This window comes from Gnatocerus cornutus, chromosome 4 (assembly GCF_029298725.1).
Source record: "Gnatocerus cornutus isolate USDA-ARS CGAHR chromosome 4, icGnaCorn1.1, whole genome shotgun sequence".
Classification (NCBI taxonomy): Eukaryota; Metazoa; Arthropoda; class Insecta; order Coleoptera; family Tenebrionidae; genus Gnatocerus; species Gnatocerus cornutus.
The window spans coordinates 5,389,325-5,623,045 of NC_142236.1; the positions used below are offsets into that span (position 1 = coordinate 5,389,325).

At 31.1% G+C, this 233,721-nt stretch overlaps 14 protein-coding genes and 1 long non-coding RNA gene across 35 annotated transcripts; 7 read left to right on the forward strand and 8 right to left on the reverse strand.

The window, feature by feature from the left end:
• The first annotated feature begins 23,062 nt into the window (after positions 1 to 23,062).
• SIFaR (SIFamide receptor) lies at positions 23,063 to 163,189 on the forward strand. Its single transcript, XM_088034081.1, has 3 exons — positions 23,063 to 23,603; positions 108,520 to 108,619; positions 161,270 to 163,189. The coding sequence occupies exons 1-3, from the start codon at positions 23,102 to 23,104 to the stop codon at positions 162,027 to 162,029; spliced, it is 1,362 nt and encodes a 453-aa protein (XP_087890207.1). The 5' UTR covers positions 23,063 to 23,101; the 3' UTR covers positions 162,030 to 163,189.
• Positions 119,847 to 120,212, forward strand: LOC148176218 (uncharacterized). Its single transcript, XM_088034496.1, has 2 exons — positions 119,847 to 119,858; positions 119,910 to 120,212. The coding sequence occupies exons 1-2, from the start codon at positions 119,847 to 119,849 to the stop codon at positions 120,210 to 120,212; spliced, it is 315 nt and encodes a 104-aa protein (XP_087890622.1).
• LOC148176219 (uncharacterized) lies at positions 123,023 to 123,527 on the reverse strand. Its single transcript, XM_088034083.1, has 2 exons — positions 123,456 to 123,527; positions 123,023 to 123,400 (listed from the first exon to the last, which is right to left on the reverse strand). The coding sequence occupies exons 1-2, from the start codon at positions 123,465 to 123,467 to the stop codon at positions 123,197 to 123,199; spliced, it is 216 nt and encodes a 71-aa protein (XP_087890209.1). The 5' UTR covers positions 123,468 to 123,527; the 3' UTR covers positions 123,023 to 123,196.
• Positions 138,208 to 138,674, reverse strand: LOC148176220 (uncharacterized). Its single transcript, XM_088034082.1, has 2 exons — positions 138,629 to 138,674; positions 138,208 to 138,572 (listed from the first exon to the last, which is right to left on the reverse strand). Exons 1-2 carry the CDS (start codon positions 138,638 to 138,640, stop codon positions 138,294 to 138,296), a joined length of 291 nt encoding a protein of 96 aa, XP_087890208.1. The 5' UTR covers positions 138,641 to 138,674; the 3' UTR covers positions 138,208 to 138,293.
• On the reverse strand, positions 143,641 to 143,983 carry LOC148176221 (uncharacterized). Its single transcript, XM_088034497.1, has 2 exons — positions 143,951 to 143,983; positions 143,641 to 143,871 (listed from the first exon to the last, which is right to left on the reverse strand). The coding sequence occupies exons 1-2, from the start codon at positions 143,960 to 143,962 to the stop codon at positions 143,641 to 143,643; spliced, it is 243 nt and encodes an 80-aa protein (XP_087890623.1). The 5' UTR covers positions 143,963 to 143,983.
• A 5,984-nt stretch (positions 163,190 to 169,173) lies between the features above and the next one.
• Pdhb (Pyruvate dehydrogenase E1 beta subunit) lies at positions 169,174 to 171,011 on the forward strand. The gene is made up of 4 exons (XM_088034674.1): positions 169,174 to 169,389; positions 169,440 to 169,733; positions 169,780 to 170,199; positions 170,319 to 171,011. The coding sequence occupies exons 2-4, from the start codon at positions 169,454 to 169,456 to the stop codon at positions 170,699 to 170,701; spliced, it is 1,083 nt and encodes a 360-aa protein (XP_087890800.1). The 5' UTR covers positions 169,174 to 169,389; positions 169,440 to 169,453; the 3' UTR covers positions 170,702 to 171,011.
• Positions 171,012 to 171,249: 238 nt separating this feature from the next.
• Rad1 (Radiation insensitive 1) lies at positions 171,250 to 174,998 on the forward strand. 2 transcript variants are annotated; one of them, XM_088034876.1, is made up of 4 exons: positions 171,250 to 171,410; positions 171,452 to 171,693; positions 174,443 to 174,671; positions 174,719 to 174,998. In XM_088034876.1, exons 1-4 carry the CDS (start codon positions 171,339 to 171,341, stop codon positions 174,959 to 174,961), a joined length of 786 nt encoding a protein of 261 aa, XP_087891002.1. In that variant the 5' UTR covers positions 171,250 to 171,338; the 3' UTR covers positions 174,962 to 174,998. The 2 variants fall into 2 exon arrangements, with proteins under 2 accessions (XP_087891002.1, XP_087891003.1); XM_088034877.1 differs by having other exon boundaries at positions 174,443 to 174,668.
• On the reverse strand, positions 174,975 to 187,335 carry sw (cytoplasmic dynein 1 intermediate chain short wing). 19 transcript variants are annotated; one of them, XM_088034855.1, is made up of 11 exons: positions 187,130 to 187,335; positions 186,659 to 186,968; positions 181,775 to 181,905; positions 181,171 to 181,233; positions 180,892 to 180,912; positions 180,499 to 180,546; positions 179,936 to 180,112; positions 179,731 to 179,884; positions 179,311 to 179,683; positions 175,910 to 176,302; positions 174,975 to 175,864 (listed from the first exon to the last, which is right to left on the reverse strand). In XM_088034855.1, exons 2-11 carry the CDS (start codon positions 186,952 to 186,954, stop codon positions 175,436 to 175,438), a joined length of 2,085 nt encoding a protein of 694 aa, XP_087890981.1. In that variant the 5' UTR covers positions 186,955 to 186,968; positions 187,130 to 187,335; the 3' UTR covers positions 174,975 to 175,435. The 19 variants fall into 19 exon arrangements, with proteins under 19 accessions (XP_087890981.1, XP_087890983.1, XP_087890984.1 ...); XM_088034857.1 differs by having other exon boundaries at positions 179,936 to 180,088; positions 187,130 to 187,333; XM_088034858.1 differs by having other exon boundaries at positions 181,171 to 181,203; positions 187,130 to 187,331.
• Positions 187,336 to 187,458: 123 nt separating this feature from the next.
• Positions 187,459 to 188,589, forward strand: LOC148176225 (rhodanese domain-containing protein CG4456-like). 2 transcript variants are annotated; one of them, XM_088034878.1, is made up of 4 exons: positions 187,459 to 187,594; positions 187,925 to 188,065; positions 188,119 to 188,278; positions 188,325 to 188,589. In XM_088034878.1, the coding sequence occupies exons 1-4, from the start codon at positions 187,567 to 187,569 to the stop codon at positions 188,383 to 188,385; spliced, it is 390 nt and encodes a 129-aa protein (XP_087891004.1). In that variant the 5' UTR covers positions 187,459 to 187,566; the 3' UTR covers positions 188,386 to 188,589. The 2 variants fall into 2 exon arrangements, with proteins under 2 accessions (XP_087891004.1, XP_087891005.1); XM_088034879.1 differs by lacking the exon at positions 187,459 to 187,594 and adding an exon at positions 187,649 to 187,753.
• Positions 188,590 to 191,656: 3,067 nt separating this feature from the next.
• On the reverse strand, positions 191,657 to 193,023 carry Dhod (dihydroorotate dehydrogenase 2). The gene is made up of 3 exons (XM_088034183.1): positions 192,938 to 193,023; positions 191,943 to 192,891; positions 191,657 to 191,894 (listed from the first exon to the last, which is right to left on the reverse strand). The coding sequence occupies exons 1-3, from the start codon at positions 192,956 to 192,958 to the stop codon at positions 191,701 to 191,703; spliced, it is 1,164 nt and encodes a 387-aa protein (XP_087890309.1). The 5' UTR covers positions 192,959 to 193,023; the 3' UTR covers positions 191,657 to 191,700.
• Positions 193,024 to 193,416: 393 nt separating this feature from the next.
• LOC148176227 (uncharacterized) lies at positions 193,417 to 195,538 on the forward strand. The gene is made up of 4 exons (XR_015770042.1): positions 193,417 to 193,752; positions 193,805 to 194,598; positions 194,662 to 195,329; positions 195,382 to 195,538. It is a non-coding gene; the product is annotated as an uncharacterized LOC148176227 (long non-coding RNA).
• A 4,600-nt stretch (positions 195,539 to 200,138) lies between these two features.
• On the reverse strand, positions 200,139 to 206,621 carry LOC148176228 (uncharacterized). Its single transcript, XM_088034730.1, has 7 exons — positions 206,482 to 206,621; positions 206,056 to 206,238; positions 202,714 to 202,908; positions 202,474 to 202,668; positions 202,246 to 202,425; positions 202,009 to 202,197; positions 200,139 to 201,956 (listed from the first exon to the last, which is right to left on the reverse strand). The coding sequence occupies exons 1-7, from the start codon at positions 206,497 to 206,499 to the stop codon at positions 200,436 to 200,438; spliced, it is 2,481 nt and encodes an 826-aa protein (XP_087890856.1). The 5' UTR covers positions 206,500 to 206,621; the 3' UTR covers positions 200,139 to 200,435.
• Positions 206,622 to 207,937: 1,316 nt separating this feature from the next.
• On the forward strand, positions 207,938 to 209,062 carry LOC148176229 (uncharacterized). Its single transcript, XM_088034089.1, has 2 exons — positions 207,938 to 208,066; positions 208,115 to 209,062. The coding sequence occupies exon 2, from the start codon at positions 208,180 to 208,182 to the stop codon at positions 208,885 to 208,887; it is 708 nt and encodes a 235-aa protein (XP_087890215.1). The 5' UTR covers positions 207,938 to 208,066; positions 208,115 to 208,179; the 3' UTR covers positions 208,888 to 209,062.
• Positions 209,063 to 210,574: 1,512 nt separating this feature from the next.
• Positions 210,575 to 211,761, reverse strand: LOC148176230 (uncharacterized). Its single transcript, XM_088033897.1, has 2 exons — positions 211,387 to 211,761; positions 210,575 to 211,173 (listed from the first exon to the last, which is right to left on the reverse strand). Exons 1-2 carry the CDS (start codon positions 211,644 to 211,646, stop codon positions 210,594 to 210,596), a joined length of 840 nt encoding a protein of 279 aa, XP_087890023.1. The 5' UTR covers positions 211,647 to 211,761; the 3' UTR covers positions 210,575 to 210,593.
• Positions 211,762 to 222,996: 11,235 nt separating this feature from the next.
• Positions 222,997 to 231,928, reverse strand: LOC148176231 (atlastin-like). The gene is made up of 8 exons (XM_088034559.1): positions 231,742 to 231,928; positions 231,487 to 231,681; positions 226,362 to 226,508; positions 226,161 to 226,316; positions 225,841 to 226,117; positions 225,610 to 225,794; positions 225,377 to 225,565; positions 222,997 to 223,487 (listed from the first exon to the last, which is right to left on the reverse strand). Exons 1-8 carry the CDS (start codon positions 231,787 to 231,789, stop codon positions 223,119 to 223,121), a joined length of 1,566 nt encoding a protein of 521 aa, XP_087890685.1. The 5' UTR covers positions 231,790 to 231,928; the 3' UTR covers positions 222,997 to 223,118.
• Between the last annotated feature and the right edge of the window lie 1,793 nt (positions 231,929 to 233,721).

A 233,721-nucleotide genomic window follows, 5' to 3' on the forward strand; every position in this document is an offset into this window, starting at 1 on the left:
TTTTCTCCTACACAATTTGCTTAAAAATTCTTAAAATCAATAGGCGATTTTTTCGCAAAAAATTTTTTTGACTGAATCGATAAACATTCTTCAATTTTTTGATTTTTGGCCGCCACTCGTAAACTATTTGGCCTAGCGATCTCGGATTTGGTCAGTTGATAAATTTCAAGCTGCTCTTTCGATTGATGCGTAACTCAAAAGTATTAACGTTGTTTGCGCCTTAAAAAAAATCATTAAAAATCACCTTGAAAAATCTCTTGAAAGCAGATTTTGATCAATGTCTCGTCGATTTGTAAATCAAACTCAAGTTATTTGTGTTCATTCAACGTAGAACTTTACGCTGAATCCAAAACTGGACGAATTTTTAACGTACGTCGACAAATAAATGAGATACGGCCGTTTGAAATTTTTCCGAAAGTTGAAAATTTGATTTCTTTAAAAAAAATCACGATTTGTAAAACTATGTTAAACTTCTGCGTTTGATATCTCGCTTATTGTAGGGGGAAAACTTAGGTTATTTAGGCTCATTGTACGCCGAATTTTGCACAGATTTCAAATCTGAGCCTAAAATCCACCTGTAACTGAGTTATAGCCGTTTAAGTTTTCGGAATAGTTATTTGTGTACCAAGGCCAAAAAGTGTTTCTTTTTTGGCCGAGTCTTTTTTTAATGGCCGAGGCAATAGCCGAGGCTAGAAAGAAAGCGAGGGCAAAATGGCACTTTTAGGCTGTGATACACACAAGATTTTTAGGCGACTTTATTAAATTTACAAGTTAATTAATTTTTATTTGTGATTTATTGATTTAATCATTTATAACAACTGAATAATTGTAAATATTTATGAATCCTTTAGAAAAGTTCATATTTTCTTTATTTATATTTTCCGTTTCGGCATGTGTAGCATCACAACATGTATGAATTAAGTTTGATGTGCTTTTTGATGTTGTTGCAGCAGCATTGTTAGACATGTTTATTTTCAATAATTCAATAATTCAACACGTCTTTCTTGCACTTGACAGGAGTGTCTATTTTATTTTACCCAAATAATTATAAAATTGGGGATAATATCGGTATCTTGATGTAATATGCAAAACTATGGATAGATGGCGCCACCATAGATCGGCCAAAAATGTTTGCGGCCAGAAAAGACTTACTTTTAGGCCACTTTTGAGGCCTAAAAATTCAATTTTTAGTTTAAGTCGCCTAAAAAGTAAATTTTCAGTAAACACGGACGATACAATTGCTTTGAAAAGGCATATTTGCAAGAGAAATGTTAATTTAGTCATAACGTGACGTTACACAGTGACAGATCTTCATTTCGCAGTCACATAACTTTCGAAATTTTGAGCAGAAAATGTAAAATTTTACTTTTTTAATTTCAATTTTTTACTAATACCGTAATAACATTAAATTCTAAAAATAATTCTCAAATTAAGAATTTTCTTGAAAATAATCTGTCATTGACCAAATTTAATTTATCAAAAAAATTCTTTCCAGTCCCTTTGTCACTGAAGGTGAGTAAGGGATGGTGACAAAAGAAGTCTTCTCAGGTGTTTTCTGAAAAGTAGAACATTCATTGACCAATTTCTTAAATCTAAATTTTTTAACAATTTTATCAACAATGTTGGAATCGAAACCGTTACACCTGGCAGCATCTTTAATTAATTTTAATTCCTTTGTGAATCTGAATTTGTTTAATGGAAAATTCAAAAGCCTGTGAACAAGAAAATTTAGACTTGCCATCTTATGTTGAGGACAATGATGGGAGTCTGCAGTGATGTAGTATTTAATTTAAAGGTTCGGAAAAGAAGGAAAAAAATAAAATTTAAATTTCCATGTTCAGCAATCCGGGAAACACCCGGTACATTATTCAAATATAAAAATTTAGTCCTCTAATTTTTAATTTGGTCTGTTAAAATAAATAGTATAACTAAAGAAAAGCATTATTTATTTAGAGGGCGTGCAAAAATTAAATTACGAGCCACTTAAATGAAATAACTGCCTTTAAAATGGTGGATGCGCCACCCTAGAACATCTTCGTTGCTAATTTAAATAATATTATAGACCTACCATCACATCCTTGCATCGAAAAAACCTCATCAATTTTTACTACATCCATAAATATTTTCGTTTGTCTTTACCACGCCTCTAACAAAACATACGATCCAACAGTGCCCTTGGCCCCAAAAAGTGTAAACAAATCAGCATTATCTCTTTTTGTCCATGCACTTCATATTTCACTCTTAACCTTATTAGGTGAGATTGTGCTTTGTTAATCATCTTTTTTCCTGTGTTAACAAATAAACATCCACCCCCTAGACGTCTAAATCCACTCCAAAACAGGGATAATTAAAACCTTCTAAAAATGCGTCTAGTCTAGAACTCTCACATTAAAAACCGCTCAGATTACCGGTGATAAATTATCTGCGAGGTGGAGATACCCGCTGAATTTATTTGTCTGCAACATAATGACATATCACAGGCTTGGTAATCTATCATAGTTTGTTTTGTTAGTAGTAATGTGGACGTTAATGCCGACAAACCAACAGCACCGGTTGGGTTTAGTGTAAAAACTTATTTTCTATTCATAGGGTTTTACATAATTTTGCGTGAAAATTTTATTTTATTGAGAATGTGGGTGTTTTTGTAAGCTTGGCTCAACTGCTGATAATAGACTCGTGAAGTTTTCACGTCGTCTGAATTTTTCACAAAACTTGCAGCACCTACGCTTTTTTCAACTCGGGTAACCCAGATTTCGATGACAAATCGATATAATGGGTTTTAAAGAGACATGTTTTATGGGTTCATATAAACATTTTATGCTTTTTATGAAAATTTCACTTTCAAGAAGCGAGTTTGACCAAGTTTAGAAAATCATGTGTTTACACAATTTCACAGTCAAAGCAGTAATGCGTTTTCAAAAAATACCTACACATTTTAAAAATGTCCTTGAATTTTTAGACTGTTTTTAGAAATTATTTGAAATTTTTCGAAATTTTATTAGCGAACTTTAAATGTATGCAGAAATATGTTATAAATGTTTAATATACTGTGTACTAAGAAAACGTCTACATACGATGTTAATTTGATAAGTATATTTTTGACATTTCATTTCATATTTTATTCATTCGGAAAAGCAGAAAAAAAATTAGATTTAAATTCCCTTGTTTTTTTCCTATGTTCAGTAATTCCCGGAACAACTGATATAATAAATACAAAACATAATATGGAAACATTACGCATTACACAACACATACAACACATACATAATACATAATATCAAATAAATAATATAAACATAATGTGAAAAAAATAGAAACTGAGCAATACAACAAAAGTTACCAATTAGAAAATAAAGAAAAGTAATCAAATAGAACCAGAAAATACAACAAATAAAGACACTGAGAAAGAAAATTAGACTTAGACAATTCATATTCTGTTGAAAAAAATAGTTATTAACGTATAGAGAACTAAAACAGATTGATTATGCCCGCAGTTGAAATCCGACGAAAAACAAAAAATACATACAGGGTCCGCCAACACGTGTGGACACCCCCAAAGTCGTCTTTCATTTTTAAAATAACATTTTGAAAATTTGCATACGCTCGACAAAGCATTAGAATCTAATGCAAAAATTCACAGATACTTTTAGCGTTGCGAAAGACTTAGAAGTGTATCTAATGTTCAGTGATTTTTGAGTTTTTGTAGAACTGTACGAATAAATGTTCCGTCATGATGTTAAAAATTAACTTCATAAATCTGCGTTTTTTCTAAAATGATAAATACAATTTGCAGAAGATTTAAAATAAAAACTGAGATATTTTATATTAAAAAAAAATAAATTAGCAAGTGTTTCTACAGAAACTGAAAAAAATTAAAAATTTGTGAATATGTACATATTTTTCTTTGAAATTAAAGACGATTTTGAAGTGTCTATAAAGTGTTGTCCGACTTGGTATTCTTAACGAATTTTAAGGCAATCAGAACATTAGTAATAACAAAGAGAATTAAAAGAATACAAGAAAGAAGAATCAAAAAGATTTGCAATAATTCTTTTTGAAGAATTTGAGGAACTGTAGCCAGAATGGTTCATGTTCTTCAACACTTTTCTCAAAAACTACAAGAGAAGGAAATTTGAAATTTCAGTTAAATTAAATTTAATTCTCAAATTTATAGATACTGCATAAAAGAATTCATTAATAATAATTGATTACATTTTAAGGCTATGAAACAAACATTTTTAATTTCGATTAAACATCATGTTAATGTCAGCAATCGTCAAGTTAGTTGCAAGATTAATTTAATTTTAATTAAATTAGTGTATAAACCGGTTCATCATAACTTAATAACATAACTTAATACATATTATGCATAATGCATAGATAATACATAAAACATAATACACAATACAAAGTACATAAATAAACACATAATGCATAAACGCTTTCATCAATTACATTTTAATGCAGACAACTATACAGATGTCCCACAACTCAGGCCTAGCAAAAGCCAGGTGCCGACAGCAAACAAAAAATCAATTTTTTTTTGTTGTAATGTGTACCAAAATGCAAAAATTACATAATAAAATTGTCCAATCCCAGAAGCTCAACTGCATGTGGCTTCATGTACATTTTACGTTGGTAGGTTTCAAAAATAAGTTTTAAAGACCATGAATTATTTCTTAAACTACTGACATTTGAATGGTGTTACTTACTATCGCGGAATCAAAATTTCGAACATCACTTTTTGACATTGCAATGTAAATCAAGCTTTATTGTCATTGTGACTGACATATGACTGACATACAAAGCAAATTTCTGACACTTGCTGAGTCTTTTATAATTTTAAGGTTATAAAGACAAAGGAGAGTTTACAATTTTTAAACATCAATCAATTTGATGTTCGAAATTTTGTTTCCGCGATAGTATGTAACAAAGATTCAACCCTCAAAACTTTTTACCAACTGTTAAGCATCCTACGGACCTAAAATTCATCAAGCTAATTGTCTAGCTGAGGTGCTATATCAGAGTGACTGCAATTTTGCGCTACAGAATCGATAAAATTAAAGTTTGAATGGCCATGATCTTCGTTTGTAGACCACACTGTCTGGATCTTTGTGGCATAACACTACTTATTTTGCATCTGACGTATTGTGACAAATGAAAACTAATGACTGTTCTAAAAAACCCTCGAGAACTATTTTTGCTAAGTTTGACTCTTTGCTAGTTGTCATCCTGCTGACGTTAATTAAATTTTCAGCAGTTTATTCAAAATTCGAGCAAGAAAAAAAAATCGTCTCTTAGCAACGTGAAAATGTATCTTGCAGACTCTGCACACGGGGCTTTGTGATTGGTCAACTTTTTTATGTCTTTTCTCTGTGATAGTTAGAGCTGGAAATCTATTTTTTCCAACTTACACATTTATAGTTTTTTTCAATATCACCGGTTTTCGGCTAGGCGCTAGTTCTGGGACATCTGTATATATGTACTTACTTGAAAATTTATGTAACAAAAATTGTTAAAATATTCTCATTAGTGCTTAAGTTCCGCGCTAAATAAACCAAAAAAAAACTTATAACTCTCGAAATTTGTATTTTGGGATGCAATTTTTAACGTTTCCCATAGCCATAAAGTTATGTGTTTTACCATGTGGGTAGATTTAAGCTATATTTGAGTTTATTACTATTGAAAAGTTAGCAGCAGCCTCTGGCAATTTTTATCGGTAATAGTTGACAGTAAAAGAGTTTGACGTTGACGCAACTCTGGAATGCGTAGAAGTTAATCGTTCTGTGAAAAATTGCCAAAATTTGTTAATTTCGTATTGAAATCTTTTGTAACAAATCTTTGATTTATTGTTAATTAATTTGAAGTATTAATACACCCAACGTTAACAACGTGTTAACCTCAAAAATCGCGACATTCAATTTTTCTCTAATTTTCTCCCTAAAGAATTGAAAGCCTGATTTAGGGAAATTTTCGAAAATTTACACAGGAGAGTGGTCTGATAGCAATGTGCTCCACATTACTTCCATATGCTTCGTAAGATTTTAAAACTTTTTTAGGATTTCAAGTTTTAAAGTACAAATTTCAAAATTCTATTCAGCGATTAAAACAAAATTGTTTCAGCATTTTTAGATCATTTAAATTATATTGAAAAAATCTGGTTAAGAATGTTATGTCACCAGCTTTTGTTTTTTTTTTTCGTATGTCGTTTTCGATGTCTGGTAGCGTCGCAAAATATATCATAATGTCGGCTTAAGTTGTTAAGTTGCTAAGTTCATTTTTGCACAAAATGCGTAATTTTATAAAAAGGAAAACAGAAAAGTACAGCGTTGGATCATTTTATGAGTTATTATTTCAGAAATAAGAAACATTTTATTTTCATTTCTAAAACTTTGACATCTCGGATTTGTCGGCAAATATGTAAAAAATAAAGATTTCTCGACCTAGGTTACTAAAATTCAAAATGGACTTAGCAACTTCACAACTTAAGCCAACGATACGATGTTTCTCTACTTAAGGCGAGTGCCAAGACATTTTTCTTATGGAGAATCCCATGTAAAGTATCGTCTAAATATTTCGCTTATTTTTTAATGTATAAGTTTCGTTCTTAGTCTCAACTGCTTGTATTCACATTTTCTTCTAAAACTAAGTATCAAACATTGGAAAAAAACATTTAATTTAACAGTTAAATGACTTGAAAATTCGATAATTTAGGGGTAGTTTTACGAATAAAAGTTTATGTCCGATTTTTGTGAATTTTTAAACTTAGAATTAGTAAAGAACACTTTCAAAAACACTTTCCCGCTAAGTTTAAATCGATATCATTAAAATTCGTCTAGTTATGAGAGAGATAAACTTAAAATTTTTCAATCGAAGCTCTGAACTTTAAGATATAATTTACGACTAGGTTGATTTATAAGCGTACCCTCATTTGCGGTTTCTTGACCAGCTTTGGAAGTTGTAAATCAAGGGATTTCTTCTAAAATTTTTACCTGCCTGTTTCGCACAGAGGATAATAAAATGGTTACAATTAGAAGATGGTTATTAAAACTGCTAATTAGTACAAGCCCAACGAAGTTTCATAATGCTTGATGTATGAAATTATAGAAACAACTATGTAGTATGAACATTCATTCAATTTATAGTCATGTTTTCAACTAAAGTCTTTCAATGACACACGAATTAATTTCTCGACTATTTCACGTTTTTTGGACGTAAAATTTAGAAAATGAAATTTAATAAAATAGTAATTGATTATTATTTTTCTTATTACATATTTTATTATTTATGTTTATTTCTTTCTTATTTCACTAGAATTTAAAAGTTCATCAATGAATGAAAAATGTTGAACGAAACAAAATTGTTTTGATTGGTAAGACTCTATGGAGCAACCTGACCGGATGCCATTTACCTGATGTTTGCAATATTGGATTAGGTTTTATCTATGAAACTGACCGGGGTTTTACTAGGTGATGACAATTTCTTTCATTTTGCCGCCGGCCGGTTCAACTTTTACTGAAAAACCCACTAAATCTTGTTCCTTTGAGAAGAATATAAATTTTTGGGAGCCTGACGGTCTTTTTGAGGAAGACGGAATTATTGAAATAAAATGCCCGTATAAAGTTTTTCATTCAAACTTTAAAGATGCGGTGGAGAATAAAAAGGTTGACTTCTAGAAACTAGAAAAAAATGGAACATACATTATAAATTCAAACATTAATTGGTATTACCAAATCCAAGGGCAGTTAAGAATAACACGAAAAAAAAAGTGTACAACTTTTTGGAAAGAAAAAATGGAACCAAAATTGATTAAGTTTTATTTTGATCACATGTTGCCGGAATTAATTGACTTTAGGAAACAAAGGTCGATGCCAATTCGTGACAGGTAAATTATGTACATAATGTTAATATTTTTGTCTACACTTTTTATATTATATTTCCATTTCAATTATGTTCCATTGTACATTCCGATCCGTCGTCATTGTGTTTGTATTACCTATGTATTAGTTATCAAAATTACAATTTATTCCCAAACACCAAATCTTGTCAAAAAATGTTGACGTGCGTTTCGATAGCAATGCTACCATCATCAGTTTAATCATCGCTCTGATGATGGTAGCATTGCTATCGATACGCGCGGGTAAAATGTATTTGTTAAAAATTATTATTGGTTTATTGTCTTTGCGTTAGAAATAACTTATTTGTTGAAGTAATAAGCGATTTTACGCAGAGGAAAAGCGAATTTCCTAAAATCCAAAAATTTCCAATGCATCAAACAGGATCACTGCAGAGAACTTTTTAGAATCACACGAATCTGTCAAAGTGACAATTTTAGTTCACAAAGTACTGCGTTAGAGCTAGCGGCCAAATTTATTCAAATGGACTTTAGTTAAATTATTTTTTGAACAACGTACTAATGTACTCACAATTTTAAAATAAAATTTTTTGATTCATATTATTTTACCCATGAAAAAGTATTTCTACCAGACAGAGGCAAACTTAAGCATTTTTCATTTTACAATCACTTTACAATAGCATGTAAGGGGTGTTGTAAACAGAGGTATCGCTTGACACCTTTCCCGATGTGACAGCTCAGCTCGAATTCTGACCAGCCAAAATGACATTTTGGACGCTTTTTTTTAGTCTCAGTAAAATAAACAATTGTTATAATTTTCATAAATGTCATTTTTTCTGCACAGAATTTTGATTATATTTTGCGATTATTAAGCTAGTGGAAACATCTACATATTAAACAAAACTGACATGTATTTGCTACAGGTATCTAACCTATTTCGTCTATGTAAGTCCATGTAAGTCTGTGAATTCTCTGCAGGAAATTTGGTCAATTTACTAAGATTTTTGTCTTTTGAGACGAAAGGCAATTATCAATTTTTTGCTCATTATTTATACCAATCTGCAGCTGATGATTTTTTATTTAGCTAACTTCATTCTAATAGGGTATAAATTCCACTTTATACCTACATTACATTAGTCTCATTAACTCGGGAAGTGTTCTATTGTGAGAGCTCAAATGCAAAAGCAGCCACCTGTTATCGTTAAAGTGAAGGTTGATTCCAGAAAGGGTGACCAAATATTAACCCTCTCATAGAAACCATATTTAATAACTAATTACATCTTACACAACACCCCATTTCCCTAAATTTACCTGAATACCCGCAACAAAACTTTCAACTCATCCCAACTTTTTCATTCATCTTTTCCTTATATTTATGGGTCAAACTTGTCGTCTTACTTTCTTACAACTTTACTCATAAAAACATAATAAGTTAAGAACACAACACTGCCATATTTCTTCAGCTATAGAACTATTTTTTTAATGTAGTTCTATTGATTCCGATAACCAAGCCAAGCCACTCCAGCTCAATGTCACAAATGAAATAAATCTAAATTTAAGTCAGAGTTCTTTAGTGCGTATCTCTGCGAATAAGTCGCTGAAAAGATGAAAGTAGCCTCGGGCAAAAAACATTGCGGTGAATTTTTAGACTTGTTCTCGTCTTTTATGTGGACGAAATCTGCAGAAAATCGCGTGCTGAGGTCATAAATTTTTATTGGAAAGTTTACTGATAAAAAGATGCGTTGGAGAGACAGAATGTTATAGTGAAACCTTCGGATTGTGGAAGGGATTTTATTAAATCAAAATAGTGAAATAAACTGCAACAAAAAAAAACACAACTTGTGGCAATGATGTTATTTTATTTTCTAAATTAGTTCTCAATTGTGGGATACAATAATAAAACAAAGGAAAATATGTTCTAATAATTGAATAATTTATTGAAGAACAAAGAGGAAGTTGAAACAAACATTTTTAAGTTTAGTTACGAATTAAATTTCAACATAAAAAAAAATGTGAAAAAAATTGAATGGGACAATAGAAGAACATGAGCTAACAAGCAGAAAATAAAAAATCTTAATAAATAGAATTGAAAAATACAATAAAAGAAGGCACTGAGAGATAAAATTAAACTTCTACAAGTCATATTCTATTATAAAAAAAATAGTTATTTACGTATAGAAGGCCGAAAGAGGTAGATTTCGTTCACAGACAAAAGTGGAGGCCCGACAAAAAACAAAAATAAAATAACAAAATGAATTGAAAAAATAGAATAAAAACAAAAAATTAGAAAAATTCAAAGGATTTGTGAAGCATAATCCACAAAATTTGGAAAACTGTAGTAAAAATATAAGGTGGTCTACGATTCGTTTAATCGACATTTTTCTCAAAAACTACAAACAAAACTAATTTAAAATTTTAGAAATTAAAGTAAGCGGGTCAGACAATTCGAATTATACAGATCACTTTGTAAATACTAAAACGCACAGCCAACAGGGATGTTCCATTAAAAATAAGCAAGTTTTCCTACTGGAAGTGTCACAAAATTTGCATATTTGCATTAGAATTATCTATTTAATTTGCTTACTTGAGTTCCCAAAATTCCAAATTTCTGTTACTGATAGTTTTTTAGAAAAATCTCGGGTAAGCTCATCTCGAACCTGTATGAATTAGAAATTGAAGAAATACGAATCAGAAAAATTCAAAGCTATCAGATAGTTCAAGTAATGCCAAAACAAATTTAAGGATTTCGGAGACTAGAAGCGACAATAGAAACAAAAATTAGGAGTATAAAAAATAACAACAAAACCAAAATTTAATAAACAAAAGCGAGAATAAATAAAATGAATGTAACAGATTTTAAAAATCAAGAATATCTTTTTTATTGTTACAGAATCCAAAGCGTTAAAATAATGATATCTCAGAACGGTCACAGTCTCTTTTCATGAGAAATTCTCCATCAAAGTCTGAGATGATGTTTAAGCATTTGTAATGTTCAAGTCACAAACATTTAAGTTGGACTTCCCGGACATTCTGTATGCACAATAGAAGTCAAAAAATTAAACGATTTTTTAATGTAAAATATTTTAAAAAGCAGAAATGAAAAATGAAAATATGTATGGAATTGAGAAAAAGCAATGAATCAATAAAGAATTATGAAATACAAAAAAAGAAAATGTCGAGTAAATTTGGAAAATCTGCATAAAAAATTAGGATTTATAGACAATCTGTAGAAAATTTAGAAAAAAACTATAGAAATTGTAAGAAACCTTAAGAAAACTGAAACAAAATCTACAAAGCTGTCAAAATTTAGAGACTCTTACTGGATCTAAAAAAAAATTAAAAGACGCTCAAAGTCTCTTAAATAAAATAAAAAAAAAATTAAGAATATTGATCTAAGTAAAAATCCAGAGAGAATAAAGGATCTAAATATAAATTCAAAAAAATTATAAAATTCAAAAGGAAACCTAAATATATTATAGTTTGATAATTACTGTACCAAAATAAGGAAAATGTAAAGAAAATTTACAAAGTGCAAAGAAACATAAGATCTAAGAAGAATCTCAAAAATATAAAAAAAACTTAAGAAATTTCGTAAAAAATTAAAACCATTGAAATATAAATAAATCCCCCAAGATCCAAAAATTTTAGTGGAAATTTAAAATTCATTTAAACGAACTAAAAACTTAAGAGCGAATTTACAGAATAATTTAATTGAAATTAAGTTAATCGCGCAACTAATTTGATAATTGCTGACATGATAAGCGGAAAAAGATCACATGCCACTTTAACATGATATCAAATGTTTAATCAAAATTAAAGGTTTAATTAATGTCTGTAAACTGATTATACATAATATGTATAAAATCTTGAAATTCAAGTTATAGAATCCAACAAAAGTTTAAAGAAAAATTAGAAAATCTAGAGTTTTGTTCGCTGTAGACAAATCTAGAAAAACCTGAGAATCTAGAAACATTTTGAAGAATTTAGAAAATCGAAAGAAATCTAAAGAATTCAAAGGATTTTAGAGATCAAAAAAATATAAATTCCAAGATTTAAAACAATTAAAAATAATAAAAAAAACATTTAATTTAGAGAATCTTGGTATAGAAAATTAGACAAAAGTAAAAAAAACTGTAAAATAAATTGAAAAATCTTTATTTCAGCTAAAGTGATCTTAAATAAAATAACGGAAGAGTATAAAGAAAATAAAAAAATAGTTTAAAGAAAATGTAGACAATCTGAAGAAATATCAATTTATACACAGTCTAAAAAATTTTAACAAAACTGAGGATTGAAGACTCCAAAAAGAAAATAAAAAATAGGAAACTAAAGAAAACCAAAAACTATTATAAAAAGAGTTAAGCAAAATTTCGTTGGTTCTCAAAACCTTCTTAAGATTTGTAACGTTCGATTAATATTTTTTAAAATTAAGACACCTGTTAATATAATTATAATTTTAAAATCTCTAAATTTACCAGAAAATAGCCTTCTACTGTAAAAGATTTGATCTGCCGTCCCTGCAGTTTTTGACGTCATCAAAAATGGGTTGTGTTATCTATGATGCCCTAACTTGTGACCCTTTGAAATCCTGGTCACGGCACCAATGTAAGCGTTTTGAAGCTGCTGTCTTGGATGTTTGTTGATGATGTGGTTGATAGAAGATGATATATGATGATGGTTTAAATGTTTGTTGAAATGGACCCAAATGTACGTTGTGTTTTTGCTCAGAAAGAAAGAAAAGAAATATTTAGAATCAAATTCTAAATTATTTATGTTGTGTAACCCCAAATTCAGTGAGGCCGCAGTTTACAAGACAAATGAAACACAAAGAAATTCTTTCAATTATTGTTTATTAACAAAATCAAATCAAAATGATTTGAGTTTTGGCCGTCAATTATTTGAACTGTTTCTAATCAAACGCTTTGTCGGAGACACCACTCGGTCGCAATTCTTAGAAATTTAGAACGGCTAGGAACTTAAGAGTTTTGTATTATTACTCATTTAGCATTTTTTTCTCGTTCTGCGCGTGCGTTTTCACTCGCAATCGCCTTCTTTGGAATATCAGAGCATCGTGTGACTTGCAATGTTCAATCCTCAAAGTCTATGAAGTTGAATTAAAACTTAAAAAAAATAGAATTTGGTTTGGTCTCGAATGGAATTAAATCTGCAAATGGATTTGCAAGAGACTCAAACAGAATCGGACTTCGAAAGTCAAAATTAGATTAAATTGAATTAATCACGTGTACAGTCGTGGAAAATAGCCGTGTCAGAAAGACACTTGAAATTGATTATTAATTAGAATTAAATTTGAATAAATTTGAAATTGTACTACAATAGAGTTTTGGAAAGTTTCGCATTTTGTGGATGTGCAAAGGAGTTACAGCTTTCGCGTAACATTAAGGTACTGATTATTGGGATGTTCAGTTTTTCGCCTGGCAAAGCGACACGGTGTGGCGGCGGCAATAAGCGGCGGCCAGTAGCGGCAGTCTGAGGCGGCCAGTGGCGGCAATCAGAGGCGGCTAAAGAGTAAACGGTTGGCCAGAAGATACGTAAGGCGGCAATCAGAGGCTCGGACCTGTACGCTCACAACTGTGCAGAACCTTTTAGTGCCATTAGGTTTAGGTGTTGTTTGATTCAGGATCAAAATGCACAAAATAAAGTTGCAGTCAAATATTTTGACTATGAATGCGTTTTAACATGGAGACGATCGGACTTGCTAAGCAGCGCTGATTAGTCCGGTCTCAATTAATGCATCTAGAATTGCACCTTGGTGACAAGTTCTAGGAAAAATTGTCTTTGATTGGAATTACATGGTAATCGATTAATTCTCTCTATTGTAGTTGGTCAGAAGTCAATAGAATCGAGTAAAATTGACGAGCAAGCTCAAGTCAAACGCCTTAGCGTACGATTGTTTGACAAATCGAAATATTCATAGCGTCAGATGCGTTGTTAGAAAAGAGCTAGAATCGAAATTCTTGTGAACGCTAGAATAGAATCTGATCATTTATTATTGATCGCCTCGCACTCAGAAGGAGCATAAAATGGAGGAAATCAATGAAAATGAGACAAGAAAAATTAGTCTCGGAATAAATTTTGATTGTTTAATCAAAAAAAAACACAGAACTCATAGTTCTGACGACTGCACGAAAATTGTGAAATTAAAATAATTGTGTTAATTAATCTATGAATTAATTAACGAGAATTAGAACATCACACTGCAAGTACAAAATGGCGCCGAATATTCGTGGCGTCATCATCTCGAGCTGGCGGTACTCGTAAGATAATGCATGGTTCTCCTAGCTAATGAATTTCCCGAAGGCTTCACCCTAATTGACTCAATCCTTCGCGTAGGCTTCACCCTAGCTAATTTATTTAAATCTCCCGAAGGCTTCACCCTAACTAAAGGTTTATTATCGCTTCGAGGTTTTAGCAAATCTATTGGCTTATTGTTTCGAAGGCTTCACCCTATCTAACGAATTATATTCGCGTTGGCTTCACCCTAACTGATTGTTTCATTTCGTCATCGCTTTAAATGGGAGACCCCAAAACAGGTTAAATCTCATCCTCGCGATACATTTACAAACAAAAATCAAAGTAAGGAAGTGTGATCAAACTTACGTGGCAAATTGCACAAACACTTCACAATTACCAATCGAATGACTCGAATAAGGAACCCGAGTCAGAATCCCCAACAAGAATCCTATGACCCGAAATAGAAAAACCGAAATCCCCTCAAATTTGCAGTTGCAGCCCTTTTAAAAGCTCGGTCGTACCCGACGCTATCTTTCGACCAATCAGCACTACCCTTCCAAAGGGGACGCTGTTCCCTATTGGCTGTTCAAGTTCTCCCGAATTTACTTATGTTTTGTTGGTGTCTCTTTCAAATTGTTCGATTGATTTTTGATTGATTGACGATGATCGACCAATGCTCAAAAAAAAAAAAAAAAAAAAAAAAAAAAAAAAAAAAAAAAAAAAAAAGGTTTAAACTTAATTAGATCTTCTCCGAGTACCACAATGGCAACACGATCAATCTGTGGTTTTTGAATTAACATTTCAACTCAGATCTCCCTGCTTATCTAATTAAATTAATTACAATTAATTTTGTTACATCAATTGAGGTACGGTCGTACCAAACGAAACAATTTGTCGCGAACCTGTAAGAAAGATACATCCTGCAGCAATGGAGCTTTCAAAGCATTCGGCGCGAATTAATTACTAATTAATTAATTAGTAATCGCACTACGCTGATGCAATTTATGTCACGCTTAGTACTCTTTTGTTTCCATGCTGTTCCTACTGGTTTCAATGCAAGCACTATTAGAACTACTAGAATAAACGATTAACTACTTAATTTAATTAATTAATCGCCAATCCGAAAGAAGAGAAGGTCATGCTATGCTCTACATGCAAGTAGTTCTTCTACGACTCCAATTGCTTTACATGTCTTTGAAAACTTAAATCATTTAATTTGCTTATTTCAATTAACGCGTCATCGAAGCGCGATTGAATGGAAAGTTACCACATCTGGCTGGACGCAAAGAGCGTCTTCCAGTTCTACCTGCTCCCGGAAGGGACAAGAGGAATGCAGGCCAAAACAAAAAGGTTCGGACAGCGTCTCCAGATGGGAAACACGTGTAAACTGCAACACTTGTCGTGGTGACAAAATGTACAGTTTGAACAAAATTATGTCCGAAAAAATTCCGTTCGCGATCGCAAAGTCGTACCATTACACTACTTTATATTGGCGCAGTGTTGCCACATGTAACGTAATTCCTGTATATCTACTGAAATCTTAGAAGGTATCCAAACATTTCAACCGTATCAGATAAAGTTTTTGCAGCATCTCACACTTACAAACGTACTTAAATCCACATTTGATCTCTGTTTCACCCCAGCAACACGAACAAACGCCCACATAAAATTCCACACTTAAGCTCAACGTTTTCACTTTCAGTACTCTGAAATATCCGTAAGAAACAGTCTGCTAATCCAGACACCGTTTTCATTGTTCTCTCTTCTAATTGTATAAGACAAACGAAGGGAAAGTTTCCATTTCATAGAGTCTTTACACTTTCCCAACGAATCAATGTTTTAATTTCCTAGCATTTACCCTCGAATTCATCTCAAGAAGAGAATCCTCAATGGGATCTTTTTAAGGTTCTTCACCTTAAATGCAAGCGAATTGCGCTCGATGCATTTGCAGTGAGGTAGGTCAACTGTTGGATTATTAAAGTGTATTGATCGGAAATGCAGTACAGCTTGTGAGCTGGTTAAATTTTTTCGAGCTTAAAATTTTATGGGGGAGTTTCATTTGCAGTTAATTTTTAGGTTGTTGGTTTAAAATAGCGAGTTTCTTATCGGAGAAGGGTTGTTTTTGGTTTTTAAAAATAACGCATGGATAATGGACATTTAAATAGGTGGAAAATATCCGGGCACATCCACCATTTCGTCGTAAATTATAAATAAGTTTAGGGTAAAGCTGAAGCTAAAATCTACATAAAATTAAATTCAGCAGTGGAAACTTTTTTAAAATTATACGCCCGTTTCAGAAATGTAAACTATAAAGAAGTAGATTATATGTTTGGAAAGTCGCGCATATTTATTTTTTAAGGTATGATAGGTTTAAAAGTAAAAATGTAATTAAAAAATTATAGATATTTGTGCAAACATTTTCACATTCCAATACATTTGTGATATAAAAGACGATCGAATCTTTTAAAAATCTTGAAAAAGTGTTGATTTTTTGGCAAATTTTGCGGATTTTCAGCACGTTTTAGCCAATTTCTCTAGATTTAACAGTTGAATTTTGATAAAACTTCATTATTTTATGCATTTCGATCTCTACTTTGCAAATATAGCTTCATAAACCCTCAAACAAAATGTTCGAATTACCAATGTTGATCAGGTATCATTCACATAAAACCATAGTTATATTGTTCTTTCACGAACCGAGCTTATTAACAGCAATAATACAACAACAACGTTACCATGGCTTTGAAAACTATTAATTTACACTATTATTATTTGGTAATATTTTATAATTTAGTCATTTAATGTAACATTTAAGGCAGTTATTCTAAAATAGTTTTTGTTCTGTAAATATGTTTACTATTTAAAAAGTTAATGAAGAAATTAAAATTAGTATGTAACTACAGCATTAGCAGCAGAGTGACGAAACTATTTTGAAAATTTTTGTAAAATTGTTAATGTTTTCTAATAACAGAACAAAAACGCACAAAACAGTAAATTTTGAGCTGCCTTTAATAGTAAAAATCTGTATCACTCATATTTAATATTTTTTTGGCAAACCTATAAAGTCAGCTGAGACTAAATTGCCAATGTTTATAATTTTTAAAAATTTTACAATTTTGAAAATTAAAGTTAAAACCGTTGTCGTTCTTTAAAGAGGTTTGCCATTTGAGAAAATTAATTAAAATATACATTTTTCAGGTTATCGTCTAAAATAAATAACAACAATGTTAAAAAAAAATTTTTCAAAATTTCCAAAATTTTCGGAAATCGGTAATGTTCTTTCAATAATTTTTCAATTTAGCAAACCTAACAAAGACGCTCAAAGCAATAACTTTCCAATTTGAAGCTTGTATTCCAAGAAATAACAGATTTATATTAGAGACATTTTGATGATTTCAAAATTTTGGATAGCAGATTGTAGTAAACATTTTTTAAAATATGTTTTTCTTATCCAACAATTTTAGTATATTAGTAATCGGTAGAAATTTCAAAATTTTTCTACAATAAAATACTAATTTCCGGATATACAGGTGTCGCGCGCCACCGTGATACACTGGAAGAGTTCAGCAATGTTGCTATTTTTCTAATTTTCTTTTGGTCCTAATGCGAAAACAAAGAATGTAGGGTTTTTTTAACATTTTTTTAGTACTTTAGAGGACCAATTAATTGGTGATACGCCACTTTCCGGACATCCTGTATTTAAAAAAAAATATAAAATTTTAGAATTTTGCAAAAATATAATACATAGTTCACAATTCTTTCCGTTTTTTAAATATGTTTGAACCTAGACAGCATAAAGACATTGAAATTAGTAACATTTTGACATTTTTTTTTTGAATTTCTAAAATCTCAAATGTTTTTTCAGTCATTTTGAAGTTTGGAAATTTGACGAGGTTAACAAAGACGTGCAGAGCAGCTAAAGTTATTGCCTAATAAATAATTAATCTATGAAGATATCAAATTTCAAAACGTTTTCAAAAACGTTTCAAAATTTTGGTTTGCTCTATTTGGTAAAAATTTCCAAAATTTGTTTTGTTTATGTATAGGTGTCCCAGAATTTACAATTTCTTAACAATTAATTACAATTTCTCTTTTACATTCTAAAAAGAACTGTCAAAAAAAATTATGTAGAAAGTATTCATAAGATTATGGTAATTAAATATGTATTTTACATTTTTAAAATCTGTCCCGCACCTTCAGCAATTACAGAATTAATTTAATTAAAAAGTTACGAAGTATTATTTAAGAATGTAATTTGGGTTTCAAGCAAAAAGGCGCTAAATTAGATCATACTAATTATGTTACTGCAGAAATAAAACTCCAAAACCCCCAGAATACTCATAAAATATTAACCGAAATTTTAGCTTGGTGCATCCACTATTTTTACCGTCGAATCGCTTATAAAATAGCTTTAATATAGTTCCCAAAGGACTAAAACCTTTTAGTACACATTTCTTTGAAACAGAATTAAATACTGACGTTAATTACATCAACAGAAAATTTCATTTATTTTATTTGCGTTCAAAGTAGCTTTTCCAGTGATTCTTATCTCTGTTATTGTAACTTTGAAAACTCCACTACTAAATTTCTACCTTTGTTAACAAACTTCTCATTGCCATAATAAACTTGAACCACCCCTGAACTTGGCAACCCCCACAAAATCTGAGAAGGCCATAGAGTTGGCAGCTCGTCCAATTCATCAGCTTGTTTTCCCACTGCACTATGGTCAAGGCAACTCCTCCGATCAATGCTGTAACACCCCCAAAATTCACCCTTAAGATTTAATTAAAACACACTAAATTTCACCGTCATCATCGATTTCTTCTTCTAATCGCAGCATATTTTTAAGATGTAAGATGAAGTAGCACAAAGGAAAATTCGCGATAATTGAATTCTGAAAAGCCCGTTGGTTTTACACGATATTTCATGTTTCTTAAAGAAAAAAGACAGTTAAAATCTAGCGACACTTTTTTATGATTGATGGACGAAAATCGTTACGCAAGTTTCGACCTATTTTACCGTCAATTTGTGTGAAAGTCGGTCATCAAATGTACCAATCGGTTAGAATCAATCACGACATGAAAAATACAAAAAATGTTTTATTGATCATTGAGTAATGAACGTGAAATTTTCCATGTTGTTTTGTATTTAGGACGCGAGAGGGTGGCTCAAAAAAAGGTGATTTATTATCTAAACAACGGAGTGTTATTTTATTTGAAACTGGCAAAAAATTTCATTCTGTTAAGACTCACTCGAAGGAATTTTTGATGAGAGGCACGAAGCAAATAGCTAGAAAAAAACGATGGGAAATTCAAGACATTAGTTTGCAGTGTTGATAAACCCGTCCACTGCCCACGCAGTAAATGCATTGGCTTAGTTTAATGGAAATTGCGGGGTAGAAAACTGGAAGGCTGTAAACTTTTCCGCTATTTGAAACAGGGGATAATTGACATTTAAAGTTAGCAGACAGGGGCGTATTCTGATGTTGTGGTCCTAAATTGTTAATTGGCTTTTTCTGGTAGGCGCTGGCTATTGATATTTCAAGATGGATCTGAGAATTTGGATGTCTTATAATGGACAAGGAATAAGAAAGAAACGGCAAAAAATACGTGAAGGTCTGAACAACTCATGCGATAAAAAAAAACTCATCTTGGTTTCAATTTCAAGTCATGTCTTTAATTGAAAACACAATTTTTTGTTTCTGCCAAGTAATGTAAATAATTTTGGGTAAATTTTAATAAATTTTTTTATAGAACAGTCTTGTAATTGATATACAGGTGTATTCGTAATATCAGACATTGTTGTAGATAATAATTTTGCAAAAAAAAATGGAAATTTGAATGGGGCAAAACCCCCGCAGATTACCTGTTATTCGATGCTTATGGCACCTCAGTTTCTCAAAGACTGCAAAAACCGTTGGAACAAAAAACGTTCGCTCTTATCATATTTGTTTAACTTTACTTTATATTTATCACAACACTTTTAAAGAAACCAGTGGCAAATAAGAGTAATAAAAAAATGTAACTCAAAACAATCAAAATTTGAACAATTTAGCACTGTAAAACACTTCTCTAAACTGGTCTACCCCAACAATTCAGTGGCGCACAGCGAATTCCGCAAAAAACTTTTTTTCGGAAACGGTAACGTTTTGGAACGCAAAATTTAGCCATTATGTCAAAACTTTTGCATAGGTAGACTGCGACTTCACTCTCTTTGACTTTGTGGCCTCACATTAAAACTTGCCACACCTGTTTAAGATTTAAATGAAAACTTAAATCAGCTATAAAATTGAAGAATTAAAGGAAACTCCCAAGTTTTGCAAAATGTGATAAACTCAACTAAATGAAGAATTTTAAAGTAATCCTAAGCGGAAATTGAACATTTTAAATAATTTTTAGGCGACTTAAACTGAAAATGGAATTTTTAGGCCTCAAACGTGGCCTAAGTAAGTCTTTTCTAACCGCAAACATTTTTGACCGATCTATGGTGGCGCCATCTATCCATAGTTTTGCATATTACATCAAGATACCGATATTATCCTCAATTTTATAATTATTTGGGTAAAATCAAATCGACAAACTGCTGTAAAAAGCAACTAAGACGTGTTGAATTATTGCAAATGAACTTGTCTAGCAGTGCTGCTGCAACAACATCAAAAAGCACTTCAATGCTTTCATGCCGAAACTGCAAATGTAAATAAAGAAAATATAAACTTTTCTGAAGGATTCATAAATATTTACAATTATTCAGTTGTTATAAATAATTAAATCAATAAATTATAAATAAAAATTAATTAACTTGTAAATTTAATGATATCGCCTAAAAAATATTGTGTGTATCACGGTCAAAAAGTGCCATTTTGCCCTCGCCTTCTTTCAAGCCTCGGCTATCGCCTCGGCCATTAAAAAAAGGCTCGCCCGAAGAAGAAACACTTTTTGGTCTTGGTACACAAATAGCTATTATAGGTGACTTGATTTTTTTTAACGCATAATACAATTTTCAAGAGCAAGTTAAAACTATTAGGTAATTGTGTTTTATTTATTATTTGGAACATTTTTTTTTAATTTTTTTTTTCTTAAAGTATGTACTTCTAAAAATAGACAATTATTTATAAAATTAGAGACAGGAGTGATTCATTGTAACCTAATTGATCAATCGAGTTGAAGACGAAGACGTCGTGTGATGAAGGCATCTTTGCCTGGTGTTTCATACAAAATTCTTCCTTATTAGGTAAATAAAACGCATTAAAATAAAGATTTGGCGCATTTTTATGTTAGATTTTCACAGTTGTTTTGTAACAAGTGACAGTATTTTATCAACCAATGACTTGTGTTAAAATAAACGTCATTTAATAAGTAAATAAGATAGTAGAGAGTAACGTATTACTGATTGCATAGTGAAATTTGTTTTTTTTCTGGCAGAGCAATTTTATTTTTAGCACTGTGACTTTTTTTAGATTAACTTTGTAGGACCGGAGATATTCTTGAAAAATAATAGTTATAACTTTTACTGCAGGAAAAAATATTTTGATAAAAAACAAATTTTTGCGTCAGCATTTAGAGCTTTGTTAACTATAAGTGTATAAGCAAATTTTCAAATCTTTATGTTTAAAATTGAAGACGATTTTGGGGGTGGACACAAGTGTTGCCGGACCCTGTAGAGAATTTTAGGAAAGACCTCAAAGAATTTGAAAATTGTAAAAAAGCCTTAAAAATTTAGAGAACAGAAGAAGAGTCTAAAAAGTTAGATTCTAAATAAGATCTAAAAAAGCAAAAGAACGTAAAAAAACCTCCTAAAAAAGTATTCAGAAAAGAATTCGAGGAATTAAAAAAGGTTTCCAGAAATTTAAAAAACTTACGAAATTCAAACAAAGCCAGTTAAAAAAAAACGCAAAATTTAAACAGTTTTTGTGTCCAATCTAGAAAAATACAATATAATAGCTACAGTAGGACCTCGTTAATTTCGATTATTCGTGTAAAATATTAATAAAAGTAATACCATCTTTAGTTAGTTAAAAAAAACTTATAAAAATTTTAGATTTAGTTTTTTTTTTAATTATTTGCCTTAACCTTACTTTTCCTGGAGATAATTTTTTGTAGTTGCCATTTCTGTGATTGGTCGTTCACCAGAGCGAGTGTCAAATAAGAACTACCTTAATTGTCAAATTGTCGCCAAATTATAGGAACATCATCAATAAACTTGTTTTTGTTATTGTCAGTGCTGATTAGCAGATATTTTATTATGACTTTATATAAAATGTCCCAAAACTCGTGATACAGAAAACAAATGCTTATAAAAACCAGAATTATAAACCAAAATTTTGAAACAAACATTTTTTAGTTGAAAAAATATTTGAGTTAAGACGAAAAAACGGTACCAATTCCAAAACTAAACAGATCTTTAATTGATTTTTAGACAATAAAATGTTAACTATGACAGTATTGTATCAATTTAGCAAGATATGCCGGTTGCTGTGAGATAATTAATTTTTGGTCGCACGTTTAGAAACTACGTAAAAAGACAATTAAAAGTGAATCTAAAGCAAAATTAAAAATCTAATCTCTACATTTTTTAGTTTTAAAAATGCCCCACAATACTTAATTGTTTAATAAAACCCTAATATTTTTGCAGTTCTTGGGGCCTCACCCAAGCCTAATCCATATCTGTGTAGTAAATAAGAAGTACACTTACAATGAATACAATAAAATGAAAACGTTTTTCTGCACTCCGAATCTAATTTGATAATTTTTTCCATACTTCGTCTAGTTTTGTAAACACGTTTCGGCGATAATAAATCCACCTTCCTGTTCCCCGAGTCATTTACCCCTTTAATTCATTAAAATATTCTGTCCACATTTAATCAACCATCACCTCCATTCCCCAGCGCAGCTCTTGCACATCCCGCACGCAGCCGCTTATCATCTCCGGCAGCGTCGCGGCGCCTTCCTTCACTCGCCTCCTTGCGTCGCGTCGCGCCGGTCACCGATGCTTTAAATGGGCGGCGAACTCATGTCCATGCTCGACTTAGCAGCCCTCCACATCGATGAAGAAGAAGAATATCGGGCCGATCGCCGCCGCGCCGCTCGTCTCCTAGCCGCCGCCTCGACTGTCATCCCCGACAGGATGCTGGCGGCGGAGTACCTGGGGAACTTCTTCGACGTGCCGCATACTGAAAGTAACGAGGTGCATAAGACCGCCGTCTTGGAATTGAGAAACAGCGTGGTGGTGATGAACGCGTCTTTGAATGCCACGGAGGCGGCGTTCGTGCCGGAGCTGTTTTATAGGCACTCTATGGCGATGACGGCCGTGTATTGTGTAGCGTATCTTCTGGTGTTTGCGGTGGGAATCGTGGGCAATTTTTTTGTTATTGCGGTGGTTTTTCGCTCGCCGAGGATGAGAACTGTTACGAACTTCTTCATTGTTAATCTGGCGGTGGCGGATATTCTGGTTATCGTGTTCTGTCTCCCGGCGACGCTGATGTCCAACATCTTTGTCCGTAAGTACAAACTTTAAATACAGTAGACTTGCTTATCAAAAAAAAATGTAAATTCTCTCTTTTCTTATTCACATTTAATGCGATCATAAGAAATCCATACCGATCCATTATTTATTACTAATTGTACTACAATAACTTTCACGTAGTAATAATAATATCGTAGCAAAGTACCAGTAATTATATTTGACTTCACATAGTTTATTATTAACCACTTTATTTTTATGTAATATCAAACATGCAGCCATGACATAATTTTACAGAAGTTATCGACAACATTTCTTGCAGATAAAACTGCTTAATTTTACTAATCTTAACAAAAAAAATTATTGCAAACGTAAAAAACAAATTAAACATTTAAAATTTGGTGGATGCGCCGGGATAGTCTTAACGACTCCTTTTGATTCATACCGAACTAACAGAAACGCTTAGAAGTGTTTTTCTGAAAAATACAGTTTTAAATAAAAAGTGATTCAAATTTATATGCGGCCATAAATTGTTTAATTTAAGCGCAGCTGCTCTACGTTTGGTTTCATTTTGCGCAGAATCTTCTACTGATGTACTTAGATTTTTCCTACGACAATGGGTTTCTGAGATTAAATTGGGGTGCTTTGAGTACAATTTCCAAAGCTAAATTTTGCGCACAAGAAGTTACAAATTTGTGGCGTTTTTCACGTCTGGGATTAGGCCAGGTGTCGGTAAATTCGTAAATTTATTAAAAAACGAGTTGTATAAAACTCGTATTAAAACACCAGATCAGATTTTTAGCACGAGTTTTATAAAACAAGTTTTCAGCTATTTTTTATAATTTGCTGTTTTATAAAGCATATTTTTAGCTATTTCTTATAATTTGGTGTTCTAACAAAGTTCGTTTTGAATGTGTTAAAAGACTTTCCACATAAGATGCGCTAATAAAATCGTTATCCTGGCAACGTTTCAAAATTTTGTAAAAATTGTATTAAACATGCATATTACAAAACAGCAACAATAATAATAATAATAATAATAAGTTTACATTTTTTTATTACCTACGTTACTATGATAGCGAAGGCTTTGTTGTGAGTCTAAAATTTTACTTAAAATAGCGAAATCTGGGCAGGTCAGAACAAACATTATTTGAGTTTTCGATTTTTCAAAAAAATGGTATTGTTTGAACCTTTTTTGAGTTTTCTGTGGAATTTTAAAAAAATTTGATAGACATTTTTATAGTTTCAATTTTTTTTTAAGTTATTTAAACTTTTGTATATCATTGATATGGTACTTAAGTAAAACCTCAAAAGTTAATTTTTTGAATTTTTACAATTTCAAAATAGATTTTTTTTTAATTAAATATAAATTTTTAAAATTTTCCAAATATGCCTTAGTAATAAAATTGCTTATTTATTTACTTATTTTTGTTAAAGTATTTTAGTATTATTAGTTTCGTTTTTTAAATAAAACAAGTTATTTATGTTACAATAAATTTTTGAATGTTTCTTATTTTAATTTCTTTGTCCTTACGATAAATATGCAATATAATGCAAATTTTATAGAACATTTTATTTTTCAAAAAGTTAAAGTTTTGAAAATTTTTAAAATATCTTAGTACATCCAATTTGCGATAGTTACAACTACTTAATATTTATTAGACAATAAACTAAACTAGCTAAACAAGTTTGTCAAATTTTAATAAATAAATGAAAAAATTTGGGAGATTTTAGAAATTTTATTAATTAAAGTCGTAAATCAAAAATTTTGAATCTTGAAAAATCTTTATAAATTAGTTATTTACCTATATAGACGCAGACTCTTGAAACTTTCAAAAGTTATAGTTTTAGGAGTTTTTGTTAAGTTCGCCAAATTTCAAAATTTTTGAATAAACGTGAGCACATTTTTTTTTTTTTAACTTTTGTAAATCAATTATGTAAAAATCGATAAGTTTCAAAATCAGTTTTTTTTAATGTTTTATTAACCTTGCAAAGTAATTGAAAGTATGTACAAGATCCAGTTTAAAATATTTCATTTTTCAGTTTTTTTTATTTTGTAAATGGTTTTAAAAAAATTAATTTAAAATTCTAAAATATTTTATAACTCCACACAATTAATTTTTATTTATGTATTTATTTAGTTTAGTTTTAGTTATTATTTTTAATATCTTGATTACTATAAAGAAATTACAAAATTACTTAAAAACAGAAAAAAAAGCTAATTTTATAATCACGCTATTTATGAAACAATAAATTTATGAAAAACTTTGATATAAATTCTATTGATAAGGTTTTAAAATTATGAAACAGACGAGGCAAATTTAGAAATCGTTTCATTTTAAACAAACCAAAATTTTGAAAATTTTGAAAATATCTCAATATTTCTAGTTTGCGATGGTTACCAGTCAACAATTAATTATCATTTGTAGAACAATATACTTAATTAGCCTAACAAGTTTGTAAAATTCCAAAATAAACGAAAGAACTAGACAATTTTTTTAATTTAGAGTGGACTAAAAATTTAAAATATTTTCATAAATCAGTTATTTATAGATGAAAACCTTTAAAAGTTCAAAAGTTACAGTTTTAAAAGTCTTTATTAAACTTGCCAAATTTCAGAATTTTTGAAAAAGTTAACCGCTTAAAAAATACTTTCTAAAACTGCTTTCGTTACTCCATTATTTAACGATAACCTTCAAAGTGATTTAAGTTGGTACTTTTATTTTATTTATTATTCTTGCAAAATAAATATCAAAAAAATGGTTTAAAATAATTTTCAAATTAGAACTTTGTAATTTTAGATTAAACCTCGACGAATTTGCTCTAAAAAATCCAAAATTTGAACTCATTTAACGCAGAATTTTACGAACAAATTGATCTTTCTGAGTGAGTAATTGAAAAACATTTTTTTTTTGTTTTTTCCTATTTTTCAACTTTGCTCCTTTAATCGCCTTAGTCCCTGTCTACCATCCGTTTCACCATCAAACTGGATTTTTGCCAGTTCAGCTTCCGGCAAGACTTGAAATCTATTACAAAGTTACATAATAGATGCAGCGACTGCGTCCTTGTACTCCAGACCAAAAGCCCACAGGAAGGACACTAACGACCTAAATTTACTCCTTATCACAGAGTCATTAAAACCGGAACACAATTGCAAGAAATCAGATGATATTTGAACCCACGTTAATCATTCGTGTAGAATTATCGGAATTTTAATCGTCTAATTGAATCGCTCTGATTTATGTTAACAGCGATTGGAATTTTCAAGCTATAATTGGAATCCAAGTGACAATTACTGACATTTTCGTCGTAAAAACAAGACAAATATTTGTTGAAATAAGTGCAAGGAATTGATACTCAAACAGACAATCTTTGCTATTGATTTCAATTAGGAGTAATTGAAAAACGATGCATTAAAGTTGTTTGTTTGTTGACGATGCATCACCAGTTATTATAAAAGTTTTTATTGAATTTATTTTTTAACAGGACGATGACCTGAAACGTTGGAATTTTGCGGAGAGGAAATGTCATCAATCTTTTTTTGGCACACCTTTTCAGGGGTTATTAAGGAGACGTTAATAGATTTTTCTCGGGGAGTTTAGCGAATACAATGGGACATGTAGATAGCGGTTTGATCAGAATCAATAGAATTTCAACACGATTTGCAACAAAATAAGTTTTTCTTTTAAACTGGGTATACGAATGCTTACCCCTTTTTTTAAATTTTAATTACAGTATTTTTAACAACACTAATTGCAAAATAGAAAACACTGAAGACTGCACGCTGCTTGTCGTAAATCTTTACTCGATTCTCGATATTTGGCTTATTTGTGTAGTGTTGGTTGCCTATTTTTATTAAGTTTTTATTGATATTTCTAATAATATTGCAAAATAATGAAAACAAAAATGTCTGATTCACAGATTTTTTTATTCTCTATAAAATAGTATTTATAAGAATTTAGTATCTTTCTCGGTATTAAAATTTTTTTTGGCCCATCATCATCATCATCATTTTTACTTTTATTCTTCAACTCTACTTCTTCTTCTTTTTCTTTTAGGTCTAGTGGGCAGAAGCGCAGATTAACCACATCCTCCTTGTTTTTATTCTCGTTCAGTGATTTAACATTGTCAGCATTTGCTTAATATCTCCTAATATTTTTGTCGAATTGCTTATTTCTGCACCAAAGACTGTCCTCAACTTACCCTTCTGAATATATCGCCTAACCGACACATACGTCTTCAAATCTAATTTTGCGCTGTTGAAATTGGCTGCAGATGCTGCTCATTATACTTATACTTGTCGGGTTTTCTGGATGCGAACTGACATCTGTTGTGTCAATGACGTTGGCCAGATAGACGAATTTACATACAGTGTGTGCATCCAACATGTTACATGCTCGTCTATTGCATTATACAGGCGGTCGTAATTGTTAAGAGCAATCAATTTAGGTATTGAAGGATTTTTTCTGAATTTAATTTAATCCCAGGTGTCTTAGTGATCCACCCCTTCTACTCTTTCTCCATCTATTCCAAGAAATTCTCTGACGGTTTTAATTAGTTTAGGATAAATGTTTTCCTATGTCTCACCTGTTGTATTAAGATGAATGTTGCGTCACGCTTACTTGAAATCTAGATTTTTTCATTTCTTAATACAAGTGATATTGAATGTTTCTCTTCTTGGATAGTATAGTAGTTCCAAGTTGCAAGTGTTGTTAAGAAAAAAACATAAAGCAAAAATGTTAGTTTTAATGATGTTAATTCACTTGCAATTGGGTCCAATAGTGGTGAGGCTCATCAAGCGCAAACTTTCAAAGTACTCTCCTACTTAAAAAAGCTGCTTTAAAAGTAGACTTTATGTACGAAGTAATCATTTTAATTTGTTATTCAGGCGGCTCTTCTAACAGTTTTGATAGTTTCAGGTTAGAACCTAGAAAAGACGACAAACTTTGAAAGTGGTAGTCCTAATCTAATAAATCGTCATGAAATAACCATCGTTACATCCAGTCGGTCATTAAAACACTTTGAGCTAAATCTAGGGCTTTTACATCGATTTTTTATTAACATCGATTTTGCCAAAAAAAACTGATTTTTAATACATATATTTTTATTTTCGATGTATGTATTTTATTTTACACTCTTGATTTTGGTGATATTTATAAAGAAGTCTGGAATTTAATTTAAGGGAGTTATACAGGGTCCGGCAACACTTGTGTCCACCCCCAAAACCGTCTTTAATTTTAAAGATAAAATTTTGAAAATTTGCTTACGCTCATGGTTGACAAAGCTCTAGAAGCTGACGAAAAAAATTATTTTTTATCACTGATAGTTTTGGCGTCGCGACGCCTTAAAAATGTAATTTTTATACTCATCGCTTGTTTTTCGATGTTTTGCGCACGCGTTTCAGTGCGCGAAGCAGTGTTTCGCGGTTGAGTAGGGCTAGTCGACCGCGAAACAAAACAAAAGACAATCGTGCCTTGACAACGTGTTTCACCAGTGTCAGTACGGAACTTAATATTGAAAGGGTGAACCAAATAAATAACACGAGGTTTTATTATTCGACATTGGGGCACACAAATTTGAATATTTCACTACAACAAACTTACAAATATAAAAAATGGTTGCTAAGTTACCAATAACTATTTGATTTAATTTCTCGTTTTATTTCTGGACACAAAAATTTGAGAAGTTTGTCTACCCTTTTGTTTGCCTCCTTAGTGACTTGGAAGTACCATGTAAAAATAGGCTTACAAATCATGGCAACTGCATGACAATTCTGTCTAAAAATTTAGTAAAATCTAAAAAATGTAATTAAAAACTCGTATAAAAAATGTTATACAATCCTCGTGCGCGAAGCTTGTTCGTGCAATCGCGTAAATAAAACACTCGCTCCTTTCAGTCGCTCGTGCTTTAAATAAACGCTCATGCACGAACATAAGCTTCGCGCACTAGTATTGTAAATAACTATTTTAGTTAATTGTGAGATTTTGTAATATCAACCCCTAATTTAATTTTTTTTCAATATAAATGTGTTAAAAAACGCTGTTTTATCAAGTTAGTTTCCAATTTTATCACGTCAAAATTGAAAACTACGTTTACACCCATCTGTCAACATCTTGTGTCACAAATGACATCTATCCTTTGGCTCACTTTATATTGTAACAAAAGTTTTATTTGATGAAATTGTCGTTTTGTCGACGTTAATTAACGATTTCTGGTGTCCATAAAGTGCAACATGCCCGTGTTAATCAAAATTAACCTTTATAAAAGTGAATGAAGTGACTTGTGAAATTTTGGTGTAAACGTAGTTTGCCGTTGCGCTGACATAATTTTGAAAACTAACTTGATAAAACAACGTTTTTTTTTGCAAATTTTAAACACAATTTGCATTAGATTTAAAACAAAACTTAAATATTTGTATCACAGTTATGTTGAAAAAAAATTGAATTCGCGAATATTTCCGCAAAAACTCAAAAATCGCTGAAAATTATACTTCTTCTAGAGCTTTGTCAACTATGACCGTATGCAAATTTTCAAAATTGTAACTTTAAAATTAAAGACGATTTTGGGGGTGGACACAAGTGTTGTCGGACCCTGTATATAAGAATTTTGCTTATTCTTATTAATCTCAAATTTGTTTTTTTTTTTATAATTTATTTACTTATTATTTTGTTTATTACTTAAGCTTTTTTGTTATATTGTTATATTTTGTTGCTTTATTAAGAATTTTATTTATTTTTGTTTTCCATAATGAGCAATGCTCTATTGAGTTTTTTTATTTACTATTTTTCAAAATCGATGTTTTCTTCGATGTATTGGAAATCGATATAATTGTGCTCTTGATCAAATTGAGTTCTCAGATTTACTTTGAGCAGCAGTTTAGAACAGGTCTAACGCTTCAGCAGAAAGTTTTTGTCATGAATCATAAATTTGAGGTTACGTGCAATTGGTAAAATAACTCTCAGACTCTCAGACATGACTTAAAACAAAATCTCATCGCCGCCTAGACACCAAAATAAAATTATTACATGTTGTAATATGTTTGATGAAAAGAAAAACGTTGAAACTGATAGATTGTGTCACATTATTAGATACATAATTTTAAAACAAAAAGTACCACTTCTAGAATTTCTTTTTTAGTGTGATCTAAAAAATTTGAAGCCACAAATTTAACATAAAAGTAATAAAATAAACTAAGGTCATTATTTTACAAGCGTTTATTGAGTTTAAATTAGAGAATTTTAGAACAAAAAGTACCAAGTTTAAAATTTTCGTTTTTAGAGCAAACTTAAAATTGTCAAATTTTCCATAAATTCTGTAAGTCATAATTTTAATGTAAAGTTATGAAATTTGGTGAGTTTATTAAGTTACAGACGTTTATTAAGTGTACCAATGTAAAGAATTTTTGAAAAAGAATTACAAATTTTACAAGTTTTTCACTTTTAAGCAAAATTTCAATAGTCTGACAGTTTTCAAGTCAAAGCCATAAAATTTGGTGGACTTGTTACTTCAAAGGCGTTTATCCACTGTACTAAATTGCTAAATTATTTCAGAATGAGTACTAATTGTAGATTTTTTTTATTTAAAATACATAACTATTTTTAAATAAAAAAAATATCGAAATAGAATGAATTTGTTTTTTAAAAGATCTATAACAACTGTACTAAATTACAAAATATTAGAATGGAAATAAACTTAAAATTAAAATTTTCTATAAATTCTGTAAATTACACAATGCTAACGTAAAAGTAATGAAAATTGGTGAGCTATTAAATATTTTAGAAGCGTTTATTGAGTGCACCAGATTCGAGAATTTTAAAAGAAGAAGAACAATTTAAAAATTTTCATAATTTTAACGTAAAAGTAATAAAATTTGGTGAGCTTTATTAACATTTAAATTTTAAATCTTAAAAAATCTTCATAAATCAGCAGCCCTTAAAACTTTTAAAAGTTACAGTTTTAAAAGTCCTTTTTAAGGTCACCAAATTTCAGAATTTTTGAATAAACGTAACCGCATAATTATTTTTTTAACATTTGTAAATCAATTACCTAAAATTTTTTTTAACTTTTTTATTAACCTTGCAAAGTAATTGGAAGTATGAACAAGACCTAATTTAAAATATTTCATTTTTCAATTTTTTTAATTATGTATTTTGTAAATGATTTAAAAAAAATAACTTAAAATTCTAGAATAATCCAGAAATATTTTCATAACTGCCCACAATTTATTTTCATTTAATTATTTATTTATTTATTTTTGTTTTAGTTATTACTTTTAATATCTTGTTTATTATACAGAAATTACAAAATTACATAAAAACAAAAAAAAATAATATTTTTTCGTTTTAAATATAATTTTATAATCACGTTATTTATGAAACAATAAATTTTTCAAAGATTTTGACATAAATTCAATTGATAAGGTTGAAAAACAGACGAGGCAAATTTAGAAATCCTTTAATTTTAAATAAACCAAATTTTGAAAATTTTGAAAATATCTCAATAGTTCTAGTTTGCGATGGTTACCAGTCAACAATTAATTATTATTTGTAGAACAATATACTTAACTAGCCTAACAAGTTTGTATAATTCAAAATAAACGAATGAACTAGACAAATTTTAAAAATTTTACAATTTTGAGTAAACTAAAAATTTAAAATATTTTTATAAATCAGTTACTTATAGGTGAAGACCTTTAAAATCTGCGCAAGTTACAGTTTTAAAAGCCTTTATTAAACTTGTGTTGTGAAATTTGGTGAGCTTATTAAGTTACAGACGGTTATTAAGTGTACCAATGTAAAGAATTTTAGAAAAAGAATTACAAATTTTACAAGTTTTTCACTTTTAAGCAAAATTTAAATTACAAAAATTTCAATAGTTTGACAGTTTTCAAGTCAAAGCCATAAAATTTGGTGGACTTGTTACTTCAAAGGCGTTTATCCACTGTACTAAATTGCTAAATTATTTCAGAATGAGTACTAATTGTAGATTTTTTTTATTTAAAATACATAATTATTTTTAAATAAAAAAGCATCGAAATAGGATGAATTTGTTTTTTAAAAGATCTTTATCAATGGTACAAAATTACAAAATTTTAGAATGGAAACAAATTACACAATCCCCACGTAAAAGTAATGAAAATTGGTAAGCTTATTAAATATTTTAGAAGCGTTTATTCAGTGCACCAGATTCGAGAATTTCAAAACAAGAAGTAACAATTTAAAAATTTACATTTTTAGGCTGATGTTAAAATTTTAAAATTTTTATAATTTTGACGTTAAAGTAATAAAATTTGGTGAGCTGTGAAATGTACCAAATTAGATAATTTTAAAACAAAAAGTACAAATTTTAGAATTTTTTATTTTCAGTATGATCTTAAAATTTTAAAATTCCCAAAAATTCTGTAAGTCCCAACAAAATTTGGTGAGCTAATTAATTTACGTTTAAGTTTAGATTAAATGTACCAAATTACAAATTTTAGAGGAAGAAGTAAACCAATTTTACAACATTTTTACTTTTAGGCAAACTTAAAATTACAAAAATTGCAATAGGTCTAACAGTTTTCAAGCAAAAGTTATGAAATTTGGTGTGTTAAATTTTAGAATTTTAGAACAAACAGTACCAATTTTGTGTAATCTGATTTTTTGCCGCACTACTAGAGCAGTTTACGCACAGGTTTTGGCTTGGTTTGTCTGCGTGCAATTGAGAGTGTGCTTTGCTATTCAAAAGGCCAGAAATGTATATTTTCGTATCTTTTTAAATCTTACAATTAGACCTTAGATTGAGAAACATTGGTCTAATATGACTTATCTGCTTGTTTTTTTATTCGTCAAAATGTTTAAATTTAACTTGACATTATAAGATCATAATGGCCGTCTGCTTCCTCTCCTGCAGACTTTTTGGAATAAAATAATATGTGACATTTCCATTCCCTGTTCTGTCTGGAGATTTCCACGTTAGTCTGATACCTTTCTTTCATTTTAAGTTCTTCATTCATAGTAATCTGCTTAATTTGCTCCATGTTGGTTTATATTCAACGAGCCTTCATTTGAATAATCAGTCTAAAGTAGCCAGCACAGCTCCATACTTTTAGATGTGCTAATCAAATTTCGTGTTATATTAATCAATCGATACTTTGTGTGTTCCCCACTAATTAAATTTGGTAAAATTCGCGCCGTAACTAGTTGAACAACCCTCAAAGAATGCCAAAAATGTTTGTACACCAATTAATTAACATTTCCCTTGCAGCCACAAGACAAATGTTTTCCTTCCCATCTCCTCCACACATGTTGTTCCATCTGTCCTAAGCACAAACAACTCCCATTTTCCATATTATGCAAAACACAAGCATCTCAAGTTCCCAGCAGGAATGTCACTAAAGCTCTCAGCGCAAATCTCTTCAATGCGATTACTGCAGGATTTAAGCCACAGTTTCTATTCCGTGCGAATGAAAGTGAATTTAAAGACAGACAATCGGATAAATATTTATAAAGCACGGACCAGCAGGGAAATTAATTTTGACGAGAGATCTGTGTTATAAGCGGCGAAGAATCGATTAAAAGAGGCAAAGAGGCGGATTTATTGAAGGGCGTAATTGCCAATAGAGATTAGTCGAGTTCGATGACCGGATAGTAGATAATATTAGGCGTGATAACAAATTAAGAGTGACGCTGAAAATTAATATTTTATTAAAGGTGTTATAAGTTAATCTCATATTGATTCGGGCGCGTCAGTATGTAGGTGGTGCATCAATAACACAGTCAGGTGTGTGTTAATTAATGTTGGCGGAGGTTAAGGGTGAGGTAACATAAACTATTTTATAGAAAACAGATCAAAATTTTCAAAAATATTTTTATTACTGCGCCGCAATGTTTTTATTAATTACTGCTATTTGATAACAAAATGTGGATAAAAAAGTATTTATCGGAGTAAGAGAACGTTTTATTAGATCTATTAGCTATACTTAAAGAAGAATAATTATAATAATAAGAAAGAAAAATAATTGAGGTCTATCGAAGTTCTAGGACCGCGTATTTATTTAATATAAAAATGTAGATAATCGTTTACCGTAGCAAGATAATTTTTGATTGGATTTGTTATACTTAAATTAAATTGAGAATTACCTATAAATTAATATGTCAAAAAACTATTAAAGTCAAAATAACAGTGATAAAGAAATATATTAAAGATCCCAGAAAGAGTACTAAAAAGACAATACAAAATAGTCACGCTTTTAACAATTTCAAGACTATATGATTCAATAAACAACAATAAATCACAAAACTACAATTGAAAGAATTAAATTGAACACAAAAATACGAATATTGATTATTATTTTGAGAGATCTAAATGATAGATTAAGACAGATGTAAAAAGAGCAGAGCGCACTAAAAAGTTCAGACGACCACAAGTTTATTTTGTTTTTTGAAAACTTACAGTTTTTCAAAGTTTTATTTTCATCAATCGATAAATAACTCATTTACGTATGAGGCACACATTTTCAGGTTTTTATTAATTTTAAAAATAAAATATTTTTAGAATTTTTATGAATAAAAGTATTATTAATTTTTTTATTCATTTATTTTATTTAATTTATTATTGATTTTATTAATTTTTTAAATTTTGTTGTGTGGATCACACGTCCGTAAATGTCTTTGAAAGTCTGCGCCTTGTTTTCGCAATTTCACTCAGACTTTCAAAAGAGCATTTTCCAGTCTTGTGATCCAATTTACTGTTTAACAATTTTCAAAGTTCAGGTTTGCGTTGTTTTAATTGGTTTGGAACTTGGCTAGCTGCAACTAGTAATTGAAAAAAACAGCTATTTGACGGATAAGTTGGTTAATTGAGGTAATATTATTAGTCACTGATTAACGAACAAAATAGAAAAATTTATCGTCAAACGTACGAGTATGTAGAAAAAAGTAAAAAAAAAATAAAAATTTATTTTTCATGTTTCTACAGGCCTGACCTAAACCTATCTTTTGCGCATTGGCAAAATTCATCGCGAGTATAGTGTATAAAAATCGTTGATTATTAGATGTCATTAACAAACCAAAAACATTATTGTCTGATCGAAAATTTAAGTAAATAATAAATAGAGATATTTCAAAAGTAAAGAAACTTCTGTTGTTTTTTAAATAAAGGGTTCGCTGTGCTTAAATAATAATCATCTTATAACTTTATAAGCTGATTTTAAACCTATAGTGAGAGGCATGAGGAAATATTGGAGCTCTTAGAAAATTCATAATGATACACCGTGTTTCAAAAAAGTTTTCATCTAGCAAAAACTAGTAGATTTCGGTTCAAAAAGTAACCGTACAGTAAACTTTGCACTTTTTGCTTAGATGCCACAAATCAGTTCTCAAATTAAATTTATTTTAATTTCTATTTATTTTTAATTAAAAATATAGAACAATTGTAAATAACCTGTTGTAAGATGCACTTTTAAAAAGCCTCTTTCTAGCATTCGTAGCTGTTGAAAGAATAAGGAATGATTTATTTAAACTTGCTTTTTAAAATAAGCATTTTCGAGAATTTCTCTTTAAATTATCTTTACATTCTCTAGGACTGCTTTTACATTTGATGATTCTTGAATTTTTCTATCAATTCGCTTTAGAATTTCTATTAAAAAAATTTTGCTTAAGAAAGATTAATTTTAGATTTTCTCAAGTTTATTTACGTTTAAAATTTCTTTTTAATTTTTTTCTTAATACTCGACCTTTTGACTGATTCATCTTAAAATTTGTGTACATTTTCTTTTCTTTTATATTATTCTCAGATTCATAATCGATTCTATATATATAGTTTAACATTATGTCTGGTTTCTCCAGATTGTCTAAGTTCTTTATGAATTTTATTTTTTTTATTTTGAGATTTTATATACAAGGTGATTTTGAAATAGTAGCGGAAAAAAAATCAATCAAATCGGTGATTTTTATTAATTTTAAGGTAATGGTAAAAAATCTAAAATCCGAACCTTACTCGGCGCCACTGATATGCACAAAATAATCTTAACAACAACGCAAAGAATTTTTTTGTTAATTATGTACCTATGCATAGTAACCTTAGTAATCATTGGCGTAGCATAAAAATTGGAATTATTTTTTTCATTTTTTTCTTAAAACTGAGACAGCAATTTAAAAAACAAAACCTGCCAACTTCCTTCATTTACCTACAATAAGCTGTAATGGATTTTTTTCCGCCTCTATTTTAAAATCACCCTGTTTGATTTCTTTTAAATGTTTAAAATACTTTACTAATAATCTCATCATGTTTTTGTACTTTTTTTTGTAGACTTTTTTAATTTTTCTTACATTTTTTTTAATATCTTAAATTAAAATTTTTAATAAAAATAGTATAGTGTGGGCGTTGAAAAGAAACGTTGAAAAGAAATGTTTTTATAGTTGGAATTTTATAACTTTGGTTTAACCCCGCCCACATGAACAAATGACGATTTGAATTTGTCGAATCAAGAAATGGCTAGCCTCCTTTACTCAAAATAATCAAAAATGTGACGGCTCAAGTGTCACACATGTCAAGATTTGCGGTTTTGTCAGAATTCAATTAATCGTGAAAGTTTCGTCGATTTTGATGGTGTTTCATCTTCTAATGTGTGGACATTTCTACCCCGACTTTTAGCAAATATCGACGAACTATCAAAATTTTGCAGAGTGAATCAGACTTCTAGCTAAAATTCAATTGGCCCAAAAGGTAGGCGGAGTTAAACCAAAGTTACAAAATTCTGACTATAGATACATATATTTAAAATTTTAAGTTTTTTTTAAATTAAGTATTACATAAAAATTTCTAAAATTTTGAAATTTTGTTCGACGTTTGAGCATGTTGAGTTTTTTTCTGATATATAACTTATTATTTAACAGAATTTTAATACAGTCGCGACCACACAATTTAAAATATTTTTGTTTATTTCGAAAACTTACTGCCGTCATTACCACATTTAAATTTATTAATCACGAAACTTTGCATAAAATTCCAATAAAGTTAGAAATATGTAAAAGATGATCTTCACTTTTGTGACCGCAACTGTATGATTATACCGAAATTGCGGTTTCCAAGCGGACTGTATAAAAGTGGATGCTCTCACAGAGACAAAATTTTCACAACAAAGCGCGTTCTAAAGGTCAAGAAAGAAACTTGGCAGAGCATGCATTGTTCATAGATTCTCAACAAAAACGAAATGTATCAAGAAATAAACACTTTAGGGATTACACTTAAGTTAATAAGATTGACAAAAATGTCAAATGAAAACACCGAAACTAAGATAAGAGGAGTATTTCAGGAATTTAAAATGAATGGAGGAATGAGACAAAGAGACGTTTTCTCGACCAACGTGAAAAATGCACTAAGAAATGACAATTTTCTCAACAACAAAAAGAAATTTAGAACGGTAAAGTTGGTGAAACGTTTTCATGTGTCAATTGTCAATAAATAACTCACAAAATTGGGCTTTAAAGCATCGAAACTAATAAAGAACAATGCATTAATGGGAAGCGCAAAGCACCAAACAAGGTGACTCGGAAAAACTGTATACGAATGCGTTTGTGGCTAGATAAAGCCGTTGAAATTGAACAAAAGCAAGCAGAAAACTAGACGGGACTGCAAAAACGAGTCGATTTCAAGCAATAAAGATTTGGTGTCGCCGAACTAAAGCCACTGTCTTCGGGCCAGGCAGATGTAGCCTGTAAACCTACGACATGGTTGAATGGGAGCGGAAATATGTGAACAAAATGCAAGTCTGTCTGTCATTTGTCGCTATGTTGGGTGAAAGTCCAAAATTATTGAATTTTTAAATGAGAGAGCTAGCTTTCGCTATGAGCTTTCGCGAGAGTACTGTACATAATCCTTTATACTGCCTTTTCTATAATTATTTTGTTTTATTTTATTCTATTTTAGTAATGTTATCAAATGCATGTTGGTATACTTTGTCACTGGACGCTAAACATCAAAACTATGCCAAATCATTGAAATACGAATGCGACAATTAAATTTATAAATATCTAAGAAAACAGTTTTTAAGGTTGTGCTAATTTTGGGACTTGGACGTGCATGTAGGAAAGAAAAACTAACTTACATGTACGTTAATAACGAAAAAGACGAAGGAAATGTTTTCAATGAGCGTGTAATGATGGCTATTACCCATGAGATGAAACTTGCACCACGAGCGCCAGCGAGTGGTGTAATCATCTGAGTGGGTAATAGCCATAACACGCGAGTCGAATACTATACTTTATCTACAACTTTTAGGAAAAAACAATATGAATTCATTACTGTTTTATTAATTTTTATGACCATGGTAATTATAATTAATAGTTATATTAGTGCAGTTATTAAAAGTAATAGGCAGATTTTGTTTATCCGTCAAATTATAGATAGCTCTGTGGCAGTTGTAGTAGTAATGTTATTAACACTTTGGTATGGTGCAATTATTCTTGTTAATTACTTCCACAATTTTTCTTCCTCGTTCTAACTTGTTATTTATGTTGTCGTCAATGTAACCTTCGGCAACTGCGGTTGATTTCCATCCCCCTAGTTTTTTCACGGGTGTGATGTCACCACCTCCGCTCACACAAATTGTTGCCGAAGATCGACGAAATGTATAAAGTTCAGGATTTTCAAGTTTCAAATACATAGCTATTTGTTTGCCCATAGCAGCTAACTTATTAATGCCAACTTTTTGAATAGTGCATTTACCATTCTGGTAATTTAAAAATAAACAGCCTGATGTGGCATGTGGTGGTCGCAGTGCAAGATATTTTCTACAAATTTCGTAAAAAAAATTTCGTTTTATATCTTCAATTTTCATAGAATGCAATTCATTAGTGCGGCAGGCTCCCATTAAACCCATGATTAATGCTACCTGTAAAAAACACTACGGCTTGAGGAATTTTACAATTTCAATTTCGATCACTTACTTTGGTCAGAAGAAATGGATGATCTGGTGCCTCTTTAAGAAATGTTCCTTCGGTGTAAAAGTCTTGGCTTTTTTTGGTCGATAGCCTTCGGACTGGCGTTTTAGAAACGTCTGCAACTTCATGTAATGTTCGAGGTGGATGTTATGATGATTATGATGATATATGAATAGTTGTAGATAAATATTTTTTTCTACTCCTGTTATAGTAATCTATAAATTACAAACGGTTGTTCTTCTAAGTAAATCCATGGTTACACACACTGCAATGTAATGACCAGTGGGTAATATACAGGTGTCCCAGAACTCACGCCTAGCCGAAAAAGGGCGGATGCCGACAGCAATCAGGATGCCAAAAATGCAATTTGTTTTGTCCTGATGTGCATCAAAATTGAGAAATTGCTTAACGAAAATGACCAATCCCAGAAGAGAAAGCACACATAATATTAATGTTGCTAGGTTTCATAATTTAATCTTAAACAGGATAAATTGATTTGGTCGACTACATTTTTTTAACTGTCGTCTAATGTCAATTTGACAAATGAAAACCACACAATGGCAGTTCTAAAAAAAAACCTTTTATTACAACAAGAAACAGAACAAGGCACATGGTGTAACAGTTACATCAAATACTCGAACAAACCACCATTATTGTGGACACACAATGACCTCTTCTAACCAAACTTTAACATAAATTTTCAAACATTTCATGCGTGATGCCATCCACAGCTACCTGAATGCGTTGTCTGAGCTCCGCTTCAGTATTCAGCGGCACTACATAAATAACATATTTGAAGCGACCCCAGAGGAAGAAATCAGCGGCTTTCGTTGATAAGCCATTCGCAAAAATCTCTTCTGACCGGATAATCCTAAGGGAGTAAATGTTGAACTCTGGTACGGGTGCCTGTGATCAGTCGCGAGGATTCTTTGTACAGAAGATTTTCCGATGTCTAACTAGCGTTCCACAGTTCGGATTCTTTGCGTGGGGTCTTCATCAACTGCTTCCAAAGCGGCTTCTTCATTTTCAGCAGTTCTGGCTTGACTTGGTGTTTCACCAACGGGCGCGCCAATCTGGTAATATCTGACCAGTCTGTCTAGCCCAAAAAATAACACAACGAATCGTTTTGTTGTCCGGACCTGGAAAACGTTTTCGATGCGTTCTTGCTACTAAAGCCGAATTTCTATCGCACTCTTCAAAAATAAGACACATTTCATGGCATTCTGTCGCCGAGTACATCTTGAGCCTTGTTAAGATATTTGTTAATACCAAACACCAACTAGGAAACCAGCAAGTGAGGGAAACCGAAAGAAACGCCGTCGACACACTTCATTTGGCTTTACACTGTGTCAATTCTCCTGCCGCCTTGTCACTTGTCATTCATCGCTCGTCAACCAGTGGTCTTCAACCCTCTAGTCAATCCCTAAAGTACGCTGAGCCGTTTCTGCACACTAAGTTCAAAGAGTTAACTGATTTATTGAAGTCTGTCATTTTAACGTCAATTAAGTTTACAGTGGACCAGATTATTTATACAAAAGATTTCAAACGTTCGTCCCTGTCGGCTTTTTATTCAATGTTAAGAACCATGTTAACCATCAAACACGACGTAAATAATGCAAACTACCAGAAATTACGGGCTTTCTTAAAGAGACAATCGGATGGATTCAAGAGTAAAAAATCAAAAATTCTAACGGCTCAAGAAATTAATACTTTTCTAAAGGATGCTCCTGATTTAGAACACCTGTTTACAAAAACAGTCCTGATTATTGGAATTACTGGGGCTTGCAGGACACAAGAACTGAAAAAAATGAGACTCGCAGATATAGAAGATTCAGAATCAAACCTTATAGTAAAAATACCTGATAGTAAAACTAAAATATCTCGATCGTTTGTGATTTCAGGACAATTTTGTCACATTTGCAAGAAGTATATAAATCTTCGGAAACAAATACAGGATCATAATATTTCTCAATTATTCTTAAATTATCAAAAAGGAAAAATGAGTAGGCAAGTGGTAGGAATAAATAAATTGGCTGATGTCCCGAAGAAAATAGCCCAATACTTAGGTTTGCTAACACCTGAACTCTATACTGGCCACTGCCTTAGAAGAACTTCTGCTACAATTTTGGTTGACGCTGGAGGTGACTTGTTTGCATTGAAAAGACACGGCGGATGGAAATTCTCTGCGGTTGCAGAAGGATACGTCGATGATTCAATGGCAAATAAGACTGCAACTTCCAAAAAAATACTGGAATCCGTAGGACTGGCACAAGTTCAAGACGGGTTACCTTCTACATCCATGGCTACTTGCACAACATCTGTGAATTTCAGCGAAATAGAAACTGCCACGGATGAAGCAGAAACTTCCACAAATTGTTTCGCGTTGAATACTCAGCTAACCAAATCTCTTGCACCATTTATAATCAAAAATTCTTCTAAATTTACTATTAATTTTAACAAGTAAAAATTTCCAAGGTTGTTCATAATTTATGAAAATTGTTCTTTGTTGTTTTTTTGAGTTGATACTATTTTAATTGTCAATATTTAATAAAAATCATGTAAAATTCGACTTTAGTTGTAATTTATCGAAACAAAAATTAGAAGGTTGCGGGAAAGGGAATCGTAGAAAAAGTATAGTACTCGACTCGGGGGTAAGGCCAATTACGCTCTCGTGGAATTATTGCGCTCGGCTTCGCCTCGCGCACAATTTTTCCCCTCGTGGGTGATTGGCTTCTTACCCCACACGTTGCGTAATATACTATTACCCAGCTAAGCTGGTCAGTTTTACAAATCGAAACAATGGAATTTCTCAAAATACGTCTAGCCTCGCGGTTTATTTTAATACAGATAAGACCCAACCACTTGAGGATAATTATACAGTGTCCCAGAACTCATGACTCAGAGCAAGGGAGTGTGACGGCAGCAATACAGATGGTAAATTTCAAAACAAAAATTGTTTAAGTTTAATAGTATTTGAGAAAGGAAAAAAATTACAACAAATCCCATAAGCTGATTCTAGAGGTGAAGTAACAGGCCAACCCAATTTCCTAGACAACAAAAGTGTAATGTTCACTTGGCCAATGAATGCTAGTATGTGTCCATAGTAAGTAGTCTTAACTCAATTATTTTTTAAGCTAAAAATTTTTTGTTTCAAAAGTTTGGTTTAGAATTGTTGCCTCTATAAGCCTTTTTTCTCTGAGTCACGAGTTCTAAGACACCCTAATTTATGAGGGTTTGCGGTAAGGAGGCTCTAAATGATTTAAAAAGTCGAAGCTCTAACTGCACTAGATCGTTGGGTGAACTGTACCGTACATATCTATTCAGGATTCTGTTCTCAAAGTCCCCACTGACTTTTTTTAAGATTCTCATCAATCATGTGACATACACTGGCGGCCTTTAATTTGGAAACACCAAGCTAATCGAGTTCACTGGAAATTTTGAATTTTCTCTATTGTATAAGTATCGTTAGCCTTTTTATCATTGAACGTAAAAAATTAAAGTCTACACCTTCATTCAAGTACTGAAGAGCAAATCCGACTCTGTTTTCCTTATGCGCCTCAGTTAAAAATGGCTTTCTAGCTGCCGCCCTATTAGCCAAACCTGCTGCTTTAATTCTTTTTCTAGCGGTTCTTACAGAACCTGGAAAATTAGTTTCTTGGCGAGCTTTTACAGCACTTGAAAAAGGCTCCTGGTCGATGTGGTCAACCAAGGCTGCATCTTCCACGTTGGTCGAAATTTTTGGTCTGCCAGGAATTCTAGCACGTGCCACTGTATGCTGTAATCTCCACTTCTTTATGATTTTTGAAATGCAGCTGTGGCTAACGTTTAGGTCTCTTGCAATTCGTCTTAAGCTCCAACCTTCTTCTGATTTACTGATGGCTCGTACTTTTGCTGCTTCTGTAAGGTTTCGAGGCATATTTTTATAAAATTTTTATTTTTATAAAATTGACAAGCTTGACAAGTAACCAACGTTTTTACATTAGAAAAATTTTGGTGTTTCCAAACTAAAGGCCGCCAGTGTACATAGGTATGTCAAACCATTGACTTGCCGAGGTACCAGCTCAAATGAGTTCCGTAAATACTCAAATATTTTGATGACAGCACTATAAAAACAAAATTTTTTCACCAATCAAATAAGATGGTCCCCGAAAATCTGTGGACCACGCTTTTCCGAAGACTTCGCATTTTAAATTTCTTTTTCATTTCATTCGAGAGCCACGTAGTTTCTCCCATTTCTGCTAGGAGTCCAGACATCTTTTTACCAATAAACCAATCGATGGCTCTTTTCTCGCAATGATTAATCTTCTAATTCCACTTTTCCGTGTTTTGCAGGCAATTTTTCCTGTTCACTTCTTATGTTTTGCCGCTAATTAATTCCGCCCCCACTTTCTTTATTAAAACTTTGACGATCCCAAGAACCGTAACGTTTAAAATGCGGCATAAAAATTTTACGTTCGTTGTTAAATGAGGATTTTTCTGGATTGGAGCCTTGTATGGTTTAATCGTGAAATAAATATTTATTATTGATAATAACCTAGAGAGGTTGTATTGATTTTCGATCTTACTCTACTTTCTGCTCGTGTATTATTAGTTTTTCTATCTTTATTTTTAGATCAAGAAGTAGTTCAAAGGAAAAAATGCAGGATTCCTCTCTTTTTGTCTATTTTCAATTCTCGTAATAACGATCCTCATTTTTGCATATCCTTCCTTCCGAATCCTCCCGGACTATAAGACAGACGATTTTCACGTCACCTATATTCACGGTTTATGCGAAATAAAAGCATCGCGCCTCATCGTTCCAACAATTTCCTGCAGAAACTTGAAACGGTCGATTGATCGTTTCAACTTGAAGTACATACTTGAACAATTTCAGTTTAGCGCACGGACTTTTACCTAACCTTTACCAGCGCTTTTTTTCTCCAGCTTGCACTATTTGCATTTGGGGCTGTGTTGCAGTATTTAATTAAACTGCCGAAGAAAATCAATACAAGTCACTGAATCAAAAGTACACTAGTGCAGTATTTGGAGGCAACGAAAAGTTGGAACACGTATTCAATTCGGAGTTGTACTTTAAAGCTGCATAATTCATGCGGTTGGTGGAAAGTTTTCGTATAAATGTAGGATGTACTGTGGATTACAAAGTTGTATTGATTGAAAAAGGTCGGAACTCGGGACAAAATTTATGTTGTCGTTTGCGCTAGTTTGAAAACAGTTTTCGAAATTTCAAGTTGCGTCGACGCAAAGTCGCAATTTTTTCGATCGCCGCGCTCGCCAATAAATATTGCATTCGTTCAAGCATAATAAAAGAGTGATAAATCAATGCACCTGAGTCAGCCCTCAGCCGGTTGCAGCAATATCCAGGTCAGTACCCTGTGAGGTCATAGCGCACGCGGGCTAAGCCGGCCCTGCTCACACCGGCGAAAGTACACACGCTACTACTACTACGAAGCGCAAAGATCGAATTGTTTCAACTACGAAATTATTCAAATTAGTTTAGACGAAAGTGGAGTTAATAATTTCATTAAAAGACTTAAGGGTTGTTTCGAGTCGAACGTTCTGACGGTTTTCTTCCTTTATTTTCCATTAGTGTCCCTTGGCATATTTCACCTCTGCTTTTTATCTCGGCGTCGGAAATAATCTAGGAAAAATCGCTTGATTCTTGGAGAGTGATGGGGCTAAAGTCATTTTGTTTTAATAGAGCACTTAGCTCAGTGTTGGGAAAATAATAAATTGGAGGGATGGAGGCGCGAATTATTATTGCGGTGGGAGGAGTGTGCGAGATGGAAAGACAAGTGGTGACAACATAAAAAATTATATTAAGTAATAATGTAAAAAGAGGTAATTTGGCGTTATGTCGCTTCAGATTTTTACAGTTTCAGAATAATTTTTAAGTTTTCTTTAGTGAAGTATTGTTCAAAATGAGACAAAACTTCCAAACTAAATAGTTAAAATGTTTATATTAATTTTGATAAAAGTTATGAGATTTTGACTTTTTCGAAGTCTATTTTTTTCTATATTTGTCACGTCGGAATTTGAAACGAGGAGAATTTAAAAATTTCCACACTTTTGAAATATGATTATGTACAATTTCCAATTGGATAAAAAAAATGTGATATATAGTATGGTCATAGGAAATATTACATTTTTAGTTTTTTAACTGAAATAATTTGCTGCCTTAAATTTCTCCAAACTTTATACTGTGTCAAAATTGAAGCTCCTTTAATAAACATTTTTGATTCAACTGCTAAAAAGTACAAATTTTTTTCTCAAAATTTTGAAATCTTAGCTGTTTTTCAATTTTCAATTTTTTTATCAATAATTGCAGTAGAATTACTCTTTTAGCTTATTTGAGACAGCTACAATTTTTTTTCACTAATTTTCATTTTATAAGCAAATGTGGACTATAAATTTAAATTTTTAAAATATTATTTTTTATATTTTATGTATTTAAAAAACTAAATTTTTATAATGTTAAATTGTTTTAAATATGAATATTTATAACTTCATATTATATAAAAATCTAAACTTTTTTTAAAATTTTGAAAACTTGACTCAAAATAAGAATTTCAAATAAATATGAATTGTGTTTTAAGTGCTCTTGAACTTTTTTTTTATTTTGAAAACTTGATCATGCATGTTGGGGCAAAATTGGGTCGACGCAGTTGCTAAGGTAGCATTAGTTTAATTGGGGTTGCTAACGCGCAACTCTGATTTGCAATGCCGCAACATGAAATCGGGCCCAAAGTTCTTCGTAAAATTCCAAAATTACAATTTCAAAAATTTGAATTTGTTATCCTTTTTTTGTTAAAATTTCAAAAAAAAAATTTGTGTAAAAAGCCCGCAAAATTTATTTTATATTCACAAGTTTCTATTCAACTTTTTTAGGAGTCTAAAACTTGACATTTCGTTTTCTCTTTTTTACCATAGGATTTTCAAGTGACTTAAAAAGACAAAATTTTGTTCAGTTATGTATGTAATTCAAAAAATTCTTGGAAAATTTTGAACTGTATCAAATTGAAATTCCAATTAAGGTAAATTTGATTCAAACTAATTAAAAGTTTAAGCTTTTCTTTTCTTTTTAGAAATTTTGATAATAATTTGTCTTTGAATTAAAAAAAAAATTGGAAAAATATTTCAAATTTGTAAATTTTTCGGATATTAGTTATTCAAAATTTAATTTGTTTTTAGACAAGTTTTCATTCAAGTGGCTTACAACTCTAAAATGTGATGTCTCGTTTTCGGTTTTTTATTTTAGTTGATATTTGAAAACAAATTCAAAAACAACATTTTAAAAATTCCAAAATTTTTGCCTACAGGATTTCAAGTGGCTAAAAAAAATGTAAATAATATAATTTTTTGGTCTTCAATATTTCAAACTGGTCATTACTAAAAGTAGATTCGAAATCTTAAAACTTTTTTTCAAAATTTGAAAAATTTGACGCTGGAGTTAGTTTGAAAGTAAACAGACAAAATGGGCATTTAAAAAAAATGTTTATTCGGGATTTATTTCAAAATTTTGAAACTTGTTTTTTTTTTTAATCTTACATTAGAGCAGTAATAAAAACTAAAAAAAACAAATTGAATAAACTTGAACTAGAATATTTTAAGAATATTTATTTTTGTTGATATTTGGATGCATATTCTAAGACTACAAATTAATTATTTTTTTAATTCACAAAATAATAATAATGCAAATGCTCTAAGAATCTGATATTTTTTAGTGTTTGTCGAAAAATATGAATTCAAATTCTCACCATCCCAAAATCTTTTTTTTTTTTAATTTCGGTAATCTAAACATGTTGAACTTTAAAAATAAACTTCCAATACAGAAATTCAAAATGTTAGAGAAGCAGTTGGTATTAAATGTAAAATTATATATTTTTAAGAAAATCTTGAATTTAATTATTAATATTTTGCCTTTGGAATTTCATTTATTCTATGATAAAAAATCGTACTAGAACAAGCTTTATTTTTAAATGATTTCAGTGACTTTTATTCTGACATCAAAAATTGTGCTAGAATGATAAGTCACCATAAATCGTAGCTCATTCTAGCACGATTTTTCTGACAGAATAGAAAATCACTAAAAATCGTTTAAGAATGAAGATTATGTGCCAACTTGGATGCTATTGTAACTTTTGAATAAAAGATATTTTTTTTAAATCGGCAATGAAATGTCAAAGAAAATTATTAGGCAATCAAATCTTATAGATGAGATATTGTAAATAAGCATTTAATCAATGTTATATTAGTGTTAAATACTTTTTTAACATAATAGTCAAATTTTGGTGGATGCGCCGGGCAAGAATATTGATAAAACTAAAGTGAGCCAAACCAATTTTCCGTGAAAAATTCAATCAAATTAACAATAGCCCCAAGTTAATTACTCCCGAATTTCTACATTACATTTCCGTCATTGTATCTAAGACAATAGCTAATTTTAGTGGATGCGCCAAGCAAATATTTCCGCATTGATTTCCGCTCACCGGAAATGAAATCCAGGATGCAATTCTATTCCTCACCTGTGACATAGTAGGTCAGCGGCCTGGCTCAATGCCCTACTTTCCTTCAACCATTAAATATTAATGCATGCTATAAGCGCACTGGAAAGATTCACAAATAATGGCGCACCTGAAGATCGATAAATGCCTTAAGTCGAATTCCTTTTCGGGTCGGAAAGAAATGGGACGTGACCCGTTTTAGTGTGAGAGAAAACAGGTGGCTTGACTTGGACGATTTTTTTCTTTGCGGGTGTTAATGAAATGGGCGGCGGGCTTTCGACGATTCAGTCGATATTTTCCTAACCTAAATAACGTAATTTATGATTCGATCGTGATTGTTACAATCTATTACGTTTTGTCATTTAGGAAAATGGCCGGGCGACTAATGCGTCGAATAGAAAATTTATTGGGGTTGGAGTGGAATGGGTTATGAGGGTTTCACTATTTTATTGACGGTTTTTAATGCGTTCAACGGGGACATTTAAGCGCCTTTTTTTACTCCTAGCTTGAGAACATGTCAAGTCGTCTGTTTCCGAACTGCGAAATTAAATTTTTCTTGTACAAGTAGACAAAGAAACGCGTATTTTGGGTTGCCTATATTAAGCTAAATAATTAGTTAAATTATTATACGATTCTATTCAAATGTTGGCAACGAAGAAGTCTCTCTTTTAGATCTCTCCTCTTTTCTTACTTCTGTAAACGCATCACGGGGATTTTTACATGTCAATAAAATGTTCCGCTAATCTTTACGCGTGTTTGGTGTTTATCTTAGCTTTGCAAATTCCACTGAATAGAACCGCTTTATTGATTCTCAAAGTCGCTTTCTGGAGTAAATACCTCTAGAATGTATTATGAGTGAATATATTTCTATGTGAAACTCGTGCACATAATGAGCTTACAAACTACTTTCGGAGGAAATAACCGAAGGATTCTACTGCTATATCGCTCCATACAAAGAAATCGGCTCAAAACATGGAAACACAATTGTTTAAGAGACTGAGGATTTTACAATCCTGAAAAAACAAGGCATGGATTCTAAATGTACGTATTAGAGAGGAATAATGATTCGTAAAGTTGTCTGTCTTCTTTTCAAGTTTGTAAGTTTACTGCAGTTCTAAGGTATAAAATTGACGACTACGGTTTTGAGGTGAGCGTACCGAAAACTAACAATGAGAAATTTAAGAGCTTTATCTATTATTGGAATCTCATTGTCACTTCGTTTAAAATTCTTTTTATCATATTTTTATTGTTCACTATTATTTGTGGTTAATAACTATTATGCGAAAGGTCCATAAAACTGGAATAATATAAAAAAGCGTTATGACCGTAATGCCTGCTCATTAATGCTCCACTAATTTTTAATAATATGAAAAAAAACCTAATAGTAATCAACTTATTTTAAATAAACACTGCAAATAATGTTATTTTTACCTTACTTTTTGTTAAAAAAAATTATACAACGAAAAATGATTTATACTTTTCATTAACATAAGAGCAAAAATTAAAAATTTTGCTTCCATGATAGGTAATCTATGATTTATTGAAAAGCGGCAATTTAGTTACAAAATTATATACAGTGTAATGTGTTGGCAAAAATTAAAATAAAATGATTTTTAATGTCAAATGGAACACCTAAGACTTTAATTACAGATTGACGTAAAATTAAATATCAAAGCATGCTTAAAAAGTTTGTAAAAATTAAAATTAAAATATTTCTAAATTTTATTTCGTCTTATGATGACAAATATAAAGTATTCCATTTGAATTAAAAAAGTTATTTCACTTTAAAGTAACTAAAAGTTTACTGCCTACAAATCAAACCCTGTATATTACAAGGTGTTTATAAATGTTTCTAGCATCAAGGGTGGTTATGAAATGTCAAAGAAATTTGCCGCTCATTACAAATGTGGGTTTCGATTTTTCAACTGACATTTGCAGTTAACCTCAAACATGGAGCAAAGTAAGTTTGGAGAAATAAACTGTTCTAGTTTCAAATAAAAAACTTGGAAACAAAACTGAAACTGAAACGTCATTAACATTGACATTGACATTGACGTAAGTAACAATATAAATAATTTTCAAGATAGTTATATTTGCTATAAAAACAAAGCGGCAAAGTACGACAGGAATTCCAGAGCCACCCTTGATGCAAGAAACATTTATAAACACCTTGTATAATTTTCCAATAAAATATTTGACTGATCTTAGAATGAACATAATTTAACTTTTTTTTAACATCTTTACGAAAATGATAAGTAATTTTACCTTGTGCAAATTTAATTTTTTTCAGAAAAATTATCATCACCACTATTTACAAAGTATTTTTGACACATTGCCTCTCTGTTTAAATAAAGTAAATTCAAATATTCTAAATATTTTTTGACGAATTTTGCGGATTTCACGCCCATTTCAGCGAATTTCTTCATGGATCATGATATATATAACTTTATTATTTTATGCTTTTTTGTTCTCTATTTCGCGTATACAGCCCCAAAAACAGTTTGTATATATCTGGTCTAAAATTGTCGCAAAAAGAACAAATAGCAAAATAGATGTCAGTAATTTCAATTTATAATTTAAAAAAAATTATAAAAAAGTTTCTTCCTTAAAAACTTATTTTACTTCAAAGTTTGTACAGTTGCGCCCAATGAATAGTTGACACCTAATTCTATATCTCGTATACCGTTTTTCTATAGTTTAAACGGATTTTGTACGTCAAAATGAGATTAAATAACAGTGGCATATCCAAATACACATATTTAGGTAAAATCTATTAATTTAACTGATGACCATACTTCTAATTGACGTCGAATTAAAACACCTTTTTTTGACATAATATTAATTTTTGGCGCGCTACTGTAATTTTGTCATATTACAACAGAAAACTTAAACTATACAATTCTATTGATTTATTTTGATTTTATATCTAAAGACCTTGAAAGAGAAATCAAACAAAATTTGTAATTTATTTTTAAATTTCTTTTTATTGGAATTTTTAGATACTCTTTTTTCTCTTTTCTTCTTGTACATTCTTAATAAATTTTTCTTTCAACCCTGTCTAGCTCCTTTATAACCTTTAGATTTCTTTCTAAATCATCCTTTAAATTTTTCAAATTTTTATTAAATGTTTTATAAATTCTTTTTTTAATCTCTTGTATGTTTATTATACATACTTTATATTTTTAGATTCTGTTTTTAAAGTTTTTAAATTTGCAGATCTTGTCAAAATTTCATTTTCATTTTCTCTACAATTTCTTGATTATGCTAGTTATTAGTTTTTTTCTAATAGTCTAGATATTTCTCGCTTTTATTTTAGATCCTTTGATAACATAAAATTGAAAATTTGATTCGATTTTTGTGTTTTGCTTTTGATTTTATTCGTTTTAAACTTTCTGGTCGTAAACTATATCCATTTGATTTTCTGGAATTTTGAGGATTCAGGTCTAAACATATTTTTCTTAGATTTTTCCAGACTAATTTTTTTTTTAACTTTTCTGATTTTTCTTAGATTGTGTATAAATTCTCAATAATTTTTCCTCAAAAATCTCTAAATTTTTGTAAGAGTCGTTGGGCTTTCTTTAGATCCAATCTAATTTCTGGTTAAAGTCTCTAGCCTTCTTTAGCTTTTTCTTCCACTATCCACATTTTTTTACTTTGAAACTCGATGTTCTCATCAAATTTTTAATAATTTTTCTTCAAATTCATTCGAAATCCTTTTTACATGGTATTTGGATTTACTTCAGATTCTTTCTCAGTCTTCTAAATCTGCTCTAATTTTTTTACATTCTCTTAGATTTTTTAAATTTCTCTAGATTCCGAATACATAAATTGTTTTAAGAATTCCCTTTCAATCAGAAGTTTTATAATCTTTGAGTTTTTAATTTTGATTACATCTTTTTCAGATTTCTCTTAAATTCTCTGTTTTTTATATTTGTAAAAAAGTCTTTACATTCTTTGAAAATTGTCTTTAAATTGTAAGATTCCTCTAGATTTTACGTAAAATTTCATAAAATTTTCCACGAACTTGCTCAAGTCTTATTGAATATTTTAGATTTTGTCTAGACTGCCCATAAATGTTCTTCATTTTTTTCTATCTATTTTTTAATTTATTTCTACATTTTTTGCTTTTCTAGATTTACTTTATGTTTTCTTTAAATTGTTTTCAAACTCACTCACAAATCTCATTAGATCTTGATTTTAATTACAATTTTTGCTAAACGCTATAAATGTATCTAAATTTGCTTTGATTTTCTTCACTTTTTTTCTAATTATTTTGGAATTTTATAGACTTTTCTAGACATCTTTTCACTTATACAGAAATTATCTGCTTCTTAGAATCTACATTATCTAAAAATTTCCTTTTGCCTATTGTAAACTTTGTTAGTCTAATTTGGTGCTTTAATAAGAGTTACATTATAGAACTGTTTTCAATGCTTTAAAAAAAATCCTTAAAGTACTGGTTTGTGAGTTGGCACTCCTGTCAAAACTAAACAGATTTTATTCAAAATAAATGTAGTTTGATGATATTTATTCAGAGTTTCTATAAAAGAATGTACAATTCGCTTACATCTAATTTTTACTAGCCTAAGTTGGTCTTCATCTTGTTATTAACAGATTCAAAAATTAACCAAAAGGCCAAAAATGATAGTGACATTATATTTTAATTTGACATAATTTAATTTTAGAAAACCCATTATCATTATCAGAAAATCATAATATCATGACATTTAAAGTAAAGTTTTTTTAATAAAAGTCATTGCAACATATAGTGTGCCCTGGAAAATAAATTACTTGAACTTATAGCCAGGATTGCCACTTACCTCAAATGGTGAACAATTTTATACTGTTAAATTTAAATTTATACTGTTAGGTGTTTGAATTAGAGACCGCACACTAATAATTAACAATCTCCAAAGTGTCAGAACAATCAATTTGTGGATTCAGTCTGACAGAATTGGAAACAAGTCAACTGTCAATACTGTCAAATTTCCCAAGTTGACGTTACTTAATCGAGTTAAACTGGTTTCCAACGCCAAATACTATGTGAAATTTTTTATCTAGCCCGGTACTTATTAAACATCTTTAAAATGAAACTTCCAAGTAAAATTGTTGCACTGTGTTCAAGTAAAATATTTTTAATATGACTTCTCCGAAATATTTCATTGAAACAATAAAATGACAGAAGACGTTCGTTAACAAGGACTTACAGCAAAAGCGTCTTGAACAGACAAACCTTTATTATTATCATTTCCGTCTAGTTCTACTTTCACTGTATTAACATGAGACTGCTTCCACTTGTAAACAACCAATCAACTTTTCCTCCCTACAAAATGACCAATTTTAGCAGCGCAGCTGATTTAATATAGCAGCAACAATACGAGCTAAAATACGTCATTTTGATTGTTTTTTTTGCTATTACATCATAACACACTCGATCTCCCCCAAATAAAGTTTTTATGCGTCTGTCTTAAAATCATAAAGAAAATTTTCAAGTGGTCACTTTGAAAGGCCTTTCGTAAAACTTTAAAGCTAGCAGTTTCCAAGAGCTTTGTGCTTTATTGTAAACAAACGAGAATCGATCTCCGGAGGGATGTGTGCTAAAAGAAGATTGTTTGATGATGGAGAAGACCGGTTGTTTGAATTGAGATTTATTGTGATAAGTATAGAAATGATAGTATTTGCTCTGATAGGAATTCAAAACGGAGTTGTAGGATGACTAATGTTTGTTTTGAAAATATTAAGCCAAACAGATCCGGAAATATATGTGAAGTTTGATACAGAACTATAGAGAAATTGGTTTTTGCAGGCACGTAAGTCGTCGAAAAATTCTCTTGCAGCTGGCTTTAGATGATTCCATTATTATTTATGTAGCTGCTGTATGAATGTATCCAACTTCTTTGATTTGACGCCAAGAAAAAACGTTGTGTTGGATTACCAGACACTACTTCCTCACGTCTCCATTATCAATTTTCCTCGGGAACATTTTAATAACAGCGACTGTATAAATCCTTGCACATTTGCATACCGCTCGCTGCATCCCACTTTAAATTAAAATAATTCACATCTATAATACCAGAAACTTACAATTCAATTAGAGCTCGTATAAATCGCCGTTACCGGGCCAAGGCCGGAACTCGATACAAAAATTGCGATATAAATTCCAAACACAAAAGGGCGCCAAATTACGAATTATAAATTTCGCTCTCCAGCTGACATTTAACCTATTTTTGACCAAACGGTGTCGGGATTTTAATTGGATTGTTAAACAGATGTCGTAGACTGCGATAAGTGAGTTCAAGGCTGGTGGAGTTCTGCTGGGTAATATATCTTACAATCATCTCTGTCGTAAAATGATAGATAAAGCTGGAAGAGTTTACATGGAAGAGTGCCGAGATGTGCTAGAAAATTGCATTGCGATACATCAAAGGATGAGAGTTTACGGATTTCGCTGTAATTTAATAAATTTGGGTAAATATTTGTTTAACTGAGGAAAGATGGGTACGATGCCCTTGAAGTAGACGGTTTATTTATTCAACTTAGGTCTTTGTGTTTATAATTAAATCAGCGGAAATCAACTTTAGCTCGCCTGATTCTCATGTATTATTACGTTTTAATCAAAACAGCGAGCGTTCTGATCAGAAATTTTCATTACGAAAATTCCTTTTAGGCGACTTCAACTAAAAATGGAATTTTTAGGCCTCAAAAGCGGCCTAAAAGTAAGTTTTTCCGGGCAGCCAACATTTTCGGCCGATATATGGTGGCGCCATCTATCTATAGTTTTGCATATTACGTCAAGATACCGATATTACCCCCAATTTTATAATTATTTGAGTAAAATCAAATCGACAAACTGCTGTAAAGTGCAACAAAGACGTGTTGAATTATTGAAAATGAACATGTCTAGCAGTGCTGCTGCAACAACATCAAAAAGCACATCAAACCTAATTCATACAAATTGTGGAGCTACACATGCCAAAACTGCAAATGTAAATAAAGAAAATATAAACTTTTCTGAAGGATTTATAAATATTTACAATTATTCAGTTGTTATAAATGATGAAATCAATAAATCATAAATAAAAATTAATTAAATTGTAAATTTAATGATGAATGATGTCGCCTAAAAAATCTTGTGTGTGTCACGGCCAAAAGTGTCATTTTGCCCTCGCCTTCTTTCTCTTGTTCTTCGGCTATCGCCTCGGCCATTAAAAAAAGGCTCGGCCAAATAAGAAACACTTTTTGGCCTTGGTATACAAATAACTATTTCCTAATTTGTATTTTAAAGATTCCCAAGATCGCGTATCGAAATGGGATATTATAGCACTGAAACGAATAAGGAAATAGCGAAAATAGCTCTGTTACAAAAACAAATTAGGAAAAATGGTATGAAAACCTCGTTTATAAGGCCATTATAAATATAAGGCCGTTTTATAAACTTGGATTCGTGCCTTAAGATTTGCTTATGAAACTCGGTGTTTTAATATACAATTTTGAGCTGAGTCTCAACTACTTTTGACGATTTTCTGACGTTGCTATAGTAACGAAGCTATTAACGCATCCGATGTGGAAACAGTCTGTTAACGAACCGAAAACAAATGCGGAAAAAGCTCTGTTACCACATATGTAACATATTAAAATACAAGTTTTTGGCCGAAAAACTTTAATTTAAATAATTGAGTTTTTCAAAATTCATGAGAACTGTCACATCTGACATTTATAAATTTCATCATCTGTCAATTCTCTCAATTTTGTAGTTGGTGTACAAAAAGTACACAAGATGGAGCTGTATAAAAAATTTTTTGAATATGACTTTAAAAATAGAAATATTGTCTTAATTGAGATAATAATTTAGGTAGATTCCACTTTGGTGTTCAATCTTCATTACGGCAAAGAGATTTTAATTTATAAACGCATCTGAAGAGCAGACGATTTGAGCAATTTTTACCGCACGGCGTGTGTAAACGTCCAGGGCGCTTGTAAATATAATGTTTCCGAAGATGACAATTGAATGTTAATTTGACGTTTACAATTCATGAGGCCAAAAAAATATAAAACGAACCGCCGTCAGGGACAAATGCGTCAGTCTGCCTTATCATTATGAAACGTGTGTTGTACACTATTTTTTCTGTTGAGGCATTATGTTCACGTTTACAGGGTATACAATTTGAAGATTCATTTAGAAACATTTTTTCAAACCGGTTAAGTTGGTGACATGTCATTTAAGTGTCAATTGTCATCAAATGACGTTTATTATTGGATAAATTTTGTTCTTTTGATAAGTATTTGACAGGAGTACCAACTCACAAAACAGTGGTTTATGACTTACTTTACTTAACGCATCGCAAACAATTAAAAAACACTTTTTAGCCTCATGAATTTTTACCATAATGAAGATTGATTATCTAAGTGGTATTTACCTAAATTATTATCTCAATTAAAACAATATTTCTATTTTTAAAGTCATATTAAAATATTTTTTATACAGCGCTATATTTTTGCACACCAACTACAAAATTGACAGAACTGACCCTTAACGAAATTTATAAATGTCAGATGTGACAGTTCTCATGAATTTTAAAAAACTCAATTATTTAAATTAAAAGTTTTTCGGCCAAAAAATTTTACTAAATTACTTTATTATTCCCCTATTTTTTTTTTGTATTCAATTTACATTTTATCGGTTCTGGTAAAATTTTCTTCTTTTTTTTGGCTTTTCTCGGTTTTATTAAGTTTTTCTAAGATTTTTTTTAAGTTTGTTTAATTTTTTTTACATTTTTTAAAGATATTTATGATATTGTTGACAGTCTTTAAAGTACTTTAGAAACACTTTTATGTTCCGGATTGTTTACACTCTCCAAATTCTTTCAAATTTTCTTAGAAAGTTAAAAGCTTTTTCATACATTTTTCTTATATTGTTTCTAAATTTTTTATAGACTTTAAGTTCTTTGAATTCTTAGAGTTTTTCGGTTTCCTCTAAATTTAGCCTAACTTTTCTTTAAATTATTTTCAATTTTATTTGAATTTCTATGAATAACTTAAAATGTACTTTAAAGTTTTTGTTTTTTGTATTCCAATTTTCTAGATTCTATTTTGTAAACTGTGATTTTTTTTAAATTTTCGTAAGTTTTCTTCACTTTGCAATTTTGTACAGTTTCTATTTAATTCTTCTAGATTTTCTTAGACTTTCTGTAGATTCTTTTAAAATTCTACATAGTTTTTAAAGTTTTTTACGTTTTCTTTAGATTTACCGCTTATCAAAATATTGTTGAATTTAACCTTAAATTCATTGTTTTTTGTGTTAAATTTTGTAGATATTTTTAAATACTCTAATTTTTTTTCAAAATTGTGGATATATTTTTTTAAATTTCTTTAGGGTTTTTTTACTCATTGGATTTTGCAATTTTGTCTAGTTTCTGTTTAATGTCTTTAAAATGTTTTAAATTTTCTTGCACTTTCTGTAAATTCTATCATAATTTTCTCTAGCCTTTTTACGTTTTCTTTAGATGAGTTAATTTCTTTTTAAATTTAACAACAAAATTTTGCAGTTTTAGCCGTGCGCGATCGTAGATTAAAACGTTACATATCATACGTGAGCTAAGTGACAATCAATATGTCAACTTATTAATAGAAATGTATTTTTTACATAACAAGTGCGAAACATGCAAAATTTTCCACGAGTGAGAATGTATAGATATCACAGGAATAAACGATATTTTTCAAAGAGTTCAATATTTTTCCTACCACAATTCTTACTTATTCTAAATATCATTTTCCTACGGTTTTTATGAAAGTTCCACACAGTTGAATTTGTATGGGAAAAAAATGATGATTCACTCTCTTATATGAGGTAAGACAACAAGGAAACAGAAAAAGTTGGAGCAAAACAGTCAAAGAAACAAAGGTAGATAATTGTGGAAAACAACAAATCAACAAAGTTTTAAAACCTTTCACATCCACGTGATAAATTCAAAATGTGATCCAAAACCAGTCGTCATAAAATAGCGAGATTAATTTGGATTCTATTGTGCTTTTATTTATAGTCTCGGATTGGTAATATTTTGCTTACTTTGTTATATCAATAGTTTTCCGCCTAATTCACTGTCTGTTTCCAGCTGCAAACAAAGCAATTGTAAACATGAAATCCCATTACTGCAACATTAGCTAAACCAGACAGAGCGCAATTAATTACTTGTCAAAACAACTCACACAATTGCTTTTGATTGACATCACGAAAGAAAACTTAACAGTCGTTGTGCCGAGGTAACGTTTCTTTTCAACTCTGTCTAGACGACAATTTCCGATGCTCTCCATTGACTAACATACGCTGTGTATTCGACAGTATTAATCTTTGATTTTTGAAATTAATTTCCTTGTCCTGTTGTCTTTCGATTTTGTCGTCAATGAAACTCGGAACAAATAGATTCTATTTCTCCGTTTAATATTCAAGCAGCTGACGAGTGACTGTGAGCTTATTGTAGATCAAAGAGGTTTCAGACTTGTCTTCTCTGTATTGCAACACGCTGACAATTTGCAGAGGGATAATTAGAGTTTCAGGACGTTGTTGTGCCGTGTTTCGAGTTGAGAATGACGTTTTAGTAATCAGTCAAATCTTTAAGAGATGAATGGGTTGTTTTTAATCACACTTTTGAAGAGAGAAAAGTGTTACAATTATTCCAGATTTCACGAATTTCGTTTTGAAAGTCTTGAAAAATTTAAATTGATAATAACACTTTTAGGATCAAATTAATTCAGTATATTAATTCAATATAGAAAAAATTCGTATGATAACTCGTTTGTAATGCATTTTGTCGCACGTTTACTCTGTAATATTACCGTTTAACTTTAATTTAACTTGAAAGTAATTTCTAGATTGATTTAAAATTGTGAGACTCTTGAACTTGCGAACTCTCTGTGCCATTAAAATTCTAGCGCTCTTCAAACCATCAATTAAGGACACGGTGCATCTGTCAGTTTGTAATCAATACCTACAATTAAAGTTTGCATTGTTAAAATAGAGAGCAATGTCGCACTGTATAATTTTAACGTTGGTTTATACAGATTTCGCCGGTCAATTAGTAGTGTTTATCAATTCAACTCAAATTTTAATGTTGAAATGCACAGAATTGTATCCTTGGTCGACAGCTTATCTTAACAATATTAAAGATTAAAAGAACTCGCGCCACATGAGCCCGTCGGCGTCGTTCATGCAAGTTTGCCATTTCCTGTGGCGCGGAACTAGCATCTGCCTCGCCAGCTTCTGAGGCGTCCTTGGCGACTTCCTCAAGTCGTTGGCCTCGGAGTCTGAGTTGTCTTTGCCTCGGAATACAAATTTTACCGTCCACACAATTTAGATAAAAAGACGACGGGAGGAAAAATATCTTTGTTAACTCATCTAAAATAAGTATTGAAAAGGTTTTCTCTCAATATTGGGCGTGCTAAGCGTTCATCGTATTTTTCTTTACGGGAATTGGTGCTCATTTAACGCAGAATTTCACGCAAAATCCAAAATTGCACAAATTTTTACGTACGTGAACAAATAACCGAATTAAAAGCGTTTGAAGTTTTGGATCGACGACAGAGGGCAACAATTTTTGAAGCTTCAGAATGTTCTGTATCTCTGGAAATACGACAGATAGAAAGATGCGGTTTTCGTCATAGTTATTATTACTTCGGTATTACATATCTCAAATTTGTAATAAATTTAATTCGGTGGATATATCGTTTTTTTGCGAAGCTGACTTAAAATATTGATGCTTATTTTACGCAGAATTTTACGAAGAATCTGAAATATATTTTAATCTTTAACGTACATTTACAAAAAACTAAAATTATTTTTAGAAACCGCTCGCAAATATCCAAAATTCTATGATCGATTTTTTTTCGAAAAAAGTTCCAATCCAAATTTATAGAAAATTTGTAAACTATTTGATCTGCTAATTTGCGATTTAGCCAGTTGATAGTTGATAGAGGGATTTAAACGTCGTTTTCGGTCCAAAAAAACTTTTTAAACATGACAGACAAGTCAAAAACAAATTTTGCGTGTTGTACCACATTCCACAAAGTTATGGAAAGAAAGAAAAACATTGAAAATAATATTATTCAGTAAAAAAAAAATTGAAAATTTACAAAAAAATATAGGAAATTTAAAAAAAATAAATTGATTTTAAGAAAAATCCAAAGACAAGTTTAAGGATTCACGAAAATTTAATGAGGAAATATTTAGAGAAAATTAAGCTTTTAAAGAAAATTTAAAGAAAATTAAAAAAAAACCTGACGCGATCTTAAAGGAATTTTTTTTAACAAAAATGTAAAATAATTTATGTAAGAAATAACTCCAGAAATCTAAAAATATCTAGACCCTAAACAGAATCTAAGGAAAAACTAAAGAAAATCCAAAAACTTCTTTAAAGAATCTAAAAACTGTGCACAATTCAGAGAAAATTTAGAAATTCCAAAAAGCATCTAAATATAAAATGTAAAGCAAAATTTGTGAGAAATTATAAAAATAAACAAAATATGATTAAAAATATGTAGAAAATCTAAGAAGAATCTAATTAGAAAGCAAAAATAAAAAAAAACAAATAGTCTAATAAGTCTAAAGTGAACAAAGTTGAAAAATAGCGAAACAAAATCTAATTAATTTTTAAATTCTAACAAAAGAATATGAAATCGAAAAAGTATATGGAGAGAATCCAAAATTTCTTAAGAATAATATAATCCACATAATTTGCAGAATGTTAATAATTGAATATTATGTAACAAGTGTTATAAACGTCTCTGTAGTCACGAGTACATTTAGACACGAGGGGAGTAAGTGTTTAAAGTACGAGTGTCTAGATTAGTTTATATACGTGTTACATACTCTACTTTTTCTACGACTTCAAATTGTTACCATAATAAATATTGACACTAAAATACCAACTTTATTGAAATTACAAAAATGTTATAATTAATGATTTAGATTATCTAGCATTTTGAATGTCAAGAATCTATTAGAAACCACCGAAACCCAAATCAATTTTGAACCAACTGTCAATTTCATCAGCCAACTTTAACTCGTGACTAATAAAGTGACGCGATGTGTTTAAAATATCACTTAAAACAGCATTTTAAATACGGATGTAAAAAAAAAGAAATAAAAGCACTAATCAATTAAATAAGAATAAAAATATAGTAAAAAATTATAGAAAAATTTCAAGATAATGCAAACAGAATAGAAAGAAGAATCCAAAATTAGCTAAAGACTGTTAAGTTATTAGAATCCAAAAAAAAAGCTGGAAATAATCTAAAAAGATTAAAGGTTGAATCTACGGAGGATTTCGATAGAATTTAAGAAGTTTCTCGAGTAATTTTAAAAAAGATAATGGAAATAATTTAAAGAACATATAAAAATGCAAAAAAAATTAGAAAATGCAAACAACATTTAGGTAAAAAAAAATTTAAATCATTAAGAGCCAGGTTTCTAATCATCGCTTAATGGCGGTTTTAACTAAAGGTCCTTTAAAGTATTGTTACAACAATCTGTTTCTATGGCAAAAATTTACTTTAAATTTTAAAGGAGCTTTAAAATAATTATTAAACTAGCCTTTAAAAGTAACAATAAAATAGTTTATCTGGAAAATGATCATCGCCCCTAGCCTTTATTTTGATTGACTTTTATGTTCTTTCTTTTTTTGTACGTTCTAAAATCTTTAATGCTTTATCAACAGGAAAAACTGTCAACCCTTATTCTAAGAGATTACAAATTATCCCGGCGCATCCACCATTTTTGTTTACAAGAAAAATAGAATAATGAACGCTAAGAACGCAATGATTTAGCTACAACCCTGCCCACATTCACACCACTTAATCCACTTTTGCCCTTAACATACATCTAATTCCCGCCACAGTGGCTTCCGCCGCAAAAAATAAAATTTACAGTTCGTTTTCTCGTCTCAAAATTTAATATTCTGTAGCCTCGCAACTGATGTACAAATTTTAATATCGTCCTAATCTTTCGGTCTGAGTCGTCTTTTTTTCTTTTACAACCCATAAGGATCGATTCCACTTAGCCAACATTCTTGCATATCATGTCCCATACGCTATTGTGCTAACGGAAATTGCTCTCGCTTTCTCCACTAACATAACACAAGCAGATCAATGCCAAAGATAAATGTCCTCGTCTTATGTCGAGACAATTCTGGATACGTTTAAATCAGCTCGGAACTTATTTGTTGACTGGTAAAACTAGACTCACGAGGATTCTAACCATGTACAATGCTGCGACGATCAATGTGAAGTTTGTCGTGCTAGGATTATAAATTGTCTATTTCGGAAATGTGTGATTGATTTCTTCACATGGACGCGTTGGTAATCTCCATGCAGGTCGTGGGACGTACGGAAATTAGCGTGAAATTCTCCCGTATTACATGCCTGATTCGTCTCCAGCTACCGAAAAAGAAGAGAAATAAAAGGAAGGAATAATTAGTTTGGAGGGAAATGGGATGAGCCGGCAATGAAAACTTTTAACGGCGGAATTTCCTATTGGTAGTGCTTATCAGAGATTTTTATAGCGCAAAATAGTTATTTACATTTACAGGAACTGTAGGATTTTACGTTCAGGCGGCATTTGCTGGAGAGCCCTAACATCCGCACAACGCGTTTGGAAACAAAAAAAAACATATAAATCAAAATTAACAGTGTTGATCTGACTATTCTTTGACAATGTCTTTTGCAATTTTTTAATTTTGTAGTAGATGGCGGCACCACAAATTTGTTTTTAATTAGTATTTAAGTTGCAGCAGTGCTGCAAAGATTACGCTGACCGCCCAGACGCATATAAAAGGAAAGCAAGCTTTACCACACCAACGAAGTTGTTTTGTTATAGAATAGTTATTTGTTTCACTAGGCTAGAAAATGGTCTTTTGGAAATGCAAGGAAAGTATTGAAATCCGAGCCCGGAGGGCTCGGATTTCAATGTCCGAGCATTTCCAAAACATTTTCTAGCCGTATCAAACACGAAATTTTGTTCGCCGACAATTATTAATAGTTATTTATTTTGACTTTTGGTTTGAATTTGAAAAGTCATTCCCTCATTTAGGGGAATTTCATCAGCTGGGAAATAGGTTGGTAGCACCCCATTCGAATCAAACGATTGCTGATTAATGTAAATTCAAATGTGTTTCAGCAAATTTTTGTGAAATCTCTACTTAATTAATTTACCTTTATTATTTTCGAAGGTCATTGGCCTCCAAATCTGCACACAAATTGACACAATTGACATTTATGCAGCGATACCAACTTGTAAAATAAAACCAACTATTCGAAATGTCACGTTTGATTGAGTATCACAAATCTCATGAAAAGTGACGGAGGCGCACAAAATAATTTTTCCACTTTAAAAATTAAAAAAAAAAATTTTACTGGTGGCGTCATCTATTAAAAAATTCGAAAATTGCTTTAATGCAGTAAGCATTCTACGGCTCTCCAGCAAATACCGCTTTGGCTTGCGGCTCAGAGGCGGCAAACATTGCTGTCAGGCCGTAAAATCCTACTTACCGTTGCTCGAATTAAAATAATTATAATAAATAATAATTAAATAACTATTTATTATGGTAAAGGTTGCCCTAGAACGGGCGGTGCACTCTGACTTTTTTGCCGCACCGCTGGAGCATTTTTCGCACTGCTGGCGCAAAATTCAGGTTAAAGTTGATCTGTGTTCGATTGAAAAGTGCGCTTTGCTATCCAATAGGCCAAAGTTGTTTTGGTGCAACAAATAGTAATTGAAGTAAAATCGAGTTTCGCCGTGTCAATGTTTGAATTAAATTTCTAGTAAAATAGGACGAATGGTAATTTTGTTTTATCAATAAATGAAATTTGATGAAATTGTCACAGAATTCCATTTGGATTATGTTTTGTCAAAATGGTGATTAAAAAAAAGACAATTTATATTTATGTAGTAGCTAAACAAAATGGGTAAAGAGGTCATGTGCTAATTACGAAAAATGCATTAGTTTTGATGGATATGCGCTTTAATTAACTGGTGCTGCTAGATCGATTTGACCAGTAAACAAATATTGTTTTTAAGAATGAACTAAAGACTAAATTCTGAAGAACCCCAAAAACTTGATGCTTTAAAAAAGTTGCGATGCCTTAAGAAATTCCTTACAGCACTGTTTTGTGAGTTGATATTTTTGTCAATTGCTTGTCAAAACTATCAAATTCATCTAATAATCAACGTTATTTGATGACAGTTGAGTGTCATTGCTCGACGCGCCTCGTTGGCGTTGTTTTTTCTACATATTTGGTGTGAAGCCTCTGCTATTAAGGAAAGCTTTTCAGTTCGTATTCTAGATGAGCAAATGTATGTAAATCCTCAATTTTTGGGTAAGTTATTTCACGAGATTCCAAAGATCGAGGGAAATTGAAAAGCAGGAGCCAGAAAAGTGGTTTATACATATACAGCCGCGAACAAAACATTTTAGACGTCAATGTCATTTAATTGTCGCATGGTGTAAAACCCCACTTAGAATTTGTAACCTTACTTTTTTGTATTGTCAATTTTAAGTTATAATTTTTCAATTTCAAAATTTTTGGTATTTCTGATAGTACAAGGAACTGACTAGTTCAAACCGCTCTGTACTAAAGATACTATTCTAATTTTATTCGTTTTAAATACTTCAGTCTTAATCATTTTTAATTGTCAATTTTTCAATACTTTGATGTTTTAAACGTCAGTAATGGCAGTGAGTAAAGCACAGACTACACTCAAATTTTTGAAACTTCTGAAAAATGACGTCTAAGATTTTGTGTGCGCGGTTATATTCACTTTTTTCACGTTTAAGTCTACAAAAATAGGTCTAATGTAAATGTATTGATGTTTATTGATGACTTAAACCAACCTCACTTTTTCACTAATTAGTATTTATTTAGTATTATTTATAAAGAAAAAGGTAAAGTGAGACAGAAAAGCCTCTAAATTTTTAACCTAAAACCAATAAAATACCTTTTTCTCCAAACGTCACAAAAAGTTACTATTTTTTAGTCGTTTTTAGACAGTAAAGTAAGCAATTTTGTTAAAAGTAATGAAAAGCGTCCGTTGACATGGAAACACTTTTGCTGCCTAGGCAGAAAAAGTACTTTTTGTGACGATTACTATTTGAAATTTTTTGAAAGCAATATTTTTCACAGTGAATGTCATCGATGACAACTACATGCATAGCCATCCATGTTTTTAGTTCAATTTGCGTTTACCCATTGTTGGTCGTGAAACTGAATTTAACGTTTAGAGAAAAAGTAGTATTTGTTATTTGGCCGAAAAGTAGCTTTTCTGTCTCGCAATTTTGCTTACGCTCGGCTACGCTACGCTTCGCCTCGCTACTGCAATTTAATTGCTCGACAAAAAGTACCACTTTTCTGCCGTATAACAAAATCTACTATTATTGTTTGACGTATGTATAATGACGTTTGTTTCTATCCCCACTAAATATTTACCTTAATATAGGCCATTCAAAATACTACTCGACTCATCCTGTCGTTTCGGCGTTCAATTCTCATTAGACAAACTATCATAAACCTCAACAATTGTTGAGTTGACAATTGTCGGTCTACATGATTTACGGTCGACCCTTTTTACTCCAGTTAAATCTGGTTCAGAGAAAGAACCGATTTAAACGATAAATTATGTAAACCGCCGGCAATCAAGCGTACGATTATTAAGGTTTTCTACTAACCTTACAGCGCGTTTATCATAGTTTGTCTTATGCAGAAAGACAACAGTTCAAAGTTTATAAAAATTCAGCGGTTTGAACATTTTCATTAAATGTATGCTGTTTTAGTTAAGCAACGTTTACACTAATTGGTACGAGAGTGGGTTTGTTCTTCCTTCCTGAACGCAGGTCAATTAAAGAACAGAAAAAACGTAAATGTTTAACATAAACACTGCTAAAATAAACAGAAACACCCTTAAAATTCACGGACTTTTGTATATAGTGAAAAAAACACAATGCAATGTTGACTTTTAAAATTTCCCGTCCATTAATGAACTCCTAGTTGCAGGTATATAGTTAACACGCCACTTTTACAAAGTTTGCTATTAAAATTTAAGTGTCGATCAAGTTATAAAATAGTTGTTTACAGTACAAGCGTTGAAAAAAAAGTACAAAAAGTACAAACTTAAGTAATTGAGATAGATAGAGATATAGTTCGTACAGTGAGAGTTTGAATGACAGAAAAGTCACTAAATCTACGCAATAAAAAGTGTTCCATACGCGCGAAATTTAAAATAACAAAGTAACCCCAGTTACTGACAACTCTGTCAACCCATTTCGCGTAGGAATTTAGTGTTTTTAGTGTATTTTGTAGCATAATTTGCTGCCAACCTATATGTCAACTGTCGAAATATCCCAATCTCTCACCAGATATACTATAGATAGATACATTTCATCCGAGTTTTACACTGTAATTTTTTTACGACGGCGCATTTTTATTTATTCGTGTAAAAAAGTCACTAAACAATAACGCTGTCAACTTTTTGTCTATTTACCATGTCGATATGACGTTGCTAAGCGACTGCTTTTATTTTCTTTCACTCATAGTGAACACGCTTATTTCCCACTAGTTGCTACAGCAACGAGTGTGGAATGAAAAGGCCGTTTACAATGCACTACATTACTAACTACAATTTGATTCACAATAAACTCGTCGTATAAAAAAGTATAAATCACACGTTCCTTTATTAAAAAGACTAGTTTTATGAAACTCGCATTACAATATGAGTCTAGGTATAAAAGACGGGCGCTTTTAAGTTTATTATATGAGTTTTTTATGCTATTTTTTCTAATTTGCATATTAAATACAATTTTTTTACAAAAATCTTTGCCCTTACTATAAAAAAAAAGCTGTTAACAGATCCGATTTGGTAATGGCTCTATTAAAGCACTCAAAACGAATGCGGATATAGCTTTGTTACAACAGCAAATTAGAAAATAGTTATTTACATTCGAGCAATTGTAAGCAGGATTTTACACCTAAATAGCAATTTTTGCAGTCTGAGCCCTCAGACGAAGGCGGCAATTGCTGGAGAGACCAAAAATTCTTACAGTGCGATATTTGTAAAAGCTTTTTGGTCCATAAAACATTTCTGACATTCTTTCACAACGTCACTTGCAGTTGGAAAAATCATCTTAAGTAACTAAACAACTTATGTAAATAACTCACCGTGTTTCAAAAAGATTTTCATCTAGTCTCCTATGGATTTTCGTACAAATTAAAAAACGGCGTTTAACAAAGATACTGATTAGATTAGTAGATTACTTAACCTCAAAATATTTATTAAAAATTAATAGGTAAACACTGATCTAGGACGGCTGGATCGCTGCAGAGATAAAATTGACTCAAATTTTGCTGTTTGTTGTTTAAATTTTTTCTCCAATGGCAATTTTGGGGTTTGATAAGTGACACTATTGACAGAAGTATAAAGTGACTGGACTAGTTCAAACCCAGTACAATGCTAGCGGCACAAAAGGAGTTACATTCCAAAGACGACTAGATGAAAATCATTTTGAAACACGGCGTACTTTGGTGTATAATCTTTGTTCTAGTAAAAGTTGCTTTACTTTTAAATGTCTTTAAGAAACCAGTGTAATTTAATTTTTTTGCCGCACTTTTGCAACATTTTCAAATATTTTGTACTTACTAATTTCTTCGAATTCTTCGAATTCTTTTTGTACTTTTTCAAGTAAATACTCGTCTTTTACTTGTACCATGCCCATTTTTCACAAGTTAATGAAATATAAAAGCAGCCTTACATTTTCCCTTTGGAATACGTATCAAATATTAATTTAAAAAAATATTCGTTTTTAAAAGCTCTTATCGTTTCACCTCATTAAATCCCTTTGACGTTTTTTTTTCTAAATTAATTCCATTCCTCAAATCTCGTCTCATTCAACTCCTCACTTTTGATCTAATCTAAAATCTTCTCCCAAATAATAACGTCAATGTTAAAGTCATCAAAGTGTTTTTGTCGGCTTTGTTAGCTATCCGCGTAAATTGGATCATCGTCGTTTAGAATTTTCCCAGCTCAAAATTTCCGCCCTCGTGATCAAGATAAAGCAAACACAAAGCATCAGAAAAACTTTCCTAAATCGGTTTCATTGAATAATTTCCATAATCGAGAGAGAAAATTATTCTCGTGTCAAAAACCTGAAATATGCCTCTATTAAAAAAAATAAAAAATATTCATCCTGGGGGAAACGTCAAATTAATATTACACGCCCTAAAATAAAGAATATAATCTAGAAAGATAGTAATAAATCATTTTTTTTACGTGCAATATAGATTGATGGATGGCCGGATTTATTCATTTTTTGGGGAAATGTTATAAGTTAAGCGACCAGAAATGTAGTACATTAGTTTTACATTGTTTCGGCGGCAAATCTGGCCTTGGAATTCCCGGACCCACCAGCGGAAAATTGCATTGGAGGCGGGGAAATTGTTTTTGGCTTTTTCATGAAAATGCCAAGTGACCCAGACTTCTAAAGGTCCTCATTTTTTTGTTGTTGTGACACAGTTTAAATTCGCACAAACCTCCACGTTTCGCCCCTAAACCCAAACAAATCGATCTCCCCTTTACACGTGAATTTCTCTCACAAACGACCTAATTTCGCTTTCGAGGCGTTTACCATTCACTCCGTGAGGATTTGAATTCTTATAGTCCAACATCAACAACGGCTCAATTGATTTCCCGAGAAAAGACGGAGGGGGAAACATTCCCGCTAGTTTTTCTACGAAATTTACAACCCTTGTAGAGCGATGACCGATGCTAGAATTGCATCACATCTTAAGGGTGAAGTTCAACAACCCTTAGCGCGTGCAGCTGCGGCGTCACATTGTCTCGAGGCAACTTGATACATCTCGAGCCTATCGTGGGTAAATAAATTGAGGTGTAATAATAAAAAGGGTGAACATCCCCGGAGAAAATAACATTCATCGGAAGTTTATGGAGGCGTAACAGTTAGAGCTATAGGGGTGGAGATCAGAAAGGATTTAATTAATGTGATAAAGATGGAGATTATGGGGTGGCTTCAAAGTGACCGGTTATAATTGTTTAGAATTATCATGGCCAAGCACTGATGGGGGTGATATGACGTAACCCAGGAAAGTAATTTCTGGTCTCTTGAATTGCAGATGGCATTAATATTATTTATGCAAATTGTTTCGTTATTTAAGATGATTTTTGTAAATTAAAAATCAAAATAGAATTAATTTTTTTGGTGGCGCCATCTATTAAAATTTTTGAAAATTGCAAGTGACTGGCAAAAAACTGTCAGGTGTGTCAGACAGTCAAATCAACATTTTTAATTCAGTTTTAGATGGTTTGTCAGTCTAATCCCGCACTGTAATGATTTTACGTCTCTTTAGCAAATGCCACAATTTAAAGATTTTATTACGTCAAGTGACTGTTTTGACAGTTATTTAAAAATTGACACTTGTGATTTGTGTCTAAAGCAGTATATTGTGCAAAGAGCCTAAAATTGTAAACATTTCCCACGAGTATGAACATCTGTCTCCAACCCAAGCGCGCGTGCAGCAAATCGAAAGAATGGAAAATGGACATTCCATGCAAAATTCACACTGTCCTTTTTCTACGACTGCACATCTTTATTTTATTCGTGCATAAAAAACACTAAACAATGATGCTGTCAACTACGAATCATCGCAATAACTAAACTTTTTTTTTTAAAACAGTGGTTAAAAAAGGTAAAAAAAGCACGTTACATATTAGTATATTAAAAAACTAGTTTTATAAAACTTGTAAACATTGGTGCACATTTATAAAAAACGAGTGCTTCAAATTTTATGCAACAGTCTTTTTATGCTATTTTCCCTAATTTGCATATTAAACACAACTTGGTTGTCCCAAGCGAAAACACAGTATCTGCTTTTTCAATTTTTTTTTACTGGACTTAGAAATGACTTATTTATAATCTTGTTTGCTACAGGTGTAAAATGGGTTTTACGCACGCTACGTGTTATCCAAACTCACCCTATAGTGTGGAAATAGTATATTAAAACACCGAGTTTCATAAGGCAATTTTTAGGCACGAATCCAACTTTTTAAAACGAGCGGTAAAGCCGCGAGTTTTATAATGGATGAGTGCCTAAATGGCCTTATGAACGAGGTTTTTATATTATTTTTCCTAATTTGTTCTTGTAACAGAGCTATTTTCGCTATTTTCCAATTCGGTTTCAGTGCTAGAATATCCATTTCGATAAGGAATGTTAGAATAGCTTTGTTTCCATAGCAACTCGGGAATCTTTAAGATACAAATTAGGAAATAGTATATTAAATGACGAGTTTTATAAAACGTGCATTAAAACACGGATGCTAGAAAGGACCAGTGCTTTTAAATTTTATAAAGTTTCTTACACTATTTTACTATTTATAGAGTTTCTTATATTATTTGTCATAATTTGTCAAATAAATTTTTTTTACGATTTTATTTACCATTGTTTTGTTAACGAAGCTATTAACGCATTCTTTGTTACCGCACTCAAAACGAATTCGGAAACAGCTCTGTTACCACAGCAAATTAAAAAAACACTATTATTTCGCAGCTCATGCACAAATATTCATACTCGTGGGAAATTAGGACCTTTTATTGCTCGTTGTACAATATTTTATTATTTACGGTTTAAGTTGTAAAACTGTGCAAAAATGTCTATTGCATTTTTTGACAATTTTTGTTAGATATTTTTAAATTATAAATGGCAAACAATGTTTGATAAAACATTGTAAGACACACGTGTAAAATGTCTCATGTATAGCTTTCGTGACTTTTTAAATATTTTATGGCTAGTCATGCAATAAACTATATTTTTTTAAAGTTGTATTAAATATTTAATTATTTTGTGTTGAGGCATCATTTTAGTTTTGACAGTTTTGACAAACAATTGACAAAAATACCAACTCACAAAAAGAAAAAATTGAAACCAGTGTCTTAATAAGCTTTTTAAAGCACTGAAATAGACAGTAGTACTTATATTAAAATACATTACTTACATTACATCACTCAATTTTTATTATTCAACTCATTTTTATGACGTTTGCGTTGTCAAAAAATTAAGTAGAACTGTCAAACTGTCATGTTGTAACAGCAGTCATAGGATATCGCACATTACAGTACTCGTAAATTAATCACAATTCGGTCTATGCGCTCGTTGCAAATTCTTTACGGTAGTCGCGACTTTTAAGATATTTTAATTAAATCAAAATATTTAATTCAGTTTAAAGTGATTTATCAGCCAAAAAACTTTCACAAATCTTGTAGGACTATTATGTAACGAGTTTTATAAATGTCACAATAGTCACAAGCAGAGCGAGTGTTTAGAGTCGTTTATAAATGTGTTACATACTATACTTTTTCTACGACCTCAAATCTAGAATAAAACTACAAATTAAATATTGCTATATATTGCTACATAATATTGCTTAAATTAATTAAATCCTACTTATAGTTGCTGAATATAAATATCTAAAGAACCAATTGGTTATTGTTATTATTGTTAGCCAATTGTGATTAATAGATGGCTCCACAAGCAACTAACAATTTGGTGACAATTTGACAAATGTGCATTGCTCTGTTGAACGACCAATTACGAAACCGCATTTTAAATCTGGCGCCTCCAAATAATTCTCTGCACCAAAAATGAGGTTTATGGTTTATGATGCATTTGTCCCGGCGCATCCGCCATTTTCACAAATTATAGCCCGTTAACATTTTATGCTTGTAAAACGTAATTTGTCGCACATTAACCTCACGCAAGTGAATTGTACCAGTCTGTCTGACACCATTTAGCAAAAAATCTCTTGTTTTTTCCTTTGGGAAAAACAGAACCTCCACCACCTTGATCTTGACACCAATCGAAAGCATTTATTTCCATTCAAGTCGTTATGGCATCGTTTTCGCTTTCCACTGAACGGATATGTTTTGACGCAAGGTTACCAACATCTCCGACACGAAAAGACGCTTCATCTTTTATTTATGAGCGTCGTGACGCCCAAACGATTGTGTAATCTTAATCGGGTGTTTTTGTAGGGAAAAATTACCAATTTAGAGTTGGTGGGAAGTTTTCTTTGCGGGTTTAGAATATAGGACAGTTCATTTTTATTAACAATATTGACTTTCCAAGTTTTCAGATTAGGTATCACGGAAGGGAAGTTTGTATTTATCGATTCGTGGGAAATGTTACGTATTAATTATTTTCGTATTAAAAAGAAATTTTCGAAGGATGAAGTTTCTATTAATTTTATATAAATCCATAAATCAGGAGGAAAGTTTAGTCATTAATTTTCTTTGGTTTATTGGAGGATATAATTAAATATCGTTATCATGTGTGGGGGTAAACAATGGGTGATTGATAGAAATGAGCGAAATTTGGGAGAATAAACAGAAGAATACTGAGGATTTTTCAACTGTCAACGTGGCTGAAAGATAAAGCGGCACCACTGGAATTACCATTTTTGTCACTTGTCTTCTGATTTTGATTGTGAAATCCGTTTGCTCCATCAGATCTGGATTTACAGAATTTTTAGTATAATAAATAAATATTTATTTTCATCAGTATTATTACAAATGTCTGATGTTTAAATTTACATTGGCAGCTTAATAATAAAAATTTCAAAAAGTTTTTCTTTACGTTGATATTTTGGGTTTTGTACATTTAATAAACCTACTGAATGAAATAAAATTTCCAAAAACAAAATTTACTATTTTTAATCTAAAATTCAGTAAATTTGCTTAGTTAGTCAGCGAGTTAAAGGTGGTAATGCAGCCATAATTCATTTTTCTAATCACAGAACTACTAAATTTATAAAAACTTAACAATTAAATTTTCAAGAATTTCTAATTACATATATTCTAAATTTTGCAATTTAGCACAGTTAATAAAACTGTTCATATCCGATTATACATATAAAAATCTATCTTTTACGATATCGTTTAGTGTCCATAAAGTGGCTCTTTATGGACGGCGTTCATAATGGTAAGTAAATGAGTCGCTTGTCTCGGTCAAATAATTATAAATAAATTAAAGTATAAATAAAATTTTTTTACCTTCTGTACGCGTTGTTGTTGTTTACGCTTTTTACTTGCACTTCAATTGTAAACAAAGTTTAACACGATGACACTAAAACCAGTGCATTTTGAATCTGTCACAATTTTTTAATGCTAAATTTTATTCTTTTAAAAGAAAATAATTTTTACTACAATCAAATATAAAGGATTGTATATAATTCCTACATAATTATGTTTTTTATTGCCAGAGCGAGTTTGCGAGTTATAACATAAACTATAGAGCTCGTCTACAGCGACCTTAATTATGTAATTACTATTTTATAAATAGGCTATTAAAGTAATGACATTTCCACATTTTAACGCTGTGCCATAAATTTATTTGCCGAATTTATGAAATTTTGTAAAATTTTGAAAGTTTCGAGTTGATTCAAAAAATGATTTTTTAAGATCTGTTTTTTTTTAATTTTGTAATTTACCCCAGTTTTTATCTAGTTCAAATTATGGTATTGCAGCCAAAGTATTCTTATAACTACAAAACTACTTCAGTTGTAAAATTTATGAAAAAATTTGAATTTTAAATTTACATAGACAACCTAAAACCAATTTTGTTACAATTTTCTCCTCATTTCTCATTTCTCATCTTTTCCAAAATTTTGCAACACAGACAATAAACCTTAAAAACTCTAAAAAGTAATAACAATAATTTTTCTAAATTTTATTGTTGTACTACTTACTAAAGCTGTTAAATTTATAAAATTTAGCAAAACAAATTTTAAATTTGCTTTTTCTCGTAAAATTTTGTAATTTTAGCACGCTTTTTAGTGAGTATTAGTAAATTAGCACTGTCTACAAATTTGTTAAAAATAACAGTATTTTTAAATTTTGTTGTATTTTGTTTCCAATTTTATGAAATTCAGCAAAAATTTTGATCCAAAAAGTGAAAATTTCTAATATTTGTTGTTCTTGTCCTAAAATTGTCCATGTAATTGTCAAGTTTTAAAATTAGGACTGCCAAAGTTATCGAAATTTACTAGAAAGTTGTGGAAACTTCAAAATGAAAAGTTTTGTTTTTCTAAAATTTTATGATTTAGTACAATACAATCAAGTCAAAGTTAGTAAAATAAAACAAACATTTATCAACATTTTTTAACAGTTTTGGGTTAAAACTGTTAGAATACATGAATTTATCAATTTTGAATAGTTTCAGTTCGTTTCTAATTGAAATGAACTAAAATTTCTAGTTTTTGCTTTAAACCTGTAGACATTAGAAACCTAAAAATAAACTATTACTACAATTTCTACCTTATGTTCTAAAAGTATGCTATTTACCACCGTCAATAAACCTACTAAAAGTAATATCATTTCCAAATTAAGTAAAAGTTAAATTTTCAGATGTTCCAATTTTTTTTTAATTCGAAAATCAATTTTTTTGTTCAAAAATTCCGTTTAGTTAACATAATATAACATTCTATTAGAAATCCTAAGACCCAGTGGATTAGAACTCATTATTCTAATCATGAAATTTATCGAGCCCTTCTAAAAGACACTAAATTTTGCTGAAAATTGATGCCCCCGCTAAATTTTCCAGTTTCGTCCTTTTTTGATAAATCCTCCGTCATTTCCGGAATGCTTCTCCAATCAATAATTTTTCTTCTCCCCATGCGTAAAATCCTTTTTATTCCCACCTCCACTCTGAAAATCCGCCATTTGTAATTCAAATAATTCATTATCCGCATCGACTCCCACTTCAATTATTCAATTAGGCCACGAGCGATGCACGATTTACATAATTTCCCGTGCACTTTCCTTCCTACCTGGCACAAGACGGACTTATGGAAACAAGTAGTTCAACGGCCTGACCTAAGTCGCTGGGTGTTGACCTGGTTTCGAGTGACCCGGGTCAAAAAGTTGCTCACGTGGCCGCGCCTGCCACCACCTAGCTCTTAAAATTGCAACCATCAGCTGATTTATAAATTAGGGGTAATGCATTTATGGGTCGGGGGCGGTGCAGTTGAGGGAGGGTTAACGTACGCTAATTAGGGCAGAAATGAAGCGGAAGGGATGCGTTTAACATGGATTTTAATCATGGAGGTTGCATGTTGGAAATGGAAAAATGGGGATTCACATAAATCAGGAAAAAGGGGGTTTTTACGTCCAAGTTGTCACGATATGTTCTGACAGATTAAAGATAGAAACTGCTTGAGTAATTAAGTTATAGCGAACATGGTTTTGATCTCATGTGTCTAACTTTGGCGCATAATTCCTTCAACTTAGTGACTAACTTGGGGTAATATTAGTGGGATTGTCTGAAGTTGAAAGGGGAAATTCGATACATCAAAGACACGCCATGATTCAAAGGTGTTGATTTTAATGCAGTAATTTTTTTTTAGTTGTTCAACCCCAAAATGTTTAAAAATTTTGTTTCTTGTTTAAAAATTTTGGAATTTGGTACCGGCAAATATCAAGTTAAAAGCAACAAAACCTACAACTTTTATTGGTTAAATATTAAAACTGTCAAAATTACGATGATTTAAAAAAAATAGTTTTGGTTTATTCCATATTGAAATGGTCCAAAAATTCTATTTTTCGATCAAAAATTTTGGAATTTAAGACACTTGACAAATAAATAAAAAAAGTACTTAAAACCTTAAAATTTTACAGTATTAAAACTAAAAATGCTAAAGTTACCGTTAAGTTAAAGTTTTGGTTAAAAATTTGTTTTCTATTCTAAAATTTTGCAGCTCAGCCCTGTTGATAGACATGTAGAAAGAAATATATTTTTAAAATTTACTGTTTTTGGATTACAACTGTCAAAAATAAAGAATTTATCGAAAATTTTGAATTGTTTTGGTTCTTGTAAAATAAAAAAATAATTGAAAAATTCTATTTTTTTTCTGATATTTTGGATTTTAGCGCAGTTGATAATGAAGTTAAAACTAGTAAATTCTACAAATTTTACTGTTTTGAGAATTAAACTGACTAAACTACAAAAATTCTTTACAAACTTTGAACATTTTTGGTACCTTTCAAACTGTAATGATTTGAAAATTCTATTTTAAATTAGAAAAAGTAAAACCTTAACAGTTCACTGTTTCAGGACTAAATAATGCCAAAGTTACCGGAAAATATAGAAAGTGTAGAAATTTTTGGTTAGAAATTTTTAATTAAAAATTCTTTTTTTTTCTAAAATTTTGCAATTTAGTTTTGTTAATAGACACGTCAAAAAATAAAATCTCAAAATTTCACTGTTTTAGGATTAAATCTATCAAAATTACCCAAATTTATCAAAAATTTGAGATTGTTTCAGTTCTTTTAATAATTTAAAAATGCTAATTTCTATTCTGAAATTTTGGAATTTAGCACAGTTGATAATTTAGCCAAATGTAGTAAAATCTGCCAATTTCACTGTTTTGAAATTAAAACTGTCAAAATCACAAAAATTTATTAGAGATTTTAAACATTTTTGGTTCATTTCTAAATGAAATGATCTAAAAATTTTTTTTGTTGTTATAGCACAGTTGATGGATAACTTGAATATAGTGAAACTTTTTACAGTCCGGATTAAAAGTGATAAAGTTACGAAATTTAATAGAAAGTGGTCGACATTTTTGGTTCTTCAAAATAAAAATTTCTAAAAATTGTGTTTTTGGTTCTAAAATTTTAGAATTTAACGCAATTAATAATCAAGTCAAATGTAATAAAATCTTCACTTTACTGCTTTGAGATTACAACCGTCTAAATTACAAAAATTAAAATAGTTTATTGTAAAACAAAATGTTTTGAAAAAATTATTTTTTAGTTTGAAATTTTGGAATTTAGCACAGTTAATCAAAGTCAAAGATAATAAATTTTTCAAATTCTGGTTATTTACGAATTAATGTGTTAAAATTACAGAATTATCTAGAAAGTGGTAAAAATTATAGCTTCGTTCAAAAAAATCCAAAAATTCTGTTTCTTGCTTCAACAATTTGGAATCTAATACAGTTGACAAACATGTCAAAAATTTTGGAATTTAGGACACTTGATAAATAAATAAAAATAAGTACCTAAAACCTTTTACTGTATTAAGACTAAAAATGCTAAAGTTACCGAAGAATATGAAAAGTGTAGAAATTTTTGGTTAGAAATTTGTAAAAAATCTGCTTTCTATTCTAAAATTTTGCAGTTGAGCCCTGTTGATAGGCATGTAGAAAAAAATATATTTTAAAAGTTTACTGTTTTTGGATTAAAACTGTCAAAAATACACGAATTTATCGAAAATTTTGGATTGTTTTGGTTCTTGTAAAATGAAAATAATTTAAAAATTCAATTTTTTTTCTGATAGTTTGAAATTTAGCACAGTTGATAATGAAGTCAAAACTAGTTAATTCTACAAATTTTACTGTTTTGAGATTAACACTGTCTAAACTACAGAAATTTATTAGAAACTTTGGACATTTTTGGTACCTTTCAAACTGTAATGATCTGAAAATTCTATTTTTCGATATAAAATTTTGGAACTTAGCACACTTAATAAACAAATTAGAAAAAGTAAAATCTTAAAAGTTCACTGTTTTAGGACTAAATAATGCCAAAGTTACCGGAAAATATAGAAAGTGTAGAAATTGTTTCTTGTAAAACAAAATGTTTCAAAAAAATAAATTTTTTAGTTTAAAATTTTGCAATTTGGCACATTTGATCAAAGTCAAAGATAATAAAATTTTCAAATTCTTGTTATTTACGAATTAATGTGTTAAAATTACAGAATTTAGTAGAAAGTGGTAAAAATTATAGCTTCGTTCAAAAAAATCAAAAATCCTGTTTCTTGCTTCAACACTTTGGAATCTAGTACAGTTGACAAATATGTCAAAAACTAAATATGTAATACTTTAAAAAGACTGTCAAAGTTAGGAATTTTAATAGGAAGTAGTAGAGAAAATCTTCAATTTTACTGATTGGTGATTTAAATCGAATCTAATAAAAAGTGTTAGAAATTTTTAGTTTCTTCTTAAAATAAATTTTTTTATAGAATTTTGATCGTGTATCAGCACAACAAATTTTGAATATAAACGATTTTATTCAATAACCAAAAAATGGAGTAGTACAGCGAAGCGGGTCACCATTTTTAAATTCAGCAAACACAGTTTTACTAATTAATGGTTAATTTTATCAAAAGACCAAAACAAAAGTTTAATTTTGTTATGCTGTTTATTCAATCTAATCGCTTCTACATTATTACTCTCTTGGCTAATGATGTCCTAACTGAATTTGCTCTGTAGATTGAAGGCATCTAACTATGGGCGACAAGGCAATTATGAGACCTTTAAGTCTTTCTTCTAGAGACGAATGCTTGGCTTTTGCCAAATTTCAGCTAATTCTACGGTTTCATCGTTGACATTACTTTTACCTCCCACATTCCAGCAAAACGAGAAGCCGGTGGTGGAATAAAATTTATTTTTTTACGAATTTTTAAATTCTAATGTTTTAAATTAGTTACTTATGTATTAAGGGCATAATGTGGATATTTATGTTCGAGGGCAACTAGATTACAAGGTCGAGGGCCTTCGGCCCGAGATATTTAAACAGCCTCAAAACGGAGAATTAAGACCAAAAAACATTATAACCAGTTTATTTATTCAGGTACCTTTTGAATTTGACTGTTTGATGATTATTAAGTTTAAATGCAATTTGAATATGGCGGGCAAAGAAAGCAAGTCGATTCGTAGCCAGTCGCTGTTTGTTCTGAGGTTGCTATGACACCTTAATGCCCTAGGGCGTAATTGTACCTCTAACGAACCGCAAATCCGAGCCATAAAGAGCCAATAATTAAACGGTAAGACATAAAAAATTAACATTAAAAATCTGTTAAGGTACAACATCCCCTTGGCGAAAGAAGCCGTTGCAATTTCCTCAAGCCTCAGTCAGAAAAATACTTTGATTTATAAGTTTATTGAGTAACTCAATTAGGAATGTTCTCCTTTGATATAGATCAAGTTTTCAGTCTTCTAGGCCACGCTCCACGCTCTTTTAACTTTTTGCTATATTTTCTTATGCGTGTCTAAAATGAAGTATCTCTCTACTGCCCTACTTCCTCAAGTACCAAGTTCACACATCCTGTAACAAGGTCAAGACTTTGGTCAAGAGCCACCGAATTAACGCGTCCTCGTGTATCTGATTAATGGCCAAACTTGTCCAAGTGACCACTTAACTCCCATTACCTTCACCTAAAAATCTTACCAACTACTACAATTAAAATCCCTGAAGCAAAGATCGCAAATAATTCCTCGGATGATTAATTACTGTTTTTGTTGGTTCGGCTTTTACAGCTTTAATTTGTTGGCTTTCTTCTTGATGGAGCGAATTATGGCGTAGGAGTTGTAGACAACTTTATGGCGGAAATCAAGAAATTCAACATTTTTCTTAAGCCACCTGTTAAGATCCGACACTTGTTCTTTGCTACTCAACTTTCCGGGCTTTGAGCCAGAATCAATACTGATGGCTTTATTTTCTTTAGACGAATATTCGAGGAACTTCTGTTTTCGATAATTAAAACTATGTGGAGAAGTTAGTTTTGATAAGAGGATTTGCGTAAACTTACGTTATTACATAGAAACATTTACCAAATCTTAAGCTGATAATTAACTTGAGGATGGTTTTGATGCGATTCAGACGACGCCGACACAACATAATCAAAAGCTAGAGATGTGCAAATGCAAATTGACAAAGCAGTCTTAATTTTATTTCAAATGCGATAGTGTTACATCTTAACAAGCTTTACAGAGCTTGAATTAGATGTAAAGTAACTTTGAAGTAGTTAAATTTAATTTCTTTTATTTGCGACGGAAGTATACTTTTCACGGTCGTTATCATAGGAACGATTTACTTCGAGATATAAGTTTTTGGTTTTTCTAGACACAGACAAACTTATTTACCTTATCTGTTTGTAAAGCGTCTGAAATTTCTAAAATTTAGAGTAAGATAGAAAATTTTTAGAAATTTGTATGTACCTGAAACCAAAAATTTTTACTATGTATAAAAATTCGTAATTTAAGCATTTATCATTCTAAAAAAATAAAATTTGGAGAAGTTACTATCATAGTAACTATTAAAGTGTCAAATTTCAAAATTTTAAAGCAAAAAAAAATTTATAATTTTTATTTTCGTCCAAATCAAAAATTTGTACTATGTCGTATAAATTTTTTGACAGTTTTAGTTCTAAAACAATGAAATTTGGAGGAGTTTCCATTTTAAATTTGTTTCTTAAGTGTGCCCAATTTCAAAATTTTAAAGCAAAAAAGAAAGATTTTTGATATTTTCAGTTTCGACATAATAAAAAATTTCCACCATGTTATATACAAATTTGTAACTTTGGCAGTTTTAACTCGAAAATCATAAAATTTGGAGAAATTTATGTTTTGGATCTATTTATTAAGTACGCCAAATTTCAAAATTTTTAAACAAGAAAGAGAATTTTTAGAAATTTGTATTCTTCCACAAATCAAAAATGTTTACCATGTCGTATACAAATTTGTAACTTGAGCAGTTTTAATTCTAAAACAATGAAATTTAGAGGAATTACCATTTTAGATCTGTTTCTTAAGTGTAGCAAAATTTCAAAATTTTAAAAGAAAAAAAGAAAATTTTAGCTGTATTAGTTTAAACCTCAAATAAAAAATTTCTACCGTGACGTATCAAAATTTGTAACTTGGGTAGTTTTAATTCTGAAACAATGAAATTTGATGAAATTACTATTTAAGATCTGTCTCTGTAGTGTCAAATTTCAAAATTTTGAAACAAGAAATTTTTTTTTTTAAATTTTCTATTTTGCCTCTAATAAAATATTTAGGTACACCGTACAAATTCTGAAAAAAAGTTGAAAAATTTTAATTTTAAAGTAATTAAATTTTGAAGACTTATTACTTTCGTTTTGTTTCTTAAGTTTGTTAAATTTTAAAATTTTGTATCAAGAAAAAGAATTTTTAGAAATTTTCATTTTCGAATTAACCAAAAATTTCCACCGTGTCTTTAAAACAATTATAACTTGTGAATAATGTGCTATACATAAATTTCTGAAATATCTTGTTTTCAACTTATTAACTTGGGCAGTTTTAATTCTAAAACATTGAAATTTGGAGAAGTTAATATTCTAGACTTCTAGAAATTTAAAACATCAAAATTTAGAGGAGTTACTAATTAAAATCTTTGTCCCAAATTTTAAAAATTTAGAGCAAGAAATAAAACTTTTAGAAATTTTTATTTTACCTGAAATTAAAAATTTTTACTATGTATAAAAATTCGTAATTTAAGCATTTTTTATTCTAAAAAAATAAAATTTGGAGAAAAAATTTTTGATATTTTAAGTTTCGACATAATCAAAAATTTCCACCGTGTTATATAAAAATTTGTAAGTTTGGCAGTTTTAATTCGAAAATTATGAAATTTGGAAAAGTTTATGTTTCGTATCGATTTATTAAGTACGCTAAATTTCAAAATTTTTAAAAAAGCAAGAGAATTTTTAGAAATTTGTATTCTTCCACAAATCAAAAATGTTTACCATGTCGTATACAAATGTGTAACTTGGGCAGTTTTAATTCTAAAACTATAAAATTTAGAGGAATTACTATTTTAGATCTGTTTCTTAAGTGTGGCAAATTTCAAAATTTTAAAAGAAAAAAAGAAAATTTTAGCTGTAATTAGTTTAAATCTCAAATAAAAAATTTCTACCATGTCGTATCAAAATTCGTAACTTGGGTAGTTTTAATTCTTAAACAATGAAATTTGGAGGAGTTAATATTCTATGTATAAAAATTCCTAATTCAGGCATTTTTCATTCTAAAAAAATAAAATGTGGAGAAGTTACTATCATAGTATTACTATTAAATTTTAAAGCAAAAAAATTTATAATTTTTTCGTCCAAATCAAAAATTTGTACTATGTCGTATAAACGGTTTATTAAACAGTTTTAGTTATAAAACAATGAAAATTCGGAAAGTTACCATTTTAGATCTGTTTCTTAAGTATGCCAACTTTGAAACTTAGTTATAAAACAATGAAAATTCGGAAAGTTACCATTTTAGATCTGTTTCTTAAGTATGCCAACTTTGGAAATTTTAAAGCAAAAAAGAAAGGTTTTTGATATTTTAAGTTTCGACATAATCAAAAATTTCCACCTTGTTATATAAAAATTTGTAAGTTTGGCAGTTTTAATTCGAAAATCATGAAATTTGGAAAAGTTTATGTTTCGTATCGATTTATTAAGTACGCTAAATTTCAAAATTTTTAAGCAAGAAAAAGAATTTTTAGAAATTTGTATTCTTCCACAAATTAAAAATGTTTACCATGTCGTATACAAATTTGTAACTTGGGCAGTTTTAATTCAAAAACAATAAAATTTGAAGAAATTACTATTTAAAATCTGTCTCTGAAGTGTCAAATTTCAAAATTTTAAAACAATTTTTTTGTTTTGCCTCAAATAAAAAAATTACACCGTGTCGTATAAAAACTCTGAAAAAAAAAGTTGAGAAATTTTAAGTTTAAAGCAATGAAATTTTGAAGACTTATTACTTTCGTTTTGTTTCTTAAGTTTGTTAAATTTTAAAATTTTGTATCAAGAAAAAGAATTTTTAGAAATTTTTATTTTCGAATTAACCAAAAATTTCCACCGTGTCTTTAAAACAATTATAACTTGTTAATAATGTGCTATACATAAATTTCAGAAATATCTTGGTTTCAACTTATTAACTTGGGCAGTTTTAATTCTAAAACATTGAAATTTGGAGAAGTTAATATTCTAGATTTCTAGAATTCTAAAACATCAAAATTTAGAGGAGTTACTAATTAAAATCTTTGTCCCAAATTTTAAAAATTTAGAGCAAGAATGAAAACTTTTAGAAATTTTTATTTTACCTGAAAACAAAAATTTTTACTATGTATAAAAATTCGTAATTTAAGCATTTTTCATTCTAAAAAAATAAAATTTGGAGAAGTTACTATCATAGTATTACTATTAAAGTGTCAAATTTCAAAATTTTAAAGCAAAGAAAAAATTTTTCCACCGTGTTATTTAAAAATTTGTAAGTTTGGCAGTTTTAATTTGAAAATCTTGAAATTTGGAGAAGTTTATTATTATATTATAATTTCGGATCTATTTATTAAGTACGCTAAATTTCAAAATTTTTAAAAAAGAAAGAGAATTTTTAGAAATTTGTATTCTTCCACAAATCAAAAATGTTTTAATGGTAATGTCGTATACAAATTTGTAACTTGGGCAGTTTTAATTCTAAAATAATGAAATTTAAAGGAATTACTATTTAAAATCTGTGTCTGAAGTGTCAAATTTCAAAATTTTAAAACAATTTTTATTTAAACTTTTTTTTAAATTTTCTGTTTTGCCTCAAATAAAAAATTTCCACCGTGTCGTATAAAAACTCTGAAAAAAAGTTGAGAAATTTTAATTTTAAAGCAATGAAATTTTGAGGACTTATTACTTTCTTTTTGTTTCTTAAGTTTGTTAAATTTAAAAATTTTGTAGCAAGAAAAAGAATTTGTCGAAATTTGCATTTTCGAATTAACCAAAAAGTTCTACCGTGTCTTTAAAAAAATTATAACTTGGAAAATTTTAATGCTAAAATATGAAATTGAGAGAAGTAATTATTTCAGATGTGTTTCCTACGTGTGTTTAATTTCAAAAACTTGAATCAAATCAAAAAATTTTTGAAATTTTGAATTTCGAGCAAACCAAAACCTGTCGTACAGAAATTCGTAGCTTATAGAGAGACGCGGAAATATCAGTCCACCACATCTCAACACTTTCCGGATATAAACGAGTCCGATAAAGTAAAGTAACTTAATAATGTAGAAAATTAATCAATTTCGAAAAATCTTAAATTTGCTCGTTTTTTATTCTGTAATGTCGATGGAAACCTCCAAGACAAGAATAAACTATTCTAAAACGTTGGCCAGAAAATCGTAGTTTTATTTCATCTCTTTTAATCTGTTTGGTATCGTTACTGCCAATAATCTTCAATTTAAATTTGCTGTTTTATGTCGTCTTTTCCGACTCATTGAATTTATAAATTTGAAATGTGTTGTTGCTCGTCTAGTTTTCATAAGTTGGCAGTTTAACTAATTTCTTTCAAAGAATACTGTTTATTATCCTGGTTTGATTGTCGTAATCCCAAGTATTTGCGAAGTTATGCTTTAGTTAGATCCCTAATTGCCCCTTTTACAATCTTATTAGAGAAACCGCAAGAGGGTTCAGAGCCTAGAGCCGAGCTGGCTCCTTGTTTTGTTAAGAGATTCACTTTATGATTGTCTTCTATGTCTTGAGATGTCTCGACAGCCACGCCGGGGACAGTTTCACACTCGACTGTCATTTCTTTGGTATTCCTTTCTAAATCTCCATAAATTTGCCAAAAAATTACCTAATAAAATTACAGTAAGTACAAGATTTTCGAAATTTTTAGTGTGGCACGAAATGAAACTTCCCAAATTTTATCTCTTGTGTTGTAGAATTGTGCAACAGCAATCTTGACAAGTTGCAGTGTTTCACTGGCAAAAATTGCAAACTTGGCAAAAAGCATCTACAATTTCCGAAATTTTTATAGGTCCGTTCTAAAGACTTTTTTTACAATGTGTGTCTTTTATTTTATAATTTTGTAATATTACGCAGAAAATAACTCAATTGAAAAGCTTAACTTCCCTAAATTTGATTGTTTTACTGTTAAAACTAACAGTAATAGAATCAAAATTTTAAAAGTTTTCAAATTTCTGTTTGGTCCAGAAATAATAATTTCTTAAATTGGTCTATTTTGGCATATAATTTTGAAAGTTAATGTATATAAAGAAAACATATTGATATCAATTTAGTTACTTTATGTGCTAAATTTTTACATAATTTGTCACAAAATTTCCTTTATTTTTGATGTGAGTTGACAAATACCTGACGAATGCTTATATTTCAAAATGCCAGGTTTTATAAATTTTTACAAATATTCAAACTGAGACTTGATTGGTTACTTTTTATGTTATTTCACATAGTTGAAAAAAAAGTCCATATTATATCAAATACTACTACTTACAAAACAATCTGTATAGTCGAGTTGTTTCATGTTACTTTTAATTTCATTGACGAAACGTGAATGATGAATGCTTCGACGACATCGATTCAGACAATTACCCATTCTTGAGGCTATAAAAATGTAAATGACAGTTTATGGGTCTACGAATCGTAAACTGCTCTTTACGAAGAATGAGATGAGTGAAACAGGAGCCCATCAACTAATTGCGAGGTTTCTACACGATAAAATTGCATTGCAAATAAAATGTGGAATAATATGATGAATGAGGGTATTTTTTTGAAGGTTGTTTTGGCACTACGTAAACAGAAATAAGCATAGAAATGTACAGGTCTTGGCCGAATAATAGAATGTATAAACTGAGGAAGACTTGGTTTTATTTCAAAAAAACAGTCAATTTGAATAAAAAACTGGCAATTATTGAGGAGAATAATAAGTTTATTTAATTTTTAATAGAGATTTTGAAATAGAAACTAAAACTTCTTTACCACAAAATCTTCCAAAATAGGTTTAATTGTAAAAATTTTATGCATACTTAAAACGGTGTTAAAAGGTGAATCTCTACATCATAGAAAGGAAAGAAAAATTGAAAGAATCATTTTATCTTAGTGGATTAAGGTCGGTAGGGGCCTTGGCTTAATTGAAATAAATTTTGGGTTTGTGAAAATTAAAACTCTTAGCAAGCGACTAACTTGTTTGCGCCAAATTGTAAAATTCTTCAGCAAATTTGAATTTTTTTATTTTTTACTCTAAATTAAAAATTACGAAATTTGAAATTTTTGCTCAAATTTTATGAATATTGGCACAAGATCATTTAACAAAATTTATCATTTTTAACTCACTTATTAAACGTACATAATTTAAAATTCTTGAAAACAAGTGACAAATTTTAGAACCTTTGTTTTAGAACAAATTATAAATTTCAAAATTTTTGAGTTTATTGTTCTAATTTGATAAATTCAAACTTATATACATTAGTATTTTTGACTTATACCAAAAGTATAAAATTCTAGACTAAGAAAAAATAAAAAAAAAAATTGGTTTTACTGTTACTTTCGGCACTAGAATTAAATTAAATTAAATTTATCAAGGTTTCTTTTTTAATTGAGTTATTTTCTGCAAAATATTACAAAAATATAAAGCAGTAGACACAAATTGTAAAAAAAAGTCTTTAAAATCACCCAATAATTTTCGAAATTGTACATTTTTTTGGTAGTGAAACACTGCATCTTGTAGACATTGCTCTTTGCAAGTAACTAATAAATCTGGGGCAAATCGAAAAATTTATTACCAAAAGAAACAAAATTTGAAAATTTTAATTTCTTTTTAAACTCGAAATTTAGAAACTGTATTTTTTGCTCTATTTTTTCTAATTTTGGCACTAGATTGTTCAACTTTATGAAGATTTATTGTTTTGAAGTTAATTATTAATGTACGATATTACAAAATTCTAGGAAACAAGTGATAAATTTTTAGACCTTTGTTTTAGAACGTACTAAAAATTTCTTTATTTTTGGTTTTATTGTTCTAATTCTGTAAATTTGAGTCCAAGACTTTTCGAATTTAATTAGATACATTTTTCTTAACATATGCTCTTACTTGTAGACCAAAATAGACCCATTGTCATTTCTGGACCAAGCAGAAATTTCGAAAATTTTATATTAGGTAATTATATATTACTTTTCTACATTATTATTCATGGTAAAAGACACAAATTGTAAAAAATTTCTTAAGTTGGACCAATAATTTTCGAAATTGTATTGTATTGTATATCGGCGCCATTTCGTAAAATTTTTAGCACAAAATTTAAAGACAAATTTTGTAAATTTTTATTTTTTGTTTTGAACTAATAAAAGTTACGAAACTTTGTAGGTGGTTCAACTTTATGCAGATTTATTACTCCTAGGGCCGGTTTACACAATAATTTATTAGATTAATTTATAAGATTTAACTTAGCTTCTGTAAACCGGCCTTTAACTTACTTATTAAATGTACAAAATTACAAAATTCTAGAAAACAAGTGACAAATCCTAAGTCCTTTGTTATAGAAAGGACTCAAAATTTAATAATTTTTGGGTGTACTTAATGAACAAAATTGTAGACTAAAAAAGATCAATTTGAAAAATTGTTTAGGTCCAAGCAAAAATTTCGAAAATTTTATATTTTAAGTTCTACTACTGTTGGTTTTGACACATGAACAATCTAATTTATGAAGCTTACTCTTCTCTATTGACTTGTTTCCTGCTTAAAAATTTAAAAATTATAAAGCAGAAGGGACAAATTGAAAAAAATCTTCTTTGGCATGTATTCCTTCAATTTTGCAAATTTTGTAATAGAATTTGTCTGCACTAAATTGAAAAACTCTACACCACAAGAGACATTTGTTAGTATTAGTACTACAAAAAGTAAATATGATGGCTAAAATAATATTCTCTCCCTTAGTATAAGGCTAAAAACAAGATATTTTCAATTACTGCTAGACTCTCTCATTAAGTAAGATGTCTGCTAATCTGATTTTCCAAGTAAGAGTTGGAGCTTTACTTACATAACGCCCTGTATTATATGGTCTGCAAAACAGTAAAAATTCTCATGATCAGAGCTGATTTCAAAAATGCTTACGTTGGTTTAATTAACGAGAGCTTATTAGTTTGTATTATCTTTAATTGAACAAGGAAGCGCCGGCACGTGTTATTGGCGGTTGTGCGAAAAAGCTTTGTATTAAAATTAGCAGCGGAAGCTGTTGTGTGCAGAGATTTTTTAATAATCAGAACAAACAAAAATGATGGAAATACAAACAAACAAAAACTGTTGATTCGTACAATGAATATAATGTTTTTAAATTGGAAGCGTTTGTTTGTAGTCAGATCTGTTTTGCTTAAATTTATCGTTTGGAATATCTTCTTCCATAAAAGCAACGGAAACTCAAGATATAGAATTACCAATCGTCATCAAAGCACGTTTCCATAAATGGAAGTTTTCCACTTGAATTCCTTGCACGGAACTCGTCTCATAAATACCCAAATATTTATAGATTTATTCTGTACATTATTCAAGCACCTTTCGTGAGAGATGGAGTTTCCTGTGCACTTCCTGTGCAAACACTATCTATAAATTCTGACAAACCGCGTCGAGATTTAGGTGTTTACAGTCCAAGGCGGACGGAATTGTTTGTAATTGTACTTTTTTTTTGGACTTTGACGTTAAAGCATCTAAAAGAAAGTCGAATTTGAAAGGCCTCACTTAGATTTGAACCCTGTAAAATCTAAACTTTATAATTTTATTAAAATACATTAAAAAAAAATTAAAGATAATGAAAATATTTAAAAATTGATAGAATCTAAAGAAGATCGAAGTCTTAAAGAATGTAGACAATCTAGGAAAAAATCTCAGAGGAATTAAGTGGATCTAAAAATATTCCAAAGAAATCTAGAAAATCCAAGAAGAATTTAAAAAAATTAATCAGAATTTAAGGAAAGTTTAAAGAAGTATTAAGAAGAGTTAAATCAAATCTAAAAAAGATCAAAAGATCTACAGAAATCAAAGCGAGTCTAAAATAATTTTAGATCGATATAGAATTAAGGAAAATTAAATACGAATTTAAAAAAAATTTAGGAAATTTAAGGAAAATTTAATAATAATTTTTGCGCAATATACAAAACTCTACAAAATCCAAACTAAATCTACATTTAACAGATCTAAAGATCAAAAAAACATTAAAACATCTATTTAGAAACTCAGAAAATATCTTAAACAAACAGAAAATAAATGAATTTTATAGAATTCACAACTATAAATGTGAAAGTACTTACATAATTAATTTGTGAAAAGTGAATACTCTAAAAAGACCACCAAAAATCCAAAGGACTGGTTATTTAAGAAAATCTACAAAATCTACGGAAATCAGACAAAATCTCAACTGAAATTAAATATGTAAAATCTGAGGAACATACAATACTTTAAAAAAAAAATTGAGATTTAGAAAAATCAGAGAAAAAATTATGAATAAAACGACAATCAGTAAACACGAAGAATAATCTAAAAAGAATGCATAAGAAATCCGAATTGTCATCATTCAATCTTTCTTTTGTACGAGGAAGTAAAAATGAGCAGTCCTAGAAAAAGTACAGTGTGAAACTCACATGGAATGTCTATTTCTTATTCGTATGAACTGCCGCACTTGCCTTCGGCATGTGCATAAATGTTCATACATTCAATACTTATTGCACAACATACTACTTTAGACACAAGACACTAACTGACTTTTAATTATCAGAATTGTCATTTAAACTATTTATCTTTCAATTCTGCTCCGCTTGTAATGAAAAATCTTGTTTATTACACGTGCGAAATATCGTGTGATTCATTAAATTTCCATTCTAGGTAGGCCGTGTAATTTGGACGTGCGTCGACTTCTTGTTCGATAAATAGCAAATCTCGTAAATATTAAGTCGAAACTACAGTAATGGTGTTAGTTACGACATGAATTTTTTTTCTCAAAGCCAACTGCGAATGGAAATTTAATGAATCACACAATAGATCTTACGCAAGCGACATGTTTTACCGTTTTTTCGTCTTAGCTCCATTATTTTTCAAGCTAACAAATTTTTGTTTTGAAATTTTGGTTCAAAATTGTTGTCTCCATAAGTAATTTTTCTCTCTCACGAGTTTTAGTACAGCCTGTATATTAAAAAACAAGTTATATAAAACGCGCATTATAACACGAGTGTTGAAAACAACCAGTGCTTTTAAGTTTTCGACGTTTTCGTATTTCGACGTTGCAATGGCAACGAACTATTAACGCATTTTATGTGGAAACAGTCTGCAAATGCACTTGAAACGAATACGAAAGTAGCTTTGTTTCCACGGCAATTTAGAAAAACACGATTATTTCGTAACTTGTTGCAAAATAGTACATATATTAAAACAGTTTCATAAGGCAAATTTTAAGGCACGAATCCAAGTTTATAAAACGAGCGACAAAAAATAAGTGCCTTAAAGGCCTTATAAAAGAGTTTTTTATACTATTTTTTTTAATTTGTTCTTGTAACAGAGCTATTTTCGCTATTTCCGCATTCGTTTTCAGTGCTATAAAATGCCATTTCGACACGAAATCTTATAACAGCTTTGTTTCCGTAGCAACGTGCGAATGTTAAAAATACAAATTAGGAAATTAGTATATTAAAGTACGTGTTTTATAATGGCCAATTTGGTGCACGAGTTCCCGGTATGAATGGAACGAGTGCACCAATGCCATTATAAAACAAGTCCTTTGTACTATTTTTTCGAATTTGCACCCTTTTTTTAATAACAAATTTTAATTTTTTCAATTCTAAGAGTTTTCGTGTTACACGGTTGGTAATAATTTTGTAACCACGACTTGCCACTTGATTTTCAAATTCAATTTAAAATTTGACATTTATTGAGTTTCACTATCCCAGAATTTTAACCTAACCTCACAACCTGCATTCATATCTATTATATTTAGTACATATATTGTTGGCCGCAAAGGACAATTCAATTATATTGATACATTTTTTATTCACGCAGCAGTTTATTAAACACGAATCGACAAATCCAAATTGACCAGAAACTTGACAGGAAACAGGTGACAGCCAGTCTAATTAGTTCTGTCAATTATTAAAATCAAAATTTCCTACTTTGAGTTCTCTTATAGATACCTATAAACGACTCCAAATTGAGTACTCTAATGGACCTATTAAAGCGGCAAATTCGAAAATAGTTATTCATAGTCGCGTGTGGTAACTTATATTTTACAGCGCGAAATCAGTTTAAAGCACGACGGCGTAGCCGGAGTTCTTTAATGGTTGAGCGCTGTAAAATGGTTAACGACCAAAAGTTGTATTAAACTTTTTGGCCGAAAAATTTGTAATTGAAATAATTGGGTTTTTCAAAATTTATGAGAACTGTCACATCTGACATTTATAAATTTCGTCATCTGTCAATTCTGTAGTTAGTGCACAAAAAGTACACAAGATGGCGCTGTATAAAAATGTTTTAATATGACTTTAAAAATAGAAATATTGTTTTAATTTAGATAATAATTTAGGTAGATTCCACTTTGGGGGGGGGGTGATCAATCTTCATTATGGTAAAGTGACTTTAATTTATACACGCATCTGAAGAGCAGACGATTTGGGCAATTTTTACAGCACGGCGTGTGTAAACGTCCACGGCGCTTGTAAATATAATGTTTACGAAGATGTCATTTGAATGTTAATTTGACGTTTACAATTCAAGAGGCCAAAAATGTTATTTATTAATATCGATGTCTTAAATACACATACATTTTTACAAAAATTGGTTTTTATCCGTTTAATTGATTGCTAATCTAGCAATAAATCAGCGATAAAGCGGATTTGTGAACTTAAAAATTAACTCAAAAAAATCTAAGGATTTAAAATTATTGTGGATTAGAGTTATCGACACCTAAATTATTATATGATTTTACCATATCTAAATACAAATTAAACTAAATGGAAATTCAGTTTATCCAATAAGCGATTAGTTAAAACAAGTAAACAGAACTATACCTTAATTTTTTGGCAAAATCCACTAAGCTCTGCACGCCATGACTTATAACTTATAACATAACGTACATAACTCACGTTGTGCTACAGTCTTTTGTTATAGTTATGTGAAGCATTGAAAACAAATTTAAACAAACTCCGATATTTGACCGATCAGGATGTCAGCACGTTCGAAGTTCGATTTTTTTTTTATATTTACAGCAAAATTCTTAATTCACATCAAGTCAACATGCGTCAGAATACAGAGTTTACGCTCTTCTTTCTGTATTATAAATATTCATATTCAAAATACAAACAAGGAATAGTAATTTTTGGCTTTTTAAATTTAATTTTAATAATAATTTAAATTGTAAAGTACATTTTTTGATTGTTCACATGACTATGGTAACCTTACTTTTGAACTGACTGTACTGAAAAACTGTAGCAGTGCGGTAAAAAAAGTCAGATCTATTAGAAGATTCGAAAATTGCAAGTGACTTTGTCCAAAAATAGTCAAATGAATATTTTTAATTCAGTTTTTAATGGTGGATCGGCCAAATCTTGCACTGTAAGAATTTTACGTTTCTCCAGCAAATGCCGCCGTTGCTTACGGTCCAGGCGGCAAACATTGCTGTCGAGTCGTAAATTGCTACTTCCAGTTGCTCGATGTAAATTACTGTTAAGCATTTATGGCGGCATGGTCATTTTACAAGTTGGAGGTATAAATTGGGGTCTAAGAGCTTTTTATATAATTTATTAATAATTAATAATTAAAAAATAATTGTATAAAAAAAATAGAAATAGCTTAAACGATAATAATTTGCGCAATTCTTTCGTCTCCAGAGTCAATGGAACATAGCAGTATAAATTGGTTTGACTGTTACTTACCGCCCTAGGGCTGTAATGAGATTTACCATCTTGACAACCGAGTGCGGTTTGTAAATTTAACATACTTCTCTGTAAAATTGATGAAAAGGACCAATCGTGCCAAAATAGACGCATTGTTCTCTTCTCTACATACTACAATAAACTTTTGACTATCTATTGAATTGAAATTAGTTCAAAATAATAGAAGGAGAAAATTGTATGCAACACATCAATATTAAATTACGCTCGTTAAATGTTTTGCTCGTTATGAGATTTTCTCATTATTAGATTGGAATTACAAACTGGAAAACAAGACAGTTTTGTGTGAACAGAATGCACTGAAACCAAAGTTTGTCAACTTTTCAGTTTTCCCAAGCTTCATAAAATGTTCCTTCCTATAAGACTAATTTAGGACACATTGATGTATCTAAACTCGTCACCAAACAGTGCCCCATTTCCGTCCAATTCTCGGAATGAATATTCGCCCGCTTTCCTGCCAAAAAATTCCCTCCTTCCATGTTTTTTACGATACAACAAAACAGCGGTTTTTCCCATCAGATAACTCCCCATCTCCGAATTTCGCTCTTTTAATGCACTTCTGCTCCATTAACGCCGATCACTTACAAAAACTCTTATCCTTGATCCAGTTGACAAGCAGATATCAGGTGGATTGAAGCTTGCAACGTATCTATAAAGTGGTTGACCCCGACCTGGTTATGTCACAAAAAAGCCAATTTTCACTCTCGACAAAACAGTTTTCTGGGACATCGGTGATTTTGCTTAAGTGCATAATGATCAAAGTTGGAAACTTAATTAAGGACGATATTAATTTATAGCCGAGATTCGATTCGGGTTAAAGGGAATGTGGTGATTTTTTTGTGGATTAACAATAAGCTGGCCGGGTTATAAAGTTTAGAAGCGGTTGTGTTGATTTTGAAGAGTGGCGGTTTGTCCTGGAAAAGGATAATTTATGAGGCCGGGTTTCGGGAATTTTCAGACGGGTGTTTTATAGCGTTTTGTTAATTTTGAGCTGTGGCTTTTAATTTCGATTATTTAGTGGTGTCGCGGTGTGGAGCGCCTCTTATTTCGCCAGGATTAAGGAAATTGATTTTTCATTAATCTTCGGTGGTTACAAGTTATGACTTTACAAGTACAAAAAAAAAGACATTTTGTGTTAGAATTTGGATGAACGTTTGTCTGTTAACACAATTTTAGAGATTTACGACTTTCTTTAAATTATTATTAGACATATTTATTTATTTTTCCTGATCCAAACAAGCTGATACTTTTGCGGACTGGTTTAAATACATAAAATGCTTCTTTAACGGACTAGTGCCTTAGTAACTACTAGACTTTGTTTCATAGTACTAAATCAATTAAAAATGTCACTTAGAATGACATTTCGCTGTGTTGCAATGACATTTCAAACATTACATTAATCAGTTAATTCAGTTCACAAAAATGTTTATAGAAAATATTAATTAAAAAATTAATTTAAAAGAAAAAAAAATCAGAGACTAATTAATGTAAGTCCAAAAGGAATTTAAGAATAATTATAAAAAATTTAAAGAGGATCTCAAAAAAATCGAAATTAATTTAAAGGAAAAACCAGATATCATTTAAAGCGAATCTAAATAGAACCGAGGATCTGAAAAGAACATAATAAGAATTTGAAAAAAGCAGAACCCAGTAGTAAAAACAATCTAAAAAGATAATTAAATCGAATGGGAACTAGAGTTTTCAAATTTAATTTAATTAATTAATTTAAGGTAAAAATAAATTAAAAGCGAAATTATAGACAATCTAAAGCAAATTTAAAAATATCAATCTAAAGAAAACGCAAAGGCAATAATTTAGAATTAATACAAAGAAGATCTAGAAAATCCAAAAAATGCAGATACCTAACAAGCGCATTAAAAATTATTTGGGAAAATAAAAATTAAAGTAGAAATTATTTGAAATTTAAAAGTATTTTAAATATAAAAAAAAAACAATAAAGAATTTTAGCAGACAATCTAAAAAAATAAACAAATTCTAGAAAAATTAAACTGAACTTCGAAAGTAATCTTAAGATAGATTTCGCGTTCTGTAGAAAAATCTAAAAATTCTATTTCTTGTTCTTGAAATTTTTATTTTTTTGGAATAGATAAACAAGTCAAAAGTAGTAGCGTCGCCAAATTTTACTGTTTTAAAATCATAATTACCCAAATTACGGCATTTAATGAAACGATTGAAATAATTTTTTTGATCGGAAAATGACAATTTCTAAAAATTCGCATTCATGTTCTAAAATATTCTAACTAAACAGTTGTTCGCCTCCAAATGTTACTAAGAGTTGCCAAAGACATAAAATTGAGTGGAGAAATTTGGAAATTTTTAGATCCGCAAACCATTCTAAAAATTCTATTTCTTGTACTTAAAATTTTATAATTTAGCACATTACTAAAGCAGTAATTTTACTGTTTTCGAGTCAAAGTTGCCAAAGTTTAGAAACAACCTGGTAATTTTTAGATCGTTCCACAAAAGAAAAATTCTAAAAATTGCATTTCTTGTTCTAAAATAACGCTGTCAAATTTTACTGCATTAGAATCTAAATTACTAAATTAAACGAAGAATTTCTAAAAATGCGAATTCTTGTTCTATAACTTAAAAACTTGGCACAGTTATTAAACTAGTCAGAAGTAATATCGCCCTTAAATTCTACTGTTTTAGAATCACTATGGCCGAAGTTATAAAATTTAGTAGAAACTCTGAAAATTTTTAGATCGTTCCGCAAAAAAAGCACTCTAAAAATTCTATTTCTAGTTCTAAAATTTTATAATTTAGCACAATAGATAAAGAAGTCTAAAGTCATCATGTTTAGATTAGTAACGCTGCCAAATCTTACTGCGTTAGAATTAAAATTACTAAATTTACGAAATTCAATAGTAGAAGACGAGTGCAATTTTTTCATCAAACAGAAATTAAAATTTTTTAAAAATTTGCATTCTAAAATTTTTAAATAAACCCAGTAGATAAAGAAGTTTAAAGTAGTAATGTCGCTAAATTTTATTGTTTTCGAATTAAAGTTGTCGGAGTTATAAAAATTACTAGAGACAATCTGGAAATTTTTAAATCGTTCTGCAGATGAAGAATTCTAAAAACTTTAATTCTTGTCCTAAAATGTAGCTAAAAAAGTTTATATTAGATACGCTGCCAAACCTTGCTGATTCAGTATCAAAATTTCCAAAGTTACAGAATTAAATTAAATTTTGTTTCTTTCAAAAACAAAAATTTAACTTTTTGTTCTAAAATTTTGTAATTTAACACTTGCATTGAACTAGTCATAAGTAGTAACACCTCCAAATTCTACTATTTTAATATCAAAATTGATAAAGCTACAAAATTAAGTCGAAACAATTTGGAAATTGTTAGATCGTTTCGGTGAAGGAAAACTTTAAAAATTCTAGTTTATGTTTTAAAATGTTGAAATTTAGCGCAGTAGACATCAAAGTCTAAAGTATTAACGTCGCTAGATCGCACCGTTTTAGAATCAAAATTACTAAAGTTACCGATTTTGATAGAAAATGATTGAAATTTTTTTCTACAATCCGAAAACGAGAATTTCTAAAAATTTACATTTTTGTTCTAAAATTTGGTAACCTGCCAGTTATTTAACCAATCGGAAGTAATAACCACTCTAAATTCTAATGTTTTAGAATCAAAGCTGCTAAAGACTTAAAATTTAGTAGAATAAATCTGCAAATTTTAGATCATTCCTGAAGAAAAATTAAAAAAATTCTAATTCTTGTTCTAAAATTTTGTTATTTAGGTCTAAAATTAATCAATTCTAAAGTAGTAACGCTGCCAAATCTTACTGTTTTAGAATCAAAATTATAGCAATGTTGCGGAGTTTAATAGAAAACGATTAAAATTGTTCTTTCGAACAAAAAGTTGGTATTTTTGTTCTAAAATTTTGTAACTTAACTCACTTATACTCAGAATTATAAACTCTATTGTGTTATAATCAAAATTGACAAAAAATAGGATTGAGTAGAAAAATCTGAAAATTTTTAGATCAATCCGCAAAAAAACTCTAAAATTTTTATTTTTGTTTTAAAATATTGTAATTTAGCACAATAGATAAACAAGTCTAAAGTCTTACTTGACTTGTGGCAATAAAATACGATGTGAGCGAGCTTGTGCTATGAGCTCTTCCCGCGAGTACTGTACATAATTTTTATACTGTGTTTCTTATAAATATTGTTTGAAAAATGTATTTTAGTAATGTTATCAAACGCATTTTATTAGGTGTCTTTGGCAATAAAGTAAATGACGTCTGTCTAAATTCTTACTTTGAAAATGTTTTTCATTTTGTGTTTTAATTACCAATCATCCAATTCTTTGGTTACGCAAGCTAAGATTGAAAAAGCTGATTATCATGCTTCCCCCACATAAACAATAATTCTCTCCATCTACCTATTTACTTTCAATCACTCTCAAGTTTCCTCCCGCTAAATCCACCTCTCTTAACCTTTGCGACTCCGTTCATGACATTCAAAGCCTTCCTGAAACATTTATTTCTGTTTCTTTTCCGTCGAGAGCTTGTTGAAACGAGTGAAAGCTCCTCTTGACAAGATGAGAGCATTTCGCGAATCTAATATGGTTAAAGTCACGTTACCAATTAAGTTCGGATTAAGAATAGAATAGGTCGTAAAATATTTCAAAAATGTGCTCCTTTGTGTTGGTATAAGTTTCAGGATAATAAAGCTTGCTTGTTGGAGCAAGGGACTTACAAAGGGAATTCGAACATAAACGCAACGAAACGCATAACCGCTAGGAATTTGGGTCACTGTGCACCAGATTCGTGATGAATTGGGTCATTTTGGGGGGAAAAGTAGAAAGGTCCAACTATTTGCTTAATCAGGGTGGTCGGATGGGGATAATTGCAAGGGGTGGTTTTCAATTAGCGAAAAAAGGGATGACCAGAGAAAATTGAAGTGATTTGTAAGCATAAATAAACTAGTACAAGAGCCAAAAAGCTCTTCACTGTAAGCTTTTCGCGACAACACTGCACATAATTTTTCTATAATAATAATTATGATGCTATATGTTGATTTGACACAATTGACAATTCTTCGACGTCACAAAATAAGTAATTTTTATTTTAATTTTTAAAGTGGAAATCGTCGTCTAAGCGGCAACATCCGCTATCTCAGTTGTGAAAATATTTTGTTTCTACTTTTTCTCAGATGAATTTTTCACGGGAATCTTACTGGTGGAAATTATTTTTCATATTTTTGAATAGATTTAATCTTAAGCTAAGATTTAATACCAAGTAATCATTGAGCAAAATTATTTACACTGCCAAAAAATCAGTTTGTTTGCGCTCCCGCTTGACTTTGTAAAAATTGAGATTGCGGAAGTTGCCGCTTAGACGACGAAATACAATTTAAATAACAAAACAACTTGTGTTATGTTATACTTTGGTGTACAATCTATGTTGCTTTTCTTTTAAATATTCCTGAGCGTCCAGTGAATTTTTACCGCACTACTGCAGCTTTTCCGCACTGCTAGCGCAAATGCCATTGTGCAACAAAAGAGTTTGCTTTAAAATTTAAGAGGTCGAAAAGATATTTTCACATATTAATAGGAGGAGATCTTTTACCAAACACTTTTAATAGCGCACTTTCCCCTTCGATATTCCCTCCTTATTTCCTATATCCGGTTCTGGGCCAGATTAGACTCATAATAAAATGATTGGATCTCATTTCGGTGACCTGGATTTTGCGTGAATGGAGTTGTAAAAACGGAAATAAATATTGAGATTATTTTTATCCCGCGCCTTTATTTGAAATTAATTAGGTTTATCACAAAATCGCGATAAAAGATTGTTTAATCGCCTATTATACTAATCTTTTAATCAGTGCTTGAAGTTCGTTAACAGAGTTCAATATTCTTTCTGACTGACTTTTCGGGCTTCGTCAGCCGCAAACCGTCTTTGTCTGTCGTAGTCGTAGAAGTGGCCGTTGGTTTTTGGGCAAAATCTACTGAAGCACTCATCTGTAATCTTTTGTGATTAAAAAATATTAAGAAATATCAGACTCACAATCATTTTCCTTTTTGGTGTGTTTATTTCTATTGTATCGACGGAGATTGGCTAATTCATCGCTTCTAATTATTCTGTCTTCACTGCTTTTCTTGACTTCGTCTTCTGTTTTCTTCCGATTTTTAAGACGCTCTTTAAGCAAAGAATCTTTTGCTTCTATTTCTATGAATCTTCGATGTAAGGTTTCGTATAAGTTGGACTTTGCGGATGCGTCTATTCTAGTTAGAATACTATTAGGGGCAGTCGCTTCAATCTTTTCTTCAAATGTGTTGTTGTCGATGTTGTCTTCCACTTTGTCGGTACTTGCAAATTCTTCTTCTACCTTTGCTTCAACTTTGTCTTCGTTTTGTTCTTCTTGTTCATGTATTTCCTCATCATATACGTCATCCTCATCTTCATCCTCGTCATCTTTGCAACTGTTGTCTTCTTCATCTCCATCTTTATCGTCATCACTGTCACTTTCGTCCTCATCTTGGTGCTCTTCTTCGGCTTCACATTCGTCTTGAGTAATGTCATAGTCGGAAGTTTCAACTTTATCAGCCTTTAAGTTTTCAAATCTTTTTTCTTCATTGATGGCCTCTTGTTTACAAGCGTTTGCTCCAAGAGATGTACAATAAAAAATTCCTAATCTAATGTTTAATTTTAATGATCAATTGAAGGAACTACTTGCCTGCGAAAGTAGAAAGGAAAATAAATCCGACACTGAACTTAAACATTTTTAGCTGTCGACGTCTACGAGAAAACAGACTTTGGTTTGGATTATTTGGTAATTTTTATAGACTCTTGGTAAATAATTTAATCCGATTAGAAAATTTGAAAGTTAAGTTTATTGAAATCATGATCATAAATTTTGATAACGTTTGGGTTGTGCAATGTAAACTTTAATCATACTTCTTAACAATTTTATTTATGAAGTCTTATATAATTATGAGCTGTACAACAGTTGAATTTGATCTCCTATAGTTCCAGCTTGCAATGAGACTTCGAGCAAAATCTTCCACAACCACCTGAAATTTTCCTCATATGATGCTGTAATAAATTCAGCGTACATTAAACTTACCTTCGTCTGAATATCCGGAACTACGATAATCATCAGTTTCGGTGTTATCCTGCTTCCAATATTCTTTGTCTAAACTATCTTTGGAGTCCCAGTTATTTTTTTCCGCAGTTGCTTTGTCTCCGTCTTCAAATGTCTTGGGCCCATAATCTTCATCTGAGTCATGACCAATATGGTGCGACTCGTCTGGCTGGCTGTCGTAGTGATCTGTACCTCCGCTTTCGTGGTTATTGTCGTTGCTTCCCGCTTCACTTCCTTGGTTGCCATCTTGGTGACTTCCTTCTTCATCTCCACCTTCGTGGTCTCCTTCATTTTCTTCGGAGTCTCCTTTACCTCCGCCTTCACCTCCATTGTGGTCTTCTTCATCTTCACCTCCGTTGTCGCCTCCTTCTTCACCACCTTCGTTGTTTTCATCGTCTCCTTCACCGCCTTCGTTGTCTTCTTCCTCACCTCCGCCTTCACCATCTTCGTGGTCTTCTTCACCGCCTTCGTCTTCTCCTTCATTTCCATGTTCACCTCCTTCACCGCCTTCGTCCTCTCCATTTCCATGTTCACCTCCTTCACCGCCTTCGTCCTCTCCTTCATTTCCATGTTCACCTCCTTCACCGCCGTCTTCACCACCGTCATCACCTCCTTCACCGCCTTCCTCACCTCCTTCACCGCCTTCCTCACCTCCTTCACCGCCTTCCTCACCTCCTTCACCGCCTTCATCGCCTCCGTCACCTCCATCTTCCCCTCCTTCGTGATCGCCTTCTTCACCTTCCCCTTCATCGTCTCCACCTCCACCATCGCCTTCATCAGGTCCCTCTTCGCCGCCGTTTTCGCCTCCATTATCTATTGATTCTCCATTTCCTTCTCCATCACCTTTTCCTTTATAGAAAATTGCGTAAATTGCATATCCAATGATCGCTGAAAATTTTTTTGTCAAATTTGCGTTTTTGTAGGTGTAAAGGGCTTACCAACGACAACTACAACAATGAAAACTATAAGAAGTATTTTACAGGTGTTCATTTTTGGTGGTGAATAGAAAACCGACTAATTTGTGTAAAATCGATTGCACTGATATTTATCAGTTTTGTATAATGAAAAAACAAAGAGACGATTATTTCCATAAGCCGTTAATTGTGTTTTTTGGAGAGATTAGTTTTCCAAATTCGTGATTATTATGCATGCATAATAAATTAAATACCTGTACTATAGAAAGATTTTCAATAATTTTTAATGGTTTTTTAAAGATTAACTTTTAATTGATATTTCACGTCATAAAACTAACAATTAATAACTAATAAATGAATAGGTAGAAAATAATCTTGTTAATTACTCCTACATTATAAGCATATCTTTTCAAATCATATTCTATAAAGCTACATTTTTAGCCAGGCTCGTTTGATGGCTACCCTAAGTCCTCCAAATGTCTCGAATAAAACATTGAATGCCAATAAATTCTTTAGTAATTGTTACTCTGAAGATGTGTTAAAATTGTTAAAACTGTTAAAATGTGTTAAAAATATCTCATTTGGCATTTTAGATTTAATGCAGATTGTATTCAAAATTTGAGAAAAAAATGTTGTTTTATCAAGTTAGTTTCCAATTTCAAAACGTCAAAATTGGGAACTACGTTTACACTGTCAACATCTTCTGTCACAAATGTCATCTATCCATTAGTTAGTTTCAGATTGTAACAAAAGTCTTACTTGGTAAAATTGTCGCTTTGTTGATTTTTGCTGTTCAAAAAGTGCAAGATGCTCGAGTTGATCTAAATTGACCTTCATTCGAATTATGTGACAGTTTGGTGTAAACGTAGTTTGAAAACAGACAAAAAAGCGTTTTTTTCGCAAACTTTAAACACAATTTGCAGTATATTTACATTAATAACTCAAACATTTGTATCACAGTTATGTTGAAAAAAAATTAAATTCGCGAGTATTTCCGCAAAAACTGAAAAATCACTAAAAATTATTATGCCTTTTAGACGTCGCGACGCCAATCAAACCGTGATAAAAAACAAAGCTTCTAAAGCTTTGTAAACTATGAGCGTGTGCAAATTTTCAAAATTTTATCTTTAAAGGTAAAGACGATTTTGGGGGTGGACACATCAGATTTAGGATTTATTTTTGTCAGAATTTAGTTTTTTTTAAACTGATAGACGTACGAGTGTTTTGGTGCTGTGTTGTGTTTAAGTGTTGTATACACAATTTTTTCTATGACTAATAAACACTACTATAAATCTTTTTCCAAAATTTCTTTAGCAACAAATAACATTTTATGTATTTCACTTGGAATTCAATCACTTTTGGTATAATTTTTTTTTAATTTTTAGAAAGATGTGTGAGATTAAACACTGCCTGATCTTTCTTTTTTTAAACTGTCGTCGATATACGTTTTTACAGGTGCACGAAGTCACGTGTAAAAAAACTGAAGGAAAGACTAGCATTCACTTTATTCATAAAAAATTCTATTTTCTCTCAGCAACTAATGAAAATGTTCTGTCTTTTGGTTACGTTAACTCTACTAATAAATGATACGCCAACTACCAAAGTTTGATTTTGTCAAATTGTTTACTATTTGAGGTAAATGAAAATTATGGCTATAGATTAAAGTCTTCTGTTTTCTAGAGCACCTGGATGTTATAATCTTTTATAGAAACCCTCAGAAAGATTCCACTACAGTTGTTCTCCTAATAAGTAAAAAATTAACACAAAGAATGAATTAAGTATGTTACTACATTATTATACGCTATTTTTTCGGCAGATTTGCCAATTTACAAAGGAACAATTTTATAAATCAGCAAGGTTTTAAAAAAATAAGTTAGATAGGTGTTAGTAGTGGATATATGTCAATTTTGATTAATAGCTGGCTCAACAACCAAATCAAGCTTTTTAGTAAACGACAGAGCGGCATTTTACATTTGATGCCTACAAAAAAAAGCTGTTGAAAAAATGCAGTTTAGCCACTTAACTTGGTACATAATCAACTAAATTTTTCATTTAACATTGATAATAATTGTAACATTTGACTTGTTTTCTGACAACGTAGTTGTTTCTGCTTCGTCGAGACTACGTATGCAAATTATAACTATATGCACACTTATTTGTGATTTTGAACCTTTAGAAGAAGAGCTAAACTTTTTGAGAATTTTTAGTGTTATTAGGAGTCATCGAAATAGGTTTAAAGCCTTTGTCATTTTTTACACGCTGTAATCTTTTTTTGTAGTTTTTGCAGTATTTTTTTTTAGTTTTTTTAATTCGGTATTCTTCATCATCAATTTCTTTCGGTATTTTCTTAGTTTTCTTTGTGCTGCCAATTTTTTTCTGTCTTCATAGTCTTTCTGTCTCTCATATTTTAATTCTTCATCACTTTTTCTTCTTCTTTTTCCTGTTTTTCGAAGTTGTTTACTTTAGTTTCTTTTCTCCCTGCGTTTAAAAAAATCATTTTCATTGGTTTGGTATGCAATGTTCTTTAAGTCCTCCCTGACTAAATATTCTGTTACAATAATGCTTATTTTATTAATTAATAAAACACTAAAAAAATCTATTATACAGACTTAGAAGTAATTCTAACTATAAGAATAGTATGCTCATAACATACAAATTTTACTTTTTTACTACTAGTTTAAGAGCTGAGCTAAACATTTAGTCAAGACGAAAACAAAAGTCATGTAAATGTCAAAAATAAAGATGTTTTATTGGTTTTAGGTTAGCAATTTTTATTCAACTATTGGAAATAATGATATTTATATTCTGAGGCTTTTCTACGTACACCAGCAGCATATTTTCACCTGCATGAAATCTGCATTAAATAGTAAACAAAATATATACAGTATGTTCCTGAATTGAGTTCACAAGAGAAAAACAAACGTTATTTTTCATTTTACAAAAAAATGACAAAGGAATAATATTTTTTGCTTAATTTAAAATAAATAAATCTTTAATTAAGACTTTAATATATATCAAGCTATGTTCTTAAAATCGAAAAAAACAAAAAATAACGAAAAACTTTTTTATTTTTAATTTTGCAAAAATGTAAAAGGAATGAAAGTTATTCCCTTAACTCAAACCAATTTCTATTATTTAATTGACCCATTACCTGTTTCAGCACATAGTTTAATTCTAACTCGTAATTCTTTAACACTGGTTCAAATTTCCTCAATTAATGTTAAGGATGCAACTGCATTTCTCATGCAATTTTTTAATACTTACACATTATTGGGTAAATTTTCCTTTAATTTTTAAACCACAATATTTGATATTGTGAATCTACAGCCTGCCAATATTTAAATACGATTACAAAATTTAATAAATAAAAATATGAAAAAATTAATTTTAAGAGTACAAACTAATAATTTTGAAATTTTAATTGCAGATTTATCTGTTTTGAAATAAGCAAAAATGTTACTTCTTTGTCATTTTTTTATAAAATGGAAATAAACTTTTTTTCCCTCTTGTAAACTCAATTCGAGAACATACTGTATATAAAAAAAACAGGGAGAGAAGACTTTTTAGGCCTTTGCTTTCTAATTTCCCTCGATCCTTCGGACTTTGAGAAATAATAATAAGGTTCGTGCCAGAAAAATGACTCCGTACCACCTTTTAACAATGGGAGTAAAATTTTATTGACTGGAAAATTTCCTACTCAAAAGAAAGAGGCAGATTTTATTCAGCGTTAGAATTTATTATAAAATACATATAATTTGATAATACTAAAACAATATAAATCGGACACAAATTTGAACACAAAATGCATGTTTTGTTAAATAATAGACGTTTTCAATAACTTCCAACGATTGTCTTTTCATTTTCTTTATCCGAACATGCCTGAAAAAAAAAAACTTAACTTATTATATGTCAAAATTTTTTCGTCATCTAAAAAATATGAGCGAGGAAACGTAACAAATCCAAAAGTAAACTTGTAAAATTGTTTTTGGCCTCATGAATTGTAAACGTCAAATTAATATTCAATTGACATCTTCGGAAACACTTGATTTACAAGCGCCCTGGACGTTTACACACGCCGTGCGGTAAAAATTGCCCAAATCGTCTGCTCTTCAGATGCGTTTATAAATTAAAATCACTTTACCATAATGAAGATTGATCACCAAAGTGGAATCTACCTAAATTATTATCTCAATTAAGTCAATATTTCAATTTTTAAAGTCATATTAAAACTCTTTTTATACAGCGCCATCTTGTGTACTTTTTGTGCACCAACTACAAAATTGACAGAATTGACAGATGATGAAATTTACAAATGTCAGATGTGACAGTTCTCATGAATTTTGAAAAACCCAATTATTTAAATTAAAATTTTTCAGCCAAAAAGTTTAATACAACTCTTGTGCGTTAACCATTTTACAGCGCTCAATCATTAAAGCACTCCGGCTACGCCGTCGTGCTTCAAACTGATTTCGCGCTGTAAAATGTAAGTTACCACACGCGACTGTAAATAACTATTATATAAACCTTATTTTTCCTGCAGAGAATTTTTGTAGACGCAAAATTTCAAGTGTGGCTCTGTGATTGGTTGTTCAGCAAAGCGAGTTACAAAACGCTGTTTCTTTAAACTTATGAAATTCCTGCGGAATAACAATCAAAAACTGCCACAATTGTAAACGTATCAGCTGTAAACTTCTATTGTTATTTTCAGTGCAGATTACCAGGTATTTCCTTATATATATATCTTTATGTTTTTATCATTTTATTTGTGGAGCCATCTATTAATCAAAATTGACATGTATCCATTACAGGTATTTAATTTATCCCTTTGCAATCCTGCTGATTTCTAAAATTGCTCTTTAGTAAATCAGTAAATTCTCTGCAGGAAAAATGACGTATACTTTTTAATGTCAAATACAGTGTGATTCATATAGCTTTACGACTCTAACGAATCATAAATGCAACTAACAATACAAAATGTACCCGAATAAAGTGCAGATTTTAACCCCAATATCAGACACCGCTGTAGATAAATTATAAACAAAATAATGAAAAAGTTACCTGTAGTTATTACGAAAACTGATCAAATGTACTCTATTGGATAATCAAATTCACCTTCATCATACAGAAAACACTTTTTAAAACTTTAGGTTTAGCTGACAAGAGTAAAATAATCTAACCCAAAATAATCTAAATTTGAACAATTTAGCACTGTAGAAGCCACATTTTTCTACCACAATTATTGTTAAACTAAAGTGAACAGTGATAAAGATATTTTTGCCACTTGGTTATTAGCGTTTTTATTCAAAACTTTTCGATGGTCTGGACTGTCATTAGTATTGGAACCGGCCCAACCATTCTGATGTTCTTCTTGTAAGATTTATGATCATTGCTTCTGAACCGCAAATTGTTATAACTAACTCTTAATAGGATATAATATTTTAACTCACATTTTTATATAATTTTCATGCCTTTGGCGATAAAACAAACTTATAGGTTAAGTTTGTCACCGACTTCTTAATTTTGATTTTTGAAAAATGTAGTTTTTGGCGTTTAAATCACATATGGTTAGCACTAAATTATAAAACTAACTACGCCAATTTGAAGCGCTCCACTTCCTCTACATGTAGAAAAAAATAAAAAAAAATATAGCTTTATAAATAATAGCGATTTTGGGCCGGGACACTAGTGTTGACAGACCCTGTATATTTATATTATACTCTCTGACTCCAACTGATTCTAGACATAAGAGCTACGTGCAAATATGTAAAGCCACCTCTAATTTGAAGGAAATTAGTCTATTTCGAACTCACCTTTTTTACCTGTTAGACCCTTCACCATTCCTTTAGCCTTGTGCTTTACTAAAAATATTAAAAAAATGTAAAAATTAAACGATTTTATGTGAATTATGAAAGAAAATGTATTAACGATGGTACTCACAGTACATTTTTGTTGCAGTATTGGATAGTCCCTTGGCTTTATCTTTGACTGTAAAAAAAAATTAAAAAAATAGCAAATACTTCTAATTTTAATTTAGAGATGTCGTTGGTCAACGCAATTTTCAAATTTAAATTTGTCAAATAAATATATTTAAGTAGAAACTCAGTAGGTACACAGATTATCAAGACTGGCAACTCACATCGGCTTCCAAACCAAATTTAAAGTCACACAATACCTGATGTAATTTTATCAATAACTTACTCAGTGAACACTGCGTATAGATAGGCATCAATTCATCTAGAAAAATATTTGGTTAAATAATAAAAGCATAAAATATTTAATTTCTAACTTTATAAATAGGGTTTTTACGAAAACGGGCAATATACAAGGTGTTTTTGAAGTGCATTTTCAAAAAGCGTGTGATAATTTCTTGTCACAAATTGGGCCTATTCAAAGAAAAAAGTTTTAGTACATTACACAAAAAATTCAATAAAATTTATTTGGGCACCAATGATTTAAAAGCGAACAAGAAATCCAGTTGCTGGTTGCTTAGGAAACAAGTTGTTCTAGGTCCATTTTTTGCCAGTGGTGTAGAGAGTACGTGGATTGTGGTCAATTTTACCTTATCAGTTTTTGATTTAAAAATTGTTTTTTCATACTTCATACTTCTACTGGAATAGCGCAGAACCGTTTGTTTTTACATACATTTCAAAAACACCCTGTATCAAAATAAATGCTATTGTGTAATAATAAGTTGATGAAAGACAAAAATGAAAAATAAAAAATGTAGTTACTGTTTGAAATAACTTACCGATGATAAATAGACAAACAAAGAAAATTATAATGAAACGCATTTTGTTGTCACTAACTATTGTGTACCTATTGTAGTACAATAATTAAATTATAGAAAACTATTATTTTAAGTTTATTTTTATATCCTATATTAATCATCTGATTACGATATTTCAATTTATCAATGGCATATTACTGCAATTTTAAATATATATCAGCAGGATTTGAAAGGCATAAATTAGATACCTGCAGTGGAGACGATAAATAGATTAATAGATGGCTCCACAATCAACCGTCAAGTTTTTACTACTTTCAAAATATTATAATAAAAAACATCAATTTATAATAAAATACTTGTTAATCTGCACTAAAAATAAAAAACTAGTTAATTACCTATGCTCCTACTAACTGAGAAATGTGACAGTTCTTGTTTGACAACGACCAATTCAATCAGCAAATTTTTCTTAATAAATTAACTTACATTTCATACTAAACAATTATTAGTAATTTAACCTCCAGTATTAGCAATATAAACTTTTACTATATAACAAAAACAAAAATCTTTTACTGCTATGAGATGATTTTTTGCTCAAAGCCAACTACAAATGAAAATTTACAGGATTTACATGACATGTGTACATGTTTATCAATCATTCAGAGGGTGCCTTATATGACAGGCGTAGAGTCATATTTTTTGATTTAACTTTAAAATTTGCAGAAATACAGGTGTTCTAGAACTCGCGCCCCAGAGAGAAAAGGCTTATAGAGACAACAATTCTGAACCAAACTTTCAAAACTATAATTTTTTAGCTCAGCCTGTATAATGAGTCTATCAAAATTTCCTAAAAATTAGTCTAAAGAGTTTTTTCTTTACCAAACGCTCTTAAAACAAATGAATTCGGTTATAAAATTAAAAAAAAAACAGGGAGAACAAACTTTTTTAAATTTTTAAACCACCCTTAAATGCGTGATTTTGAAGGAATGAAATCAGCGAAGTCATCTTTAAGGTCAGTACTTCCCACATTACATTTGTACGAATTTTTAAAGAAATAAAAAAATATGAAGTTACTGATTTGGGATATCCAAGAATCTTTTTTTAACAGCCAAAATGTCTGATATCTAAACTTACTGATATTACTCTAAATTTGTTTTTTACACTGGTGACAAAACTTTGTCGGACAAATAATGGAAAATGAAGATTGTTCTTTTTTGCAGCATGGGTACTCGGATGGTGGATGTGCAAAACCGTCCCATATATACAGGGTGTTTCAGTCGCTGCATCAGTGTACAGTCTCATCGCAGTATCATTAGATAGGTAAGTACTAAAATAATAATAATAAATTGTCTGCTCTGGTCTCTCTCATTTCACGTGTCTCTTATTTGTTTTACTGGTTGTATAGCTGAGGTACTACTTACTACACTGCTTTATTATATTCTATGCAAAGTAAATAGATCTATTTCATTTTATTAGCAATGAAATCTCCAATAAATTTGTTTTGCTAATTGGTGACACTCGCCTTAACCTATTTTTTTAGTCACACCTTATCGTAAAATCAATATTTAATTCTGTATTATTGTTAATCGTACTTTTATTGATTACTCCAATTTCTTAAGCTTATTAACTTAAGTTAACACGTTTTTAATGCTTTTAGCCTGGTTTTCAAAGTAACTTTTGAAAAGTTTAATTTTTTAAAGAAATTGCTCGGTTTTTCGAAGTCACCTTTTTTTAAAAAAGTCAAAATTTAAAAAAATATATTCTATTTTTTTTAAACGTGAATACGGTTTTAGCCAAGAAAAGTTATCATTTATAAACACTTAAAATTCGTCTTTTTTCCCCGTTTTTCTGTTGGGCCACTTCAGCACAAAAATGAATACAGTTTCGACCAAACAAATTTACCTTTTTAAAAGACTTTTTCCTGTTCGTTGTAAGACCAAAAAATGCCACCAATTTTTTTAAGATCCTGTAATTTCTTTATTTTTTATGCGATTTTAACGACATTTGTGAAGATTGTCACTCTCGATTGCATTATTAAGAGCCTCGACTTAGAAAAAATTAGACCAAAAAAGAGAATTTTTAGAAATTTTGATTTCGGGAAGCAAAGAAAAATTTTTGTTTTTGACCAAAGAAAAATGTGACCAAACAATTTTAACGACCTGTAGTTCTTTATTTTTAATGGCACTATGACCAAATTTGTGGAATTTGGCTTGACTGTCTTATTAAGAGTACCGATTTAGAAAAATTTAGACCAAAAAAGAGAATATCTAGAAATTTTTATTTGGACATCTGTGAAAATGTCAATTTTTTTCAACACTGTAATTTCGTTATTTTTAGTGCGACAGGAACGAAATTTATGCATGTTGTTTCTTTTGTTTGTTTTAGTAATATCACTAATTTACAAAAATTTAGATCAAAAAATTGAATTTTTAGAAATTTTTGTTTTAAACCAAAAAAATGGCACCATTTTTTTTAAGATCCTGTAATTTCTTTTTTTTATGTGATTTTAACAAAATTTGTGGAGATTATCACTCTTGACTATTTTATTTACAGTGCCAATTTACAAAAATTTAGAGTGAAAAGAATAATTTGTAGAAATTTTTGTTTAAAAAAAATTACAAAAAAAACTTTAATTTCGACATTTTTTGTTTTACAAGAACAAAATTTGTGGATTTTTTTTAAGGTAAGTCCATAGAAGTTGCTGAATTTCTATTAATTTTAATATATCTTTGTTAGCCACTATTTCTAATAACGTATTACCTTTTTTTGTAAAAACATTGTTATTTTTTTTGAAACTTTCTGTTACTAAGCGGAACTTGGGCCCAGATAATCTAATTTTTCTTAAAAGCCTAAGGAAACAAGTGTAAAAATATGCCTAAAAAATTATTTTTGGATCAAAGGTTACGACAATTACGCACGATTTGAAATAAATACTCATCAATAACTCGCAATTCGCTTATAAATTGCATATTTGAAAAGAAAATAATAACACCACCGTGAATTTTTAGAAAACCTGTTTTGTCAATTTTCTTGAAATTATAATTTATGGAGATATAAACCCTTATGCTTCTGAGGTACCGGACTAATGCAACAAAAATGAAAGTTAAGGGAAAAAAATGAAATATATATATATATTTGCCATCAAGTTTCAAAAATTGGTTTATGCTGGCTTTAAAAACGGGAGTGTTTTCTCGATTTTTTCTGCTTTTTTGTTAACCCTTGAAAATCAGGGTGGTTTCCTTAAAAACGGGGGTGTTTTCACGATTTTTTTATGATTTTCTGTTCACCCTTGGAAATCGGGGAGTTTTTCTTAAAAAAGTAGCTGTGATCACTAGGGGGCTACTTACTACTTATACTTTAAAAACAAGAGTAATATGCTTAAAAAACATTTCATTTCTTATTTATTTATTTCTTTTTTATATTCCTTAGATTTAGTCCAATTGCATTCCCACATTTCTATTAAATTATAGCCAGCTTTTTTATTTGCTCGTTCTATCTATACTACTTATACTTTAAAAACAAGGGCTTAAAAACAAAGTGTTTTGGAAAGGCCTAAAAAAAATTAAAACAGGCAAAATCCTTAAAATATTTGCTTTAAAAAGGTAAATTTGTTTGGCCGAAACTGTATTCATTTTTTTTGCTGAAGTGGCCTGACAGAAAAACGGCGAAAAAAAAGACGAATTTTAAGTGTTTTTAAATGGTAACTTTTTTTGGCCGAAACCGTATTCACGTTTGGTAAAACAAGATATATTTCTTAAAATTTTGACTAATTTAAAAAAGGGTGACCTCGAAAAACCGGGCAATTTCTTTAAAAAATTTAACTTTTCAAAAGTTACTTTGAAAACCAGGCTAAAAGCATTAAAAACGTGTTGTGTTCTAAAGGGGCTAGTAGTTTTTTAAACTTGACTGTAAAACTTGTTGCACTGCTGATATTACGTTAAAAAAAAACAAACAAAATGTCTCCAATTTTCGCATTCTCCCATTCTGTCCAATTCTCGAAAAATCCAAACCAGGCCACATTTTCTTTATGCTCCATCACATTAACCTATTTCTCATCAAAACACAAACTCTAGTACCATAAAAAGAAACTTCCTCAAGAAATAATAAAATTCATAATTTTTCGTGCAAGACATAAACAGGTGCATTGTCTGCCTTGTCATAAAACGATTTTACGACAAAATTTTCCACAAAAATGAAATGTACAGACTCAAGAAGGTTGTTCAAACGAAATAGTTTTTGAAGTGGACGGATTTCTCTTTAATGCCATAACATTCTTATCGAGTGCGAACCGAAGTGAAATGTTTTTTTTTCGCGTCGAGATTAGAAGAAATGGATTGGCAGACATGACGTTTATTTTTCTTAAAATAGGAGTTTCAAAGATGACGCCCGTAAGTTTAGGAGAGGTTTGAATTTTGTTTTGATTAACCGAGATATGTAGTCATCCACAAAAACGAATTGAACGAAGTTTTGTGTTGGAGAACTTTCTGGTTGGGTTAATTAGAGATCTAAGTTGTGAGCGAGTTGTGTGGTAGACAGTAACTGAGACATTTTGAGTTAGATGATATATCGTGTGACACAATTCAGAGTTAGTGTTGTTTAATTAATTGTTAATTTTGGTGTAGAAATTTCTGGAGAAATTACGACAGTTTCGAGAAAACTGGCGAATGTGTAATTTTAATTAATTAACCAAAATTACATTGAAAAGCTGGTGTTATTTTGTGTTAAATACTTATTAGTCCCAAATTAAAAAGTTTTAGTGCATGGATTTTAGTTTTTGTTTGAATTCGATAATAATAATTACCTAATAATAAGGTTAATATTTTGGGATTAAATTTATCGCTGCACTTTTATTGAAAGAATTTTTTTTGTAAAAACTGGTTATAAGACTTTAATAATAATAACACTTTTTTAGCTTTTTAAATAATTAATTTTTTATATTGGGCAGATATTAGTTATTACTATAAGTTAATTATAAGTTAATATTGGTGTATGTAAATAAAAAAGGTTCTTAAAACTTGACAAAATAATTTTTAAATTTTTTATTGAAAAAAAGTTTTGTAAAGTTACACGCCGAATTTGTATTTTGTGTTGCATTTTACTCTCTTTAGGCTTGTTATGTTATGTGTATTTTATCCTATATATGGGTAAATTAGTTTATTACACATATATTATTATCATTACATACAGGATGCAAAAATTTTCACCCCAAAATCAGACACCGCTGTAAATAATAATTCTGCAAAAAAATTAAAATTCGAATGTGGTAAAAAACTAAAAACCCCTTGTATTACACGTTTCAACACTTATGGCACTACATTTAACAACTCTATTTTCGATTTTTGATTTGTGTAAAAAACTTTAATAATTTTTTCTCGGTGAGAATTTTTGCACTCTATTCGGGTATCCACCTGTATGTATTTTCGAAATTATTTCTGTCCCTTAAATTTGGTTTTTTATTTTTATATTTATTTTTATTTTGTTAAATACTGGAACACTCGTAACTTTGTTATTTTATTCTCTAAACTACTTTTTGATCACGTTTTAATACAAGCGAGGAGAATAAACCATGTCTGTTTGACACCTATTAAAATTTAGTTAAATGTGGTTCAGAGATCATAAAAATTACTAAAATCGCTTGAAAAATAACAAAGTTACGAATAGGGTAACTAAAACCAAAAACTTCCGATTTTTACATCACTCTTAAATCCGTAATTCGAAGTAAAAAAATACGTCCAGATTAGCGATTGCTTGAATTAAGGAGATTAGAAACAAATTAGACATAGTATGAGCTCCTACTAAAAGTTTGAATTAAAGAGATTTTACTTTATTAAAAAATCTCATCTTAAAAGACCCTTGAAAATAATAAAGCAATAAAATATAGTATATTAAAGAACGTGTTTTATAATGGCTAATTTGGTGCACGAGGTCCCGGTGTACAAAACGAGCCGTAGGCGAGTTTTGTATGGGACGAGTGCACCAATGCCATTATAAAACAAGTCCTTTATACTATTTTTTCGAATTTGCACCCCTTTTTTAATAATAAAATTAAATTTTAGAATTCTAAGAGTTTTCTTGTTACACGATTGGTAATGGTTTTGTAACCACGACTTGCCACTTGATTTTCAAATTTAATTTAAAATTTGACATTTATTGAGTTTCACTGTCACTGAATTTTGACATAACGTAACCTAACCTCACAGCCAGTATTCATATCTATTATATTTAGGTACAATTATTGTTGGCCGCAAAGGAGAGTTCAATTAAATTCATACATTTTTATTCACGCAGCAATTTATTAAACACAAATCGTAAAAACCAAATTGACCAAGAATTTGACAGGAAACAGGTGACAGCCAGATAATTAGTTCTGCCAATTCTTAAAAAACAAAATTTCCTACTTTGAGTTCTTTTATAGATACCTATAAACGACTCCAAATTGAGTACTCTAAGGACCTATTAAAGCGGCAAATTCGAAAAAAAAAATTAAGATTTTGCTTTTGTGTTACTTTAATCATATGCAGGTACTCAGAGTTTTTTTTGAAATTTCACTTGACTACTTATTTGTTCAGATATCCAAAATTCGATGGTTGATTTTATTGAGGACGATAAAAAATTTTTAATTTTTGGTTTTTTGACCGTCACTCATAAACTATTTGACTTACTGAACTGAGATTTTTGCCAGTTGATAGATCTCAAGCTGCTCTTTTGATTGATTGTTAAGGTTAAAGTTAAAATTTTTGCAATTCACTTCACTATATTAATTTTTGAGGCGGTATTTTGTCATCTTTCATACCTACAATTAAGTACCAAATATTAACATTAAAGCCTCATTTGTCTTTAAATAGAATAATTTTTACATTTAACATTTAAGTTTATTATGATTCCTGTCTACTCCACAAACTACTTTTAAAACAAGATTAATCTTCCATCCAAACTCAATATTCCTCCCAAACAACTCCCATCAAACATTTTTTCCCACTTTCCCAGCAACAAGTTAAAATCATCTCCCGAATCGTAAAATCGTCTTCCTTGCCCAATAATTCTTCCACTGACATCGGAAAGGTCAGGAAGTTCCCGTATTACAACCATATATCAGTCCTCTTTTAATATAAACCCCAGACGCGTTGCTCAACAAATTTTGCAACAGCCGAGACATTTACCTCGCATTAATCAATTTTGGAAATTTATTAATTATTGCAGAAATGTTTCAAGATCGAATGACGCGGATCTAAGCCTTGACATTGATTCTTGAGTTAACTAGAGATAAAAGTATTGGATAATGTTGACGGTGCAGCAGGAGTTGAAAGTAATCATTTTTATTTGCGAGGGTTGTAAATCTGAATTGTCTAGACTGAATCTGATAGTCGTTGAACGACTCGTAAAATGCGGACAATGAATTTGCAAATATGTATCGCAGAGGAGAGGACAGTCAAAATAAGGAAGGATGATGGAGGACCGTGAGGATATTAAAATGCAGATCAATTTTACGAGGGTGGAAAGTTATTCGAGTTTGTTTTGAAATATTGAGTATTAATAATATTTCAAAAATATTGAGCTATTTGGCGAAAATCCATAAGAAAACTAATCAAAACTTTTAAAAAATTTCACGCAATTACAGACAAATTAGCAAATTTAGCAGAAACGAAGAGAATATTATGCATTACATACTCAAAAAGTTGAAAGCCGTATACATATTTCTAGTTTCAAAAATATTGCACTAAAAATGTCGCTTTAAATGATATCGCCTCTAAATCAATGTAAATTGCTTTGGTCATCGGAGTTCAAACTTAAAAAGAAGAATTGTCGTAAAAATCGCCGTAAATTTTTAAGAGTGGAGGTGTAAACCACAGATTAGACACAGAGATTTATCATACGGGGTGGACCACGATACGCTGCACGAAATTCAATAAATATAGACTGTTTGACTTAAAACAAGCAAGTTGACTATTTCTTCCGGTAGAGCCGGAAGTGACACAAAAATGTGAATATTTTCATTCGATTTATCTCATTCGCTTATTTTTGTTCCCAAAATTTCAAATTTCCATCGTTTGTGGTTTTTAAGGAAAATAGCTTGTTTTTATTTAGAGTTCTATTCTAAACATAGCGAATAACTTAAAGACTTGCTGTAAAAAATACTCGTCAATAACAATGGATTTGTTTTTGTGATGGTATAGCTCGCTTCGCTCGCTACGGACAATCAGACGCGTCAGATACAGCTCGCTGCGCTCGCACATCTCTCGCAGACATTTTTGACAATACAAAAAAAGTTTTAAGGTTTTCTGGTGCGTTTTCCTTCTACATTTCCACTCGTCCGAAATTTGGCACTCTCCACATTGTTATAAAAATATTTATGACAAATAAAGTCGATCTGCCTGAAGATTTGTGCGGAACTTTATCACCACTCCGAGTCACCTTTAACAAGCTTTTAGAACAACCAGATGTGGCTATTTTTCCTTGGCCTTCACATTCGTTTGATTTATTCTCAATTGAACGTGTACGTAAGCCCTTCAAGTAGCATGTGATAAAGTGAATCAAAAGGATATTTTTCAATTAATTAGGTCAATGCCACGACATGCATAATATAATAGTTCCACTTGAGTGAACAGACACAACATTAGAATAACGTATTTTTAATAAATCGCTGGAATTTAGTCCAAATTTTCATGTACTTTCGTATGTATGTAAATATAATTTTGTGTGTATGCAAATCACTATTGTGTTGTAAGTTACTCAAATTGTCGAAAAAAAATAGCTTAAGGTAAATGCCGTGAAAAAAAGTAAAATATATTTTTGTTGATTTATCGGGTATAGAAGACAGTTATGAGTTTATGCCAAACATTTTATGTAAAATTTAGTGGTATGAAATAAATTTCGAGGGCAAAACTTATCTCATTTTACCATCAGCGTGTCACATATTGTAAGAGCGAACCTTTTAATATGAATAAAAATTTTTATTTTGATTTTCTTTCTGTTTCTGTTTCTTTTAAAATTTGGTAGATTTCACTAGCGGATTTGCGCTGTGGCCCATATGAAGCTGTATCATGTCTGTTTAACTGTCGATCGCAGTTCCAGAGCTTTTTGCCTTCTAGCGAGAACCCAAAATTTCAAACACATCTAATTCGGTTATTTTGTTGTCATTTGATAAATTTTTTTGACAATTTTGTATTTTGCGTAAAATTCTGCGTTAAATGAGAACTAATAACTTGAGTTTGCTCCACAGATAAACAAAATATTGACTGAACCAAATGTTCAGAGGGTATTTTTGGGAAGCATTTTCTGAGCAAAAACGACGTTTATTAACTTTTTCTACAACCCCATATGAAAGTGGCATTTTCCACTCGGTTAAATGACTCTGAAAGTTGATGATTTCGTACATCCATTTACGAAAGTAAAAGTCACTCTTGCACTACTGTCGACACTCTCCCTTGCTCTCTGGGGCGCGAGTTCTGGGATACTCTGTATTGCTATTTCTATGACGTTTATTATCTCTACCAATTAGCTAAATTACAGATCTAAAAGCACAAATTTTGGAGTTTTGTAACTTTAGCAATTTTTGAGTAATAGCACTCAAATTTGAATCTTTGAGTCGTTTATTAAATCTACCAAATCGCTAAATTATAAAATCGAAACTACAAATTCTAGAAATTTATTTAAACAACTTATTAAATTCCATAAATTATGCTAAATTTCGAAATTTTAAAATTTTTAGACATTTTTCATTTGGAGACGAACCAAGTTTTTCTGCTACTTTTCATTATGTTAAAACAATGCCCGTTACCTTTATATTCACAGATATTCTCAGGTACGAATGGGTTGCATGAAAATGACACCAAAAACTATTTATAGGTACTTGTTACAGAACCATTAGACAACATAAGTATAGGTAAATTAAAATCATAGCTGATCATCAAAGCAATATATTTGAATTAAAAGTTTTAGCAAAGTAATATTTACAAATACGTTGAGAAAAATGTAACAACTTTTTTAAAATCTTTAATATAGTCAGGGTCTTCTAAAGTAGTTCTTTCATATCTGTTCCAGCATTTTAAAAATTTTCCATAAATTGATTCCTCAGCTTGCTCAGACCAGATGCCTAAACCGTGATTCTTCATGTATTTTATAGTGTCTTGAAGTTACTAACAATAACATGAACATTCAATGTCTCTGAAACACCAGTGGCTTTATAGTGCTTAGATAGTAATTCCAAGGCTTTTTCGTACCTTGTTATATTTTTTTTTGTAGTAAAACATTCTTTAATTACACTATTCATACTTTTGCTAAAAGATTTATTAACTCCTTTTTTTGCCATAACAGGAAAAACTTTCAAAACTATTCTGTAGATCTCCATGTCTTCAGATCTTTTTTGCTTTTTTCTTCAAACTCATCATTTACACTAAATTCATTTTTTGCTTTATTTGATCTTCTCAATTCTTTTAACCTAGCAAAGCAGGGATATGAGAAGGTAGCAGTTTGCTGATCATAATTTAAAAAAGAATTTTGAAATCTGCTATAAACTTGAATGGCATTGTACACAGGATGTTTTTGAAATGCATGTACAAAAAGAGTGTGGTAATTTCTTGTCACAAATTGAGCCTATTAAGAGAAAAAAGTTTTAGTAAGTCTTTTTGTTTTCGAAATTAAATTACACCAAAATTTCAATGAACTTGCTTGTGCGCCACTGATTTTAAAGTGAACAATAAATTGAGTTGCTGGTTGCTTGGGAAATAAGTCATTCCAGATGTGTTTTTGCCAGTGGTGTAAAAAGTACGTGGATTGGGGTTAATTTTACCTTGTTAGTTTTTGATTTTAAATTTGGTTTTTCATATTTCATACTCCTTCTGGAACAGCGCAGAACTGTTTTGTACATGCATTTCAAAAGCACCCTGTATATTGAATGGCGTCATTGTTCAATAATCCGTTAATTTTTAACGTTTTCTTTTTACACTGTAAAAACGTCGTGGATTTTGAATCTTCTCCGCCTAGCCCAAATAAATATATTTTTATTTGTAAGCACGTTATATTGAAAAATAAATAAATAATGATAATACATATAAATAAAATTTAAAATTCATAAACAAGAATAAGATAAGTATTTTACATATTTTACACAAACTCTAAACGCAACTTTGTAGTTATTTACGCTAAATTAATAAAAGTGAAGTAGCTTAAAGACAAAAAGGCTATGAAGGCCTTTGATGATCAGTTACGATTTTATCCATCCCATTTGGATATTGTTTAGTGCTTATGCTACAAGTGTGTATTGACAGTTTTTGGTGACATTTTCATGCAACCTGTATTCATTTGAGAACAGCTGTGTATTCATATGCTAGGAGTAGGTAATATTTTTGCTGGATTATTTTTAATTTTTTTGCATAAAAAATATTTTTTCTTATATTTCTTATATTTCGCGTTCATAATGAAGATATTTCCATACGCGTTTGAGCTTATTTCGGTATCGTAATGGACCAATCCCGTGCCAATATTTCCAGGAACTTATATTTTTCTTAGGTTTGCAGCAGACAAACCGTCAACCTGCCGTCAACGTTGACAATTTAGATTTTGGTTTTGATAAATCATGATAAATCGATCAATACACTTATTTCTTGTTGTACTTGGCTTAATAATTCATCGGAGAAAAACTCTTTGGATGCAAGAGAACTATCATGATCATGATCAACATCTTCGCTCTCTTGGCTCCCTTGCGCTCCGATAACCTCAAAACGTCACACCTGTCAAACTGACTGAAATTGGATTTGGCTACTTCGAATTTTTTTCCCGATTTGCAAATGCCAACTACCCTAAAATTCCCTAGATTTCGAAATCAAGTTTTTTCGTTGAAAATGAGGCGAAATAGAAAAAATAGCGTATGATACTTGTTCATAATGCATTTTGCCGCACTTACTACTTTATGACACTCCTCGCTGCGCTCGTCGTGTCTTAAAAACGTGCGTGCGGCAAAATGTTCATTATGAAACGCGTTTCATAATATACTATTTTCAAGAAATGATATTGCAAATTATTTACGTTTTTCTTTGTAAATTGTATAATACACTTTATAAACTTGATAACTCTCTAACACTTTGAATAACGCCGGCTGTAATAGCTTCGGACAACATTATTAAGTTCGCAATCTCGTGAAACTATGCATTGGCATTAAGATGACCCATTAGCCGCCCATTCCACTAATCACTAACTCTGTAAACCACACTTTATTACCTCTCAACTCTATTCCATCAGTCAATCTTCGGAATGTTAATTAGTTCAATTAGGATTCGCCTAGCGTTAAATTTATTCACAATTCCGTACCAAAACAATTACTTTTGCGAAAATAGGTCAACTAGCATTGTACAAAATCCAACTTCCTACATTCGTCTCGAAATTTATTACCTTAACATCACCTTAAAAGACAATCTTAAACACTCCCACAATTAACCCAATTGTCGATTTCTCTCATCGACAAGGTTAAGGTAAACTACCTCAGAAGGTCCAAACACAGTATAAAACACCATCGCGATTTTGCGAGAAGCATTCTCATACAATCAGCAAAATGTACAAACTGGTAAGCTAAAAAAAAATTCCGCAAGAATAGCGGTAACGTTATTTTTTCCAGTTGACTTTCGCCGCTATCTTGGCTTACGCCACTGCCGCCCCCGGTCTTGTCGCCGCCCCTGTTGTGGCCCACAGCGTTTCCAGTCACAGCAGTGTGGTCGCTCACCCCGTCCCCATTGTCAAAGCCGCCCCCGTGGTCGCTGTGCATGCCGCCCCCGTTGTACCTGTAGTGAGAGCGCATCCGATTGTACCTGTGGTCAAAACCCACGCTGTCGTGCACCACGCTCCTGTTGTCCACGCCGCCCCCATCGTACACGCCCCTGTTGTACCTGTGGTCAAACACCACACCGTTCTTGTCCACTAAATTATTGTAATATGGAAACTCTTATTTATTAAAGACATTTTTATTTAATACGGAAAATTTATTGTACAATTTTACCTGTCGCAAAAGTGTCTTTATCGCTTGTCTTGCCCTCTTAGACTTGAACCAATGTTATTACAAAATCGGTATTTGGTTCTCTAGGTACATGAAATGTGGAATCTTTAGAAAGTTTTATTTTAAAGGTAAACCAAAATTTTCACCACTTTTTATGAAATTTCGTAGTTTTGGCAGTTTTAATTCAAAACAGTCAAATTTTCACATTTTTGACGTATTTATCAATTGTGCTAAAATCCAAAATTTTGGAGTCAAAAACGAAATTTTAGGAAATTTATGTTGCTGTAAAGACCTAAAATTTTCTCCATACTTTCAGTGGTAAACAAGCAAAATTTATTACTTTTGAATTGTTTATCAACTAACTGCTAAAATCTTAAAATTTTAGAGCAGAAAATAGATTCTATAAAACTTTGAAACCAAATCGAAATTAATTCAAATAAATTTATGTAATTTTGACGGTTTAAACTCCAAAACAGTAAAATTTAGAGTTTTACTGTTTTTGACTTGTTATCAACTGTACCTACTAGGTTCTATTTTAAAATTAAAGAAAATTGATATTGCAGAAAATTTTACTTTGGTACGACTAATTTCAATCGTAAAGCATCGAAATTTAGGGATAGTTTACCTTCGACTTCGTTTTGCTACTGTGTAAAATTACTAAATTTTAGAGCAAAACTCAAAATTTTTAAAAATTTAATTTTGAAAAATACCAAAAATATTCAAATTTTTTACTAGAATTCGTAATTTTAGCAATTATACCAATTAAATTTGGACATTTTGCTACGTTTGTGTTGTTTAGTAAGTTCATCAAATTCTCACATAATTATAAAAATAAAAATATAGCTGAACCAAAAATATCCAAAAAAATTTACAAAAATTTTAAATGTGGTCATTTTAGTGCAATAACAATCAAATATAGGCAGATTGATATTTTTGAGTTGATTATTATTATTCATTTTATCAAATTGCTATACTATAGAACCGAAAATATGTACCTACAAATTTTAGAAATTTTGATTTTTAAATTGAACCATAAATATTTTTTACTAATTTGTTACTCTAACAAATTTAGGTATTTTTCCATATTTGAGTTGTGCATCACTCCATCAAATCAAAACATTATAAAGCCAAAAATAAAAATTTTAGAAATTTTGAATTTTAAGGTACATTAAAAATATGCAACATTTTTATTAAAATTTGTATTTTTGACCATATTAGTGTTATAACAATCACATTTGTACAGACTGCTATGTTTGAGTAGTTTATTAACTTCACTAAAATACTCAATTCTAGTTTCAAAAATACGAAATTTAGAAATTTTTATTTTTATGCTAGACCAAAAATGGGTATCTATTTTTTTTACTAAAATTCGTAATTTTAACAATTTTGGTGCTATAGAATTCAAATTTAGGCAGATTACCGTTTAAATTCTTCATTAGCTCCACCTAATTGCTAAATTATAGAGCCAAAAATACAAGATTTAGAATTTTTTTATTTCCAAGCTGAAACAAAAAAATTCAAATTCTTTACCATAAGTCCTGTCATAACAATGGCAATTTGCGATCGTTTTTGCAATCAAATTTTAGCGGATTGCTACTTTAGAGTTGTTTATTAACTTCACAAAATTACTCAATTCTAGAGCTAAAAACTCGAAATTTACGATTTATTTAATTTTAAGTTAAACCAAAAATTTGCAAAAATTTTTATTAAAATGTGTAACTGATAGGTTTAGCGTCTTAACATAATAATCTAATTTTGATAAATTACTATTTATTTTTGAGTTGTTCAACTCCTTCAAATCGCTACATTACGGAGCTAAAAATACAAATTTTATAAATTTTGACTTTAATCTGAACACAAAATATTTTAACAATTTTTTCAAAAATTTGTAACACTAACAACTTTGATGTTGTATTAATAAAATGTTGGTAAATTGCTATTTTTGAGTCGATTATTGATTTAACCTATTAAGCTAAAAATACAAATTTTAGAATTTAGTTAATTTAGTTAATTAAGTTAAACAAAAAACATACAACATTTTTTATTAAAATTTGTATTTAGGATCATTTTAATTATAGCTTTCAAATTTGAACAAATTGTTATTTTTGTCAAATCATCAAATCGCTAAATTGAAGCGAACATACAAATATTTTCAAATAAAATTTATAACTCTGGTAATTTTGGTGTTATAATTATCAAATTTGGAAAGATTGCTATTTTTAGGTTACGTATTAATGCCACCAAATCGCTAAATTATGTAGCCTAAAGTGCTAATTTTACAATTTTTCTATTTTCTGCTAAACCAGAAATCTCCAACATTTTGTACTAAAATTCGTTACGCTGTCAATGTTGGAATTATATGAATCAAATTTGGGCAAATCATTATTTTTGAGTTGTTAATTAACTCCACCAAATCGCCTCTTTATAGAGCCAAAAATACAAATTTTGCTAATTTTTATTTTCAAGGTAAGCTAAAATTATCCAGAAATTATTACTAAACCGCTTCCGTTGTCAAAGCCGCCTTTATGGTCGCTATACATGCCACCCCTCTTGTACCTGTGAGGGTGTGCAAACACCACATCGTTTTTGTTCACTAAATAGTTGTATGTGATATCAAAAATAATATTTTTATATGCATAACCCACAAAAATGGAAAGAAAGTAATGTCCACCACCAAAAATCTAAGAAAAGTCTGTCTTTTTATTGTGTAATTAAAAACTTTTTATTTTTCCAAAGTATAAAATTGTTGATGATTGGCGATACAAGTTTGTGTGCACCAAGTCAGTAAAGTGTCTTTATCACTTTGATTATCGCTCGGCGCACGATTTCAGACTCGCTCCGATAAAGTATCACTTTACTGCCTTGCTACACAAATAACTATTTTACATTTTTATATGAAGTCTTTTTGTCTTTTAATATCCATATCCGTATCCGTATCGATGACGATGGTGAATTGGTGCAATGGGTATCACAGGGGCAGTATAAACCACAGGGGTGGCATATACAACTGGCACCGTTTTAACCACTGGAATAATTGCCTCCTCTTCTATCGCTGTATAATGTCCAGCAGCAGGTGCAGTCCCCACACTCCAAACCGCTAAAGCAGCAAATATGAACTGAAATACGCAATTATGTCAGATTTTATACGAAAACTTAACTAACGAATCTCACCAATTGCAACATTTCGTCGAGTACTTGCGGAAATTGTGTTTGTTTTTCGGTTTATATAGTTCGAGGGGGAACTGTAATAGGTAATTCCCTATTTATCGGATGTTGTCACCTTGATTTGGTTTTGGTGACAATTGCGGAACGAATTTTGACGTGGAGACGAATTGTTCGCAAGAAAAAATGACGCGTTGTTTGTTTGGTTTTGTGAAAAATTCCACAAAATTGGCGTGACATTTAAGCAAGTAAAGTTCCAAAGTTTTTACACAGTTTGTTGACAACTATCACAAGAATAAGGTGGCATTTGATTTTATTTTCTTTAAGAAAAATTCCTACAATAACCGCAGTTTTAGTTACAGATATCTGATTTCAATTTCAGATTTTTCATTTCATCGTGAAGAAACAATTTCACCCAAGACCAGCGAATTTATGTCTTATACTTAGATTAGTCTGGTTTAGATTCTATAGTGCGAATTCCAAATTTATTACTACACCATTACCCTTTTGTGGTGTTTTTTGTACTTATCAGGTTCTAAATATTCAGATTTTTTATTTGAAATTTAAAATTTAAATTGCGACATAACTTTTACGTGGATCTTTTTATGGCAGATTTTATGGCTGAATATCAGACGTTAGATTATTGATTTCGGTTTTGGAATTGTACACTTTTACATGCGGTTTTGTGCTACATATTTGTGATAACTCAAATTTTGTAGGGTGTATCGGATGTTCAATTAAATTGCTTTTAATTAAAAAAAAACAAATAAACGCATGCCTATTATTTTCTTTTTTTTTGGTTGCTTGAATTGTAAATTACATTTTGCCTTGAACAAAAACCTTACTTTTACGCTTTTAGTGCGGAAAATCTGCAGCAGTGCGGCAAAAAGTCAGATCACACTGCTCAGGGGTTCCATCTATTAGACGATTACAAGTGTCGTTGTCAAATGAGTAAGAACAACATTTTTAAATTAGTTTTAAATGGTTTATTCAGCAAATGTTGTTTACAGTTCAGGCAGCAAACATTGCTCGAATAACTATTTTGTATTGCAAAGCTTTTGGCTCCTGTTTAGGATTTTATAATTTATTTTTCAGGTTTTTTAGTGACCAGTAATAAATTAACTTGGTGCTCATTTAGTCGATTAGTGGCAATTTAAAGTCGGTTGAGGCTTCGGGTACAGAAGAAAATATTGGCCTCTTTAAAAATGATGAAGTGAAATACAAGTAAAAATATGCAATGGCAGCCGCCATCAAATCAAATTTTAAATTTAATTTTAGATTTTTTTTATTGTCTAGGTTTTGCTTGGATTTTTTTATTTTGTGTTTTTTTGAGTGAAATACAAATAAAAATATGCAATGGCAGCCGACATGAAATCAAATTTTAAATACAATTTTAGATTCCTTTTATTGTCTAGATTTCGCTTGGATTTTTTTTTATTTTGTGTTTTTTGATATCCTCTTTAAGTTGTCTTTTTAGTCTTTATAAGTCAAATTTTCAAAATTTCTTGTGTATTCTCTCTTCTTTAGATTTTTTAAATTTTTAAGAAAAAATTTTTAAATTTTATGGTGAGTATACTCTATCTTTTTTCCAGATTATGTGGATTTATCTCTACTTTTTTTATATATTTTACAATTTCTAAGTTCGATTTCTAGAGTTTTTAGATTTTTTCTAGGAATTTTTTCAGTTCTCTTTATTTATTATTATATACAGTATGTCCCCGGATTGAGTTCACAAGAGGGAAAAAAAATTTCTTTTTCATTTTACAAAAAAATAACATTTTTTGCTTACCTATATCAAAACAGATAAATCTGCAATTAAAATTTCCAAATTATTAGTTTGTACACTCTTAAAATTATTTTTTTCATTATTTTTGTTTATTAAATTTTGTAATCGTATTTAAATAATAGCAAGCTGTGGATTCACAATATCAAATAGTGCTTTAAAAATTAAAGGAAAATTTACCTAATAATGTGTAAGTACTAAAAAATTGGAAAAGAAATGCAATTGCATCTTTAACAATAATTGAGAAAATTCGAAACAGTCTTAAAGAATTACGAGTTAGAATTGAACTATGTGCTAAAACAGATAATGGGACAATCAAATAGTGGAAATTTCATTCCTTTGACATTTTTTGCAAAATTAAAAATAAAAACGTTTTTCGTTATTTTCTGTTTTTTTTCGATTTTAAGAACACAGCTTGATGATAATATTAAAGTTTTAATTATAGATTTATTTATTTTAAATTAAGCTAAAAATATTATTCCTTTGTCATTTTTTTTGTAACATGAAAAATAACGTTTTTTTTCCTCTTGTGAACTCAATTCGGGGACATACTATATACATTTTTTTACTTTTTCTCTAAATTACATTAGACTTTTCCTATAATTTATTGATGTTGACAATTTTTTTTAATTTTTCAGTTTTTTAAATTCTACAAATTTTTTACTTTTTAACATTTTTAACATTTTTCGGAACATTTTAGAATTGGTTTTATTTATTTAAAATACGAGTTAAAAAATTCTTTACAAGTTTTTAAAAGAACCAGAACTGTCACTGATGATTTTTTTTTTATTTTTCTATTTTGCTACGAATTTTCATCTAAAAGAAACAATGAGTTTTTTTTAGTCAATTTTGACAAATCTTTGCTGACATTTTCATATTGCCCGTGTGACAATTACTTTTGTAAATAGATGAACAAAATTTAGAATAAATAATGAATGGACTTTTTGATGAAAGGCCATAGAAAAAATAGTGTAGACTCTTCGGAAAGTGGTTTTATGGCACTTGTGTGATATTCGAATTCGTACATTTATTTTTACATTGATGCGAAATTTGTCATTTTTTGCACTTGTCAGGTAATTTAATTAAGACTTTTTCGAAAATGTATGTTTATAAATAATTTTACTTTTATTGAATTAACTAAATTTAAAAAAAGAAACTGAAATTTTAGATATGTTTGTAAAGTAAAATTAATATCTAAAAAAAAATTGTTTATTACATGCTTTAAATCTAACAGCTCCAACGAGAAAAAAAATTAAATTTGGCAAATTTTTAACTTAATAACTAGAAATTGTTAAGTGTACAAAAAATAGAATTTTAGAACAAACATTCTAGATTTTTTTTGTAAGACGACAGTTTTAACAGTGAGAAATAAAATTTAGTAAATTTATTACTTGATCAGAAGTGTACGAACTTTCAGAATATTAGAACAAAAAATCGATTTTTTTTAAAACATTTTCATTTTTTTGTTCGAACTCTGACAATTTCAATATTGAAGCAAGTGAATTTAATGAACTTATTAATTTCAAAGTGCTTACTAACTGTGCTAAATTATAGAACAATAGAACAAGAAATAGAAATTTTAGAATTTTTTGTTTATTTGTTGAAACTCAAAATTTAATGTTTTTACAATTTCAACATTAAAGAGAATTTGGTGGATTTATTACTTGATTACTAAATTTTAGAATTATAGACCAAAAAAATTAAATTTTAAAGTTTTTTCACTCCTTTGTTCGAACTTAAAATTTTGAATTTACTATAAATTATATAACTTTGACAATGTCAACATTAAAGCAAGAAAATTTAGTGAACTTATTAATTTGAAAGCGTTTATTGAGTGTACTAACTTATAGAATTTTAGAACGAAAATGAGAAATTTTATAATGCTAAGTCCGACAATCTTGTCCAGAAAGAAATTAAATTTTGACGAAATGTAATTCCAAAATTTTTGCACAAAGAGTTGTGTTTCTAATGACATGATTTAATAACAATTAATCAATTTAGTTAATTTAGTACTTCTTCCTGAAAGCGGTTATTTCAGAATTCAACCTGAAACTTGCGTCTTAAAATAAAAGCACTTCTCTTTTATTATTCATCACTTCACTTATAGTCGTAAAATTTCATAACATTCATGTGAAAAATTTCGCATTTCTCGCATCGAATCCTGCAGTAAAAGAAACAAAGATCAATAATGGCATTTCTCCAAAGAGCGGCTCCGACTTTTGAAGTTTAAAATTGATTTTAAAAAATCCCATGAATATAACACCTGCACTTTTGCAATATTTAATTACCGATCAAAAGAATTCCAATCCTCCTGGAAATTAATTATCCTTTATTGTAATAAAAAGCACGAAATGTGATTTTTAGATTTCATCCTTTTTCTTGAACGAATTTGTAATTTTCAGAGATATCATTCGCTTCGCTGATCACAAGGCCGCCAAAGAAATTCGAGATCAAGGTCTCTTCTTTCGTTGGAGATGATTAATGGTGATAATGTTTGCGCCAAGATATATCGAAGTCGATATAAAACACTGGTATTTGTCAAAATACTGCAGTTATAATGGACGTTATGTCGCTAAACACTAAAGAGGCGGATTTGGCCCATTTCCAAACGAAAATATTGACGGCTTTCAAAATTTCAATAGGAACGAGCCAATCTGGGTATTGAGTAGGTAAACATTGATGGAATTCATTATTTAATTGGTTATTTTCGGGGTAAAATAGGGAAAAGGGTTGTTAGGATGAAAATAATGAACAGGGGTTGAATTATGGAAACAATAACAATAACAAAGGCGAGCGAGATAATATGGGTTTTGTGAAATGATACTATTCATACTTCAGCAGCGAAAACATTTGTTCATAATTAAAGTTTTTTAAAAATATTCCGATGGTATTTAGCGCTTTGTTGAAGCCATGAAATGAATAATTCACTTTTTTTCATTTAATCCATTTGCGGATTTGCGACGTTTTCTATGTTCAGCTTTGTATTTATCGGGATTACAGTTCATCCGGGTAAATTTGTTACCAAAGCTATTAAGAATAAATACGATAATTTTAATAAAAGCTAATTCCTAATTAGACTAATTACACTGCCACTGTATTTTTAATACTTGTCACAACTCTAATTTTACGCAGCGTAATTTATAATTTGTTCCTATTACAAATTTTGGTCATTCTTCAATAATATTAATAAATTACACCTTCAGAAATCTAATGATTGTAATTTTGCGTTCAATGAAACTAAAAGCTTTTTCGAAAAACGGTGATTTTTTAAAGGAAGTAAATATTTACATAACAAGTGCGAAAAATGCTAAATTTCTCTCGAGTATGAATGTAGATGCACGAGGCGCCTTCTAATCATGTAATAAATCTACCAAATTTCATTTCTTGAAATGAAATTATCAAAATTCATAAAGAAATCCGCTTATTTCGATGCTAAACGACGATTTCTAGCTAATTCTTGCTGTTTTCTGGCTTGGATTCGCAAAGAAGAGCTCAAAATCTACAAAACCTCCAGTTTTTATCAAGATTCAACAGCTGAATTGCAAGAAAACAGCAGAAATCTGCACGAAATCATCAAAATTCTTAGAGAAATCCGCTTATTTTGATGCAAAACGACGATTTCTCGCTGATTCTCGCTGTTTTCTGGGTTAATAAAAAATGTAATAAAAAAAAGATTTTGAAGTTTTACAAATATAAAATTCCCGAATTTTTCTTTGTTCTACAATTCTATAATTTAGTACAAACAATAAACACTTTTAAACTAAAAATTCAATTACATTTTCTTGCTTTAATGATAAAATTGTCAGAGTTACCGAATTTTATGGCAAATTCCAGTTATATTTTGAGTTTGAACAAAGAGTTCTAAAATTTTTGTTTCTCGTTCTAAAATTTTAAAAGTTTAAAAAAAGTTTAACACATTTTTTGCTTCAATGTTAAAATTGCTATACACCTAACAAATTTTAAATTTTTAGTTCAAACAAACAAATTAAAAAAAAATAAAATTTTTATTTCTTGTTCTAAAATTCTTTAATTTAGTTACTTTAATAAACACTTTTTAAGTAATCATTTTCTCTTTTTTCAATGCTGAAATTATCAGACCTGCAAAATTTTGAGGTAGAACGACAAAATGAAAGAGTTCTAAAGTTTCTATTTCTTTCTTTCTTCTAAAATTCTATAATTTAGAACCCTCAACCACAACATTGAAAACAAAATTTCATAAATACATACATAAAAAATAATATATAAAATATAGATAAACAAATAAACAAATAAACAAATAATTAAATAAATAAATAAACAATTAATTAAATATATAAATAAATAAATAAACAAATTAAATAAACAAATAAATAAATAACTAATAATAATAAATTTTAAAATGTATCTTTTTTATTCTAAAATTTTATAATTTAGTACACTGAATAAATACTTCTAAAGAAATAAGTTTATCAAATTCTCTTGCTTCAATGTTGAAATTGTTAGTGTTGTAGAATTTATGGTAAATTCTAAATTTTGAGTTTTTACGAATATTCGATTTAGTTCTAAAATTTCTAATTTTTGTTACATTTAAACATATAATAAATTTACCAAATTTCATTTCTCTCTCGTTTAAACTGTTAGCATGTATCAAAAATACAATTTATTCCCAAACATCAAATTTCGTCAAAGCGTTTCGATAGCAATGCTACCATCCACCATCAGAGCGATTATTAAACTTAATAATTAAACAGTTTAATCATCGCTCTGATGATGGTTGCATTGCTATCGAAACGCGCATCAGCATTTTATAATTATATTAAATTTGGTGTTTGGGAATAAATTGTATTTTTAATAATTTTTGTCAACACCAAGAATTGATAAAATAAATTTCTTTATAGCATGTAAAAAAAAATTTGAAGGTAGTATTATAATAAAAAAATTCAAAAATTTTGGTTTCTCTTTCTAAAATTTTATAATTTAGGAAACTCTATATAAACTTCGAAAGTAAAAAATCCACCAAATCTTCTTACTTCAATGTTTAAATTGTCCGAGTTACCGAATTTTATGGTGAATTTTAAATTTTGAATTCGAACGAACAAATAAAATGTTCTAAAATTTGTATTTGATGTTATAATAGTACATTATGGCATTAAAAGCAAAAATGAAGCTTTGTGTGCTGAGCCAAATGTAGTTTTTTTGCAAACGATAGAAAATTGTTTTTTTTTACTTTAAAAAAATATATTTATGCAAAATCATAGTGCAACGCAAATGCTGTGTTCTGTTTAAGCATATACGATATAAGTGAGACTTTTATCTTGACAATCGAGATAGATAATCTGTCATTTTTTTGACGTTTAAAAAACTATAATTTAGTACATTCAATAAACACTTTTAAAGAAAAAAATTTCACCAACTCTTCTTATTTTAATGTTGAAATTTTTAAAGTTATAGAATTTGATGGCAAATTTTAAAAACATTTTAACGCACAAACAAAAAAACCTCTCAAACCTTAATTTTTTGTTCTAAAATTCCATAATTTTATACACTTAATAATTGCTGATTAAGTAATAAATCTACCAAATTTCATTTCTCTTTCGTTAAAACTGTCGCACAGCATTGAAATGAAAAAATTTTGATCAAAGTATCAGTCGAATGCTGTAAAATTCCACGAACGTGGAAACCTCCTGTATGCATATAATTATGTTTCTTAATACCAAAAATAATTGCTTTGTTTTTTTCGAACTTGTTCTCGACAATACATCTCGCGACTTTGCCCCACTTTCCCCTATCACGGCCGCTGCAACCTCATCCCAACAATTTTTTAAATCATGAAAACACCAACTGAGAGAACGGAAAATATTTAATACCCGATAACAACTCCAATGGAACTAGAACTAAGTTCTAAATCTCTAGAGGTGATTTATATAAATTAGACCTGACACAAACATTTTTCTGTTCTCTGTTCACGGTTAATTAGAGATATAAAAGTCGACCGATTACAAACTCACATTCTGCATTTTAATGCAAACAACCCTTGAATAAAAAAAACTTTGGAAATTAAAACTCGCAAATCTGGCGGAAGCGGATAATTATTTTTTCTCCCCTTTTGATAAATACGAGCACCGAAATTCGAACAATAAACCCTCGTAATATTGTGAACAAAAAATTAGATCGCGAATACAGATTTCGGGTTTTTTGTCCTTGTGAATTTAATTAAGGCTTCGAATTATCATAATGTGGATCTTACCGTTACACAAAATCGATAATAAGTCAGTGTGAGTATAGTCATTAATTATTATTTTTTTCTAATTCGAACAAATTAATGAGCTCGATTGGAAAAAGTGTCAGTTTGATTGCATAATTTTTCGCTAATGAACCAAACTCGTTGGAAATTGCAGTTAAAGAATTTGGTTCAGATTCCCTTTGACCTTAATTTCGGGTTTTGCCTGAGGTTAATGTAATTATGAACGGGGCATGACTTTACGTGTTTATTTACATAATGCAATGAATAGGTTTGGAATAATTTATTCATGAGAGATTTTTATTGGGGAAATTACGTTTTATTGAATTAAATTGATATGCATGTCTGTAGACTTGAATTAAATTTTTAATAAATGTCTGTCTCAAATTCAAGCAAATTCGTTTTTATTGAATTCTAAATTTACGGTATTACTGGAGTCACGTTATTGACTTAGAACGGAAATTATAGTATATTAAGTATTAAGAACCTTAACGTTTGTGACGCTTATAATATTTTTTGCACGATAGACAAATTTCGAAAACTAAAAATGGCTACACATAATTGACATTATTTGTTCTTCAATAATTCCTGAAAAGTCAAAATTTCGGTTTGAAAATGTATATATATCCTTTTCTTTAAATGACTATTTTTAAATTTTTACTTACCGTTTTAGAACGTTCTAGTAAATTTTGTACTTACCGTTTTGATTTTCTTGGTAACCAGTAAACTCAACTTGCTGTTCCAATAGCAAGCGCGGTACCTAAGCAAAATTGTTCTATAATGTTCTATATTATCTTAATTATGATGTTTTTTTTATTTAATTAACTTAAATTTAATTATTTTAATTTTATTTTTTCCTGCTCAGAACCTCTAAATAAAGTTCGATTAAATGTAGATCCAACTTTAAAAGATTTCTTCATTTTGGAATCCAATGTTATTGAGGCATCACTCAAAAAATCAAATCAAAAATAAAAAATTTCATATTTTTCCTTAAAATTTTGAAGTTCGACATCTCGCTTATTTTTAGAGACAACTTGCGTTATTAGGGCTTATTTTACGCAGAATTTCACGTAGACTCTAAATCGACCAACAAATAATTAATGTTTATTTTTAAATTTTTTAATTTTTGATAATCTTCGAAACTACAACCGATTGAAAGAAACCTTTGGTGCCATTGTTATTCTCTCGCTTTTCTCATTTTCAATTTGCTCTCAAATACCCAAAACTTGGTCGATTTTTTTTGCAACATTTTTAAATTTTTTGTTTTTTGCCCGCCACTCGAAAACTATTTGAACTACCCATCTATTAAGATTTAGTCAGTTGATATATTCGAGCTGCTCTTTCGATTGATGTATAACTCAAAGGTATTAAACGTCGTTTTCGCCTCGAAAAAATGTTTGCAAATTACCCCAAAAAGACCCCTTGAAAACAAATTTTGCTCATTTAACGCAAAACTTTACGCTGAATTCAAAACCGAATATTCAAGGTACGTTTTAGTTTTGTTTTTAGATTTTTGAAAAGTCGAAAATTTGATATCGTTGATAAAAAATTGCGACTAAAGCTATGTCAAACTTTTGCGATCGATAACTCGTTTATTTTTGGGAAAAACTTGCATTATTTTAGCTCAATTTACGCAAAATGTTGCGCAGATTTCAAATCCGGGCTCAAAATCCACGTACGAAAACAAATAACTGATCTGAGTTTAAAGTTTCGGAAAGTGAATTCTCAGTAAAAACACAGACAATAAAATTGCTTTGGAAAGGCGTATTTGCAGTAAAAACATTAGTTTAGACTAAGAAGATATTCAACTAGTTCTAGTATTCATAGTTTAGGCATAACGCGACGTTACACAGTGACAGATCTTTATTTCGCCGTCCTAAAACCTTCGAAATTTCGAGCGGAAAATTTGAAATTTTAAATTTTTAAATTCAATTTTTTACCAATGCCATAATAACAGAATTTTAAAAATAGTTTTCAGAATACGAATTAATTTGAGCACAACAATTAACTAAATTTAATTTGAAGGTTTGGAAGCGCGGGGAAAATAAAATTCAAATTTACATGTTATTTCCCTGTTCAGCAATCTGCGGAACATCCGGTACAAATCCTCAGTTTTTGTTGATTACAATAATTGTTGATCACACGGTATAAATATTAATTAGAATTTTTTTTTAGTGTATCGAAATATTTTTTATTTTATTTTTATATCGAATTTTTCTATCGATTCCATTTGAATTTTATCAATACTTTATAAATTCATCATACATTTTTCTTTAAGAATCTACTCATAATAGATTCTCCCAATTAGAGACATTTAATCTTTCAAATTTACCAATCACACAAACTTTTTCCACACGGAAATACCACGCGATCTGTTAGTTCTCTGTCACTTCGTTAAATTCTCATAACGAATATAACTTGAGAGCTCGAAATTGTGGGAAATTTTGAGCTCTCTTGTTATATTACTTATGATAATTTTTGAAGTTTTCAGTATATTTGATTTTCTAGATTCTTCTCCTTTCATCCCAGACTTTTTAAATGACGTTCTCGCTTTTTAAATATTCTAGATGTAGATTTCAAAATCTTTGAGTTTCTTGATTTTTTTTATTTTTCTTAATAATTTTGATGTTTAACTTTGGTAGATTTTTTCTGGATATTCAAAAGTTTTCTAAACTGGGCAAAATTATTATCAAATTTTCTTAGGAGTTCTTAAATTTTCTTTATTAAAACTAAAAACTTTGCACTACTCCTGGGCAAACGGATATATCCATATATATTCATTTCTCTATTTTTATCTAAATTAATTGCATGGACGATTAGGAAACTTCAATTTTTATTTTAGTTTTTATTATATTTTACTTCAGCATAGTGTTATTTAATTAATTAATTCTCATCCAGATTTATTTCGAAAATTAAAAATCAATCCAGATTAGTTCATTTAGTTCAATCTAATTTCATTTGATTTCAGATTGGTTCAATTAATAAATTCATTTATTATTTAACAAGACTGATTTTGGTCTTTATCGTATTTGATGTAATTTTAGTGCGCGTCTAAAACTATACAAGGTGTTATAGATACAAATTATGTAGGTTTTATGAGCCACTGACGCTTACTTTACAGAAATACTGAAAGCTCTGTCCAGTTGTTTTGTGGACCACATACTAGGGTCAGGAGCAAGGCAGAAATTTTTTTGCAAGAATGCTAAAGCTACGGTTTGAATGTTCTTTATAGATGACAAAATTAGGAAAAAAAATGACAAACTGAGTATTATATTACTATGTCTTATCGTTTAAAAGTTACAGGATAAAAACTTTTTGTAATTTTTTTGCAATTTCATTAAAAAATCAATGCTATTGATTACAAAATCGTAATTTTTAAGCATATAATAATAAAGTTTTAAAATGTCTTCATTTCTGAAATAAAATTCAAAGATGCTAAAATTTTGAACACCACCAGTGGGCTGACTGGTATTGAAACCCTATTTTAATTAATTAATTATTAATTATTATTATTATATAATTAATTATTAATTAAAACTAAATTGTGCCACCCCAACCTTTCTGGTTAAATTTAGTTGAACGTATGTAATTTAATTTAATCTAGACGCGATTAAAATTTGGAATTGTTTCTGACAAATCCATTAATTAAAATCTGCTTCATTTTAAATGCAAGGTTTATAGACGCAGTGAAGTTTTTCACTTCAATAGTAGGAAATTCCAACTTTCCAAGTTTTACGTTTTTTACAACGAGGAAGTCCAACTTCCGGTAATAATTGCAATGTTGTCGATAGAACCCATTCAAATTTTTACTAATTTTATAAAATTAGGCAGTTAAAATAAAATTTGATTTTAATTCTTTCATTGTAATTAAATTAGTGGAGTTTTAAAACGATTGCTTTTGCCCATTTCGGTTTCCACCTGATTTAAATCCAAAAATTAATTAAAACAAAAATTTTGAGAATAAACGAATTTGACAAAAATGTTTACTAAAGAAATAAAAAATGATGTCTAAAGTAGAATGGCATTCCTAAAATCTGTTTTTCTCTGCCAGATTCTGATCAGGCTATTTTTGAAAAATGGGTTTTCTTTCTTTTTGCTGAACAAAAATTTGTTTTCTTCACATTTTTTGACAGTGTTTGAAAAGCCAATTTAATACGATTTTCAACGACCTTAAAGTTTATTAAAATTTATAAAATAAATTGATACAAGGTGTTTATAAATGTTTCTAGCATAAAAAGTTGCTATGAAGGAATTCCACCGCCATCTTTGAAACATTTATAAACACCTTGTATACAAACGTCTTTAAATTTATTTAATATAATAATAATATTTAATATAAAAAATTCCACCAACAATTTTTTACAATTGCTGTATAATTTTTATCTATGATCTTTCATTGTGACTAGTGAAATCATTTAGAAACGCGAGGTTTAACAAAAGACTATTATTTTGAGACTATTAAGTTACCAAATGTGTTGTTTTTACAAATACAGGGTGATTTTTAAAAAACGGCAGGTGTTTAGAATTTTTATTTATAAAGCGATTTCAAAAATTAAAAAAAACAAATTAAATGGTTTTTAATTTACTATAAACTGATAATTTTAGAATTTTTCTAAATATCTTAGTTTCTTTTGGTTCGAAAAACACAAATTACAAATTATTTTTGATATTAAGAAACATAATTATATGCATACAGGAGGTTTCCACGTTCGTGGAATTTTACAGCGTTCGACTGATACTTTAATCAAAATTTTTTCATTTCAATGCTGTGCGACAATTTTAACGAAAGAGAAATGAAATTTGGTAGATTTATTACTTAATCAGCAGTTATTATGTGTATAAAATTATGGAATTTTAGAACAAAAAATTAAGGTTTGAGAGGTTTTCTTGTTTGTTAAAATGTTTTTAAAATTTACCGTCAAATTCTATAACTTTAAAAATTTCAACATTAAAGTAAGAAAAGTTGGTGGAATTTTTTCCTTTGAAAGTTTATTGAATGTACTAAATTATAGTTTTTGAAACGTCAAAAAAAATGACACATTATCTATCTCAATTGTCAAGGTAAAAGTTTCACTTATATCTTATATGCTTAAACAAAACACAGCATTTGCATTGCACTATGATTCTGCATAAATATATTTTTTTTAAAGTAAAATAAAACAATTTTCTATTGTTTGCAAAAAAACTACATTTGGCTCAGCACACAAAGCTTTATTTTTGCTTTTAATGCCATAATGTACTATTATAACATCAAATACAAATTTTAGAACATTTTATTTGTTCGTTCAAATTCAAAATTTAGAATTCACCATAAAATTCGGTAACTAGGACAATTTAAACATTGAAGTAAGAAGATTTGGTGGATTTTTTACTTTCGAAGTTTATATAGAGTTTCCCTAAATTATAAAATTTTAGAAAAAGAAACCAAAATTTTGAATTTTTTTATTATAATCCTACCTTCGAATTTTTTTTTATTAAAAATAAAAAGTAAAAATACAATTTATTCCCAAACACCAAATTTAATATAATTATAAAATGCTGATGCGCGTTTTGATAGCAATGCTACCATCATCAGAGCGATGATTAAACTGTTTAATTATTAAGTTTAATCATCGCTCGGATGATGGTAGCATTGCTATCGAAACGCTTTGACGAAATTTGATGTTTGGGAATAAATTGTATTTTTTATACATGCCAACACTTTGAACGAGAGAGAAATGAAATTTGGTAAATTTATTATACGTTTAAATGTAACAAAAATTAGAAATTTTAGAACTAAATCGAATATTCGTAAAAACTCAAAATTTAGAATTTACCACAAATTCTACAACACTAACAATTTCAACATTGAATGAAGATTGAAGACAATTTTATAAACTTATTTCTTTAGAAGTATTTATTCAGTGTACCTAATAAATTATAAAATATTAGAATAAAAAAGATGCATTTTAAAATTTATTATTATTAGTTATTTAATTATTTGTTTATTTGTTTATTTGTTTATTTATATTTTATATATTATTTTTTATATACAGGTGATTGTTAAAAAATGGCAGGCGTTGTAGAATTTTAATTTATGAATCGATTTCAAAAATTTTAAAAACAAATTAAATGGTTTTTAATTTACTATAAATTAATGATTTTAGAATTTTTCTAAATGTCTTAGTATCTTTTGGGCGATATTCAACTTTCTTATTTTAAATTGGCACCCATATTTTTTTGCATAATTTTTAAGGTATTAATTTTCTTGATTCAGAAATATGTAATATGTTGTACTTTTACAAAAAAAATATTTTTAAAAAAATTATCAAAAATAAAAAAATTTAGGCAATAAAAGTTAATAAAATCTAGGTTAGAGACCTACCTGTATTTTGACGTATTACATTGAAAAATTAAAGTACTAATTTAGGAACTTTTAAACTTTTAAAAACCGTTTGTTTTATGAAATGTTGGCAAAACTGACTCTTCCGTCGACTTAGTTTTTTGGAGAACTTATTTAATTACCTTTTTAATGACGTATTTTCATTATAAAGTTTCATGATATTGCAAGTTCATAACAAAACTGAAAAACAGAAAAGTGATTACAGTCTTCTCAAAAATTTCTGATTTCTCACCTGATGGACCGAAACGGGCTTTACGAGAAAGGCATTCCGACTTTAGAAATGACTTTAAACATTCAACTTTCTCTTTTATGTTTTTTTCAAAAAGCACAAATTTTTGTGCTTTTTATAAAATTCCTCAGAAAACAAACTCAAAAATAAACTACGAAATTTTTTTATTTAAAGGCCTTAAATAAAATAATTTACAAATTGTACAAAACGGTTGGATCACAGCACTTCAGACCCTAATGGAGATGGACACCATGAGCGAGGACGGGGGTGTGGACAGCATGAACAACGGGGGTGTGTACAGCGTGCACAACAGGGGCATGGTGCACAATAGGAGCGGCATGAACAACAGGAACGGCGGCCTTAACAGCAACAACAGGAGATGGGTGAGCTACGACGGCAGAGTGGGTGTGGACGGAGTGAGCTACAGCTACGGGGGCGGCATGGACCACAGCGGGGGAGGCAAGATAACCGGGGGCGGCATAGGCGCAAGCCAAGAGAGCGGCGAGAGATACCTTTAAAAAAGTCAAAATCAATAACTGTACTAGATTTTTAAATTTTTTTGACTTACCAAACGGAACATTTTGATTTTGAGTTGTTTGAGTTGGCGTCGATGAAGCTATGATTTTTGGAGCGAGATTGTGGTGTTTTATACGGATTCGGCGGAATCCCCACTTGGTGTAACCTTCGATGGGACACGATTTTTGGGTGCTCATGAATATTAATTAATCTCGTGATTAATAATTGGGATGATGAAAAGAGCGGTTTGTTAATTATCGGATCAAACCTCATTTTCTTTATTTTTCATAATTTCCCTTAGGAGATTCTCCGATCTATAAAAATCTTGTTCTTGACTCTACTAAAGCCACTTTAAACTCCAGTCCACTCATTTTAATTGTCCGAAGAGTTCGCAGGTCAAGCACCATTTACCACGACATTTGACCATTTGCCGGAGTATTTTTTTCATGTGAACAACCCCCATTTTTCTGCTTGTCCACTTTAAAACAAACATGAAATTAAAAAACTCCAAGAAGCCCACTCAAATTAAAAACGTACTCAAGCTGAAAATGTAATTATGTTCGCTCCGTTTGCTAATGAAATATTCAAAGTCAAGGTTTCCCAATCAACGGAAATCCGTTCGGAACTTTACGCTTCATCACGAAAATGTGCAAAATACACGTGAAAAATTGGAATAAACAGCGTGAGGACAATGTCCTGAAACAAACAGGAAGGAGACTGGAAAATGACAAACTTGGGGGAAATTGTTTTACGAGTGCTTTATTAAATATGAAAGTTGGGAAATTAGGCGGATTCGAGTTGGTTCAGGTTCATCGCTTTCGGTTCAACTTGGGAAAGTTCGATTGATTTTAAATTCAGAAGTTGGGAGGCTGATTGGATTTTGAATAATTGGAACAATGATTCCAATTTTAGATGTCAATATTCATAATTGAAATTTCTCATTATTTCTAAGGGCAAAAACTTTGCAACTTTTAGACTTTGAAGGTTTTATAGGGCTCAGCGATCCAAATCAAAAGAAATATTGTTTCAAAGTTAAAAGTTTTTCTTAAAATATTTCTTATTAATAATACAATTAACAATTATTTGTGATATCTGGTAAAAACTATAAAATTTAGCTACAAATTATGAATTTAATAATTAATTGAATAAGCAAGTTTAAATTATAATCTTCCCAAATTTTATTGTTGTAACGTTAAAATTACAGTGTTACAGACTTTAATAATATTTTTAAAAATTTATATTTTCTCTTTCATTATTCTGAAGTTTGGGACACAGATAATGAAGAAGTTTTAGATACTAACTTAGATGAAGATGACGGTTTATTGCCAAAAAAAATCTAAAATTTGTCTTTTCCGTTCTTGAATTTTGTCCAAATTAGTAATTCTTCTAAATTTAATATCTTTGTTATCAAAATTATTAGAGTTACGACTTTCAATAAAAAAAATAGTTCAAAATTTCTTTGTTATCAAAATTATTAGAGTTACGACTTTTAATAAAAAAAATAGTTTTCGGTTAATTAAAAAAATAAACATTTCTAATATGAGTCGCTTTTGCTATATAATTTTAAAATTTGGAAGAGTTACTTAATCTAAATTAATAAGCTAACAAAATTTAATTGCGGTGGTGTTACTATTACCAAAATTACAAGCTTTAATTATTTTTTTAAAATTCTTTGTTTCTATCTTTGGAATAAAAAATTCCAAAATTTATTCTGTTAGACTAAGAATATTTATTCTGTTAGACTAAGAATTTTATAATTAGTCACAATTAATAAGCAACTCCAAAAAACTAACGTCCCCAAATTTCATTGCCCTGGAATTAAGTTTCAGGTGTAAACATTTTTCCAAACGTTTTTGGTTTACTTATCTCAAAATAAAAAATTTCGAATTTTGCATGTTTTGGTCTGTGAACAATTTAAGCACGGTTAAAAAGTCTAAATTAGAAAATTTCCAAATTAAGATGCTTTGGCATTAAAATTACTAAACTTACAACTCTTAATACATATTTTTTTGCAATTTTGATTCATCCAAAAAATAGACAATTTTAAAATCAGTCGCTTCCAGTATAAAATTTTCGAAACTTGGCACAGATAGTAATTAAGTCTAAATTAGTTAGCTTCGCCAAATTTTATTGCAATGGCATTAAAATGATCAAAGTTACACGTTATATAAAAAAAAATCTTCAGAATAAGAAATTCCAAAAGTTTTCTTAAATTTATAATTTATAATTTGACACAGTTGCGAAGCAACTTTCAATTATTAACTTCCCCAAATTTAACGCTTTAATTAAATTCCCCAAAATAAACGCATTTTTTATTTAAAATTTTATAAAATTAGTTTCTTCTGCTACATGATTTTAAAATTCGGAACTAAGTTAGTTCCCCCAATTTGATTGCAAATACAATAAAATTACCAAAATTACAAGCTTTAATAAAAGTTGTTGGAATTTTTTGATTTTTTTCGGAATAAAAATTTTCAAAATTTTTCTTATTTGATTTACAACTTGGCATTTGATACTGTTAATAAGTAAACTTCCAATTACTAACCTCCCCAAAATTAATTGAAGCGACGTTAAAAATACCAAATTCACACGTCTTTAACAAACTCTTAAAAAATGAAATTGTCAAAATCCAACTGAACTGTTAAACTAAAGGCTGGTTCGCAGAAGCTGGCTAAATTTAGTATTATAATTAAATACATTCTTAACATCATGTTAAAATGACAAGTGATTGTTTTTGCGCCAATCAAATGTCAGCAAACGTCAAATTAGTAGTTTAATTTCAATTAAATTATTGTGTAAATTGGCTCTAAATGTTATAATGCCCTATTTCAAAAGCTTGACGTATGTACTACAATTTTATATTGTACTAAAATAAATTTATAATTCAGTACTAAACACCCTATTTGACGTTTTTTGAAAACCATAATTTGCTTGTTTATACTACTATCTGTTGGAAAATTTGTTTTAACTGTGCGCACCTGTATCTAAATATCAAAGCTTTTGATGAGAGAAAAATTCCAAGAATTTGATTTACTTAAAGGTATGTGCGCCTTTGTAACAGTTACATTTAACTGATGAAAGGATTTTCAAGCATTTGATACCTGAAATAGATCCACTTAGAGAAAATTGAATTTTAACAATAAATGTAGATTGAATAAAAAAGTTAAAAACGGTACAATTTCTTACTCCTTAACACACATAAGTTAAAAGGGCTTATCTAAAGTTAGTAGAAGATGCTGACGATGTCCAATCGTGGAAAATATATTGTATTAACTCACATTTAATGACCATTAAAGTACTCACTTGATTGTGAAACTTTGTTTTTATACATGTGTGTAGAGGAGTACTATTAATGTCAATTAATGACGTCTATTACTGCACCAAATCTCTTAGATTTGATGAGTATCGTCAGGACAACCAACTCACCACTCACTAAAATAAAAAATAGTATATTAAAATACAAGTTTTATAAAACAGACTTCTTATTAACATGTGTTTTATACTATTTTTTCTACGACCGTATTAAAAATGCCGTTTTAAGTCGCCATCTTAGTGACGCTAAGTGACATTTAACACACATGCCTCAGCCGTGACTAAACTGGCGCTTTAGTCACAAACTGAAGTCAGCCACAAATGAAATTGACAGTTAGTTGGAAATTGAATGTGATTTCGGTGGCTTCAAAGAGGTTCAAAATAATAAATCTTTTGTTATAAAAATTTTGCAATTTCAATAAAGGTGGTAATTCATATTTTAGTTTCAATATTTACTATGGTAGCAATTTGAGGTCGTAGAAAAAATATAGTATGTAATACGTTTATAAAATACTCTAGACACTCGTGCTTTAAACACTCGCTCCGCTCGTGCCTAATGTACCTACTCGTGAGTGAAAGAACATTTATAAAACTTGTTACATAAAATACTATCTTAGTTTAGGCATTATTTTAATCTTTTTAAAAAAAATCTACTTGAAGTTTTTATTTAGAGCATTTTGCTAGAACGGTTAAGTTGGTGAAACGTGAATCAAATGACGTTTATTCCCAGGTTTATATTAGATTAATCTCATAGTTTTGAAAAGCAATTGACAAGACTCACAAAATAGAGTTTTAAAGATTTTTTTAAAGCAATGATAACAATAATTAAAAACCAATGCCAAATATATTACTTATTATTATATTATTATTTTATTTAAGCAACTGTCAGTTGGATTTTACGGTTCGACTGCAATGTTTGCCAACTGAATCGCAGGCGAAGGCGGCATTTGCTGGAGAGACGTAAAATTCTTAGAGTGCGAGTTTTGTAAAAAGCTTTTTGGCTTTTTTTTTAAAGTAAATTAAAAAAGTTGATCTGACACATCTGACAATTTTTTGACAACGTCACTTGCAATTTTCAAATCTTCAAATAAATGAGGCTACCAATAAAATTAATTTTTATTTTTATTTCTAATGTAAAAAGATCATTTCAAATAACGAAACAACTTGTGTAAATTATACTTTTTGGCCTCATAAATTGTAAACGTCAAATTAACATTCAAATGACATCTTCGGAAACATTATATTTACAAGCACCCAGCCCAAATCGTCTGATCTTCAGATGCGTTTATAAATTAAAATCACTTTAGGTATTTACCTAAATTATTATCTCAGTTAAGACAATATTTCTATTTTTAAAGTCATATTAAAACATTTTTATACAGCGCCATCTTGTGTAATTTTTGTGCACCAAGAATTGACAAAATTGACAGATGACGAAATTTATAAAAGTCATATGTGACAGTTTTCATGAATTTTAAAAAACCCAATTATTTCAAATAAAAGTTTTTTGGCCAAAAAGTTGAATACAACTCTGCTTCGCCGTCGTGCTTCGAACTGATTTCGCGGTGTAAAATATAAGTTACCACACGCTACTGTAAATAACTATTGCAGTATAGTCTGTCTTTTTTGCCGCACTTCTGCAGTTTTTCCACACTGTATTTTACGGTAAATTCGTATCTTTTTGTAATACTTAAAAAATAACAACAGGAAACTATTTTTTTAAATCAAAATTTATTTTCAAATTTAATGAAATCACCAAATAGGATGGTGAAGGCTAGCGGTCCTAAGGACCGGCACTGGATGCACGGAATGCACGGAGTGGACGACAGGAGCGGCGTGCAAAACTGGAGCGTGCAAAACGGGAGCGTGCAAAACAGGAGCAGCCCTGACAACGGGAAGAGGAGCCACTACTGCAGAGTGGCCGATTAATGGGGCTCCAATAAGTCCGCCATAAGCGCAGGCCAAAAGAGCGACGAAACACAACTAAAACACAATAAAAATAAATAAAAACAAACACACTCGACAAATTTAATTAAACTCTCCCAGAAGCCAATTATCTTACCAGCTTGAACATTTTTCTCGTTGTTTACTTGCGTAAAACTGATACTTTTTGCGTGTACTTTTGCGTTTTTATAGGAAAAAAATCCTCTCTCTTATTATGATTTAGTTCCGCGAAGTCGTTGCAAAATTCCAGTTTACCTCTAAAAATTGTAAAATAAGATGTGCTTGTAATATTAATGTGCGTGTGATGATATTTCATGGACTTTAAAATATCGAATTTGCATAAATTTATTGTTGAAATTAATTAGTGTTATTTTATTTCCAAATAATTGGGAAATTTGTAGAGTGTATTTGCATTAATTTTTGCCTGGATTTGTTAGAAAAATATCACTTTTGGAAGATTTATGGCGCGACTACAAAAATGTGAGGTATTAATTTCTAAATTTCTAAGGGGTTTGACAAGTTCGATTCAATTGAGAGCGCCAGAAATTAATTACGGCACCAATAAACTTAAATTTATATCGTGTCACTTTTGTGATTATGTCGCCACTATGTATTTTAATATTCGCTATAAATTATGAAGATAAATTACCATCGACAGTAATAACATATTAAATACTAAACTAAACTAATAAAATATTACTCCTATTAAATTACAGTTTGAAATTTAACACTTTGGTGTTAAAAATAAAATTATCATTAAGTAATTAATTAATTAATTAGTGCGTTAAAGTTGTATTTAAAGTTAAAACTGATGTCTAACTTAGTTAAAAAGACACATACAAGTCGGTATGTCGCGCACCTGTATCATCAGACAATGCCAAAGGTCACCGAAAAAATGTTAAAAAAAATCCATATCTTCAATATTTCGAGATATGATGGATTGAAGAGTAAAAGTTTAATGCCCGAAATAAATAGTAACTTTACGTTCAAATGAATTTGTTACCTAAAGGACATTTTGCGCGATGGCATGGTGCAAAAAAAATCGGAAAAATTTTGTAAGAAATGCCTGCAAACTGTTAACAAGATTTTTGAATCAACAATGCCGATTAGTGTGGCATTCTAATTTTCCTAATTGTATTTTGGTACTCTGGGGGCCCACCCAATTACTTCTTTTCAAGGTGGTGCGCCACATTCCGGACACCTGTATGTCAAAATTTGTTAAAATAATAGCAAATCTAGTGATAAAATAAACCAGTTTTGCTTCTAGTTTCATAAATAACTACATAGTTGCCGCTTTTAATTTTGTTTTCTACTGGTCTATGTATAATTTTTAAATTTAACTCAGTTAATAAGAAAGTTTAATAATCCCCCAAATTTAATTGTTTTGACGTCAACTCCTACTATGAAATTTTGCCTGTTTTTAATTCATCCAAAAAATTAAAATGTCAAAAATTAGTCAAAATCGATATTTTGAAATGTGACACAGAGTTGTAAAACAAGTCTAAATTAGTAGCTTCCTCAAAGTTGTTTGCTGTGGTGTTAAATTTACATTTAAATTACGTTAAATTTTAACATAAATTTTTAATTATCTCAAAATAAAAAAAATGCTTCTTCTGGTTTATGTATACTTTTGCAGTTTAACACGGTTAATAAGCAAATTTAAATTAATGATCCCCCAAATTTACTTGCCTTGGCGTCGAAATTACCAGAGTTACAACCCTCTATAAAAGGAATTTTTGGTTCATCGTGAAAATAAAACATGTAAAAATTCGTATCTCTGTTCTTTATCATTGCTCCTTAAATTTAATTGCGATGGCCTTACTATTATTAAAGTTACATGCTTTAATTATTTTTTTGGAATTCTTTTCATTCATCTTTAGAATAAAAAATTCGAAATAAATTTTGTTTGACTTACAATTTTTTAATTTGTCAAAGTTCATAAGCAACGCTATACAACTAACCTAATAAATTTGATTGATTTGGCGTTAAAATTACAACAGTTACAACCGTCAACATATTTTTTCCATTCTTTTTAGTTTTTTTAATAAGTAATATAAAATTTTAAATTTTGGGTTTTCTGGTCGATCCATACCTTTGAAATTTAACACATTTTAAATATAAATTTAATTGTTGTAGCCTAAAAATTACTACCGTTATATTTTTTCAAAAATTGTTGGTTTATCTCAAACTACGAAAATTTTGTCACTTCTCGCCTATATGTATAATTTTGCTATTTAAGACGATTAATGTGTAAATTTATTCTCATCACATTTAATTGTTTTGGCATTAAAATTACTAGAATTACAATGGGTAATAAAATTTTTTGGCAGTTTTTGGTTTATGGAAAAAATAAAAGTATCTAAATTTTGTAGTGTTTTCTTTATAGTTTTTAGTTTTTCTTTAAATTAGGTTGAAATCAGTAATCTCCCTAATTGATTGTGGTGGCATTAAATTTATCAGAGTTTCAAATTATTTTTTTTTTTTATTTTTTAGTTTACCTGGAGAATACACAACGTTGCAAATATCAAATATTGTTTTTTTTTCGGCCTACATACATATGTCGCGACGTGAGAATTATAACGTTCTAAGTGATTTTTTGTGAAAATTTAAATTTTCTGTTTTGCGATTTTTTTAAACATTTTCTATCATGTATAAAAAAGAAGTAAGTTAATATTTTAACATGCCAAAATGATTTTAATAGATCTTACCATTTTTTTTAAATAAATAATAAATTAAAGAGATATCACTGTTTTTGTGAACACTGATTAATTTAATGCAAATGTTAGTTAGAACTTTTTATAGTTCTCAGGTCGCGATGTATAATTTTTTAGTTTTCATTAGTCATCCTTACTTAAATTTCGTTGCTTTTATATTTATACGTCAAAATTGCCAAAAATTACAACCCTTAATAACATTCTTTGACAGTTTTCAATTCTTTCAAAAAATAAAATTTTCTAAAATAAGTCGATTTTGTTTTATAATTTTTAAATTTCCCCAAATTTGATTCCTGTGGTGTTGAAAGCAGAGTTACAACTTTGAATTATTTTTTTTAATTTTTATGCAATTTAACACGTTTAATGAGCAAGTTTAAATTAGTAACTCCTGCAAGTTTTGTTGCTTTAACTTTGATCTTCCTTTATTTCTGCCACGAAGGTTCTGTACGAAGGTGGCAATGCTACCACTCAACAGTTCTGCAAATTTCCAATTTTTGACGGAAGTTTTGAACGCGATGAAACAGCGAGAAAAGCATTTTCCAAGATATTTTATGTTACAATTAATATAAATAAATGCAGATTTTCAAATTGTTTTTATTTTGGTCTTTGGAGTTGCTTTCGTTTTCATAAAAACGTTGAATATTATGGATTGATGGCAACTATGCAACTATGCTATTACTATACTAACTATACTATTACAAAACAGTAACTATGTTATTATGAATTATTTGTATCATCACTATTATGATGACTTTAGATGTAAGCATACAAACGTATTAGATACATTTTAATGTTCATGTTTCGATAAAAATATATTTTTCTTAAAGCGTAACAAAATGTTTGTATTATGATCTATAACAGCCCATATAAAAGTGAGGTTTTGTTTCACAGTTAAACAATATTTACATTACTGTACTAATAAAATAATGTACGTAATAAAACCATCACAATGCCGCTACGGTCGTGCAATTTAAGAGCAATTTCAAGTTTCTGTTCATCTGGCATTTCTGTCCGTCAGTGAGATGAACATTGCAGTGTCGACTTAATTCAAGCCCAAATGTCTATAAAAGTTATGAAAGACTCACTGTGGTGTTAATTTAAGCGTAAATATTGATAAAAATAAGAATAGTTCTTTCAAAAGGTATTTTAAATAGAATTTATTAAATACAGACGACAAAACTTGCGGCGACAATTAAAATTGAAAATTCTTCAAGAAAAAATTCAAAATTTTCAAAAATTGCAATTACATTTTTAGTAGTTCAGTGCTACAGCAATACAATTTTGAGATGACACTACACTTTTGACTTCCTTATGATCATGAACTATGCCAAGGCGCAGAATTGTGAAGTAAAATTTTTGATTTTGTTTTGTTTTAACATTAGAGGGGAACAAATTCCTCTCGTTCATAATGACAATGAATAGCTATTGATCGAATAATCGAATAAGTTGGTTTATAATTCAAGATTATTAATAGCCTATTAACAAAGGGATTAGTACAAGATGTTTATAAATGTTTCTGGCATCAAGGGTGGCTATGAAATGTCAAAAAAATTTGCCGCTCATTACAAATGGGGGTTTAAATTTTTTAACAGACATTTGCAGTTAACCTCAATCATAGAGCAAAGTTAATTTTGACAAAAAATCTGTTCTAGTTATGGTTTGAAACCTGACAATCAAAGACTTGGACACAAAATCGTAACTGAAACGTCGTTGACATGAGTGATATTTTAAGTGTAGTTAACATACATAGTTAATGTTCACTATGAAAACAAAGCGGCAAAATGGTGCATGGCGGGAATTCCAGAACCGGCCTTGATGCTAGAAACATCTTGTACAAAAATTTTCCTTTGAACGTATTTTGAGAAAATTAAGAAAAATTTGTCATAAGCGGACTAACTCACAATCAGAGATGAGAACTTTTCTGACGAAGTCCCGAGTTTAATTTAAGTTTTTCTTTTTCAATAGAACTTACATACAAAATCGTTCATTAGTGAACGATCGGCAATATTTTTATTTTTTTTCATAATCTGAAAATGACATCAGACAGCCCCACAGCGGTCGAGTGGCTATAAATTTATGAACTCAGCTATAAAAATACCTCACATGCCAATTAATTAAGATAAATTTTTGTCACACAATAATTGGGTCACCCACGATTTATCACCTAAGTACACAAAATTGCAATTAATTAGCAATTATAATTCCAACCTTGTTTTCCAACATTTTCTCAAACGACTAATTTTTTCTAAACAAGGTTACCGCAGATCTCATCTTGCACAATTGAGGCCACCAAATTGTAATTCCACCGCCCCTTTTACTATCCACACCCTGTATATGTAAATACTCGATAAATATTAATCGTCTTGGAAGTTCAATTGTGGGTCACTTGTATTGTTGGGCACAATAGAACGGCATTGGAGCTCTTCAACTAAGGCCAAGTGTCAAACTATTCGTAATGAACGATCTTTGTTGTAGTAATTGGAAGGTTCTTAATCCTTTGTGCGTGCGATTATTCGAGATAATTGCTTTAGAAAAAAATCAAATCCATTCTTGGTGCTTCCGACTGTTTTCAAGGAAAATTTCAAATGTCAGCGATGATTTTTTTTTTAATTATAGGTTCGACTTGCGCCGATTGCTGATTCTAATCGTTTATTTTTTTTATGGCAGTGCAATGTTTCCTGATTATAATAAATTTATTATTTAAATTTCAATTGATTAGTGGATAAGTATTTGCACAGACAAAATTTTACCTTGATGTAGCGGTAAACATGTTTTTTGCAACATCTTGATCTTCTAACCTTTCACCTTCTTTCAACCAGTTATTTAGTAATAGGCGTGAAAAATGAATTCTAAAAATATAATTATGCGATGGTGTATTTGAAATTCAAATTCTCAGAATTTAGCAACATTTGTTTTATTACGCTGCACGACAAAATAAGTACATACTTATGTTGTGTTAAGTGAAAAAATGGTAAATTACAAGCACTTATGATATACAACGTTTTATTTACGACCGCTCACGGCTCCTAAAATACAAACTTTTTTACAACTTCACAAATTTGACAGGTACATAAAATTAGTTGAATTGAAAAACTATAACTTAAAAAAATTTGGAGCAAGAATCAAAATTTTTTATTAAATTCTGTATCTTTGACAGTTTCAGTTGTAAAGAAGCAAATTTGGGGATTTTATTACATTTGACTTATTTGTCTATTGTGCTAAATTATGTGCTATTCCAGATTCCAAAATTTTAGAGCAAAAAACAAAATTTTTTTAAATTTTTATTTTGAAGACAAACCAAAAATGTCTGCCACTTTCTAATAAATTTCTACTACTTTCCATTAAAGTCCCTTTGGCTGTTTTATTCGTAAATAAGCAAAATTTGGAAATTTTATCACTTTTGACTGTGCTAAATTTCAAAATTTTAGAAAGAAAAACTCTAACTTAAAAAAATTTGAAGCAAGAATCAAAATTTTTTTATTAAATTCTGTACCTTTGACAGTTTCAGTTCTAAAGAAGCAAATTTGGGGATTTTATTACATTTGACTTATTTATCTATAGTGCTAAATTTTCAAAATTTTAATGTGAAAAATAAAATTTGTAGAGCATTTTACCTTAAAAACATTTTTTTTATAAATGTCTGTTATTTTGACCGTTGTAATTCCAAAACTGTGAAATTTGCAGGTTTTTTACATTTGACTCGAATTCCAAAATTCTAGAACAAAAAACAGTAATTTTAAAAATTTTCATTTTAAAGGCGAATTAAAAACATTTACTTTTTATTAAATTTCGTAACTTTGGCAGTTTTAATCTGCAACAATAACAGTAAAATTTTACTATATACTATTGTAAGGGTTTCACTATTTTTGAGCATTTTATCAATTGTGCTAAATTCCAAAATTTTGAAGCAAGAAACAGAATTTTTGGAAATTTTTGTTTTCAAGGCAACCCAAAAATTTACACCACAATTTATTAAATTCCGCAACTTTAGCAGTGTCAATCTTAAACAAACAAGATTAGAGAATTTCATTACATTCAACTCGTTTATCAACTGTATCAAATTCCAAAATTTTGGAGTAAGAAATTGACTTTTTAGTTTTTAATTTTACTTTGACACAAATCAAAACAAAATTAGGGAATTTCATTACACTCAACTCGTTTATCAACTGTGCCAAATTCCAAAATTTTGGAGTAAGAAATTGACTTTTTAGGTTTTAATTTTACTCTGACACAAATCAAAACAAAATTAGGGAATTTCATTACATTCAACTCCTTTATCAACTGTGCCAAATTCCAAAATTTTGGAGTAAGAAATTGACTTTTTAGTTTTTAATTTTACTCTGACATAAATCAAAACAAAATTAGGGAATTTCATTACACTCAACTCGTTTATCAACTGTGCCAAATTCCAAAATTTTGGAGAAAAAAATTGACATTTTAGTTTTTAATTTCACTCTGACACAAATCAAAACTTTTAAACTTTTGTAATTTTAACATTTGTATATTTCAAAACTGTAAAATTTGCAGATTTTACTACATTTGTCTTAGTTATCAATTGTGCTAAATTCCAAAATTTTAGAACAAAAAACAAAATGTTTAGAAATTTTTATTCTGAAGTCGACGTATTTACTATTTTTGACTTAAATATCATCTTACTGTGCTAAATTCTAAAATTTTGAATAAAAAAACAGTTTTTGGAAATTTTCTCCACTTTGTACTTAAATTCCGTAACTTTGATAATTTCAGTTGTAAACAAGCAAAATTTGGGGATTTTATTTATTACTTTGAAATCGTTTGTATACTATTCTAGATTCCAAAATTTTAGAGCAAAAAACAAAATTTTTAGAAATTTTTATTTTGAGGACAAACCAAAAGTGTCTACCACTTTCTAATAAATTTCTACTACTTTCCATTAAAGTCACTTTGGCTGTTTTATTCGTCAATAAGCAAAATTTGGGAATTTTATCACTTTTGACTGTGCTAAATTTCAAAATTTTGGAAAGGAAAATAGAGTTTTTTAAACATTAAACTATACTAATTTCTCTTCTAAACAACGCATTTTTTTTCAATTTGTGTTATTTTGATTCTAAAACAGTAGAATTTGTAAGTTTTGCTGCAGTGGACTTGATTATCAATTTAAAAAAAAAAATTGAAGACGATCCAAAAGTGATTACCGCTTTCTATTATTCAATTTAGTGACTTTGGTCGTTTTATTCAGTCCTAAAACGGTAAAATTTGAATGTTTTACTATTTTTTACTTATTTATCAACTTTATTGAATTCCAAAATTTTGGAGAAAGAAAAAGAAATTTTCATTGTAAAGAACGAATCAAAAACCTTCTCTTTCTATTAAATTCTGCAACTTTAGCAGTTTTAAAGCTAAAAAGGTAAAATTTTCAATTTTTTCTATTTTTGACATATTTATCAACTGTACATTCAAAATTTTAGAGCTAAAAATTTAATGTTTGGAATATTTCACTTTGAAACGAAGCAAACATTTAAAATTCGCAATTATAGTCAAAGACTTTTTGTGCCCAAGATGTTTTTTGCGATCATTTTTTGGTGAAACAATTTTTTTAATTGAGTACAAAGTGACTTTTATTTTAATTATGTAATAAATTTAGTCTAAATTATGCAAAAAATCTATGTTGCGCAGTATACAATAATCAAGTTAAAAATTCTTTGATTTATAATGTGTTTAATTAAATTATGAAGTAAAAACACAAGATAATATTGTGAAGTCAAATAAAAATCTCTCATTCATAAATTACCCAAAGGAAACACTTATTTATACCACAAATGTGCAGTAACCTAGAAATGCACTTGTAATTCTTTAGACAGGTCTTTGATGGATTAATAAATCAGGTAACGATTATCTGTTTACTTGCTTTATAGCCCATATCCAGCCATAATGGATAATAAATCTGCTCAAACGACTTCTAATAAAATTCAATAAATCAGTGCGTTAAAAAGCAGTTCGCATTCTTAATTTACGCGCCGGAAAAGAATATAAAATACGAAACTGTTTATAACGTAAAATTTTGTTCAGACCACCTAGAATTGATGAATGTGGCCTCAAGGGTCGGAACGTTACGCAGCAGAGTGTGAAAGTTAATAAAATCATGTCAGGGAAATGATTTTGTGTTCTAGACGGAGATTTGAATAATTCTTACATTTACATGAAAATGGAAAGAATTTTTTATAAAGGTGGAAAACTTTTAATTTTGATAGAAACAGAGCATGCACAGAAATTTATGGCTTTTGTATAACAAGTGCGAAAAATGAACTTTTTCGCACGAGACAAAGTTTTTTCGCACGAGTTAATTATTACATTTCAATTCCAATTGTTTTCAATAAAAGAAACTCGCAGTTTTATTATCGGATCACTTGGTTAAATGTTTTCCAATTCTAAATATTTTTTTACTGGTCCGTAAAAATCCAGTAATTGCAATCACCTGAACAACCTACTGTGATCTGCGGTGTCATTTTCCCGCACTGCCCTTTGTCCTTCAACAATCAAACTTGGAGGTTATCCAAGTTCAAGTTCAATTTCGATCCAATCAGGATCACCCTAAAATTAATCCTTTCAGGAATCTGCAAGCAGGCGTTACGTGCGTCACCGACAAGTCCTTCAAGATTAGTCAAATCTCCATTCGGATGTTTAATCCACTAAAATAGGTTAAGCGAAACACGATCCTACAGGACATTTAATTTACAACCGGGATTTTTGTCCCGAGAAAGCGTCCTGTAAATTTATTTTTTCCTTGTTCGTTAAAAGCGGTCACGTACACAGTCAGCGATATCACGCAAAAATCCCTCTTCGAGATTTTCACTCATCCCCGGAAGCTGTTGCAAAAATCACAGGGATGTTTTGGGGTGGGAGTCCCTGAATGGAAAGCTATTTTCACGGTCAGTGCGAATAGCGAAGGTCAGCGATTTCAGTCTAGACTCTTAAGGGGATATCAAACAAATTTCAGTATAGGGCAAATTCAATGTATTTTTCCAAACACGATTACTCGAAAACTATTTGAGTAAATTGCTTTCTGTTTTTTGCATATGAATCTGTTCAACGTGCACTATGTTGAATGCTATATATAATTTTTGTAAAATGATTCTTTAATGACTTTTTGATTAATTAAATACGTAAACTTGGCTGAAAGCAAAATAATTTTTAGCATTCCACATGCGTAGATTAATTTTACATAATGTCGACTAAACAGATTTTTTTTAAAGTTAATAGTTTTTGAGAAATCGTGTTTGGAAAATTTCATATTCGAAACATGTTATCCTTGTTTAGCAGTAGCATCTCTTTTCTCTGTACCAGAGAGGTCTGGTAGGTAGAAATGCGGGTACCATAAATCAATTTTGTAGCTGAAGGGATAGTTTACAACTGAAACTTTTCCATAAACACACAAAATCTTAAATTTGCTTGAAACAAAATTTTTCTCTTTTATATATTCAAACTGAACGTAGCTTTGAGGATAATCATTTCAAAATTTTGAACTTTATATCTGATGAATTAGGATTTTAAATTGTTTTAGAATAGTTTTAGGTGATAAATATTTGTCTTTATCTTTATTTTTTAAGGGGATCTCGAACAAATTTGAATATAAGGCAAATTCAATGTATTTTTCCAAACACGATTACTCGAAAACTATTTGAGTAAATTGGTTTCTGTTTTTTGCATATAAATCTGTTCAACGTGCATTATGTTAAATGCTATATACAATTTTTGTAAAGTGAATATTTAATGACTTTTTGATTAATTAAATACGAAAACTTGGCTGAAAGCGAAATAATTTTTAGCATTCCACATGCGTAAACTTTTCAAAATTCACACATACGTATTTTGAGAACAACCAGACAGTAATATAACGTCTTGTTGTCAAAATTATGACTGGGGTGGTGTAAAGTCTGAAAAAATTTTCGTAATTTAAAGGTTTTAAAAAATAGATCAATCACTAAAGCAACAGAATATAATTATTATACATATATAATTTAATTATTTATAATTATGTTCACTATTTTTTGTTACATTCACAAAAATCTTGGACAAAATTCGAAGATCCCAGTGCATCCATTAATTCTTCAATTTTTGCAATTACACAAATCCCACCTTTTCGGGAAAAATTTAATTTATTTATGAAGATAAACATTAAATAATAATAATGAGATATTGTAATTATTAAGTTTCACGGGTGTAATTTGTAAAATATCGGACTCTACTATCAAAGTATTTAAGATTTACTGGCATGGGCAATAATAATTTGGCCATCAGTGCAGTCAAAACTATTAGCTATTGTCCTGACCGCAAGATGATGGTAATAATAGTCTAAACCACTCGGGCTGGGATTTTAAGAAGTAGTTTTTATTTATGGTTTTATTACCGTAGTAAGCGGACTGACCATGGGTAACTCACTAAAAGAGTGCCGTCTACAAATAATGAGGGTTGAAGGGAGATGCTGCATTTAACGTTTGGATGTTTAAAATGTTTCATATAATTTTTCCTTTACGCAGAATTTTGAAGCAGAATTTACCGTTACAGTTTGTTAGATATCCCCTTAAGTGGGGTAGTGGTAGAAGTGTGGTTTCTTAACGAATTTTTGGGGAAAATTTAAGAGTTCTAGGGGATGTTTATGTATGGGGTGACGTATAAAATTATATAGGGGTGGAAATATCGAGGATTTTTACGAATATTTATACTAAGGGAACTTGTACTACTGGACTGAAGTGTAATGCTTAATTATTTATATTCAAGCAACTTAAAGAAGGATTTTACGGCCCGACAGCGATACGCGAAGGCGGCATTTGCTGGAGAGACGTCAAATCATCAAAGTGCGACATTTGCTAAAAGCTATTTGGCTGATTATCTTAAACTAAACTAAAAGGTTGATCTGACACATTTGACAATTCTTTGACAACGTCATATGCAATTTTCGAAACTCTAATAGACGGCACCACCAAAAAAATTATTTTTAATTTTGATTTTAAGGTGGGAAAATCATCTTAAATAACAAAACTTCTTTCCTTTTGAATGCCTGAGCGGCCACTGTAATCTTTTTTGCCGCACAGCTGCAGCTTTTCCAGTTCTACAGTTCAAAAGACCAAAACAATGTTATTATCTTTGACTTTGATCAACTGTGCTAAATTCCAAAATTTCAAACTAAAAAATATATTTTTCTAAAACATTTTGAAGAAACAATTTCTCAATTTCTACCCTTTCTATATTTTCCGGTAACTTTGGCATTTTTTAGTCCTAAAACCAGTGAACTTTTAAGGATTTACTTTTTCTAATTTATTTATTAAATGTGCTAAGTTCCAAAATTTTATATCGAAAAATAGAATTTTCAGATCATTACAGTTTGAAACGTACCAAAAATGTTCAAAGTTTCTAATGAATTTCTGTAGTTTAGACAGTGGTAATCTCAAAACAATAAAATTTGTAGAATTTACTTGTTTTGACTTCATTATCAACTGTGCTAAATTTCAAACTATCAGAAAAAAAAATAGAATTTTTAAATTATTTTAATTTTACAAGAACCCAAACAATCCAAAATTTTTGATAAATTCGTGTAGTTTTGACAGTTTTAATCCAAAAACAGTAAACTTTCAAAATATATTTTTTTCTACATGTCTATCAACGGGGCTCAACTGCAAAATTTTAGAACAGAACAGATTTTTTACAAATTTTTAACCAAAAATTTCTACACTTTTGATATTCTTCCGTAACTTTAGCATTTTTAGTCTTAAAACAGTAAAATTTGAGGTTTTAGGTACTTTTTTTTATTTATTTATCAAGTGTCCTAAATTCTAAAATTTTTGACATATTTGTCAACTGTATTAGATTCCAAATTGTTGAAGCAAGAAACAGAATTTTTGGATTTTTTTGAACGAAGTAATAAATTTTACCACTTTCTACTAAATTCTGTAATTTTAACACATTAATTCGTAAATAACCAGAATTTGAAAATTTTATTATCTTTGGCTTTGATCAACTGAGCTAAATTCTAAAATTTCAAAGTAAAAAATAGTTTTTTTGAAACATTTTGTTTTACAAAAAACTGAACATTTTAATTTTTATATGAATTTTTGTAATTTAGGCAGTTTTAATCTCAAAGCAGTAAAGTATGAAAATTTTATTACATTTGACTTGATTATTAATTGTGCTAATTTCTAAAATTTTAGAAGAAAAATACAATTTTTAGAAATTTTTATTTTGAAGAACCAAGAATGTCGACCACTTTATATTAAATTTCGTAACTTTGTTACTTTTAATCCGCACTGTAAAAAGTTTTATTATATTCAAGTTCCATCCATCAACTGTGCTTTAACAAAAAATAGGATTTTTAGAATATTTCATTTAGAAACGAACCAAAAATGTTTAAAATCTCTAATAATTTTTTATAATTTTGTTTTATTCTCAAAACAGTGAAATTGGCAGATATTATTATATTTGACTTGATTATCAACTGTGTTAAATTCCAAAATTTCAGGATACAAATTAGCATTTTTAAATCATTAAAATTACTGAAACAATCCAAAATTTTTTATAAATTTGTGTATTTTTTACAGTTTTAATTTTAAAGCAGTCAAATTTTGACATTTTATTTTCTTTGACATATCTATTAACAAAACTAAAATGCAAAATTTTAGAATAAAAAACAAACTTTCTTGTTTTTCCAAGCTTGCAATCTATAGACAGCGTCTCCTATTTTCCTCCATTTATATTCCGCCCTCCACCCTTTAAGCATATTTTGTTGTATCGTCCCTTTTCCACCGCATTCACAGCCCATCATTTCACATTGAGAATATCTTGGTTGCCTTGTTGTTATTTAACTTCATTTATAACATATGAATTCTTCTATTCTCTCTTCTTTCGTATCTGCCTATATCTAACATCTACATTAGTTTAAATTTACTTATTCTCATTTTTTTTTGACTCGACCTACCTTTTGGTTTTAGTTAAAAGTCTGATTCACTTTGTAAACATTTTTATATTCTGTCATTAAAATCAAGGAGAATCTCACAGTTATTTACTGAACTCTTGTAAATCTCTGTCCGCAAAATCATAGTTTCGTGGACTGGTTTGAATTCATAAAATCCCACTTCAGCAGACATACCTTAAGACTTATTCAGAAATTTACAGCCAAGATGCCAAAATATGTATTATGTATGCATGCCACGCCTCATACTTAAACATCGGTTCGTCTCCGCTAAAACTTTATTTCACGCGCTTGATACATAAAACACTATTGTTACATTGAACTTGTGGAAAAATTAAAAATAGTAATTTAAGACATTTGGCTCACTTTTTCATTTACCGGTTTCTGTCGATTGAAAAGCAATTTACATCTCAAAACTAGTCTGGTAACCCTGTAACTGAAATTGATGTTTACATAACAAGTGCGGAAAGTGCAAAATTTTGCACAAGTAGGAATGTAGATGCACTAGGCGCCACATGAGCGTAAAAAAGCGAGTTTCCGACAAGTTTTATACAATATTTTTTCTACGACCAATCATACAAACAAACAATAAGCCTGGACAACAGTCCATGGCCTACTTATTCTAAACGTCATTTTTCTACGACTCATATGAAAGTTCCACGCATATAAATGGACCCAAAAGTTGATGTTTTCGTACGTCTATTTACGAAAATAAAAGTTACAATTGAAGATATGAATATGTATATCCGTACAGACCCGCCTTTCTGTTCAGAGAGCGTTTTGATTAAAATTGACAATAACTTTGACATTTTTAAAGTTTATTAAAAACATAACCAACTTAAGTAGACAAAAATTTTAAAATGGGACACTGACGTAATACCTAAAAGTTTTTTAACCTCAATTATTTTACTCTGGCGGCTGTAAGTATGAGCTTTGCGAACAAAAACTATCTCAAATTTCAATTAATATCTGTTATTAGGTCAAAATTGCATTAGATTGGAAAAACCGTTGTACGACATACGTGCCAGTCTCATAGGTTAACTATACCTCTTGCAGATAACCTATAAATAACTACATATTATCATACTGAAATGTCAACTTTACCAAGTTTGCAACACGGATATTTCAATTCACATGACAGATTCACAAGGTGTCACTTTAACAGTTGTACATTTTCTAAACCAAAATTAAAATCGTTGCATTCCTTCAGTTGTACATTTTTATATAGTAAATTTCTCTCGTCGTTTTGTCATTTTAATTTTATTTCTGCTGTGTTGCGCAAAATTTTCTTCACCATCTTCTGTAGCACAGTTCTTAAATACATTAAAAATTATATTTTTTAAATCTTTGTATTCTTTTAAATTGTTTAGATTTGCTTTAGATTTCACAAACATTTTCTTAGATTTTCTAAATACTACATGATTATTTTTTATACAGGTGTCCCAGAACTCGCGCCCCAGAGAGAAAGGGCTTATAAAGGCAACAGCTTTGAAACAAAATTTCCATACAAAAATTTTTTAGCTCAAAAAATAACTTGGTTAATACGAAAAACCGTTAGCCAATCCCGAAGCTAAACAAAATTTGAAAATTGGTAACTATGGACACATACTATCACCCATTGGTCAGATGAACATTACATTCTTGTATTTGGGATGGCCTTTTACTCCACCTCTAGAATAAGCTTCCGGGATTGGTTGTTGATTTTTTATTCTTTCTCGAATACTATTAAACTTAATCAATTTTTGTTTTGAAATTTACGATCTGTTTTGCTGTCAGCACTTTCTCTTGCTCTCTGGGACACCTGTTTTTGCCAGTTCGAAACGATGATTAATTATTAATATTATTATTATTATTGTTTTTTTTTAGATTTTCTGTTTTTTATTGTTATTTATAGTATCATTTTAGCACTTTCTTAATATGTTTTAAGTTTTTAGGTCGTCTCTAATTTCTGTAGATCTTCTGGATGCCTTTAGATTTAGCCCAATACTTCTTAGCCGTTCTACATTTTCTTTAGATTTTTGTAAACTTCTATTTGATTTCCCTAGATTATCCTTAGATTTTATGTTCAGGTTTTCTATCTAGATTATGCATGCATTTTTTTTAAATTGATCTTAAATCTTCTTGAGTCTGTAGAAACTTCAGATTCATCTAAGATTTTATTTGGAATTTTCTTTATACAGGGTGTCCCAGAACTCGCGCAGGACCCGTTAACCACAGATTCTGTATAGTTACTTGTATATGAATTTGCAAAAAAAAAAAAATTTAAGTCATTAGATTTTGAATTAGAGCAATTTAAAGTTGACCAATCATAAACTTTCAACTAATTGTACTTGAACTACACTTTACTTGTTGCTTAGCAATATCAAAACTGCCGGAAAAATACAATCACTGGTATCAGCATGATGGAGCTATCCATTTTGCTGTTTACTCTCCCTATTCTCTTTGAACTTTATAGAATCCATTTGCGTTTTCGGTTCGAAGTATCCAGTTTTTTGTTTTATTTGTCTTCTAATTCGCTTTAGATTTTTGCTTAAAATTTTCTCAGGTTTTCTTCCGGTTTGTTTTACATTCTCTAAAGTTCTCATTTCTACAATGACTTTAGATTTTCTTTAAATTCTCCATATTTTGTTTAGATCTCAACGATTCTCATTGATTCCCTAGTCTTTAAAGCGTCCTTGAGTTTTTTGTAAAAATTCGTTTTTTTCTGCAATTTTCTTTTTTCCATATTCATGAATTGTTTTTTTTACACATAGATGCTTAATTCCTCCACTTACAATTAGACTAATTTTCCATAAACATTTTTTTCTCGTTTCTCTGTCATTCTCAAATTCTCTTTCTATTTACTCCATTTCTCAGATTTCTTGTATCTGCTCCAAATTTGGCTTTTTCAACTTAAATTTTAATTGTTACATATTTGAATTCTTTATTGTTTGCTTGACTATTATTGATTCCTAATACTTAGAATACGAGATCTATTAAGAGGGTCATAACGCCCTAGGGCATTATAAGCGGCCGTTATGCGCATAATGCCCGCTCTTTCTCTAGGTAAAAATACTGCATTTTTGTCAACATCTGCTTCTTATTATACAATCATATCAGAAAGAGGTTGCTGTAACTGCTTTTTGCATTCCATTATGGAAGACTTTAGACCTGTCATTTTGACAAATTAATACTTTTCATAGCTTACTAAAAAAATTCCCGCACGGTTTTTGAAGACGAAGTCGAGTTGAATTTCTTTAATTTTCACTTGATCATATCAAACTTAAAATTTTACTGTTTTAAAAATAAAAACGTATAAATCTCCACTACCGCCATTTTCATCACTATTTTCCTGAAGGATCAACCAGAATTTATAACGTTGTAAATTCAACTCCCCTGACATAAAAAGAAGGAAATTGTCGTCGAGAGAAAACCCTCAGACGACATTTTTAAATTAATAAAATAATATTTATATTAATCGAAAGAAAATACTAAAACCTTAGTTTGTTTACAAATTTTCATTACCACGTTTTCCATAGGAAAAGTTCAAGGACACTTTTTAATAGACACAAGGTTACAAATACTACTACGATTGTCCTTGTCCTTAAGAAACATCGATCTCGAGAATTAGCGGTTAATAGTCATAAATTATTCCTCAGTAATTTAAATAATTTTACATTAATAACGGACTTCTTGAATTAATTTACATTCTTGTTGGACCGACTGCATTGCGGTATTGAGAATTTATTTGAAATAGTGTCACTTTCAATTACAAGATTGTCTTAATTGTATTTTCTTTCAGATTCTTGGCAATCTGGTGGCCCCTGAAATGCCAAATAACCAAAAAGCGCGCCCGCATCATGATCATCTTTATCTGGTTCATCGCCCTCACCACCACCATCCCCTGGGCCATCTTCTTCGACCTCGTGGTCATCTTCAGCGACGCCCCCGACGTCCAACTCTGCATCGAAGTCTGGCCGGATTCCATGAACGGCGCTCTGTACTTTCTCATCGCTAACATGGTCTTCTGCTACATCCTCCCCATGATCCTCATCACTCTTTGCTACGTCCTCATTTGGATCAAAGTCTGGCGCCGCAACATCCCCACCGACACCAAAGACGCCCAAATGGAACGCATGCAACAGAAATCCAAAGTGAAAGTAGTCAAGATGTTGGTCGCTGTGGTTATTCTCTTCGTACTCTCTTGGTTACCACTCTACGTCATCTTCGCTAGGATCAAACTTGGAGGAGAGATCGAAACTTGGGAGGAGGAAATTCTTCCGATTGCTACTCCCATTGCGCAGTGGCTGGGGGCTTCGAATTCTTGCATCAATCCGATTCTGTATGCTTTCTTCAACAAGAAGTACCGGAGAGGGTTTGTCGCCATTATCAAGAGCAGGAGGTGCTGCGGAAGGTTGAGGTACTACGAGACTGTGGCGATGATGTCGTCTTCTACGAGCATGAGAAAGTCGTCACATTTCTACAATAACAACTCGTCGACAAGGAAGGTTCCTCTGCAAGATTCTGCAGTTTCCTACATCTACAACAACACGGGGGTTTAAGTCCTGGAAATGGACGCCACTTCGTGGCTTGGTCTCAACTTTGGCAATTGTCCCAATTGGGGAATTTTGTGGACTGAGTCTATTGAAGACGAATTCGGTGTTAATATTAAGAATAGAGAAGGATAACGATTTTATCAATTTTTTGTAACTCGTGGAACAAACGTGGCAGAAATTTTTTGACAGCTTACGGTACTATGAGCTTTAAATCATAGATTTGACAGCACCTTTGGTGATTTGGCGACCTTGTACGCTTAAACTAGAAAGACACGTCTATTTTTCCAAAGATTTTTTCGTTGGTTTGGTGTTAGAATAGAGCATTGTTGTAGCTTCGTGTTAGGAAAAATTGTAAATACAATTGTCACTGCTGCCGACTATAACGAAAAGCTGCTACACTTTGTGTTAGACCCAAGACGCTTAAGATAGATTTTCAAACTGCCCTGTAGAACAATATCAGTTTCTACGTAAGCAAGTACAATAGTTAAATATATTTTAATGTTAAATGTAAGAATATTGACGTTGACGGATGTTGTCAACATCCACTGGTTGTTTTTATCAGATTTTAACATGTACTCTAGTATTAACACGTTGTGAGCCAAAAACCAGGCGCGCGTGTTGCGACAATCACCTTGTATACGGACAATAAGTCTCATTGGTGTCCTTCAAACTGACCGCGTCAACCCAATTGGTCCGATTGGCTAATTTCAAACCACCCGCGTCAACTGCGAGTTTTGATTGGTCTGTTTCGAACAACCCGCCTCGTTTGGTTATTGGGAACAAACCGCGTCAGTTGACAGAGACAATAAGCGCCGCCACTCAAAGTTCCATGGTCCAAAATGACCGCTTCGTTTTTGGCTCGATTTTGGAAGTTAAGGGAGCATTGTGATATCGTGATAATATGATTATCGTTTTTATTGCCAGAGCCGGAACGAATATTTTGATATCCTGTAAAGTATTAGTGTCCTGAAGTCTAAATGTTCCGTGTTAAAAAAGTAACTGACTTGCATGATCGTTTAGTTTAGTAGCGATGTGTAGAGAGATTTTTGGCGGTTTCGTTGAAGATTTTTGGTGTTAGCTCGTAACGATGGCAGAAATGAAAGTACATCGGTTAAACTAAGCAAGACGTAAAATATATTAATATTGTAAAAAATTAATTTTAAATAAATGCCATAGACCATAAATTTGAGTGTCCCTCAGTGCTCCACTTTCGGTCCTCTTCTATTCGCAATGTTACTCTTCACGCACAATCCATCTTCCATCAATTGATACACGGCAATCGTGTCAATGTCATCGCTGATTTGCATAATATTCCGAAATGTCGTGAAAGTCGATGATATCTCTTCAGCTACAAGACCAACATTGTTGATTTTTGAGAGCGACACTGACATTGAGATGATTTTACAATAAATATTGTTATGTAATAAGATATAATAAAAATCGTTGTAACATTTTTTAACGAGACAGTTTCGTCATTTTATTTTGATCGATTAAAATGAGGTGATAGTAAGACGGGAGGTCAGTTGAGGGTGAGTCAGCATCTATATTTGATGTTATCTGTGGATAAAAAAACAAATAAGGATAATTAATTGTTTGAAAGCTTCGTTCCAATGGAAATGAAGGACGCGGTATGAAACTAGTAAATACATCGTTGTGATCTTATTTCTTTTTCATTCTTCATCATTAATCTAATAGAAATTCTTTGCAATATTAGTTTTCGCTTTATTACTTTTTATAGAAAAGTGGAACTAAGAGGCCTTGCAGTTTTCTACTTGTTGGTACCACTGTTATTTAGGTATTTGACATTTCGTGATTGTCACAATGACATCATTGCATATTAATGAATGCAAAACTTGAACTATGAGATACCAGGCTCAGTGCTGCTAATTTAGGGGTGAAAAAAAAGTGTTCTGGCACATTTTATTGATTTACTTTCACTGTCACATTTTAATTTTCAGTTCTAAATTTTTCTCTTTATATAATTTTGAGTTTAAAGAATTTTGTTTAAATATGTATTTATAAGGAAAGCCCGTTGAAAATATTTTTAAACTAAAAGCAAAGTAAAACCGAATGGTAAGCAAGATCCGGATTGAAGTTGGTTGAAGCCGAAATTATCTCCTTTTATTTTATGACCTGTAAGAAAAACTTTGTGGTCTAAAAGGACGATAAATTATATTTGAAAAAAAAATTTAAAAACTGTGGACGACAATGTGACCTGAATTAAAAAAAAATAATTTAATTTTTTTCTTGTTTGGACTGTTTTAAGATATTTTGTTTGTTTGTTTATTCGTTTTAGATTCTCTTTAACTCTCTCTAGATTGCTTTAATTTCTAGTTTTTCTAGATTTTGTGACTTTTCTTTAAATTATCTCAATGTTTTCTCTAAATTCTATTTTCTCTAGATTTTCTTTAGAGTGTTTCTTCCACATAACCTCTCAATTTAATTTGAATTTTCCAGAATCTCGTTGGACTTTTTGTATACTCTCCCCTCCACTTTTCTTTGTTTCTTGTAAAGTTTATCTAGATTATCTACAATCTCTATAGGTATGTTTCTTTGTATTCTTTTAAGGTTAACTGAAAATTTGGCCTGCCTCAAATTGTCCTATTTCGGTCCCTCGGGGTAAAATTTATACAGAGTTTCAATAAAAAAATGTAGGTAATATCAAATATGCTCTGACGATTTGCTTCTTGATTCTCTTTGGATTTATAAGTCAAATTAAATCTTTGCCAGTTTTTTCTAAATTTTCTGAATTTTCTATAGATTTTTTCCTCCTTTTTAGATTCTATATTCTGTATTTTTATTAGACTTATTTTTCCAGAAATTCACATTATCTCTCGGTTTAATTTATTTTTTTTACAATCTTTGCAGACATTTTATGTTTTCTAGATTCCGTTTAGTTTTTGTCTACATAATATTTTTTCTAAATTGTTTGAAGTTTTGTAAATTCTGTTCAAATTCTCTAGAATTTCCTAGTTTTTTTTTTTTTCAAATTCTCTCCCAATACTCTTAGGTTCTCTTTGGGTCTCGATAGATATTTTCTGTGTTCTTTTTGAATTCTGTTTAGTTTTTATTTACAGGATGTACCCGAATAAAGTGCAAAAGATTTTAACCCCAATAACTAACACACCTGTAGATTATGATTCTGCAAAAAAATATCGAAATTTGAATAGGACAAAACCCCTCTGGATTACCCGTTATTCGACGCTTATGGGACTGAATTGCACCATTGTTTTCCAAAGACTGCAAAAACTGTTCGGGCAAAAAACGTTTACGATTGCTTCTTACAATACTTGTTTAATTTTCACGTAATTATTGGTTTTAAAAATATCATTTTCAAAGGTGACTTTTGCGAAAAAGTTAATTTATTTGAAATAAATTAGGCCCTCCAAAGGGCCAATCTTTATTTCGATTGGTTTGTAAGGTGACTTCCCGATTTGTTTTGTGGATCAAACTGAAATTTTATTTAGAGACCAAATAATGAAAAAGTTACCTGAAGCTATTACAAAAAATGATCAAATGCTCTCCATTGGACAATTTCATTTAGTTTCATCCGTAAAGAAAACACTTTTTGAAACTTTAGCCTCAGTACAACACTTTTGAAGAAACCACTGGCAAAGAATAAAAAAAATCTAACTCAAAATAATCCACATTTGAACAATTTGGCACTGTAAAACCCACATTTCTCTACCACGATCATTGTTCAACTGACGGGAACTCCGATAAAGACATTTTTGCCACTGTTTATTAACGTTTTTATTCCCAACTTGTCGATGGCCTGGACTGAACTTGACATTGGATTCAAATGCAGTGGCGCCCTGCTTTTTCTGCATAAAACTTTAATCATTTTTTTCTTGGAAACGGTGGAGTTTCGGAGCGCAAAATTTTGCCTTCATGTCAAACTGCGTGGTCTGATATTGGGGTTAAAATCTTTGCACTTTATTCGGGTACACCCTGTATATTCTCTCTACATTAAGTTGATTTTTGAACAAAATGCGTATTTAATGCGAAAACAAAAAGTATATCGACAGTTTCTTTTATGTATTATGATTTCAGAATCAAAGAACATTGTAGGGGAGAACAGGGTAATGGGAGCCTACTAAGGAAAAATGTTGATAAAAACAACATTTCGTCGTCTAAGCGGCAACAATCGCAACTTCAATTTTTACAAAGTCATACAGGAAAGCAAAAAGACTGTTTTTTGGCAGTGTAAGTAATTTTTTTTAATGATTACATGGTATAACATGTTAGCTAAAGGTTAGATCTAATTAAAAATACAAAAGATATTCTCCAACTTTAAGTTTCTCGCAAGAAATTCATCTGAGAAAAAGTAGTAACAAAATATTTTCTGAACTGAGATTGCGCATGTTGCCGCTTAGACATTCTATTGTCTTTGTTAACATTGTCCATTGCCGCTTTCGATGCCACACTGATTGACATTGTTGATTCAAAAATCTTGTTAACAGTTTTCAGCCATTTTCACAAGAATTTTCCAACTTTTTTGCACCATGCCTTTACGCAAAATGTCCTTTAGGTAATAAATTCATTTAAACCATAGAGTAAATGTGTTTTCCATTTTGCCACTGGATTGAAGAATATAATCTTGATTGTTTAGCAACAATGAAAAGTTTTTTTGTTTGAGGTGGATATTTTCATCAATGGTGTTTTTTTCATCGTTAGAAAACAGGAAAAAACATTTCTTAAGATTGCTAAAAGCCGTCTTTAATTTTTGGTAGTGTCTTTCAAGAACAATTATTATAATAATAATAACAATATCTCATGGCGTAAAACATGCAACTTATAAAGCAATCACACAAAGCATGTTAAAACACCAACTCGTACTGCAAGTTATTTATGTTACTCAAATGACTTAAGTGCGAATTTAATACAAAATTCTATCCAACATTTTTCCCAATTTATTTATCCAATCCAACAGTTTCGTTTTAAATTTAGCGCCAACAAAAATCCGTTGCAGTAATAATAAGGATAATTTTGTACAATTGCGTCCAAAAATAATGCACCATGGTATGAATATAATATGCACCCAACAATACATTTTACCCCTAGAACTTTTGGGTTGGTCTGCTTGAGATCTGAGCGGTCAGTTTTTGTACGTACAAGGGTGCGTCAGACAACCAAATTTTATTTACAACTCACTTGAAAACTCATGCAGATTGAGTCGGCTAAACAACATGATTTGAAGACCATTGAAAGAAATTTTGAACCATAGTTTGTATTTTTAAGCAAAATGACCTCATTTCCACTATAAGTTGATTGCGATTAAATTAATCACGCATTTAATTAAGTTTGATTGCTGACATGGTTGGATGATGGAATCAAATATTAATTTTAATTAAAGATGTAATTTTTAATTTCTAATTTATTTCTTAAAATTCATTTTTCTTCACATAATACACTTTCATTGCTAAAAAAGTAAATTTTAGAACAATTGATTTTTAATTCTGATCAATATTAAGTAACTAAGTATAGGCCAGTTTAATGCAATAATTGAAATTAAATTAAACTTACAACTTACTTATGTCACTTTAACATAATGTTAAATATTTCATTTCATTCTAAATTGTTAGAGTAACAGTATCACTTTAGCAGGAAATTGTATAAAGGCACATTTAACAATCCTAGTGCTGTTAAAAATTTGGCAACAATACTAGTGTTGGTAATTTTGCTAAACTGTTTACATGTTTTACTGATTATGGCCAACTAGCATTTATAATTTTTCAAGCGTCAATTTATACATTTTCTCGGGTTTTAGTTTTTCAAACATAGTTTTTCAGATGTAAAAACCCCAATAACGTTATTTGGTTTTGTAAAAATCTTTGATCAAAATTAAGGATTTAATTTTGTTTCGGTAAACCGGGTGTAAAGTCCGTTTTTTTATTAAAAAAACCACCAACACCGCACTCTTCTAGCACTTTACAACCGGCAACATCGTCGATAGTGACTTTTTGGTGATAAAATCAAATAGGTTAGCTGCCTAATTGAAAATTTGATTACACAAAACGGCCTTCCGGGCTGTGCCGAGTCTATTAAATCCTGATTTGCAATCCAACAGGCTGTAAAAGAAACACGTTTTTAACGAAAACACTGCCTAATTTTCAGAAATGTCAAAAAATTGACAAATATTTTCTCACCAAAAATCTTCCTAGGCAACGTTGTCGGGTGTAATGCAGGGGAAAATTGCGGTGTTGGTGGTGTTTTTTTTTAAATAATAATTTTTTTAATTATTTGTCTCTAGCTATAAAATCTAGTTTTTTTTAACTTTGCCATAAAAATACATTTTCTGTCATCTTTTGAGACCTAAGAAACTCAAATTTTCTTTATTTTTTTCACTAGTAATTAACTTATGTTTCTACTAACTAGTAAGTGAAAAACAATGAGAGCAAGTGATTTGACATGTCAAAATTGACAATTATATTTTTATTTAATTTAAGGGAAATTTGAAAAATTTTATACTGCACTTTTAAGCTAATCTAAATTTTAATCATTCTTCAACTCTATTATTACAAGTTAACATTAGATTAAAACAAAACTTAACTTCACACGTTGAGTAATCTACTATATTTTGTTTGTATGTCCTGAAACTTTATTTCCAAATATTTTTTCCCCAATTCCAGTAAATTTGAATCAACAAAAAGGCTGTAATTTATTGGGGATCAATTCTGGTCATCAGACAAGACCCACCACTTGAGAGGGGTGATTATGTTTATAGGGTCTTGCGGTAAGTTTGGTGGAAACTATTTAAAAAGTTAAAGTCATAAACGCTCCACCGTATTTATACGTTTCTTTTACCATCACAGCACAGCAAAATAAAATCTAAATAATTTTAGAACAGGGTTTTTGCAAACATTGAAAAATTACCATTTTATGAATACCCAGATGTGCTGGGACGGTCAAGAACGGACCTCAAAATGTTTTCCGATGCTATTTGGAAATAAGCAATGGGATGGTGCATTATTTTTGGACGCAATTGTACTCCATCAGTAAAAATTCCTTTTTTACTGCTCTTTGTATAAAAAATAACGGCGTGAGAAAACTGTTTTTGATTTTTATTTCTTGTTTAATTTGCTGCATAATGGGTTGCCTGCTTTGTTTTGGCCCAGCGCCCCCTCTTGTCGCCTATTTAAACCCGGCTCTTATCTGTCAGCTGTCAGATTCCTGTTAAATTTCACACTTCACCTTCAAAAATTGTCCTCACCTATTCTTTCGTTAAGAGCATGTCTCTGAGATAGCGTCACATGTTTGATTACGTATTACTGAATGCGTAAAGATAAATAACCAAACTAAAATCTGACAGGACGTCCACCATCCAACGACCTCTATCACCTTGACTAAAGAGACCAAAAATTCGGTAAGTCTTAACAGAAATTTAAACCTTCATTGCATAACCATGCGTTTTAGAAATTAATTGAAACATGACAACCATGAAAAGCACAAGTTTGCTGAACCTGGCGGGCAAAGCCCTAAACAGAAGGCAGTTTTCAGTATCGAAAATTGCAGCCGCGAAACAAATGACCGTGAGAGACGCCCTAAACTCGGCCCTCGACGAAGAAATGACTAAAGACGATCGAGTCTTCATCATAGGTGAGGAAGTGGCGCAGTACGATGGAGCTTACAAGGTCACAAGGGGGCTGTGGAAGAAATACGGTGATAAAAGAGTCATTGATACACCAATCACAGAAATGGGCTTCACAGGTAAACCAATCAAATCCAAGTTCCAAAAGGTGACTTCGTTTTACAGGTATTGCCGTGGGAGCTGCTATGGCGGGGCTCCGCCCCGTTTGCGAGTACATGACGTTCAACTTTGCAATGCAAGCCATTGATCATATTATCAATTCGGCAGCAAAGACTTTTTACATGTCTGCAGGCAAAGTTAACGTTCCTATTGTATTCCGGGGGCCTAATGGGGCGGCGTCGGGGGTGGCGGCACAACATTCACAATGTTACGCAGCATGGTACTCGCACTGTCCAGGGTTGAAAGTCATTTCGCCCTACAATTCGGAGGATTGTAAGGGACTCCTTAAGGCGGCCATCAGGGACCCAGATCCTGTTGTTTTCCTAGAAAACGAGATTATGTATGGGGTGCAGTACCCCATGTCCGATCAAGCCCTTTCGCCGGATTTCGTCTTGCCTATTGGCAAGGCGAAAGTCGAACGACCAGGTAAGCGATTTGAATCACGCGCTAAAAAGAGCGACCCTTATTGGTTAATCATCGTTGCCCATTGGTTAATCATAGTCACGTCGAACTCCCATTGGTCTAAACTCTTAATTTTATTACAGGGAAACATGTAACGATAGTGGCCCACTCTAGGGCCGTGGAGACGTCGCTCCAAGCCGCCAACGAACTCTCCTCCAAAGGCATCGAAGCCGAAGTGATAAATTTACGATCTTTGCGACCTTTAGATATACCCACAATCACAGCTTCCGTCGCCAAAACGCATCATTTGATTACAGTAGAGCAGGGGTGGCCTAGTTCCGGTATTGGAGCAGAAATTCTAGCGCGAATTATGGAAAGCGAAGCCTTCTTCCAGTTGGATCAGCCAGCGATTAGATTAACGGGCGTTGATACCCCAATGCCGTACACCAAAGGTCTAGAATTTGCAGCAATACCAGTTCCTAAAGACGTAGTCGAAATCGTAAAACAATTGTTGAAAGTCAAATAAAAATGGGTCTGCATATTTTATTTGTGTCTACGGAACAATTTACCATGTTTGGGCAAAATGGGGGTACCTGTATTCATCCTTTATATTATTTATTGTATCAGCGATTTTAAACGTGGTAAATTGTTCAGAGACTTACTTTGTGTACATATTTTTGTAAAATAGTTTAGTCTTAACCAGAGGTATCACAAGTGCATTTTCAAAGGTTCATTTTTATTCGATCGGGTTTTATTCATTATTGTGCCAATTTTAAGTAAATTCCATCCACAGCTGTACATTTTTGGTAGACAATAAATTTGAAGTACTCGGTTAACTATTTTTTTTAAATATCAAGAGATGATTGGTTGGTTTGAATTTCCCGCGTTGGGTATGTACCCTGATTGGTTTAATTTGAACCAAGGCCACATATTTTATTTTAATAAATAACAACCAGTTATAATAATTAATAATAATTGTGGAGCTATTCTCATTTTTAATTAGTTTAAAAAAAGGGAGAAGCTTAAAAATGAAGGTTGAACTCCATCGTCCAGTCGAATTTTTCGCTTGATCACAAGTCTAGTGGAACTCGTAGCCTTCCTCGACTGTCATTCCTCCGTCAAAAATGCCATAACCTCAAAAATTTGAATTCTCAACCTGTACAATGCTTTTTACGGCCGAAATCAGCGACTTTCGCACTGTCCACAACGTCCTCCGTTCAATCTCACTCAAAGACGTAAGTTTCCAATCCCTGACATGCTAACACTTTTATTTTAGTATGTTGTAGTGCGCCCCACAGAAGAGGGGCTCAAATTCACCCTTGAAGACATGAAAAGTGTGGAGATTTCTGCGTACGTTCCTCGCAGTATGTTCTCTGATTACCGCTATGATGAAACCCAAGACATTGTTTTTAAATTGAGTATGAAAGTGTTCACTGAGTGCCTAAATATTTTTGGGGATGAAGGGAATCCGAGTATAAAACTGTCGTATAAGGAAGAGGGTGATCCGTTGTGCCTCATGTAAGACTACTTCTTGTTTAAGTTACTATTGGCGGGAGTTATAACGTGACCACTGAGACTATTGTTAGTTATAATGTGAATAATTCTCATTAGCAGTAGTCATGATAATTTTATTTTGAACTCGTGACTTAAAAACTGCATAACTCACCCGTGTACAAAGGTGAATTAAAGTTGCTTGGGCTGTTAAACATGGATATCTTTTTACTGTTGTTTTAGATTTTCATTAAATTCTCTCTTTGAATACTTCTAAAATTCTTTATCGAATTTGAATTCTCTAAAGACTCAATAAATTACCTGTACATTTTCTTTTAGAAGTATCGAATTTTTTGGATTTTATAGGTTCTTCTTGTGTTCTCTCCTGGTTCTCGTAACATTGTCTTTAGATTTTCCCTCGACTCTCCCTGAATTGTCTATATTTCTTTATATTTTAAGAATTTTTGATTCTACATGTTTTTTCTTAGGATTCTCCATCGATTCACTTTAAATTTACATTAAATTTTGTCTGGTTTCTCTAAATTCTTTGTAGATACTTTTAGAATTCTTTTTGAATTTTGTCGACTTCTATACATAATTTTCCAGATTTCTTGTGGAATGTGTTTGGTCTTTTTGGAGTCTTGAATTCTCCGATTCTTCTATTGTCTTTGAGTTTTAGACTGTAAGTTATATTCTTTTCTACCTTTTTTAATTGCTTAAGATTGAATAAATTTAATAACTTCATCTTAAAATTTATATTTTTTACATCATTGAACTCATTTTAAATACTTCTTACGTTTATTTATGCTTTCCTGTAATTGTTAGAATTGTTTAAAGTTTCTGTATTCTGTCTAGATTTTCAACATTTTTTCTTGCTGTACAAATTTATTACATATTGAATCTTCTTTGATATCCTCAAGATTTACTATAATTTCTTTTTAGATTTTTTGGATTCTGTTTAGATTAAATTCTCTTTCTCGCTCTAGATTTTCTTTGATTCTTTTCTTAGGTCCTCGTAAATCTCTTTAGATTTTTCCTTAAATTTTATTTCAGATTTTTTTCTTTTTGTGTTTTCTGTGGTCTGTAAATTTTCCTTATATTTTTTGTAGATCTTGTTTTTGAAGCTGTAATTTTTATAAAATTTTAAATTTGTTTTTGAGTTTAGATTCTCCAAATTTTCTAAACTTTGTAGGTTCTTCTTGAATAGTTTAATTTCCCTTCAGATTTTTCATAAACTTCAACATTCTTTTTAATTTTTCTTAGAATTTCTAAGATATCGTTAGGTTTTCTTTGACTTTGTTTCTTAAGCCCTCTTTTTAGATTTTTCCTTAATATCCTTAATAGATTTTTCTTGTGTTTTTATTAGTTTACGATTTTCGTAGACGCTTGTGGAGCTTCAAAAGCTTTTTTTGGAATTGTCTCTTCAATTTTTTTTTTAGATATGTCTTATATGTTATTTAATCTCTAAATTTTCTATAACTTTTGCAGATTCTCCTGGTTTTGGTAAATTTTGCTTCTAGTTTCTCATAATTTTCCAATTTTTTTAAGGATATCTAATATTTCGTAATATTTTCTTTTTTTCGGTTGAACGCTCTTGAGTTTATTCAGATTTTTTCTTAAAATTCTAATTGGATTCTTGTAAACCTCTAGATTTTTTGGGGTTTGTCTTCCAATTTTCTCTCATATCTCAGAATCGCCAGATTTCTATAGCTTTGTAGATTGTAAAATTCCCTAAAATTTTTCTAATTTCTAGATCTCGTTAGGTTTTCTTGTTTTTTTCTTTAATCCTCTTGAGACTATTTTGATTTTTCCTTAAATTTCTTTTTAGATTCTTGCTTTTTCCTGTAAATTCTCTTTCATTATCATTCATTTTTCGTAGATTTCTTATACAGCCTCTAGAATTTGAATTTGTCATTAAATTTTCTATAATTTGTTTATTCTCCTTATATTGTTTCAGGTTTTCCTTTCTTCCTTTTCATAAAATTTCCATTTTAAGTCCTCTTGAATTTGTTTAGATTTTTCCATAACATTATTTTTAGATTCTTCTTGTTATCTTTGGCCTGTGAACTTTTTTTATATTTAGTTGAGTCTCTAGTTTTTCTTTGAAATTTTCTTCGAGTTCTCTTTATATTCTTCTTTGATCTTGTTTAGAGTCTTCAAATCGAGTCTTTAAATCTTTATAACATGGCAGATTCTTCAAATTTCTCTTAGAATTTTTAAGAGTTCGTTTATTTGTAAGTCCTCCTGAGTTTGTTTAGATTTTTCCATGCTTTTTTTTAGATTCTGATTATGTTTTCTTTGGTCTGTGAATTTCCTTGATATTTTCCATACATTATCTTTAGATTTTTCTTATCTTTGTTTAGATCTCCAGATTTTATATAAGATTGTAGATTTTCCTTGTATTGTTTGTTATTTGTATTATTAATTTTTCTTCTTATAATTTCTAAGCTCTCGTTAGATTTTGTTTGATTTTCTTTTCTTAGGTCCTCTTGAACCTAAAATTCTTTTTAAATTCTTAAGTTTACTTTGGTGGTTTTTCTTAATATTTTTTCTTGATTCTTCTTAGAGCCTCTAGATTTTCTTTGAATTTGCTTTCAAATTCTCTTCATATTTATCTTTTTTTTTACTTGCATTTTCTTTTTATATTGTTTTGAATTCAAACTTGTGATATTAAAAAAATTACAGAAGTCGCGCTTTTGCGGGCCTGGAACGCCATTCTTTAAATTCGCCTCTGCGTGTTCTACCTCAAACAACAACATAATGAATTAATTTTCAGCGTGAAACACAGTGAAGAAAACATCACCGTTGACTGCGAGCTCAAAACCATGAACGTTGACGACGGCCCCAACATAAACTTGGGCATGGAATGTAACCTAAACAAAGTAGTTCTAAACGCGGCGGTTCTTGGAGAAGTTTTACACCGCCTAGACAATGCAGCTGACGAACTTCTAATTTCAATAAACCCAGAGCCCCCTCACTTTGTATTAAGTACCACAGGAACTGCAGTGAGTCTTTCCACGTTCGAATTCGACAATAACTCAACTTATTGTAGGGTGAATCTCGGGTGAACATTCCTAAACACTCAGAATCCATGACAGTTTTCCAGTGCGAGAAAAAGTGCGAATGGAAGTACGCGTTTTCTAATATTCGCCACATTCTAAAAGTGATGAACTATGCAAACAAAGTCGCCATTTTTACGGGGGAAACGGGGCTGCTAGGGCTTCAACTTCTTATAAACTCCGACGAGAAGCAAATGTATGTTGAGTATTACGTCACGTCGCTTTTTGCAGATTAATAATACACGTTAATGAAATAAAGAGGTTTTATTTTGATAGACTTTTTTTCACAAGTTATACATATGGCTACAATTGAAGGATCTCATTGGTTGAATTGCGATCTCCCGCCCAATCTCGCGTCTTTCATTGGTCCGACTCAAATGATAAGCGATGTTCTTAAATGCAGTTTAATTAAATAAATATGTTTACAACGGCACATATGGTACAAAATAACAATGTAAAAAATTACTAATTGTTAATAAAAAAAAAGAAAACAATAAGTTAGCTATTTACATGCAAGTAAAATTGTTTAAGTATGCCAATCGATAATAATAGTACTTTAGGGTTAAATACTGGTGGAAGTTACGACAGTTTCGAAGCACATACAAGACAAAATGGCAAATCCGTCGTTTACACCAGTTCATCGTCCCATCCCGCATCTGCAAATTATATGAAATCGCTGATTAATTAGTTTACACGAAGTACTAATCTAATTATCGTAAAGAAGTGCTAGTTATAGAACTCATACTAGATAGAGGAGTATTGGAGACAGAATAATTTAATTTTTCTAGTTCTTCATCGACTTGGTTGTTCCTCAGTTCTTGCGTGGTGTACAAGAACTTGTTCCATTCATCGTGTCGTGGATGGGCAAAGTTCTCAGCCACATCGTACACCCAAATTTTTCCCTGGTTGTCACCCACTGTCACGTGGAGCCCCGATGGCGTCCACGAAACTTTATTCAAAGCTGGATTTCCCTCAACTGTGATACTAGCTGCCGGAACTTCCGTGTCTTGATTTAAATTCCAGAGATCTAATCTACCGCTGCCATCAACCGCTGCGAACAGTGCAGGGTGGGTTGGAGACCAACTCACATCCAAGACGTAATCACCGTTGTCTTCGAACGAGTATATCGGTTTCGAGTCCTGAGGAAGAACAGTCAGTACGAAACGTGGAGTTGATGGACTTACCTTGAGACTCCAGAGTTTGATGGTCCAGTCAATTGAGGACGTCAGGAACATGTGGGAGAAGTCGATGCCCCCTTGGACTCCATTGACGCTGATCCCCGTCACGGGGCCTTGGTGTCCGTCGTAAGTATCAGTGATCCCCGCTTTAGCCCCGTGTCGACACGCGGAATACGCGGCGCCCTCTTCACTCCCAACTACGAAATTATTAACATCGGAATGTGGAAAGTCCAGACAGGTCACAGCCACCGGTTTCGATTGCATCCTATGTAAATCTAGAGTTTCTTGGGGTTGCCCCAGCATATCCAACGACCATGAGCACAGCCGCCCATCAGTGGAAATACTGATCAAATTGTGTGCGTTCTGGGTCCCCACCACGCTCAGGCAGTACACCGGGTGCTAAAAATTCCCCCATAAGTACAGTTTGCCAAACGCTCTAGTGCGGTTATGGCTTTGACTTTTTACTGATTGCTATACTTAACTCTTCAACTGTTGTAAACGCATATGTACGTTTTGAAATTTTGAAGACAAAAATAAGCGGATAAGACGAATCGAATAAATAGATTCACATTCACGTGACACTTCCGGTTATACCGGAAGTGGCAGTCAACTTGCTTATTTTAAATAGAACACCCTATATTTTATTGCACTTTTGAATTCTATATGCAAATTAAAGATCACTTTCTACATACCGTGTTATACCTAAATTGTATCATTTCTGAAATATCTTAATTTTTCAATAAAAATAAAATAAATTTGCATTACAAAAAAAGATATTTCCATAAACATTTTTGAGAATTTTTTATTTCTATTAGACCACCAAATTTGTTTATAAAACATCCACATAAAACTGAATTGTCACAATTCCAAAGCATGCTTAAAAAAAATTGAAAGAAAAGAGTAAAAACACTTCTTTTTTCCGTATTTTTAGTAGGAAATAGGTGTCCAATACATGAAGTTAACGCAACATTTTATTGTACGTTTATATTGTGCTTATTTTCCAATTAACGTGGCGATTTTGAAATAGATTATAGGGTACTTATTTCGGAAAGAACATTTCACTTCTGTTGTGCATTTTTTTTACAAAAATTAAGATATCTCTAAAATGGTTCAATTTAAGTACAGCACATTATACATAGTCACCCTTAATTAGGATGTAGAATCTGAAAATGCAATAATATGTGGGGTGTTTCATTTCAAATAAGCAAGTTGACTACTACTTCCGGCGTAACCGGAAGTGTCACGAATATGTAAATATTGTCATTCGATCTTATACTCTTATTTTTGTTCCCAAAATTTCAAATTCTCATCTTTTGTACTTTATGAGAAAAATGTCAAAACGTATATATACGTTTAAAGTTAAAGTTAAAGGGTTAAAAAACATGTCACATTTATTTCTAAAACTGTTTTCATTTCTTCCTATTTCTTTTTGTGAGCAATTTCTTAAATGAAACAGAATAATTAGCTATCTTGTTATAGTTTACGTGAGATAATAAGATTATTCCACAAGTTCACCGTGTCAATCAATCGAGTTATAAGATAATTAGTATAATTCTATTTGTAAGTGTCATATAATAGCACTTCAAGTCGTATTTTGAAGAATTTCATTGTTTCGGGTAAAAATATTTATTACGGTTCATTTCAAGGCAGATAAAACAAAAGCACTTGAGCGTTATTATGTTTATGGGGGTTTGCGGTAAGGTGGCTGTAAACGATTTAAAAAGTCAAAGCCATAACCGCACTAAAGCGTTTGGTAAACATGGAGTGCGGGCACTACCGCCTGTGAAGTATGCAACCTCCCACTCTGGAGGATCAAAAAACCGTGTCGGTCCACTTAAATACCATTGAAAGAGTTGTTTAGATGCAGTATTTAATTATTTTTTGTATTGCAGTTAGGTGGCAACTTCTTAAAATGTATTGCCTTAATGATAATTTTGATCAGTGAACGGTAAATGTTTAATTTTAGCCAAAATACAAGCTGGTATCTCTATTAATTTTTGGCATATTAAGTTAAATTTTGATAAAATCGTAAAGTTCTTTTTTAGGGATATTTATATGCAACTTTGCAAAATCCATGACGATACTAAATACAGCAGATATGGCAAATTAAATCTATTAGGATTTTTTTAATAAAGCTAATTTCTTGTAATTTACTTCGCGTTAGGAATAGCTCTAAAAGTTGGGTATTGTTCTAAAAGAAGTTGCTTAGAATCGAATTTTAAATTCATTTATACCAAATGAGGAGTTTTTAAACAAAAAATTTCCAATTTTTATTTTATCACATGCAGTTCTTTTAAGCAGTAATACAAGGTGTTTATAAATGTTTCTAGCATCAAGGGTGGCTATGAAACGTCAAAGAAATTTGCCGCTCTTTACAAATGTGGTTTTCGATTTGTCAACTGACATTTGCAGTTAACCTCAAACATGAAGCAAAGTAAGTTTTGAGAAATAAACTGTTCCAGTTGTAGTTTAAAACCTGAAAATCGAAAACTTGGGCACAAAACCGTAATTAAAACGTCATTGAAGCAAGTAAGATTATGAATAATTTTCCTGATAGTTATATTCACTATGAAAACAAAGCGGCAAAATAGTGTACGACAGGAATTCCAAAGCCACGCTTGATGCTAGAAACATTTATAAACACCTTGTACATTGTATAATAAGAGGTGGCGAACCAAAATGAGCCATGAATTCTTTAGTACATATGTACAATGTTGTCCATGCTATCTTACACACTTTCAACTTTAAATTTTCAGTTCCCATTAAGTATAATTTTATGCGAACTAAAAAATAAACAAAATCATTTATTTAGCAGAAATGAACAAAATAATATTTCATTATCAATAATTAACGATTGAATTTAAAGATTTTAATATTTAAAAGAAATCGAAATAAAATTATTTTGAAATTGTGTAAGGAATGTCTTCTGAGTAACTTCTCTTAAAAATCGAAGATGTCCACCACCAAGGAAAAGTTCCCTTTATTCAAAAACTCGTGGACAATCTAGCATTTCTAAATTCTTTCTTCTAAAATTAAGGAAGATAAAAGCTTATTCATTGAAAGTACAAAGCACTGTATTATTTTTTCGTCTAATCTGCAGATTTTTCAATTTATCTTAATTTTCATCGTCAAGCGACAAACGCCAGTAACTTTTTTTTGCGATTTTTAAAATATCAAATTTAGAAAGTCGTCATTCGTTGGCGTTTTTGGACCACTAATTACGCCAAAAGTGTCCTAAAATAAACAATTACTCTCAATGGCAGTAAAAACACAGTCAAAAATAATTAAATACTGCATCTAAACAACGCTTTCAATGGTATTTAAATGGACCGGCACGGTTTATTGATCCTCCAGAGTGGGAGGTTGCATACTTTACTCCATGGTCCATCGAGCCGGATGAAACTCACCGTATGCGCAGACGCTGACAGTGGCGTCCTCTGTATGGGTGTCCTTTTCTGGACACGGTTATCCCATAAGACGATCTGACCAGAGTATGTCCCTCCTAGGATGAGATTCGGATGGAAACGAGCAAACTTTGTCGATAACACAGCACTCTGACAGTGGAAGATGTACTCGGGAGTAGATTTCTTGAATTTGGTGTTCCAAATTAAAACCACACCGTCGGGATCGTTGGGAGAGTCCTCGTTATTATTATAGGAGGCGAGGAGCAGCTCCGGGAATTGGGGGCACCAATCCAGGGAAGTAACACACCGGTTACGCGACCACCGCTCATCGTAAAATCCGCGATTGAGGGAAATGCGCTGGTGCGACTTCTCATCGCTGGAAAAACTCATCAAGACAGTTCTTTATTTTGGTGGTGTACTCACAGTCCTTCCTCTCCCGGTCCTCCACTATAATCCGTGTAGCAGTCGACGTTCTCGAACAGAACCCTCTCCATGACACGGCCCGCGCGGTCGATGAAGTGCTGGAAATCCTCCGAAAGGATGATCATCTGCTTCTCTTCCTCGCTGAGCTCCCTCACTGTGAAAACCCGCGTCAGTTGCTGGAAATGGCGGTTTTAAAAAGACGCACCTTCTTTGATTTCCTGTTTAGCTTGTTCCTGTTCTAGAGCCGTCACCGCCGGTTGTACTTCCTTGACTTGGGGTAGTCCGTGTGGCAGGATCCCTGGGGGTAGTTTGCTGCCGAAACCACCGAGATGCGGAAGACTACCCTCTTCATCTTCACCTTGTCCATCGTCATACGTCAAAACTGTGGTGAATAAGGGTACGCTCTACGCCCTTTCATTCCACTTTCAAGCCCATTCACAACTAGTCTAAGAGCTGGCTTGGCGCGCCAAGCAAATGAGGCAAATGAGGCAAAAGCGAGGAATGTGAGGAAGAAAAAGGACAACAGTGAAAATAATGAAAAGTTAAACCGAAGAATTTCATTCCATCGTGAAAATTAACTGAGAATGAACATGCTAAATTAACATTTCTGCTTGAAACAAAACGAGTTAAGTGGGTGAGTATCTAACTACATCGATTAAGCAACCATGAAGCTAAATCCAGCCATTTAAATCCGTCTTAAATGATCGGTGACTACTGACATTAGTGCAATAGTTTGATTATTTAATGGGAGTCGGAAAAGCCACCTACCTGTGAACTCGTCCTCCCATTCTAAACCCGGATTTAGATTGTATTCGTCTTAAGAGGAAAGAAAAATGTATCAGTAGGAATAGTATTAGAATCACAAAAAAGGTTGTCCATGACTTGGCTGCACTAACAACATTTTAACAGTTCCCAAAAGTCGTCAACTTAATCTAAGACATGCTGTTAGTTGTGAGTTTGTTATTGGTTAGTTTAAGCTACCACGAAAAGTGGAACTTGGAGCTTCAAGTTCCACCCAAACCAAAGAAGCTGTGTTAGTCCAAAAAATTCAACATGTGCCCTCTGGTCTAAATTTCGAAATGAAACAAAAATGACGGGAAGAAAGGTGTCGTGTATGTGTGGACGCTAAAAGCAAATATCAAAATAAAAACATAAACTTACCGTAGTAATCGGTTGCATGAGCTGGGAAGGAAAGGAAGAAAAAATATATTAAAACTGACTGTCACAAAACAGACAAATATACAATAATAATAAAGGAAACCTACATCGCTTTTCGTTTCTTTTTTTTTTTCTAAAATTCCACAACCAGTTTTACATGGGGAAAAAAGCGTGAAGACAGGGTAGGTGCACATGTTTTAATTTTTTCCTTCTATTAATCTGTGCGTTTTTTAAGAGTGCAGTTATAGTGAGTTGTATTAACATTTAATACGTGCACCGTACCTTTTCGAGGCCTCCACCAGTCCTCCATGTAGCCTTTAAGTGGGGAAGAAGATGAAGAAGATCCTTGTTAGCAACGCATATAACAATATGTCACAATGTCTAACCTATCCGGCTCGAAAAGACCGAAAAATTTCGATGAAAGAATAAAATAAATGATGAGGAATGAAATTCTATCACGGGAATTAGTTCGAAAGCCTGATCAAAATGAAAAAAAAACAACCGTTACTGACACTTCTTCCACGACGAAAAGCCGAAATTGTCTGGAAGAGAGGTTTTTTATTCACTTTAATCCAGGCGAAAAGGTTAGAACAGAAAAAGCAAAGAAGCCACAGGAACTAAAAATGGAGTCGTGCAGCCAAATTAAGACAACAAAAAAATAAAACAAAAAAGTTTCCTTCCCAATTTTGGAGCAGCCGCGATCTCTTTTCCCTTAGGAAGAAAACAGGCTGCGATTGTGTTAGAGCGGTTCATGCAAACGGTTGCGTTTAAAACCACATTTATTTTATTCCTTTCTCGTGACCAAAACGGACTAAACTCGGATTTTCAAAGAAATTTCAAATAAAAAATGCAGGTGCGTGTCGATTTCCGTGGATAAGAAACTTACCATCTCTTTCGTGTCCTGAAGCTGTTGTTTGTGTTTGTTTTGTGTAAAGTACCATTTCTTTTGGGGGTATGTTGGTGGATTGCACGGCCACGACGCTGAGGGTTGGGGTACGTTTTTTTAAAGCGGTGATGCTGAAAAAAGGCAACATTTGTACCACGAAGGTCGGACAATGAACTCGGAACTTGCATGAAAGTACGAAGTTCTCATGATGAACAAAGGGAAAATACAAATAAGATTGAAGATACTTTCTATATTTAATGTAACATTCCAGAACAGGAGTATTTGAGTCTGTATAAAAGTCATTTGTTCTTGATTTTAACAAGGTCAAGGTTTGAGACATTGAACTTGAATTTGTGGTTTCGTCAATCGCTCCACTGCACTTGCTCCTATTAAATTAAACGTTTATTTAAAGTGTAATTAGTGAGGCCAAAAACTAGAATTCGCAGCAGTAAAGTTTATGACCATACCACTTAAAATTTACATATTAAATGCAGTTGTTTCGCAGATGATTTATGTAATTAAAGGAACTGTCGTGAAACAATTACGGGAAGCTTTTATTCGCACGAGATTCAAAAATTTGATAAACTTTCCTCTGTTGACTAATTAGTTTAATTGTTCTTGTAAGTGTCGAAGAATAATGTATGAGTATTGCATGGAAATTTGAGCAAGCCCAATTAGAGTGTAAATTAAATTAACTTAAATTAATTCGGATGAGAGTTACATCTTGTTTTCGTGGTCTACGTCAAGTACTAATTACGGAGGGAAAAAAAGTTACAAGTCAGACATTAAAAAATAGTAACTCCATTTCTAAATTCGTCTAATACAGTTATTTATTATACAAGGCGATAAAGAACGAGTGGAACTTAATTAAATAAGTTTCCCAACGAACTATATTTGAGATATTTGAGTAAAAATGATGAAAAGTTGGAAAAACAAACGTTTTTTGAAAGACTGTTTGATACTTTTCTGCTTAGAACTACGTCACAATAAAGGTTGAAATTTCTGCTTTCTAACGCGTTCTTAAACATGTTACATAACAAAAAATAACCACCGATTTTTAGAAAAAAAGAACTTTTTATCTTTCGAAAATTTTATAAAATTTATTGTATAAACCCTATAAAAAAAACGAACAAAAAGAACACGAGAGCGTTAGCTTGTTTACCCTTTATTTGAGTGCTTTCAGCCAATAAGACACGACTGCAATACAAAATTTTATCCGCAACGGCGACCGCAAACATGACTCTTTTAATGTTTTTTGTAATTGTCAAATAATACAGATATAATTAGCTTGAATAAACAGTTAATTGGTAAGTAATGGAACGGTTACTAGGTTACTACTCTGCTGTATAGAAACTGAGAAACAACTTTAGATATATCGTGTGATTCATTAAATTTCCATTCTAGGTAGGCCGTGTATTTTGGACGTGCGTTGACTTCTTGTTCGATAACTAGCAAATCTCGCAAATATTAAGTCGAAACTACTGTAATGGTGTTAGTTACGACATGAATTTTTTTTTCAAAGCCAACTGCGAATGGAAATTTAATGAATCACACAATAGTTTGTATCGAGAGACCAAATAAAAACTCATGCTCAGTTGGTTTTGAAATTTCAAGACGTGTCTTTGATTGAAAGAAACAGTTTTTTGTTTCTGTTAAGTAATTTAACGTTGTCAAACTGGAAATTTTCTCTTATGAAAAACTAATCACAACACGGACTTAGGTTTCCATTTTTTGCATTTCAAGACAGTTTTCATCTTACAAGCTCAAAATGGACAGGCGTCAAAGCCGCAATTAAAGACACGCTGTGGAATTCCAAAGGTAACTGAGGATGAGTTTTTATTTGATCTCTCGATAGAAATTAGCAATTGGAGAAAACAAATATTCGTACCAATCAGCAATAAATAAAACGTTCTGCTGGTGTATTTCTTCATTATTAATAAAAGTAAATCAAAATTTTAATCGCAATGCTCACAAAATTGTACAAAATTGGTCAAATTGAAAGATAATAGACAAAAGTTATGCAGCATCTGTTGGCCACATTTGTAAGTAATTAAAACAAAAACTTTTAATTTTTTGAAAGACTTAAATCATTTTTGTTTTATAACTTGTAAACGATAAGAGATAACAATGCATTTGTCAGCGCGTCAAAAAGGCAAGATCTCAGTCTCAATAAAAAAACGATGTAATAATGCTTGAGTTATAAGCAAAATTCCATATGAAAATCACCAAAAACGCGTTTTTTTTTTTGGGGATATGAGATCATCGCTTAAGAATATGTTATCTCTGCATTGGGACCTGATGGAACAAAACGGACTTCAGATTCGGAATCACAAGGGCATTCCACTTGAGAACTGAGTTTCCACTTCTCTAGTACAATTTTTTTTCTATCTGTAGACATAGAAATGTGATTATCATCAAATTTGAGTGACGCGTTTTTGGATACTTTTAACACGTTTAAACGTGGTCTGTAAAATCACAATATTGTGTAATCCATTTTTTTTCAGCCCTGAAAACAGAGATTTTCGCACCTCGGTGTACGAACTGCTAGAGCAGTGCTTATTACAAACCAATTCACTAACTAGTCATTACTTAATTTCTAAATTAGTCCAAATTAAAATAATTAGTGATTAACGGAACAAGCTAGATAAGAATAAGTTCGAATTCGTTGATTGATTGATGCGACTTCAATTACTGCATAAATACTTGCTGTGATTAAAGCATAGCAAAAGAAACAGATGTGAATATTAATGTTACCTGTAATTAGACTTAAACTCGATAAGTGAATTGCTAATTGGCTAATTGGTCTCAATAGTCTCCCACATTACTTTTGTTTTTATTTTTATCTGAGGAATTGCATTTACGCTTTCCATCTCTAATCTTACAATTCTTGGAAAAGATTTCTTGAAAAGAACAAAAGAATGTATTATTTAGGAAAGAAGTTAATCTAATTAATCCTTCAAAAACCAAATACAAACAAAAACGGGTAGTAAGAGAAAAAAGAACGTTAAAATGACCGAGATAAAACTAAAAGAGAATTGAATGGTGTTATTATATCACATATTTTTTAATACAGAATATGTATTCAGGTGCCCTTAAAAAACTTATGTACCACACTCTGGCCTAAAATCAATCATGATACATTTCTTAAAGCAATTTTCAAAAATGAAAAAACAATGTTAGTCCTATATTATTTTTTAATTTTTTTTGCAAAAATCCCCGACGAGATAAAATTATGTTGGCAATGACTTTCTAAGATAAGAACAAACCCTTGAACTACTAAATACCAGTCTGATCTCGGAGTATAAAAAGTTTTTTAAAATTTGTCAACAATTGTTATTATTAGAGTAAAACTTGTGATTCAGGACTAATAAGCACATGATAATTATTGTAAGTTCTATTTGTTCCAAGAAAAAAGTCAAAAATATTTATGTATGTATTTACAAGTAGTCCAACCATGCGTTCTCGAACCAAGGGCACTCTACTTTTACCCGGCTACTCTCCCTGTTTTATAATTTTTTTCCAAGAAAATATGAGCAAAGACGAGCGAAAGCGAGCTCCATCAATGTAGAAAAAGTCAAAAATTACAAAAATGAATTAAAGAAACACATTGGGCAAACTGAATGATTTTGAAATATACAAACAAGATTAATGAAAAAGTAAAGATAGATTTGACATTGCAAGCGACATCCGTTTTATAATTAATTCTTAACTTTATGTGTCTTAATTTACGGTAAATAAATCTAATTTTGTATACTTGACATGATTGTAAATATTCTAAATAAATTCACCCACTAAAAAGACGGCTAAAATTACATATTTAACGATGAAGTAGTTTAATTAATGTCGAATTAAGCCTCACGTATTCAATAATCTTCGTTTTACATTTCATTAAAATCCGTTTACAAATAACAAAGATATTAGGCTTAAAAGTCTTAGATTGACCACCTGTATTTTCTTCACTTTAAATTCAAATTGGATTCTGTCTGGTTTTTCTGAATTCTTCGTGAATACTTTTAAAATTCTCTTTAAATTAGATTCTCCAGATTTCCTTTAGATTCTGTTTGGCCTTTTCAAACCTTAAATTCTCCACTATTCTTTTGATAGATAAATGTAATTTTTTTATAGTTGATTATTTGGTAGTAAACATTCTGAACAAATTTACCAATAAAAATGTTGCTAAAATTGCATTTTTAACGCTGAAATAGTTTAATTTACGTCAAATTAAGCCCAATCTTCGTTTCAATTTTATTAAAATCCACAAATAAAAAAGATATTGTGCTTGAAAATCTTAGGTCTCCCACCTTATATACCAGATAATTTAATTAATTAAAAATATATTTAATTAATACCTAATTCTTTTATCAAATTCGTCTGTTCCTCGTCTCGCTCGCTTTACTCACTCGACTCATCTCAGACTCGTTTGGTAAAAAATCACTTCTCTAATTTAGTACATAAATAACAATAAACTGCTCGTTTATTTAAATCAACAGAGTTGTACTTTTCCTGGAAATTATAACGAATTCGTATCTAGTAAATCAAAAATAGAATGTTTGAGTTATAAATAAAGACCATAGTTGCTCAAATTAAAAATCTTTGGTATTGGCAACCAAAACATATTAATTTTTAATGTTACAACGGCGTGGAGATCTGACAATATTTTTCAAATTTTCGCTCTTCACAAGTAGTCAACACTTATCGCAGCTGCAATGCTATTTAAATCAGCCTCCCAGCATTGTACCCAAAACGGTTATTTATAGTGTTAATTATACACTTTAAATAGTTACTTGTGTCATAAACAAAACCACAAAAAGACTCGTTTTTCGACTCTGAACTCTGAACTTTCATGCAAGTTTTTAGGACACTTCCCCAAGTGTTGCTACTTACTTATTAGGTGAATTATTGGGTATCAAGGATGTATCAGGCGTGTGGTTGTGACTATGTTCAGGCGTAATGGAATTCGCACTAGAAATGCTGGACAACACATCAGAGACAGGTGCAACCCCTAGAGAGCTCAACATCTCATCCAGCTCCTTCCGGTCGCCTTCTGTCCCCAGAAGGACTCTGTTAGCCGCCTCCTCCACATCCTTCAGTTCTTTTTCTCTTCTTCGTCGGTCTTTCTCCTCCCTCAAAGCCTGCAGTCGGGCTTTCTTCCTCTCCAATTCTGCTCTACGGTCTGACATGGCTGTATCCTTCCCTGAGCAAACAAATCACAATGTCAGTGCACAAAAACGACGATTTCCACCATCGCAAATAGCGAAGATCAAAAGTCAAGTGCGAGATCTTTGTATTTTTTGCATATTTTTCGTTTTCACACACTTTTGGTGAAAGAAAAAGAACAATGAAAAAATGACTCACCTATGACTGTAGCTTATCTAAACCTATTCGTTTCAAAGAATTGCACTTATTTTTGCGAAAAACAGCGCTTTGGACCTCGAACTTAAAGCTAAAAACCTTTTTAATTTCCAACGCCCGACCGACACAACCACCATTTCATTTTTCTGATGACGTAATGTGGCTCGTCATCAGGATCTTCAGTACTTAAAACCGCCTATTTGGCGCCGATTTCCCACTAAATACGTAAATACAAACGTGAGAATCTCAACGGACATGCACTACAGTGACGATATTGATTTTTTAAGTCCAAAAAAAGGAAATTTCGTTAAATTATTGACATTTTAGTAGGGATTTTCAACGCGTTGGGTTGGCAGCGATGAATCATAAAGAGAGGGGGGACGTCAGTGAACGTCAATTTGAACATTAAAAATGATTTATTAAATTAGCGTGCCAATTAAATGTGCAGTTGTGCATACATAATTACAGGTGAGTCAGAAAATTGATTGCTTATTGAAGTTCGCACGGAAAATCAACCAGTAGGTAACGACGTTTGACAGTCGGTAAATGTCAGGTTCAAGGTCGCGTCAGAATGACAAGATAAAATTTTGTATTGATCATGCGGACTAAAAATAGAGATAATCGGAAGTAAGTGATCGGTTTATCCGTTTTCAGTTGTAATTACAACCTTCGGTGGCGATTTTCCTTACATTAGAATAAAAAAAGTACCGTCACTTGGGAAATTCGTGCACCGTCAACCGGAGACCTACGAGCCTCAAATTTTCGCGGGAAATTTAAAACGTGTGATTTTTTTTAAAGATTCGGCAACCATGGCGGAGGAAGTCTCCTTCGACTACATCAAGTCCTTGGAAAACAACAAAGACGTCCTGTTTATCGACGTCAGAGAGCCTTCCGAGCTGGAAAAGACAGGTGTTATCCCCGGTAGCATAAACATTCCCTGTAAGTTACATTTTTATTTTACTTTATGTTAGTTACAGTGAGTTTTCTTACAGTGGCCACCTTGGAAGAGACTTTTCAGTTAAGTGATGATGAATTCCGCGCGAAATTTAACAGAAACAAGCCAAATTTGGAGACTCCTGTCGTTTTCAGTTGTCACATGGGGCGCCGCAGTCAGGTTGCTTTAGATGCCGCTAAGAAACTCGGCTTTGCGAAGTGAGTTTTGTTTGAAAATGAGTTTGGTTTAAAGTTGGTTTTGCAGTGCCAAACATTTTCCCGGCGGATGGGCTGGATGGGAACAGGCCACCAAGAATCCAAGCTAATCATAATTCGTATTGATTCACCTTAGAAGTAAGAGAATTTCTACTACTTGTTAAAATAAGTTTTAAAAATTGTTTTACATCACGTGTCACTTTCAGACGTATTTAGAGATGTCTGTTTTTGATTATTATGTTATCAAAATGTGTAGTTTTTATTTCTAAGAATTTATGTTACATATGATTTGCAAATATATCCTGTCATCGTTATATTTGTTTTTCTCAGTTTTGCAATGATTTCTTTTTTTAAATGGGTTTTGAGTCTTAATGTACAATTACGGACAAAAAAATGGAAGTCTTGGAAGATATCTCAAATTTGTCGTAGAGCTCCACATTTTTCACAAATTATGACCAAATTATGAAATGTTGTACTCAAAATAAATGAGTAGGAAATATCTTTTAAGGAACACAAAAAAATCCTAGAAGATAATAAATTGAAAGAATAGTTATTTGTGTACCAAGGCCAAAAAGTGTTTCTTTTTTAGCCGAGCCTTTTTTTAATGGCCTAGGGCACAATGACACTTTTGAGCGTGATACACAAGATTTTTTAGGCGACATCATAAATTCTACAAGTCAATTAATTTTTATTTATAATTTCGCGACGTGAGAATTATAAGGTTCTAAGTGATTTTTTTGTGAAAATTTAAAATGTCTGCTTTGTGATTTTCTATCATGTATAAAAAAGAACTGAGTTAATATTTTAACAAGCCAAAATGATTTCAATAGATTCTGCCATTTTTTTAAATAAATGCTTAATAAATAACAGAGATATCACTGATAACGTGAACACTGATCAATTTAATGCAAATGTTAGTTAGAACCTTATAGTTCTCAGGTCGCGATTTATTGATTTAATCATTTATAACAACTGAATAACTAAATATTTATGGATCCTTCAGAAAAGTTCAATATTTTCTTTATTTACATTTGCAGTTTCGGAATTGTAGCGTCTCAATTTGAATGAATTAGGTTTGATGTGCTTTTTGATGTTGCAGCAGCACTGCTAGACATAATAATAATAATAATAATAATAATAATACAATAATTCAACACGCCTTTGTTGCACTTTATAGATTTGATTTTACCCAAATAATTAGAAAATTGGGGGTAATATCGGTATCTTGATGTAATATGCAAAACTATGGATAGATGGCGCCACCATAGATCGGCCAAAAATGTTTGCGGCCAGAAAAAACTTATTTTTATGCCGCTTTTGTGTAGAAAGAATTCTAGAAATGTGAAGAAAATGTCGGAAATTTTGAATGATTACAAATAATGTTTAAATTTCAAATTTTGAAAATCAGTTAGGTTTTTCAGTGTTGGCTTCAAAACGGCACTAATTCAATTAAAATTTAATCTCACGCATACTAAATATGAGAGACGAAATATAGATTGGCATTCGTGGTACTTCTAAAAAAACAGAATTTTTTAAAGTTTCAGAAAAACATTTTTTTTTAATTTTTAAGAACATCGGTGGAAGATTTTTCAGAGTTAGCTTCAAAATGACACTACATAAACGTTAAGGCGAGTGCCAAGACATTTTTCTTATGGAGAATCCCATGTAAAGTATCGTCGAAATATTTCGCTTATTTTTTGATGTATCAATTTCGTTCTTATTCTCAACTGCTTGTATTCACATTTTCTTCTAAAACTAAGTATCAAACATTGGAAAAAACATTTAATTTAAAAGTTAAAGGACTTGAAAATTCGATAATTTAGGGGTAGTTTTACGAATAGAAGTTTATGTCCGATTTTTGTGAATTTTTAAACTTAGAATTAGTAAAGAATACTTTCACAATCACTTTCCCGCTAAATTTAAATCGATATCATTAAAATTGGTCTAGTTATGAGTGAGATAAACTAAAAAAATTTCAATCGAAGCTCTGAACTTTGCAGATAATTTACGACTAGGTTGATTTATAAGCGTACCCTCATTTGCGGTTTCTTGACCAGCTTTGGAAGTTGTAAATCAAGGGATTTTTTCTAAAATTTTTACCTGCTTGTTTCGCACAGAGGATAATAAAATGGTTACAATTAGAAGAGCGTTATTAAAAGTGCTAATAAGTACAAGCACATCGAAGTTTCATAATGCTTGATGTATGAAATTATAGAAACAACTATGTAGTATGAAAATTCATTTAATTTATAGTCATGTTTTCAACTATAGTCTTTCAATGACACACGAATTAATTTCTCGACTACTTTTTCTTATTTCACTAGAATTTAAAAGTTCATCAATGAATAAAAAATGTTGAAGGAAACAAAATTGTTTTGAATGGTATGACTCTATGGAGCGACCTTAAAGTTATAAGAAACAAAATAAAATTCTGCATTTTTCATATTTGAAAAAAAATAAAACAAATTTATGTAATAAGTTCTTTCAATGTTGGCATTAAAACGACACTAATGATATTTAAATTGCATCATTACATTTATATTATTAGAATCAAAATGCAGCTCTGAATATTTGATACATTTTTTTAAAATAAACTCGAAATCCGATTTTCGTAAAATTTTGAAAAAATCAGAGAAAGGTTTTTTGGTGTTGCCTTCAAAACGGCACTGCTCATATTGAAATTCAACAATTTGTCACTCGAAATCTGGTCATGGGAAAATTAAAAAAAAAATTGAAATAAGGTCTTCAGTATTGCCTTCAAAACGGCACTGATTATATTAAAAATAAATCGTTAATATTGCATGTACAAAAAACATAATGGAGCTCTGCATTTTTGATAATTTTCAAAATAATAAATTTTTAATAACTTGTCACTCGAAATCTGGTCTTGAGAAAGTTTTGAAAAAAGGGTCCTTCGGTGCTGTTTAAAACGACACTAATATTAAAATTAAGTTACTATTGAATTTATAAGAACCAAAATAGAACTCTGCATTTTTATACATTTTCAAAACAATAAATTTTTAATAGTTTGTGACTCGAAATTCGGTTCTCGAAAAATTTAGAAAAAAGATCGCTTCAGTGTTGGCATCAAAACGGCAGTATTAAAATTAAATCGTTAATACAGAAATTATAGAAAATAAAATGAAAGTTTTAAAAATTTGTATCCCAATGTTCGGTTTTTCGATTTTTTTTAATCATAGTATCATAGTAAGTCGGTACTTTAATCATATTAAAATTAAATCATTGTAAAAAACTACATTTATGGAGCTTTACAAAAAAGTGAACCAAGTCCTTGGAAGTTTTACACAACGAAATTTTTGAAAAAATGTGGCCCCTATTTTTTATATACCGTTGTAATTTTTCACAAAAAGTTTACAAACATTTTCTTAACACTTTTAATATGAAAACTTCTGTACAAAAATAATTCATTTAACATTACAACCTACAGCTTCAGCCACATTTTTATACCCGTCATCTGCAAGAAGTTGCGCCAATTCCTTTTTAATCTTAGTCACTACAGGGGGGCCCTCATAAACTAAACTGGTATATATCTGCACCACGCTTGCACCTGCTTGAATTTTCTCATAAGCGTCCCTTCCTGTGAATATTCCTCCAACACCTAGAAAAAAATCTTAGAAAAATTCGTCACAATAATAAAACCACAAACCTATGATTGGAATTTGCCCCCTTGTCAATTTATACACGTCTGAAATCATCTTTGTGGAGGAAATTTTCAAGGGTTTGCCACTCAAGCCCCCGGTTTCGGTCTTGGCGTGGTTTGATAAGAACTGGGGGCGCTCTATTGTGGTGTTTGAGATAATTAAACCATCAATTTTGGTATCTTTCTGCGTGATTACTTCTGAAATTTCTTTGAGTTCTTGGAAGGTGAGGTCTGGGGCTAATTTAAGTAGAATTGGGGGTTTACAACTTGATGATTCTCTAGCTTTGAGGACGCTTTTTAACAGGTTTTTTAAGGCGGTTTTGTCTTGCATGGATCTGAGCCCCGGTGTGTTGGGGCTACTTATATTCACCACCAAATAGTCGGCGACAGCCCCCAGTTTTTGTACCCCCGTAACATAATCATTTACTGGATCATTAGAAGTTTTATTTTTCCCTAAGTTCACCCCTATAATGCCATCAGAGTCTTTCTTCACGGTTTGCAGTCTGTCTGAAACAACTTGATGGCCCTCACTGTTAAACCCATACCTATTTATAACAGCGTTGTCTTCAGGAAGCCTGAAAACCCTTGGTTTGGGATTACCAGGCTGGGGCTCTGGAGTCACAGAGCCTATTTCCACAAAACCGAAACCTAAATCTTTCAAACCTAAAATTGCCTCAGCATGTTTGTCAAATCCCGCCGCTATTCCCACAGGATTTTTGAATTCTTTCCCAAAGATTTTGATTTTTAGGGACTCTGGATCAATGTAGTGTGATTTAGGAAGAAGGCGGTATTTGCTGACTAGAATTCCGAGTCTGTGGGCATTTTCGGGCTCCAGGAGGTGCACTACAGGCATCACAACATTTTTGTAGAACTTTGGATCGTTTTTAAAGTAACTGATGACAGCGTAGGCCCCAACTCCGCTGACGCTGACGAGAAATAAAGATCTGAGCTTCCTCTGGGGGTGGAAATGTTTGAATAAGAAAAGAAAATTTATGTGTTACCTGTAAACTAAGTTTTCTCATTTCGCTGTTTCGCAGATGTCAGATTTAATTTAACCTCAAATATAAGTTTCAAAGTCAGCTGTCAAATTATTGGCGGGGCGGATTTCAAAAGAATAAGTTAGATACCTGTAATAAACATATGTCAATTTTGATTAATGGATGGCGCCACAAGCTGTCAGTTTTAAAAATATATTTTAAAAATAAATTAATTAATTAAAATTAAATTAAATTTGAAATATAATATATTTATATACAGGGTGGCCCATCTAAGACTTTCGGGCTCAATATCTTTGTCATTTATGAACGGATTTTTCTAAAATTTAAAATATAATTTCTTGAATAGGTAAGGATGATGTGACATTACCAGCGTCATCCTTGTCTTAAAAATGTTAATTTTACTTGTCTTATTTTAAATTTTAATTAGTTAAGATTTATGTCATTTTATAAAACATCAATAATTATCCGAGTGTGCCAAAACTCAACCGTCTAGCTAGTCAAGTTGCTGAGAAAAAGAGAAAAAAGACCCTCAACATTTCCAAAAGATGCAAAATCATAGTCGGCTATGAAAAAAATAATTTCCCACGCCCAATTTTGGACATCCCTGCGTTCGGTCTGTCAATAATCGCTGACGTCAGTGACGTTCTTGACATTTGTAATATTTCTCATTTGAGGTTATGTTTACTTTTGAGCATGATGATGAAAATCATTGATTTAAACTTGCGCAGAACGATTTATCTCGATCTTTTGAAATTGCAAACTAATCACAATGCATCAGGCAACGTTTTGGTGCAAAAAATGCGTAGGCACAAGGAAATGTGAGTAAAAAAACTTGTTGAAAGTTGGTTATCACCAGAAAAATGATTGCAGATTGGTTTGCTATGAGGTGCAACTAGAATTCACGACTTCTTTAGAAATGTCACTGGTTTATTGGAAATGGAAATTCAGTGACACGTATGCAGTGAAGCGATTTGACTCATTTATGATTGCATTTACGTTAAAACAGTTATTTCAGTTATGATGGAGACAGAATTAGCTGATTTCATCCTTTTTCGGCAAACTTCTTTACTGCGCCTATAAAATGTATGGTACTAGATACTTTTAACATTTTTCTTTTGTTTAATCATGTCATTAATCCAAAGTAGATTAAGCTCGAAGCTCCAATATGTGAACTGCCGTAGTCAAGAAGTCAAAATTGGTTCACAATACGTATGAAATCTAGGACGTAGTGCTGCTATCGAAAAATGCTGGTGCAGTCGGTATAGTTGGTATGCAAAAGTAACGAAGAATGCTGTATCGTTGAGTGGCTTAGAACCTACAAGAGCAACGGCAAAGACAAGCTTACCCATGTCAAAACGGAGTTTTGTGGTATTTAGTGGCTATGCGACTAATAAATTCGTATGTTTCAATTATGATTTGTAGAAACAAAGTCGAATCGACAAATGTAGGCACAATTCTGCACACTTTCAAGACCGCCATGCTAAAAGGTGTTATCATGAAAGTTTTTTCAAGTCCAAATTGGTCGTACAGTACCATTAATATTTGAATAGGAAACTTTGAATAGGAAACCAACTAATGATACCAAGACGTATAAGTAATATGGAAATCAGATACATGTACTTACCGACAACTAAGCGGTTTTGGATCACCAAAAACGCATAATAGTGAGTTACATTTTCTAAGGTCATTGCAAATTGTAGGAACACTGTTTACATCTGATATTTCAGATTCGTGTTTTTGAACTGAATATGGTGCATGATGTTGCGAGTTGTATTTGTTGCTTCAACAAACCTTGCGAACTACCTAACGATCTAGGACCACTATACCCCTTCTATTATCATATGAAAAATGTGCTTGCACGGTATCAAGACAATTTCTCACTAAGAAAGAATAACGAGTCAAAGAAGTAGTGCAAGAAAAAAATGAAACAAAATGACAATGAACATCATTTATAATTGCGTTCTAATGAAAATTGCACACATGATATTTCTAACAAAGTATCGTCGGTCGACTCTTTCAATGGGATAATTCTTTAAACAACCAATTAATAACTTGGACGAGTGAAAAAAGAGTGAAAAGTGTTGCTTTCAACACACTGAAAATGATACTTCAACACGGACTGTTACTTTCAATATTGAACCTGTTTTTTCTCAATGAACCGCCAAAAGATGCAAACATGTAAAGGACTCTTATTGACACCCTATCGTACCCTGCTGCAAGCATTAAGAACGATTGCAGAACGTTCTGGACGGTGTTGTTGACCACCATGAACGACTATGCCACTTGGATTCTTCTAACATGGGTGGATATGTTTGACGGACAGTAACCAAGCTGCTAAAAGTGCAAAACCCTGCTTGTTGATGAATTCGATGAAGAGTCGCCGCAACATTATATGGTAAGTGTTCAGCGAAGGAAAATGACTAGTATCATCGAAGCAATTGTTCCAGTTGAAAGCGACAAGCGATTTGCTCGGACCAAGGGGCCTCAAATTCATTCTTCGCCATCACAGAACATATCCAAAAACTTATGCTGCCCCTAATTGTTTGTGTCCATTTCGTTACAAGAAAGTTCAAGAAATGAGTTGCTAGTAAAAAAAAGCCAAATCTCATCGCATCGCCAACAAGCAAAATGGCAGTGACCAAACGCTTACAATATTCCAGCATTATTTGCACTTGTTATAAATGTTCAAAGTACAGACACATGTTGTAACAGTGTAAATATCTGATACATTTGTAAATTTTTGTACATTCGTTCATTACTATTGTAGAAAATATGGTGTTACATTGCCATAATTGTCACTGGCATAGTTTATTCACTGTTAAAACTTTGTACCTTACAATAAAATACCTTGTAACAAATTATTTGTTAATCAAAGTAAAGTAGTTTCCTGAAAAAGGACGAAATCTTGTGATCATCTAATTCTGTCTTCATCATAAATGAGATTACTGTTTTAACGCAAATGCAATCATAAATGAGTCAAATCGCTTCACTGCATACGTGTCACTGAATTTCCATTTCCAATAAACCTGTGACAGTGCTAAAGAAGTCGTAAATACTAGTTGCACCTCATAACGAACCATTCTGCAATCATTTTTCTGGTGACGACCAACTTTCAACAAGTTTTTCGCTCACATTTCCTTGTGCCTATGAAATTTTTGCACCAAAACGCTGTCTGATGCATTGTTATTAGTTTTCAATTTCAAAAGATCGGGATAAATCGTTCTGCGCAAGTTTAAATGAATGATATTCATCATCATGCTTAAAAGTAAACATAACCTCAAACGAGAAATATCACAAATGTCCAGAAACGATGCTCGGTTCAATGCATTGTGATTAGTTACTAAAAGATCGAGATAAAAAATCGTGAATGTGCATGTTTAAATCAATAGTCCTCATCATAATGCTCAAAAATAAACATAACCTCAAATGAATGTCACAAATGTCATGAATGTCACGGATTCATCAACAAGTCAGGGATGTCCAAAATCTAAACTCGCTGTAGAAGTCAATTGTTTCATAGCCGACTATCAGTTAGTATCTTTTGGAAATGTTGAGGTCCTTTTTTGTCTTTTTCTCGGCAACTTGACTTGCTAGACGGTTGATTTTTGGCACACGCGTATAATTATTGCTGTTTTATAAAATGACATAACTTTTAACTAATTAAAATTTAAAATAAGACAAGTAAAATTAACATTTTTAAGACAAGGATGACGCTGGTAATGTCACATCATCCTTACCTATTCAAGAAATTATATTTTAAATTTTGGAAAAATCCGTTCATAAATAACAAAGATATTGAGCCCGAAAGTCTTAGATGGGCCACCCTGTATATATATATATATTGATTGAGTTCACAAGAGGAAAAAAACGTTATTTTTCATTTTACAAAAAAAATGACAAATGAATAATATTTTTTGCTTAATTTAAAATTAATAAATCTTTAATTAAAACTTTAATATTATCAAGCTGTGTTCTTAAAATTGAAAAAAAAACAAAAAATAACGAAGAACTTTTTTATTTTTTATTTTTCAAAAATGTCAAAGGAATAAAATTTGTTCCTTAACTCAAAGTAATTACCACTATTTGACTGACCCATAACCTGTTTCAGCACATAGTTCAAATTCTAACTCGTAATTCTTTAAGACTGTTTGAAATTTTCTCAATTATTGTTAAGGATGCAACTGCATTTCTTATCCAATTTTTTAATACTTGAAACCAAAATACATAGAAAATTGCTTAAAAATGTGGGGGATCGAAAACTCCGTAAAACTTTTTGGTTTACTGAAGACTGAATTTCAAGACAATGCAAATCCTACTCCAAAAATTGCGGTGGTTTTAGTGTTATCATGATATTTCTCTTTTGCAACACCACTGATTGGAAAAATACTATTTCTTTAAAATCTAACACATTTTGTTTGACCGGATTATTTCGTTCTGTTGTCTGTTTGTGTTTAATTATACTTTATTTTAAATTTTGAGCTACGTTTTGCCACGGCTGATACACTATTCTTGATACCATGCTGATTTTCTCGTACTAAAAATTTAGTGCACTAAACTTTTAGTGTGATTTCGAGAATCGCACCCCTGATCCGGAAAAATATTAATAAAAATTTTACAATTTTGTGTTAATTTTTTGGTGCAGTGTATTATTTGTTTTTTATCAGTTCACTATTTCAAATCCCTCTTGATCACACAACTGAAACACATTTTCTAAATTTTCTTTATTATGAAAGCCCTTCTATTTCAAAAACATCATCCAATAATAATAGGAAGTTGACTGCAAAAAGTTGTAAATACGTGTGTTGTGTGTCCCCCTCACAACTAAAATTGACCTGTCTCAGGTTTTTTTGAAATTCCACTAGTAAGTGGCTCAAAACGCCTCTGTTTCGTTTTCGTTGGCCCACCCTGTATATCTGTGATAAACAGCAACTCTAATAAAAGCAACTCACCAACATTGAACAACAAAACTCACTAAAGAAATTTAGAAAAATAAACTGATTCAGAAGTCGAGCACAGTCAAAAACACGAGTGTCCACAGATATTGAGTCTTCCATCCCTTTATTTGCTGTTGTAGTGGGATAAAGTAGAGGGGCTATCCCCCTCTAAAAGTCTTTTTCTAAGTAATTATGTTAAGAAACCGAAATCCTTTTTTAGTTACTTTTGGATGATTTGAAGTTTAAGGATTTACAACATTTTCTTGGAATAGAAATTATGATGTTGGTTTCGGGATTTTTGAAAGCAAAACGTCTTATTGTGATCGTGTCAAATCCAGCGGTTGCAGGTAATAATTAGCTTATTTGAGACGGGAATTTTTATGTACAATTCGTACCATTGAAGACTCACTAGTGAATAAAGGTGTCTTGTTTAAAAAAATCGTTTTTTGCATAATAATAATTTTATGGCTTGAAAGCATATCTAATATAAAAACAAAATAACTTAAAAAGTTAAAATTAAAAAAAAATTGTAAAGGAAGTATTTTTGTTTATTAGAGGGCAGTATTTTTATGAAAACAGTTTATTTATCAATCACAGAAAGCAACCCCAAATAAAAAAGGCCCTAAAACAGTCTGAGCAAAATTTTAAAATGTACCTACTTTGAATAATTAAGTACCGTTTTCTAATTTAGGATCAATCATACAGTTTGTACTTTGAACATGGAATTCGTAGGTACTTTAGAGTACTTATATTTAATGCGTAACGAATCGGTTCTTAATGATCACATAATTAATTTAAAAATAGCAAAATATTTCTGTTTTGACAATTATTAACTAATTACTTCCTCCGTAACATTTTTGACGCAATGAACTTTGGAGTTCATTGAAAAGAGGAAAAATGCATTACCTACTTTCAGTGCTTCTGTGATTGAGCTAATTAAACATGAATGTGCCACAATAGGGAGAATGCAAAAAATGCAACCTTTATGTTTTTGTACCAAATTTTGTAGAATATTGTTCAAATAACGCAGTGGTGCAAAAAAATTTTAAAAATACATGACGGTTTTGCCAAAATTGGCTAACGAAATTTAAATATTCAGGCGGAAACTAAAACACTTTTTGTGTTTTTTTTGTTTTTGTTTTATACGATTTTAGGAACACAGTCTGATAATGTTAAAGTTTTAATTTAAGCAAAAACTATTATTCCGTGATTTATGCGTAAAATTAAAAATAAAGTTTTTTTTTCCTTTTACAAACTCAATCCGGGGACTGTTTGTTGAATAGAGTATAGACTCTATAGAATAAAAGTCGCAACTAAATTGGTAAATTTCTTCGAATAGTTTTTTCGTTAGGCTAAAAATTTTTTTTTATTGAAACCACCAACGCTTCAAGTCTTTGAGAAAAGGTACAATTGGCAGTTGTTTCGGATATAACAAAAGTCTTCAGTTTAAGCAAAAAATTCATTATTTTTAAGTTTGTATAAAACACTCTAACAAATAAAGTCAGAGTATGTAGCATGTGGACTCGAGTTAAAGTTAATCAAAAATTAACCTAATACCTGCATATACCATGGGTAATAATATAATTAATTACAATAAATTTAAAATATTACACTTTAGAGAGACATCAGACATCGAACATCTCGCAGCCGAAAAGCAATTTTTTTTCTTCTTATTGTCTTAAGAAACTGTTATAAATATTTTTTCGGGGTGCATTAATAATAGCAATTTACATCCTGGTACAAAACACCACTGTTTCGACCTCATTTTCAAATATAAAGACAGCAATCGAATTAAAGTAATACAAACGCAAGGCTCTGCTAACAGCGAAGCTGAGATGTGACATCGCAAAGCTAGCCTCGCTCATAGGTATGTTTTCCAAATTTTTGAGTCAGTTTCTATAGTTTTATCAAGAGCGAATGCAAATTTTCAAAATTTTATCTTTAAAATTAAAGATACAAGTGTTGTCGGACCCTGTATATAAATGAAAAACAAAGTTATAATGCTGACTAATCTGTAATAAAGTAATAAAAGACTAGTATTTGTATAAATTCCATTAATAAGTTAAAATAAAATTTTTGAAAACAATTTAACAACTTTTTATAATCTTATTGTTTATACAAACGTATGTCCTAGCTATCTATTGCACTTTGTATATTTTTAACATCGTTTAACTTGTAAGCAATCATATGTAAAAATACATTTAAATAAATTAATATACGTATGAAAAATCTTATCAAAAAAAAAAACTAAATTGTAATTACATCCCGTTCTAACTGACTAATAAGTTCTTTCCGATCCCTGTACAATGTCAAAACATTTTCTTTTTCGCCTCGTTTTCTAATTTGGAAGATCATGAACGTGTACCATGGTACTGACTTGTGGTCCTTCAAGTGGTTATGTCAGTTTAGTTCTATTTCCGTCATTTTCAACATATTGACACGAGTAGCAATTCTCAAAACAGTGCTTTAAGGAGTTTCTTAAAGCATTGGTAACAATTGAAAAACAATGCTGCAATGTAACTCTTACAGTACGGAATAAGAAAAATTGTTTCTATTTAATTCTTTATTTAATTGCCACATCCGGAGCCTCCGGAGGCCCTTACTGGTACAAACAATTCCGGTGGAACCTGAACTTGGCTCACTTCTTCATTCACAGTAACCAAGAACGATAGCCCTTCCTTCACTCTTCCCTGCGTCTCTAGGTACTCTCTAACATTTGCAAGAGTATGATCATCAAAGGCTAGAGTATTTTCGATTATCTCTTCAGATAACGCCACATCGGCAGCATCCACGAAGTTATAATTCCCAGTTAAAACATTCAAAAGCACGTCGGAGGTTACCTTCTTCAAGAAGTCTTTGTTAGAATCGTGTATGACTCTCAAAGGGATTGAAAGATTTAAGATGTTTATTTTTTCTTCCAGAATCGCGTTCAAGAGCTCGGAGTCGACGGTCTCCAAGTCGGAAAGATCACAAAAAACGTCGACACTCTTAGGATGATCAAAATCTGCGAGTAGAACAAATTTCAAGGAGGATCTAAGCTTGAGGAGTGTCACCACGCCATGGAGGACCTCCAATTCTTTTTCCGTGGTAATGTTAAGAACCAGTGGAGCCACCCCAGTTTTCCATAACGTGAGATAAAGAAACTGCAGAATGACTTTAGAGCCCTCAAAGTCAAAATCTACCATCTGGTTAAGACTATAAGTGATCGCCGAGTACACTTTCCCCACCAACTCGTGGTTCTTCAGAACAACAATCCTAAATTTTTGAGTCAAGTTGTTCCACAGATCCAAACGCCTACCGATGGCACTTCTAGGTTGGACCCACAATGGTAGCAAAACTAACTCTGACAACTTCACCTCAAAATCATCTCTTGTCATTTTATTTACGATTTCATTCCTCTTCAAGATTTTCGTTGTCTTAAGTTTCACTCGGACGTACCGTACCAAATCCTCCGAGATGTTAGCTTGAGTAGTTCTAAGCACGTCTTGGATCGTTGCGCTGATTGAAGACTTCAACTCAATTTCGTCCTTTTGGTTGAAGTACATTCTAAATCTCGTCAAAGTCTCATCCAAGTCTTTATTTCTAAAAATGAAGACATTGCCGAAGTAGTCGGTCGCGTTAAAAACATCCTTCTCCTTGCTTCGGTACGTCTTCACTTTGATCTTCTTGTTCTCCCAAAATCGTTTTACTTCTTCGTCCTTTTCCTTCCAGTTGCCGACGTCGTACGCAAACTCGCGTTGCTCCATCACCAAGTTGGACACAGTGTGGAGGAGAAACGTCACATCTTCTTTCTTCACCAGTTTCTCCATCATCTTGTACTGGGCTTTAACACTCAAGTGACCTCTTTCCGCGCTTAAAACTTCACTCTCGTAGCAGCCTTTGACTGATCTCCTGCACCGAATCGCCACAACTTCTGTTTTTTCTCGGGGAAAATGAAAGACGATGTCTCCGAAGTCTTGCAGTTCTTCGTTGTTAATGGAGAGTTGGAAGTCTTGCTGGGTGTCCAATAGCAAGCGAATTGCAATAAACGTCGCCAGAGTGTCGATATAGGATTGGTTGTCACCGGAGCTCGGACGAAGAAGATACTTCTACAAGAAAGAAGAAGAAGAACTGAGGGAAGTTTCAATCGGAGCGTCTTACCTCAGCTCTTTTGTGGGCTTCCGTTTCTGGATGGTCCTCCTTTTCTTTTAGTACGTATTCGTTTCTGCACAACTTGCATTTAATTTTCGTGCTCTGTTTTGCGTCGAGATGTTGGCCGGACTTTTCGTGGTCCTTCCACTTTTCGCGGCGAACATTTTCGTTGCAGATGCGACAAAAGACATTCTTGAGCTGTGTGGTAAACGTTTAATAAATTTGATTTTATGAAGATTTGTTTACCATTTTTCTGTGGACTTCTGTTTGCTTGTGCTCTTTTTCTTCGTCTAAGAAGTATTCGACGTCGCATACAGTGCATTTGAATTTAGAGTTTTGGCGTATTTCCAAATGTCGAATTTTGTTTTTGTGAACTTGAGGATCTTCATTTGGAACACATATTTTGCAGATGCGACAATAGTATGGCTTAAAAAAAATTTGGAATTTCTGGGAGGAAGAATTCAAAAATTTTACCTTAGAAGCTCTGGCTGTTTTGTGTACTTGCCCTTCTAAATGTTCCTTTTTTGCTTTTAGTACAAGTTCTTCTTTGCAGAGCTTACAGATCACTTTCGTGTTTCTCTTTGCTTCAGTATGTTGAGGCGAATCTTTATGCTTTCTATAGTTTTTTTTGATAACTAGTTCTTTACAGATTTTGCAGTCATACGTGTCCTAAAAAGAAATTAGATAATGGTAAAAATTCAGCACTATAATTACCTCAGCAGCGGCTTGTTTGTGTGCTTCTGTTTCTAAATGTTCCTCTTTTTCCCTCAATTTGTATTTTTCCCTGCAAAGCTTACATCTGACTTCCGCTTCCTGTTTTGCCATGAGATGCGTGGAGGTTTTCTGATGATCCTTCCACTTGTCTCGTGGAACGTCTTCTTTGCAGATGTGGCAAAAGACATTCTGAAGCTAAATGCACAATTAAAGCACAAATTTTGACGAAGTTTAAACTGGAGTAATGGAGAGTCATTTCGAAAGTAGAATTGCCTTGTGATTCTGAATCCGAAAATCCATCAGATCAGATCAAGACTCAAACATATTTTTAAAATAAGTTTTTCGTTCACTTTTGAATTTTTCGGCTTTGCTTAACATCTTGCAAAATCATAAAACTTTATTTATTCGTTGAAAAGACGTCACATTAGACACACCAAATTAGAAAATTGTATCTACTTACACTAGCAAAAAATATATTTTTTAGGCGACTTAAACTGAAAATGAAATTTTTAGGCGATTTTAACTAAAAATGAGATTTTTAGGCCTTAAAAGCGGCCTAAAAGTGAGTCTTTTCTGGCCGCAAACATTTTCGGCCGATCTATGGTGGTGCCATCTATCCATAGATACCGATATTATCCTCAATTTTATACTTATTTGGGTAAAATCAAATCGACAATAATTCATACAAATTGTGAAGCTACACGTGCTGAAACTGCAAATGTAAATAAAGAAAATATGAACTTTTCTGAAAGATTCATAAACATTTGCAATTATTCAATTGTTATAAATAATTAAATCAATAAGAATAATTAACTTGTAAATTTAATGATATCGCCTAAAAAATCTTGTGTGTATTACGGCCAAAAAGTGCCATCGGCTATCGCCTCGGCCATTAAAAATAGGCTCGCTCAAAAAAGAAACACTTTTGGCCTTAATACACAAATAACTATTTTTATGGTAAATGTAAATTTGGTCAAAAAGCATATTTAGTCATGTAAACTAGACAGTTTTTGAGTTGAGAAGTCTAGATTTTCAAGATTTGCTAGTTTCTATCTCCGTGTTAAACATACCAAATAATTAATTATTACCAAATTAGATCTGTAAAGGTAAAAAAATAAAAAATTGTATTCCGGGATCAAGGAGAGAGTGCTAAGTTTTTTAAAAAACGTTTGATTTTCTCTTGTAGATTAGACAGTTTTTGAGCAGAAAAGTCTAAATTTTAAGGACTGACTAGCTTCGATTTCTTTATTTGACCCACCAAATTACAAAATTGATTCGACATGCAAAGAAAAATTTAAAATTTATTTGAGCAGCAAGTGTTTTTTTTTATAATATACAGTATGTCCCCGGATTGAGTTCACAAGAGGGAAAAAAAGTTTATTTTTCATTTTACAAAAAAAATGACAAAGGAATAACTTTTTTTGCTTATTTCAAAACAGATAAATCTGCAATTAAAATTTCAAAATTATTAGTTTGTACTCTTAAAATTCATTTTTTCATTATTTTTATTTACTAAATTTTGTAATCGTATTCAAATAATAGCAGGCTGTGGATTCACAAAATCAAATAGTGCGTTAAAGATTAAAGAAAAATTTTCCTAATAATGTGTAAGTATTAAAAAATGGGAAAAAAATGCAATTGCATCCTTAACAATAATTGAGAAAATTCGAAACAGTCTTAAAGAATTACGAGTTAGAATTGAACTATGTGCTAAAACAGGTAATGGGTCAATCAAATAGTAGAAATTGGTTTGAGTTAAGGAACAAATTTCATTCCTTTGACATTTTTTGCTAAATTAAAATAAAAAAGTTCTTCGTTATTTTTTGTTTTTTTCGATTTCCAGAACACAGCTTGATAATATTAAAATTTTAATTAAAGATTTATTTATTTTAAATTAAGCAAAAAATATTATTCCTTTGTCATTTTTCTGTAAAATAAAAAATAACGTTTTTTTTTTCCTCTTGTGAACTCAATCCGGGGACATACTGTATATATTTAGTCATGTAAATTAGGTAGTTTTTGAGTCACGATGTTTAGAATTTGCTACATTTGATCTCTGCATAGGCACATTAAATTACAAAATTGGATCTACACGGAAGGAAAAATAAAAAAAAATATCATCAGAAAGTGGAAATTAAAAAATATAGTAAGTAATCTTGTTCCGAAGAATCTAAATTTTTAGGATTGGCTAGATTCGATCTCTCTATTAGACACACCAAATTAGAAAGTTTTATCTACTTATAAATTTCAAAGTTGTTTGCTTTCAGAAAATTTTCAAAATTTAGTTTCTTGGGCTTTACAATTTTGTAATTCGACACACTAATTAAGACAGTAAAGAGGAGTATCTTCCATAAATTGAACTAGTCCAGTGTCAAAACTAATAGAATTTAAGCAATAAATCTAAAATTTTTGAAATTTTTGAATTTTTAAAATTGAACTATTTTTGTCTATGTGTGATATTTAAATTTTGCGTGTTTAATAAGTATGTTAAAAATAACAACGTTCATAAAATTTAATGCTTCAGGGTCAAAATTTACTCTGAGTCAGAACAATAAATACAAAATTTTTAGTTCGTTCTAACCCATTTTTTTTTAATTTGTCATTTGTGCTCTAGAATTTTATTATTTGATACAAGAAATACAAAGTTAAAAACAATAAATCTTTATAAAGTTAAAGACTCTTGTGCTAAAATTAACAAAATTAAAGCAAAAAATAAAAAAAAATCGAAAGTTAAAGACCGCCACAAAAAATTTGTTTCTTCTGCTGTACAATTTTGTAATTTAGCACAGTAATTATTTACTGACTTGTGTCAGATATGATTACTCCTCAATTCTGTATGAATTTGCTTTAGAGAATTAAAACAATAAATTAATTTTATGCAACACATGCATATAAAACTAAACTAAATATAATATAAAATTAAACAAGTAAAGTAATAAATAACTCACTAGAAAGTTATAAGAAAAATTCACTCTCAAATTATTGAAGCCCTTGGCGTAATTATTTAATCAAGACAAACTCGCTAGCAATTATTGCTGTCTCAAAAATTGTCACAACATTTTATCAAAATAAATGAAATTTATGAAATGGTAGATGTGAAGAATTTACATGAGTAACAAAATAAGTCGATTCTTTGTCAACCACGCCAAAGCTTTTTTAGATGAAATGAGTTTTTGGAGCTGATTTAGAAATTCTAATTGTTCTCACTCCTAGAAAATATTTGTAGATGTGTTAGATAAAATTTTATATGGAACTCCTGTGTTATGGCTATTAGCTACATAACACACTAGTCTCATAAACAACTATAAAATTCGAAATCGAAATCTCTGATTTCTTATTCACCTTTTCTCTGTGGACTTCTGATTTCGCGTGCTTTTGTTTTTCTTTCAGACGAAATTCCACTTTGCACAAAGAACAAATTGTGAAACCATTTTCTTGAGTTTCTATATGTCGAGATGACTTCTTGTGGATTTTGGAGTCTTCATTTGGAAAATGGTCTTTACAGGTGTAACAAAAATACGGTTTCTAGAACAAATAGCAGATATCTTAAAATATAAAATTCTCTTTGCTATTTCTTCTTCTAATTCTTCCTAATTAGAATAAGAAGCTGGGCTAAAATCCAAATTCATTTCTATTTACACTGAGGCAACCTCGCGAAACTAAGAATAGAACACGATACCACGATGTAGCCGAGGCCACATTTAATCGCGACACATTAAAATATTTATAATGAAGAAGAAATTAAGATTGTGCTTTAACGTTACGTACTTCTTGTCGATTGGACATTGCGGTCCGATTGATGACCGGCCGAAGAATAACAACGCCGTTTTCAAAGTCGGAGAAAACAATTGGCAGTGGTGTGAACACTATGAAGAATAACTTCGTAAAACTGAACAGCCATGTGTGAGGCGGAAATCCCGCGAAATCACTCATGTTATCGTTTCGCGGAATTACCCAACTTTTTAATTGGGTGGGGCAATAAATTGGTGATAATATATATGAATAATGATGAATAATGAAGAGTTTTGAGAGTTCTGATAGCCATTATTCTAACATTTATTTGTTGAGCCATAATTGGTACATTCGGTGGAAGTAGTTTTTCCAACACATTTCTTAAAACAGCTCAATTTTGAAATTCTACATCAAAAAACAGACTGTACAAATTTTATTTTAGTGGTACATATGAGGAGCAGACTTTCAAAATTCAGTTTGTCCATGTACATTCTGCAAATTTTACAAGTTACCAAAATTCTTTCTAAAGGTGGCATCCTTGCGAGAAACTGATGTGGATAATTAAAATTAGTTTTGAAGTATTAAAAGAATTTTTTCTATTTCGCGTTCATAATGAAGATATTTCGATACTCGTTTGAGCGTATTTCGGTATCGTAATGGACCAATCCCGTGCCAATATTTCCAGGGGCATTTATTTTTCTTAGGTTTGCAGCAAACAAACCGTCAACCTGCGGTCAACGTTGACAATTTAGATTTTGGTTTTGATAAACCATGATAAATCGATCAATACACTATTATTTCTTGTTGTACTTGGCTTAATCATTCATCGAAGAAAAACTCTTTGGATGCAAGAGAACCATCATGATCATCATCAACATCTTCGCTCTCTTGGCTCACTTGCGCTTCGATAACCTCAAAACGTCACACCTGGCAAACTGACTGAAATTGGATTTGGCTACTTAGAATTTTTTTCCCGAACATTTTGCAAATGCCAACTACCCTAAAATTCCCTAGATTTCGAAATCAAGTTTTTTCGTTTAAAATAACGCGAAATAGAAAAAATAGCGTATGATACTTGTTCATAATGCATTTTGCCGCACTTACTAGTTTATGCGTGCGGCAAAATGTTCATTATGAAACGCGTTCCATAATATACTATAATGAACTGACAGATCGCGTGGTATTTCCGCGTTGAATTGACGGAAATTTCACTTGTGAAATTTTCAGAAAAAGTTTGTTGTGATTGGTTAATTTGAAAAAATAAATGTCTCCGATTGGTCGAATCTATATTAGTTAAATTCTCATAAAAATTACATGACCATGAGTGGTCACTGAAATTTAGATAAAAAAAACAAATGTGAACCATACTTTAATGTCACTATGATTGAAGTTTGAAAACAACTGATTTTTCATGGGGAATATAAAGGTCTTTTTACATTTGACAATTGACATCCTACTGGACCAAGACGGTATCTATGCAGCCAACATTACAGGTTGGTATTACTAGTTGCACAACCAAATTTAGTGGCTCTTAACAGCTGTCAATCATCTCAAGTGTCACGAAAATGTAAAATTATTCAAACATAAACAAATGTCCATCATTAATGTAGACGACAACGAGGTAAAATCATCACAAACCACCGTTTTGGTCCACACAGTTTGTTTTTAGGTCGTCTGATTTCGCCTCAACATAACCTCAATCTGTTTTGCCATTTTTGTACCAATTTGTAAATAATGCAACACCAGAACGCCTCCACTTCAAAGTCTACCCCAAAACGGAAGCGGAAGTTTAAGGAAGACTCTTCTCATCCTAAAATTACACAGTACCTGAGCCCCAAAAATGACAATAGACCTCCAAAACAAGACCCAAAATTTCAACCACTTGACGTGAAAAAGCACAAGAAATCGCGGAAGATTCGCGACATTTCTTTAATCCCTTCATATGAAAAAATTTTGGCTGATCAGAAATTGTTTGCTGAGCATAAAGCAAAAGTACAGAAGTTAGATGTGTTCGACGAGAATCTTTTAAATAAGTTTTGGCTTGAATATCGGTTGCCCGAGGGCGAGTGCAGCGAAAAACTCTTAGATTGCCGAGCCATGTCAAACGCGGAGCTAGAAGCAGCTTTTGAGAAACATGTAGAAACTTTAAAGGGGATCACTAAAGGGACTGTGTTTTCAGAAAGACATGATTGTTACCATAAGCGACAAAAAGAGCAGATTATTGATTTAAGAGTCAGTTCTAATACAGTTATTTTTACCCAAGAACAAAATGAATTTTTATTGGATTTAATGACCAAAAGATTGGATCCTGAGGATAAACGTGTAGTGTACAGTTTTCAAGTTCTCTGGCCAGAGTTGTGTTTACGGATTTTTATGGATCGTCATGACATGGGGGCCGACGAAGCGACGGTCTACCTGAAAAAGCGACCCGTAGATGTTTAGTTAAATTTTCAAAGTCAATTATAGTATTACTACGTATTTTTGTTTTTTTTTTTTTAATTTGGCGCGTTAATAATTGAACACCGTGGCGGCAAATTTGAAAAAATCAACCAATGGGAATTATTGTTTGTAGAGTGCTGTTTTGTATTTTTGAATAAATTATGTAATTTATTAACAATAGTGAAAAAATTGATGCATTATCTATTCATATTCCAATAAGTGACTGATATATTTGCCGGACTTTGCTATAACAACGGTTACGTCATGGTCAGCATACGGTTACATTATAGAAGTAGATGGTAACGTTACACAGTCGCGGCCAAGTGTTTTGAACGTCAAAGTCGTTCGATTATCAAGAAGTGTAAAGTATCCTTTATGCATTTACTATTACTGTCCTTTTAATAAAATTTACTGAAATTTGCACGTACAAATTGATAATAATTAATATACACTTAATTTTTAAAATGTTAATAAAATGATGTCCAAAATAACTGAGCATATATAGTTACGTTTAAGTCAACAAGCGGTTACGCATAGTCAGGATGCGGTTACGTTATAATCAGCATGCGGTTACGTTATAGTCAGAATGTGGTTACGTTATAGCAATATGCGGTTACACTTTTGGTCATTGATTTTGGCAATGTAAACCGTCATTTAGATTCCCCTTGAAAAGTCAACTCTGCTGTTTTGAAATCTCAAAAGTATATATGTATGGTTCACATTTGATTGTCTTAGCGTAACGTAAAAATCCTGTCCAAAAGAGTACGTTATAGATAGCGGTTACGTTATGCAGTTTGGCCAAATCAATTAGGACATTAGTTGATTGATATTTTGAAAATTTTAGTGTAGTCAAGGCATTACTGTCACTTAGACGCGCAAATGTCACTTTGTCAAAAGTAATGAAATAAATAAAGGTGCTTTACACTTTTTGACAATTAAATGACTTTGAATGTCCAAAACTATTTTGTCGCGACTGTGGTTAGCATACGGTTACGGTTACTGTTAGTATACGGTTTCGGTTATAGTCAACATACGGTTACGTTTTAGTCAGCATGCAATTACGTTGAATCAGCATACGGTTACGTCATAGTCATCTTTCGGTTACGTTATACAGTGACGGGTAAATTGTTTTGACATGAAAGTCAATTTGATTCTCATAAAGTGTAAAGCATTCTTTATGCATTTTATTATTACTGTCACTTAGGGGTCGATTTCAAGTGTGACTTGCGTTACTGCAAATCCCATTTGCAACATAGCAACGCCAATCACATTGTTCATACCTTGGCAACGGTTGCAAATTTGCGTTAACGCAGTGACTTGAAATCGACCCGTAACTGAGAAGATTGATTGAGATTTGCTCTTCAAACTGATAGTAATAGATATACTACAAATTTTAAAAATATCCATAAAATGATCTCCAAAAGAATTTGGTCGCGACTGTAGTCAACATATGGTTACGTTATAATCAGCACGATTGCGATAGTCAACATGGTTACGTTACGTAAATATTTATTAAAATTGATGTTTCATTTTAGACATAAATAAATTTCGTTCAAACGGTTGTTGTAGATAAAGTAATGTACTTAATTCGGGTTATAATGGCCATACACAATTATTAATAATCATACTATTAAAGTTCGCGCCAGAATGGGAAAATATCGTGGCGCCAAATTCGAAAAAAATCAACCAATAGAACTATACATTTTATTTCAATTTTGTTTATCAGCCAACTTTGAATTAACCATCTCCTTAAACTGCCCTAAAATCCTATTCTCCCTCTTAAGCCTCTCCTCCTTGCTGAACATAGCAAGAGCCCTCTTTTCATCCGCCGAATAAATCTGGTTTTCCTTTCTTATTCGCACAGCTTCCATCCTTCTATGTCTGGATCCGGACATTACGTAACCCACAGACTCAAACGAGGCGATTTCATCAGATGTTAGCCCAATTTCACCTCTTCTTGGAATACGTTTTCCTTCAGCAACATACGCTGCCATGGCTGCACCTTCACCAGGAAGCAGCGCTTTGCCCATTTCTTTATGAGTTAAAGTAGCGTGGGCTTTCTGGATGGGGCCCACGAGACCATCATCATTGTCAGAATGAACTTCTGCTCGAGAAGATGTGGATTTTTCCACCCATTCCTCTTCTGATTCGCTCTCGCTTGATGACTTCTTTTTCTTCTTTTTCTTTTTGTGTTTCTTTTCTTTCTTGTGCTTTTTCTCCTTTTTCTTTTCTTTCTTCTTTTTGCGGTCTTTGTGGAGATTTGGGGCCACTTCATCGTCGCTATCAGACCTAAAACGACAAGGTAATTTGAAATGTAAATTAAAGTACAGTGACGGTCAAAATAAACTAGAAATTTGTTTTTACTTTTGAACGTAACGACACCTTTAATTAAATTAATAAGTGCCTACTAGGTACAAATAGTTCTGACGCCCTATTCGTAGTTTAATAAATTAGTCTTTAGGTACCAGTTCGTTTCGACCGTGACTGTACATAGAAACTCACTCTTCAGGTTCTGGAGATTTGCCCCAAATGTTTGGATACTCCCTCATTCCGATTATCTCGCGCTCCTGACGTCTCGACTCCATAAACTCATCTTCCGTGTGTCTTTTCTTGGATTCGTGTTTTTTGTCGTGACTATCGAACCCATTTGAGGCTCTGGATTTAGATCTGTAGTCCCGAGACCTGGATCTAGACCTGGACCTGTGGCGCCTGTGATGAGATTTAGATCTGGGAGAACGCGATCTGTGTCGTGGGGCCAACATTTTGACAAGGCGACATAAACATAACCTACAAATTGGGAGCGAGAACTGTCACCTGTCACCACAATAGTGAGATCTATCAAGAGTTCGAATTGTCACTACATATAATCATTGTATTAAACAATTAAATTTAACTTTAAAACAGCAAATTTAAATAAATTAGCAAGTTTTTTCGTACGAGTGACTTAAAATTACGTCCAATGTTACTGTGTTGTGGTTATGGGTGTACCAGAAGACCAAATTCTCATTTGTTATAATTGTTTGTTGACCAAGGATGTTAAATGAGTTTTTGCTGATTAGTCGAAGATACGAGCCAACATAAAAGTTTGTAAAATTTTATTTCCAATTAATTAAGAAACATTACAAACTGAATACAACATTAGTAAACAAAATGGAATATTTTTTAACGTTCAGGCATGATACAGGCCATGGCTCCACACCGATTCCTGCAGCATTTCTTGGACCCTCTGCAATCCGTATCGAAAGCACACCTGCTGGAACAAACCCACGGTCCTGTGGGATTTTGGGGACAAGATCCTTGTTTTGCTACAAAAAGTTACTATAACAAGGAAAAAAAACAATTTTCTTACATATTTGTTGACTCCTTCTTGTGGTCACCGGTTTAACACAAAAAGTCCCTCCGCAAGATGTTCGGCAGCATTTTAAGGTTCCCGTGCAGTGGTTATCAGCAAAACAATTCATGCTACATACTCCAGCGTCTGATAATGGGGGACAATCCCCAGGTTTCATGGGGCGTGTGCTTCCAGCCCTGGACTGAGGCTGTCCAAAAACGAGGAAAAAGAAGCAAGAAAAAATAAAAATGTTCGCAAACATATCGAATGAGAGTTGGAACCGTACTGAAGATAAATCTGGGAATAAAAGTGTTGGAGTTCGAAGAAACGGAAACCGCAAACGACAATTTATTTATTAGTGATTAGTTCTGATTAGGTAAAATTTTGAGTACGGACGTGGTTTGCGGTTTTGTAACGTATTCGCTGATGAATATTAATTAATGGAGAGTTGAAATGAAGAGTTCTTGGGAGATATAAAAACGAGTTTTTGAATAAACGAGTTTTTATGAGCGTGATTTTGCGAAATTTAAAAAAAGTTGTTGAGCGAACGACAGGCTTTTGAAAAAACGAAAAACTTTGAAAATTTAAATTAAAATTGCTTCATAAATTGGTATAGTATGTCCAACGAATAAATAGATGACAATTTTTTAACCAAATATGCGCGATAAAAACTAGTACCGACAACCGCCAAATTTAAGACAGTTGTCATGATGCTAATTTCAAAATTCAAAAAAAAAACATTGCTTTTACTAAATTTACTTATACAAGGTGTTTATAAATGTTTCTAGCATCAAGGGTGGCTTTGAAATTTATTTTGTGCACTATTTTGCCGCTTTGTTTTCATAGTGGATTTAGCTATCTTGAAAATTATTTATGATGTTACTTAGGTCAATGACGTTTCAGTTACGGTTTTGTGTCCAAGTTTTAGATTTTTAGGTTTTAAACCACAACTAGAACAGTTTATTTCTCAAAACTTACTTTGCTCCATGTTTGAGGTTAACTGCAAATGACAATTAAAAAATGGAAACCACCATTTGTAATAAGCGGCAATTTTTTTTGACATTTCATAGCCACCCTTGATGCTAGAAACATTTATAAACACCTTGTATAAAAATGGTTCTTATTACTTGATTATAGAAAGGGAATGCCCAAACTGACTAGTTCGGTGTTTTATCATTAATTTGCTAACGTACAGAAAACCTCAAAAACTCTCAATAATATTTCACACACCTTTAAGCTGTGTGCCAGGTAGGTACTTCCCTCAGGAAATTGAGAGGCACACAAAACTTTATTAACAGTCCAGTTGTTACAAACCTTTCATTTCATACTAATTTCATCCAGATACTAATTACCATTATCAACATGCTAATTAGAAAACTTTGGTCAAGGTGCATGGCAGACTTTGTCATGTCTTTTCTCAGTTTCTGTTGGAGCTGGAACTTTTTTTTCAGCAATTTACACATTCACAGCTTTTCCCGATATCTCCGGTTTTCGGCTAGACATGAGTTCTCAGACACCCTGTATAATATATTTTTTTTCAATTTAAATGTGTTAAATAATAAATTTAAATGTGTTTTTAAAATTTGAGGAAAAAATCCTGTTTTATCAAGAGAGGAGTTATTTTTCAAAACTCAATAATTGATGTGATTTTTTTTATTAAGAAAGCGATAACATTGTGCCAGAATGGTTGAGGTAAATTTAAGCTAAGTTGAACAAGGTATCTTTTTTTTAATTCCCTGTAAAAAAACGATAAAAAAATCGATTTTTAATACATATATTTTTATTTTCGATGTATCATTAAAAATCGATAATTGCGGTTTCGATGTATGTATTTTATTTTACACTCTGAATTTTGGTGACATTTATAAAGAAGACTGGAATTTAATTTAAGGGAGTTATAATTTAGAATTTTCTTTATTCTTATTAATCACGAATTTGTTATTTTTTTATAACTTATTTACTTATTATTTTGTTTATTACTTAAGGTTTTTGTTTATTTTTGTTTTTCACAATAAACTATCGTCGGTTGAGTGTTAACCTGCTAACTCCACTTTTAGTCATTTTTGGAATTTTCGTCTATTTTAATTTTAAATGATGTTGCGTATCGCTGCCAAAAACATTTTACTCAATATTTGACTCTAAAGAGTAAAATGTTGATACGAATATCTGCTAACTCCAGAGTTTGCGGTTGAGCCTGACTTGCTGCTATTAATTATTATAAATTGTTCTTTGTAGTTTCCAAAATATATAATAATTAAACTTCTTTTTGAAAATTAGCTTAAAGATAAGGCCACTTTTTATAATATAAAGAAGATTTAACAGGGCATAAGAAGACATTGTATTACGTGTTAAAATAATTAATTTTGGATGGCTATAACATTTGGTTCTTTTAATATTTATTTAAATAAGAGTCACAACAATCTTTTATTACTGTCGAGGACCTCTACGTCTTAATATCGCTTTTTTTTTAAGACGTGACATACATATTTTTTTCTGTAACGGTAAATAATAATTATTACAACAATACATTCATTTTAAATTTAGTATTTATTACTACTTCTATTATTAAATTTTCCCAATACAACTAATAAAACGTCGTTGCTCACCAAATAGTCAAAGCCATAGTAATGTTGCTGTTGTATTGTTGGCGTTAGTCAAGTTAGCACACGAGTAATGGTTTTGCGTGAACGATGCCACACTGATCGACATTGTCGATTCAAAAATCTTGTTAACAGTTCTCAGCCATTTTTCAGAAGATTTTTCCGATTTTTTTTTGCACCATGCCTTTGCGCAGAATGTCCTTTAAGTAATAAATTTATTTGAAAGTAAAATTATTGCACAGAAATAATTTTACGTTAATTTTGGCATTAAACTTTTACTCTTCAATCCATCATAATATCTAGAAAACTTGAAGACATGGATTTTTTTAACATTTTTCCGGTAATCTATGGCATTGTCGGATGATATAGAACTACGGTGGTGCACGACTTTCCGGACATCTGTATAATTATTAAGTGATCGATGAGTAATTGTCTTGGATAAATTATGCAGATATCTACTTATAGTTAATAACTGTTGATAGCACAACATAAAAATACAATAAAAAGTTATGACTATGACATACATTGAATCCGAGGTATGTATGTTCAAGACTCAATTGCCAATTTAGCCAAAAACTTTTTTTTTCAGCAATTCACAGCTTTTCCCAATATCCCCAGTTTTTGGCTAGGCATGAGTTCTAGGACATCCTGTATATTTTAAATCATCTGCATAAAGATACAGTGTGCAGTGCAGGCTAGATTCGATAAATCATTAATATAAAGCAGAAAGAGAATAGGGCCCAAATTTGATTCCTGTGGTACACCAGGGACTTGTTTGTAGGGTGCTGATTTAAGCCCAACAATAACAATATACAATTCTTCGACAGGTAGGACTTGTGAACAAGTTCGTTGAAAACAAAAATTATCCAACTTGGAAATCAAAATATACAGGGCTATTCACATCGAGAACGGAATGCAACCCAAAATACATTTTAAGCAGCTGCCTGGTTACCGCATTGTTATATGAACTGATCAACAATCATAGTTTCTCAAGGACCCCGTTTCCCCAACCATACTTATTTGAATAAAATGATATTATATCTATTGATGTACAAAAAACAGTAGTTAACTTGAAATGGATAATTAAATAAATTAACATATGATTGTTGGAACAATTGATTGTCTCTGCGTTTAATGCTGCCTGCCGAATTCGATCAATAAACATTGGTATTGATATAAGTAAACATTTGTTGTCTAGACGTGGACCAAATTTTACTAATTATCCTTAACAAATTGATATTGACGAAAGGAAATACTTCGTCGCAGTTTCAACGATGGACGGTATTGTAGTTACATATTTTACTCAGTCAATCACAAAGTATGTTTTTAGATTTTAACTGCATGAAGATCTGTGAGTTCTTAGCACTCGGCATTTTTCAGATAAAACCATTTAAGCTTTTACTATTTGTAACAAAAGTTATTTTGGCTCTCTTCATTATTATACAAACTTTTCTTTTTCTGACAAAATTCGAATTGAATTATTTCGTTCAGTATAGCCCCCTTTTCACCTCAAGTGTCTACGTAGGTGGCAATGTAACGTAACCATAATTAAGATTTAATGGGTGTTTAATTTTTAGATGATAATGTGTTCTCTTTACCAACCTCTCGCTGAAAATATTCTCACTATAGACGTACCACAAATTAGAGTTTGGAAAATTATCGACGCAAATTTGAAAATTCAACAAGAGGCTCGGAAGATTACTTTTTGGATCACTGTGTATATGTTTTTTTCCCTCGCTTGTGGATTGTTACTCTTTATTTCATTTTGGTTAACAACTAAAGAAGATTATAATGTTTGGTATGTCATACCCATAAGTAATTGGATCTTTAGAGGATGGGTAAACTAAGACTTCGCTAAAGATTAAGTTTTGATGATATGTTTGTAGAGTGATATTGCTGTTTCGTGCGGAAGAATGTTTTTGTTTCCGATGGTAGTGTATATTTCAGTTAGTACGCCTGTTTTTAACGTCTTATATTGCTTTGATCTCTTAAGTTTTCAAAAAATAATGCTCATTCATCATATACATTCTTTAAATTCTTACAACTGTTTTAATGATACTAAATACCACCAAACAATTAGAAGAGAATTACGACAACTGATTAAGTACTACCGACAAATTTATGAGTATGGAAATTTACTAGATGCCCTATTTTATTAGCCTATTTTTAGGCACTCTCACCGAGCTCTACATCGAACAGAAATTTTTGTTATGCCTTATCAGTTGGTGGGTGTCATTGAAGTAGCTAGTATCGCCCTATTTTACTTTGCCGTAAGACTTTAGGGACTGTCTCTTGCTGTTTTTAATTTATTTTCAGTTTGAGGGCTCCATTGAATCTCAGTATTTTCGAATTGTAATGTTGGCGACAACTGCTTTTGTAACACTAGGAGGATTTGCTGTGAGTGGCCAAAAAATAGAAAACATTGTAAGTTCTAATGTTTGAGCTACCTTTATTTTTCTGTCCAGTCTGTTGAAGTTTTAGAAAAGTTGAATCAAGTCGAATGGTACGATTGGAACGAGCAGAATAAAAAAACATATTTAGTTTTTTTGATGAATGTCGCACCCAAGTTTCTAATCAAATGTTCTGATAACATCACGCTCAACTACAGCATGGCGTTGACAGTATATTTTCTGCACTTTATTTTAAAGGGTAGACAATACGTAACGTTTGTTTTAGATTATTCGAGCTTTTTTCTCTGCAATTTCTATTATTTATAGTCTAAAACGATAAGAAAATATTGAGTTTTTTAAATAATATAAAAAATTGAATGGCACTACGTAGCAGTGCTTCGTGTAACCAGTGGATAAACATAAAAGTAACAAATCATGCATCAGTTTGGATGTTTCTAAAATTTAGGAAATCAAGCAATACAGGGTGTCCCAGAACTCATGACCCAGAGAGCAAAGGAGGGTGCCGGCAGCAATACAGATGGTAAATTTTGTAATGGTAATTGCAATGGTAATTTTTTCTCTGGGTCATGAGTTCTGGGACAGTCTGTATAGTGAAACAAAGTGTCACTAATTTAACATCTGTCAGGCATCTTTCATGTTGTGCTGAATAATTTCGCCTTAGTTCTAAGATAATAGTAAACCAAATCTTTATTATGGAGCTTATATCTTTGTCTAGCTCGAAACAATTATTAATTAATTTTAAAGATAAAATTTTGAAAATTTGCATACACTTAATAGTTGTCAAAGCTCTAGAAGCTGACGCAAAATTTGTTTTTTTATCATGGTTCGTTAGGCGTCGCGGCCCCTAAGAAGTATAATTTTTATAATTGTGATACAAATATTTGATTTTTTATTTCAAATCTAATGCAAAGTGTGTTTAAAATTTTCGAAAAAATCGCTGTTTTATAAAGTTTTCAAAATACATATTACTTTTAGGACATCAGAAATCGTTAATTAACACACAAAGCGACTATTTCACCAAGTAAGACTTTTGTTACAATCTAAAGCGAACCAAAAGATAGATGACATTGGTGACACAAGATGTTGACAAATGGGTGTAAACGTAGTTCCCAATTTTTACGTAATGAAATTTTAAACTAGTATTTATATACTCATTAGGTTCATAAATTCTCTTTAATTTTTTACGCTACGCTAGAAAAGAGCAATCAAACTGAATGTCTACTCGGAGAAAAAGTAACAATTTTTTTTTAAATTCCCAGATTTTCTAGAATTCTCACTTTTTTGGGTTTTTTGAAATCCTCTCAAACATTTTTAGATCACTTAGAATTCGTCAAAATTCTCTAAGATTTTCAAGAATACTTTCGCTTTTGCTTGAATTATTTTAATTTTTCCAAAACTTTTTAGCATAATTTAGAAAAGATGTTCTAGGATTCTTCATATTTTTTATACATTTACTAATAGTCAATAAAGTTTAGTGCTGTTGAAATAGATATATTCCGAAAATAATTTGGGCCTTCTTATTCTGATTCAAAAATCCAATAAATAATTCTTAAAAATATTTCTATATTACGACATTAGAATGATGTTCAAAAATCACAGTAGAATTTTAGCTTTTAGTAGCTTCATTCTTAAACGATTTTAAAAGAAAAAGCCACTAAAATAATCTTTAATCCAGTGGCGAAATCGAAATTTTGACCAAATTTCGATTAATTTTATCTTGAAAAAGTTTTTTACATACAGCATTTTTTGTCAATTGATTCTTCTTGAATTCACCAATTTACTGTGTTTTGTTTAGTAGTGTATTTCAAAAACATCTTGTATGTATGCAACTATAAATCATGAATTGTTCTATTCTAACCATTTTTAATCTTAAAATCCTTTAAAAAGTTGTCCTTTGAAATGCAATCAAACACATTATTATCTTTTGCCTTCTTCAAGTTTCCAGGCAATGATTATTGAAGAATTTTCCAGAAAAAGTAATTAGTAGTCAATTTTTACTGCCGTCATAACAATATGTAAAAAAATGAATCAAATTCAAATTCAAAATTTTAAAAATTGCCCTTCCGTTTAACTTCTTCAACCCTCCGAAATGTAACTTAAACCTTGTAAATTGTATTACGACTAGAAAGGTGGTTCAGATATCGTCTTACGCAGAAATTCTTGATATTTTTTAATTTGACCAATGGTTCTAAAGTCATAAAAGTCTAAAAGAGTAAACATTGTTAGAAAGCAACGACTTTGAAGTAATAAAAGAGCTGTGTCATCAGAATAATAGTAAAATTAGTAGGCAAAGAACACGATACTCAGAGAGCCATCAATGTCTAGTATGACAGACGACTTTACGAAAGAGTAATTTGCCTCGTCGCAGCAATGGATGATGATTGATGACAAAAAAGAACGAGCAAAATTAGAACATTGGAAAATGAAAGAAAAGAATAAATGAAGACTTGGTTGGAACAAGGATCTAATATGGAGAAGCCAAGAGATGAGAAAGAGAAGATAATCAAAAAAAACTTCAAAATGCACTCATTCGTTCAGTGTGCACCTTTGAGTGAATATTAATTGAACTTGAACTTGAATGCTCCAGTTCGTCTGTATGATTGTTTACATTCGAATTTGTACCATAAGTGGTTGTCAAAATCTTTACCAAGCTAAAAAAATTCAATTCAAGTTTATGCAAAATTGCAAATTTTTATCTTCGAAATTAAAGACGATTTTGGGAGTGACCATAAGTGTTGCTAGACCCTGTATACAAGTGTTCCAAAATTCGTGACCAAGAGAAAAGAGGCATATGAAACCAAAATTGAAAAACAAAAATGTTTAAGGCAAAAGATCGCCAGAGGTATTACGAGAGGTTCGTATAATTGCTAGGATACGCAAATTTACCTAGTTGTCTCACTTTGGAAATTGAAATGGCCTTTTATTTCACCGTCATTCTACCTATGCTTTTCGTCCTTTTGTGAATACTATTAACGTTTGACAATTTTGGTTTGATTCGCAGTGTCAGCACCTTCCCTTACTCTCTGGGTCATGAGTTCTGGGCCACCTGTAAGATAAGATAAGATAAAATATAAGATATCCTGTAAGATAAGCCAAGATAATATATACAGAAGCAGGTGCCGACAGCAAAGAAGAAACCAAAAATGCACTTTTTTTGTGGTAATGTGTACTAAAATTATCCAATCCCAAAAGCTCAACTCCACGTGACTTCATGTACATTTTACGTTGCTAGGTTTTAGAAATAAGTTCTAAAGAATGGTGTTATGCAACAAAGATCAACCCACATAAAATTTTTCATGGACTTCATTGCATTATTAAATCGATCAAAAATTGTCACCATCGGCTAAGCCTCATATGGACCTAAAATTCTCAAAACTAATAGAGATATCGCACATTTGACTTCAGCGCCGCCTACCGCCAAGTGATTGCATACAGGGTGTGTAGTAAGTCGCGGATAAACTGTCTACCACCATGTTTGGAAAGTTAATTGTAAAGTATTGTTGAAAAAATTATTTTTGTAAATAGCATATTTTTTGAGAATATTGAGTAGTATTACCGAGCTAATTTGGCAACACTGTTACTACCTGTGTACCTATAAAGGTTGATTTTAATGAATCTTGTTACTTAGTAACTTGCATTTTTGAATTCCGAATAAATAAATGATTCATGATTTCTATCGCACTTCCCAATCACTAGGTACATTGCACAAGACTCGTTTGCTGAAAATTTACCATGTGAATGTATGCAAACAAGAAAATGAAAACTTAACAAAAGGCAATTTCATTGACTATTCTAAATCAAATTTTGCATGTTTCATGTTTTTAACAAAGATGTGATTATACGGTGTTGCCATGTTGTACACACAACCTTTTTTTTTAAATTTAACACTTTCAAACCCATAAGTAATGACGTTTTGATTATTAAAATTGGTTGCATTCGTTGGAAATGCTTTAAAACTTCTTTATTATGGTTACAGCTTTCTTTAAAGTTTACTGAATTTGCTAATAAAAAGGTTTTAATCTGCTTGGTATACTGTTCCAATTCTTCTAACGTTTTTATGGCACACAGTCCTCATTACCGCAAAGATTATGAGGGTTCTCAAAAGTGCAAGCAACCCCATTGTAAATCATTTTCAGGTACCCGAAAGTGGTCAAGAACGAATTTGGGACAGGGCCGGGTTTAGAATAAGAATTAAATCGGAATTAAAGTAAACACAATTAGGCGACACATAACTGTCCTTCGAGCTTAAATTTGGAAACTTATTTGTTCATCTTCCGAATTGATCTCTTCAAAGAGCTCCAAATTAATTCGATGGGGTTCAGAACACAGTAATAAGGAGGCAGTCAAAGCACTATGTGGCTTTGTTCCTTTGCCCATTCGTCATTTTAAAAATTTTTTGGAACATCCAAATCTTTAATTTACTACTCAGTAAGAATCAAAAGTGTAAATGTAGGTATAAATCAATCATATATGTGCCTATTTAATTATCATATCATCGCCCGTAAAATGAGTCACAAAAAAAATTAATCTGAAAATCAAAAATAAATTTGTTGCATATTATTACTGTTTGGTCTGCAACAGAATTGAACAGAATTTGTCGATGCAATATTTTTATGCATCCGGTCCTGTTAAAACCTTTCTGGACGGTCGAAACCGCAATTTATGACGGGTATTGTGTGGGTTATTAGCTTTTCTAAGGGTGGTACTGCCATAAAAACGTTAGAAGAACTGGAACAGTGCTTCTATCTTAAGAAGTGGAACTGATATAAGAACAAAAATCACGTTTTTATGCTTTTTTAAGGCCGGCCTTTATGAATTCGTCAAGTTTATCCGCGACTTACGACACACTCTGTATATTGAAGTAAAACAAAGCGTTGTCGCGTTACTTTCGGGGCCTATTAGCCCATAATTAGGCTTATTTTTTGCTTTAATTTGTGATTACACTAGTTAATTGTAGAAGTGGGAAGTCATTTTCAACGTAAAATTGTCTTCTAATTTTGAATCTGAAGTCTGTTTTGATCTATCTGGTCCGGACTTGGAGATATTATTGAAAAAATATTTTTTTAGGTTATGCTGCGTAACTCAGTTTCTTTTTTAAAGATGGAATTGTGCAATACTGTTTTAGAAAGCTTATTAAATAAGCTTTCCAACGAGCTATAGAACTCAACACTGGGGTCAGTAATTTCAAAGATATTATTAAAAAACTAAAGTCATTTCGGAAATCCAAAAATGTTACTTTTAAAAGAATTCCAGGTAGCGACACTATTGGTGGTCTTGTTTTGGGTACAAAACTAAATCTTTTATCGGTTTTCTGGTTTGTATGACAACAAAAAGTTCATTTTGCACGATTAAGGACTTTTTTACTTATTAAAGTTAAGTTATTTGCTCGCTTTTACTCGTGGAAGCAAGTGAGCATCGGTTAAGTAATGTTTAATGTACCGGATGAAAAATATACACAAGAAATGTGCCTTTTCATATTATGCATTATTGCGATGGTAATTAATGAGATGTTTATTAATAAAAACAGTCAACAGATATAATAGATCAGTTTTACTGCACTTTTGCACTACAGAATCGCTAAAATTAAGATTTGACTGACCATGATCTCCGTTTTTAGACGACACATCATTGTTACGTAACGCTATTCATTTTGCAAATGAAAACCGAAAAAACTGATAGAAAGTTTAGTTTTCTCAATGCTACTTTTCTTTCTGCATTTTTTTTGTCAATGCCACTTTTAAAACTGTTTTGGGAATTTCATATAAAACAATTTACTTGTTTGTGCAAGCTTTTGCTACATAAAATTGTATATTTAGCAAAAAAGTACAAAATAAATCATGTATATTAGAACAATTACCACGAGCTTCCTATTTATTGGTTTACGGTTTACTTCTAATTCTTCTTCTCCTCGTTTGTTTTCTCTATAGCTCGTGCCGCTGGTTCCCCTTTATTGTCCGAACTTGATAAGTACTTTAATGCGAAACCACCGACCGCAAGAACGCCTGCGAAAATACCACCTACGGCACCTAGGGCAATGCCTCCAGCAACAGTACCTACAGCACTAAGAATAGTTGCTCCTTCCAGAGCAGTAGTCGCACCGGTCAACACGGTACCAACTTGAACAGCTGCTGCAGTTCCTCCAACTGCAGATCCAATTCCACCACCAACTTCACTACCAATGCGAAAATAACTTCCAAGATTTCTTAAAAATTCTTTTCGTTTGATTTTTGATTTGTACGAGAAAAATATTTTTTCCAAGTCCTAGAAAAAATGTAGTTTGGTCACTAAATCTTAATAATAGAGCGAGTTTTGAATGAAAATTGTACTGGTTGAGAGGAAAGTCATTTTAAAAGTTAAATTGCCGTTCTGCTCCATCAGGTCAGGACTTGCAAAATAAGTTCCTTTAGGTTAATTTTTGTTTTTTTCAGTTTTGCTTAACAAGATACAGGTGTCCCCAAGAGGGAAAAAAACTTTATTTTCCATTTTACAAAAAAATGACAAAGGAATAACATTTTTTGCTTAATTCAAAACAGATAAATCTGCAATTAAAATTTCAAAATTATTAGTTTGTACTCTGAAATTCAATTTTTTCATATTTTTATTTACTGAATTGTTTAATTGCATGTAAATATAAGCAGGCTGTGGATTCAAAATATCAAATAGTACGTTTAAGATTCAGGGAAAATATCAATAAATAAGGTGTATAAAAGTATATAAGTATTAAAAATCGGATAAGAATTGCAGTTGCATCCATAACAATAATTGAGAAAATTGAAAACATTCTTAAAGAATTACGAGTTAGAATTGAATTGTGTTGAAATTTGTTTAGATTAACGAATAAATTTTATTCCTTTGACATTTTTTTCAAAATTAACAATAAAAGTTTTTTGTTATTTTTTGTTTTTATCGATTTTAAGAACACAGCCTGATAATATTAAAGTTTTAATTAAAGATTTATTTGTTTTGAATTAAGCAAAAACAATTATTCCTTTGTCATTTTTTTGTAAAATGAAAAATATAGTTTTTTTTCCTCTTGTGAACTCAATCCGGGGACATACTGTATAATAGGTACATCAATGAAATGGGAATTAAATAAGCTTCTCAACGAACTACCGTCGCCGGGAGAGTTAAGTTTTGCCAAGATATTTGAGAAAGTGATTAAACTTCCGAAAAATGAACGATTTTTAAAAAGTGATTCTTTTTTGCATTGTTGCAAACACGTTATTAGCTCTTGTCATTTAGGCGTTACATGACAAAAAATTTTTAGTATTTAGAAAAAAATTCACATTTTGTTAACTTTCCAAGATTTTGTCAAAATTTTAATTCAAATGCCCACAAAATTGTAGTTTTTCGAGTCACTTCAAAACTTAAAATGTGTCTAGAAATTACGAGTTTGTAAGCAACGGCATTGATTTTTTAATGAAATCGGCAAAAAACAGTTTTATTTTTTTGAAAAACTTCTCAATGTTTTTTGTTCTGTTACTTCTAAACGATAAGAAATAGTAATGCATTTATTTGTCAGTGGGTTAAAAAGACAAGATCTGTCTGTTTAGTGATATAAAGTGATTTTAAAATAGAGACGGAAAAAATTCCATCACAGCTAATTGTAAATGAAGGAAGTTGGCAGCTTTCGTTTTTTAAATTGCTATCTGTTTGATAAAAAAAAATTAATTCCAATTTTCATGCTACGCCAATGATTACAAAGGTTAGTATGCATAGGTACATTATTAACGAACAAAATGGTCAGCGTTGTTGTTAAGGTAGGGATTTTGGAATTATTACCTTTACTTTAAAATTAATAAAAATCACCGAAAAAGTCTACGCATTTCCAAGAAGCCGTGATTTTTTTTCCGCTACTACTTCAAAATCACCTGTATCTAAAACTGCATGTGAAAATCACCAAAAACAGCTTTTTTAGATGAGTTTTATAGGTGGTTGAAAAGCTTTCAAAAGTGTCGAGCAATTTCATAACTGCAAATTTTCGCGAAAAACTAAAGAAAATATTTTTTTGTATGGCAAACCCTAAAAATCAATTTTCAAGAATATCTCTGAATCCAGACCTGATGTGGCAAAACGAACTTCAGATTTAGAACCAGAAGGGCAGAAATAACTTTCCACTTTTCCAAAATTTGTTGACCAGTGTCGTTTACATTTTTCAATTGTTCATGCATTTGATTGAAGTTAGTGTTGCTTCCCATTTTTCTCTCTGATCGGAATTTGTTTAAAATCCATTCCATTATTTCTGTTGCTTTTGCGAATGACCAGCAATTATCCATTAATGCGCGATATTCCCTTTTGAGTTCCTTTACTAATTCGATGATATGAGCTTCACAAGTCGCCTAAAAACCAAGATATAGGTACTGAAAATTTGGTTGTAATTTACCTCAAACGTTGTCTTAATGGTCGGATTTTTTTCACGTCGAAAAGATTCTAAATATGAGTTTACGTATGTAGGTAAACTACCAATTGATACGTATTTTCCCCCAATTTGTTTTGGAATAAGTTTTTCAGGGTCTAAAAGACTTGAAACCAAGTCCTCCACATGGTCAAGAAATTTCTTCGAAATATCTAAAATTTTCGGTTCCAGTCATGTTTTACTCGGGACGAAACTCACCTTTGAATCTCCCGGCAAAATCTGGATTCTGCATAACATCTTCACCGGGGAAAGGCAGTAGAAAAGCACCAACTTCCTCAAAATTTGCAACGATGGTTTCTGGTATATCGTTTTGATTAGATTTTTCATGTTTGGCGAAAACACTTGATAATAATTTGTCGCCTCCATTTTCTCCAAACGGATATTCAAAAGGAATGCACCAATCTCTAACTAAGATAAGCAATTTTTGGAAAGGTTTGCGGTTATTCTGTTGAAATTTGGCATACTCTGCAAAAAACTGAGCGAACATTTTTGCAAACGACATCAACACGAAGAAATACTTGCAAATTATGTAAGTCATTGAGTGCAATTTGGTTCTTAATGTTGTAAATTTGAACGGAGCTAATCAAAACGCTCGTAGCGAATAGACAGGTAACCTGAGCCATGTTCAAATCGTTGTCAAATGTTCCTTGAGTGTCCATCAAAACGACTGCAATCTAAACAGAGTTGAGAAGAGAATTTTCAAAAGTTGGAAAACTTACTTCTTCGTCATCTACCTTGGTGAGAAAAACCTCAGACCAGATGAGAATGCCTTCCGTCACTCTTTCGGATTGTGTTTTCCAGAAAAAACCAGTTTGTAAGTTTCCTTCTCTGCTGATCCAGTTTTTCTTAGTTTCGCCCTTTTGGCACTGCAAGTAACTTAATTGAACCAAACATTGTATACAGGTGTCCCAAAACTCGTGAGTCATAAACTCATAAGTCAAGTCAACCGAATAAGAAGCGTTTAAATTTTAGGATAGTGCATTTTAAGTTTTTCATGCATAAACTTCAATATCTCGCTTATTTTCAAAGCAAACTTACATTATTAATGCTATAGTTACGCAGAATTTCACGCAGAATCCAAAACTGCGCGACATTTTTACGTATGTCAATAAATAACCGCATTAAAAGTGTATAAAAATAAAGGATAGTAAAGTTTCTGTTTCGAAATATTTAAGCTTACATCTCGGAAACTAACGAGTCGATCTCAAGTCACTGCGTTAACGCAAATTTGCAACCGTTGCCAAGGTATAAGCAATGTGATTGGCGTTGCTATGTTGCAAATGGGATTTGCAGTAACGCAAGTCACACTTGAAATCGACCCCTAAGACAGTGCGAAAGATCCATCACGATCGTTCACCATCGTTTTTTTCGCGCTTTTTCACATAAAAATTTGATTTTAACTCAATTTTGTAAAATGAAATAAAATAAATACAGGGTGATTTTTTTAAAACGGCAGGCGTTGTAGAATTTTTATTTATGAACCGATTTCAAAAATTTAAAAAGCAAATTAAATGGTTTTTAATTTACTATAAACTGTTGACTTTAAAAATTTTCTTAATGTCTCAGTAACTTTTGGGCGATACTCAACTTTCTTATTTTAAATTGGAACCCATATTTTTTTTTTCATAATTTGGAAGATATTAATTTTCTTGATTCAGAAATGTGCAATATGTTCTACTTCTACCAAAAAAATTTTTAAAAAATTATCAAAATTGAAAAAAAATAAGCAATAAAAGTTAATAAAATCTATTGCATGGTGTCAAATAAAAGAATGCCGTTATTGTAATGTCAAAAAGCGGCAAATAACAGAAAGGATCGGCATTTTTTTTTGAAATTATTAATAACAAAAGACAATAATAATTACAAATCAGAAAAAACAACTACCGAATTTAATTAAAATACTGTTGAAACGCCATCCCGTTTTTTTCATTGCACAATTGACACCATGCACCTAGATTTTATTAACTTTCATTGCCTAAATTTTTTCATTTTTGATTTTTTTTTTATAAAATTTTTTGTAAAAGTAGAACATATTACACATTTCTGAATCAAGAAAATTAATATCTTCTTAATTATGAAAAAAAAAATATGGGGGTCAATTTAAAATAAGAAAGTTGAGTATCGCCCAAAAGATACTAAGACATTTAGAAACATTTTAAAATCACCAGTTTATAGTAAATTAAAAACCATTTAATTTGTTTTTTAAATTTTTGAAATCGGTTCATAAATAAAAATTTTACAACGCCTGCCGTTTTAAAAAAATCACCCTGTATTTAAACCAAAGGTAGCAAACTTATGTTTTTAGAGAGTCTAAATCTAATTCGGTCGATATTTCGCATATTTCCGGGGCAATCTTAAACTATTGTGCTCATTTTACGCAGAATTCAAAACTGGGCGATATTTTCACATAGGGGAGAGGGGGGCATAGTGGGGTAGCGGGGCAACACTGCTGCTGCTTAAATCAAACGCCGTGAAAAAAGTCGAATAGCATGTTTTGATTGGTTGTCAGTTGACAGTTGACCATGTGTGTTTTATAAAACAAAGTGTGAAAACCTATATGTTTTATAGAAGAAGATGTGAAATTTAGTGTTTTCGTTAAAAAATTCGCGAAGTTAAGGAGCAAGTTTTTTTTAAATTTAGTCATACAAATGTAGCGGCTAAATATGATGAACCTACTCATTTATGTGCAATAAACGTTGATGACTAAGTAACTTTAAAATGTTACTTTTTCTAAGTAAGTACACAGTTATTCAAAAATTTGATTGTCCCAGAGGGTACCCCACTTTACCCCTATATGCGAGGCAAATCCCATTTTACAAAATGTCGTAATCAAAAAAAGTACAACAAAAATCATTCGCAATACATTAGTCTATGATATTTAGTAAAAAATTGACTAATTGATTGTTAAGTTCCCCACTATGCCCCCCTCTCCCCTACGTCAATAAATAACCGAATTAGAAGCGTTTAAGTTGCGCATAGTGAATTTTTAATTCCGATCTAGACAAAGATATAAACGCCGCAACACGAAATGATTTAGTGTTGTCTCAGAACTGTTTAAATTTTACAGTTTGGTGCTCTACGTACCCTTGCTGTTCATAAAAAACTGAGACAGGCAAAATTTTGTTAATGTAAATCAGGCTATAGAACTGTCACTTAAAATGACAATGACAAATTTTGAAAAAGTGCCAAAAGTCACAATCCACGTTCTAAAAGTTAAAATGCCTTCGTAAACACTAATTCAGAAAGAAATGATTGCTCAACGATTAAAAGATGACTAACTAGCAGAGTTAGTGGTAAAGAATTAAGGTGTTGGCTCAAATACTGAGACTTTGGAACAATAGGGAGAATGCAAAAAATGTAACCTGTTTTTGTACCAAATTTTGTAGAATATTGTTCAAATAACGCAGTGGTGCAAAAAATTTTGAAAAATACATGGCGGTTTTGCCAAAATTGGCTAAAGAAATTTAAATATTCAGGCGGGAGCTAAAACACTTTTTCATTGGTTTGACGTCACATCTCACATTTCTTTAACTTGATATGTCAGTTTACAATGAATGGCTGGATTTTTATTATCCAATAAGCATACAATTATAATTATTATGTTGATGTTTCTCATTCAACCGGTCTACTTTCACACGTTTATTCACATTTTTGCTTTGCATCATTCTCGGTCGGCGGGCGCATTTATCGCATTTATCGCATTCATCGCATTTAACGAAAATTTCTACGAATACACAGTCAGATTTTTTTTTTTTTCTCTCTTATGACACCTTTGTAGAAAAAATATGGTTTTTACATTTTGATCTATTCTGATTTGATTGAATTTTATTTATGTACGATATAATAACCATCTATTTTTTTTCTATATTCGAAAAAGATCCGTATAGAGAATACGCTCTCTGTACCTATTCGCAAAAAAATTTATAATTTAATAATTTGCTAGAAATTAAATAGGTATTGGATTTTTTATAATCAGACCAAATTAATAACAATAACTGATCCAAAGCTTTTGTTGTTTTTTTAATTTCTATACAATCCACTATACAGTACGTACAGTTCACAAGAGAGAAAAAAATAATTTTTCATTTTACAAAAAAATTACAACGGAATAACATTTTTGCTTAATTCAAAACAGATAAATCTGCAATTAAAATTTCAAAATTATTAGTTTGTACTCTTAAAATCATTCTTTTCATATTTTTATTTATTGAATTTTCTAATCGTAAGTACATAATAGTAGGCTGTGGATTCAATATATCAAATAGTGCATTAAAAATTAAAAGAAAATTTACCCAATAATGGGTAAGTATTAAAAACTCGGATAATAAATACAGTTGCATCCGATAAAATTCGAAACAGTCGAATTACAAGTTAGAATTATTCAACTATGTGCTGAAAGAGATGTGGGTTAATCGAATAGTTAAAATTGGTTTAAATTAAGGAATAAATTTTATTCTTTTGGCATTTGTTGCAAAATAAAAAATAAAAAAGTTCTTCGCTAGTTTTTGTTTTTTACGATTTTAGGAACACAGTTTGATAATATTAAAATTTTAGTTTAAGCAAAAACTATTATTCCGTGATTTATGCGTAAAATTAAAAATAAAGTTTTCGTTTCTTTTGTAAACTCAATCCGGGGACTGTTGACTTCTCTATACATAGAATGAAAGTCGCAACTAAATTGGTAAATTTCTTAAAATAGTTTTTTCGTTAGGCCAAAAGAATTTTTTTATTAAAATCACCAACGCTTCAAGTCTTTGAGAAAATGTACAAATGGCAGTTGTTTCGGATATAACAAAAGTCTTCAGCTTTTACAAAAAATTCGTTGATTTTAAATTTGTATAAAACACTCTAACAAATAAAGTCAGTGTATGTAGCATGTGGACTAGACTTAAAGTTAATCAAAAAATGTAATACCTGCATATACCATGGGTAATAAAAAATTAATTACAATAAATTTAAAATATTACAACATCAGACATCGAACATCTCGCGGCCGAACACCTTTTTTTTTCTTCTTATTGTCTTAAGAAACTGTTATAAATATTTTTCGGGTGCATTAATACTAGCAATTTTACATCCTGGCACAAAACACCACTTTTTCGATCCAATTTTCAATTATAAAGACGGCAATCGAATTAGAGTAATACAGCTAAGAGTGACGTCATAAAGCCTAGCCTCGCTGATATGTATGTTTTCTAATCTCGCTCGAATCAGACTTTTAAAAACGCTTAAAAATTTATAAGCATTTTTTTGCAATTTTTTCATTAGCGACATGACATAAACGACATGAAAACTATCGATTATCGTCAAAATTCAATAATGTGAATTCTCCCTATTCGAAGATACATAACATAACCTTGTTAAACAAACGTCACCAAACGCCAATTTACGCAGCATAAATTACTAGATTTCAGATTTATACGCTGTTCAAATTTGTCTCAGTTTTTTTTGAACAGTCATGGTACATAACGCCCTATATAATTATTGGTGTTCCCATTAAATATTACATTATAGTTTAGATAATACCACCTATAGTCAGCCCTTTTGGTTCCCGTCCATTACTGTAATTTAATTAAACTGAAATTACACCACACGTCTTCAATAATTTTCGTTTTAATATATTTTAAAACCTGTTCATAAATTCTTGTTTAACCAAATCCTAAATAAAAATTTAAATCTGAAATTCTAATTTTTTGAAAACGCGTGGGTCCAGCACTGACATGCAAATTAACTATAAAACAGATTATTAATGTACGTATTAATTATATTTTCACGTTTTCATACCGACAGTTGCCCTCGCCTATTCGGCGCCTATGAACTATTATAATAAAAACTGCGTCATACCTTCTTATTCAAGAAATGCAAAAAGAAGTTCAACAAGAACGATTTCCCTTGTCTCATGGCACCAGCAACTGAAATAATGCACACTTTTTTATCCTGAATTTCTTGATTATCAAACAATTGTAAAACATCTTTGTCGACAGCTAGTTTTCCATCCTCGCCCATTTTTAGCAGTTGGAGAGCATTCGGTGCTGTTTTCTGCAATTTATGTATGTAGATAATAAATAGAAATAAAAACGAAATTGTAAGTATACTTACACGCAATTTTTTGTCTCTAATATCGACTTTCCGATACAACGGACCCATTTTCAGCGAAGTAGGTAATACTGTAAATCCCAGTATGATCAGCTGACGGCTATTGTGTTATTCTACGACCACCTGGACATCAACACCAAACACGATTAAATCCGAAGCGCTGAACGGAATTCCAGCTCGGCTGGCTCGAGAATCTCAGCTCCCCCACTATCTTTATGAAAATTTGTGTTGTCGCTGATTTGTCCTCAAATTCCCTTTATTTTCGTGAAAATTAGAGAAAGTATTTGAATGGACATCAGAATATAAAAAAAAATCAGAGCCGGATTGTTTTGAATTCCGCGTAAAATTCTACGTAAGATGAGCATCAATAATTTTAATTTGCTCTGCAAATAAGCGAGGTTGTCAACCTAATTAGATTGAGACAATTTTATTTCAAAAATTTGACCCCTAAAATTCGGGATATGTGACAACTGATTCTTATTAGCCCAACGGCGAAAAAAACTTTGATGAAAACCGTATTTTTCAGTTTTATGTTTTTTCTAAAGTGCATAAAATTCTCTATAAATTTTTCCTTTTCTTCCCAAAAATTTCACAAAAATCCCTCATACATCAACTAATAGAAAAAAATCCTCAAATCAATACATACAGGTGTCCCAAAACAGGCGTGCCAAATTATTATTACGTTGGTGGTGAAGGTTCTAAAAACCCGATAAAAGTGTTAAAAAAATTCAATCTGTTGTAGTTTTTGAGATACAGGGTTCCAAAGAGACACATTTGAACACTTTTATTTTTATGTTTGAAATTATTATGAGTATTAGAGCTCCTGCATTGGGTTCTGTTAACACCTTCGAATGATATAAGATGCTTTTGAGCGTAATTTATTACATTGTTTCTTGTATTTTCAGAAGATTTAGGTGTCGATTTCACCTGAAAAATCATTTGACAACATTGCTTTTCCACCCCACGTCATAACCATACCAATCAAAATTTTCATTGTTAGTGGAAGTCAATGTTGTGTATGTCAAAAAGAGCTGTCAATGTTTTCCTTCTCTAAAATTTGCGGTATTTGCTGTTCTAAAATGGAAAAGGAAAGTGCTATGGCATGAGCGGTTTGTGTCTGAACTTGGCAGAGGTGAAAGCGATAACATGAAGCCCTGACTGGTCTTATGTAGCCCTTCAAAATCTGGTTTTGTTCTGAGTGGTGGCAATTCTTGAGTTCATAGTGAAATGGCATCTAAATGAACATTTTGCTCTCATGAAAGTATTTCATCGTGGATCAGAGCCTTTTGTGTTTTCCAGCGTTCTAGTAAAATTTTAATATTTATTTATTCATCTTCTTTGGCATCACTCCAGCCACTATTACTGTGCATTGTCTATTCGTCAGTGAATGTATTTCTTGTTTTACATTGGTAATAAAAGTATTCATTGCTGAAAATTGTTAAGCTTTCGAAATGAAGCGTAATAAAACATGAAATACTTGTTAGTCTTAGAATTATCTCTACCATATTAAAAAGTTTCTTTTGAAATTTATTATGTAAAAATGGATTAAAAAGAACATTCAATTTTGGAAGGTTTAAAGCAAGTATTCAAAGTTCCGACCATTGGCTTGAAGACACCTATTCACTCTTCTAATTTTATTTGATTGAACATCTTCTAACATCTCGGACGTTACTGCATTAGCAGCGATTGTGATTCATTCCAAGAGTTCTTCCCTGCTTTCTGGCACAGTGGCATAAACCATTTGTTTCGCATGTCCCTAAAAGAAAAAATCCAATGGATTGAGATCCGGCGATCGGGCCGACCAATAAACATAAATTTGTATTTATTCATTCACGCACTGGACCAGCATGGTGAGTTGGTGCACCGTCCAATTGGAACCACATTTGGCGCAAAATATCTAGAGGTAAATCATCGAAAAAAAGTTGGAGATCGTTATTTAGGAATTCTATAAAAATTTGGTGATTTAGTCGATTTGGAAGAATG

Coding starts and splice junctions, on each gene's coding strand:
- SIFaR (XM_088034081.1), top strand. CDS start 23,102: ATGGGCGGCGAACTCATGTCCATGCTCGACTTAGCAGCCCTCCACATC. Junction 23,604..108,519: donor GATGTCCAACATCTTTGTCC/GTAAGTACAAAC, acceptor TCTTTTTTGCAG/CATGGGTACTCGGATGGTGG. Junction 108,620..161,269: donor ATCGCAGTATCATTAGATAG/GTAAGTACTAAA, acceptor ATTTTCTTTCAG/ATTCTTGGCAATCTGGTGGC.
- LOC148176231 (XM_088034559.1), bottom strand. CDS start 231,789: ATGGGTCCGTTGTATCGGAAAGTCGATATTAGAGACAAAAAATTGCGT. Junction 226,509..231,486: donor TGCATTTCTTGAATAAGAAG/GTATGACGCAGT, acceptor AGTTACTTGCAG/TGCCAAAAGGGCGAAACTAA. Junction 225,795..225,840: donor TTTTGCCGGGAGATTCAAAG/GTGAGTTTCGTC, acceptor CGAAAATTTTAG/ATATTTCGAAGAAATTTCTT.
- Dhod (XM_088034183.1), bottom strand. CDS start 192,958: ATGAGAAAACTTAGTTTACAG. Junction 192,892..192,937: donor TGAGAAAACTTAGTTTACAG/GTAACACATAAA, acceptor TTCCACCCCCAG/AGGAAGCTCAGATCTTTATT. Junction 191,895..191,942: donor GGGGCAAATTCCAATCATAG/GTTTGTGGTTTT, acceptor ATTTTTTTCTAG/GTGTTGGAGGAATATTCACA.
- Pdhb (XM_088034674.1), top strand. CDS start 169,454: ATGACAACCATGAAAAGCACAAGTTTGCTGAACCTGGCGGGCAAAGCC. Junction 169,734..169,779: donor CACAGAAATGGGCTTCACAG/GTAAACCAATCA, acceptor TTCGTTTTACAG/GTATTGCCGTGGGAGCTGCT. Junction 170,200..170,318: donor GGCGAAAGTCGAACGACCAG/GTAAGCGATTTG, acceptor ATTTTATTACAG/GGAAACATGTAACGATAGTG.
- sw (XM_088034855.1), bottom strand. CDS start 186,954: ATGTCAGACCGTAGAGCAGAATTGGAGAGGAAGAAAGCCCGACTGCAG. Junction 180,913..181,170: donor CTGGTGGAGGCCTCGAAAAG/GTACGGTGCACG, acceptor TTTCCTTCCCAG/CTCATGCAACCGATTACTAC. Junction 175,865..175,909: donor TCAAACTCTGGAGTCTCAAG/GTAAGTCCATCA, acceptor GTTCTTCCTCAG/GACTCGAAACCGATATACTC.
- Rad1 (XM_088034876.1), top strand. CDS start 171,339: ATGCTTTTTACGGCCGAAATCAGCGACTTTCGCACTGTCCACAACGTC. Junction 171,694..174,442: donor GGTGATCCGTTGTGCCTCAT/GTAAGACTACTT, acceptor ATTAATTTTCAG/CGTGAAACACAGTGAAGAAA. Junction 174,672..174,718: donor TAAGTACCACAGGAACTGCA/GTGAGTCTTTCC, acceptor AACTTATTGTAG/GGTGAATCTCGGGTGAACAT.
- LOC148176230 (XM_088033897.1), bottom strand. CDS start 211,646: ATGTTGGCCCCACGACACAGATCGCGTTCTCCCAGATCTAAATCTCAT. Junction 211,174..211,386: donor AAATCTCCAGAACCTGAAGA/GTGAGTTTCTAT, acceptor TTGTCGTTTTAG/GTCTGATAGCGACGATGAAG.
- LOC148176229 (XM_088034089.1), top strand. CDS start 208,180: ATGCAACACCAGAACGCCTCCACTTCAAAGTCTACCCCAAAACGGAAG.
- LOC148176228 (XM_088034730.1), bottom strand. Junction 202,669..202,713: donor ACAAACAAGCCGCTGCTGAG/GTAATTATAGTG, acceptor ATTTCTTTTTAG/GACACGTATGACTGCAAAAT. Junction 201,957..202,008: donor AAGCCCACAAAAGAGCTGAG/GTAAGACGCTCC, acceptor TCTTTCTTGTAG/AAGTATCTTCTTCGTCCGAG.
- LOC148176225 (XM_088034878.1), top strand. CDS start 187,567: ATGTGCAGTTGTGCATACATAATTACAG. Junction 187,595..187,924: donor TTGTGCATACATAATTACAG/GTGAGTCAGAAA, acceptor TTTTTTTTAAAG/ATTCGGCAACCATGGCGGAG. Junction 188,066..188,118: donor CGGTAGCATAAACATTCCCT/GTAAGTTACATT, acceptor GTTTTCTTACAG/TGGCCACCTTGGAAGAGACT.